The 287,356-nt window shown below is 47.9% G+C and overlaps 3 protein-coding genes across 4 annotated transcripts; 2 read left to right on the forward strand and 1 right to left on the reverse strand.

The window, feature by feature from the left end:
• Positions 1-5,117: 5,117 nt before the first annotated feature.
• On the forward strand, positions 5,118-196,139 carry GALNT10 (polypeptide N-acetylgalactosaminyltransferase 10). The gene is made up of 12 exons (XM_020283734.2): positions 5,118-5,405; positions 97,215-97,317; positions 100,133-100,271; positions 125,515-125,681; positions 160,695-160,880; positions 164,771-164,954; positions 170,148-170,265; positions 183,238-183,345; positions 189,007-189,228; positions 191,913-192,029; positions 194,507-194,656; positions 195,171-196,139. The coding sequence occupies exons 1-12, from the start codon at positions 5,247-5,249 to the stop codon at positions 195,327-195,329; spliced, it is 1,812 nt and encodes a 603-aa protein (XP_020139323.1). The 5' UTR covers positions 5,118-5,246; the 3' UTR covers positions 195,330-196,139.
• Positions 196,140-211,797: 15,658 nt separating this feature from the next.
• On the forward strand, positions 211,798-225,677 carry SAP30L (SAP30 like). The gene is made up of 4 exons (XM_012755493.2): positions 211,798-212,612; positions 216,513-216,635; positions 218,877-218,975; positions 220,525-225,677. The coding sequence occupies exons 1-4, from the start codon at positions 212,415-212,417 to the stop codon at positions 220,651-220,653; spliced, it is 549 nt and encodes a 182-aa protein (XP_012610947.1). The 5' UTR covers positions 211,798-212,414; the 3' UTR covers positions 220,654-225,677.
• Positions 225,678-238,092: 12,415 nt separating this feature from the next.
• Positions 238,093-241,203, reverse strand: HAND1 (heart and neural crest derivatives expressed 1). Of its 2 annotated transcripts, none has more exons than XM_012755470.2 (2): positions 240,655-241,203; positions 238,093-239,022 (listed from the first exon to the last, which is right to left on the reverse strand). In XM_012755470.2, exons 1-2 carry the CDS (start codon positions 241,201-241,203, stop codon positions 238,921-238,923), a joined length of 651 nt encoding a protein of 216 aa, XP_012610924.1. In that variant the 3' UTR covers positions 238,093-238,920. The 2 variants fall into 2 exon arrangements, with proteins under 2 accessions (XP_012610924.1, XP_012610925.1); XM_012755471.2 differs by having other exon boundaries at positions 238,093-239,025.
• Positions 241,204-287,356: the final 46,153 nt, after the last annotated feature.

A 287,356-nucleotide genomic window follows, 5' to 3' on the forward strand; every position in this document is an offset into this window, starting at 1 on the left:
GGTCAGGGAGGGTCTCTGTGAAAAGGTGACATTTAAGCTGGGGCCTGAAGGATGGGAGGGAGCCAACAACAGAGGAAGATCTGGGGAAACAGGTAGCAGAGACAATAGCTAATCATGTGTCCCAGGGCTGGCTCAAGCACAGTGGTTCATGCCTATAATCCCAACAATTTGGGAGGTTGAGGTGGGAGGATTGCTTGAGGCCAGGAGTTTGAGACCAGCCTGGGCAACAAAGTGAGACCTTGTCTCTACAAAATAAAATAAAATAAAGTTTCCAGGGCTGTATTGAGCACAGTGTGTTCACAGACTGAGAAGGTAGGTGTGGCTGGTTCGGAGTGAGAGAGGAGAGTAATAGGAAATGAGATCAGAGAGGCCAAAGCCAAGGCCTGACCAGAAGGTTCTGCCCTGCAGCTATAATTCTGTTCACCCCTCCCAGTGTTCCTGTTGGTGTTGGGCTTTTATTTCATCCCCAGTTACTAGTGCTTATATTAGACCAGGGTCTGTGGTAAGCCCTTTACACACATTATCTCATATAAGTCCCATAATAGGCCTAAGAGGGCTCAGTTTGAAAGTCACATTTCTTGTTCAATTTCCATCAATGATTAGATCGGTTTTCCCAGAAAACCAGTCAGAGCTAATGGGCTGCCCACATGTCTCAAATGGTACTGTCTCAGTGAGTATAAGAGAATAAAGCCCCAGGAGCCCTCCCCGGCCAGGTGCATCCCACATTGTAGAAAGTAATCAAAGAGTCTTGGCATTAAAGCTGGGTCCCCACGGGGGGCAGACTGGGCTGGTATGCAACTTTGATCAACAAGAGACTGGGTAAGACATGAGAAAAAGTTCAAATCCAAATTCATGCAGAATCCTCTAATGAGCTAGAAGGGAGGGTAGGAAGGAGAGAGACACTGAATATTTTCCCTCCCTTGCTTGCCCTCAATAGCTATACAGTACTCCACTCACTTGGTATTTATTGAGCACCTACTGTGTGCCAGGCCTGAAAAGGGCCACAGCTTAGCTTTGTGTGGCTGGGCTGGAATATGAGCTGAAATAAATGTGCCTTGGCTCTGCTCCGGCTGCTGGAGCCCAGGGAGAGGGAGATCCTTCCTGCAAATTCTTCTGCCTGGAAGGAGCACCAGTTTTCTGATTCACAGTAAAGGGAAATACAATCATGTGTCGCTTAACAACAGGAATATGCTCTGAGAAATGCATCATTAGCTGATTCCTCATAGAGAACATCACAGAGCATACTTGTACAAACCTAGATGGTGCAGTCTACTACGCACCTAGGCTCTGGGATACGTGGCCTATTGTTCCTAGGCTACAAACCTGTGCAGCTTGCCACCGTGCTGAATACTGAAGGCGACTGTAACACAGTGGCAAGGATTTGTGTATCTAAACATAGAAAAGGTATAGCAAAAATACAAGATTATAATCTTATGGAACCATCATCATATATATGTGGCCTGTCATTGACCAAAATGTCATTATGCATTGACGGTATATGTTGACAGAGGCAGTAGACACTGCAGAAGACAAAAGATACAAAGTTCCTGCTTGCTTGGAGCTCATATTCTAGAGATAGAGACCAGAAATACCTGCTCTGAAGAAAAATCAAGAGAATGGAAATGACGGGGATCCTAGTTGATATTTTAGATCTGCTGGTCAGGGAGGCTCTCTCTGAGGCAGGATCTCCGATCTGGTTCCTGAGAGGAGGGGGAGAGAAGAACCATGCAAAAGTTTAGAGTAAGAGATTTTTAGGCAATGGCACAGTAAATTTGCAAAGGCCCTGAGTTAATCGTCAACTTGGCGTGTTTGAGGAATATAGCAAGACTAGCGTAACCAGAAGCAAGGAGAGAAGGCAAAAGCTAGAAGTTGGGTCAGATCCCACAGGGCCTCGTGGGCCGCGATATGGAATCTCACAGATTATGCTAACATGAAAGGAAGCCACAGGCCAGTCCCAGCGGCAGTGAGCCTTGTGTTTGTAAAAGGATGACTCTTAACAGCTATTACCGGGGTTATGCTCAGTGCTGTAGAGGCTCATAAAAGAATTTTGCAACATTGTTTAATTAAATAAATACTGTGTATCTACTTCAATATAAAAGACATAAAGCTAATCACAGCGTTATTCACAGTAGCCAAAAGGTAGAAACAACCCAGATGTCCAAGGATGGAAGAACGGATAAACAAAATGTGTCATATACATACAATGGAGTACTATTCAATCTTAAAAAGGAATGAAATTCTAGTACATGCTGTAACATGTTAGAGGCAAGGACCCTCAAAGACCCTCAACTCCCCTATGACTCGTCCTACGCACGGACTTCGCCCTGGAAAATTCCAGCTATAGCTCCAAGAAGAATGCAGTCCATGACGTGCTGACCACGGGATGCTCCAGGGTGTGTTGACTGCAATTGTTCCCGACCACCTGCCAGGTTGGAGATGAGTAACCAGTCAAAAACAGGATACCGATAAGACGCTGATTGGGGCTGATTAACCCAGACCCAAGCCTCATCGTCGCCACTCTATTTTTTTGTTTCTACTTCCTTGTTTCTGTATGCTTATAAAACCTACTAAGAATCTAAGTAAAGCAGACCTTGACAATCATTCGCTTGGTCTCGTTTCTTTCTCTCGCTCATCTCTTTCAGGCACGGTCCCCCTTGACCCCACGAGTAACAGAAGGTCCCGCGGGTCGGGACAGTAACATGGATGAACCTTGAAAATATTATAAGTAAAATATGCCAGATACAAAAGGACAGATATTATAAAGTTTCACTTACATGAGGTACCTAGAATAGTGAAATTCATGAAGCAGAAAGTAGAGTGGTGGTTGCTAGCAGTTGGGGAGCAGGGAGGAATGGGGAGATAGTGTTTAATGGGGACAGAGTTTCAGCTGGGTTGATAAAAAAAGTTCTGGAGATACACAATGGTGCTGAGTGCACAACAATGTGAATTTACTTAATGCCACTGAATTGTACAATTAAAAATAGTTAAATTTTATGTATATTTTATCACCATAAAATATATTTTAAAAAAATACATTTAAACACATTTAAAAAAATTTTTTTTTAAATAGGGTTAGGGTGTAGAAATAGAAGAGTGGGCATTCTAGGCAGAGGTAACAAGTGCAAAGGTGCCAAGGTAGGAACGTGCCTGGCATGTTCTGAGGAACAGCAAGGAGGCTGACGTGTCTGGAACACAATGGCCTAGTGGGGTCCTGTAGCTCCTTGTGGGAATCCACTGGGAGGTGGGGAGCCCCTGGAGGGATCTGAGCAGACAGGTGATACAATCTAGTCTTTGTTAAACAGGAAGATTCTGGATGCTGCATTCTTGTCTCATTTGCACATGGGTACAAGAAAAGCACCTCGCTCACAGGGTAACTGTGCCTGGACAGAGCAAGCGTTCAGGGCAAGGTAAGCTCTATTGTGATGGAAATCCAAAGAGAGACCACAGTCCCTTGAGGAGAAGTTTTGGAGGACTTTGTGGAGGCAGCGGTGCAACAAGCCACAGAGGGGTGAATAAGGTGTCCATCGACATGGGCGGAGGAGAGGAGAGGGCTTTATGGGCAGAAGGAACTGTGGTTAACCGCACATGCAGGAAAACAGAGCCAGCAACTGGGCCGAGCGAGGAGCAGAGTAGAAAGGAGGAGAGAAGGCTGGACCAGCCCTGGCTGGTGGAGAAGTGTGTACTCTAGAGCCGAGGTGAGGGGAGCCTCGAAGCCTTGACGTTTGTAGCGGACGTCAAGATCGGAGCTGTGATGTCAGAAAAACTGAATCCCCATCGCTCAGCCTGGAGCTGGAAGAACTGGGGGGCAGGATCATCGGGGTGCCACGAAAGGCTAGGGGCCGCCAGACGCGGGGGTCAGGGCTAGGCCGGAGAAGCAGGGAATCAAGAGGACGAATTGCAGAAAGGCAGACAGCGAAGAGGGTCCTCGCCCCTCCGCGCCAGGCAGGGAGCAGTCACGCGACGAGCACCGACTGAGCGCCCCAGGAGGAGCCGCTGGCATCGCCGTCGGAACCGGCTGCCCCGCCCTCCCAGGCAGCCCCCAGACAGCCCGGCCGCTGCTTCAAAGCTCTCGCCACGGCTACAGACACGTCGCCTCGTCTAGTGCAATTACGTGTTCAACGTTTCAACGCCAGGCTCAGGGCTCTGGTCTGTTTTCGTTTCATCGCGGAGCCCGGCACCGCGTCCGGCACAGAGCAGGCGCGCGCCCACGGCTTGCGGGGTAGCCACATGGGAGACGGAAACTGACAGGAGGTTTGGGAGAGGGCTCAGTGCGCTGCGTGTCCGGAAGCACACGTGGGACTGGAGGGCATTCTAACTCCAGGGGAGTTGGGTTTGCGCGAGAAGAGGTCCCGCAGAGAGGCTGCCCTCACCTGCCCGCCAGGGTGCAGGATCCACAGGCAGGTGGAGGGAGGAGGGCACGGCTCTCCGCAATTTACAAAGGGCGTTCACGCCTAACGCCAGGGGCCTCCGAGAGGAAGGAAATCAGGGCCCGCGCGCAGAATCGTGAGCGTGGAGCACAGCTGTGGCCCCATTTCACGGCTGTGAATACCGAGTCCCCGGGGGCAAAGTATGCTCGCAGGTCCTCCGGGCCGAGCCCGGGCGGGTGGGAAGCCCCGGGGGCTGCCGGCGCAGCGAGTCTGGCGGGGCTCCAGCTCTACGTGCAAGTCCCCGGGGAGCTCACAAACTCCCAGCTGCAGTCCGGACTGACAGTGCCAGGCAGGGCGCCGGGTCCCCAGGCGTGCCCGAGCGCGCGGACACGCACCCGCCCACCGGCGCCCAGCCCGCACCAGTTAGCGCCCAACTCGCCAACTCCGGGACTTTCGCAAAGCTCCCGAGGGCGGGGGAGCCGCGGAGGAGCGGGCCGCACCATCGCGGCGCGAGAGGGGGAAGCGCTGCGCCTCGGTGCCCGGCCGCGACCGGGCGGGTCCGGAAGCGCCTCGGGAAGGTCGGGGCGCGCGGCCGCCGGGCCGGGCTGGCGACCCCGGGGAGGGCGGCCGCGGCGCGCGGCTCAGCGGGGCCCGCGGGCGGCGCGGCGGCGGCGGTTCCCCCCCGGCGGCGGCGGCGCGGTGGCGGCGCCCGGCTCCCCGGCCGGCGAGCGGCGGAAGTGCCGCGGAGTTGGAGCGGGGCCGGCGCCGCGGCCGCTTCTGCTCGCCGAGCTGCTGCCGCCGCCGGGCGGGCGGGCGGACGCGCGGAGCTGGGGGCGGCGCGGCGGGGCCGGCGGGGCGCGGCGGGGCTGACCGGCCCCGATGAGGCGGAAGGAGAAGCGGCTCCTGCAGGCGGTGGCGCTGGTGCTGGCGGCCCTGGTCCTCCTGCCCAACGTGGGGCTCTGGGCGCTGTACCGCGAGCGGCAGCCCGACGGCACCCCCGGGGGATCGGGGGCGGCGGCGGCCCCGGCGGCAGGACAGGTGAGTCCCCCGGTTGCCTTGGGGTTGGGGACACTCCCTCCCCGAATTCACTGCTGACCGGCGGCTCCTTCCTCCACCGTCTCCTGTCTGCCTCCTCAGAGTCAGCGCCGGAGACTCTGGGGCTCTTCCCATTTTTTGGATGGGAAAATCGAGGAAAACTGAGAGAAAATTGAGCCCTGTCCGGACTTGTCCAGGGTCCCACGCCACTCAGAAACAGAGCTGGAACTAGAACCCAGGACGGAATTTCTTACCGTAGCTCACCGTGCTCCTTCCTGTCCCCATCTGGTGTTCCCTGACCTCTTCCAGCATCTGTCTCTTTTGGAGGTTCCTATCTGCATACCCATAGCCCAGGACGACTCCTGTCCATAGGAATGGAGGCGCTGGTCCTTCTATTTGGTGACCAGGTCCTCTCTGCTTCTCCTCCCCCCATCCCCACCTGCTGATCCCGGTGTTCCCTACACAGGTCAGCCCCTTTCCTGTTTTCCCAACTGCCCAGTGAGACACCTGGGCCTCCCTCCTCCCCTGTCCACATTTGTTCAACCTTCTTGTCCTCAGCCTTATTCCGTTATCAGACCCTGCGGATTCCTTGGAGGATGCAAAGATCATGCTCCCATGGCAGCTTCGGGCTTCTTGGGGTGGGGGAGGGAGTGAGCTCCGGGTCCTTGGGGGATCTGCTGCCCTTGACCTTCTGGGAGTCCAGAGGTGGAGACTCTGGTGGAGGGACCCCCATAATGTCCCAGAGGCTATTGGTGACCAGTGCCCTGAGGACTGAACACCAGATGCCCTCTCTGTCTCTTCTGAACTTGCCAGTCTGATTAGTAGTTGCATTTATTGCAGCCAAAACTGGGGTCTTAATTCTTCCTGCCTCCTCTGAAGTCACCGTGCATGTGTGTGTGCATTTAGACCAGCAGCTCCCTGGTGGCCAAAGCCCTGTCACATCACTCCTACCCTCCCGGTAGGTGCCAGTGAGTGTATGCATGCCTGAACTGTTTCATACGGTGGGACATTTCAGGTTTTCTTTCTTTTCCCTGGTCCCATGGGAAGGCATAATTTGTGCACCAGGGTCAGACTTGACTGATTGTTGGCTGGCCTCGAGGGAAGAGGCTGAATATTTTGATGGTTGATTGTTTCCCTTTTTCTTCCCAGTATCAGGCTGCTGTCTAGGCAGTCTGGCATCCTGAGCACAGAAAAGGCTCTTTGCTACAGAGCTGACCAATTTGAGCTCAGCCTGTCATTCTGGTAATTCTTTCAAACTGTCCCAGAGGGTCTGGCTGATCTTTCTGGTAGAGCTTACTGTTTAGAAACTAAGGGCCCCAACTCCTTTCCTAAACCTCTGGTTCAAACCCTGACAGCCGGCTTAGACCTCTGTCCCTTAAATATTGTATCTGTAGGGATTCTTCCTTCACGAAATCTCTTTCTTTCGTCTGTTCCTACCCTATAGCACCATCGGGGCTGGGAGTCCAGGGTTCTGTTCTCAGCTCTCCTCTGCTGTGTGTGTCCTTCATCCCCCCTCCTCTCCTTCTCTGATCCCTGCTTTCCTTCGGTAAAATGTGATTATTGGTCCAGCTCCAACATTCTGTGATACTGCCAACGAATCAGTGAGGAATACAGTGGTCAGTTCTTTTTCCTTTCTTGAGGCAGGAGTCCCTCGTAGCATCCCCAGTGGTGGAGGCTCCATACTGGACGCAGCCCCGAGTCAAGGGGGAATGTCCTGCCCAAGTGCAGACTCTCCTTTGGAGCCAGTTCTAAAATAGCTCTCGACATTCTGCCTCTGCCTGGAGAAAGCCCTCGTATTTCATTTGCCGTAGATGCCAGAGACATCCTGGTTTTCATTTTCTATAGACCCAGATGTGTAGAGAGAAGGTCAAGGTTAACTGCCAGTTTGGCCTGAGCTTTCAAAGTAAATTACTCACTTGTACAAGAGGGTATTGATGGAGTAAGGCAGCCCTTGGGCGTAGAGAGAGGGGAGCAACAGCTGGGTGCTGCTCAGAGCCCCTAACTGAAATGGACAGATAGGCTCATCTGGGAAGGTCTAGTTCCTGTTCATTTCTTTTTCTCTGGAATAGCATGATGAGGCGGTGATAGACGTGGTGACGGGGTTTGGTGGTGGTAGGGGGACATGCCAACTGATTATCCTCACTTTAAAGAAAATCTCTTCGCTTCCTGGGAGCAGCAGAACGGAGCTGTTTCCCCAATGATAAGCTCTTCTAGGTGCTACAGGATTCAGCATTCATCTGCTGCCTTTCAGGAACACCCTGCCAAATTTCCACACAGCCCCTTTTTGTTTCACTCTCCGGCAGATGCAGAGCACTGGGCTTGGCACTCAGTCCCTTGTTGGAACGTCAGCTGGCCTTGGGGAAAGAGGCTGACTTCTGGGCGCAGTGGTGCTCCGTCCCTCATCCCAGTGCACTGGAACGTGCACGTAGCACAGCAGGCCGCTATCTGGCATCCCGAGCACACGGAGCTTTTTCGACAGGACTGACCAGTTCTGAGCTGAGCCTGTCACTCTTGTAACTGTTGAGAGTCATCCCAGAGCACCTTGTTGGTGTCTCTGGTAGAAACAACCGCAGAGGCTCTGGAGGGAAGTCTGGCAGGACTTTATCCAGATGAAAAATGTACTCCTTATGGATTTGAGAGAAGTTTCCTTGAGGGTGACATATCCACTGTTTGAGCAGTACTCTAAATCCTTGGTTTCTCCACTGGATTGAAGAGTAAAGAGTTTCAAATTAAGAGTGTTTATTGTCTGCTACAACATACGCCTCCATAACTGCCATGCCAGCTGATCCTGGGTGTACCTCTGCAGCTGGGTAGGCCACTGATTTATAAAGGACACATAGTGCTTCTAGAATTTCAGTACTCATCTGGTTAGACTGTTGGCTTCTTGTAAAGCTGTGAAACCAAACAAGAAAAGCCAGTCTTGAAGCCATCTTCCTTTTAATTTGGGGGTCCCTCTCAGTCCAAGCCCGGTCTATTTAACATCTTGGTTTAATTCTATAGTCTGGGCTCGGTGTGGTGGCTCACGCCTGTAATCCTAGCTCTCTGGGAGGCCGAGGCAGGAGGGTTGCTTGAGGTCAGGAGTTTGAGACCAACCTGAGCAAGAGTGAGACCCCATCTCTATTAAAAAATAAATAAACAAATAATTATTAAAGAATTCTGTAGTCTGTTTCCTATTCCAGGCTTGGGAATGTGTTATTAAAAATCCATATTAGGCCAGGCTTGGTGGCCTACACCTGTAATTCTAGCACATTGATAGGCTGATGGGAGGGCGGATCACTTGAGCCCAGGAGTTTGAGGCTGCAGTTAAGGCCTTGTCTCTCAAAAAACAAACAAACAAAAACCCAGGTTAGGAAACTTGTTGCAGCCGATCCTCATTGCTGAGCCATAATCTCTCATAATCTCTGTGAGAATGACTTTATTGGATTATAGCATACATGGAACAGAAATTGATGGGATAATGGAATACCAATGACTTTAATTTTCAAGTGTCAGGGATTTTTCTCATTGCGTCAGAGCTGAACTTTATTCTTAGAACATCCAGACATCAATAGATTTTCCCCCCTTTTTTAAGTCTTTGCAGCAGCAGAGCCTTGCCTATCAGAAAGTTAAGTATGTAGAAATGTAGCCTTGATCTCTTTAATTTTCTACAGAGGGGCTGGTTAGATTGCTAATCACTTCTCTGTCTGCATACCCAGGTGAAATCTGATGCCACAAGGGCATGGTTGTTGATTTACCAGAGCAAATCTGGCTCCTTGCATTGTTCCTCTCATTCTGGGCTTGCTATCTGCCAAGGATCCCAGCTGAGGAAGGCTCAGGAACAAAAGGCCTGGCTTCCAGTCTTTTCTGCTGCCCTAAACTCACTGTGTGACCTCAAGAAAGTGACTTAACCTCTCTGGGCCTTGGAGTCCTCATGTATGCAGCAGGCTTAATTCAGCAGCAAAAAGGAAAGGCACATGTGTATTATAATGGTGCTTCTCCTCCCCTGGCCAGGGCAGACATTGCTAATCAATCTCTTTTTTACCAATCCTAGATTCGGCCCCAGACTGTTTCTCAGCACTGCTGCTGAAGTGCCATTAATGACATGTTGAAACTCATTGGCCATGCAGGGAATAGATACTTGGTTAGAATGTTTCCAACTCTAACATCCTCGGGTTCTGTGAGTTTGCTTAGAAGCACACGTTGGAAAGGTCTGGATAGTGGGAGTGTGTTTAAACAGGGCTCTGTTTCTAACTTGTAATGAGGCTACAACTTAAGGATATTTCATATTTGAATGCTTTTTCTCAGGCTGTAATCTAAGGATGTTCAGCCTTTAATCTGTTGGCTCCCGTGACATGGTAACAGATAATAGAATCAGGAGCAAAAAAGCAAAGGCCCATTTAAAAGATAACAATCTAGCTTGGTAATTGCACCTTGCCCATGCTCAGCTCTTACACAGAGATGGCATGAGGACCTCCTCACTGTATAAAAAACACCCCGAGGCAAACGTGGCAGCCAGAAGTGTCTTACGGCAGCTAAAGGGTCCTGATGGTGTTTGCAGCGGGTTCTGTGTTTTGCATTTTTCGGGTCTTCTGCATCCCATGTGTGTGTCAGAGCTGATAAGGGAAGCCTGGAATAAGAGTGTTGCATCTCCCGGAGAACCGCTGTCCTCATGCCCAGAGGCATGGGGCAAGGGAGTAGCCTATACTCTCCAAGTTCCTGTGGCCAAAAAGTGCACCGTGGCCTCCCCTTCCAGAAGTGTCTTGAGGCGGGGACCACGTCCTCTTCTAGCACATGGCACGAGGTCTGGCACGTGGAAGACAGTCAGGATGTGTTGGCTGAATGATTGAAATGTGGCAGAGCAGGCAGAGGGCTTCAGAAGCCATCTAGTCCAACCCTCTCATTCTGTAGGTGTGGAAACTGAGGCCCAGAAGTGGGCAGATCAGTTAAGCAAGTTCTCACAGGAAGCAGTGCAGCTCAGAATCCAGCTCTCCTCCAGGTTCTTGCTCTATTTCACCATGAAGATGTTTTCCTTCCACATACTAATGTTTGATCCTTCTCTGCCATTATTTCCCTCATAAGTCAAGATTATCACCCCAGGTTTCAGGGGCCAGTACTTCATGAGACCAATTATCTGCTGGAAACCACCTGGCTTTTCTGTTGAACCAGTTTTATAAATTTTCTTCCCAACTTTATACAGTCTTAATGCAACTAGAATGGATTAAACTTTAAGGGACACAGCTAGGAAGTAGAGGAATGAATAGGATGCATAGCACCTGGCATTATTACTGCTGTCCGTGGCAGACAGCTCATCTGAGCCTAAGTGCCACCTCAGATTCTGTCCGCAGCAAGGAACAGAATGAATTAAGCCACCTGGACTGAAATGGGTAAGGGAATATATTTGCTCCTCTGAATGCAGTTTGGCTTCAGTTATGGTGTGACCTGAAGGCTTGTGGTATTGTCAGGGCTCGGGCTCCTTTTCTCCAGGCCCTATTGGTCCTGACTTTCTCTGTGCATTGGCTTTGTCCTAAACTCAGTACCCACCCCCCCCCAGTAACAAAAAATGGCAGCAGCTCTTTCAGACCTCATATCCACGCCTAGATACTAGAGGAGAGGTCTGTTGCCTCTGGTGGCTTCTATAGAAGAGAGAGGAAACATCTTGACCGTCAGCTCTACCAAGATCTCTTTAGGTCTTATTGGTCCAGTTTGGATCTCATGTCATCTCTGAACCATTCACAATTGCCAGGAACATGAGCTATGCTGATTGACTTAACCTATCCTGGAGCTAGGGATGGGGTCAGGCCACCCGGATTTAGGAAGAGCAGTTTCCCCAAAGAAGAATCTGGGTGCTGTTGTGGGGAGGAAGAGAAAGAGCTCTAGAGAAGAAGCCAACACATGTCCCCTCCAGAGTCCTGCAGGCACAGCCTCCCAGGTGGTCATCAGTCAGTCCCTGGGGAGCAGACGTGGTCCTCAGGAGATAACCTCTTTGTGCCCTGGGCTCATTGTTGAGCACTGACCCTGCAGTCTGGAGGTCTGTATTGTCATCCCAGCTCTGCCACCAGTTGGCTGAGACGACTGACTGTGTGGGCCTCAGTTTTTCGCTGGGGAAAGCTTAGGTGCTATTGCTTGCCAACACAGCGAGGGATGCGATGAGCAGCAGTGGGAAGCTGTCTTAATTTAATCTTGCGAGTCCCGCTGCCGCCTTCCTTTCCCCTCACAGATGTTCTGAGAGCTGACCCCCGGCCCCATATACGCTAAAAGTCAATTCATTGAAAATTTCTCTTAAGCTGAAAAAGAACTGTCTCTTCAGCTTCGACTTTTTTTTTTCTGCCTGGCCCTCATAGCTGGAGGAGGCAGAGTGTTCATACTTTGGAAGCTAGAGGAAGCTAAACAATTCCGCTTGCTGTGGTGGGTGGGTGTGTATTTATGCGTGTGTAGCTTTCTCTCCATGTGTCTCTCTTCTCTCTCGCTTATCTTTGGACGGTTCCTGTTTGCTGCCCTCTGCTGAGTGCAGATAGGAGAGGAAAGAGAAAAAATCGGGCCCGTTTTCTCCTCTTCCTTTTGGTTTTGAGAGAATTCTGACCTTCAAATGCTGAATTCTCTTCCGCTCTCTCCGGTGATGAAAGCCACAGCATAGAATAACACTAATAAGTGGAACGATGATGTGGATGGTAATGAAGATGATGATGTTAATAATAATAATAATAATAATAATAATAACAGTTCCCATGGATTTTAGCACTTACTCCGCTAGGCCTTTCACCTGCACGTCTCGTGGAATACAATTGCAAACAGGCAGGAGCGAAGCAGGGCGGAGCAGGTGCTTGCCCAGGCTGGCGTTTGAGCCTGCAAGTGGACCCAGAGCCCACTCCTTAACCACTGTACTTGCTCCTCATCTGAGCAGGAAAAAGGACCCGTCTTCCACCCCTGTCCCTCAAGGCCCACCTGCAAGGCTGCTGTTGGGAGCCCAGATGTTTAAGCAGAGGGGAGAGACCGTTACCCTAAGACTGAACCTCTGCAGTAGCCACGGAGGAGTTCATGAGCTCACTGGGCAGTGGTGTGACCTTGAAGAGGAACCTCTGCCCCACCCCCTTCCTGAGGCCCCGCTGGCAAAGCGACTCCCAGTTCTCCCTAGTTTGGGACATCGTGGGGCAGTGTGTAGAGCTCTAGCTTTGGAGCCGGACGTCGCCCGATTCAAAACCCTTGGCTTGCGCAGGTCACTTCAGCTCTGTGCCTGGAATCCTTGGTCTGTAAAAGGGAATAACATGAACTGTGTTAGGGGTTCTTTTGAGGGTTGAATGAGTCACTGGGCAAAACCCTGAGCACAGTGCTCGGTGCAGAACAAGTGCTCAGTAAATGGAGTGACACCGCTGCCTCGGGGAAGTGCTGGCTGGTAGTAGGGACTCGGTTCTTCTTGGCTTCCCTATGACTGAGACAGGGAGGTCTACATACACCGTCCGTTGTTTGGAAGGCGAGCAGAGGGAGGCTAAGTGTTTGGCCTAACAGCACAAGGTTCAGAAGCAGGGCGAGACACAGTCTTGCTTATTTTGGGGTGTAGGGAGGAGGTTGTACACGCAGAAGCTGCTCTGTGTACCCTATGCCCTGACTCCTAGAATCCACAGCAATTGTTGGGGGTACCTTCCCACTTCCCACCTTGGGAGAGAACCTAGACCCTCTGTATCCTTCTAGATTTAGTTTATAGGCTGCCGCCTCCAGGAAGTATTCTTTGGTCACTCCAGTCCCAAGGGGTCACTTACCCTGGGCAGTCTTGGCTCCTCTAAGCCTCGATTTTCTCATCAGCCTACTTAGATCAGAAGCCCTTCCAGGAAGGCCTCTGGCATCCTTCCTCCCTGCTGCATTGCCCCGAACCCTGACCAAGCCCTGGCTAGGGCAGCACTCCCAAAGCCCTTCATATAAATTTGTCATGCAGTGTAGTAATTGTTTTTAATCTGTCCAGATTGTCTACTTCATGAACGCGGGGACTAACCTTTCTCTTGGTCACTCTTGTTTGCCCGGAATGTTTGCCGATTGACTGAGTGAGTGGACAGTATGGCCGGTGCTCAGTAACTGCTGGCCAAGTTGCAAAAAGCGTAGCCTTTGCAATGGTTCTTAAATTTCAGGGTGCTTCAGGATCCCCGGGGGAGCCTGTTATGGGTGGCGCCTCCAGGGCCCATGCCCAAGGAGCCCGACTGGGCTGGTCCAGGTTGGGCTGAGGATCACATATGTAACAAACCCTATTGAGGGTCCAATGAGGAACACACTTCTCTGTGCCCACGCCCCAGGAGATAGACTTCTCTTTCCCCAGGGGCCCGGTCTTCTTTTCCCAGGAGTGCTTCGGGATCTGCCTTTGAGCTTCTATTCCTGGGGAGTGTGTTTATCTGCAGCTCCCCAAGTTGCCAGTCGGCACCTGCAGGGGACCTCCGTGGTGCCTGTCAGTGGCGGCACCGTGTGAGAGGCAAGTGGATCAGCCTCCGAGTCTGGGATCGGGCTAGATGGTGCACTTCAGACGGCTGCGAGCACGGGCTGGCTTCCCAGAGTTCTGTTTCCCTCTGACGCCCAGAGTCTGCGGCCCTCCAGGATGGGCGCTCTGCCTTCCTGCCATAGCGCAAGGGTTAGGGCCTGGAAGTGGGTAAGGAGCTGAACTAGGGGTGTCCCGGGAAGGGGCAGCATCACGCAGACCCTCCGAACCTCTCCCTCCTGCTGGAGAGAGCAGAAGAGAGAGCGAGCGTGGGATTGGGAACCAGCCTAACCCGATTCCCAGGCCCCTCTCTGCCCCTTGCTAGCTCTGCGCCTGACCTCTGAGCCTCCAGGCTCCTCCTAAAAGCGAGCACGGTCATCACAACTTCATAGCTTCACGGTAATGATAAAATTAAAGATAAAAGGATTGAGGTGCAGAGAGGTTAAGTAACATATCCAGGGCCACACGGCTCGGAAGAGAAGGAAACAGGATCCCAACCCCCCTGGGATGCTTCCTTCTGCAGCCTCCGCCGGCCACCCACCGTGTGATCTTGGGGGAGTCAGAGGGTCTGTCCCCTCTCCCAGGGACCGAGTGGGCTGCGGTGGGAGGCTATCGCCGAGGACCCCATGAGCCCGGTGCTCGGATTTGTTGTTGGCTCTGGAAAGCTCTTTCTTTAGCTGAATGCCCAGGCGGCGGAGCCAGGGCAGGGATTACAGCGGGTCCCACGTGCCGCCTGGATGCCGCCCCGGGCAGCCTCCCAAGAGCCCAGTTCGCCCGGGTTGTGCGTGTCTGTGTGGGTCTCCACTGTGCGTTGCAAACGCGAGCAGAGGGGACTGGGGGGAGCTTCTGGAGGAAGGAGGTTTCTTCCAGGGAACAGGTTGGAAACATCTGGCGGGTGTGTGTGTGTATGTGTGAAAATTACTTCCTGCTGCTAAAGCACATTGTATGTTCTCAGCTGAAAACTGTTATTTTTTGCATGTTTCCTCCTGAGTATTGATCAGAGTCAGCTACTGACAGTTAAAATGTGTACGTGCATACGTGACTATTTGTGAAATAACCTGTTTCTAAATTTGGCACCTCACGGGGGGGGGGAAAAGTTAGTGATTCTGTTCGTGGAGCACCAGGGTCTGTAGTATAGATTCCTGGTTATATTATTGATAATAAACCTTAATGGCTGTTTCCTTCGAAGAGTTGCTTTTATTATTTATTTGACCTTTGTGTTGTGTGTGTGTGTGTGTGTGTGTGTGTGTGCGTGCATTTTTTAAACCTTACCTGTATACTTTAATGGAGGTTGCAAGCTGGTGGCCTGTGCACCACTTGTAGCCCAGAGATTCTTTTTGTGCCCCTCACACAGTGCTGGCCCATAGATGGTTGGGTGTCTTTATTTTTAAATCTTAGTAAGTTGCCGGTACCTAGACATTAGAACATTTAACATCTAAAAAAAAAAAAAAAAAAAATTCTCATTCCTAGTTTTTTGGGAAAAACCTAAAAGTCTGGCCGCTGGGCCCAGGATCCAGAATCATAAACATTTGCTGGCTCTGAGTAGCAGCGCCCCCTGCGTCACTGTGTGGTCTCAAACCCGGGTCCTTCTCCCTTTCACATAACTGGCCTGGCCGCGAGAGACGCTGGAGTTTGGGAGCCCAGCTTTATGACCTGCAAGCTCCCGTGGTCTTTTCCTTGTTTGTCCTCTTCATCTCAAAGTGGAGGCAGGGGAGGGCGTATGGTCCCCACTTCACAGATGAGAAAACTGAGGTCCAAAGGGCATAAGTGACATGGCTAGCCACAGAGCTGGTAAGTTGAGGCTAACCTTCTGACTCTAAGACTCATGTACTTTTCAGGAAAAACTAAAAAAAAAAAAAAAAAAAAAAAAAGTTGATTGCTTGGAAATGTGAATAAACCTTGGGCTCTTGCACAGACTCACATTTATATTCAGATGATTCCTATTGTATTTCAGCCCAAGAAACCATTTACCTTGCTGTTCTCAGCCTCTAGGTACCTGAAGTTGAGGTTTACCCTGTCTAATAAAGTTTGTTCCAGCCATGCCAGGGCTGCTGTAGGTTTGTTAGAAACGACATAGGGACAGAGTCCACTGGGTTTTCTGCCTCGTGCTTCCTGACACGTCAGGAAACCCTGGATGCGCATTCCTGTTATTGGGGGAGTGTTAGGATGTCACGGCATGTGAAGACAGCCTTCCCAGCAGAAATGGCACATGCTACGTTCTCTGCTCTGAGGGGACCTCAAAGGCATCCAGGGTGTTTCTGGAAAAGAGAGAACCTGAGTCTGAGCAGTTTGGGCCTTGCCGGGCTATTTAGCCGAACTCACCCACCCATGTCTCTGAGTGTAGTGCTCTTTGTCCGAGCAGGGATAGCTGTAGCTCTGCCTGCTGTTAAGGAACCTTCTCTTGGAGGCTGCAGGCGGCTCCTGGCATGGCCGTGGGGCATAGGGCGTGGGCACAGCTCAGCATGGGGGCCAGTCCTGGACTGAGAGTTACCTTGGTCTTTGAGTCCTAGCTCTGCAGCAGTAACAATGACGACCGTTCATTTATGGAGTTTTATTGCATGCCACGCACTGTGCCCATCTCATTTCATCCGTGCTCTAACCCCAGGAGGTGAGTGACTGTTGACATTTTACAGATGGGAAAAATGAGGCTCAGGAATCTTGAGTCACTTGCCAGGCCTGCGCAAGAAGCAAATGGTAGGACTCAAACTCAGATTTCTGACTCCCAGATTTGTGCCCTTGGCTACCATGTTTTACTGACTCCTGTGGGCAAGCCATTCAACCTCATGGCCTTCATTTCCTCGTCTGTGAAGTGGGAATTATACCTTCCTGGCACATGAGCAGAGTACAGATAAGAGGGACGGGTCAGTTTCCCAACCCCTAACTCTTCCTGCCACCCCTCCCTTGGGGCAGTTGTCAGCCACTATGGTCTGGTATGAGGCTGTCTTTCTTGCAGAGGTGGGACCCCTCTGCTCGCAGAGGTGGGGTCTCCCAGCAGAGATAGCCCCAGAGCTTAGGGTTTGCCTCTCCCTCCCTCCCTTCCCTTCCCCTGCCCTTCCTCCCCCTTCCCCTGCCTAGATCTGCTGTTCCTCACTCTCCCCTGGCAGCGGGAGAGGCAGCTGAGGGCTCCTGCTGCCCAAGCCGTGCCAGGGAACAATGGGGCATGTTAAGAAGGCTGCCAAGTGCCAAGCTGGAGGTATTAAAGGGACATTTGATTAGCTTTAACTCTAATTGTCAGGCTGTTGCTCTCTTTTTTTCTCGGTAGCAGTTAAGGGGAAAAAAGCCCTGGTGCGGATTTCCTCCCTCTCTGACTTGTGTGGGCTCGCTTTGATTTTGGGCTTGTGTGCCTCTTTCACCTCTCTCTCCTGCTCTCAATGCTTTTCTCTCTCTGTCTGTGCATGTCCTCTGTCTTTCCTGCCTCTGTCCCCCAGTTGTCTCTGTGCTGCTGTGCGTGTCTCTCTGAGCAAATATGATGAGATGTGAGACTAAAGGAGCCATAAGCCTACCACCATGGCATCCACAGTTTCAAGGGACCATAGCTTTCATCTCGTCAGTCTCCCTCAGCCTCATCCCTGCCGAGTGATCAGTATTCAAGTATTTTGCTTGAATACTCCCCAGTGATGGGGAACTCAGTTCCTTTTAGCTCAGCAGAGTCCTAGGTAATCTGCTGTGGCTCAGGGTGACCCAGAGGATTTCTTGAGTGCCCTCTCCCCATCTTTTCAGGTTCTGATAAAAATCTTTCCTTTCCTTGATCTTTCCAGTTAGAATTATTCTCTGTCTTTTGGAAATGCTTATAGAACTTAATCTGTACAACTTTAGTGGCATGAATGCGATGCGCTGTGTTTGCCCGTTCCCTAGGCAGAAGGAAGCAAGATAGAAGGAGTCTTCCCAGCAGGACAGCCCCTTGGGTGTGGCTCCAGCTGGAGAGAAGGAATCCCAGAGAACTGTCGTGTGAGCCCAGGCTTCCTGCAGTCTCCCCGCTGTAGCCAGTGTGTTTCCTGTGATCTTTGAGTCCAGAGACTATTTTAGGCTTTGTTGGGCCACACTGTCTGGCACAGCTACTCAACTCTACTGTGTGAAAGTGGTCATAGACGCTTCATAATGGAATGAGTGTGCTGTGTTCCAATAAAACTTTATTTGCAAAAGCAGGCAGCAGGCTGGGTTTGGCAGGCTGTGGTTTGCCAACCCCTGTTCTGGTCTTTTCCGTGTCAGAGAGCCCTGGGCTTGAGGAGGGTGGCCTGACCTCTCAGGTAGGAACCGCCTTGAGTTGCTGGGTGACCCCAGGTGGGTCACTGATCGGCAGGGCCTCAGTTCCCTCCCATGCAAGTTGTGTTGGCCGGGGGCAGGAGTTCTCAGGGGCCTTCCAGGTTTTGACACTCAGCAGGGTCCTGAGTTCTTCACTGGGTCGGCCCCAACTGCTATGTCTGACTGTACCTCTGAAAGTCTGAAATGGATTCCAAATCTACCCATTGCCTTCCCCCTTCCCATGAGCCTGTCATGTCTCACCTGGATTCCTGCACAGCCTCCCGGCTCTGCTCCCCACCTCCACCCTAAACTCCCAGTGCATTCTTCATGCACAGCCAGAGTACACACGTACACGTGTACGCCAGAACTTTCCATCCCTTTGCTGAAACTCTTGAGCAGCTTTCCACTGCTACACTGAAAATACGATACAAGCTCCTGCCTTGTCGGGCCCCTGCTCGGCCCTCCAGACTCACTTTGTTCCCCTGTCCCTCTCAGTCATCACACTCCGGCCATGTTGGCCTTCTTACACAACAAGCACGTCCCTACCTCAGGGCCTTTGCACGTGCTCCTGCCTGGAATGTTCTTCCCAAAGATTGTCACCTGACTGGTTCCTCCTCATCTTTTAGGTCTCCGTGCCCATGTCACCTTTCCAGAGAGGCCTTCCTTGAACCTGCTATCTGAAATACCTCTCCCCTCCTCGCTCAGCAACTTATCCAACTGTGAATTATCCACATAGCAGCTTAGCACTGTCAGAAATTACCTTGCTTATTTATTAATGTTTACTCATTTATTTCTAAGCTCTAGTAGATACCATGCAGGTAGGGAGCTTGTCTGTCTTATTCCCTACTGTATCCATGGTGCTCGTTCATGGTAGGTGCTCTATGAGCATTATTTGAATGAATGAATGAATGAGTGAGTGAATGAATGAATGCCTGTGTTCCTAAGTACCTGCCAGGCAGGACTCTGAATGTTCCACGTTACTTCTTGCATCCCGCTGTGTTTCAGTGGGATGCCATTCTGTTCTTGGCATTGGGAGAGACTGTACACTTTCACCCTTAGGAGGCTGTGCTCTCAGTGTGGGAAAAAACAGGCTTCCTTCTCCCCTGTGGAGATCAGAGGGCCTCAAAAGCCTTAGCTCCCTAGAGCAACAGTCAAAGGAGTGCTGGCCAGAGCTCTAAGGGGAAACCGTCTCACTGTTTCTCTCAGATCTCCCCATCAGATGCCATCCCCGTCCTCAATCCACATGGCTTCCTTGGTGGTGTCTCTGGATGAGCGTCCATTTGTGTCTCTCCCTCCAGACAGTCTTTAGAGCATGAATTACGTGACTTCTCTGAGATTCTGTTTTCTCCTTGGTTACTAGGAATGTGGACCCCCTGCATACTTCTTGTCCGGGGAGGGATTTGCTGGAGTTGGAATTTGGAGTCCCTGCAGTCTAGAGGGAGTCTTTTAAGGAAAAGGGCTGCTGGCTAATGCCCCGGTCTTTCCCAAGGACCACAGCTCCCAGGAAGCGGGTCTGATAAGTTGAACTATGTTCTCGGAAAGATAGCTTCAGGTCCTAACCCCTAGTACCTCGGAACATGACTTTGTTTGGCGACAGGGTTGTCACAGGTGCAACTGGTTAAGATGAGGTCATGCTGGAGCAGGGTGGGCCCTTAATCCCATATGACTGACCGGTGTCTTTCTAAGAAGAGAAGAGACATGGAGAGGGGAGATGGCAGCGTGAAGACGGAGACAGAGATTGGAATTTTGCTGCCGCAAGCTAAGGAACTGCGGGGGCTACCAGAAGCTGGAAGAGGAAGCATCCTCCGCTAGAGGCTTTGAGGGAGGATAGTCCTGCTAACACCTTGATTTCTAATTTCAAGCCTCCAGAACTGTGAGACAATAAATTTCTGTTGTTTTCAGCCACCCAGTTTGTGGTGCTTTATTATGGTAGCCCTAGGAAACTGATACATGGAGCGTTTTCCACTTTCTCATCAGATTGTTTTCCATGTGTGCGTGAGTGTGTGTGTGTGTGTTGTGTTTGTGGGGAGGTGGATGAAACATCTTCCCAAAGGCAGGGATAATTGTCTTAATCTCTTCCAGCTACTCCATTCCTTTTCAATTCATGGAAAAGATCCTCTCTTTCTATGGAGGATTAACATATTACACTGCATGTATGTATTCTTTAACTAAAACCACTCTCCTTATTAAGAGATCAACCTGGTTTTTTTTGTTTGTTTTTTTTAAACTCAGCTATTAGCCTTGAATACTGGAGAATAAACACTTGGTGCATACTGCCTTTTACTTAACTGTATTTTCTCTGTTTTTGTTCTGAGTTCAACACTTTATTTTTGTTCTGGGTCCCAACTAAATTGATTTGGGGAATTACTGTGTGATAGGTACAGAAAACATCTGCTGTGTTCAGAGAGCTCCTCTTCTGAAAAGGGACATAGGCAAGTTCATGGTGAAGGCAGAACGTAAATCGTAGTGCTGGAGGGGACCGGCCAAGTGTCTCAGGATGCCAAGAAGACGAGACCACGCCGATGGAGGTCAGGAAGGACCTCTGCAAGGCGGTGATTTTAAAGGTGGTTCTGAAGAAGGTTAAGACTTTAGCAAAGTTTACATAGTGGGATTGGGGCCTCTAGCTGGCAGAAAGCGGGGAACCTGTTCCAGGAACAGTGAGTAAGCCTGAGTCACTGAAACTTCAGGCACCTGTTAGAGAGAGCAGCGAGAGATGTTGGTAAGGGCTGGACCACGGGGGCTCTGATCGCTGGGCTGGGGAGCCATGGCTGGTCTTTGAGCAGAGGGTGACTTGATCGGAGCTAGGCCTCAGAAAGGTCACCAGGGCAATGCTGGAGCCACTGGAGGCAGGGCGACCAGTTTGAAGGCTATTAGGGTGGGGAGAGAATGACTCCATTCATCTGTCCACTGAGCCCTGCCGTTGGTCAGACGCTGTGCTCGGTTGTGAGGCCACCGAGATGTGCAACCTGCAGCCTCTGAGCTTAAGACACCCAACTACTGTTGCAGGCGGTTTTTGCCCGGCACAGTGTTAAGCACTTTGCATACATTATCATTTTTAATCCTCACAGCAACCCAATAACACACACCCTATAATTATCCCCATTTCATAGGTGAGGGCACCAAGCGTCATGGAGATGAAAAGTTTCACCCAAGGTCACACAGCTGGTCACCGACGGAGCTGTGATTGGCTTGCAGAGTCCTGAGCCTTCACCACTAAATAGCCTTGGCTCCACACACCAAACAGGTCACATCAGAATGCAGTGGGACCTGTCTCTGGTAGCTGCAGGTACAGGGCTCTCTGTGAGCACATAGGAGAGCGAGTGAACCCAGATGGGCAGGGTGGGTAGAGCAGGAAAGGCTTCCTGAAGGAGGGAATCCTGACCTAGGTCTTTCAAAGGGAGTGGGATGGGCTAGCCAGGCAGGGAAACAAATGGGAGTAGGTCAGGGGTAGGGTGGGCGTGATGGGATTCCAGGCTGAGGGGACAGTCAAAGGTCCAAAGTGGGGAAAACAGCATGGGGTATGCAGGTTTCCCCAAGTTCAGTGTTTTTTGCCCCTAAAAAGCAAAGCCAGGAGTGGGGCTGGGAGAGGCTGAAATGCAGGGCCAGGTCTCTGAGCTGGATTCCGTCCTCCAGGCCCAGGGGCAGGAAGGGTGTTGGGCAGAGAAGTCATGTGACCAGTTCCTCTTTCTCATGGGTCCTGGAGTTCCAGCGTTGGAGGAGGTCAACAAGGTCATTTTGTCAACTACGCTCAGGTGTTTGCCCCCAGGCCAGGCCTGGAGAGGCCAGGACACTGGAGCAGGGGCCCTGACCGGGAAGGCTCAGCCTACTGGTCGGCTGGCATTTAGATCTGTAGCTCGACTTCATTCAACGTGTCATTTATCCAGCACGTTTTGACTGAATATTGAATGTGCCCCAGGCTGGCTTTCTGCTAAGCACTTGACATTCCAAGAGGAAAGGACAAGGTCTCTGCCCTTGAGGACCAGCCGGACCACAGACAGATGACTCCTGGGCAGTGGGATGTATGCACCTGCAGTCGGTCCAGTGAGCACAGGCCTGAGAGCGCAGTAAAAGACACACACCGGCCTTCAAACTGGCTTCCCTGCTCCCCTGTCTCCCCCCAAACTCCGGGCTCATGAGGCCATGGTTTGCCTGAGTTTGAGCCCCAGCTCTGCCCTTTACTAGCTGTGTGACTTTGAAAAAAATTTTCCCCTCATTTCCTCCATTTTAAAATGGGCCTGATAATAGGCCGGTGTGGTGGCTCGCACGTGTAATCCTAGTACCATGGGAGGCTGAGGCGGGAGGATTGCTTGAGGTCAGGAGTTCGAAACCAGCCTGAGCAAGGGCAAGACCCCCCCCCGTCTCTACAAAAAATAGAAAAATTAGCTGGGCTTAGTGGTGGGCACCTGTAGTCCCAGCTACTCTGGGAGGCAGACGCAGGAGATTGCTTGAGCCCAGGAGTTCGAGGTTGCCTTGAGCTATGATCGTGCCACGGCACTCTGGCCAGGGTTACAGAGACTCTAAAAAAAAATCAGCCTGATAATAGTACCTCCTTCATGAGATAGTTATCAGGATTAAATGAATTCATGTGTAATAGTGCCTGGCATTTAGTGAGTGGTACATAGGTGCCCTTTTTACAGGTCTGGAATCTCTTAGCCCAAATCCTCTGCATTAGGCACAATTTAGGATTCGGAATTATATTAGTCAAGGTTCATTCAGGAGAGAGAAACCACACAGTAATTGGAACCGGGAAGTTTAATGTAAAGAATTATTAACTCTAACAGGACATTGGAGTAATCAAGAATTGGCTAGTAAGAAGTAAACAGAGCTCTAAAGAATACAGGAATAGCAGATATAGGAGCAGCCACACCCAACCATACCAGGGCTGAGATAGAACTCCTGAAGTGGAAAATCCTCCCTCCGGGGCTGAGATAGAGCATCCAAGGAAGAGGTCCCCAGGCTGAGAACCTGACCTCTTGGGGAGGGCACAGTTATGCTTCCTGAATGGCAGAGACGTCACTGTGGTGTCACACCAGCAAATCTTGCTAGAAATCCTCCTGCTAGGGTGCTGGGGAAAGACATGCATGGTGAGGTGACTTGCAGAGGGCATCCACTACGAGCCCCTCCAAGGAAATGGGTGCTGGGGGCAGCTAGCCGGCCACGGCTGCTGCTGGCTGCTGCCTGCCGCGGGAGCCAGGCAGTGGAGAAGTGGCATTCTGTAGGAGCTGGGCGCAGAAACGCTGTGCATGCTGCAGAGGCCTCGTGCCAGAGGAGCCACCCGTGCCACCTCCCTGCTGAACACACCAGAACCAGGATGAAGTAAACCTTCCCTCCTGCAGTGTGCCTCCAGCCTCTTCTACTGACCACTGCTAAGATCATGGTAGCTAGCAAGAGAAGCGTGTTTTAGGGCCCAGAACCATTTTTGCACAGCATGCAATGAAGGTGGGTTTGGAGCTGAGAGGCAATACATTGATAACTGGCTGTCTTAGTCAGTTTGGGCTGCTATAACAGAATACCTTAGACTGGGTGGCTTAAACAACAGTCATTTATTTCTTATAGTCCTGGAGGCTGGAAGTCCAAGATCAGGGCACCAAGAAGTCAGGTTCTTGGTGAGGACCCTCTTCCTGGTGTGTGGATGGCTGCTTTCTTGCTTCGTCCTCCTGTGGCAGAGAGAACGAGCAAGCTCTCTTGTCTCTCCTTCTAAGAGCACCAATCCCATTCATGAGGGCTCCACCCTCATGACCTCATTACCTCCCAAAGGCCCCACGTCCTAATACCATCACATGGGGGGTTAGGGTTCCAACATATGAATTCTGGGGGCACGTGTGCATCCGGTTTATAACACAGGCACGAGAGTCTTTCTGATGTAGGAATGTTAACACCACGCATATATTGTATTATGTAATAGCCCGAGTGGGGTCTACAGTAGCTCCCCATAATCAAACACATTCTTTTTTTTCCCTGTGGCAAAAAATGTATTCACACTAAGTGGGAAAATTAAGAGTATAAATAGACTCATGTCTATTCAGGTCAGGCTTTGTCACTAAATGAGTTATAAAAAAAAAAAGTTATTAAAAAAGCTGTTTGGATTTTGGAATTGAGGCTAAGGGATGGTTGCCCTGTATTATTTTCATTACCTTTCTCCATGCAGCAGTCAGAGTGATCTTTAGGAAATGTAAATCATGCCACTGGCTCTCCTGGGAAACCATCAGCGGCTTCCGGTTCTAGGATAAAGACTTCCCTCCCGGCTCCCTCCTCACACCGCCCGCCCCCTCCTCTGCCCTCCAGCCACACTGACCTTGGAAAATGCCACATGTCCTCCCCTTGGCACATGTCCCTCTCACTGCATGGAGTGTTCTTCCAGTCACCCTACCACACGTACAAACACACGCACATGCACGCGTGCACGCACACACACACACACACACACGCGCGTGCACACAGAGTTTGCCTGGCTTCTCCCTTCAGGTCTCGGGTCAAGTGTCCCTACGTCAGGAGACCTTTCTGACCCCCTCCCACCCTCGTCCTCACCCCTCTCGGGCCCTTTTCTTTAAGGCACATGTCTTAGTTTGCAATTACACAAATGTGTAATTAGTGTGATTATTTGGTTAACATGTCTTGCTATTAAACTGTAAGTGCCATGATGGCAGCGGCTGTGCCCCCAGCCCCATCTGCCCCATTCGATCCTTGGTACTGTCTGCACAGTGCCTGGCACGTGATATGTTTGATGAGGGAAGAAACCATTGGACCCCAACCAGAAAATAAAATTAGCCATAAACCACATTATTGGAACAATTGGCAAAATTTGCATATAGACCGTAGATTAGATAATAGTATTGTATCAGTGTTAAATTTCCTAGTTTTGATGTGCTTATTCTTAAGAAATACACACTAGGTTGGGCGTGGTGGCTCACTCTTGTAATCCTAGCACTCTGGGAGGCCAAGGCCGGTGGATCGTTTGAGCTCAGGAGTTCGAGACCAGCCTGAGCAACAGTGAGACCCCCGTCTCTACTAAAAATAGAAAAAATTAGCCGGGCATGGTGGCGCATGCCTGTGGTCCCAGCTGCTCGGGAGGCTGAGGCAGGAGGATCACTTGAGCCCAGGAGTTTGAGGTTGCTGTGAGCTAGGCTGACAGCATGGCACTCTAGCCTGGGCAACAGAGTGAGACTCTGTCTCAAAAAAAAAAAAAGAAATACACATTAAAGAATTTAGGCATAAAGAGTCATCATGTCTTCTACTTTCTCTCAAATGGTTTAGAAAAACATTTTAGATTATAGGTAGATGAGTGAGAGAAAGAGAAAATGGTAAAACAAATGTGGGTAGTGGTAACAACCAATGTGGATGAAGGACATATGGAGTTCTTTGCACTAGTTTTGCATTTTTTCTGTAAGTTTGAAATTATTTCCCAATAAAAAGTTTTAAAAAATTAAATGAATAGAAAGGAATGAACGAAAGGTGAAGGAGATGCTAGGAGGAGGAGATCACCCGCCACACACACACACCCCCAAATGCAAAGACCAGAGGGCAGGGAAGGGCTTGGTCTCTTTGGGGAAGTGGAGGAGGACTGTGTGTTTAGAGGGTAGCCCTGGAGCTTTCCTATGGCATCTCCCAGGGGAAGGAGTGGAGTGCTGAGTGGGTCGGCCAGCCTTAGCACGAGTGTCTTTGTCTACACCTTCCCTTCTTTTCCCTGTGGATTTTGAGCCGAAAGCATGAAGCCAGCCCATCTCAGGTCTTCCATCTGATTTCTCTTTTGGCTTAATAATAAGGAAGTATTCATCCAAGTATGTAGATTACTCCTTCTGCCATAAAACTATGACTTTCCTATTGTCTACTTGCTGTTACACTCACTGTTTCCTGTTTTAGTTTTATATTGCTGCATAACAAATTAGTGTCCATGTGTCAGGAACTTGGGCTTAGCTGCACAGTGCTAGCTTAAGGTCTCTTGTGATGTTGTAGCAAGATGTTGGCAGCCCTGCAGGCATCTAAAGTGTCAGCCTGGGTTGGGTAATCTGCTTCTAAAGTGGCTCATTCCCATGGCTATTGGCAGGAGGCCTCAGTTCCTTGACACATGGACCTCTCTATGAGGAAGCTTGAGTGTCCTTATAGCATCGTAGCTTGCTTCTCCAAATAGTGGCCGAGCTGGGTTTTAGGAAGCTGAATTCGAGTTGGGGTCTGTCTTTGGAAGTGCTTTCCCTGTTGAAGACCAAGGAGCGCTGGCCTAGATAGAAGTCATGATGTAAGTCAGGACACAAATCTGTGCTGTATGCTCTTGAACCAATTAAGAAAACTTTCTGGGTCCCAAGGGCCTGTGTTGCAGGAAGGGCTTGGCAACTCCTGCCCTCCAGAGTTCTCCATCAGGAAGAGGATGGAGAGGTTTTGTATGGAAACCGTCCGGTTCTAGTGCAGGGTTTTGGAACTCTTCATTCCTTTCCAACCATTCGAGAAATGTGGCTCCTTCAAGAAGTTGGAATACTGAAAGGCTGTTTGATGGGAATAATTCCTCCCTAACCATTTCCTCCCACACTTTCTTTGCAAAAACATTTTTTGGGAAAAATCATTTTCGATCTGAATTCTGAAGATCAAAACAGCCTCCAAACAAAATCAAGAACCAGGTGGTTCTCCTTTTGAAAATTCAAACCCAATAACCAATCTGGAGGACTTATCTTTTAGAAGTAATCTTTTTTCCTTCTTTAATGAATTGGCATTTGTCTTCTATGCTGGTTCATTATGGAATTCAGCCGAATGTTTCATTGGCTGTGATCTCAGAAGCAGTGAGCATTCACCACTGGTGGGAATGACAAGAGCCTATTTTGGGGAAGAAAAAAAAAAATCCAAAAACCTCCTCCCTTTCACTTCCTCACTTTAAACTAAAATACTTCCTTTTTTTAAACTTAAAAAGGGGACTAATTTTCTCTCTTTAAAATTGGTTCAGATATGCATGAACCATTTTTTTTTTAATTATTGCACATCTCAGTGTATTCATTACACGCTGAGGTTATGCGTAAGTCTTGCCTGAATCATCCTGTGGCTCAAAGTGATGGGAGGGGATTCAGCTACCTGTGCATGAAGCTCATTCTCCATTCCTCCCCCCTCCATTTTCTCGTTATTGAACTGTACTTTCCAGAAGACAAAAAAGGGGCGAAGATGAGAGAAGAGGAGGAGGAGGAGGAGGAGAAATGTCGGAGGGAAACCTGGAGCTGTCAGGGATTTCCACTCTCCAGCTGTCTGACCTTGCAGCAGTTACTTAAACTCGGAGTCCCCGCCTCACCTCTAAAATGGGGATAATGACAGCAGTAGCGGCGGCGCAGGGCTGTGGCAACGATTACCCGAGAAAACACGTGTGGGGAAAAAGGCTTTGTAAATTCCATTGCACTGTTGCCGGTCCTGAGATATGAATGTGTATATGTATATCTTGTGTGGTGTTAAAAATTAAATTTAAAAGGATTGCTTTTATTATTTAGAAACAGAGTCTGAGTTGGAAGGGAACCTTGGGAATCATTCAGTACAAGGTCTCACCCCGAGGAGGAATCCTCTCTGCAGCTGCCTTCAAAGGTATCATCTAGGTATGGGCTTGGGTAGCTCCGGGGATGTGGAGGTCACCACCTCTGCCTTTTCTTCTTTTTCCTAATCATCCCAGCCTTTTAGTACTTCTAGATATAAGATCTGGATCTAGCAGTGATTTTCCTTCTCCCTAAGAATGATAGCAAAAGAGTACCATTGTCGTTAAAAATGAATAAACGTGCCACAGCATGCATTGTGCAGATCTGCCGTCTGTGCACATCACGGCTGCAGGTATGTTAGTTAGCCAGTCACCAAGGTGTCTAAATTGCTTGTTTGGGCAATCTGGTCTTCTCTATACCAGAAGCTACTTGGTTATTACAGCCAAGGCTTTAGCCCTGGGGCAGGAGGAGACGTGGCAAGACACTGCTAGCTTTGTGCATCTGAGGCTTTTATCTTTTTCAGCTGGTGCTTTTTCTAGCTTTAGGTGTATAAGGATTTATGTGAGAAGGTACAGTCTGTGGCAGTAATTGTTATCGTCTCTTCTTCCCTCTTCTCTTTCTCCTCTGAAATGGGGGAGAATGTCTATTTGCTTCCGACCTGCTTCTGCCCCTGGGGTTTTCATTGCTTTCTGTTCAAGATGTCATGGTGATCTTGGAGATCATCCCAGCCAGCACTTTATAAACTGTCTCGGTCATGTGGACACTTCTGTGTTTATAACATTTTGTAAACATTTTTTCAAGTTCTGTTAACTCTTTTTAAAGCTGTGATAATAATGTATTTTTTAAAAAACACCCATGTGTTATATACCATATTTTTACAGGTCAAAGGTCACCAGCTTATTCTTTCAGCATCTGTTTCATGGAAGATAATCCTGAGATTGTAAAGCAGGCTGTTTAAAAAAAAAAAAATGCACCTACTTATTCATCAGATGCATCTACCGTCCATTAAATCAGAAAGATTTTCTCAGCATTGGGCAGCCAAAGCCAAACTGAGGAACTGTACTTCGGAGGCAGATGTGAGCTGCAAGCTGTTGCCTCAAGTTCCTGAGTTCAAATTATTTGTGTTGATCAAAATAACCTCATTGTCCACATTGGTTAGCTTTATGGAAAATAGATGTTATTAATTTGAAAATTAAAAATTCATGACAATAAATTGCACTTCTAAGTCTTACCAGATGAAAGACCTTTCACTCACTGAAACCTACCCATTTTTCAGAGACCATGGAACTGGCATCCTTCAGTAGTTTGGGACTTTGTTCCAGTCCATCATTGCTTATAAGTTATGTCCCAGATATACTGTGTGATAAGATGATATTTGGCCTGCCTACCAGCACCTACATTTATATTTTTCATCTTCACATCTCCACATCTCAGCAATTGCTTTTTTTTTTTTTTTTAACCTGTAGAACCCAACTACAACATGGTATCAGTAATTGCTTTTTGCTTGTGAGTAGACCATGGCAGATTTTTCCCTTCTAGGTTGTATCGACCCACGAGAGGAAAAAAAAAAAATCTCTACTCCTGTCCTCCAGGGAGAGAATTTCTTCCTTCTGCCCAACCCCAGGTGGTCATGCTTTAATTATAAGACCATTACCTTTTACCTCCTGTTCAATTTGTTTCCTGAGTACTCAGAGGCTTGTTGGGCAATTTGCCCATGAAAATCACTCCGGCAGCTATCGAACGCCTAGCATGATAAATAGATCAGCCCTCGGCTGCCCGGAGGCCGAGCACCCTCCACTTCCTTCCTCCTCGCCTCCCTGGGTCTCTTCTCCGCCCTCTGGAACTGCTCTTACTCCTCGCCCATCCTTGCCAGCCTTTGTGCACCGCGTGGCTCCGGCCTAAAGCCTGGCTGTCCGTCTGAGAGGTGCGAACGGAGCCCCAAGATATGCGTGTTCTGTGACCTCAGGCAGGCCGGCTTCTCTTGTGGAAAATGGGACTATCGCAGTCCCCTTCCTGCCTCCCTGGGTGGCAGGCCACAGTCTTGCAAGCGGAACAGCATAGGCTCAGCAGTCAGAAAGGCCTGGATTCGAATCTTGCCTCAGTCATTTGTAGTAGCTGTATGGGTACTACGAGGATGATGCTTAACCTTTCTGAGCCTCAGTTTTTCCACTTGTAAAATGGGGGTAAATGGTCACCAACATCATAGACTTATGCTAACGATTAATCGGGAGACCGTATAGACAGGACTTGTGCCTTGCACGTTGCCAGAGCTCAAAAATAGCTGTTCATTTTTTGGTGACAGTGGTGTTTGGAGACTGTTTTCCTTTCTGTAAACACACTGTACATTCACTTACCTAATTTGGCCTGGATAAAAATGTAGGATGAGAGAGCAGAAGAAAGGGACGAATTCCATGTGATCTGTTCCCTCTACTCCTCGGAACAGGGTTATTCCCACCTCCCAGGAGCAGCGAGCAACTCAGATATGCAGTCTCGGCCCCCTCGGAGGGGGCATTTTCAGGCAGGGATGACATTTCCTAACAGGCCTGCGGCATCTCTGCCCTCTCCACCCCATGGGTTCCTCCCAGGACTTCAAGATGAAACACTCCCACACTGGGCAGATCGTTTTCATTGAATTCTCCAGTTTGCGGTCTCCAGTGCTGCGGAGAGACATTTTAATTAATTACAGTCCCCATGGGCTGGGGAATCAATAGCAGTAAAGAGCCGTGGAATGAATTCCTAGCCTCTGCTTTGCTTCCTGCTCTCTCCGTGACCTTGCTTGCACCAGTTGCTCAAGCCCCCTAGGCCTCGATTTCCTCCTCTCTAGAATGGGCGTGTTTGTTTCTCAGGAGTGTTGGGAGCCTTCAGGAAGGTATGGTGAGTCCCCAGCGGAAGTCAGCCGGGAGACCAGGGGGCAACGACCCACCTAATGGGCACAATGAACATGACTTGGGGACGGGCTGGGACTCAAGTATTACAAAAGTGATCCATGTAACCTAAAACATTTGTACCCCCTAAATATTTTGAAATGAAAAAGAAAAAAGAAAAAAAAAAAAAGAAAGATGGTGATCAAAGTATTATGCTGGTAGAGTGCTGGCCACAAGTAAGTTATTATTGAGACGGTATTTATATTCCCAAAGGGTAAGCATGAAGGATGTTTCTCTTTGGAGCCGTTTCTAGAACCTTCTTGCTTTTGCAACTTGATACCTTAAAACCAACTGGCAGGTTCCATTTCCCTTTCTGAGCCTGAGAGAAGTGGGCAGCCCGGACAGAGGGGACGGTAAGCAGGTGGGAAGAGGCTTCTGTTCTCAGCCCAGGTTTCTCCGACATGGAAAGGTGATCATACTGGTGGGACCTGGGATAAGAAGGCAAAGCTGGCTTTGCCCTGAGAGTCGGGGCCATTCCCCACGCGGGCCTCCTCTAGCCCCGAGCCTCTGTGTGCAGAACGGATCCTTTGTTTATTCCGGCCTCTTCTTCTTCCTTCTTCCTGCGCCCTTTGTTTTCCTTGCAATGTATTCTGTACACAGCAACCACAGTGATCTTTCTCAAGAACAAGTCTGGTCATGTCCCTACCTTGCTCAGAGCTTTTCCAGGGCTCCCCTGGTCTCTAGGTTAAAATCCAAAGCTCTTGCTGTGGCTGCCCAGGCCCTGCTGGTCTGGCCCCCCACCTGCTTCTCCAGCCGTGGTCTCCTGCTTTCCCTCCAGCTCGCCCTTGGCTCCCAAAACACATGTGCTCTACCTGGTCCCTTGGCCTTGACATGCTGCCAGCCAGAGCTTCCCCGGTCAGGTCCTCCACGTGCTTCAGAGTCTGCCGAGACCTCACCTCCCCAGCAAGCCTCCCCTGACCACCCTGCCTCCCTCGGCCTGAGCAGCTTCCCATGGTGTCCTGTGCTTATGGGTGCCTTGGCCCTGGCCACTTCCCAGGACAGTCATCTGTGTCCTTGGCCGCTTCCCATCACCTACCCTGCGGGTGCATGAGCTCCCCGCAAGCTGCGCCTGTGTGACTTGCCTCCTGTTATAGCCCCCAGCCCCTGGCACACCTCCTGCCACGGAACGCGTGCCAAATAATCAAGTGTAGGGACAGACCTGGAATGGCACCGCCAGACTGAGCAACCTGGGGCCTAGGGGGGCCCCTGGGGCCCACCCTAGCCCTCCAGGTTCAGAATTTCTGTGGGCCAACCAGGGAATCTGCATGTTTAACAAAGTGCACACCCAGGTGACTCTGATGCAGGTTTGAGGACCTCTCAGTGACTTGGTCCAAGCCTAGCATTTTACAAAACAGGCAACTAACTGATTTAGAAACAGGTAGTGACTTTTCTAAAATCTCAGTCCAATCTCTCTGTCTCTGTCTCTCTTACACACACACACACACACACACACACACACACACACACACACACACAGATTTCACCTGTGAGATGACATCAAGGCCCATTGCTTTTTCCATTCCCACCATGTTGGCCTTCCAGAAAACCACAGGAAACACAGGAGAGAGATTTTTTTTGTCTTTGTTCTAACCAGCTCTGCACTGGCGAATCTTGGCATACTGTTTGTTTCCTTTACATAAAAAGTACTTAACCTCAGAATATGGGCTACATTTCAAAAATTCTAAACAATTCACTTTCACTCCAGGACTTACATAATTTTTTAAATGTGGGAAATCCCTGAAGCTTCTTTTCTCTGTTTCAGAACTGATTTGTAGAGAGGGCGAATTATCCTGCCTGGTGCCACGAGGTCTATTTTTATCATTTGGGATGTTGAGACTAAAACCGACAGAACATATTTAATGTTGCTGATAGTACTCAGTGACACTGCCTCTCTCGAAAGCCCGCGAGAGGACAGCCACCGTGCGGGAACACGTGTCAGTAATTAATTCAGCCTGCTTACCAGGACGAAATGGGAAAGGGAGAGCCCACATTTGACACAGATAAAGTGGAGCATGTTCAAAGGCAAGTGCTGGGATGCCAGGGGCTGGTGTGTAAAGGGCAGGGCTGAAGAAGCTGGGCATTGGGGTTTCCGTGGGGAGAGCTCAGAGGCTGTCAATGCCTGAAATAGGGGCGGCGGGAAGCAATAAGGGAAAGTAGACCCTGGACCTGAGGGTGGAAGGGGTGGACCTTCCATCTGAACGTAAGGAAGAACTTTCCAGCAAATGGAATCCTGCCCATGGGCATCCTCAAAAGGCAGTGAGTTCCCAGAGCAAGAGAATTGTTCAGGGCTGGGGCCATGGTATAGGCCTGTCACAGAATGTCCTCGGTGAGGGGCAGTCTGGGCGGGATGATGTCCAGGTACCCTTCTGACTGGCTCTAGAGCGTGGCAACCCCAGATGTCCCCAGGGCCGAGCCAGTGACCTAAATGAGTGAGGGGCTCTCTGGTGGGCTTGGGGGTGGTCATTACTCAGCTCCAGGTGATTGCTTGGGGAAGTGGGGCCTGTGAGGCCAGATCTTCCTTTAGGCTTTTCAAGAAAAGACAGACTTGTGGATTTTCTTTTTATATGGACTTTCTTGAGTTTTAAATATCATGCAGCTAAATAAAGCCTTCTGTGCCCACCGGGTCTCAGCCGTGGCCTGCCAGATTGACCCCTGTGTTCTGAAATCCTCAGGGTTATGTGCGTTTCTGTCCTTCAGAGGAAAAATGGGTGGCGCAGGCAGTGTAGTGATTATCTCCCCATCCAACAGATGGGAAACCAGGCTGCCTGGAGGCTAAGGGGCTTCCAGAGCCACCGCCGCAAGCCAATAACAGAGGGGGGCTAGAATCAGGGCACGCAGGATGAATGGGAAGTGGCCTCCCCGCCTGTTCCATTGACATTTCATTTTTAAGCTCTTCTCTTAACATTTGATAAAGGGAGCATGGGAAGGCCCAGTTGCTTCCTGGGGGTAGGGCTGGAGGAGGGAATTCTGCCTCCCAGGGGTGCTGGGGTTGAGGAATGCTTTCTTTCCCCTCCCTGCCTGCACTGCTCAAGGGCTTAGGGTGCCCCCTGCGGTTGTGCCTGTATGTCTGCACCTCCCGCACAGAGCTCCCGCCTGGAGCCCTTCCAAAGCCCTGCCTCTCTTTTTCCTCAAAACTCTGTGTCTTCAATCCTTCAGCCATGACTGAAATTTCACCACACTAAGCTTGCTTTGGGTGAAGGCTTCACAGGCACCCAGGAATCTCTTTCGAAATGCACATAGGAAAAGAAAAAAAGCCACAGGAATGCAACCTGACATCTGTCTCAGGCTCTAAGTATCGGACTGCCAGAGACTTGGGCACTGAATCAATCAGTTTTGCCATGAAGGCAACCTCAAAAAACCAATCATCTCTCCAAACCACAGCCAGGGCACTGCCCAGCGTGCCGGGAGGCCTGTCTGCCCAGCTTCCTGCTCCCTGCCTTCCCGCCCCTCTTCACGCTGACCCTGCGCTTCCAAGAGCAGTTTCCAGACCAGCTTGAGGCCTTGCTCACTTCACCAGTGAACCGCCTGCTTGTTTGTGTTTTCTTTTTTTTAAGTAAAGTTTTTATAAAAAGTAATTGTCCTTTTTCTCCCCATACAGCTTTGCTGAGGTGTATATATGGTGGGTGCCATTTATCGGATAGAAGAACTTCCTTTCTATTTTTAGTTTGTTGACAGTTTTAATTAGGAATAGATGTTGGATTTTACCAAATGCTTTATCTGCATTTATTGAGATTGTTTGATATTTCTTTTTAAGTTCGTTAATATAGTAGATTACATTGATTACTTATTATTGTTGTTGTTGTTTTAGATAGGGTCTCACTCCGCCACCCAGGCTAGAGTGCAGTGGCATGATCATAGTTCACTGCAACTTCAAACTCCTGGCCTCAAGTGATCCTCCCTTCTCAGCCTCCTGAGTAGTTAGGACTACAGGTACACACTACTACATCCGGCCAGTTTTTGAAATTTTTTTGTAGAGAGAGAGTCTGACTATGTTGCCTTGGCTGGTCTCAAACTCCTGGGCTCAAGATAGCCTCCTAAAGTGCTGGGATTATAGGCATGAGCCACGGTGCACAGCCCATTGATTAATTCTGAATGTAAACTAACCTTGTGTTCCTTGAATAAACTCCACTAATCATTATTTGTTATCTTTTTTATATGTTGTTATACTTTATTTGCTAAAATTTTGTTTAGAATTTTTATATCTGTGTTCAAGAGAGGTATTGGTCTGTAGTCTTCTTTTTTTTTTGAGACAGAGTCTCACTTTGTTGTCCGGGCTAGAGTGAGTGCTGTGGCGTCAGCTGAGCTCACAGCAACCTCAAACTCTTGGGCTCAAGCAATCCTCCAGCCTCAGCCTCCTGAGTGGCTGGGACTACAGGCATGTGCCACCATGCCCGGCTAATTTTATATATATATATATATATATATATCAGTTGGCCAATTAATTTCTTTCTATTTATAGTAGAGACTTGCTCAGGCTGGTTTTGAACTCCTGACCTTGAGCAATCCGCCCGCCTCGGCCTCCCAGAGAGCTAGGATTACAGGCGTGAGCCACCGCGCCTGGCCTGTAGTCTTCTTTTTCATTTAATGTCTTTGTCTCGCTTTGGTATTAGTGGTGTTTATTTCATTTCATTTTATTTTTGTCCTGATTGTGATTAGTCTTTCAGAATCTGGATTATTGTCTTCCATTGGTTCAGGAAATTTCTCAGGCTCTATCTCTTCAAATATATCCTTTGCCCCATTTTCTCTTTCCTTTCGTTTTGGAACTTGAGGCATTTTTCACACCTTTACACTCTGTCATCTATGTCTGTTGCCTTCTTTCATGTTTTCCTTCTTTTTTCTCCCAGTGCTGCATTCTAAATGGTTATCTCAGAATTTTCTTCCAGTTAATCAGTTCTTATCAGAGCTTTAATTAGGCTACTCTTTTATCTACCCATTGAGATTTTTTAAAAAAATTTTTTCTATTACAGTTCTAAAAATTGTATCTGGATCTTTTTCAAATCTGATGAGGTGGATTTATTTCTCTTTTATTCTTATACTGAGGGCGGAGAGAGTCCTAGGTGTATGCGGGTGGTGGTATAGCGTGGACACGTGTCAAACTCCCACCTTGCGTGGACTCTGGGCTTTGTCGTCTGTGTCCTGTGTTCTAAACTAACCCAGTTTAGTAGGTGCCCTCAAAAAGAAAGCCAGTTTTCCTCTGGGTTCTTATTTTCATTTGCTTTTTGGTTTCTGATTATTTCTTACAAGTTTGTCCGTGCATTTTAAAATATGTAATTTTTTTTTTATTGTTGCTTTTTATTCTGCCTTTTCAGCTGTTTTCAGCTAGTGGTTTGGTCAGGATATCCAATCTACCATGCTATTGGAAATAAAAATTGGATCTCAATTGTTTTATGTTGTGGTTGTTAGAAATCCTCTGGTAACCAGGGATTAATTGCAGTTTTGTTAGTTTTTGTTCCCATTTCCTTTGGTAAGCTCTAGAGAACTAGCGGAGGAATGTGTTTACTTTTCCTATTAATATATTGGTGATTTGTACACTGTGGTATTAAGACCACCTAATGAACCGCTAGGATTTGTGTCTTTCCCTCTTGCTAAATCATCTGTGCCAACAAAGTTGAAGTTTTATTTTAGTGTGATTAAAATTTCTACATTTCACCAACTGCAGAGTCAGTTCCCTTGTTGTCTATTCCCATACTATGCCCATACCTCTCCTTTAGGTTATTTATTACAGTTAAAACAATATGATTATTTGTGTGACTATTGGATTTAAAAATCTATCTACCTTGCTAAGAATACACGTTCCATGGGATCAGGAACCAGGACAGTCTTACTTTGTCCCCATAATATCTCTATTTTCTGGCACAGTGCCTGGCATATAAAAGCATTTGATAAACAAAACGAATGAATGAATGTATACATGAATGAATGAATGACAGGGTCTGTCAGGATACATTGAGGAAGCAGAAATGTGCAGTAATGCAGCAGTTTAGTTCAGCAGCCATCTGTGGAGCCCCTGCTCTGTGTCAGTCTCCGTGCTAGGCACATTTGGAAGATGCAGAGATGAGCAAAACACAAATCTTGCCCTCAAGGAGCCCTCAGAGCCGTGGAGGAAAGGCAGTGTTTCCACTATTGGCCTCTCCAAATTCAAATAAGTTTCTCATCTAGTGAGTAAACTGTGTTGGGGTGCAACCCCACTGCTGGTTAACCATCCAGGGTTTAAATACTGAAATCCTGTGCAGACCAAACTCGATGTCCCAGAAACGGCCCCAAACGGACACCTCGTGCTGTGATGCCCAGAGCCCCGTCTCAGCCCTCTTTTTAGTTCAGTTACCTGTCAAGTGCTTCTCTATGCCCAGGAGTGTATCAAGTTGCTTGGGGGAATACTACATTTAAAAATAAAACAGATTGCTGTCCCCAAGGAGTTTATTAGTTAGGGAGCGTGGCGATCATGGACAGCAACCACTGAACCTGCCCACAGAAGCCCTGCGTGGACACAGACAGAAAATCCCCAGCCCTGCAGCACAGATAAGGGGACGCCGCCTCTTAGCACCCGGCAAGACTTTTAAGGCCACAAATCTGCTGTGTGTCTGGCTAGCCGAGCAGCAGCTTTCCAGGGTTAGGAGTTGTTTTCTAGGTGCAGTGAGGCTAAAGACATACTAGGGTAACAAGCTCACAATTCTATGCTCCTCAGACCTGTGAGCGTCCCTTGCACTGGCCGCCTAGATCCCTGGGCCCTGGCTGTGCCCCTGAGAACACACGAGGCGGAGGGTGGGGAGCCATGTGTGCCTACGGCACCCCGTCTCCCGTGCACTTCCTCTGCACGGCTAACTCGCAGCTTCTGCGGGAAACCAACGTTAAGTGACTCTGCACCTAATCCAAGTCCCAGATCCCCACTTTTTCTAGAACCCAGACCAGTGCTGGGGGCTGTCCTAGCCCAGGAAGAGGAGATACCAACGTTTGGTAAATAAAGGAAAGTGGAGCTCATTTGACACACTTTCGTGCGCGTGTCTTCACAGGGGTGGGGAGGCGTGCACCCGGCGAGGCAGGCCTGGGCGCTGTCTGAGGGCTTGCTGCCAGCCAGCTTGGGGACCCTCGGGCTGCCTGGCCTCCCTAGGCCTCCTGTCCTTATATGCGGATGAGGGGCATGGGGTGGAGTTGTGATTCCCAATCGCTGGTCACAGACTCGTTCCTGTTAAAATTTTCACCAGTCCAAGGAAAAAGGAGGAGAGAGTTGATGAGTTTTTCAAGAAAGCTCAGTTGGGTTACTGATCCCGAGCAGACATTTCCCAACTTGGTCTAATACGTCCTTTATTTTGGGAAATGATGGTGTGGAAGACCGTAGGTGGTTTGCCTTCTTGGTCTGAGTGTACTTTCTGAATGGAACACAGAGCTGAGAGCACTGTCTGCTCCCAACACTTCTTTCTGGGAAAAATCTTTTCAAGTCCATTGAGTTCAGAAGTCAGAAGCCGCCAGGTTAGATGACTTAGAAATTGAACAGCCTCAGCTTTTCTGATATGTGGATTATGGGGTTGGGAGGTGAGAGACACCTTCCTGTTCTTGCTAGCTGGAAAGTTGGGTTTTGATTAATTTTTTATTTTATTTTTTACCATGGGCATATTAGAATGAGAGTGAGTCCCACTCTCTTGGGGGCAGTGAGGCCATTGTAGGGTAGCATCTTGATCTATTGTCTCAAGATCATACAGGTTTCTAGGTCTTGAGTTTGGCAGGAGCTTTATTGCTGGCATATTTCTGCCTCTGTATACCTTTTTAACTCTCTGGGATACAGAGAAGTCCTTTGACATTTACATACTTGCCTTTGCTGAGAATCCTACAAACCCAGGTTTTTGTGCCCATCAGCTTTTTTGCACAGGTTCTTGGGTACATTCCGGCTGTGGATTAGCTTCAGCCCAGAGATCCTATTAATTCATATTCCTTTGCAGTATGTCAGCTCTCTGCCCTCCAGGGTGGGGGAGCCAGGGGCTCAGCAAACTGCTACATAGTGACCTGTGAGACTCTTTAAGGCATTTGGAAGAAACTGAAGGAAAGATATTTTAAGCAGATTTTTATAGAGAGCCAACCCATGGGTAAGTTAAAGGGCTCACCTCTATCTCTCAGGGCTGTGTGGTTCCAGGCAAGCCACTTACCCTCTCTGGGTCTCTTATTTTGTTTGGATCCTTAATAAAAATAGAAGGCTGTTATCTGTTGTTTTATTGGGTTATTGTAAGGTTACTTGGCTGTTATAGTGATTTGGTTATTATAAATGAGACACTGTAAGCTTTGACAGTGGTCAAATGCAAATAAGATTTATTTACTTATTCAATCACTTGTTGCTAATAAGTGTAGTCTGTGTAGTGGTGAGAAAACCAGGCCTAGCCATCAGGAAGCTTACATTCCAGTGGAAGAAATAGGCAATAAACAAGCAAACAAACAAATTAGACAGTGATGATGGATAATGTGAAGGAAATAAACAGGCTAGGGTAAGAGATTCAGGGGAGGGGCTTAGAGGAGGTTTTGCTGAAGACATAAGGGTCTGTTGTGACCTAAAGCCCAGGAAGAAGGCAGAGAAGAGTGTCAAGGTAGCAGGATTAGCAAGTAGAGGGACCATGAGGCTGCAAAGAGCTGGCTTGCTTGAAGACTAGAAAGGGTGCAGTGTGGCCAGAGCTCAGTGACATGAAATTGACATCCGGTCAATTTCATAAGGTGTTAAGTAGCTTCAACTTCTTTTCATGCTTTTCTCCCTATTTTTGAAACTCATCTGTCTTAGGGAACAAAGTTAATTTATAGATATGTTCTGGATATTAAATTCACTCTTTAAAACGTCTTTAGAATGTAGAAGTGAGAATACTATAGAGTAGTTACACAGTGTGGAGTCTGTCGCCCAGGGTTCGCATCAGCTCTGCCACTCTCTGACCTTGGACAAGTTACTCGGCCTTTCTGAGCCTCAGTTTCCTCATCTGTAAAATGGGGGTAATAATCTCTGAGGCCCATCCTTTGACGGATTGTTATGAAAATAAAATTTTTTTTAAAAGAAATGATGAATATGAAAACGCTTGGCATGTTTAAAGGACATTGTTAATGGGGAAGAGAATTGTCTTGACTCCAGCTGGTTCTTCGCATCCTGGGCTTGTTTGGCTGTTAGTAATTGGATGCTCTCAGACAGGATTTGCTGCGGTTGGGTCGAATCAGTATTAACTTGCAGGTGGGAAGCCTGTTCCAGGGCTCGTCCTTCGAGTGCAGCAGAAATGGTATTACAAGGAAATAAATGAATAATAAATGAAGGGCTCCGAAGTCAGGCTGCAAGATTTCTGTGTATAGGAAACTCAGCAAAAAGACGGTCTCACTGTGCTGTCTGTGCAAGGAGAAGGGGGTTTCTGCAGACAGCGCTATGCTACGAGCGCAGGCTCCGGTCTCTGAAGGCAGCGTGAGGCACCCAGGGTGGTGCTGGGATGAGGTCGTGGCTCTCCAGTTCCCCAGCTCCCTGCCCTTGGCATTCTGAAACACTTAGTCATTCCACAACATGTGGTCGTGGAGTGGCTGCATGCTTTGATACTGAGCTAGGCCCTGGGGAGATAGGCCCTGCCTCATGACAGCCTCGCTGGGAGACAGACTAATTAACAAGTACTGTCATGGCAAGAAGGTGACAGTAGTGCTCTTGATTGGCAAGCAGGCACCAGTCAAGGATGCTGCAGGTACCATACCCAGGGTTAGGTTTGGGTTTTGTTTTGGAGGGGCTAGGGAAAGCTTCTTGGGAGAATGCCATTTATTTTATTATTATTTTTTTTTTTTAGTTTTTCTTTTTTTTATTTCAGCATATTATGGGAGTACAAATGTTTAGATTATGTGTGTTGCCTTTCCCCCTTATCCCCCTGGAGTCAGAGTTTCAAGTGTGTTCATTCCCCAGATGGTGTGCATCACACTCATTATGTATGTGTATACCCATCCCCTCCCCCACCTTCCCACCTGCCCAGCTCCAGGTAAATGTTATTCCTATATGTCCACTTAGGTGTTGATCAGTTAATACCAATTTGCTGGTGAGTACACGTGGTGCTTGTTTTTCCATTCTTGGGATACTTCACTTAGTAGAATGGATTCCAGCTCTATCCAGGCAAATACAAGAGGTGCTGGATCACCGTTGTTTCTTACAGCTGAATAGCACTCCTTGGTATACATATAGCACATTGGTGGAAACTAAACGACCTTCTGCTGAACACTTACTTCATAAATGAGGAAATCAAGATGGAAACCAAAAGATTCTTTGAACTAAATGACAAAGGAGACACAAGTTATCAAAAATCTGTGGGACACAGCTAAAGCAGTCTTGGGAGAAGTGCCATTCAAATGAGTATGAGAAGGATGAGCTAGGCAGGTTGAAGTGTGGGATGAGGAGAGGATTCCAGACAGCATCCCGCAGAGCTGCAGCTTGTCTGGCTGGCGCTTGGCCCGCAAGGGCTGAGCAGTGAGGGTAGAGGGTCTTGGAGGGAAGTCGTGATCCATAGTAAGGAGTCTGCATTTTGTCTGACGTCAGCAGGCAGCTGTCAAAGGGTGTTAAGCAGGACAGCATAGGGTCAGGTTTACTTTCTGCATGGCTCAAGCTGCAGCTGCTCTGGGGAGACGGCCCTGGAGGGGATGGGGTGCCACAGGGCAGCCACCTGCGAGGCTGTGAAGCCCAGGCGGGGGATGATGGCCAGCAGTAGACACATTTGAGACATTCAAGGGTTAGGATCGCCAGGACTTGTGACTGTGACTAGATTCTTGGGCTTCTCCTTATTATCTGCCCAGACATGATGAGCGATGGTGGTGGCCAGTGTCAGATTCACCATGAAGCTGCAGAGTCCTTCTCTTCTAAGACCCTAGGAGGAACACTACAAATATGTTCCATGGTCATTTGTTCTCTTAAGATTTGCAAAAATGAGATAATTTAACAATAGTCAGTTAAGGCTGCTGTCACTCTAACTTCCCTTCCTCTAAGATAGTGGAGTGGCCACAGGTATTTTTGAGATCCTACGGTGAGAAAGTTGAATTGGGACTATTAATACATCTAGCAGCATTTTAAAAATACGTTGTATGCATGCCTTAGTTTCATATTCTTCTTAAAGAGCCTTTCCCCATCCCCAACCCCCAATGCAATGACATCAGGTGCCACAAAACCAGAACTGCCCGTGGTGGTGGCTATAATTTTTCCTACCTGGAGCCTTAGTGGCTGGCAGTGGTTGCAGGAAACAGCAACTTTGCTCCAGGTGAAGAGAAGGCTCACAGGCTATAAGAGCTGTGCAGATATCAAGGCGGCTGGCCCGGAGACTACTAAGCATACTTTTCTCCGTCCCTAGTGTACAACTTGGGCACGAAATTGATAGTGTTTACTCTGTGCCAGGCACTGTTCTAAGCATGTTGTTACATAGTAACCCCTTTAATCTTCAGAAACAAGTTGTATGAAATAGACATTATTACCTCCTTTTTCATATGAAGGAAGTAAGGTACTGTGAGGTCAATTAACTTGCTAGTGGGCTGAAAACCCATTAAATCTGGTATCAGAATCAGGCCATATGGGCGTGTGACTAGTGCATATGCCCAGGGCCCTGCACTTAGAGGGGTCTTGCAAATATGTGGTCAGTCCCGATCAGGGTCTGTGCTCTTAACCTCTCACTACGTTATTCTGAACATAGGCAGAATATGGAACAAGCTGCCGCAGGAGATAGCGAGCTCCCCATCCTTGAAGACATTCAAGATGAGACTGGACAACACTTTAGCAGGAATACTTTAGAGCTGTAGTCCCCAACCTCTGGGCCATGGACCGGTACCGGTCGGTGGCCTGTTAGGAACCAGGCTGCACAGCAGGAGTAAACGGCAGGCAGAGGGTAGCTTCATCTGTATCTACAGCTGCTCCTTATAGCTCACATCACCGCCTGAGCTCCACCTCCTGCCCATCGGTCACTGTCTCCCATCATCCCCAAATGGGACTAGTTGCAGGAAAACAAGCTCAGGGCTCCCACCGATTCTGCATTATGATGAGTTGTATAATTATTTCATTATATATCACAATGTAATAGTAATAGGAATAAAGCACACAGTAAATGTAATGCACTTGAATCATCCCCAAACCAACCCCCCTACCCCCGGTCCATGGAAAAATTGTCTTCCATGAAACCGGTCCTTGGTGCCAAAAAGGTTGGGGACCACTGCTTTAGAGGAGGTCACATGCTAGATACGGGGAGGTTGGATTAGACATCCGTTCGCATCTGAGATCCTCTGAGCCCTGAGATTCTAGGATTCTATAGCTTTTCTTTCCACAACTTTACCGAAAGTCAGAAAATAGAGGAAACAGGGCCTGAGGGAAATGCTCGAGTGCATATAATTTTGTGAGGAAAGTGGGACAGTTCCCAAAGGAAGAAAACCTGTGGAAAGGACAAGGAACCGGGAGACATTTCCTTAGACTGCTGGCAGTGGCGAGGGGCTGCGGTCCCTCCGAAGGCCAGCACAGACCTTCTTCTCTCCCCACCATCGTCAGAAATCTCTCTGACCAGCTGCAGATAAATGACGTGAGCACTCCGGTGGGGGAGGTGCCCTCTAAGGCGTAGTGAGCCTGCGGGCTCTACCCGTGGGTCACCGGGCACTGCAGCAGCTGTAAGCACTGTGCTTAGGGCAGCGTGGATGGCCCTCATTCTGAGGCTTGGAGGTCCCTTGTCCTCTAGGGTCATAGTCTTTGCAGGGTCCTTCCCTACCACCTGCAGAGCTAAGCAGAGACTCGCAGCTTCAGCACTAGGAAAGGACCGTAGGGGTGGATTACCCAGGACGTTCTCAAACTCTGTTCTCTGGAGCCCGTGTGTGTGTGTGTGTGTGTGTGTGTGTGTGTGTGTGTGTGTGTGTGTGTGTTTGGGGAATCGGGGATGGAACTGAAGACAGCAGGACCCTCCAAACATTCTGGCATGGCTGTGCCATTAACTCTTAGTGTTGTGATCCTGAGCCCGTTGTTTCATCTCCCTAAACCTGTTTCTGCCCCTGTAAAAGGGGACATGAGAGAATGAACATTAGGGCTCGACTCGAAAAGTGCTTGCAAAGAGCCTTTCACATATGCGATCTCACCAAAGTGTCTTGGCGGCCAGCAGGTGGTATCACCCTCGTTTTCCCGATTCGGGAACTGAGGCCAAGACGACTTAGGAGGAAGCCAAGCCAGGCCTACAAGTTCACAAGGTCATCGTAGGGATCCTTGGTACTTTCTAAAGGTTTGTTCCTTTTGTTCAGTGTGCTGATGACAGGTCCCCACAGTTTGACATTTGCACAGGGCCCAGGCCTCTCTTGTGCACGGCGATGCTTTACTGGGGTTCGGAGAGCCCTCGGGGTGCTCTGTCTTTGGTCTGCGCTGACTGGGAGGGACGCCAGCAGGGTGAGTGGGGTCCTGAGCCCTGAAGTTAGACCCCTGTCTTCACCATTCCTCTGTGCTCCTCACCGGCTGTGCCGCCTGGACAAATAAGTTAACCTCTTGGAACCTGAATTTTCTCGTGTGCAGAATAAGGATGATCACAGCACCTACCGCAAGGGACTATTGTGAGGATTCCGTGAGATAATCCGTGTAAAAGGCCTAGCTCAATGCCTGACGCAATACATCTTAGCTGTCATCATTACTGTTATAATTATCAGCACTTTCCCACTGAATGTATCCATCTTCAAATGAGCCACTTTCCATATTTTGGTCATTATACATTAAACATGTTTTTAATGAACCTGTTTTAGGCTTAAAATTATAGGCTCCTCTGGTTTCTTTTTAGCAGCTGTTAGAAGTATTTTTAAAAGCTCTGCCTAAATTCACGGGGAGCCCCTGTAAATCCACTTGAAAGCAGATCTCATCACTAAAAGCCCACAAAACACCTCCGTGAGAACGGAGGAGTCGGCGTGTAATTTACGGCGTCCACTTCTCACTGCCATTTGGAATTTTGCAAACTGCCACTGCCATTAGACGTCACTTTTGAGTATTTATGATCTTGTGGTTGGAGCACTTTGATTCTCATAACAGGAATAGGGTCACATTTAGAAAATGTACCCTGCGCTGAGCTAGAAAATGAGATCCCCCAGGAAGGCTGATGGATGGGGCCACCCGGGAAGCGTGGCCTGCCAGCCAGGCCGAGCTGTGCCCTTTCCACATACCCCAGTGGGAAGCTGTCTTTGCATCTCAGGCTCTGGCCTGCCAGGCCTGGGCTTTCTGCTTGGGGAGGGCTCAGGAGCTGGGGCAAATAGACACAGAACTAAATACCAATCCGTTTTCCACTCGGCTGCCCTTTATGGCCAAGAGGTTGGCAAAGATAGAGCTGGGGTTGGCGGGAATTCCTCCGTGGCCCTAAAAACTGTTTCTTGGTGTCTCAGGTAGTGGAGAGCATTTTGGATATTGCAAGTGAGGAAGCGTGAGCTAAGGGTGGCACCAACATACTCAACTGACACCAGGCATGACACCATGTCCCACTTTGGGCCTCAGTTTTTCCTCTGCTGAATCAGAGGTTTGGGGGCATGGAAAGCGCTGAGGACCATTATTCCAGCCCATCGAGTCTCTCAATTCCTAGGAGGTGTTTGACTGTGAAATGATACAGGATTTGTGGTCAAGAGAAGTTGAGGGTTTTCAGAGGAGGGAAGAAATTGCATGTCAGTTGCAATTTTTTTAAAAAAATCAAGATATGCGTTGTGTATGGAAAAGAATACCATGTCCACCACTCTGTACTGCGTCACCCACTTTCGGGGCTCTATCTGTCCTCCTGGAGCGTCTGACTGTAGTCGGGACTGTAGTTCCGACACCGTCACCCCCCTGGGACCTTGGACAGATCTCTTGGCTTCCTGGATTTGTTCCTCCCTCTAGGACACCATGTTACGTTAGGTCCCCGGATCTCCTTAGGCTCCTCTGGGCTGTGACAGCCTCTCAGATTTTCTTTGTTTTCGATGGCCTTGACAGTTTCGAGGTGCCCTGGTCCGGCATTTTTTTAGAATCTACTGGGATTTGTCTGATGTTTTTCTGACGCTTAGATGAGGGTTATGGAGTTTTCGGGAGGAAGACTGCAGGGATGAAGTGCCATGCTCGTCACATCCTATCAAGGGTACCTGCTTTTCACATGACTTATCGCTGTTGATGTTGACCTCGGTCACCTGGCTGAGGCGGTGCCTGTCAGATTTCCCCACCACAAAGTGACTCCTGTCTTTCTTCCTTTTCATACCGTGCTCTTTGGAAGGAAGTCACTGTAAGCTGCCCTCGTCTTCCTCTTTCGACAAGGGCTTTGGGGGCCACTTATTTGTTTTATTAGACATTATTGGCTGCTGCTTTTCATGCCTGGCACAGTGTTGGGTCCCGGGGATGTGGAGAACACATAAGACGTGGCCCGTACCCTCAAGCCACTTGGGGTCTAGAAGGCAACACGGACACAGGTACCAGCAGTCACAGCACCCCGCAGTAAGTGCCATGAGAAGTTCCCAGCGGCGTGCAAAGGAAGTCATCTCACACCAGGCTTCCGTATTCCATGCTTTTATGCTTTAAATGAATTTTTCTAATGCCTTCCATTTCCTTCAACCATAAAGTTTTAAACATTAAGAAAGAAAGAAAGAAAAAAAAAAAGGAGGCTAGTTTATTTCCTTTCCGTACTTATCCTGAGAGTCCTGGATGTTGTTATTTTTTTAAGCATTTGCATAGCACTTTCCGTGTTGAAAGCATTTTTTTTTAGTCATTAATTAGTAATCTACATTAATATGCAGATTGAATTAATCTATTTTAGGCAGAAGTTTGTCTTGAGGAAACAAAATAGCTTAAGTGTTATTCCACCCCACCTGCATCTCCTTCTCTTTCTCCCCCTGCACTTTACCCCGTCATTATTAGGATTATTGCCGTGATTATTAAATGCTGATTGAGCACCGAAAGTGTCTGCGCTGCTTCGAAGAACTCCGGGGAGGGCGAGTCCCTGCACTCCGGCCCGAGCTGCACAGAAGCTGCCGTGGGGGATTCATTAGCACTTGGAAACCGAAATTGGCCTCATAAATAGTCATCCTCAGGAAACAGTTTCGACTCTCCTATTTTTATTTCAGTTGTACTAAGCTGAATTCCTCCTCGGCTCTGTTATTGTCTGAGGATGTTAGCTTTTACTTTCAGAAAAAAAGCGTATCCTCCATAAGACGCCCACCATTTATTCCACTCTTACTATGCACCCGGCGCTCAGCAAGCCTTGTGTTTGATTCACACCAGCCTCGTGGGGGAGGCTCTGTTGTTTTCCTCCTTGTGGAGCTGAGAAAGCCAAGGCTCAGCGAGGGGAAATCTCAAAGCTGGGAAATGTGAGGGCTGGGATTTGAACTCTTAACCTTACAGCTCCAAAACCCTCCCTCTTAATGCCTCTCTTTAGCCCACCCCGCCTCACTGCCCACCTTTCCCTGTATCTTCGCATCTTCCCTCCTCTTCTCATTGGTCTCAGGGGGCAGAGGCTTTCTGAGGATATTTCAGTTCAGTCTCATTATACTTCTGCATGGCGCGTACTATCTTTATTCCTTCCGTGTAGTGAGGCTGGCTCAGGAGACTTCTGCTGCAGCTGAAGGAGTTCTCTCTCCTCCCTTCTGCCTACCTGTCCTTCTGTGCACAGCTCAGAGTCACCACACTGGCGGGAAAGGCTGTCTAAGGTCTCTGCCATCATCAGCCATTTGTTGCACACCATTTATTGGCTTGGCTGGGGTTACAGATGTGAGCATCCTATGCCTGCACTCAAAGAGCTCACATTCTACGGGGGGGGGGGGGGGGGAACGCCTTGAGTTCTGGGTATCCCATTCACTGGGCACTTCTGTTTCTGGCTTTGTAGTTATAGATGTCTGTGTTTTAATAAGCATTTACATACATGCCAGTACTGCTCAGAGACTGATATCCATGACTCTTGTTTATTCCTCATAACCTCCCTAGTAGGTGAGTTTCTTTGACTCCCTGTATAACAGGTGAGGAAACCAATGCTCTTAGAAGACTGAATTGCCTAAGGAGAGACACTTAGGACTTGTCAGAGCTGCTATTCAAACCCAGATCTGTCTGAATCTAGAGACCCCTTTTTGAGTTACCTTGGTTGCTTCCTTTGTAGTATTGCCCGTGCGCGTGTACACGCATGTGTGCAAGTTTACACTTACCGTTCATCAGGTGCAGGACTAGGTCAGTGGGGGACACATCCCTACCCTCGTGGGCCTCCATCTGATGGGGTGACAGACAGACACAAAAATAATCCCCACATGTGACCAAGTATTATAGATGCTACTGGGGCAATTCTTGGTTCTGAGTGACCTTGGGCAAGTGTTCTTAACTTTTCTCAGCCCTAGTGTCCTCACCTATAAAATGGGGAGAACAAAATCTATTTCCCAGGATCATGGTAAAGATATAATAGAAGGGATGAGGTACATTAAGCACTTAGTATATGGTAGATCCAATAAATGGTAGCACTTACTGCAGAAGTGTTAGTGAGATCCTAATCACAGCCTAGAATACTCAGTAAGGGGTCAGCTTGACACAATTTTGTGGGCTTCTCAGTCTTTTGGTTTTAGATCTACAATGAGATGTGTAGATGCATAAGGACATAGATCATTTGGGACAGTTTTTGGTGTCCTGGGTTAAGAGTTGGGGCCTCCCTAGCACACAGAAGGCCAATGATATATACTCAGCACCTAAAAATGCTCACCGATTGATTGAAACCATCTCTATTTTGTGGCTGGGGCATGGAGTCTGGGAAGCTGGGAAAAGTCATGCGGTGGTAGCTGTAAGTGCTAGAATCTTGAGTGTTGACAAGAGTGCAGTTCCTTGGACGAGGAAAGAGAAATTCAAGGCTGGGTTACACTGAGGCGCATGAAGCTAATGAGAAGATGCTGTTTCACTGTGGTGCCCGGCAGAGTTAGACCTGGGGTTGAGGTCCTCTTGGCCACTTCCTGGCTGTGTGTCCCAGACAAGAGCCTCAAGTGTCCTCATCTGTGACTCCATGGAAAAATACCTGCCTCGCAAGGTTGCGGAGATCAAATAAGGTAATGTTGAGAGTGCATTTAGTACAGCTCTCCAGTGTGGAGTAGAGCTTAAATGGCTCAGTAAATGGCTGGAGGTGCTGCTTTGAGGGGGCTCCTTGCTGAGATGTGGAGCCCCACAGAGTTCTGCTTGATGGATGGTCTATTTCAGACTCCTATCATTCTTGCTTTTGACTGAGTTTTTTTTTTTTTTTTTCTGGAAATGTCCATGGAAAGAATGTGGTCTTGCCAGTTAGATGAGGCCCCACCCCAGCCCATTCCTGAGGAGTATGGGTTTGGGGCCTGGCAATTCCTTCTAAAGCGTGGATGGAATGTTGGAGGCAGAGGGAGAGATTTTCCTCTTTATTTTTTCCCAACAGCAATATAACCCCATTGTAGGAAGTTTATAAAATACAGATAAGCACAAACAGCAAAGGGAAATTCCCAGCCATTATGACCATCCAGAGGTAACCAGAGTTGCGTTGTGTATATCTTCTCACATGTTTATATGCAATTTATAGACTTTTAAGGAGATTATAGAGAGGTTTGTGTTAACAAGATTTTTTCAGATTTTTTTTCTTACATGTATCAAAACATCATATTGTACTTCTGCACTTATTGTATTTATGTACCTATACATAAATATGTATAATTATTATGCGTCGACTAAAAATTTAAAAAACAAGCTTTTTTTTTTTACTTACTATATTGTGAATGGCAATTATTTTATGTCAATAAAATAGTATAAAAACAGTAATAAATACAGTTGGGCATCATCATTTTAAAATACTGGATACTACTCCTGTTTGGGAGATGAGCCCTCATTCTGTTCACCCTTTCTGTGGTATTGAGCATTTAGATTATTTCCAGTTTTTCATTGTTATAAACAACACACACACGGAGCATCCTCCTCAACGCACAGGGGCTTGTTTGTCCTGTCCTTTCCTTAGCACACACCCTTAGCATCAGAGCTGGCTTTAGGCTTTCTGAATAACTTAATTTTTTCCCCCTTTGCCACTTCAAGACTTGGCACTGGTGTCCAGAAAAGGATGCTGGAGCTTGGGGACTCACTTATTCTTTGTCACCATCACCGCCACAGTAACTCACAACGCTCAGCCCTTCAGAGCCACAAAGATTAGCCTTCTGTCCTTATCTCATCTGACCCGCTCTGTGAAGTGGGCAGTGCCAGGTGTCACATCGTTTTTGCAGATTAGAAAATCGAATCTCAGGGGACTTTTAAATGATTTGTTCAGAGTTGCATGTTTGAAAAAGAATAATTGTTTTGAGTCTTGACTGATTCGAGTCTTTGGATAACAAATCATTATCTTTTTAGTGTCGGTCCAGGGCCCCCGGAAAAGCCTCATCTTGTGTGAGGGGGGCGCTGGTCACATGTGCAGCCTTAGTCCCACCTTAGACTTGCGGAAGCTGCATTCTAACAGGTTCCTCGGGCGACCGTTGCAGTTCAGAATCGCTAGTCTGAGCCTGGGCCCTTTGCATGACTGGCAGGTGTTCCCTTGTGTCCCCTGGCACTTTCTTTCTTCTGGTCACTTCTGCTTCTCTCGTGTTATGCTCTTCGAACACCCTCCGGTGTACCTGCCCAGGTGACTTTTCCAGGGTTAATAATAATTGCGATTCTGTGGGGCACAAACCTTCCTGGAGGGGCTCCCAGTGGCCAGGCAAAAGCTCCTAAATCCCTGCTTTCCCCATGCCCATCTCCCGTAAGCTCAGTGCCTCCCGTCACTTTTGGGATGATGCCCAAGCACTCAGAGCCCTCCCCTGTGTGACAGTACGGTCCTGGCTTCACCTTGCCAACTTCGTCTGCCTGGAATGTCCGAGATTGTTCTGGCTCCTACCCCCAACCCAGATGCCCGGATGCAACCTGTGCATTTCTAAAAAGTCCTCCTTGCTCTTTACTGGGCCTCCTTGGAGGAGAATAGCCACTACCTCTTAAAAGTGCTTCAAGCTTGTCTAGTTTATCATTTCCACCCCTGGTTTCTTACAGCTTTGTAATTTGTTCTGTTTGGTGTTGTCTTTTGATTCTGCACAGCTTGGATTATTTTCCTAAAACTTTAGTAAGTCAGTTCTGTTAAGAGCACAGACCTTGGGACTCAGGCAGATCTGATTCACATCCTGGCTCTGCCACTTACTAGCTGTGTCACCTCGGGGCTGGCTACTTCACCTCCCTGTGCCCCCTCTCCTTATCCACAAAGTGGGACGGCATCAGTACCCGCCGCATAGTGAGCAAGTGAGACCGTGAAGAAGGTGCTTCGCAGGGTGCCTGGTACACTGATACTGTCGTCGACAATTTTACAGTTTTACACCATTCTCCTCCTTTGAGAGCAGGGACTACTGTTTTGCTTTCTACTCCCACTCCCTTCTGAGTGCTTCGTGCTTCGCATAAGACAGATGAGAAATACAGTATTCGTTGAGCAAATTACTTGACTCTTCCTGTTCCCATCCAGGTCCTGTTTCCATTAGGACTGCTTGCCAGGAGTAGCTGGCTGGCTGTTCCTGGAGCTTTCAGCGCCTTCCCACGTAAACACCTTTCCCTCTTTTTGGGATTTAACCAATGGAGACAAGATCGCATTATTGCATAGTGGTTAATAATGACTGTTCAGCATTAGACCTCCTGGGTTTGACTCCTGGTTCTGCCATTTAGTAGCTGTGTGACTTTGGGCAACTTACTTAACCACGCTGTGTCTTAGCTTTCTCATCTGCAAAATAGGGGCAATAATAATTCTACCTTATGAGGTCATTGTGAGGATTAAAACAGTTAATACAGTTAATTCCTCAAGTAGTGCCTGTCACAAAGTAAGCACTCAACAATAAGTCATTATTAAGTTATGATGTTCTCTCAAAGATCTTTCAGGAAAGGAGTGTTGCTGTGTAAAGGCATTTCAAGAAGTTGCTAGGAGCAGCTGGTCTCAAAGCTCTTTGATTCTTCCTCTAAGCCATTATTTGACATATATCATAAATTAGGCCCCATGTCTTCAGCCACCAGTGGCCTAATAAGCATTTAAATTCCTGAGATATTAGAGCTATAAAGGATGCTCAGAGAACTTCTAGGCCATGGTCCTTGTTTTACAGATGAGGGAAAGAGGCCCAGGCAGGGAAAGGGCTTGCCCAGGTCACTCAGGGAGTGAGTAGCAGCACCAGCAACCAGAAGCCAGGTCTGCACTCCAGGGCTTGAACCATGACAGCAAACTCTTAGTTTCCATTGCCACATTCCACAACTTGCAGGGGATGAGAAGGCTGGAAGGTTCATTTTTTCTTCCTAAACAGGAATTTTGCCACTGTGGGAATGGAGTGACTGCCTGACAATGGACTGATTGCATGGTTAGATGTGTCAGTCCTATGGCCTGCTTTACTCATTGCATGACCACAGCAGCATTTATTTTAAGACTCGTTCCAGGCTAGCAGCACATTCCAGACCTGTAATTCCAGCACTCTGGGAGACCAAGGCAGGAGGATCACTTGAGGTCAGGAGTTCAAGACCAGCCTGAGCAAGAGTGAGACACAATCTCTGCCAAAAAAAAAAAAAGAAAAAAAAAAAGGAAAATTAGCTGGTCATGGTGGTATGTGCCTGTAGTCCCAGCTAAAGGAGAAGGATCACTTGAGCCCAGGAGTTTGAGGTTGCTGTGAGCCATGATGATGCCCCAGCACTCTAGCCCTGGGTGACAGAGTGAGACCCTGTCTCAAAAAAAGGAAAAAAAAATCATTCCAGCCTACTTGGAAAGTGAGCTGGGATTCCGATATCTGAAAGGCTTTAGGGGGGAATACCGGAGCAGGTTTGCTCTGTGAGTTCAGAGGGCAGAGCCGGAACAGGGAAGACTGGGGCAGTTCGGTGCTTATCCATTAGTGGGTCAGTTTAGAATGTCTTCTCTATGCCGAGAGCGTTCCCAGGAGGGAGTGCTCATCCAGCAGACGGCAAGGGCGGCAGAGGGGAAGGCACAGAAGCCCAGGAAAGTGGTGCAGGTGCCGTGAGAGAAGCCAGGGCGGCAGCCAGAGGGGCACAAAGCAGCGGCAGCCACTTCGGTCCTGAGCCGGGCTGCAGGGGGTGCCACTGCCGGGCTGTGCCTTGAGCAGGGCCTGTGGGTTCGCTAGGCAGAGCCAAGTCGGGGCGTCCCGGGCAGAGAGAACAGAGCACAGCCATGTGTGCTGCCTGGTCTTATGGTCCCATATTGGGAATGGCAGTGTTTTAGGCTTGTGGCTCCAAAGAAGTTGCTGGGATGTATGCAGAAATGCTAGCAATGGTTAAGAATGGTTTTGAAATCGCTTACGGACGCTTAGCAGCTTTGCTTCCTTTTCAGATGCAGTGGGAAAAGCACCAGATTGGGAGTCAGACCCAGCTTTTAGTTTAGTCTCCGCTACTTTCCAACTATTTGATCCTAGGTCGGTCACTTCAAGTCCTTTTTACCCTGATGTACCGAAGTTCTTGTTCTGGTCCTCATATGGGCTTGTCTGAACAGATTTCTGGCCCCCACCCCCAGAGTGGTGATTCAGTAGGCCTGGGGTGGAGCCTAAGAATTTGCATTTCTGGTAAGTTTCTAGGGGATGCCTCTGCTGCTGGACGGGGCACTGCCTTTAAGAACCACTGACCCAACCAGCCTGAGAAACGGCAAGACCCCCTCTCTGCTAAAAAATAGAAAGAAATTAATTGACCAACTAAAAATATATAGAAAAAATTAGCCGGGCATGGTGGCGCATGCCTGTAGTCCCAGCTACTCGGGAGGCTGAGGTAGGAGGATCGCTCAAGCCCAGGAGTTGGAGGTTGCTGTGAGCCAGGCTGACACCACGGCACTCCAGCCTGAGCAACAGAGTGAGACTCTGTCTCCAAAAAAAAAGAAAAAGAACCACTGCCCCAGGTGTTCTCTCTGTTCCCTCTGAGCACGTGGGCTCCATTCCAGTGGGCAGGGACACGCCAGGCAAATGCGCACACCAGTGCTAGCACCAAGGACATTCAGTCCAAGGCAAAGAGCATTACACAAGCAAAAAGGTGGCACTTTGAAATGACAGTGCACAATCCATCCTGCCCTTCCATTCTCTTCTCTTTTTTTGTCCTGTCTCCATGACCAGTGACCCAAGGCCTGTGTGGGTTGGGGACGAACCGGTCCGTGGAGGAGCAGTTCTTACCGGCTGTCACCAGGACCAAGGCAACTGCACTGAGCAGTGGGTGGACTGAAGACACCCAAGACAGGCACAGACCCCGATCACCGGAGCTCACCAGCTTGAGAGAGAAAACTCCCACTAGAATAGTGGGTAGCGCTGCCCTTCCTCCTGGGTGGCAGAGGCCCGTGGTCCCACTATTGCAATACATTTGGGCAAGGAGAAGGAAAGCATCTCTCTCTAGCTCCCCCAGAGACCGCCCGTCTTGGCCTCCTTGGCCTTCGGGGACATACATGGGAATGTTTTCTTCCTGATCACACTTCAGGCGTGAGCAGTGTCACACCTCCCTGTGACCCGGTGCCAGAAGCCTGATGAAGAAATTCCAGGGAGACAAATGGAGATTACATGGAAATCAATCATGCGCAGCTGGTGTTCTCTGCAGGCAACTGTTCAATTTTATTTCCTTTTCATTTTTCTCCCTGTTCCTGGGGATCAACTCCTTTAAGAGCTTGACACCAGCTAGACTTGTGTGATTAAGTGGTAAACTTAAGCTGCCTGTAGGAACCCTGTGTGTGCTTCTGCAGAGCTGGGAGGTTGTTCAGGGCAACTGAGGGGTCATGGGTCCTCTGGACCCCTGATGGCATGGGGACCGTTTGAAGGCATTTCGGTCTTTGTTTCTTAGAGTCTTACCTCTAAGTGTTTAGGTGGGCTTTTTAAAACTAATCTCCCACAAAGCCCATGGGTAATTTTGGCTGCTTCCGCTGTAAGTAATGAAAGACCCAGCTCATCTAAATGTTACGGAGACTTATTATTTCGCATGACAAGAACTCTGGCAGAAAGGTGACGATGGGGTTAATTCATCCAGTAGCTCAGCAGCAGCAGCATGTGAGACTCACATCCCTGCCATCTTTCTGCTCCGCAGTACTCAGTGTGTTCCCCCCAGGTTCAGGTTTCTCACTGTGGCAAGATGGCTGCTCCAGCTCCAGCCATCACATATAGGCACCGAAACCTGCGGGATGGATAACTGGACGAAATCAGAGTTTTATTAGGAAGGAGGAAGAGCTTGGAGTGCGAAATACCCACTGGGGTGGCTCAATCTCGGTGTCCATCTGGTTCAGAAACATTTACCCTTTCTCTTCTGTCTTAGAGGTTAAGAACAAACATCTTGTCCTGACATAACGAGACTTCCACAATAGGTACTCGATTTACATTTCCTAGTTTTGTTTCCTGCTGTTTCTCTGCCTGTAGCCACTGGGCAGCTGAACAGGGCCACTTGCCATTGCCAGAATTTGCCACACCTCCCATCTCTACCTCTTTGCCTTGCTTAGGCTGTGCCCTGTCTGGAATACCCCGTGCACGTGATCCCTATCTCTCAACACAAAACACGTCAAGGGACGGGACAAAAACAGAGCCTTTCTCTCATTCCTGTCTTTTCAAGACAATATTTTTTTTTGCTGCAAAATAAAATACAAGACACAGAAAACTATACAAAACAACTGTAAACGTAATGAGTTACTATGAGGCGAACCCTTTTGCAGCCACCCCCAGCCAACAAGTAGAACAATGCCAGTTCCTCCAGAAACCACTTCTCGTGCCCGATGCAATCACAGCTCCCTTGCTCCCCTCGACTTCACTTTTACAGCAATTACTTCCTTTCATTTTAGAACCAGACTTATCACCCAAATGCGCGTGCCTAGTAGCTTAGTCTTACTCGTTTTTTAATGTGATGTTTGTCTATTGAAAAACCAAGGCCTACAGAGTTTCCCCGAAGTCTGGATTTTGCTGATTGCACACTTATGGTTCAGGTTGACGTATTCCTCAGTTTTTTTTTTTTTTATTTTCTGCAAATTGGGAGCTGGATCCAGAGACTTGATCAGACTGATGTTGATCCCTCTGGCAAGAATATAGGTGATGCTGTGTTTCTACACCAGAAGGTACATGATGTCTTGTGGTGTTCTACTTCTATCATGTCTTTTTCATTTATTGAGTGAGAGTCTCTTCAGGTTGGATCCTGAGTCCTTATGACATGACCTCAGTAGTCTTTGCTAACTTCCCTGCTCTTTGCTGTGTTAAAATGTTCTAGATCCACCTGGCATATTTCCTACCCCAGACTTGGAAGCAGTCATTTCTCCAAGAAGCTGCTTGGTTCCTTTTAGTGAGAAATGGTATTTTAAGGCCACCAAATGGGCACTAAGGTTGCTCCTTGCTGCTGGGGCTTGCTCCTGGCCCTTTCATTGGACAGGGATAGGAGATTATAAATATGTTTATATTTGTATTTTATTTACATTAAAGATAAAATAACCCCCATGAATTCAGAAATATAAGTTTACTTTAAATTCAAAACTCTACGATTTTTTTTTCTTCTATTGCATCTTCTATTAAATTCTTTCTTCATATCAAGAACCCAACCCTAGTGTTCAAGGACACAGAAGATAGTGGGATTAGACACTTGTCCCATCCCATATTATACACACAGCAGTATCAGACTAACAATACTAATATTACCACCAACATTACAAAAACCACTAAAAAGTATTTTTGGGTGTTCTCTCCTGTTCTTCCCCATTGTTTCTATAGTTGTCCTCTGTCTATGTTATGCCACTCTCCCCCTCCTAACTGTCACTTAGTCTTGGTTCTACAGGTAAGCGTATATTTCATGTTCACCATCAGTCTGTGTATGTTGATGTCTCTCTGGTCAGTTCGGTTGCCTGAACCTCTTTTGCTAGTAGGTTCCTTAGGAAGGATTTAGAGAAACAATATTTCTTGAGTTCTTAAATGTTGATAACAGTTTTGTGCTTTATGCTTCAAAGTCAATTTTCCTGGATATAAAATTTTTGGCCCACATTTTTTTTTTCCTGAGTATCTTGAATATGTTACTTCCATCTCTCCTGGCATAAAGTGTAACTGTTAATACTAAAATGTCTGGTGATAATCTAATTTCCTTTCCTTTGTAGGCCCCAGGCTCTTTTTTTCTAGATACTCGGAAGGATATTCCCTTCTTTCCTCACCCCTTACCTTCCTTCCTCTTTTTTCCAGTAAATTTATTGGATTATGCCTTAAGTGTTGGTTGTCCTGGGTTGATATTCTTCATTATGCAGTGTGCTCCTTCAGTTTGTGCTTTCAAATCTTTTTTTCCCCCCTTAAATTTTGGGAAACTTTTCTCAAATTGTAGTTTTTGGTTTTGTTGTTGTTGTTATTCTTATTACCTTGTTTCAGTTTTCTTCTTCAGGGACTCCTCTTATCTGTATGTTAGGTGTTCATTACCTGTCTGCTCTCTTCACTGTTTGTCACTTTCTGTCTTTCTATTGAGTCTTTATCCACCCTTCCCCCCATTTCTTCTTGACTTAAATGTTTTTCTCTTTTCACTTATTTAAGGCACTGACTGGTTTTGGGTTTTTTGTGGGTTTTTTTTTTGTGTGTGTGTGTGTGTTTAGTTCTTCACTTTTTCTAGTTTAGTCTTCATTTGTGAAGTGATTTTTTTGTTTATTTCTAGGTCTTTGAGGAATTTGTTTCCTCAATCTAATTCTAATTTATGTTCTTGCTTTATTATATCTTGGAGCATTTTGTTAAGGTCTTCTAACTAATTTTGAAACGATAAGTTGCAGTTTGATCTGTTTTGTGAGCACATCTTTCAGGTATGATTTCATTTTCTGTAGGAATGCTATTCTGTTTCCTATTCTTTTTTAAAATAACACTCTAGCATGGGGTTTGACATCAGCACTCTTCCATTATCTGTTTTTTGGTGAAGTTAGTTTTCTTGAATTTTCAGAATAAGGTGGGATTTCAGGAAAGCTTTTCTAACTTGATAGAGCCTCCTCTTCTCTTTGTCTTCATGTAGTGTCAAAAAATATTGTGGCTTGCTTTCTTGGATTTCCTGGTTCCGTTTCTCTGCCCTACTTTTATCTGAAACATCTCTTTCCTTTGTCTCCATTGTTCTTGCCCTGCTCAGTTTGGAATTCCTCTTTGCAATTTCCCCCGCAGTGCAGGACTTGGTCTGCCCTGGCAGACTAGCTTTGTAGGGGCTAGATGGTCCCAGCACCTTCAGACTTGCCTTACTGTAGACCTCTAAAACCTTCCTATTACTGAATTTGGGTAGAAAGCCTCCTCCTTTGGGCTACAGTTCTCACCTCGGCCCATTGTGCTTTCCCAGTGAATACCTGTCACCTATTCGGAGTTCTGCAGCCACTGTTCCATTGCCTCCGGTTTCCTCCTGTGCAGACGCCAGCAACATGCAAGCCTCTTGGCTAATGGTGGTTTGCTCCCACCCGCTTGTATTTCTGGTTTCCTGGGGATGCCTTGTTAGTGAATTCAGCTGTGCATGTCGTTTCATGGGTTTTGCTATAAAGTTGCTTTGTGTGTGTTTCTGTGGGGACTCAGGTTGAAGAACTGTTTTGTTTCTACTGCCATCTTTCTCCCTAACCCCTTTAATTCCTCCAGTGTCTCTTACGTACATAGTAGATGCTCATAAATATCGATATCACGCTGAAGAATCGTTCCCATTGGCAGAGAATATTTACATGGAGATATTTTGTTTTATGCAGCCCTTTGGGCCTCACAATTCCTGTGGGGGTTTTTTTTCTCCTGTCTTCGGGCAACTTAATAAAATAATGAATTCTTGAAAGAGGGATAATCTCAAATCAGAAATTTTTTACTGGTATCAATACTTCTTCAAAAAAAGCATATAGCCCTAGGAAGGCAAATATATTTTTATAACAAGTGCTAACTCTGATCAATTGATAATGACTTTCTGAAGCATTATGTTAAGAAGCCATCCAAGGCCACATCACAGCTCTCTGGGTATGTCAATTACCATGCTTTTGGCTGCAAGTAACAGAAAACCCAATTCGAAATGGCCGAAACAATGAGAGCTTTAATATGTTAAAATAACAAGTTCAGGGGCAGGGCAGCTTCAGAGCTGGTTAATTTAGCAACTAGGTGGTGTCATCAGAGACCTGGTTCTTCCCATCTTTTCTTTGCTGTCGTCCTCAGCAGGGTCTGCTTTTTGCCTTCAGGGGTACAAGATTCCTGCAGGTATTCCTGCAGGGAGCAGAGAAGACAATATTTTTGTCTTTGTCACCGTTTAATCAGTAGGATTAAAAGGGAAATCCTTTCCCCAACTCCTGTCTCTAGCCTCCACAGACTGTCTCCATTGGTTCTGTCCTTGAACCAATCCCTAGAAAGGAAAATAGGACCACCGGGATTGGCACAGACTCACGGAGATGGATCCCTCAGTTGTGGGAAAGAGGGAAATCTGATACCTGTATCAAGGTCAGGGCTAGGCTAGCAGGGCAACAGGGGAAAATGGCTCCTGGAAAGCAATGGCAGTGCTCACTATAATGAGAAGGAGTGTCATGATCGATTAACTGCATCTGCAGCGGGCATGGGACGGAGATGTAGTGTCATGAGGTCATGCATTTGTAGCACCTGATGTGATTCTTTACAGTTTAAAAAAATTTTTTTTTCACATATGTTGCCTCTATTGTTGGTCAAAACTCTCCTTGACCTGAGTAGCTCAGGGGTTATCATCTTTCTTTCATAGGAGGGACACTGGGAGCCAGCGGAGAGGCAAATCGATTTGTACAAGGTCACAGAGCCAGAAAATGACAAATCAGGGTTTTCTGCCTCCAGGTGTAGTACGCCTTCTATTTTCCCACCCTGGTGGCTGGCTAAAACCCAGGTTCCTTTCCCAGGGAGTAGGACCAGGCACTAGAAGGGGAGCTGGGAGGTTATTGAGGGTCGGCCTTGTCAGTATCACAGTCAAGACCTTAGCCGGCAGGAAGCCTTTCTTTCTTCGTCTTTTTTTGAAAAAATAATAGCTTTATTGGGATATAATCCACATACCATGAAGGTCACCTTTTAAAGTGTGCATTTCAGTGGTTTGTAGTATAGTCCCAGGGTTGTGCGTCCGTCACCTGTGCAGCCTTCCTTTCTTAGCAGCCATTAACTTTGCTTCTGGGGTAGGGAGGTAGACAGAGGAGCCTAATAATAGCTCCCTGAGCTCCCAGATGTCCTCCCTTCCCAAGGAACAAATCCCTAGAGGGGTTTGGGTATGCCATTCGAATGGATGCCGCCTCCGGTGGGGAGAGTTGGTGAGGAGTGAGAGGACATGCCTTACCATCTAGACGGGCACCTCTGCCAACTTAGTTCCTGCCAACTGCCGCCAGGCGGGAATACAGGGCTGAGCTCGCCAGGTCCTCTGGTTATTCAAGAGAAGCTGGGCATTCGGATCTTTAAGAGAACTTTCCAGGCTGGGCACAGTGGCTCACACCTGTAACCTTAGCACTTTGGGAGGCCAGGGTGGGAGGGTTGCTTGAGGTCAGGATTTTGAGACCAGCCTGAGCAAGAGTGAGATTCCATCTCTACAAAAAATAGACAAATTAGTGAGGTGCGGTGGTGCACACCTGTAGTCCCAGCTGCTTGGGAGGCTGAGGCAGGAGGATCACTTGAGCCCAGGAGTTTGAGGTTGCTGTGAGCTAGGCTGATGCCGCTGCACCCTCGCCGGGGCAACAGAGCAAGACCCTTTCTCAAAAAAAAAGAGGGGGTGGGGAGAACTTTCCAGATGTTTAAACATTGGTTATTTATGCTTTTTTGTTTGCTTTTAAGTACTGTGTGTGGTCCCTTGTAGACTGACGATGACCTTAGACCTGCCGTTTTTGAGACCTCTTTTCATTTGTTTGATTTCTCATTCTGCTTCATCTATTTCCATGACATTTTTTCCATTCATTTTACTCGTTTACTTATTATTTCATATCACCAGGGAGTAGGGCTTTCTGCGTGTGTCACAGGAGCCAGTTTTTAGAAACCTATTACCGGATACGCCCCCCAGAAGGTCCATAAGAGGAATACTGTTGTGTTCCTAAATGTTAAGAATAAGCAGTTCCGTGAAGGAGAGAGGGCCTGTGATGAGGTTTATGAGATGCCTGGATCACACGTAATTGTCTTCACACGCTGTCACGGCGTTCGGATGAGATGGCTTGATTTCCCCACTTGTTCCAGAGTCAGCCGCAGATGTTTTTGTTGTTAGCACTTCTACACAGGCCGCAGCAGATGTCTCCCAAAGCCAGGTGCTCTCTGTACAGCGTAGGCACAAACCGTCTCCCCCCGTCTTGTCTTGCACCCTAGCAAAAGAAGGAAGCGACCCTTTCGATTGGACAGTGCTTAGCTGTTTCACCCATTAACTCTTCGCTTTTTTATGCCAACTCTGTGTGTTAGAGGTGTTGAAACTGGGGCTTAGGTTTAGCAAATGCCTGGGGCCGCTTACCTGGCCAGTTGCAGAGTCAGTTTTGAATTTGGTTTGCTGACTTCACAACCAGTGTTCTTCTCACTTCCTTTTGCTTTCATGCCCTCGTGATCATACTTTTGCCTGACTGGAGTCGCCTGACCCTGGCTCTTCAAGTTGAGTTTTAGAGATTAGAAAAACCCACTTCATCTCTGCCATCCTGATGTTTTCTGTTATTAAAAGATGTTTGTGTTAGGACTCTTTTCGTTCGCAAGTGGCAGAAACTCATCTCAAAGTTGCTTACACAAAAAGGGGAAATTATTAGCTTCTGTAACTGGCAAGTACAGGGATTATACTGCTTCAGGCATGGCTGGATCCGGAGGCTTAAATGTTTTCATTAACTTCTACTTGGTGCTGTTTGCTTCTCCTTAGAAAGGCCTCCCCCAACTCCTAACGGCGACAAGAGGCCTCCAGGTGTACTAGGCTTCCTTCCCCCAGCTTGGCAGCCCCGGCAGACAAAACGAGACTCTTTCTCGATACTGGGCCAACGTCTCTGCCTCCTTTGGGTCATGCACATACCTCTAAATCTTTCCTACGGTCAGGAACATTTCATAGTCTTTGGTATGTGGGTCAAGTCCCCACTCACGGAACAGAGGGCAACGCCATCTCCCCTAAACCTCATGGACCAACAGGGGGAGAAGGCTGGCTCCCCAAGATCAGGGTATGGGTTCTAGAAAAAAGGAGTGATGAAGGCTGCACACACAATTGCCTGCTTTTCTGTTTAAAACGAGAGGTATTTTAAAGTTCATTAAGTGTCCTGAGGACCTAGAAACATCCTTAACAAGGATCTTGGCTTTCAAAGAAAAATCAAGGGGCCAAATACAAAATTTTAATACCATTTCAGAAAACCGGTAATCTGTTATCAGCAGTTCAGATAATTCTCTTTGAAAAAGAGAAGGATCGTTGGGACATTTGCCAAACCCATACTTTTCATAATAGAAAAGGAAAGGGCGAGCTTTATTTTCCCATGCATGACTAATATATGTACAATATAGATTTCCTAGGGTCTTAACACAGCTTCCTAGTAGAGCAATGCTTCATTTATCTGACACCATTAGGGAGTGGAGTTTTCTGGATGAGTGGATTTTGCAGATACGTCTATGCTTTTAAGATTTAAGTCTGTTTAAAAAATCTTTCTTAAAACACCTTGTTGCATTAACAGAATATGCTGATACAATAAACATAAATTAACATTTTTCTAAGCCGTTTTACATCATGTGTCTAGAAGTTGGGGTATTTGTTAGCAGGTGTGAGAATTTACAGAATAAATACAACCTTTCTTTTCAAGACCTGAGTTAGAAGGGACCATAATTTTTTTACAGGAAAATAAACACAAGTATGTTATGGAATAGAATGGAAAATTCTTAGGAATTTTTTAGATGAATCCTGAATTGATCAGGCCACCATCTAGATCCTGCCTTTCCCTCTTTTCCAATCCCTTTCTCCCATTCATATCCATGTACCTTTAGGGAAAAGTAGACCTGGAATGCACTTAGAGTCTACTGAGGCTCTTTGCTGCTTTACCAAATGTCTCCAAACTATAGTGCTTTTTCCCCTTATTTAGTATGTATTGTCTTGAGCATTTCTCCATCACTGGTTAGTCTTTACATTATGCTAGGGAATAATTGGGCATTGCCAGGAGAAACCAGATAGTCAAGCGTCTTAAATGAATAACATTAAAATCCACCCACAAACCTACATCAGTAGACTTGACAACACAGGGGTTCCATTGTTTTCCTGTAAAATAAGTTTAAGGCTTTGTGACTAGTCCAGTGGGGACTCACACTGGGAAGAGATAGGTGAAGTCTTTGAGACTCTGCCCACCAGATACATGGGATGCCCATCAGCCTGGTCACTGATTCCAGCCCATGTCCATGTCCCTCATGAGGATGTGGGTTTTCTATGCTTTCTGGACACTAGTGCAGAATGTGACCCGCTCATCACTGTGAGTGATCCTTATTTCCTGCTCTTTGGACTTTTCCTCCAGGCAGGTGCAGGGCATTGTGGCCTTGGCTATTCATGACTATTCAAAACTCATGGCTTTGATCATGAGCATGAATTGCTGTTGGCCTCCAGTGACGTCTGCCTGTCATATTTGAAGGTCAATCCAAGAAAAAGTCCAATTGTATTTCTCATGAATGGTGATTAAAATTTATTTAGTTGCAGAAACCTTTTTTTCACTTCTATTTTGAAATAATTTTAGATTTACCAAAAAAAGTTGCAAAAATAATCCTCTGTGTCCTTTACCCAACTTCCCCTAATGTTAACATCTTAGATAACCATAGTTCCGTTATCTAGACCACAAAATTAACATTGAACCAATATTATCATGTACAGATTTTATTTGAATCTTAGCAGTTTTTCCCTCTGATGCCGTTTTTTTCTGTTCCAGTATCCAGGATCCTATATTACATTTATTTGTTATATCTCCTTAGTCTCCTTAGATCTGTGACATTTCCTCAGTCTTTTCCTTGTTTTTCATGACCTTGACACTTTGGAAAAGAGTAGCCAATTATTTTGTAGAACATTCCCCAGTTTGGCTTTGTCTGATGTTTTCTCATGATTAGTTTGATGCACTTGGGCAAGAGCAAAACAGAGTGCCCTTCTCGGCGTATCATATCAGGGGTGCAATATTGACATCTTGTTACCAGTGATGTAACTTTGATCACCTAGCTAAGGTGATATTTGCCAGATTTCTCTACTGTAAAGTTATCTTTTTTCTCTTTGCAATTAATGAGTATCTTTTGGGGAGATACTTTGAGACTCTATGCATGCCCAGTTGCAGGAACGTTTTCTTCAAAGGACATGTTATGTGAAAATCTAGCATGGAAACCACGTAGAAGTGAGTTGTGTTGATTGAAATTGACATGAGGTGGTGCGGCAGCCCAGCTCCTCCCACCTCCCCCCCTGAAACACCCTGCCCCTCTCCTCTGTTGAACCTCTAAGCCTCTGCGGAGTGCTATTTGCAAACCATGGCTCTAGGTTGTGGTTGTCATGATTCTTACATATGCTATAAGCCCCCGCACTCAAAATGTGCTACAAAATGGTTTTCTTCCACGTGGAAATGAGCAAAGTTAGATCTAACTTAAAAACATGAAGTATACCAGATACCAATCAGCAAACATTTATTTAGCACCTTCTGTATAACAGTCACTGTGCTAAATCTAGAGAATATAAAATTCACGAAACATAATCTCTGCCCATCAGTCCTGTATATTTTCTTTCGAACAGAGAAGACTTTATAATCTAGATCCAAGGAAGAAAGATGAAGGGACAAAACAAAACACAAAATTGGCTTTTAGGGGGGAAATATATGTGAGGATTTTTTGTTTGTTCTTTGAGTGAGTGCAGGGACCACTTAGAACCAACTGGCCACCATGTCTTGGTCAAAAACAACTGCTCCCCCACCCCCACCCCCGGAGAAGCATATATTTTTTAGCAGAAAAAAAGAGAAAGATATAAAGTTCTAACAACTTCCCTCTCCTCTACTCCCCCTGCCCCTCCAAGAAAGGACTCACTCTTTGGTGCCTTTGATTCTCTTTCCCGTATTCGAAAGGATCCAAATCCTCGTCCTTCATGGATGAGGTGTTTTCCGCCGTCCATGATTACATTATTATTCCAGACACCGTCGGAATGCTTCCTGCTGAGGAGGGAGGATTAGGCGGAGAAGGCCGGAGCAAGCGTGCCGCTAGTCACCTGCCCCGCGCCTGGCACGGGGGATTATGCTTCTGGAGCCGAGGTTTCTGGCAGAGCCTGTGTTACTTAATTAGTCTCTTGTCTCTTTTCCCTCCATGACAGTGGCAGCATCCAGGACGCACCCCCTTTCAAATGAATGAATGCAAATGCCTCTAACGAAGTTTTGTAATCGTTCCTTTTAAACAAATCAGAAAATTTGTCAAAACCGCCCTAGTCGCAGGGAATTCAGAGGTGGGAAATGCCTTTTAAAAGCATATGTTTCTCAAGAGAGGAAAGTAGCAAATACCACCCCTTTAAATTCTGTTTTAACACGAAGGCTTTATGGACCGCCGCTCCTGATGGTTCTGCACAGTTTCATGCTCTTTTAAGTGAATGTTATTTAGCGTCTTCACGCGAGTCAACGCGGCCTCGTGGACCTGTCCATTTAGGTGCTGATCACAACCAGAAGTCAGCGGATAAAACGGTTACAGTTTAATTAACTGGCAATAGATCTTATGCAGCGTTGGGTTAAAGGGAATGTATAAATAGTGCTTTATGAACCAGCTTCTGTAGAAAATGTAGACACCGGCCATTCTTTCTCCTCTCTCACGGGATGAGTTATAGGATGGCCCCATTAACTGCAAAGGAGTGTGAGATTGGGTGGAGGGAGGGACCCATCATTAACGCACTGACTGCCAAGTGAGTTGTATTTAACTCGGGCTAGTTTTGAGCCCGGGGGCTCGTGAAGCAAAATCCTGCAGTTGGTTCATGAAAATCTTACTTGTTGATGCTCTTATTGTTACAATTAATATTGACAATTTAATTCTAAAAACATGGATTGCGTTGCATATAACTCACGTACAGAAAACAATAAAAAATAACAAATTAGAAAGGATCATTTTGTCTTAATAAAACACCATGGCCCCAGGGAAATTTTTTTTTCCCCTAGTGTAGCAGTCCATGTGTTAAACAGCTGTGTCCGGCCAATCAGCCTTGAAGAATTTGACTTCAGAGGTCAATAAAGATTCCTGGCACTGTTAATTTAATTTTTATGGGACACCATTGAGACTCATCAACTCATGCCTTGTCTTTGGCTTTTAATGGAGAAAGGAAGCGAGAAAGTTTTGATGGCTCATAAGGAGGTTTGAGCTGACCAACAAGCATTAGTTCAACCTATTCACCTTACAGGGTGGAGAAACTGAGTCCCAGAGCAGGGAGGGGCCTGGTCTCGTGACACTGCCCACAGTACCACACACTGCTGGGGAGGTCAAAGACCTCAGGGCGGATACTCAAAGCCTAAAATCCTTGAGAGTCTTACTCAGCTTTCTTGTCGCTTTCGGAGATGAGGCCCTTGGACACTGGCGTGCCTTCATTCCGCAGCTCTGTGTTTAGCACCAGATAATGGAAATGTGTTCTATTGCCCTTCCTCCACCAGCCAAGCAGGCCAGACGTCAGACGTGAGAGCTGTATTCCTAGGACCTGGGGCGCGTGTCTCCCGCTGCCTTAGTAAAATGGAAAGGACCTGAGGTCTCGGTGCCACGCCCTCTGTAAATGATAGGCAAGGTTTAGGGCATGGACTCCCCATAGTTCCCATAGGGTAGCGGTGCTTATGTTTTTTGTTGTTGCCTATTAATTGTTTTCCCTGCCCAGCTGAAAGCTCACAGGGAATGTTCCTACCTATCTGGCCCACTGTTGTGCCCCCAGGGCGAGCACAGCACCTGGCACTTGGTGGGAGCTTTATGATTATTGTTCAAGAATGAATGAACTGTCCTGCCACTGAGCTCCCTGCTGATGCTGCACAGAACCCATAAGAGATCGAGAAGGATTTCCCAGTGAAGAGCCACAAGATCATTTTGCCCGGCACTAAGCTAGGCTCCGGCTGATCTCCCTGGAGGCTGAACCGCCACAGGATCCCACCAGAATCAGGAATAATCCTTCCTCTGAACTAGGCCCTGTTTTTATTCTTTTAATGTTAATATCAGGAAAGGCAAAAGAAGGCTGGTGAACTGGTCCATAGTAAAGAAAATGGGACGTAACAACCAAATACGATGCAGAATCCCTGATTGGATCTTGGTTTGAGGGGAAAATAGCTATAAAAGCAATTTGGAAACAGACAATAACAAGGGTTGACAAGGATATGGAAAAGTGGGACTCCTCGGGCATTGCTGGTAGGTCTGGAAAATGGTGCAGCCACTTGGGAAAACAGTCTGGAACCTCTCAAAAGGTTGAGCATAGAGTTACTTATGACCCAACAATTCCACTTTTAGAAATATACCCATGAGAAATGCAAACATATGGCCACACAAAAACTTGTACATGAATTTTTCATAGCAGCATTATTCACAGTAGACAAAAGGTGGGAACTCAAATGTCTACTTATAATATGAATGGATTTACAAAATGTGGTCCATACATGCTCTGGAATATCATTTGGCTGTAAAAATGAATGAAGTACTGGTACACACAACAGCATGGACACACCTCGAAAACATTATACTAAGTGAAAGAAGCCAGACACTAAAGGCCACACATTGTGTGATTCTATTGATATGAAATGCCCAGAATAGGCAAATGCATGGAGACAGAAAGTTGATTAGTGGTTTCTAAGGGATGGAGGGAGGGAGAAACAGGGAGTGACTGTCTTAGTCCATTCTGGCTGCTATAACAAAATGCCATAAACTGAATAGCTTATAAACAACAGAAATTTATTTCTCCTATTTCTGGAAGCTAGGGAAGTCCAAGACCCAGGTGTCTGTTGAGGGCCTCCTTTCTGGTTCATAGATGGTACCTTCTTGCTGTGTCCTCATATGGTGAGAGAGGTGGAAGGGGAGAGGGATCTCTCTGGGGTCTCTTTTCTAAGGGCATCATCATTCCAAGTCTTCATTACCTAATCATCCCCCAAAAGGCCTACCTCCTAATACCATTACTTTAGGGTTAGAATTTCAACATATGAATTCTAGGGGAAGAGGGGGTAGGGAAACACATTCAGATCATGACACTGATAATGGGTACAGAGTTTCTTTTTAGGATGATAAAATTAATCTAGAATTAGAGAGTGGTGATGTTTGTACCACTTTATGAGAATACTAAAAACCACCTAATTCTTTTAGAATACTAAAAGAATTTTGTACTTTTGTACAAAATTATGTTATGTTATTGAATTATGTGTCAATTTAAAAATAAATAAAAAGTAATTTGGGGACAATGGGGACATTTGAATATGAAGATAATTATTATTAGATAATAGTTTATAGCAGTGTGATAATAGAATTGTGGTTACATAGGAGAATGTTCTTTGCCTGAGAGATGCATGGTGACGTACTCAGTGGCCAAGGGTCATGACATCTACAGTGTACTTTCACGTGATTCAGCAAAAATGTACAGATAGGTAGAGAGCAAATATGGTAAAATATTAACAATTAGTAAAGCTGGGTGAAGGGTGTACTGCTGTTCTTTTTATTATTCTTACAACTTTTCTGTTGAAATTGTTCCAAATAGTAGGCTGGTACATAATATTTCTACAAGGCAATGAGGTGGAATTTTTAGAATACTGAGGGACAGAGATAAGTCACAGGGCTTTTGGCTGTCTGCCTTAACCCTTTGGTCTCTGTCCAAGACTAGGATAAACGAACACTTGTTTCAGCCTTCCTCGGATGAAATCAATCCCATTTCTGAGCAGTAAAGACCCCCACTCAGCTGTTCTTAGGAAGTGCCTGAAACCTACAGCCCAATACTGCAGGCTCCTGTCGACTGTCAAAGAGGGGGTTTTCTTATGACTTCTAGCGGGCCAGAAATGACGCCAACAGGACCACCAGTCTTAGCTCCCTTCCTGACCTCATTCCAGGAGGGGTGGCAGGAAAGACCAGAAGTTCTTTCCTATTCTCTAAGGGAAACACTAAAAGTAGCCAGGAGGTGTAATTTCTGGAGGGAAAGATTTCTCAATGAATTTTCTAAACCTTCGATGTTCTCCTCTGGTTGCAATATTTACATTTTGGGAAATGGTGTACAGAGCCTAGTGGTAACTTGTGAATCCTGCAGTTTCCTGTTGCCTTCCCCTGAATATGAAAACAATCGGCAAGGTGTCAGGCGGTCTTTAGACTCAAGATACAGGATTTGGCCAAACCCTTTCCAGAACAAATGGTAAAACCAATCATCAGGAACATTAGACCTGGCAGGGACCTCAGAGCTTCTTCATTTTCCCTGTGTTGACAAGGCCTTTCACAAGAGAAACCCACTGATTTCACACCTTGTGCCCATCCTAAGACATAGAGTTGGGAGCATTTGCAAAACCCTTAAAACCAACAACTGCTTTTACAGTGTGCAGGCTGAGTTTTCAATGTGCAGATTTGCTATGAATTTATAGAGTGTTTTGGTTCTAAATTCACAATGTGCATCTTTAATGGCGCCAAGTTTGGATAATTTCATGCTGTTTATATCCTAGCAGCAATGGTTTATGCATATTTCCCAAGTTATTGCCCTCCTAGGAGAAGAGTGAACAGCCTCCTTTTATGAAAGACAGTCCCGTATGTCCTGGTTTAGTACGTCTCTCTTCAAAGATCATTTTGCATTGAGATGTCAGGAAAGCATGACAGCCGGATGAGGTACCTACCCTAGTTTGCAAGCAGGTGGGGTTTTGGGTTTCTGGACCCTCTTACCCAGCTCCCAGATGGCCTTGCATTTGAAAATCACCAATTAAGCACTTTGCAGTCACCTAGAGATTTTTCTATTGAGACATTTTTCAATATCATTTGAAAAAAAAAAAAATGTTGCCTACCTCCCTCCATTCCCATCAGCAAATAAATTTATTAACATGTAGTGAGAACTTTAAAAGAAATGATCTAGGAACTTTCTGGGAGTCTAGCTTGAGGAGACAATCAGAAATGTAAGATGTATAGGATGTTTATTAAAACTTTAAAAAAATGTTTCTATTGTGGCAAAATATATATAACGTGAAAAAAATTTTAATAGTGGGAAACTGGAAGCTATTAAACATCCAACGCTAGAAACTATGATACATCTATGTATCAGAATATAATGTACTCTGAAAATACTTCTGAAGAATGTTAATAACAGGAAATTTCTCTTGACACACGATGAGTGAAGAAAGCAGGTTTCCAGACCTCCAATTAGATCTTCAGATTTCAGATTTCAGGCACTTGCATTAAAACAAGATAAAAGGAGAACTACAGAATTATTAACAGTGATGATTATTGCATGGTGGGGATTATGGAGGATTTCTTTAATTAAATTTTTTTATTTTGATTTAATTATAGATTTCACGTGCAGTTGTTAAAAAAAAAAAAAAATACAGGGAAATCCTTTACCCAATTCCCTATAGGGGATTTTAGTTTTCTCTTTTCCAAATTGTCTACGGTCAGGAAAAATAAAAGTAAGGGCTATCATTTAAGAAAAACAAACTTGTCTATCCTTCTGGGGAACGTTGCTCCAAATTGCAGCAGATCTGTCTTTTCCCTGTACGCGCACAGCCCATTGCCTGGCCTTTTGGTCCACTGTTGATCGTAGCACCTGCTGCTAATGGTAAAGTCACTGGATCCATGTCAATGTGTGGTCTTTCATACAGTGAGTTCATATTGCATAAACATTGCATGCCTTCTAAAAGCATCAGGTTTATCAAACTATTGAGAGAAGAGAGGAAAAGAAACACGTTTTATATTAAAATAAAATTAAAACGTCCAAATTATGGAGTGGAAAGTAAGATTTGAGATATGAGATGAATATTTAAGGTAGCTGGGGCTACTTTGGGTCAAAAGCCTCCCAGATGCTCCTGCTCTGAGCATGTCATCTCCTCTGGGGAAAGTGGTGGTGGCAGAAAGTTTGAGAAGCACGGCCAGTGGATGTCCAAGAAATGCCTCTTAAATTGAATTAAGTGGCCTGCTTCTTCAGCTGCTTTCTCGTCCCTGCCCAGCAGGATGTCAGAGAACACGGAGCACTGCCGGGAATCACTGGAGAAGAGGGTGGCTGGAGTCCCTCTCCTTCATTTAACAACAACAACAAAGAACTGTTTGGCTTTCCCCTCTCTGCCGCAGCGCCCTTGCCTTGCTGGAAACCACATGCCCCAGGGCATCAGAGGCCCTGGTTCAGTGCTTGGCCCCGGCATTGACCTCTGTGTGAGCCTGGCAGGTGGTCTCACCTCTGGGTCCCCTCTTCCTGGCCAGCAGAATGAGGTGTTCAGACCAGAGCATCGCTAAGAGCCCTCTACCTCTAAGATGCTAAGGTTCAGTCAGCCCGAAGCATGTGCTTTTCCCAGATTTCCCCAACTCCTTGCACCTCATTCAAAGTGTACAATGAACTTGCCAGAATTTGAGCATCCTTAGAAGTCAGCCTTCACTGATTTGGGTATTTTTCTGCCTCCTTGGTGAACCTTGATGTTAACACTTCTCTTTTGTCATTAAAAAAAAAAAATGCTCAAGAGAAAGAAGGTTGTAGAAACTGATTAACAGGATACCCCCTCTTTTTTCTTTCCCCTAAAGATTATCTTGGGGATGTCAAAAGCAATTTTTATAGGCAGGTTGGTCTTTTACAAGAGATGTGTTTACAAAGCATGAAATTAACATTTTTGCACAGAGCCCAATAATTGCTTATAACATGGTGGCTTTAGTAGCAGGTTTGCAGCTTGAGCAGTTATTAACAAGGTCAGATGGTATGTGGAGTGATGCAATTAGCAGACTCCATCACCAAAGCAAAGCTAGCCAAGCACTTTGTGAGGGAGCAAGTCCCTTACCCTGAGAAGTTTGCCCATGACGTCATTCCGAATGTTGGGAGAACCACAGTCCATTGACACTGTGGTTCACTTAACACCACAGTGTCACAGGGTCACCCCACACCTGGAGCTTCAGACTCCAACAAGCCCACCATACAAGGTTATACCCCCAGGCCTGGCTGAAGCGATTCACCAAACAGTGTCTAAGTATTTTACTCCTTACAGGAGAGGTGGCTTCACTTTCAGGCCCTCACGTAGGGTAAATGTCACATCAGAATTAAGGAGTACCAAAGGACAACATGTGAGGGGAAGAGGCAATGGAGCAGGCAAGTTTGGGCAAATAGCTTGCATATTTCAGTAGCAATTTAGGATATCCTTAAGTTCATAAAGGCAGAAAATGAATATTAAATTCCATTCAGGAAATTCTATTCAAGGAAGTATGTTGATGTGTAACTTTGGGCTCGTGTTCTTACTGGCAAAGTTAGGTGTTATAACAGATCAACTCTGAAATATCAGTGTCATGACACGACAGATTTATTTCTCACCCAATAAAGCTCAAATTGCACGCAGCCCTAGGTCTCGAGAGTACCCCAGAGGGGAGAGGGAAGAAGAGGAGGAGGAGATGGAATTCTCAAGAGGTTTCCAGAGAACTTACTAAAATTCATTTTGGAAAATATAAAGAAACTGAGATGCGGTCACCTCTTTGTGGCTCAGACCCAGGTGTGTAGAAGAGGCGAAGAAAACTCTCCCTTCCTCTGTGCTCCCCCCTCTAGAACAAAAGGAGCAAATAAATGTTCCCGTACTTGACCCCCAGCCAGGGAGCCAAGTTTTGCAGGGTAAAGAGCAGCAAGCATCAGAGGCAGGCAGACCTAGGTTCAAGTCCTGGCTCTACCACTTGCTACATCTGTGGCCTTGGGTAAGTTACTTAACACTTGTAAAATCTTAGCTACTGTCTGCAACCTTGGGGATAATATTAATACTTACACCCACCTTACAGGGTTGTTTTGAGGGTAGAATGAGATAATGCACTGAGAAGGAATTATTCCAGGGACCAGCATATATTATGCACCCATTTATCCATTCATTCAGTTTATTTTGCTAACATTTATTGAGCACCTATATGTGCCTGGTGTGGTGCTAGATGTCAGCGAGCCAGGTGTGATGGTGAACCAAAACAGACGCTGCCCTTCTGGCGCTTACAGTCCAGGCCTGGATATGCATTCATTAAATAATCACTCTACATAAAAGTCTTCTGACTTAGTGCTCGGAGGGAAGGACCCTACTGTGTTTGCCAGAAGCCTAGACTAGGAGGTCAGGGAAGACTCCCAGAGCATCTAAGCTGAAATGTGAAATGAATCTGGTAGAGTGGGAGCAGGGTATGAAATGAGTCTGGTAGATTGGGAACAAGTATTTGAGGTAGAGGAAGTAGTGTGTGCAAAGGCCCTGTGGTAGGAGAAAGTAAGGTGCATTTGAGGCACTTATTAAAAATGACTAGTTTTGAGACCAAGGAAAGTATGGCATAGGATAGGCTGGAGAAGGGGGCAGAGGCCAGGCCCTGTAGAACCTTCTAAGCCTGTGAAGAAGTTTGGTGTCATCTTAAGAGCAACGGTAAACTGTTGAGGAATTTTAAACAGGGACTTAAAAATTATTAAGCCTAATACATATTAGCTATGATTGTTCATTTCTGGGAATTTTTATACTCCATCCCAACATTATTGACTCTCTATTAGATTTTGTGAATACATGCTTTTAAACACACACACACACACACACACACACAAAATCCCTACTGATCCATCTGGTGTTCTGAAAGCAGAATCAGTAACATGTGAGAGCCACTTGGTGCATCTATTATGATGTGCTCCCTCCCGCCTGTGGGATCAGAAGGGTGCTAAGAGCAGCCTGGATCCTGGACAGAAAGGTGAGTGTCAGGGCCCAGCCGGACGTGGCAGGGCCAGCAGACCTGGCAGACCTGCTGAGCCAGATCAGCGCCCATGGCCGAGCGAGGTCGCCTCCTGGCCTCTGACAGTGCGGGCATACAGGCTGGTGGGCAGAGACCGGTGCCAGTGGAGGGAGCCTGGCACGGTTGAGGCACAGGGGACATCATCCTTAGAACATCTGGGACATCCCTGGGGAGGGAGGAGGGAGGGGAGAGACTGGCAGAGGGCAGGAGAAACTGGGCTGTGAGTCAGAAGACCAAGGGGGAGCCCGCGGTGGCGCCAAGGCAAGAGGTGGCCTTGGTGTGAAGGAGGAAGGCAGGAGTCTGGGCATTGATGCCAGACGAGACGTCCAGGTAGTGTGACCCAGGTGCGGGCGCTGAGCCCCACACCCTGGGATCCAGGGATCTTATTCTTTCTCCCGTCAAAGGCTAGTCGGATCCCCAAAGCCAGGTGGCCTGGCTGAGGCTCCCGGTGGGGGTCAGGTAATCCCAACTTTTAGGCCATCTCTGTCTCATCCAGGTGTGACTTCCCTTGATAAACCCGTGTCAGCGCTCTTGTTCAAAACTGGAGCTCCCAGAAACTCTAGTGCCTAACAAAAGCTGGTACTTTACGTCTTCCAGCCTGTGCCCATGCCTCTCTCCGTTTCCTGCAGTGAGCCCTGGAGTCGCAGCAGCTCGTAAGCATTCCTCATGCACGTGGGCTCTAGCGCTAATTAGACTCTGTGTGGTCTGATTGTGTGGCTGGATACCTGGTTATACAGGTCATTACACTTAGCATCATTCTGGATCAGAACAAGGGCAGGGCCGGGCTGGGGGTGCCCTGGACCCACAGACTCCACAGGCAGAGCAGGAAGCGGGCGGGCGGAGTGATTTCCGCGTCCTCGGGTGGACAGCGCGAGACCTCTGGTTTCACGGGCGACCCGGGTCAGAGGCTGGTGATGACCACTTCCATGTGTGTGGCCCTTCGTGGTCACCAATGCTTTCCCTATACACGTTCTCTTGTGGTCCTCCCTTCAGCTGCAGGAAGTAGCCTGGCCAGCTCTTATCCTCCCCCTTCTTACGGTGAAGAAACTGAGGCCTGCTTATTAAGTGCCACACTCAGGGTCACTTGTGAAATCAGAACTCCTGGGACACTATGTGGCCGGTCAGGATTAACCTGCTGGGAGCAGTTTGTGTGACTCACTCAATGCTAAAAAAAAAAAAAAAAAAAAAGATAAGGTGGACAACAAGTGACCAAGTGACATGACTGAAGAAACAAAAGCCTGGACAAATATTTAAACCCCGTAGGCGAGGGTGTGGCTGCATGCCGAGCTGGCCCTGCCCAGGGAAATGTTTAGCCATAGAGTCACAGCTTCTTTAGATGGCTTTGTTGCATGCAGGCTTTCCAAGTCCTTGGGGTGCGTGGGTCTGTCTGTCACTCAGTCTTATTATATGACCGTTTCTATCCAGTGAGGAAGCTGAAGTTAATGTATCTATGAATGTTGTGCCCTTCAAGCCCTGACATATAAATATCGCAGACCGTGACCCAGTGAGTGCCACTTGTCCAGTCATCTGTGACCCCTTCAGGAAACCAAAACGCACGCCAAGAGGGGAAATGGTGGGAAGCCAGGAAGGCAGGCAGAGTCCACGCTGCTGAGGTCCGGGTCAGCCGACAGAGCGTGTTTCTTAGAAAATGAGCCTCTGCAGTGTGGAGAGGAGAGAGGCTTCTCCCCTCCTCTGCCTCCTTCCTGCCTAATTTTTAAAAGCATAAAAAAATGGAATGGGGCCCTCCACGTATGAGACAGCTGTTTGCTCAGGTCTCACACCTTCCTTATGAATAGCCCGAATAATGCCACTTGTAATTATGCTCTGCCTGGCAGCGTATTTTTGCCTTCTGAGTGATAGTTGAAATGTCTTGGCAAGTAAACGCCGGTGAGAACAAGCCTCTCCTTTCCCGACCTGGTGCAGGTGGCCCCTCGGTGGTGGTGGCCGTCCTACCCACCCCGCCTCCTGGGCTGACTCCCTGCAGGACTTAAGTCATTTCACCAAGATGTGCTCCCCAACTTCCTCACTCATCCCGGGGGCACGGGGAGGGCTGAGCACCCCCCTGGAGGGAGCCACGCCAATCTGATTAATTAAGGTAAATAGGGGAGTGATCGGCAGCAGCTGAAACTCCAGTCGGGTAACCTAGGCAACGGCAGGGAGTCTGTGCCACTGCTGACAAGTAATGAGGGATTAATTTCTTCCCAGATCTACGGCCTTCTCTTGGGCTCTGAGTCCACTTCAAGAGCCTCAAGAAGGAAGGAGCTGGGCTGTTGGGTAACAGGGGGAGGGGAAGTGGTAGGAGCCAGCAGGGTCACTTCTGGGTGTTCTGTCCCTTCAGGAACTCCATGTGGACAGTGTAATGGGCAGACGTGACATCATAGGCCTGGGGCTCAGGACAGTTCACCAGCCTTAGAACCTTGAGCAGATGCCATGTTCCTTCCCACCTTAGCTACCGCTTCCACGTCAGTTTCCTCATCTGTGAAATGGGCTTCTAGGCTTGTGGTGAGAATAAGAACTCGAAGTTGCCTAGCACGGAACCCAGCACATGGGGAGCCCAGTGAATGCTAGCCTTTTGGGTCTTCCCTAGGGAAGAAAGAGGCTCCAGGTGCTCCGTCTTCTTGTGTACACTTTGCTACCAGGCAGGAAATGGGATGCACAGTTTCTGGCAGTTAGGAAAGGTTGCTGCAGATAGGGAATGCCAGGGGTTCGGCTGAGGCACAGGAGGCTGGTAGGAGGGTTGGGGGAGGCAAGGGGCCTGAAGGCCAAGAGAGCAGCGGAGAGGCCAGCACTGCACCCAGAGAGGACCGAGGCTGGAGGCCAGTCTGTGGAGGTGTCGCCCCTTGCAGTCATTTGGTTCAAACCTGAGTTCCTGTCCAGCGGCCCAGACCGCTTGCTGAGCATGCAGTTTTACAGCCGCTGTTCCTGGCTTCAACACTGGCCAGTGCTGAAAACCGGATTCTCATTGTTTCTCCACCAAATGGAACAAAGACCGTGGGGAAGTAGGGTCACGAGAAAAAGACGTGAAATCTTCCTGTTCAGTGAGCGAAGCCAACAGATGCATAATGTATGGTCTCTGGTGCCGCAAGTGGATTGGGGGGAGAGTTTGCAATCTGTGGAAACACTTGAGACTTTTGTAAGTTACAAAAGGAGAGAGAAATGCCAGGAACATAATGTCCAGCACATAGCCCTGGGCCTGGCTGAATAATCTCAGGACAAGCCAACCTCTGGGGCTCAGTCTCTTTATTAAAAATTTTGGAAGGAACACACAAGAGATCGTTAATCGTGGGTATCTCTAGGGAGTGGGGGTTGGGAGTGGGGAGAGATTTTTATTTTTCACTGTGTACCTTTTTGACTGTTTGAATCCTTCACCATATGCCTTTATTATTTTTATAATTGCAAATCAAATTATAGGGTTTGGCTTTTTAAAAATGCAGTGAAGGGGTTGGATTAGATCATTGGTTTTCAAACTTGTTTTTTTAGGCAGTGGAACACTTTTCACATAAGCTTACTTGAAAGCCTAATTAATGTATAACAAAGAAGAAATCAGAGCCCTTCTTGCTGGGCTCCCCCTCCAACTCCCAGTGGCAGCATCTCCAAGGGATCCATTGAAAATGGTTTCAGAATAACAGGTTTAAATGATTTCTCTCAGGCTCCTTTTACCTCTTCAATTCTAGGCGTCCCTTCTGTTTAGCAAAGGAAGCTGAGGCCTTCTAGCCCCATGGCACGAGCTACCACTTGCACGGCAAGAGCTGCAGACACACCCTGGCCCTTTAGGGAGCCAGTGGTAGGGAGGGACAAGCTGTGCACAGGCTGAGGGTCACTTAGACTCTGGGGGACAGGAAACAGGCCATCCTTGGATTGCTTCTCCTGGGTTGAAATGACAGAGAATGTTAGAAGGTAGAATTTGCAACCATTCCAGGTAAAACTGAACCTGGGGCTTTGATAGGATGCTAAAGGGACCATGAAATGGTGTGAGGTGGTAGAAAACCCATTCACTTTGTAAAAATATGCTTATGAACACAGCCCTGCTGCGCGTGTACACAGTATGATCTTGGCAAGTTACTTAGCTTCTCGAAATCTGTAAAAAGGGGAAATACTAGTGCCTACTTCCCAGGACCGTTGAAAAGATTAAATGAGACTGTAGACCTAAGTGTTTGGCATAGTGCCTTGGTCATAGTAGGAGCTCAGTAAACATTGGTAATCATCATCATCATCATCATCATCATCATCGAATTCCTGGACAAGTCAGCAAATGGCCTTACCACCTCTTCCTGCACATTCTTTGTGGAATCTATAACCTCCCAGGATTTCATTTTCTTTGCCTGCAAATTAGAGGTGTTCAACCAGCTCAGGAGTTGCAAATCGGTGGCTTGATAGACAAAATCTAGGCTGCAAACATGTTTGCTTATCCAGTGTAATATATTAAAAATAAAGAAATAACCCCTAGAAATCTGAATTTTTCAGCTTTCCTTTAAGAAATAAACAGCTCCACTGTTCCTCACTGAGCCAGGGGTGGCTGGAGCTGCAGTAGCAGCTGCCCCCTCTCATGGGCCTGCGGGCACTTGCCCTGTCACCAGCCTCTTTCTCTCCAGATTGCCTTATAGCTGGCCATCCCCCCTGCACACACAGGCAGTTGTTTGCAAAGCCCAGATTGGAAGGTTTCAGGAATTCTGTGTCTTTATCCTGGTTCTGCCACTAGCTTATTCCATGACCTTGAATGTATCCTTTCCCCTCCCTGGACTAACACATCGCCATCTACAACAGGAGTGAGTTTCTAGCCTCATCCTTCCTTGAGTCTTCTATTCAGTCCATAAACATTTACCAAGTCCCTCCTATTTCCAGGAATTCTCCGAGGCACTTGGGAGGATGAAGAGATGAATAAGAATGGGTCTGGCCCAGAAATGTTTTACAGCAATGCCTCTCAAAGTGTAGTCCGCAGACTGGCACCAGTCCACAATGAGCTAGATATGGGAATTGAAGATAAGCATTCAGAAACTTTTGTAGCAATTTTGCCATGCCAGCCGGGTGAGTGCTCAGTAGGCTCCTCTTGTTGAGTCGCTATAGATCAGTTCCCATGCTGCCAAGCTCATTTGGTGAATTGCATGCAGTGCAAGCTGCATACTTGTTCCAGTTACTACTGGTGCTTAACAAATTGCCCAATAACTTAGTGGCTTAAAACAACAGTCATGTATTTGCTCACAAATCTACAATTTGAGCAGGACTTTGCAGAGTGGTTTATTTCTGCTGCACACAATGCCAGCCGGGGTGGATCAGCAGGGGCTAAAGGATCTTCTTGCAAGGTGGCTCATTCCCATGAGTGGCAAGGTGGTGCTGGCTGTCAGTTCCTTTCCATGTTGACCTCTCCCCAGGGGAGCTTCTCCTTAGCATGGTAGCTGGGTTCCAGGAATGAGTGTAGCAAGAGAATAAGGAAGAAATGCATGGCATTGTTATGCTATAGAAGCCATGTTGCATCTCTCCTGCCAAACTCTATTGATTAAAGCATTCACAAAGGTCTGGCCAAGTTCAAAGGGAGGGGACATAGATGCCACCTCATGAGGAGCTTGTGGAGAGATTCTAGAAGAACGTGTGGGACAGAAGATTTTTTTTTTTTTTTTTTTTTTTTTTTGAGACAGAGTCTCGCTTTGTTGCCCAGGCTAGAGTGAGTGCCATGGCGTCAGCCTAGCTCACAGCAACCTCAAACTCCTGGGCTCGAGTGATCCTTCTGCCTCAGCCTCCCGAGTAGCTGGGACTACAGGCATGCGCCACCATGCCCGGCTAATTTTTTCTATATATATCAGTTGGCCAATTAATTTCTTTCTATTTATAGTAGAGACGGGGTCTCGCTCTTGCTCAGGCTGGTCTTGAACTCCTGACCTTGAGCAATCCGCCCGCCTCGGCCTCCCAAGAGCTAGGATTACAGGCGTGAGCCACAGCGCCCGGCCTATGGGACAGAAGATTTTATCGCAGCCAGCTGTAGAAAATATAACCCGCCATACTATTGAGATGCATATTAGTTTTCTGTTGCTGTGTAACAAGTTACCACAAATTTAATAGCTTAAAATGATACACATTTATTAGCTCAAGAGTTTTATAGGTCATGAGTCCAAGAAGACTCAACTGGATTCTCCGCTTAGGGTCTCACAAGGCCAAAATCAAGGTGTCAGCCAGGCTGAGCTCTTATCTGGGGGCTCTGGGGAAAATCCACTTCCAGATTCGTTCAGGTTGTTGGGAGAATTCAGTTCCTTGCAAGCTAGGATTGAGGTTCCTGGTTTTTTGCTGGCCAGGGGTTGCTCTCTGCTCCTAGAGACTATCCATACACAGCCTTCTTGATCTACAAAGCCAGCAGTCCACACTGAATTCTTTTCACTCCTTGAATCACTTTGACTTCCTCTTACACTGCCAGATGGAGAAAGCTCCGGGCTTTGTGTGTGTGTGTGTGTGTGTGTGTGTGATTAGGTTAAGTGGACCTACATGATCTCCCTTTTGCCATGTAATGTAATCACAGGATGATATCTCATCATGCTCACAGGTCCCGTCCACACTCAAAGGGGAGGGGATTATAGAAGGATGAAGGTCATTGGAAGTCATTCTTAGAATTCTGCCTACCACAGATGGTTTGGTTCACAGTGAATTGGAAATTAAAGTAAAGTGGTTCTTAGTCGCAAGTAGTTTAAAAACACTAGTTTGAGGTCCAGTAGGAGGGAGTGACATGTATACAAACAGCTGTAATTTAAGACCTTAAGTGCTAACTTCCAAAAAGAGAGGGGTAGAGAGAGTGCAGTGAGAGGTCAGTGGGAGGGGAGATGATTTTATAACTGGAGAGAGATAGAATTAGGACATCCTGAGAATGTGCTATTTGAACTAAGCCTTGGGAGACAGGTGGGGTTTTGTTGTTGTTTTTTTTGTTTTTCCCGGCAGGGGTACAAATGCTTAGGTTACATATATTGCCTTTGCCCCACCTGAGTCAGAGCTTCGAGCGTGTCCATCCCCCAGACAGTGTGCACACCACACCCATTAGGTGTGAATATACTCACTCCCTCCTCCCCCCTCCCATCTGCCCGACACCCGATAAGTGTTACTACTATATGTGCACGTAAGTGTTGATCAGTTAATACCAATTCGATGGTGAGTACATGTGGTTCTTGTTTTTCCATTCTTGTGATACTTCACTTAGTAGAATGGGCTCCAGCTCTATCCAGGATAATACAAGAAGTGCTAGATCACTATTGTTTTTTGTGGCAGAGTAGAACTCCATGATAAACATACACCACATTTTATAATCCGCTCATGTATTGATGGACACTTGGGTTGTTTCCCCATCTTTGCAATTGTGAATTGTGCTGCTATAAACATTCTAATGCAGATGTCTTTATTATAGAATGTCTTTTTTTCTTTTGGGTAGATGCCCGGTAATGGGATTGGTGAATCAAATGGTAGTTCTACTTCTAGCTCTTTGAGGTAACTCCATATTACTTTCCACAGAGGTAGCACTAGTTTGCAGTCTCACCAGCAGTGCACTAAGTGTTCCTATTTCTCTGCATCCATGCCAATGTTTATTGTTTTGGGACTTTTTGATAAAGGCTATGCTCAGTGGAGATAAGTGATATCTCATTGTGGTTTTTATTTGCATTTCCCTGATGATTAGAGATGTTGAGCACTTTTTCATACGTTTGTTGGCCATTATTCTGTCTTCTTTTGAAAAATTTCTGTTCATGTCCTTTGCCCATTTTTTGATAGGGTTGTTTGATTTTTTTTCTTGCTGATTTTCCTGAGTTATAAATAGTTTCTAGTTATCAGCCCTTTATTGGATGTGTAGCATGCAAATATTTTCTCCCATTCTGTAGGTTGTGATAATTTCATTGGCTGTGCAGAAGCCTTTTAATTTTATCAGGTCCCATTTATTTATTTTTGTTGTTGCTGTGATTGCCTTTAGGGTCTTCTTTATAAATTCTTTGCCTAGGCCGATGTCTATAAAAGTTTTTCCAACATTTTCTTCTAGAATTCTCATAGTTGCATGCCTTAGATTTCAGTCTGTCTTCCACCATGAATTGATTTTTGTGAGAGGTGAAAGGTGCGGATCCTGTTTCAGTCTTCTACGTGTGGCTAAAGGGAGGCAGGTGTTATTTGGTTTATGAAAAATGAGGTGGGAGGATAGGATTCAAACAGTTCTATTTCTATTTTGGCACTTTAGGATGCAAACACAGAATAGAACTACATCCTCTCAAAGGCCATTTTTTCCCCTCTTCTTTCTTACCATAAATGATGCTGTGTAACAAACTACCCCCAAAGCTCTGTGACCTCAAACAACCACCATACATTATTGCTTACAGAACTACGCACCAGCTAAGTGATTTCTCTGGCCTTGATTGTGCTTAGTCACGCATGTCTGGTCAGCCAGGGCCAGACTGGGAGACTCTGCTGGTCTTGGCCGAGCTCTCTTGTAACTCTGGGGCTTGGCTGTCCGTCAGCTGCTCTAGGATGGCCTCAGTTCTTTCCTACATGTCGCATCTTCTGATTGCTTCTCATCCTCCTAGCACACTAGGCTGGGCTGTTCTCATAGAGGAGGCAGAGAAAAAACAACATGGGCGAAAGAGTGCAAGTCTCTTGATGCTTACACTCAAACTGGCACACTGTCACTTCTCCCTCATTTCTTTTGGCTGAAGCAAGTCACGAAGCCAGGCAGCCCAGCTTCAAAAGGTGGGGAAGCAGATTCTACTCTCGATGGGAGGAGCTGCTCAGGCCCATTGCCAAGGGCCTGGGTGTGGGGAGGGTATAGACAGCTGGGACCACTTTTCCAATCGGTCTGCCACAGTCATGGTGAGAAATCTTCCTGAACTCTCTAGAATTAAAGAACTTCAAATGCATTGTTTCTTAAGCTAAGCCAAGGCTTTGGAGAAATTTGCATGTGAGATACCATTTGAGAAATGTAAAGTGATCCATTAACTGGAGTTGTAAGAAGCCAGGCTTATAAAACAGTCTGCAACCTTCTCTGTGAGCATACGACAAAAGAGGACTATTTCAGGGCGGGTTTATCACCTTTGCTCGTGTGGTCCCTCCACCAGTCTGTAGCATACTCACCCCGCATCGCACAGCTCCAGTGCCCTGCAGAGCCATTCCCAGCACTGTTCTCCTGGGAGGAGAATCTGTGGTTCTTCTCGTAGGTCCCAGTAGCAGTTTTTAGAGTGAAATGATCTCAAATCTGGTCTGCATCACGGAGAGAAACCACTTTCTTTTCTGAGAGTCACTGAAATACCTAACCTAAGGCCAACAAATAGTAGTTGCACAATAAACATACATTAGATAAATAAGTAGATGGGTGAACAGGTGAGTGAGTTGACAGGTGGTAGACAGATGCATCAGAAGTTGATCCACACTTTCCTTTAGAAAATGTTATATCATCGTCAGCTGAATTTCCCTCCTTCTAAGTCAGTGCGTCGGCTTGAAAGCTTCGTGTGATTTCATATCAACATGCTTTTTATAAAAAAAACAAAACAAAACAAAACCGGATTGCTTGTTGCTGAGGGGAGGAATCTGTTGTGTTCTCCCTCATCAGCCCTATCCTTATAAGCAGGCATCTTCAAACTACAGCCCGCGGGCCACGTGCGGGTGTTTTTGCCCGTTTGTTTTTTTAAACTTCAAAATAAGATATGTGCAGTCTGCATAGGAATTTGTTCATAGTTTTTTTTAAACTACAGTCTGGACCTCCAACGGTCTGAGGGACAGTGAACTGGACCCCTGTTTAAAAAGTTCGAGGACCCCTGCTTATAAGCATCAAAAAAGGTCCATGACGTATCTATCCTCTAGGATGTTAATCATTCTCTAGCGGGCAGGGGTAGATGGGTGGGGGAAACTTCTAGTCAAATAAACTCGTGAAATGCTGGATTAAACAAAGTTAGCTTTCTTTTCTGTGAGGTTTCACAGAGCGTTAAATATACAATGCTAATATGCATTGGGGATCACCAGAGGGGCATTAGAACATGTAAGGACTGAAAACTGAAAAGATTGGCCTTTTTAGGGAGGAGTGGAAGGAGAAAGGAGGTATCCTTTTTTTTTTATTATGGCAAAATATGTATAACATAATAGTGATCTTTTTGAACCATTCATAAGTGTGCAATTCCATGGCATTAAATTTGTCCACAGTGTCGTGCGATACCCTACACCCCAATTATTTTTATCATTCCTCACAATAAAAACTCCTTATAAACAATAGCTCCCCCTTTTCTCCTTCCTCCTTGGTAACCTCTTGTCTGTCCCTATGAAGTTGACTATTCTAAGTACCTCATGTAAGTGGAATCATATGCTATATGTCCTACTATGTCAAGCTTATTTGCTGTGCAAAATGTTTTCAAGGTCCATCCATGTTGTAGTGTACATCAAAATTCCATCCCTCCCTACGACTGCATAACATTCTATTGCGTGTTTATGCCACTTCTTGTTCTACCTTCATCTATTGACGGACACTTGAGTTGTTTCTGCTTTTTGTCTGTTGTGAATAATGCTGCCAGGAACATTGATATGCATATGTCTGTTCGAGTCCCTGCTTTCAATTCTTTTAGATATATACCTAGGAGTGGAATTGCTGGGTCATATCGTAGTTCTATGCTTGATCTTTTGAGAAACCGCCAAACTTTTCCACAGCAGCTGCACCATTTTGCATTCTCACTAGCAATGCACAAGGGTTCCAGTTTCTCCACCCACATCCTCACCGTCACTTGTAATTTTCCACTTTTTAAATTTAAATTCCACTTTTTTTTTTAACTATGCTGGTAAAATGGTACTTCATGGTGGTTTTGATTTGCATTGTGTATAGTGTAAGGGTAAGGGTTGAGGTTTATTTTTTGGCTTATGGTTAGCTAATCATTTGGGCTCTCTCTGTTGAAAAGATTATCCTTTACTTATTGAGTTTTCTTGGCACCTTTGCTCAAGATCGGCTGACTGCACATGCATCTAGAATTTCTGCTCCATTGACCACAGGTCTATCCTTACTCCAGTACCACCCTGTCTTGGTCACTGTAACAATGAATTGGCTCAAAATTAGGATGCGTAAGTCTTCCAATTTTGTTTCTCTTAAAAAAAATTATTTTGTCTATTTTCTAGGTCCTTTGCATGTCAACTTTTATAAAGATTGCATTGAGTCTATAGATCAATTTTGAGAGGACTGACATTTTAACATTATTGAGTCTTCTAACCCATAAAAATGGTATTTATCTCTCCATTTATTTAGATCTTTGATTTCTCTATCAGTGTTTTATAGTTTTCAGTGTCTTATATATTTTCTTAAATTTATCTCTGGAGTATTTAATATTTTCGACACCAAAAAGTGGTATTTTTATTTCAATTTCCAGTGTTTCATTGCTAGTATTTAGAAATAAAATTTGGTTTCGTATGTCAACCTTGTTTCCTATGGCATCGCTAAAATCACTAGTTCCATTAGCTTTTTTGTAGATTCCTTAGCATTTCTTACACAGATAATAATGTCATGGGCAGATATTATTTTGATCACCATTCTACAGTCAAAGAATGGAGACCTAGGAAGACAAGGGGACCTGCCTAAGGTCCTGGTCTTCGTAGATGCAGAGCCAGGAGTCTGAAACCTGGTTCTTCTGGGTCCTCCTTAAGCATCCTCACACCAAGCTGACTTCCCAGTCTTTCAAACCCCACAAGGTAAAGCTTGTATCAGTTAAGATTAGATTTGAATGACTCCAACAAGATACGAGTTTATTTTTCTCTTGCTTCAAAGTCTGGATGTTTGGGGTCCAGGTCTGGCATGACAGTTCCATAAAGTCCTCAAGAACCTAGACTGCTTTCTGCTAATGGCTTCAGCCATCCTTGGGCACAGACCCCTCCACCTCCTGGTCCGTTATGGTGACATTTGCATTCCAGGCATCGAGACAGAGGAAGGGATGAAAAAGAGGGGCGAAGGTGTGCATGAGTGATTTTTTTTTTTCAGATAGGTTTCATGAAGCTGTGTCTTAGTCCATTTTGTGCTGCTGTAACAGAACACTAAAGACTGAATGATTTATAAAGAAAAGAAATATATTTGGTCACAGTTCTGGAGGCTGGGAAGTCCAAGATGGAGTAGCCAACATGAAATGAGGGCTTTCTTGCTGTGTCATAACATGGCAGAAGGCATCACGCACGTGAGAGAGAGAGAGGGCTGGGGACCAAGCTTATCCTTTATAAGGACCCCACCCTCACAATAAGGAATCCATTCACGAGGGCAGAGCTCCGGTGACCTAAGTGCCTCTTAAAGTTCCACCTCCCAACATTGTTGCACTGGGACTAAGTTTCCAACACATGAGCTCTGGGGGACACAGTCAAACCATAGCAGGCTGGCACGGCTCCTCCACTCGCAGCTTAGCCGGAACGTAGTCGGGCCACACCTAGCTGCAGGGATGTCCGGGAGATATCATCTTTATTCCGATCAGTCATATTCCCAGCTAAAATTTTTATAACTGTGGAAGGAAAGGAGAACAGCGCCGAGGGGACATACAGCAATTTCCGCCACATGCCTTAGTCAGGAATTCAGAAAGGAAACAGTTCAGAAATGAAAGAAGGAAGACGGTGGAAGAGTTCAAAGCCTGTTGTATCTTTTAGAAATCATTTTAGGCTTCGGTGAGCCAGCTCTCTTTAGAGCTTTTTAGCCCATTTAGTTGACCTGAGCCATTTAGTCATAGGATAAAGTTAATCCTCCAAACCCCTTTGTGGTATTAAATCCTTGTGACTGTATTAGACATGTCTAATCCCTGGGTGACCTTTCCTTCATCTAGAAAAGGTAAAACAAAAGGTGTCTCCACTCATTCATTCAACAAAAATTGATCTCTCCTACCCTCATGGAGCTCATGATTTAGGGAGAGACGGACAATAATCAAATGATCACCCAAATGAACGAGAAAACCATAAAAGAGCACTGAGGGTGCTGTAAGGGCTCCCATCAGGGGCTGTTATCTGGTCAGAGGGGTCAGGGAAGCTTGCCTGAGGGTTTGGATTCATTCCTGTAGGAGTGTCTGCTTTCATAGCAGCGCAGTATATTCTAGGAAAACTACCCTGTGTGCTGCGCTGTGGCTGCATCTCGTGTATGCTGCCTGGGGCACCATATGTCGAAGAAATGGTGACGTAAGAATGAGAATGCCAGAGTGAGAGGGAGGTGGGGGGTGGTGAGGGGCTGGGTGCTGCCAAGGAGGCTCAGCGCCCTTGGCCCCTACCAAAGGGGAGAAGGGCTCAGAGCCTCTAAGACAGCACATGGAGGAGGCGAGGATCATCTTGGGCTCCTTCCTCGTGGGCCAGGGAGGAGCCCAGGGAGCTAATACCAGAAGGAATTTTCTAATAACTGGAGCCATCTGTACGGAGGAAGGGAGTTTCCCATCCCTTAAGTGCCCAAGTCTATCTCAGTGACCTTCCACGTGCTGTAGCAAAGAAAGGCTTCCTGGATCCAGTGAACCCTCCAAGGAGACGGCATCCCAGCCCCCACTCAGCAGCTAGATTCTGGGACTCTTATGGGGACGTGGCACAAGAGAAGGTCCCAGCAGGTATGCATGAGGCAAGGACAGCAGCAGAGGAGGGGACCACCATTGGTCACATGCTGCTCCCCCACCTTACTACCCCTCTGCCCCTCTTGGGGGACCTTTGTAAGCAGCGAGCAACTAGCTAGGCAGCCTGAAGAGCTAAGATTGTGGAAACCCACCAGTGGTTCATTGTCTACCAGGTATACTTGGGAATTCACTCCTTTAGCTCAAGACAGGTGTGACTGACAGGCCCCATCCCCTGACCAATGCTAACTGACTGCTAAGTGCCACTTGGGGCACAGTGTTGGGAAAGAAAGAGCCTGGGATCTGCAGGAAAGCCTATTACAATAGGCTGGTGATGTCTACCTTCACCCCAGTGCAATTGTGATGAAAAAATAAGTATATACACAAATGCTTTGTAAAATATGAAGTACTACCCAAGTAATAACTAATAATGGTAGTTCCCATTTTTAGTGCTTCCTAAACACCAAACACTGCTAAGAGTTATACTTGCTATATTTAATCATTTAAACCTCACAATGACCTTTGATACTATCAATTTCCCCCACTTTAAACTTGGGGAACCAAGGCTTGGGAAAAACAGTGTAATTTGTGCAAGGTTGCAGAGCCAACAAGCAGAACTGTGGCACAAGCCTAGGTCTTTCTGACTACAGAGCAACTGCTCTTATGCACTGTATTTTGCTGTCTTCACAATGTAGGGGATTATAATTATTACTGTTAATAGATAAACTACTCTGTTACTTAGTGGCTTGTCCCCAAGGCCCCAACTTGGAGACTAATAGGATGTGTTTGCAGTCATTTTTCAGTCCCTAAAGGGTTGGAACTTGCCTTCTACCGAGTTGGCCAGTTTTGCCTACTTTTTTTCCCTTTACCCACCGACAGCTGTGTGCAGAGCAGTATAATGGCCTCTGCTATGCCCGCTCGCCAAGCCTCTGTGAGCACTAGAAGGTTCCCTGTGATCAATCACACTATGTTCAGGACCCCTTGTGAATTGCCCCTTTGGTGCAGAAGTATGACTCACCTCAGCAAGTTTTCCTTTCTTGAGAACTGTTTCTTTTGTTTGTTTGTTTGTTTTTGAGACAGAGTCTCACTCTGTTGCCCAGGCTAGAGTGCCATGGCGTCAGCCTAGCTCACAGCAACCTCAAACTCCTGGACTCTAGCGATCCTCCTGCCTCAGCCTCCCGAGTAGCTGGGACTACAAGCACTCGCCACCATGCCTGGCTAATTTTTTTCTATATATTTTTACTTGGCCAATTAATTTGTTTCTATTTTTAGTAGAGACAGGGTCTCACTCTTGCTCAGGCTGGTTTCAAACTCCTGAGCTGCAGCGATCCTCCCGCCTCAGCCTCCCAGAGTGCTAGGATTACAGGCGTGAGCCACCATGCCGGCCGAGAACTGTTTCTATTTCAGAATCTTTCTAGAACACTGAGATCTGGAAAGAAAGGGGCAGATGTGTGCGGTAGGTACCATTAGCTGTCATGATTACACTCATGTGGTGGTTGGCAGTCTGCAAACCACTTTCATATTGATTTTTCTCTCCAATCCTCAGTTTTGTCACCTACAAAGTGAATATAATGACAATAATAATATAGTCAAGGCTCATCTCATGAAAGAGTTAGCCTATAATAAACTTACCACTTATGGTGAAAATAACGTAAAATCAGAATCATCCTTGACAATTGCCCATGGAATATGAAGGCAAACCACCTCTCAAAAGTCCAGTTGAGGCAGTTTTTCCTCCAGCATGAAAACTGATTACTGATTCTTTGGTTGAAGTAATCGCAGTGCCTTCCCAGGTGATGAAAATACTTCCGTCCCAAGAGTAGGCTGGCGCTGCACCAGAGTGCTCACACCGCTGGGGGTGTGAGAGAATGAGGCCCCCAGGGATGTCCTGGGTACAGGGCACACTGAGCATGAGGACAAGAGGATCGCTGGCCTCCCCAGTTAAGATTTCTCTCTCCTTCTGTGACTGTGTATGGCTGAATTCCTGCAAGTGAAATAGACATATGATTCAATCTCCATTAGAGCTGACTTTCTAATTTGCTTTCTATGGACAGTATTGAAACTTGAAAGTAACACGTGATGAAAGGAACACCAGGCTCAGTGAGGGGAGAGCTGGGCTGAGATCCCAGCCGGGCTGCACCTGCATCCGTGAGACCATGGGTATCCAGACCCTACAGACGAACTTCTCACCTGAGCGCCCAAGTCCTCAAACTGCACTTCTTGACTCAGACCCATAGGACCCTCATGACCTTATTTAAAAAATAATCTGCCTGTGCCAATCCCCACTTCTGCCCTCCTACCCCAGGCTAGCACCATCTCTGCCTCCACCCTTGTGGTAGCCTCCTCCCTGGCCTCCACCCTTCCTCTTGGCTTCCTAATCCCTTTTTCATTTGGCTGCAGGAGAACTTTCCAAATGCAACCTGGTATTGCCATCTTCTTATGTAAAACACTTGCATTTCCAAATGCTCCTGGGGAGAAGACAAAACCCTTATCCCTGCCCACCTCCCATCCCCACCAGACTTCCCCTCCTCCTCTGTGCACCCCACACGCTGCTCTTTCAGTCCCTCCTATGGTGCCTGTTTGTCCTGCCACATGTCCTTGCTTTCCCCTCTGGAATACTCTGCTCTCTTTCTACCGAGTTAACTCCTAATCCAGTTTCCTTGGGAAAGCCTTGCCGACTGGATCAGATCCCTCCTTATCTTATCTGCAAGAAAGGGACTCTCTTTGTTCCGTGTACCTCTCTTTTGTGCACCTGCCACAGGAGCTATTTTTATTTATTTGTGGTTCTGGATTAAAGTCTATATTTCCCCCCACCACACACACTCTAGGAGGGCAGGTCCCTAGTCTGTCCTCCTCGCCGGTGTATCCTCAGCACCTCACAGAGCCTGGCTTGTGCTCGTAGTCATTGTACACTGAAGTGGATGGACGGACGGACAGACAGACGCAGGGGTGGGTGGATGGATGGCTGAGAGACGCAAATGAACCTTATCAAATTATCACTCAGGGTGAGTTGTCATTTTTCTCCCCCCAGTGATAAAACATTTAGGTACCTACTCTGAAGAAATTGTTACAATTGTTCTTTCGGAATGGAAGGGAAAAGTTACTGAAGGTTCTATTTGCCCTTTAGATAATAGACATTCCAAAATATCTTGACTTTTTTTTTCCTCCCTGCTGTTTAAAAAGTCTTTTAATGAGCTATCACACCTGAAGTAGCAAATGACCTTTTCTGGAGCCAGCTATAAAAAACAACGGGTGAGTTGGAGGGTGGTGTGGTTCTGCCCTTGGAAATGTGGGATCGGCCTCTTCAAACAGTGGCTCCTGTCTGAGCGGGACCTTGCTCTTCCTAGAGAACGGGCCCCGTGCAGATTGCAAATTCCAACATCCTGGTGTTGAGACAACGGGGTTATTGGAGCAGGGAAAACTGCCCCAGCCCAATTGCTGGTTGCAGTAGCAGGGCTTGCTGGACGTGGCCCCGGCAAACTCAAGTCTCACGGTTGCTGAGTTGTCGTGTCTCCTTCCATTCGTAAACAATACCTTTCAGGTGCGATTGTTTTCTCATACAACTTGATCTTGATTAAAAAGTCTTGTAATGAGCTTTCACATCTGAAGTAGCAAAATGACCTTTTCTAGAGCCATCTACACAAACAAAGGGTGAAAGGTAGGTTTTCTTAAAACAGCAGCCCACTTGGACAGGGGCTGAAGTCGGGTCAGCCTCACTGAAGTCGGACTCGTGGGGTGCCGGAATGGGTGGTCCTCAACCCATGAACAGGGGACATTTCCTCTGAGTGAAAACAAGATCACCTCTCTTCCCACATCCCTCACAGGAAGACAGTTCTGAGATTCATTGAGAGTGGACAGGTGGTGTTAGAACATTTTGTTCTTGGAGCTCTACTGGAGCTTGTTCCTTGCCCGAAGTCCTTCTACGGCCCCCACCTGCCAAGCAGCTCCGATGTCAGTCCCTCCAGCTCTGGTCCAGGCTTCATTTCTGTCCTGTTGCACCTGACTCTTTTGAGCAACTCACTCCAGCCAAAAGAGACTCCTTGCCATTAAGTAAACATGTCCCTCACACTCTACCTTCCCTTTCTTGACACGTGCTTTCCCTCCGCTGTATTCCAGCCCTGCCACCTCCAAGGCCGCTGGTCAAACTCCTACCCATTCTTTCAGGCTCCTGTCAAACACTCCGCTTCTGTAGGAATTCGTCCTTGATCACCTTAGGTAGAATTTAATTTGGGGCTCTTGTAAATACTTATAGAACTTATCCGTACCACTTCCAAGGCACTGTGTTATAGTGTCGTGTGTTTTTCCCCTTTCTTATATACTTGTCTCATATCCATACTGTCTGTTGAGGCCATGGACTATCTCCTTTATCTTTGTCTCTCCCAGATTCCTGTGGACATAGTAGGCCCTCAATAATCATTTGTTGGGTGAATGAATAAATAAAAGCAATCCAACTCACATCCTCAGAACTCATGCAGAGAGAATATTTATCCAATTGACCAAACTTCCTTGCTTAAAGTAACTTTATGTTTTTTGGCTAAATTAAGCCCTACTTGGGTCTCTTTGAAGTATAACCTTGAAGGTAACCTTGAAATGAATGCTTCGCTTCATGCATATGTGTCTGTGTGTGAGAGAGAAAGAGAGAGAGAGTTATTAGAATAATCTACTTAGTAGATAAACAAATGTTTGGAATTATATAGTCGTTTAAACCTCAAAGTAAAATCATCCCAGTGCTTTTGCAGGATTAGTTGAGAGGAAGGTGGGAAACCACACCCCAAATTTCAGCAGAATCAGGCCTGTAATACAACTGCAGACCCTGGCTGCAGCAGATGACCAGCTCGGTTTTGCTCTCCCGGTTGCTATGAAAGAGCAGACAGCCCCTGCATTGTTTTGAAGACACCAGCCAACTCCGCCAGAGACCCAAGTGTCCTGTCTGAGGAGGCTTTGCCAAGTCTGCAGTCTCCGGATTAGAGTGTGCACTTTAACAGATCTTTCTTCTGGAGCAGAATGCAGTTGGCTTGCTTCACCACCAGGCCTTCCTATCTCCAAAGGGTGCCAGGCACGCCTAAATAGTGATTAAAAAAAGATTAAAATTCCATTTGTGTGTGTGAGTGTGTGGCTGTTTGAACACTAATCGATTCTTTTAGTGGAATGTTAAGTAAAAGCATGCAGATACCAGAAGCCGTTATTTAGAGCAGCCAGTCGAAATCCATTTCCAATTTATTGTTTAATGTAATTTCCCCATTAATTCTGCCAGTCTCCTCCCCAAACTCTCCCTCACTTCTCTCGCCACGCTCCTTCCCAAGCCCTTTGCTTCCTGTAGCAAAAGGCTGAGGACATCTGGAAACGGAGAGGGAAGAAAAGCAGCAAAAGAGGGGTGCTGAAGGAAAACAATCACAGCTTTTATAGACGACTCTTTGAGGCTACAGAATTAAAGAAACTTAAAATTACTTCTGGACTGAAAAGTGCAGACGTGCTCTTTTACATAACATTAAGTGATTGCTGTTGCATAAGAATTGCTGTCTTTTGAAAAGCATTGTTCGTGCCTTTCCTGTTGTTAAAGGTCTTGTGGCATTTGTTTCAGTTGTACAATGCCACTATTAACTAAGAACCTTTTTCTTTCCTTGAAGAACACCGAGTTTCCACATGGGCATATGACATCCTGTTAATGAGGAAACTCACTAAATCCTGTTATCAGCCAGAGCCAGTTGAATTGGATCAGCTGTTTAATAGGTAGCTTCTGCAGGATCCGCAGTTGTATTATGAGAAGGTCCCATTTCCTCTCCTGTTCCCCCAAACATGGCCATCGCAAACATTGGAACACACCTTGTCTTCATAAACTTTCTCTGAAAATAATGGCTTGGTAGTAGCTCTCCTTTACTGAGAAGACCTAACGTTTTCCCTGACACTGAGCTAAATGCTTTGTGCAGATGAGCTCAGTTCATCCTCCCAACAACCCAGGAGCACATGCCTTTATTCTGTTAGTTGTCCCGCAGTCAGGGAAACTGGGGTCCGCCTACGCAGGAAGTGAAACGGAGGTTTTTCTAACTCTAGAACCAGAATGCTCTGAGTTATTAAACTGCCTGCCCCATTGATGAGCATTCATGCATCCGGCTAGTTATCAAGGGCCTAAGATGAGCCAGACACAGTGGCGAAATGCCCTTGCCTTCAGGAAGCTCAGAGTCTACACCCGGGCGAGAACAGCCAGATCTGGTTTGGTCCTGGAGGCTGAAAAGCTGTAGGATTTGGGGCAAATCCATTCTACTCTGTTAGCCTCAGACTTCATATCTGTAAAATGAGGCTGCTGGATTTAGACACATAGTTTTCCAACTTTATTGTGAATCAGAAGCACTTGGAAAATGGTGTTTTACAAAACACATCTTCCTGGATTCCTGTCTTAGTAGGTTCAGCTTGGGCCCAGGAATCTGCACCTATAGTCAGAGCCCAGGGACCCCCAAGTACTACCTCTGAGGGGGGCTGACCTGGCTGTAAACCCACTGGTGCCTACACAGGATCTGCTGTCGTCACACCGGTGTCTCCGGTGCCCAGCACACTGCCTTGCACAGAGCAGGTGTCAACAAACACTTGGTGTAGTTGGAATGAGCTCGGGTTTCTTAATCTGCACTGACTCCAGAAATTCCATGCATGGACATCAGAGACTCCTAGAGCCCCTGCGATTGACCACAGTTTTTGTTAAGCTTTGTGGGGGGTGTGATTCTTAGGGCCCTTTGGGCTCTGTATACTCTGTGCTTTTAAGACTACAACTAGTTTTCCATCCCACCAAAGGCCCACCTATTGTGGGAAACTTTTTTTAACCTATATAGTAAAATTTGAGTCCTGTATCTACATGACACAGGACTCATTTGGTGAGATGTCAATTTACAGTAGATTCTTAAAATCCTAAAGGAGTCAATATCCACAATCCGTGTAAATTATGACAGCGTTCAGGATATACTGTTCGTGATTTTCTTGGGTCATCTGAAAGTACCTTCTGGGCAGGTAGACCATCTCTATTCTCCAGTTTGGAAAATTGAGGTGCCTGTGATGCCTATATTTTGTGCAGGGTCAAAAAAACGTCCCGAGAGGCAAAGGGCATGGCTCTCATCCTCAGGCCTCTGCTGTGAGGCCTTGGTTGGGTAGCTCGGCCGGTTTGGACTTCAGTTTCCCTGTCTGTGAGATGAGCGGAGGTGGACTAATTGTCTCTGAGCAGCTGCTTAGCTCAGATGTTTGAGGGCTCGAGCAGCTGTGTGCTTAGACATGTAGAACTCCCTGTGTCAGCAAGCTCTGAAGTCCTCTTGGTTTAAGGAAGAAGTAAGGACTAATGAGACCACCTAAAACAGCACAGATCATCTCTGCAGATCCTAGGAGGGAGGGAAGGAAGGACAGATGCACATCATTAAGGCAAAGGCAGTGGAGGTAGGTATGAAACGCCCAGGATTTTGGAATCTGAATCCTCAGTGCTGTCAGTTCAGCAATCCAGTGTCTCATTTTAAGAACAAGATTCAAGGAGTTTACTTCTGTGAGGTCAAGACTGTGAGGTTCATCCCTGGACCCCCTTCCCAGTGGCAATGGAAAGCTTGCAAAAGCACACAGGGAAAACAATACCCTTCATGAACTCCTCGACTCTTGACATGTCCTTTAAAGGTTGCTTAACCCTTGCTACTCAAAGTGTCTTTTGTGGACATCAGCGTCCCCTGAGCCCTTGTTAGAAATGCAGGATCTCAGGCTCTATCCCAGACCTCATCCACCAGAATTCTCTACATTAGGCCCCTCAATTATTTGGTAACTTCTACCACTGGTACTTTCTCAGGGCCTCAAAGAACAAGATAACTCCTCCCATACCCCCCAGGGCTTCTTTCTCCTAGTCCTCATGCAACACGGTTTATAATCTTCTCCATCCAGGTGCATTCCTGTATCTCCCAGCGTGCTGCAAACTCACTGGGACCAGGCAAGTAACACAAATGAGAATGAGAGGCAGATGGAATGCAATAAGGAATGGCGGGGACTGCGGCAAACTGCAGAGACACGTCCCACCCAAACAGGGCAGCCTTTACCCAGCCCAGCTGAGGGGCCAATGGAAACTCAGCCCAAGTACTGACGTATCTTGTGGGTTTTTAAGAGAAGCCACCAGTCTTGATAAAACAATATGAAACTCCCTTGTTTTTAAGCTAGAATTAAGAAACCAAAACAAAACACACCTCGAAAGCTGCCAGACTGTGCTTGCCAGTGACCACATTCGGTCCACAGGCCTCAAAAAGCAGGCAGGATTATCATCTCCCTCATTGGAGACCAGCAGCTCTCAAACTTGAGCGTGGATCAGAATCGCTTGAGGGGCTTGCTAAAACATAGATTGCTGGGCACCACCCCCAAAGTTTCTGCTTCAGGAGGTCTAGGGTGGGCCCCAGGAATTTGCTTTTCTAACAAGTTCCAGGTGGTGCTGAGGCTGCTTGTTCAGAGACAGCACTTTGAAGACCAGGGCTTTAGTTCTGTGCCTTCCTTTAAGTAGCCTCAGCCTGCAGAGCCTCTTTCGTCCCATCAGTGACCTGATCACCTGAAGGTTCCAATCTGTGGGCAGTGGAAGAGGGAAAAGGGGTGGAGAGGGAGGGCTGGAGAAAGGAGAGCTAACCAGCCCCTGGCTACTCAACCCTGACATCGCAGAAGCAGAATATAACCTTGGGCAGGTCCCTGGCCCACCCTAAGGCTTGGTTTCTCTGTGCTATAGGGAAGTGGCCCGAGCTCAGCTTCCAAATATACTTGTTTGCTTGCTTGGGAGATTCGGTCGTCTTTTTTTTAGCAGAAGAACTTTTTTCCAAGTGAAATCCCACGTGGAACCCCAGTCGGTAAAACAGGCATTGCTGCTGGGCTGGAAAGAGGGGCACGAACCCCTGCTGGGAGCCTCCCTCTTCCCAAGGCAGGGCCTGAGGAAGCCACCCGCCCGCCCGTAGAACTGTAGCCTGAACTGAGGAGATGCATCCCTAAGCACCCCCCAGCTCAGCTGCTGTGATTTCCAAGAACCCCGAAAACTGTTGGCGGACCCTTGGCCTTAGTTTTTGTAGTTTTCTTTCCCTCTCTGACCAAGACATCTAGCATGCCAACTTTGCAAGAATTGTCTTTTCCCGATCCAGAGAGGTCTGTAGCGAGAGCGTGCAAAGGACTGCTAGCATCGCTAGAGCTGCTGTAAGGACGCAGGGCTGCTGTGGCAAATCTGCTCTCGTGAGGATCAGCCAGCGACTTCATCAACAGGTGCAGGGCCGATTTGACTCAGGTGGCTTCTTGTTAACACTGACGTCCAGCATGCCACACATGGGGTCCTTTGCAGTTAATCATATGGGAAACAGGACTATTGGATTCTGCCTGCCACAGTGGCAAGAACAAGTCTGCACGATTTTTAATGGGCAAGGTGAACCAGGAAGCATTTATGTGATGCCGTGCGATGCAGTGTTACCTTGGGGAGGCTCCAGCCTGGGGACCAGGGCTTTACACTTGTCCGCTAGCATGGGGAAGCATCAGGCTCCCCCTGATGTCACCAGACATGGGTAAGCAGCCTCCTTGAATCAGGGAATCCGCTTCCTAATGGGCCCACCGGGATGGGCTCCCCTTCCCAGACAGCTGTATGTTCCTTTGTTTCTCTCGGCCATTTAATTGCTTGTTCTTACAGTCCTCACCCATTTGCCAGATGCTCACCCTCTTTGGGACTGGTCCCTCAGAGCTGTAGAGGTGACCACGGCCTGCCTTTTACTCCCGCTGGTGGAGTCCTTCTTTTCAGGCCAAGCACAGATGGGCCGTTCTGCACCCACACCTCGCGGTCCGTGCCCGGGCCGTTTGTCCCGCCTGCGTCTCGGGTCCATGAAAGGTGTTCCACTCCTTCCTGGTGGAACTGAACTCCGGCAGTGCGTTCTCTGGGCCTCACCCTGCCCGGTATGTAGCCACAAGCCACGTGTGGCCATTGAGCGCTTGAAATGGCTCTGAGTGGGGGTGAGCACCACTGTGAAATATACACTGGATTTCGAAGACTTGGTACAAAAAAAAAAAAAGGAATGTAAAATACCTCAGTAATTTTTTACATTGATTGCATGTTGAAATGATAATATTTTAGAAAGAGTATATTGGGTTAAATAAAATATTTTATTAACACTTCCCCTATTTCTTTATTTTTAATGTGGATACTAGAAAATGTCAAGTTACACATGTGGCTCGCATTGCATTTCTGCCGGGCAGCGCCACTCCGAGCACAATCTTCTCCCCTGGGTGCAAAGAAAGTGTCCTTCTTTTCTCTCCCTGCTGGTTTGCGAGTCCCAAAGGATGGACGCTGTGGCCTGTCATCCCGCTGGCCGCGGCTCACCCAGCCGGCACACGGCAGGCACTGGCAGAGGTGTACTGAGGGAGTGAACAACTGAGCAAACGATGGCAGATCATCAATACCACATCAACCGATGCCAAAAGCTCCCGTAGGCAGTGTAACTTCTGGGTCTGTATAACTGAACTTATTTCTCCTTTTCTCCCTTTTCACAGTTTTTATCTTTTTTTTTTTTAAGGGCTCACACAGTCGGCAAAAGAAGACGTTTTTCTTAGGAGATGGGCAGAAGCTGAAGGACTGGCACGACAAGGAGGCCATCTGGAGGGACGCCCAGCGCGTAGGTACGGAGGGCAGGGTCCCCCGCGGCAGGCTGCGTGCACGCATGCACGCGTGAGCTTGTTCCAGGGCTGTCTGGACCTCTTGTTTCCTCCCTCCCCAGCTGCCACCAGCCCTTCCTGACCCTCAGGTCCCCCTCTTTGCCTGTTAGCTGACCCCTTTCTCCACTCACCTCGCCAGGTCTACTGCCTGCAAGAATTTGCCTGCCTCCTTTATTGAGTGATGGGAAATGTGTCCCCCATATAGGGTATTTTACCACTAACACGGGAGCAATGGTAACAAGAGCCAACGTTTCTTGGACACCTATGGAGAGGAAGGTGCACGCTCCGCACTTGCAGATTTTCTCTGTGAAACCCTGAATCAGCCTTTGTGGCCCGTGTCAGGAGAAGGGACCTGCAGCTCCAAGAGCTGTGGTGATCTGCACACAGTCCCACGGCGAGAGAGAGGCAGACGTGGGCGTCAGGCCCGGATCTGGAGGGCAGAGGTGATCCCCAGCCAGCACTGCAGCCACGGGAGTGGACAGCGGCCTTCGCTAACGTTTTCTCTGGCTGCTTGGCCTCCGCAACAGTCCCTGTCACACTGGGGCGTTGGGAAGGGCCTGGGAAAGGGGGTACACAAACTACATGGCGGGTCATCTGTGGCGAGCCCAGACTAAGGAGTAGTCAGGGGAGCAGCTCGGACTCCACTGACTCACGATCTGACCATCAGATGAAGTCCACACTCCCCGAGCCTCAGTTTCTCCATCTGTCGGTGGGGCTCGTGCTTCCTGCTTTGACGGGATATTGTTATGTGGGTGCCAAGTAAAGTGATAAGTATGCAGTAGCTTTGCAATGCTGGAAAGCAAGGTGCAAATATAAGGGATTGGTATTTTATTCATTTTTATCTCCATTAGTGACACCAACCACTATTGATTTTTTTTTTAATTACATTATGACAAACCAGCTTACCACAAGGCTCTGAAAAGAGTTGCTACCGTAACTTAACGGGTGGTCAGGGAACTCTAAAGACATGACATGTGTTTTTCTGTATGCCACCCAGTGATTTAAAATGGGGGACGGGGGTGGGGGTGCTGCTTAAATTAGGAAAGAAAACCATATAAAAAGAGCTGATTTGCTAGACAGTGAGGCCAGAATTGTTAGAGCCCTGGGCTAACCAGCAAGACAAGGGTAACCAGCATTGGGGACATTAAGAGTAACACTAACCAGCACGTGTCGAATGCTACCTGTGTGCCAGGCGGTTTTTCCTGCACGACTGCCTTCATTGTCCCACTGGCCCTTCTTGCTCCAGTTAATACAAAGGGCAAAGCCTGGGACTTAGAAAGGCTACAGGCACGCCCACGATGACAGAGCTGGCGACCGGCAGGGCTGGCCTCGGAAGGCCACTCTGCCCGGCTCCAGGGCCCGACCTCTGCGTGGCTCCCCTGAACTGCCCTCCGTGGGCACACTGCTTCTGGTCTTCTTTTGCCGCTTGCTGCATTTCTGTCCCTTGCAGACTCTGTCCTGGCTTCCAGTCAGCAGTGTCTTCTCGGGGAGCATTACAAGTTATAGAAGGTGGCGTCCGTCAGGGTCCCCAACCTCAAGTTCCTGCCGTTGCGGGTTTGGTGCTAGATGCTCACAGGCCTCCTCATTTCTGCGCGGCTCCTCTTTTCCTGTGGTTAGCACTGCCAGCCCACACCTGTCCCTGCCACAGTCCTGTCCCTCATCTGACTGAACTGGAGCAGCCACAGCCCTTGGGCTCCACCTCTCAGCTGGCACCTTCCTGGCAAGCTGATGATGTCAGCGTTTACTCTGCAAAGTAAATGGGTGTCGCTCAGGCCACAAGCTCCGGTCGTGAGGTGATATTTAATCAGCTGGTTTTATTGCCTTTTCTTCAAGATGTTTACCAACGGCAGATGCTTGAGCTAGCATCGCAAGGGTTGGTGTGGACCTTCCCACCTGCCACGCACACATGTTAGAAACCCACAGAATAATTTCCTGCAGCACCAGGAACTCTTCCCCCCAGATGGATTGTGCAGAGAGAGGAAAGCTGGCACTTTATCCGCCCAAATCTGTGACTCCACGCAACACTTTTCAGGCAATGCTGGCTTAGGGTAGGCAGATCTTAAAATGTATTTGCGGGCTTTAAAAAAAAAAAAAATCAAAGCTGAACTGTCATCCAGGCCATAAAAATAATCATAATAAAATTTAAAAACAAATTTTTTTAATTTAAAAATCAAAGCATCTTTTATCATTTATGGCAATTTTGATTTACATATAAAGTTTGCCTTACCTAGAGTGCAATCAACTTTTCTCACATTGATGTAGTGTTTTATAGTTTACAAAGAGCTTTCACGTAGGTACCTTCTCTTTTGACTCTCCCAGACGTGCTATGGGTATCAGAGGACGAAGGTGACTTGGCCAAGGTTGCTCAGCTCATAAACGGTGGCCCCGGCCTCCTGTCCAGGTGATTGGTCTCCAAGGGCAAGGATGTTTGGGGCTCCTGACCAAATGGAAGGAGGACAGACTTTGGAAGCCACACACCTGGTTTGATAACCTTTCTGAGTCTCAATTTGTCTTTCTAAGGAGTGAGATCTCTCATGTCCACCCTACAGGGCTGCTGTGATTGCATGAGCCCCAAATTTATAAAGTGGATGAATAAATGCGTGTCCCCCTCCCCTCTTGGCACTCCCCCCTGCAAAATCTGGAGCTATGTACGCTCTGCATCTTCGTGTCAGGTTTTATCTCTGTGGTTTAAGCATATTTTTCATCCTTCTTCCCCCACGCCATACACAGGGCCCCCACAGATGTTATTAGCAACATTGAATTTGCTCTTTGCCTCTAGGAAATGGAGAACAAGGGAGACCTTACCCCATGACTGATGCCGACAGAGTGGATCAGGCCTACCGAGAAAATGGATTTAACATCTACGTCAGTGATAAAATCTCCCTGAACCGTTCTCTCCCTGACATCCGGCACCCAAAGTGAGTGTAAAATCTCTCAGATTCTGGGATCTAAGGATGTTGCCCCTGGCTCTTGTTGAGAATTAGTTAAAGTCACAGGCACAGAGAGCATTGCTGGACTCCCTCCTGTTCCAAGCCCTTTGTGCAAAGAGTCGCAGTGTGGCATCGCCCGGAATGACAGTGTCTCCCGGAGAGCCAGCCTCCTTCTTCTTTTCAGGGAGTTGGAACGTGGCTCTCAGGGAAGTTCAGACTCCAATTTAGAGGACAATTATAGTAAATTTTTTTATGTTACCAAGACTATTGTCTCGCGAACTCCCGTCCTCAATTGATTCCCCCAGCCTCAGCCTCCCAAGTAGCTGGTGCTATGGGTGTGCTCCATTGCGCCCGGCTGCAGTGACTTTTTCAGCCTTCACTCTCTTCGTTTTCTGTGTGTGATGTTTTTCTGTTTTTAAAAAAATCTGTCTGGGCACAGTGGCTCACGCCTATAATCCTAGCATTCTGGGAGACCGAGCCAGGAGGCTCGCTTAAGGCTCAGGAGTTGGAAACCAGCCTGAGCAAGAGTGAGACCCTGTCTCTACCAAAAATAGAAAGAAATTAATTGGACAACTAAAAATATATAGGAAAAATTAGCCAGGCATGGTGGCACGAGCCTGTAATCCCAGCTACTCGGGAGGCTGAGGCAGAAGGATTGCTTGAGCCCAGGACTTTGAGGTTGCTGTGAGCTAACCTGATGCCACGGCACTCTGGCCAGGGCAACACAGTGAGACTCTGTCTCAAAAAAAAAAAAAAAAAAAAATCTTTATTTTAGCTATCCTGTGTACTTATAAATTTGTCTTTGTTATAAACTGTCTCAAATCATGGTGAAAGGAGACATATCATCAACAGTTGCAAAGATGGTAACAATGGCAGCTAACGTTCTTTGAAGTTCTTTGAACGGGTGGGCAGTATGTGGCAAGCACTTTATTTGTATCATCTCAGGTTGCTGTGAGGTAGGTCCTGGAACGATGCCCATTTTACAGATGAGAAAACTGGGGCTTACATGAGGATCATAACTCACTTAAGGCCATAAGGTGAAGAAGAAGCTAAGCTGGATCTTAGACTCCAATCAGACTAAAAACTGTGCTCCGGACCTTAAGCTGTCTTGCCTCCCTGGACATTTTCAGTAAGGGTCATTGTGCTGGTGATGACGATGTTCCAGTAGAGCTGTTCTTAAACTTCGTGTGCATCAGAATCACCTGCAAGGCTGTTAGAATACAGGATATTGAGTCCCCAGAGTTCCTGATTCAGTAGGTCTGGGTGGGGGCCCACGAACTCGCATTTCAAACAGGCTCCCAGGTGATGTTGGCACTGCTTGTTGTGGGGCCACACTTTGAGAACCACTGCAAGTAGAAGATTTCAACATTGCTTCCACACAAAGGCAGGACTGAGTAGCACTGGAGCATACAATGTTTTGCTCTGGGACTAAGAAAATGGATCCCAGGAAAAGAAAACAAAAGCCAACACTTTTTAGGCACTTACTGTATGCCAGGCACTGTTTCAAAGCAGTGGTTCTCAGAGTGTGGTTCTCAGACCGGCAAGATCAGCATTGCCTAGGAATTTGCAAATTCTTGGACCCCAGCAATCAGGGTTTTAACAAGCCCTCCAGTCAATTCTGTTGCGTGCTTGAGTTTGAGAACCACTGTTCCAGACACATTAGGTGTATTAACTCAGCCAAACCTTCCAAAACCCCTATGAGGTAGGTACCATTATTATCATCATTTTACAGATGAGGAACTGAGGCACAAAAACTTTACTTTCACATCACATTAAAGACCTTTTGAAATGGCATGGACAATCATCACTACTTTGAAATGAAGGTGGTTTTTAGAACTACTACTTGGTCTTGTTGCTTCATTTTTTGTTGTTGTTGTTTTTGAGATAGAGCCTCATTATGTTGCCCAGGTTAGTCTCGAACTCCTAGGCTCAAGTGATCTCATCTCAGTTTCCTAAGTAGCTGGGCCTATAGGCACGTACCACCATGCCCAGCTTTGAATAAATTTTGATAACTGTATTACAGTCTAGTTGGTTTTCTTTACAATATGGTATTTTTTATTTTATGCATTATGAGCATTACTCCATAGTTTTCCCCAGCCTGCACAGAGGCCCTTAGCATCAAGGTGAAGAACACCTGTCACAGGTGGATAGGACTCAAGCTAAGGCAGCCCCAGGCACCTCTGCTAGCAGCCCACCGAGCCAGCCAGCCGGCACCCAACTTACTAACTGCAAAGCATATCACGACAGCCAGGGCTCCCGACGCCCACCTTTCCTAGAATCGCCAATTGTGGAAGCTGACTTTTCAGAAATAAGTTGACAGATGTCTTGAAGAGCTTTTCTTTTATTCCAGAGGGGAATCTTTCCCGCAGTTTGACAGCAGAAATGTGTGAGTAAATTAGAGCCGTTGAGCCGCTCACTCCCTTCGGTTTCTTTTAGCTTAAACAACTTCTCCAGCAGGAGCTGAGGTTTATGTTTGCCTTTTATTCCTTCAAACTGAATTTTGGCAACAGTATGTCAAGAACAGGATTGAGGGGCTGTTTGTTTGTGCCAGCTGCCTTCGCTTCCACCAGAAGCTGTGCTGGGGAAACTCGCGGCCACGGAGAACGGAAGCGAGGCAGTTTGGCCCAGACTTGCTGCGCTTGCAAGTGGGAGGCGGCCAGCTGGCTCGGTGTGGACCTGCCCTCTGCACCACCTGCCAAGTGAGCCCGAGCAGAGGCTGGCTGGTGGGCTGGCCCACTTTCCCTACTCCCTGGGGAGCCCTGCTGGGCTGCCTGGCAACTAAACATGGAAGCCCCTCCAGAGCGCAGGGCTGCTGCTGGACGGAGACTCAGCTGCTGAAGTGCCTGGGGTCTGTGGATTCTTGTGCAAACCCTGCTGCTTGGGTGGTCAGTTTCTCCCATGCAAAGATTATCCACAATGGGAATGAAAGCAGTCTACAATTCTGACCTGCTTTTCTCCATTCCATGGGTTTAGCTTTAGCAATGAGTGAACCTGAATGGAATCTTTGTTGCAATAAAAGGCCCAAGTCTACCAGATTCCTGCTTCCATGCTCATTCTTGCCTTTTCCTTTTTGCTAAATTAACATGGTTAATTTATGATATGTGCTGGATTTCATCAAAAGAATTTATAAGCTCATGTGACTGTAATAGGCTGGTATTCTACTGAGTACCTTTACATCCTCAACAGAGTACAAAGTAGAAGCAACAAGAAAGGGAGTTATAGACTATTGCCTTTGACAAACACATATTAAATGCATAATTTAGTCTGGGCATGGTGGCTGATGCCTGTAATCCCAGCACTTTGGGAGGCCAAGGTGTGAGGACAGCTTGACCCCAGGAGTTCAAGACCAGCCTGGACAACATAGTGAGACACCATCTTAAAAAAATAATAATAATAAATTTAGCTAGGCATGGTGGCATGCAGCTATAGTCCTAACTACTCAAGAGGCTGAGGCAGGAGGATTGCTTAAGCCCAGGAGTTCAACATTATAGTGAGCTATCATCATGCCACTGCACTTCAGGCTGGGCAACAGAGCAAGACCCCATCTCTTAAAAAATAAATAAATAAATACATAATTAAGTGAATTAATACATAAAAAATGACAACTTACCACTGTGGAAAGTTTAAGCCAACTAACCACATTTTTTGTAGTAATAATAATAATAGTGCCCCAATGTGAATGTACACATAGACATTAAAAATGCTATTTGGGGCTGGGCGCGGTGGTTCACGCCTGTAATCCTAGCACTCTGGGAGGCCGAAGCGGGCAGATTGATCGAGGTCAGGAGTTCGAAACCAGCCTGAGCAAGAGTGACACCCCGTCTCTACTATAAATAGAAAGAAATTAATTGGCCAACTAATATAAATAGAAAAATTAGCCAGGCATGGTGGTGCATGCCTGTAGTCCCAGCTACCCGGGAGGCTGAGGCAGTAGGATCGCTTGAGCCCAGGAGTTTGAGGTTGCTGTGAGCTAGGCTGATGCCACGGCACTCACTCTAGCTTGGGCAACAAAGCGAGACTCTGTCTCAAAAAAAAAAAAAAAAAATGCTATTTGGGCCAAGATGGAGTAAGAGGAACCCAATTTACCCCTGCCTAAAACAACCAAATAGATAAATAGATAAATAAATGGACAACATATATGAAGCAGTGGTTTTTAGGAGACTGGACATCAGGCAATGAAGGACAATAATCCCTAAGAGATGGGAAACAAATGAGGTGAGCCCTATAGTTGCCCCAGCTTGTTGCCTTGAGAGTTTCCAGGCCATAGTATAGAGACAAGGGACCCAGACAAAGCCCAGAGGACTTCCTGAGTTGAGGGCTGAAAGCCCAGGGAGACTAAGGGAGCCATAGTCTACAAGATACAGTACTGGAAGGGGGAGAGTTGTACACAGAGAGAACTACAGAGATCTACATAGAGTCCCCTCAACTATTCGGTGGATTACTGATCAGCATATGTCTGTAAGGAAGTGACCTGAGGCTGGGAAAATAATTACCTACAAAGGCTAGAGGGAACAGTGCCTAGTGCTCACTCGGGGCCAAAAATAGTGCCTCTTCCCACCATCCAGACTGGAAAACCTCATAATTCATAACTCACAGGGAACCTGGTAGAGAACTTAGAGGAGTTTTGCCTTAGCAGGGACTAATTAGCCCTAGACTGAACAGTGCTCTGGACCAGCCTAAAATAACCATAAATTATTACCCAAAAGGATTAAACTGTTTCCAATTAACATAATGCATCCCAGAACAAAGCTTGAGAATACTCATAGAAATACAAAAATATTTAGCACTAAGCAATGTGAAATCCAAAGATTACCAGGCATGCAGAGAAGCAGGGAAACATGACCCATAATGATGAGAATAATCACTCAATCAAAACCAACCCAGAGTTGACACAGATGTTAGAATTATCAGAGAACACTAAAAAAGTTATTATAACTGTATTCCATATGTTTAAAAAGTTGAATAGAGACATGAAAGATATGAACGGACCAAAATCAAACTTCTGGAAATGAAACCAACAATGTCTAAGATGAAAAATGCACTGGATGACATTAATGGCAGGTTAGATATTGCAGAGAAAAAAAAGAAAGAACTTAGTGAACTTGTGAACTTGAAGACTTAGTGAACTTGAAGACATAACAAAAGAAATTACCCAAAATAAAACACAGAGAAAAAGAATTTTAAAAAATAAAAAGAGCATCAATGAGCAGTGGGACAACTTTAAGCAGTCTAATATTCATGTAATTAGAGCCTGAGATGGGAAGTAATATCTGAAAGTTTGCTAAATTGGGTGACAACTATAAAACCACATCTAAGATGCTCAAAGAAACCCAAGCTCAAGAAACATGAAGAAAATGTCATCAAGGCATTGCATAATCAAATGATTGAAAACCAATGATGAAGGGAAAAAAAAGCTAAATAAGTCAGAGAAATAAAACATGTTATATACAGAGGAACAATAATAGATGACAAGAGAATGCTCATTGGAAACAATGCAAGCAAGAACATGGCATAGCAGCATCTTTAAAGTATTGAAAGAAAAATCTCTGCCAACCAAAATTTTATACCCAGTGAAAATATCTTTCAAATAAATAAATAAATAAAGGATACTGGGTGGAAGTAGAAATTTTATTCACAAAAAATGAAGATCACTGGAAATAGTAGCTATGTGGGTAAATATTAATATATGCTATTTTTCTTATTGTTTAAATCTTTTAAAAGATAATTGACTGTATAACCAAAAGTTATAATAATATGTTGTTGTATTTAAAGAATATGTAAAAGTAAAATGTATGCCAACATAAAGGTTGGAGGGGAGAAATGGTAATATGCTATTGTAAGGTTCTCATATTAGATGTGAAGTGGTGTAATATCATTTGAAGGTAGACTGTGATGAATTAAAAATATATGCTATAAACCCTAAAGCAAGCACTAAAATAGCAAAACAGTTATGGCTAATAAACCAACAAAAGAGATAAAATGAAATCATAAAAAATACTCAGTTAATCCAAAAGAAGGCAGAAAAGGAGGGACAGGAAACTAGATCAGAAAGAAGAAATAGAAAGCAAATATTAAGGTGATGGACTTTAACCTAACCATATCAATAATCACATTAAATGTAAATGCTCTAATCATTCTAGTTAAAAAGTGGAGATTGTCAGATTGGGTAAGAAATCCAACTCCATGCTCTGTGCAAGAAACACACTCTAAATATATTAAAGATACAAATAAGCTAAATGTAAAAGATAGAAAATATAAACCATGCTAACACCAGTCAAAAGAAAGCTGCAGTGGCTGTATTAATATCAGTTAAACTGGATTTCACAGCAAAAAATATTACCAGGAATAAAGAAAGTTATTTCATAATAAAAAGGTCATTCATCAGGGGGACATAGCAATTCAAAATGTTTATGTATCTAATAAGAGACCTTCAAAATACATGAAACAAAACCTGTTAGAACCATAAGGAGAAATAGACAAAGCCACAATTATAATATGAGATTTCAACACCTCCCTCTTAATAATTGATAGAATAAGTAGACAGAAAATTAGCAAAGATATAGTAGACTTGAATAGTAGTATCAACCAACATGACCTAATTGATATTTATAGAACACTCCAACCAATAACAGCAGAATATTCACTCTTTTCAAGTGCATATGAAACATTTACCAATAAAAGCAGAATATTCATTCTTTTTAAGTGCATATGAAACATTTACAAAGCTAGATCACATTCTGGGCCAGAAAACAAGTTTCCATAAATTGAAAAGGATTCAAGTGATATAAAATATCACTCTGCCACAAGGGAATTAAATTCATAAATCAATAACAGAACAATCTCTTAAAATTTTCCAAAAGATTAGAAACTATATAACTCACATATGAATAAACCCAAGTCAAAGAAGAAGTCAAAAGGAAACTTAAAGTATTTTGACAGAATGATAATGAAAACATAGTATATCAGAATTTGTACAATGTCACTAAAGCAGTAATTAAGGGAAAATTTGTAGCATTCACTGCCTATGTTAGAAAAAAAGAATGGTCTCAAATTGATGACATCAGCTTCTACTTTCAGAAACTAGAAAAAGAAGAACAAATTAATCCACAGTAAACAGAAGAAAGGAAATAAAAAAGATCAAAGCAGAGATCAATGAAATATAAAATAGAAAAACAGTAGAGAAAATCAATGAAACCAAAAGCTGGTTCTTTGACATGGTCGATTAAATTGGTTAACTTCTAACCATACTGATAAGGAGAAAAAGAGAGAAGACACAAATGACCAATATCATAAATGAGAGAGTAACATAAACCATAGTTTCTATAACTATTAAGAGAATAATAGGGGAAGATTCTAAACAACTTGTGCCTATAAATTTAACCTTAGCTAAAATGAATTCATTGAAAGACACAAAGACACAAACAACCAAAGCTCACTCAAGGAGAAATGATTAACCTGGATAGCTCTATGTCTATAAAAGAAATTGACAGTGTAGTTAAGAACCTTCCCCTAAAGAAACTTCTAGGGCCAGATGAGTTCACTGACCAACAGTTTAAGAAATCATGCCAATTCTACACAAACTCTTCCAAAAAATGAAAGAGGATGCAGTACTTACCAACTCACTGAAGCCAGCATTACCCTGATATCAAAACCAGACAGAGATATTAAAAGAAGAGAATATTATAGACCATTAATCCTCAGGAATGTGTTGAGCAGGTGGTATCATCATCATCATCATCATCATTCACTTTTTTTCCAATCAGCAGATAGAAGAATCAAGGGGTGATGCAGTGTGCCAAAGTTGCACAGGTATGGCCTGGGCAGTTGCATCTAGAGTCCAGTTGGAAATGGATTTATTATCATGGTTTGCCAATCATTGCAGCGTCCAAAACACCCTGATAAAAGGGTGGGGAACCACGAGAGGGAGTGACTGTGAGGAAATAGCTTTCTGGGCCCAGGAGAGATGGCAGCTGAGGTCCTATCCAGGTACCGCCACCTTCCGCTCATGACACTGCGGCCTTGGCAGTGCTGAGTCTGGCTTGAGAACCAGGAAAACCTGGTGTTTATAAATGTCCCAATAAGCAGAAGGGGAGTCTTCTTAATTGGTGATGTAAGCCTGAGCAAAAAAGGGCAGGGGTCTAACGAGGATTGAGCGTTCCTGACCCAGAAGGCATCGCCAGTTGTGCATCCTTGTTGGGGGACCCGGGAGGACCAGAGGAGCTGGTGGCAGAACTGCTGCCTGGGCTTTTGGGCTCCCACCCTGCATGGCCACCTCTCTGATGTGTCCAGAGATGATTAAATCAGGAACTTAATCTAAGGTAGCTGTGTGTTTGTTATGGGCTCATCTTCTACCCTTCCACCCCCAGTCTGCAGCCCATCTGAATGGCAGCCACCCCCCGCCACTCAGGCTTATACTGAAATGATCAAAGAGACAGACCCTGCCTCGAAGAGATTGCAAGCCCATTAGTCATTTGAAATGGTCTCTGCAAATCATTCAGTCGTTCAGCAAATATTTATCGAGTGTCTATTGTGTGTGCTGACTGTGTGGTCCAGGCCCCGGGGAAACAGCAGTGAACAAAAAGGCAAAATTTCCTTCCCTCCTAGAGCTTACATTCCACTGGGCATGGGGGTGAGGGAGTTATACTATAAATAAATATATTCATTTTTCAGATGGTGATAAGTGATATAGGAGAGAAAATGAAACAGGGTAAGGGGTCGAGAAAATAAAAGAAGTGGGGTATGTTTTATTTCAGTGGTCAGGGAAGCCCTCTCTGATAAGAGCATGACACGAACAGAGATATGAAGCATTGAGGGCTAACAGGGAAGTTAGGGGGGGAGCGGGGGGGGGGGGAGACCCCAGCAGGGAGAGGAAACACAAATGCAAAGGCCCTGAGGCCACCGTGCTTGGCCAGGGTGATCAGAGCCCAGTGGTGAAAGAGGGGTGAGAAGTTAGGCTGCAGCCATGTCTGGTGGTGGCCATGGCTCAGGCTGGGACTGGGGCTTTTACCAAAGTGAGTAAAATGGGATGACAGTGGCGGCGGGTTTGGAGCAGAGAGCAACATGATCTGATTTTTATTTTAAAAGGATCACTTTGGTTGCTATTTTAAGAACAGATGTAGGCAGCCAAGAGTGGAGGCAGGGAGACTAGTTAGGAGCAGGTTCCAGCAGGCAGAGGAGAATGACTCAGACCATGGTGGGAGTCGCAGAGTAGCCGCAGCCGATTTCTAGATATACTTGGAAGGTGGAGACGACAGGATTTTCCTATAAGAGTGTGGCTATGAGGATAAGAGAGGAGCCAAGGATAACACCAAGGTTTTTGGCCAGAGCAACTGGGGAGACGGAGTTGCCATTTACAGAAATGGAGACGACTTTGGGAAGAGCAGGTTTGGGGGAAGAGAAAAATCACGATTCTGATTTCAGACAAGTCTGAGACACCATTTAACATCCGAATGTCAATGGCAAGTGGGCAGTTGGATAAACGATGCCATTCGTGTTGTGAAAAATGCAAATGGTGACCGGACTCTTTTCTGAGTTGCCGTGTTTCTATTGTGGTTTGAATTAACTCACCTTCCTTAAATAGCAAGAAATGCCCGAGACGTTAACAGATAGTAAAGTCTAAAAAAGACCCAAGACCGGCGGGGGTCTGCGTGCGCAGTGGGGTGGAGTTTAGGTGCAGAGTCCGGGTCACGGCAGGAGCGGCGCCCACAACCCTGTGCCCTTCTTGGTGGGAACGAATGACTGCAGTCTGCACCCGCCCCTCCCCCATGGTGCAGAGCAGTTTGTCACACCTTCCGTGGAACAGTGACAGGCTTGGAAGACATATTTAGTACTTATTAGCAGTTTTTACCCTTTTTTTTATCATGATTCTTGTGGTAGAGTAAGCTCGCCTGGCACTTTCATAATGGAGTGCTTCATGTAAGATTAGCGCCCAGAGCTACTCAGGACTCCAGGGTTATTGAGGCCCCGTTTTGGCAGGTCATTAGCAAGGCAGTTGTGGGAGGGCAGGGCTGGAAGACTGAATGATTTGTAAGCTGGGAAAGGAAAACGGCTTTTTTTTTTTGAGCATCATTTATTTTTTAGGAGACTGAAATCAGCTCTCTTCCGCTGAAATGAAATGACTCCCTTCTGAACAATGGTGTTTCTTTCAACAGTTATTGATCCATTGGACCCAATATTGGGACTTAAAGGTGCCCATAAGCCTTCAAATAAAAGGGCAGCCAATAACATTTCTCAAATTGACTTCTTTTCTGTAATTTTTAAAACAAATTGTCAGTGAATTTAGCCCTTGGATCGGAATTGTGGAGATAAACGGCTTACAAGCAAAAATGGCAAGCTGTTGACTAAAAATCATTTGGGCATCTAGCTCCTACGATTCATGCTAGGTAAAAACCACGCACATCCACGTGACTTGATATGTGGTTTGTGTTCTTGTCTTGTTTCTGCAAACAGATGCAATTTCTCAGTCTCTTAGAAATGGATGCTGTGTTCTCTATGAATAATAACAACATCTCCCATTTATCAGGTGCTTTTATTTATTTATCTATCAGCGTGCCAGGCATTGTGCTGAGCTCTTTGGCAGCCTCATCTCACTTGTTTCTACTCTGAATTTTTGTATGATGATGATGATTTATTTCTTTCATGCTCAGCATCGTCTTCTGGTTTGCAAAACCACGATTGCAGCCACTTTTGGCTCCAGCTTCTCTGAAACCGTCTGTATCGAATGGGTATTCCCAGCTCCACTTTATAGATGAGCAAACTGAACCTCAGGGGAGTTCAGCTGCTTGCCGCGGTTCACATGGCTGGTGGGAGGCAAGGAAGACTCAACCTGGATCCTAGAGTATGTTCTCTCTGTTGCCTCGTGCACGCACTGAGACCCCTGTCTCACAAAGGAGAGAGAGACATTTTAAAATTCTAAAACTCTGTGCATGAAGGTTCTTGCGCCAGGCGTAGCGAGCAGGGTTTGCTAGAGAAATCCCTGCAGGCACAAGCAGCAGACTCCTCCAGTTGAATTTCACTCACCAGCTGAAGGTAACATGTGCTTGCCCGAGAGCAGACAGATAGCGTTCAGTTAAGCTGGGTACAGAGAGGAGCTTGATTTCTAAGTGGTGTTGGCCTTGAAAGGGTTTTAAGGAAAAAGACAGTAATGACTGGAAGATAAAGGTGGATTATCAGTTTCCTCCCTTCATTAAGATGGTATCAAGGGCAGCTTGATGATAAGACAACTGAACAGCCCAGTTTGAGAGCACTCTTACTTAGAGTAGAGCATAATTGCTTTCTGATTGTAAGCCTCCTTCTCCACATCCTTTTTGGAGGGAAGAAATCAATAGTCCCTTTCCCTTCTCCGCCCCCAACACACACACCCCAGTCCTGAATCTGCCCAAGCAATGAATGGTAACAGTTTGGCATGTAGCTTTCCTTAGTTTTTGTCTTTGCTTATACAGCATACCCAGACATATAAATAAGGTTTGGGGTTTTGTTTTTGTTTTACAAACATGTAGTTGTACTATATGTATTTTAGCTTTGCTTAATATATTATGGTCATGTTTTTAAGACATTTCTAATAGCCGTGTAATATTCGACTGCAGTATAATCTATGCCACCATTCATTTGTAGACAGACATACATGTTGTTTCCAGTTCTTTGCTTCTGGAAACATTGTGGCAAAGACATCCTGGAACACATATCTTTACATTTTTATTTCTTCTTTTCTCCTCTTTCATGAGTCATCAAGAATCTTGCCCTCAGATTCCATTTCCTTCTAATGACTGCCTGCCTGGCAGCCTGCGCCTCCCTAGGATCTGAGGGGTGCTCCTTGTGGTTGCTGTTTTACACCTTATGTACCATATTCATTAACCGGTGCTCCTCCTTCCTGCTGTCAGCCTCGGTTTAAAGTTTGAGCACATGGCATCCATTGCACGTTGTATCTGTAGGAGGACCAGGCGTTTTGTCATGTGGGCCAGCAGTGGGAAGAAACTGTTCTTAGATTTATTTTTAAAAAATGGTTGTTTGTATAAACTTCTTAAAACTGGACGCAATCTGAACAATGAGGTTTCCAGATCGTAAGTTCAAAAGGTGAGGAAAAGACAGCGCAAGCCAAGATCCTTTAAATGCTACCCGTATCTGACATGGCTGGTGCAAGTCGCGGGGTACAGAACTAATCCACTGATGACGCTGAGGTTCGTAATTAATAAGAAGAAAGCTCTGTGTTTCTCCCAGCTGTCTACTAGGGAGAGGGAATAGCAGAGGTGTTGGCCGGCTCTCAGCGAAGCTTCCCCTGCAGGGAAGAGGCCCTTCATAAAGATGTCAGCCTTGGCCATGCTGTCACGCTCATCTTTCCGCTCCTCTGCTTCCAGCCAAACCACGTTAAAGAGAAAAGTCAGGGCCTGTCTCACCCCCCAGAGGAAGGTAGAGAGGAGGAGGGAAGCTTACTATTGATCGGTGTCAGGGACGTCTGGAGGGAGGATGGGGGCACAAGGACTTTTCCCACCCTCCCCACTAAGACTCAGCTTCTTCCTTTTGTTCCAGAGCCCGGAGCTGTTTATAACATCCACTTAGCCCAGGCCACTGGACATAGTCTTTCTGAGAATATTGTATTAAAAGGGACTGTCCCTTGTACAAGATAGAGAGGAGAGAATCCTAGAATCCTCTCTCTCTCTGTGTGTCTCTGTCTCTCTCTTTGCAAGAGATCTCTGCTCATTCACAGAGCAGGAGAAAGAGAACGAGTGGAGGGCTGTGGTGGGGTGGGAGGCAGTGGGAGGAATGGGAGATAACTCATTTGTGGCCGAGCAGCCTTCGATTTAATGTTCCCTAAAGGATCCTGAGCCCTTGGGACACAAAGATGAATCTAATATACTAGCCCTTAAGATGCGCCTTCAGGCCTTAATGCTGGAGCACTGGAATATAAAAGAAAAGAAGTCAAAATACAAGGGAAGCACTCCAAAAATCCTCTCTCCGAGTCAACTCTGAAAGAGAACAATCTAATCACTTTAAAGAGAACTGCAACAAACATTCGGTTGCCTGGCATGTGATAGCTCCGCAGACCAAGCTGAACTGCAAGTCAACTGAGCGAATACTCGATATTGTCCGTGCTGAGGAAGCAGGAACGCTCTGGACCTGGGCTCACATCCTGACCCCGTTCCTTTGCAGCTCCGAGACCCAGGCAAGTTCCTATCCCATGCTGAGCCTCGGTTTCCTTATCTATGAAATGGGGACATTAATGCCCTAGGACTGTCATGAGAGCCAGGGGAGACAGTACATTTAAAACAGCCACGTGGAGGCAGCTGTTCTCAGAGGGTGAACGTGGAGAACGCACAGCAAAGAGAATGCTCTAGATCTCAGTTCTCTCCGATCACTGCAGATCAGAGGGAATGCCTGGGCAGCGGTTCTGCCTCTTTGTCCTTCGGAAGCCATCATTAGGTCTAAAATAGATTCATGTGGCTGAACAGGCCTAGAGATTAGCCGGTTATATCAGCAAGGGTTCTCCGGTTGCAAGTGGCAGAAACCTAATGCACACTGACTTAAGAAAAGACAACGTATTGGTTCATGTAACTGAACAGGCCAGGAGCAGACCTTGGCTTCAGCCACAGCTGGGTCCAGGTCCCCAAACGATGCCAGCAGGAGCCTCTCTCTCCAACTCATGACTCTGTTTTCCACTCTGCTCACTTCATTCTGACGCAGGGAGCAGTCCACTTGGTGGCTCCAGGCAGCCCAGATGTATTAAACGTATCCTCCTGTGTTCAGCTGCAACAGAAAAGAGCTCAGCAAAAGTTTACTCTGACTGACAGGTGCCTGTCCCTGAACCAGTCACTGTGGCTGCAGAGCCGTGACGCTGTGATTGGCGGCTAGCCAGGCTCCTTTGCCCACCCTCACGGCAAGGGAGGGGTTGGCTCCAACCAAGGGGTAGGAAACTCGCCATGGAAAATCAGGGGCTGTTACCGAAAGAAAGAGAAGGAATGCAGAAGAGGCACAAAAGCCTGGCCCCTTGCAGTTGTCTAGCTCCCTTGCTGACATAAGGGGAAACTGAGATCCAGCCAGAAGGGACTTGGAGTGTTGCGTGAGCAAGAGCTAGAAGCCAGGACTCCAGACTCCTACTTAGTTTCCTCAATTTTTGGTTTTTATCCATTCATTTTTCGTTTTGCTCATACAATTAATAGCATTGACAAATCCCTATACAAATACAAATATATATAAAGGACAGATGGGTTTAAATCTGGGTTCCCTCCCTTGCCAGCTTTTTGACCCTAGGCAAGTTTCTTAACTTCTCTGTGGCTTGTTCCTTCTTCTTTGTAATGAGAATAATACTAGTCCCCCACCTTGTGCGATTATTGTGACAGTTAAATGACTCGGTGCATATTAAGTGCCTACAGCACTGCCAGGCATATTGGAAATCCCCAACAGATGCTTTCTATTAATGTAATCGTTATTGTCATCTTCTACCTTATTTTTTAACTGCTTATCAGCGTTCTGTAGTTTGAATTGCTCAGCCTCTATTTAATCTTTCCCTAGTGACGGGCATGCACTTTGTTTCTGCTCTTTTCACTATGTGACACGGGGTGTCAGCGAACACCCCCAAACCCTCCTCTTTGTCCTCATGCTGTGCACTTCTGACTCCACTTGGCCCAGTCAGGGTGGAGACCTAAGTAGACAGTGAACCCAAAGACAATGGAAGTGCTTGTGCAAGGGGTCAAATGTTTTCACCAGGACTTAGCTGTACTCCTCTACACTCCATGGATGTCTCTTCTTTTATGGTACCCTTTGGGGTCAGATATCGAGCCAAGAGTGATGTGTGCTGGTAGTGTCACGGAGCTGTCACTCTGACCTTCCGCAGGGGCATCACTCTGCCGGTACCACCCTCCGAGAGGCTCTTCCAAGCGTCCCAGGAGGCCACGCTGCATCTGGAAGCCCACAAAGACTTGGACGCCATCTGGGGTGGCGGGAGCAGAAGGGAGGACACGAAAAAGTTGGTGTGGTGTATGCCACGTTGTAGAAACAAACACACATGCAGAAAATTACACAAAAGGAGACATCCCCTAAATGTCTAGCAGAGGTCAGCCCTCTGCCTTTGCACTGGGCAGAGGGTTTGCTGTTGTCGTTAGCTGTCCTTTGAGCTTTTCTGTGTCCTCCAGACTTTGGTGCTTAGCAGTTATCATTTCTGAAAAAAAAAAAAAAAAAAAAAAAACTCAAGCCCAGTGCAGTGGCTCATGCTTGTACTCTCAGTCACTCAGGAGGCTGAGGTGGGAGGATCACTTGAGTTTGAGACCAGCCTGGGCAACAACATGTTGAGACCCTGTCTCTAAGATAATTTTAAAAATTAGCCGGGCGGGGTGACCCATGCCTGTAGTCCCAGCTACTTGGGAGGCTGAGGTGGGAGGACCACTTGAGTTCCAGACCAGCCTGGACAACATAGCGAGACCCTCATAACTAACCAATTAACTAAATAAATAAATAAATATTATTTTAAGTAAATATTACTTGGATTTGAGGCCAGGATCCAACTTATTTACCCCTCTTGGCCCTATTGTCTTCATCTGGAAAAAGGTATTAACACTTCCCGCTTCATCTCCCTCCTTAAGGTGTGGTGTGGATTAGAGAAGAGAGAAGGCAAGGTGCTCTCAGACCCATCAGGCAGAGGGAACCGAGAAGAGGCAGGAGTAGCTACTGCCTGGCCCACTGCCGTAGCCACGCCCAGTCTCTTTGCAACGGGACCATCAGTGCCCACGAGCCCCCTTCCTGAGACCACGTTTTCTGTGGCTATTTTCTTAAGGCATCGGGGGCAAAGGGATACTTTTTGTTTGTCATACACAAAAGGACTGGGCATTCTCCGCATCCAGTGTTGAGCTTTCAAAACACTGTGGACAGGTCTTAGATGGAGCTGGGCAGATGGGGGTGTCCCTGGGGTGGGTGGTGGCCTTCTCTCTTCCCCTGCACCAGCCCCAGAGCCTCTTTGTCTGCTATAAGCTGAGGCCTTATGAGGGGCTTGGCTTCCTGGTTCTCAACAGGAAGGTGGCCTGTGGGCAGGTTTGTGGAACCAGGTTCCCTGCTGGACATTTGAGAGATTAATTTGAGCATGTCACACCATTTTTTATCTAAACAAAGGAGCCTCTACTAAGCTGGGGCCAAACTAATGAATAGCGCTCATAGCAAAAGTAGAACTGAAGGTTTGTGTTTGTTTAGTAAATAAATGAACAGATAGAGGAAGGAGAGAAAGAGAGGAGATAAAAAAAAAAAACGACAGCACACGTTCAGGGCTGTGATCCAAGCTGAGCCTTTTAGTTGAGTTCTGAATAATCTTTAATTCCATAATTGAATTAAATTAGACATGAATTTAGTCTATTGTGGCTTTGTCTGCTTCCCTTAATGCATGATGGTGTTTGTGAATCTACTGGCAGGCTGTGGGGCCCAGCTCTGAGGTTGGAGAGAGGCAGGGCTCTTTGCTGGGGAATATTAATAGCCATATTGTATTTTACGTGTGGACCCCAGACAGTTTATGACAGCTACCACCCCCCCAACACATAGAGCTTTGCTTCAATCAAGCACACCTCCTGTGAAATTGGATGGAAGGCAGAAACTTTTGCAGAAAGCTAGACATTGCCTGTCTTTCCTGGCCGCAGAGGGCTCGGCTGAGTTAAGGGGAAGAGATTTTTAAGATGGGGTGCTTTCATTTATTTGAGAAGGCCGACATAATGAAGTTGGAGAAGGTTCCCAGAGAGGACCGGCTGAAATGATCAAAGGGACTAGGGAGGTGGGGAGAGGGGCACAGGAGGGCTGCATGGGGCCTGGATAAAAAGACTGCAGCGAGATGAAAGAGCAAGAGGGGACATGAAAGAAGTCTGGAAGGTCCCAGCGGTTAGGAGAGACTGACCTGTCCATCAGAACCTGAATGCTGGAATCAGAGGATGCTCACACAGAGGGAACGGGCTCACCGCCAGAACACCAAGGAGCCCTGCCTGCCAGGACTGCAAGGGTTAAGTCAGGACAAGCTAGGGGGTGCATCTGCCCTCCCGCAAGCTTCCCTTGGTGCGTGACCCATTTTTCCCCAACATTTCTTTCTGAAAATTATCAGACGTACAGAAAAGTTAGACGGGTTGTACAGTGAGCACCCATGTCCCCGCCTTCCAGATTCTACAATTACCATCCCTCTACTTACTTGATCACGTCTCTATCAACCTTCTCTCCATCCCTCCATCCGCTATACTTTTTGGTGCGTTTCAAAGTAAGTTGCAGAGAGACCCTGGCCTGGTTTGACAATTGAACAGTGGATTGCAGTGGCATACAAAGGAGAGATTTTGTTGTGACATGCATTGCCCCAAGATGTCACAAATTTCCCCAGAAAACATCTTACCAGTCTTTGGAGCCCCCTCCCATGATGCCTTTTACTTCTGGACTCTCAGATCCCTGCCTCTCCAGGGCCTGGGAGGTCACGTGGGGGAAGGAAGCAGCTGGCCCTGCCCTGGTGGGAGGCTGTGGGGAGTGGCGAGAGCCGCAGGGGCCTGAGGGCACCTGCCCTGTAGAAAGGGCCACCCATTGTCACCTGCAGCCCATCACTGCCATGTGAGACTCTGGGGTCAGTGTTGCTGAGTTTCAAGAAAAGCCAGAAGTGGGGGGTTTCGTGTGAAATCTTCCACTTTTCAAATGTTTGCAAATAATGTCTACATACTGGTCAAAAGGGTATCAAGGATGTATATTAGTTTCTATAGCTGCCGTAACAAATTACTGGGAATCTAGAATCTTAAACAGTACACCACACAGTGCATCCTTACCATTTTAAACAAAACAAATATTGAATTTACAGTTCTGTAGGTCAGAAGTCTGACTTGGATCACACCAGGCTAAAATCAAGGTGTCAACAGCAGGGCCACATTCCTTTCTGGGGGCCGTAGGGGGGCCTTGCTTGTCTGGGTCCTTGGCAGAATCAGTCCTGAGGACTGAGGCTCCTGTCCCCTTGCTGGCTGTCACTGAGGACCACTGGCTGCCACCTTCTTTGGCTCATGACCTGCTTCCTCCAACTTCAGAGCCAGCAACAGTGGATCAAGGCCCTTTCGCACCTCAAATCTTTCTTGATTCTCTTTTTCTTTTTTTGGAGGGGGATGGAAACACAGGCTCTTGCTCTGTCACCCAGGCTGGAGTGCAGTGGCATCATCATAGCTCACTGCAACCTCAAACTCCTGGGCTCAAGCCATCCTCCCAGGTCAACCTCCCGGGTAGCTGGGACTCCAGGCATGCACTACCATGCCAGCTAATCCTTCTCATTTTTAAACCCAGACAGAAAGGTCTCTGCTTTTAAAGACCCTTGTGATTACATTGGACGCACCTGGGTAATCCTGGCTCCTCAAACCCATCTTAAGGTCTTTAACCTTAATCACAGTTGCAAAGTCCCTTTTGCTATGTAAGGTGAACCTGCTCACAAGTTCTGGGGATTACGGTGTGGGCATCTTTGGGGGCTGCTAATCTGCCTAGTGCATCAGGTTTCTGGCTGGAGACACAAGGTGGAGAGTCGTTCCTTCTGAGCCTGTCTGGTCCTCAGGTCCCCTCTTCTGGGCCCTGGGAAAATACCTTCACCTCCCATTGGAGTCAGTGTCCTCAGACAGAGCTCACCGTGTTGGTGCAATGCCTGAGACACCCGTCTTCCCTGCACCCACCCGCCCCCAGGCAAGGAGAGGAGCATTTCCTGCAGCAGAAGCACACTGCCCTCCATCAGCAAAGCAGGACAGATATGTACAGAAAAGAACTTGGGATGTGGTGTCAAAAGACTGTAGCTGAGCTCTGGGACCGCTCATTCATGCCGCAAATATTTACTGGTCTCAGACTGCATGCCTGGCATCGTGCTAGGCTAAACATCAAAGCCCCTTCGTGATGGAGCTTACCTTCTAGGGGGACGGACAGACACGCAAACACCCAGATGGAAGACATAAAGTGTGCTAAGTGCAATGGAGAAAAAAGCGTGTGCTATGAAATTGATTAGGGGTCAGCAGACTTTCTCGTAAAGAGCCGGAGAGTAAATGTTATTGGCTCTGAGGGCCACATAGGATCTCTGTTGCATATGCTTCTTTGATTTGTGTTTTGTTTTGTTTTTAACAACTCTTTAAAATATAAGAGTCATTTTAGCTTGAGGGTCACACAAAAACAGGCTGCCAGATCTGGCCCTCGCCCCCTAGTTTTGGGTGATCCCTGAGAGGGGATGTTGGAAGGGGTCTACCTACAGTTGGGAAGCAGAGTTCAGGAAGCTTCTCTGAGGAGGTAACGTTTGAGCTGGGATGTGGAGGCATGAGAAGCCAGCCAGGCAGCCAGGTGACATGTGAGAGAGGGGTGCAGGTGGGGAGGGGGAAGGGAGGGGACCCCAGCCCACATCTGAGGACAAACCGCTGTTTAGTGAGCCTCATTCCTGGGCGGGGTGCTTTGCCTCTCTGAGCTTGCGTCAGTTTCCCTTCCTCCTTACAAGACTGTCTTGAGCCTTACCTGGGAGACTGGAGTCTCTCAGAATCCAGGTGTGGTGGGCAGAGCGATGCTCCCGCCCTCTAAGATGTCTGCCCCATTCCCAGGGACAAGGCCGTGTCACCCTGTGCAGTGCTGCAGCACTGGGGATCCACCTGCACCTGGGCCGGCTGCCTCACCTGCCTTGCGTCCCAGCATGCTCTGCGAAATGGGGGTGGGAGCCTGGCTTGCCTGCCCCTGGGGGCACTCGTGCAAATGTGGATGTGAAAGTGAGCCGTGGGGATCAGCCTAATGACAGAGAGGGCAGGCTCTGGGGTGAGTGCCAGGCTCAGAGCCTGCCTGTTTCTAGTTGTGCGACTGGATAAGTTTTTACAACCTCTCTGTGCTTTGGGTTCCTCGCGTGTGCCATGGGGAGAGTAGCAAAGCATTCCCTGCAGGGGTTCTGCCAGTGTCGTGGTGACTAAGGTGGCGCTCTGCCCAGATTCCCTCGTCAGCTGACACACCACAACCCCCGCTCCCCTTGGGAATAGGGGCCACACGCAGGCAGCTCACAGCTGGGCTTCCCAGGGGAATTGCCCTTGGCAGCAGGGAGCTGCCTTGCTCAAGGCTGTGCTGCCTTCCGATGACCAGGCAATTCTTGGATATAAAGGCCAAGCCACTTGTCTCAATCCAGGACAACTTCAAAAGGCCATCTCAGTGAAAGAGCTCCTGGTAAAATGGACTGAGGCCTCCAGTGCAGCCACATAGGGGTCACCTGCCTGTCTCCCTTCCTTACAGGGGTATCTCCCCAGAGCACTCCCCAAGAAACCATCTGCACACACGCTTAACCTCGGGATCTGCTCCCAGGTGACCCGATCCCTACCAGTGGTGAATGTGAATATTTTAGGGTAGTGATTCTCAAACTTGAGTAGTGTAGACACCTGAATCACCCAGAGAGCTTGTTAAAGTAAAAGCTGCTTGGCCTTGCCCTGAGAGTTTCCCATTCAAGTGGTCTGGGGTGGGCCAGAAAATTTGCATTTCTCACAAGCTCCCGGATGGAGCCAATCAATGCTGCTGGTCTGGGCAGGGCCACACTGTCACTGTTTTAGAAACTTAGTAAGTCGCTTTCCACTTCTCATCCCTATTCCCACCTGAAGGTAAATAATAAAGTTTATTATAAAGCCAACAAATAACCTTTATTTTCTGCAAAATGATCTTGGTGTGACCAAACAGACTTTCTTATTGTTCCCTGAATTGAACGTACATACTTCTTAGAAAACAAAAAGCTAAAAACTGTAGACCACTTATAGTGTGATTTCCAGGATATAATGCTAAGTGGAAAAAAGCAAGGTAAAGAAAAATGTATACAGCATGCTACCAAATTATTTTTAAAAAGATCAAGGAGTAGCAATTTATATATGTCGTTGCTTATACTAAAGAAAGAAACAAAACAATGCAAGGATAAGCCATAAGATAAAATGGTTCCCTAGGAGGGAAAAAATAAGAAGGAGAAGATAAAGAAAAAAGCCAGAAATCTTTGCATTATCTTATTTTTAGATTTGACTTTGGAACATGTAAATATTTTACATAGTTGAAAAACAAGATTAAGTCAACATTAAAAAGTAAAATGCCATCCCTAAAAATAAATGAAATAAATGAGCCCAGTTGTGTATTGAGTTGGGGACCTAACCACGTGGATAGGAATTATTTCAAGTGGCTTCAAAACATACAAATTGGATGGTATATTCCTAATGATATATACTCTATATTCAAAAATATCTTAACTTTTCTGTAATTACATCGTTAGCAATGATATTGTAACCAATGATTACAATAACAATGATATTGGTATTATTTTTCTGAAACTATTATATATTGTAGGAAAAAACAAGTAACTATTTTAATGTTAAGAACCTAGATTGTCAGCAAAAGAGGTATAATATATAAAATCAGACGCAGACATCACAAGAAAGCTATACACCAGTCTCCCTTACAAATATAATTGCAAAAATCCTCAACAAAATACTAGCAAACCAAATTCGACAATATATAAGAAGAATTACACAGCATGACCAAGTAGGATATCCTAGGAATGCAAGGTTAGTTCAACATATGAAAATCAATCCACAAAATACACCATATTAATGAAATAAAGGACAAAACTTACCTGATCATCTCAGTAGATGCAAAAAAAAAAGCATTTGACAAAATCCAAAACATTTTCATGATAAAAACTCTCAACGAATTAAAGGAAACTTCTCAACCTTGATGTTAAAGGACATCTGTGAAAAACCCATACTAACATTCTACTTAATGGCAAGAGACTGAAAGCTTTTCCCCTGAGATCAGGATCACGATGAGGATGTCTGCTTTTACAACTGCTATCAACATTGTACTGGAGTTTCTAACCAATGCAATTAGACAAGAAAAAGTAATAACAGGCATTTAGATTGGAAAGGAAGAAGTAAAACTATTTCTATTTGTGGATGGCATTATCTTGTATATAGAAAAAAATCATTAGAACTAATAAATGCATTCAGCAAGGTTTGCAATATACAAAAATCAGTTGTGCTTTTATATACTAATTATCAGGAAACAATCTGAAAATGAAATATACATTTACTAGACATATCTTCATACAAGATATACAAATGGTGAATAACCATATGAAAAGATACTCAACGTCATTAATCATTAGGGAAATGCAGATCAAACCCTAAGTACCACTTCATACCCGCTATGATGGCTATAATCCAAAAGATAGACAAAAATAAGCATCAGTGAGGATGTGGAGAAATTGCTGATAGGAATGGGAAATGGTGCTATTACACTGGAAAACAGTTTGAAAGGTCCTTATAAAGTTAAACATGAAGTTGCCTTATGACCCAGGAATTCCACTCCTTGCTTTTCAACATAATTGAAAACATGTCTGCACAAAAAAAAATGCACATGAATGTTCGTAGCTGCATTATTCATAATAGCCAAAAGGTGGAAACAACCCAAATGTCCATTAATTGATGAATGGATATATAAAATGTAGTGTATACATACAATGGAATATTATTCCGCCATGAAAAAGAATGAAGCACTGATGCATTCTACAACATGGATGAACTTTGAAAACATTATGCTAATATGGTCAGGCACAAGAGGCCACATATATGAATCCATTCATATAAAATGTCCAGGATAGGAAAATCCATGGACACAGAAAGCAAATTAGTGGTTGCTATGGGGCTGGCTGGGAGGAGAGAGAAATGGGGAATGACTACGAAGAGACACATGGTTTCTTCTGGGGGTGATGAAAATGTTCTGAAAATAGATAGTGGTGATGGTTGCACAACTCTGTGAATATATTAAAAACTACTGAATTATATACTTTAAAAGGGTGCCTTTTATGGTATGTGAATTACACCTCAATAAAAAAGGAGATACAATATAAAATTAGAGTTCAGTAAAACTCTGTAATTCTATATGTTAAATATAAAATTTCTGCTTATACTCATGATGGAGCTTTTAAAATCTATTTCTAGTTCTGACCACTGAAAAGGCATAGAAATCATAACCAACCCAGTAGTCATGAATGCTGCCAATGCTCATCTTGCAGTATCTAAATGATGATATTGATGATACTAAGGAGCCAGGGTTCCTTGGTAGGACAGCTGATTCCAGGTTAGGGCAGAAAATGAACCAGTTAAGCCTGGAGAATCCTTTTGTATCTTCTATCAGAAAGCAAGTAAACCATCGGCACTCTGTGGTCATGTCCACAGGACTCAGGAGCCAACCTCAGGAGACTCCTGTTGGCTAAAGATGGGCTTATTTGGGAACCAATAAGAATAATAATGCATTGGATTGAAACACATTAATTATGTGAAAGTTTAAGAATTCATAATAAAAACAAATAATTGACTAGCTTTGGAGGATGCTAGGCAACCAACTCATTCTAGGGAGTGGTAAATGAAGAATCAAGAACTTACCCTGCCTTTCCTGTACTTCAGGATAAACAAATAGTTGATGTGAGAAAGGTTTTCTCTATAGAAATATCCCAGCTGGTAAATGAAGAAGGAAAAATAGAATGAGAGTGACACCGTTTTTTCAACCCCCTGATGAAATAAGAGATTTAGGCATTGATTATCAATGGCTGCCAGCATCACACAAGGAAAGAACTGGATATCTGTGGTCCTAAGGGATGCATGCGCCCCCACCTATGAAGAGGTTGCCAGAATATATATCAAATTAGGTCAGGCCTATAGATCTAACTACCAGTTTACAGCAACTAAAGGGAGACAGACAGAAGGACATGCTAAAAGCCACCACAGAGATGCAAGCAGCAAAATGCACGCCGTGGGAAATCCTATACGGTAAATGGCCAAGTTTCCGCAACAAACAAATTGTAAGGGAAAAAAGCAGGGCAACTTACGTATAAAAGAGACTTAGGAGGCATCTCAGCTAAATGCAGTATGTGGACCTTGTTCTGATCCTGATTTAAACAAACCATCTGTGAAAAGACGTAAGATCAGGGAAACTCGAACACCAGCTAGATATTTGATGATAGGAAGAAACGATGTAAATTCCTTTGGGTGGCATGATGATTCTGAAGACCCAGAGGGGCAGGGCCTTCCACCCCACGGCTTACCACGGGGCTGGGGGAGGGCAGGGCCCAGGGAGGGGCTGAGCCCACGAAGCCCAGTTTATTCTTCCAAAATCATGGATAAAGCATTTCTCCTGCATTGGAGAGGACGTGCGAGGGATAGTGTATAACAGGAAAAACAAACTGAATTTTTCCTTCTACTATTCACACACTTCTGTGGCCAGATGTGAGGGGTCTTCCCCCAACAGGCAATTCTCCAGCACTAGCTGGGTGTCCTGTAATTCGGTTCAATCCTGACACTACCCACCTGGAGTCAGAGGCAGATCCCACAGGTGAAGGGCTGAGTCCCCCAAGATCGCCCCCACTTCAGGTGCCAAGTTCAAGTCCAGGCCTCTGGTAATTCTGACCGACCGGCTATAAATTGGTGGTTCCCATGACCCCCTCTTTGGGTTCAGTTACGTGCCAGAGAGGCTCATGGAACTCAGGAGAACACGTTTACCAGTGTATTACAGAGGATGCTACAAAGGATACAAATGAACAGCCAGATGCAGGTGTATGGAGCTGCCTCGTGCACGCATGCTCAGTTACCAACTCATTCTGCATCCCTGGAAGATGGGGTGTGGGGCTGAAAGGTCCAAACGTCTAATCATGGTGTGGTCTTCCTGGTGACCAGCCCCCTTCCTGGAGCCTACCAAGAGTCACCTCATTAGAACAAAAGATGCCCCTATCACTACCAGGGAATTCCAAGGGATTTAGGAGCTCTGCATCAGGAACCGTGGCCAAAGACCAAATATTAGAACATGAGAGTCCCTTAGCACCCCTTCTGCTCAGGAAATGGCCAGGGTTGTGGAAGCTCTGTGCCAGGATCCAGGGACCAGGCCCCACTTGTGCATTTCTTATTATAGATCACAGTATCTCAGATGTGGAGAGAGGCCAGAGTGTTCCAGAAGGGCTGTCCTCCGCATGAAAGTATAACTTTGTACAAAGTCAGGGAGGTCTTTTATGCATGTCCCCGTGCGCAGTGTGTGCAGGGATTGGAGGCAGGACTGCGGGATGCCAAGTGGGAGAAAGTTCCAAAGGGACGGAGCTCTCCCTGGCTTCCACCCGTTCCCTAAAGGCTGCAGAGGAAGTGGGGTTTGCAGTTGGCCGCCGCAGCCGGGACCTGGGTTCTCCTGGCAGGATGAGAGCTGATCCTGTCCTCTCCCTGTCCCTTTGTGTGTTTCCCTCTAGCTGCAACAGCAAGCGCTACCTGGAGACGCTCCCCAACACCAGCATCATCATCCCCTTCCACAACGAGGGCTGGTCCTCGCTCCTGCGCACCGTCCACAGCGTGCTGAACCGCTCGCCCCCCGAGCTGGTGGCCGAGATCGTGCTGGTCGACGACTTCAGTGATCGAGGTAGGACCTGCCCCGCCCGGCCCCCTGCCTGCCGCGCTCTGCCCAGTGACTCGCAGAGGGGTGGCGGGCTTTCGTTTCTTCAGCGCGTGAACAGAGAGGCTGTCACTGGCTGAATGCTCGCCGTGTGCCAGGCCACAGACCTCGCCCCGCACACCCCGCAAACTCCCGTTTAATCCTCACGACCCCCCATGGAGTAGCTTCTATTTTTATCCCCTTTGTATCCGTTTAGAAATGCATGAAACTGCAAAGAACAGAAAACTTGATAAACACTAGCTCAAACAATGCAGGATTCATTCAATTATATCTCTCTCCCTCTTTCTATTTATTACATAACAAGACATCCAGGGCTGGTGCAACTGGCTGATCAGGGCTGTCACCAGAGGACCAGGCTTTTTCTCTCACCCTGCCTCCTCATCCTCATGGTCACAAGATAATACCTCTGGCAAGTCTGCCTTTCTGGCAGGAAAAGGGAGAAGGGCAAAGGGCACAAAGCCTCCACCTGTCAAGGCTTTGCCTTGTTATTCAGGAAAGGCTCCGGAGACTCGGCCAGAACTCTGACATCTATCGGCAAGGGAGGCTGAGAATTCGAGCATCTGGGTTTGTGGCCTCTTTAGTAGAGGTAGGAAAGGAAGAAGTGCATTAGATGTGTCAAGTAAGCCCATCTGCAGTACCTGCTGCACCATTTTACAGATGAGAAAACTGAGACCCAGAGAGATAAGAAGTGACTTATCCTTAGTTACAAAGCCCTTAGATACTAACGTCTGCTGGCCCCGAGCATGCGATCTTAGCTACATGCACAGCCTCTTAGCTGTGAGTCTCGCCCTGTGCAATAACTCTCAGTCTTGGGTTTAAGAGACACAGAGATGGGGCCCAACTCGGAATCCAAGAAGAAATTGCCCTCCAGCCAGTGGCCTCAAGCCTATTCTTTGCATCAAAGCTTTCACCCTTTGCAGCAAAATCAAGAGAAGCCCTTTCCTCTGCTCACGTTCTTGCAGAGGCGCTAACAAGCAGTGAAGAGAGGGAATGTGAGCACATTCCAGAATAATTGCAGCTGACAGTTGCAGGAGCAGCTCACCTGCCCGTTGCCCCATTTTTAATATCACGCTCTTAATTACACGCCTTTAGTATAGCAGCCTCTGTGAGTGTGTGTGTGTGTGTGTGTGTGTGTGTGTGTGTGTGTGTGTGTGTGTACGGACATTTAACTCAGTCCTTGCCACATCTATAAAGTCTTTCCTGACTTTTGACATACACTCATCCTCATAGTACCCTTTAAGTTTTCTTCCTACATTTTCTTATCACAGGTAGAATTAAAATACCTATTTGTGTGAACACTGGTTTGTTGTATGCCTCGCCTACTGCATTCTGAGTGCAGGGCCTTCCACATTATCTATTTTTTTTTTTTTTTTGAGACAGAGTCTGACTCTGTTGCCCTGGGTAGAGTGCCGTGGTGTCAACCTAGCTCACAGCAACCTCAAACTCCTGGGCTCAAGCAATCCTCCTGCCCTCAGCCTCCCGAGTAGCTGGGACTACAGGCATGCGCCACCATGCCTGGCTAATTTTTTCTATATATTTTCAGATGTCCAGCTAATTTCTTTCTATTTTTAGTAGAGACAGTCTTGCTCTTCCTCAGGCTGATCTCGAACTCCTGAGTTCAAACGATCCTCCCGCCTTGGCCTCCCAGAGTGCTAGGATTACAGGTGTGAGCCATCCAAGTTGTTCTTGCTCACCACTGATCCCTAGCTCCTTAGGCATATAGTAGGTGCTTACTACCTGTTTGATGAATGATCAGAGCTCAGTTCCTCTGTCCCGTGAGCACTTCCATCCTGGTGACAATAGCCTCAAGCATAGTTATGTGACATTTGTGTTCTCAAAGTGAGGTCTGAGCCCACAGGTGGCAGGGGTGTGCCTTCGTCATCCCATTGTCCTGCTCTCTAGCAGAGAGGCTGGCAATGGTTACGTCTCTCATCCTGGCCCTACCACAACCTAGCTCTGTGACTCTGACCCAGTCACTTAACCTCTCTGTGCTTTAGTTCCCTCATCTGTAAAGTGGGATCACAGCAGTACTTACCATCTCTTAGGTGGCTGTGATGGTCTAATGAGTTAATAGATGTGAAATGCTTAGGACAGTGCCTGGCACAGAGTGAACATTAAAAATCAACATTTCGGCTTGGGACCATTACTATTATGGACATTGTGCATGGCTGGTTTGCAGGAGGGGGAGTCAGGGACGTATGTACTGATGGAGAGGCGCAGGTACCATCACCTCTTTCTGTGGATGACAAGGTTTTGCAACCGTAAAACACAAAACAGGCTGTGGTCTCACCCTCTACCTAAATTGTCTCCCTGCCCCTGTGCCCTTCTCTTTAATTAATAGCAGCCCCCATTCAGGGGACAATTTCAGAATGCCAGGCCTATGTGTTCTCTCATTCGTTCTTGACGACCGACAGCCTGCCAGGGAAGCCATGGGTTCCGGGTCTCAGATGAGGAGCCTGGGCCCAGCAATCTGCCGGGAGCCACTCGGCCACTGAGCGGCACCCCAGGCCTGTAGGCTCAACGCCCAGGCCCTGGGGTCCACTGCGGCTTCCTGCTCCCTCTCGCCTGCTTTCCTTTCCCTATCTCCTCTCCCAGCCTCACCCTCCTCCCAGTTCAGGCCGCCACCCACAGACCAAGGGCTCACAGCTGGGCAGTGGAAAGGGGAAAAAATGAGCAGATTGCTCCAGTGAGGAATTGTTCTCCTGCAGCACGGAGGCCTCTGCAGCTCAGGGACAAACCCCTGAGCCTTCCCTCGGGCAGGGGCTGCCTGCTCCTAGCGCTCCCTGATGGCCTCCTCCTCAGGGCCGCAGAGCAGGGACTTCACTCACTCTGTCGCTCCCCCTCTTTGTGTCCCAGTCCCAGCAGGGCTCTGTCCTGCCCTGGGATCCTCCTCTGCCTGCACCCTCCTCCCAGCTCTCCCCGAGGCGTGTGGATACACAGCTGTCTGTTGAGCTACTTATTCATAGTCGTTCTTCTCCCACCGGAGCGCTTGTGGTCTAGAAGTAGGTGATTAATAAATGTCTCCAGGGATTAGGGGGTTGGGGGGGAAGACTCACAACTGAGGGGCGCAGTGAGCGTGGTGGCATTGTGGAGGGGAGGGGCTTCCTCTAACCCTTGCTAGGGAGAGGCAAAGATATAAAATGTAACCAAAATGTTTGTGCTCTCATAATTTCCTGAAATAAATAAAAAGAAAATCTTTCCCAAAATTCCCCAGCAGAAGCCCAAGCCCTACAATAAGCCCAATAGCCTCTTGCTGAGATATATCTTATATATGCTTTCCCTTGTTGCAGAAAGTTAATAAACCTAACTTTAACTACCAAATAAATAAATAAAATGTCCTTGAATGAGTGAATGAAGGCTTGAGGAGGGGAGGAGGAAACGTATGGCAGCTACCCCCACATACACAGAAAACGGTCACCAGCAACAAGGCCACCTCTAGCCAGCGAGACAGGTGCAGCCGTGGAAGACACAGCGGTTCCTGCAGTGCCTGGTGCTGCCCGCATCTTTGGGTTTTCAGGCTCAGGCCTCTGTAACCCGGTTTTCTGAAGCATCAGCAGCCCGGGAGTGACCCACAACACGCGACAGGATCCCTGTCTGAGCATCACGGGGCATCAGTCCTCCAGGCGTGGGATCAAACAAGTGCTGGCTGGATTAGAAACAAGCATCTCTCCTTGTTTGGTTAAAAAAAGAATTTCAAGATCATTACAGGCTGATGGCTTTGGTCCCCTGCTCCTCAGAGCAGTAGAGACCCCAGGGTTGTCTCAGGAAACGCTGCAAGGGGTATGGAGAACCTCCCAGGCATAGGTGGGGTTCAGGCACCTCTCCTGGCACGGGCTGTGCTTGCTTGCTGAAAAAGTATTCCTAAGAGGAGCTCCACTGCTTAAAAAAATGTATGTAACTCAACCTGCCCATTTTACAGATGGAAAACCTGAGGCCTGGGGCAGTGGGCAGACTTAACTAAGCACTAACCACTAGCTGGTTGCAGAGGAGGGACAGGGACCCTGTCTCTGGGCTCCAGGGCAGCCTTGCACCTCCCCACCTTTACGGCTTTCTATTCCCAAGGGCACTTCTCAATAAATTATTTTCCCTTTTAGCAAGAGCAAACTTCTTTCTAAAAAGAGTTCATTATGGAACACGGCCAGTCCTGAGCTATTATGGTCTGCAGCTCTATTATCCCAGTTTCCTTGATGTTATGTTCAGCCATAAAGATAACAACATAAACCTCCCCGCAAAAGAGTGTAACAATCTTGACAAAGTAAAGGTACATTTCCTAAGAATGACATTCTCCAAGTGCGTCTATTTCTCCAGAGACCAGTAATATTAATCCAATGTGGTGCCAACTTCAAATCTTAAAAAGATAAAGAGAACAAATGCTGTCCCATTTCACAGATGAGAATGACAACTGAGGGCCCTGATCACTGCCCCCTTTTCTCAATGTATCGGGCACTGAGCCTAGAGGAGAACTCCTACCTCATACCCCTCAGTCTTGCACCTTAGCTGTCGGATTTTGCAACCTGCATTTTTTTTAGAAAAGCAATCATTATTCTTGTTTCAAGAAGAAATTCTCAGGGCAGCTTTGGAAGAAAACTTTCTCAGCAGTGATTGTTTTAAAAATGAGATTTGGGAGAAGCAATTTCAGAATTATGGAGAGGCCTGTCTAAAGTACAGCAAATGTGGGCCATCCTAAAAGACAAATTTCTCCGGGCCGCGTTCGCAGAGGCAGTTCTCAGAGTGGAAATGCATAGATGCTAACTATAAGCTAGATTGGCACCGCCTAGCAGAAGGCATTTTCCTCTGAAATGAGGCTCCTCCAGGATCCTCAGGGCAACTAATTGTAATTCAGCTACGGGTCGGGACCTTGGGTAGGAGACAAAATTGGAGCAGATGAATTCCTGAAATGAGATCCAGAGCTTTGTGCGAGCAGCATCAGGGGCTAGAGTGGAGACAGGCGCTGACACCAGAATAATCCTGCCCCTGCTGAACCAGGCAGAACACTGCCGAGTTTTCCAGGGGTCTCCAAAGCTCTTCAAATGCGTGCGCTTTGCTCGCGGATTAGGGGGACGTGCAGGTGCTTTTGCACTCGTGGGAAAGAGAGGTGGCGGTATCGGCTGGCAAGCTTGCCTCCAGTTTGCACTGCCTGGATGGCATGTTTTTATTAGGAAAAACAAGAGAGGTCTTTGTTCACTTATTTGTTTCCATTCCTCTTCTTCTTCTTCCCTTCTGCACTTTCAAATAGTGTTGTTTTAAGAGGAAAAAATAATGGGATATGTCGTCATGGAAAGGATTATTGTCTTTGGGTGAACTATGAGCTGCCTGGAATGGGTAGGTGGGGAAGTGAAAGGCCGTGGTACGATCTCATTGACAGCCTTTTTGCCAACTCAACTCCATATAAGCCAACAAAAATGTTCACAGGGAACGTTCCTGACGGGAAGTTCTTAAGCAGGTGTCAGCAGAGCTGTCGATAGGTGGTCGGCAGTGACTGGTGCTCCAAGGAGCACGGGCATTGCTGGGCCCATTAGCTCACGTGGGAGAGACCCTCGCCAACGAGGCCGGGGTCGGAAGTCCTCTTCCTGTAACGGGCTTCTTAACGCTGACCTGCACTCTCACTCCTTGCCAGTCACGGGAACACATCACAGAAGTCCATGTTGCCCCATCCCACTTTGCGTCTCAACGTACCACTCTTGACACTGCCCAACACGCATCCATTCCCCATGCCTTTAGTTTGCCTCCGATGCCACCGCAGCTGTAGCGGTGGTCGTTGCCCACTTTCATTTTATCGCTTGGGTTCTTTCTTGCCTTTTTGAGTTTTGGACTGCTTATGTTGTTTTTCTCTCCATCTGTCCTGATTTATCAAAGTTATGCCTATTTCCATAGTCAACAATATTCATGAATTAACTGTGCCGGACACTGTGCCAGGTGCAGACGATACGATGGGGTCCAGCAGGGACAGAGACGAGGTACGGGGCAGTTGCAGGAGACATGGCCTCCCTGGCAGGGAAGGAAGGAAAGAGAAAGCCGGCCATGCAGGTCCAGTGACTATTCTCACTTCAGCCTACCTGGCCGCACTTCCCCGGCCACGCAGAGGTGAAAGAGCACTCCCTCCATGAAGTGTGAGTTCCCCCTGGCAGATGATGACACTGAGGCTCAGAGGGGTTGTGGGTAGGTGGCCTAAACTGCTCACCTGCCCTTGGAATCATCTCCTGGTTGGCAATCGCATTCGACAATGGGTTCCAAGATCTTGAGAATCCCAGATCCTTAGTATCGGTCTCTAGGGTGTCTTACCCCTAAAGGAAATCCACAGGCTGTCTTGACTCTCTTCTCCTTTAATATCTTTGGCATCCTCAGTGCTTCCGCCTCAGACTCCAAAGGAGAGAGGCGCTAAGAAGATTAAAGCCGTGACAGAATATCAATTAGTTTATAATGAGGGAAATCTATAAACCTTTTGGTGGGTATCTGGCAGAAACACAGGATACAGGAGTCGATATATTTATGGGATATTTTGTGCATCTTTAAAAAAAAAAAAACCCAGTATTTTGTGAATCAAACACTGTATAAATGATTTACTGGGAGAGCAACAACAACAAAAAAAATCAAATAAATCGCTCAGATTGCATCTGAAGCATCAAAAGCTCCGGTGTTTGGGGAAAAAATCGTTTCTGTAGTGGAAAATAGCTGCATTATATTTTCAGAAAGGTGATGCTTCTATTGAGGTGGGTGAACCTTCTACATTTTAAAAACTTGGCACACGAAGACTGTGCTAAACTGCAGATATTCTCCTGACTTTCTTGTGAGGATTAAGGTCCAACTTTTTCCACTGTTTCATTGGTGTTTCCTTAAAAACATAATGTCGAAGGGAGCAAAACCCAATGGAGCACAATGGGGGGGGGGGGGGTCCTTGGAATAAGGTCCCCAGGGTAAGGACTGTGGAACTGCCACCTGCTGTCATCGTCTGTCTTCAGAAAGCTCCTGGGCCTTTCTGCCAGCTGAGGTCTGACATGAATTCTTATTTATTCAGGGTCTAAAGGGAGATGAGATTTGAGGCTGAAATAAAAGTAAGAGGTTCCTTAATATCTAACTTGGTTTAGCATGAACCCAACCAAGTTCTATTCCTTGTCATTCAGATTTAGCTCTATAAGTAGGGGGGAGGGGGGGTTGAAAGTGCCGATTTCATCTGCAATGCAGAGAGAAATAAGCACTAATAGCAATAATGATAATAATAATATGGCTTAGCACCTATATAGCACTTACTGTGTGCCTGACATTTGTTATAAGTGACTTAAACCACCTTACATTGATTTTATAGGAAAGCTTCTTTATAACCACCATTTGCCCAAAGGGAAAATTCACATTTAGCAGAGAGTTCAAACCAAAGTACAAAAAATTCCCCTCCTCTCTGTACCCTAGCCCCTAAATAAAACAATAAAAACAAAAAATTTTTGAATAAAGACATGAAATGTTCAGTCATGACTTTTGATACATGTCCATATGTCTAATAGGTATGTTCTGCTGCTTTCACTTATTATAAATATTAATATTAGCCAAATCTTTAAGTAATGTTGGTTCTAGCAGGAAAATGAAGCACATTGGCTAAAAAGTAGACATTAGCTTTAGTCTACCACCTGGCACCCAACCCCCAAGCAGCCTCCTGATGAACCCATCCCAAACAGAGATACTTCGGGGATTCTTCCCAATTTCCTTGCGGAACTCCCAGCCCCTGAAACACTCAAGCACGTCTTTGTCAGGCAACCACAACTCCAGAGCCAATTTTGGTTTGATTTAAATGCAGAGGCACCTTCAGAGCTGTTAACATTGGTAGCTTAAAATGCTACCAATTTTCATAACCAAATATAGTCAATACTTGACAGTTCTGAAGACCAAGAAGGCCAAACCCACATATTTATACATCATTTATTTATTCCACAAATTTTTTAAAATTCCACAAATTTTAATCCATGGGCATTGGAAGTTTAATTTCTTTGTTCTTTCTTTTTCTCCTGCTTTACTGTCTCAGATACTGAAACCTTAAGAAAAGGTAATTTTTGCATCATCATATAGAACAAAGAAAGAGGTACGTGTCAAGGCCACAGGGACATCCCTTCCTCTTGTATGATTTAGTGACGTTAGTTCCTGTAAAGCAGGTGCAGGCCACCTTTTCCAACCTTGGGGATCCTCATGCACGCTCAGTTCCTTCTATGCTCATTCCTGCCAATATAACTAATTATGTTAATTACAATTAATATAATTAATATATTAATTTTGTTTGCTTTATAAATGCAGACCTCCTCGGAGATGTCTACATTATTTACGAGCAATTGGGAACTTCCAAATACCCGACGACTTCCTGTCGTCTACTCTTGGTCGTCCACTCCTGGGCCTGCTAAGGAATGGGATTTATTGGGCATTGCTAATCATCTGCGGTGAGAGGGAAAACTTGGTGGAATTATAAAGCTATGCTTTCTGCCCAGTCTTCTCAGAAACTGTTTTTTATTTTTCTATATGCTATCAGAATATATGGTTTAGAATATTCTACATAATAACTGCACTCCAGTCACTGTTAATGGAAAACTCAAACTCACAATTACCTTCCCAGAGCCTCCACACCAGCCAGCAGATTTGTTTTAACCAGGTAGAAGGAAAGATCTGACCTTTCCCGGCAAACGTGTTCCTGCTTTAGGACAGCACTTTAACTCATGAGTGAATAAAAATGACCTATAAATAGATCTTCCTCCTGAGCAGAGCTGACACTAAATATTCTTTGTAGTAGACACGAAACCCTTTCTCCTTCCCCCGCTCAGGCTGCGGGAAGATGGGGAATGTAGTCAGCTTAGTGAACTGCTCCTCTCTTCCCCCCATTCCCTGTTATGGCAGCTGGACCTGTCCTAAATCCAGATGTGCGTCCGGCCAGTTCCATCCCTGTCCTTTCCCTTCCTCCATCCTATGAGCCAATATATTCTCTTGTTGTGTAAACTATTTGGGGTTGATTTTCTGTCACTTCCAACCCAAAAGCTGTAACTACTATCTTCCCTATCATGGGTTGGGTGAGGATTAAGTGAAAGTAATGCATCTGTTGGCAGTTGTCATTAATGATGCTGTCGTTATGGCGATGCTTGCTTGTTATCATTACTGCTAACCGAAATGCTGAGCTACCCGGCTATTTCAGAGTCTCAGTATAGGAATGAGATGATATTAGAAATGTGGGGGCCAGGCACAGTGGATCACGCCTATAATCCCAGCACATTGGGAGGCCAAGGTAGATTTCTTAAGGTCAGGAGTTCGAGACCAGCCTGAATAACATAGCAAGACCCCATTTCTACAAGAAACAGAAAAATCAGCCGGGCATGGTGGTATATGCGTGTAGTCCCAGCTACTCAGGAGGATCACTTGAGCCTGTGAGTTCGAGGATGCAGTGTACTATGATGATGCCACTGCACTCCAGCCTGGGCAACAGAGCGAGACTCTGTCTCGATAAAAAAAATAAATAAAAAAAAGAAATGTGGAAGAGGTTAATGAGCTTTTAAAAAGTGCAATAACAACATACAAGAGGATGCTGATTTCTGCAGAAGGAAAGAACCCTGAGAATGAACTCTCCAGTCTTGTGGCCAAGAAAAAATGACCTCAAGAGCAGACATCCCACACCTGGAGTATGTCCCCTATGGTGCCCAGTTCGTCTGGATCAAGCAATGGTTCTTAACTCTTATCCTTCTCAGCACTGACTTGTTAAAATGTAGGTTACCAGGCCCCACCTATAGAGATGCTGATTCGGTGGTTCTGGCCTGGGCCCCAGTAATCTGCAATCTTAACAGACATCTCAGATTATTTCGATAGAGTTGAAAAGATGCTCAGATTTTTGGAAAACACCAGATCACAAGCACAACAGGCTACTCAGTGTGCTTGATGATATATTGGGGGTTGATGTCTTTGAACGTACACCCCAGGTCACCATAAGTACAAAATCACATGGCAAAATAAGAGGAGATGAATTAAGATGCCTTCAGCCTTGGCCAGACCTCTGTTTTCCAGGATGCCTTGCCATAAATAATTGGCTCGCTATAACAAGCCTGTGTGGATTTATAGTCCCACATTTAATTTCAAACGCTATTCATTAATCCTGATGATCTCACTTAAATTATTAAACAGTCATATTCCAATTTGGAGGGCACTAATTATATCCTTGAGAGGCTGTTATTATCTGGATGATCAGATACACTCAGCCAACACTAGACTGCTTTTTCCCCACTCATCAGAATTTTATAACTTTTCCAGGATTTTCGGTTGCTAGGTGTGTGTGTTTCATGTGACAAGCAAGATCTCAGAGCTGAGGAGTTACGAAATACCAGAGCAGGGGTTCTCAAATTTTGGTACGCAGGAGAATCACCCAGGAAGTGTATTCAACAAGCAGATTCCCAGGCCCCACCCGGTGAGCGTCCAGGGCCTGGGGCTGGGTGGAGCCTGGGACCTCAAGCTGAGAACTTCTGCCTTCAGATGTTAGCGCTGATAGGGGCTCTCAGGGGATATTTGATAAGAAAAAATATTAGGTGATGAGACCAGCCCCACCCCCACCCCCACCTTTTTTTTTTTTTTTTTTTTTTTGGTAAGGAAACTAAAACCCAGACGGGGGAAAGCTCCAGTTCAAAGTCCCATTGCTAAGACACAGCCTACCTCTCTGGCCCATTGTAAGGATCAAATGAGCTAATGGATGGGAAGCACTTTGGAAAGCATTCAGCACTCCATAAATACAAGGAGGCACTATTATTTTCGAGCTGGACGGGCTTTGTGACAGAAATGGCTTGGTACTTTCTCTCTAAATTACCATAATCACCTGTTTGAGGCCCCAACCAAGCCCGTAACTCTAAATTCACCAGGCATGGAATAAATGCCTCCTGAAATGTCCAATAAAAATTTTGTGATGGGAGAAGGTGCCTGGGGCCCTGCCTGGTCATCAGTCAGAACCTTCCTGCTTTTTCTGTTGCCTGGCCCCATCTATTCCGGGCTAGGTCTCATCTCCTCCAACCTCAGGGGACCTGGTTGAAAAGCCCTCCTCTCTAGCACGTGGATTTCTGACCTTTCTTGGGACGTGTGAAACTCACCCATGAGCATTTTTCCCCCGAGAGTGCTTCCTCTATATTAGCCCACTTCTAACCATCTCTGTGGCTTTGGAAATAGAAAAGCTCAAATCAGGGCATCTCAGATCTTGGTTCTTTCAGTTCAGTGTCCTCACCTGCTTGGGTTTGCTGCAGGTATCCCTTGAGGCTAGGTTGCGGGTACTGAGGGCCACCTCTGTGCACCTGTGCTGTGTCTGTCCTGCTATGTCACAGCAAGCGTTTCTTCATATTTAATTGCAATCATCCTCCTTGCAGGGCCCGTTGGTGGGGTCTGCTTCTGCCCTGACCTTCCCACGACTCCCTCCAGCTTCTAGAAGACCCTTTTGTGTCTCCACCCCTAAGTTCCTTCCACTGCAAAGTAGATTTCTGAAAAATGACAGAGTGACTTCAAGAACAGACACTGTAGTTCTATTCACATTTCACCCTTTATTTTTAAATATTTCTTCCACACGCCTACGGATCCTATCTCTTTAGCGTGCTCTCTACATGAGAAACCTCAAGTTCAGGCATTTGCAAGTTACCCACGTGCAAAGCCTATTTTTAAATCTGGAAGAAATCAAGGCTTTCCACTGATGGTTAAAAAAAAAAAAAAGAAAGAAAACGAGTGTTCCCAGGCAGCACGACTGCAGAATTTAGGGAATTTCTGTGCTGCTTTCAAGAATCTCCACCCAACCCGTGCATCTTAGAAATGAGAATGTGCATTTGAGGACTTGCCTGAAGTCATGTGGCCAGTTAATGCTGAGTCCTGTTCCACATTCAGGGAGCGCCTGTTGCTGGCCACGAAAAGACAGCCAGCCCTTCCAGAAGTCAGGTCCACAGTCATGCCCCCAAGTCCAGCCTGTCCCCAGGGGAATGCTGCTGTGGGCAAGGCTGCCAGCGGCAGATATGAGCAGCAGTTATGTCATTTTTTTGTTCCTTCACTGACTAAATATATGAGCCCCAGCTGATCCTTCTCCCCTCCCTAGCTTTACTGAGGTATAATTAACAAATAAAAATTGGCCGGTCGCGGTGGCTCACGCCTGTAATCCTAGCACTCTGGGAGGCCAAGTCGGGCAGATCACTCAAGGTCAGGAGTTCAAAACCAGCCTGAGTAAGAGCGAGACCCCATCTCTACTAAAAATAGAAAGAAATTAATTGGCCAACTAAAAATATATAGAAAAAATTAGCCGGGCATGATGGCGCATGCCTGTAGTCCCAGCTACTCAGGAGCCTGAGGCAGGAGGATCGCCTGAGCCCAGGAGTTTGAGGTTGCTGTGAGCTAGGCTGATGCCACAGCACTCTAGCCCGGGAGACAGAGAGAGACTATGTCTAAAAAAAAAATTGTATATATTTAAGAAGTACAACGTGATAATTTGCTATATGTGTACACTGTGACATCATTACCACAATTAAGGTAATCAGTGTATTCCTCATCTCCCATAGTTACCTTTTTTTGTGTGTGTGGTGAGACAACTTAAGATCTATTCTTTTAACAAAGTTCAAGTATATAACACATTATTATTAACTATAGTCACCATTGCTATACATTAGGTCTCCAGAATGTATTCCTCTTATAACTAAAAGTTTATATCCTTGGGCCAACATTTCCCTATTTCTCCCAGCCCCCAACCCCTCGTAACCACCGTTCTACTCTCTGTTACTATGAGTTCAAACCTTTTTAGATTTCACATGTGAGTGAGATCATGCAGTATTTATCTTTCTGTTTGTGGCTTATTTTATTTTAACATAATGTCCTGCAGGTTCATCTGTGTTGTCACAAAGGTCAGAATTTCCTTCTTTTTAAAGGCTGAATAATGTTCCATTGTGAATACATTATAGATGCCACATTTTCTTTATCCATTCACCTGTCAGTGGACACCTGGGTTGCTTCCATACCTTGGCTAATGTAAATAATGCTGCAGTGAGTGTGGGAGTTGAGCTATCTCTTAGGGATAGTTATTTCATTCCCTTTGGATATTAGCCCAGGAGTGAGATTGCTGGGTTGTATCGTAGTTCTATCTTTAATTTTTTGAGGAACCTCCATACTATCTTCCATAATGGCTATATGGAAAATATGAGCCATCCTTGAATATATTTCTTGACTAGTGCAGTTGAGCGTTCATCCCATCTGAACATTTTAGCTATTTGCTGACACAGCACATACCTTTGGCAGTACTGAACAACATTTTTAGTCATCTAACAAAAGCACTTTCTCTTATGACAACTTCTTTGGGTGTACCCTAATGTGCTGTATCTGTAGCTAACTTAATTACAAAAACCCACCTTGGCAATACCAAGAACAAAATTTTACAGTCACTAACTCCCCTATATAGAAACTATTATTTCTATAACAGTGTAAAAAAAATCACACTTGTGAAACAGCTAAATGCAAGACTTAAACCTTACGTTCTTTGGGCTTTGAATCCTAGAGTTCTATTTACCCAGCTTTAGTCAGACAGCAGGGTAACCTTGAGCAGGTACTTAGCCTCTCTGTGCCTCAGTGAGTAAAATTGGGCTCTTCCTCAGAAAGCTGCGCAGGTTAATTGAGATGGTGCGGGCAGAGAGCTTATAACAGTGCCAGGCTCACAGTAACCTTTTAACCTTGATACCGTCACTGTCCTTGATATGAAATCCTCTGTGTCCGTCTGTCCCTTCTTTTTCCTTCATTCCCATCCCGCTTTCTACCTACACATTGAAGACCCCAAACTTATCGTTGTTAATAATAATAATCTATGAAAACAATAATAATAAATGCCACCATTTATTAACACTTACTATGTGCCAAGAACCGTTAATTTCTGATCTCACCGAGTCCTATGAGGTTGGTTTTATTGTCTGACATTACGGGTAATAAAACTAAGGATTAAAAAGGTCCCAACTGCATGGCAAGCATGTGGCAATCAGGGTCCAAACTCAAGTGTTTTTGGATCCGGAGTCCAATGCTGTTATGTGTTACCTCCTAGGTGGTGACAGGAATGACGACTAAGGATTTAAAGCCTTACATTTCCCTATTTAGTTCTCATACAGCCATTCACTCGATTTTGAAAAGCAAGGGCCAGGACAAAATAGCTGGACAAAATATCCACCTTTCGGGAGAGTTTTCTGCCAGAATTCCCGCAGTTGAGTTGCAAAGGACATTCCCCCCTCTTAAGTAGAATGTGATTTTCTTTCCCTTCAACCTTCATGCCACTGGAAAATTTTAAATTATTCAAGACATTGAAGGTTTATTATCTGCTAGAAGGCTGTAATGTAATTGCAAGATATCATTTAAAGAGCCGTCTGTCTCTGCGAACCACCTTGTTCTGAATACCTACTCCTGCATAGAGCAGGAAGATGTATATTTATTTATCTGTGGTGGTTTATAACGGCCTTAGATCAATCCTATTATTCTTCCTCCACAGCCCAAGCCCCAAAATAAATGGCTGGTGATGCACAGAGTGTTGAAATCATTCGTGTATCATCAGTAGTTTGTTTCTCTTCTATCATTTGCATCTTGAGGGACACCCAGCCATGTGTTTGGGGTGTTTTATTTTTATTACAGCCTTTGGTCCCATTGTCCATTTGTAATACCAGCTGGATATTAATCACCCCAATTAGAGATTGCCTTTTCAAACATTATATCACCCCCCAAGTCGTGCCATTCACACTGTATTAGTCATAACGATATAAATGCCAACTCCTGTTTTATTCTTCCTCTTGATACCGATTTCTATAGAGAGAGGTATTCTTTCCCTGTGTTTGTCATCAGTAATCAAATATCTTTGTGTAGGGGTGTGGAGAAGATGCATGACTTTTCCCTCCATACATAACCTCATCAATCCAGTGGCATTGTGGAGTAAAAAGTTCATTGAGTGACTTTCCCAGGTAGTGGTATGAGAACAAGTAGTCTAGCTTCGGTTCCGGCCCTGCCAGTAAGTAAATAGCTTTGTGACCTTCAGCAAATTACGTCACCTCTTTGTGCTTCAGTGTCTGCATCTGTAAAGTAATGACTTCTAAGATCCCATCAAGCTTTAAATCCTAGAACTCTGGGATGACTTTCCTCACTTCCTCCCCAGAATTTAGGGTTACAATTTGATGGCTTTTCGTTGTCTCGGTGAATATCAGTTGTTTAAAGATACGCTGCCCTCAAGAACTCCTAAGGTCTGGGAAAGTATTCGCCCTTACACAAAATGACCCAATTGCTCTGTTTTCAGAAACCCAAGATTGCTGTGTATATTTTTTTTTCTTAATCCTCTCTCTCACTGCATGACTATTACACAATGTTTACTTCTTGTCACCTCCAGCGTGTTTGTCCTTAGGAGCTTTTTTCTCTTTCTAATTTGCTGTTTCAAATCAACTTTCACATAGGAAATCCAGTTGTTAAAGTTTTTTGCATTTTATCTAAAATAGGGATTAAATAGCTCCTAAGTGGGTGACTCAAGACTCTCACCTGTGATTAGACTTCACGAGCCATGTTTAGTGGCCACATAGATGGTGAAACCTTTAATTCTAAATGGCAACAATCAGGGAGGGCTTCTTAGAGTAGGCGCCATTGCCAAGTGAAGGAGGTTCCCCGGGCTAAAGGCACATAATGAGCAAAAACATTGAGGCAGAGTGGTCTATCGGCAGTCCGGAGTAGTGATTGCTGGGCAGCTGTGCCTCTTGAGTTACTGACCTCTGTCCTCTCTGCTGAGCCAGGAGGTCACTTCCTGATCCCCAAGGGGACACATAATCTGACAACGGATTCTAGGTAGGAAGTGTATTCTGGAAGGTGCCATTTAAATTCTGAAATATTGGAATTTCCAGACATTTAAGAAATTCCGGAATGTCTGTGTTTATAAGTCAGTGGGAACAAACCATTTGATTTTTTTTCTTTGAGACAGAGTCTCAATCTGTTGCCCTGGCTAGAGTGCCGTGGCATCAGCCTAGCTCACAGCAACCTCCAACTCCTGGGCTCAAGTGATCCTCCTGCCTCAGCCTCCTGGGTAGCTTAGACTACAGGCATGCACCACTATGCCCGGCTAATTTTTTCTATATATTTTTAGTTGGCCAATTAATTTCTTTCTATTTTTAGTAGAGATGGGGTCTCAATCTTGCTCAGGCTGGTCTCAAACTCCTGACCTTGAGTGATCCACCTGCCTCGGCCCCCCAGAGTCCTAGGATTACAGGCGTGAGCCACCTCGCCCGGCCAGGAACAGACCATTTGAAATCAGAGGTGATACAGATAATGTAGCCTCTGGCCATCATGGTTACCAATCATAGAGGAACCATAAGCCACAGTCCCTCCGGAATCCCTAGAGCTGTGTTGTGCAATACAGTAGCCACTCGCCACATGTGGCTATTTATACTTAAATTAATTAAAACTCAGAAAAACTAAAAATTCACTTCCTCAGTCATGCAAGCCACATTTCACGTGGTCAATAGCTGTATGTCACTGAGACAGCACAGACAGAGAACCTCACAGAAATTTCCATTGAACAGCAGTACTCTAGAGAGCCAAGCGTAAAGCACATGAAACAGCAATGAACATTTAGTCCCCCACGGAACGTCAGGACTTGCGCTGTTCGTCAGCATGACTGGGGCCTGGCGCAGGATCCTGGGTCCACAGTCAGTAGCTCAAAAGTCCCTTACGCCCCATGCAGGGAAATAAACTCGCTCCTGCTCTATTAGTGGGAGTATAAATTGACAGGTCAATTGGGCAGTATGCATCAAAATGCCTTACACATGAGCATGTTCTTTGATCTAGCAATTCCCTCTCCATAAATTTGTCTAAGGAAACAATCGAAGATAAGCAAGCAGATGAATGTTCACTGTAGTGTTGCTTATATAATAATAGCAAAAGCCAATAGAACTAGCCAGTAGTGTGCTGGTAAAAGCTACCCAGCTGGAGCGAAGGTGGGGAGCCCTGGTTTGCAGCCTTTGGCTGATTTCTGAGGTGCAAAAACTGCCCCCTTAGCTGATTTCAAGCTACTAGCGGAACAGAGGTGGGAAGGACTTATGATGTTGACACTCACACATTTGCCATCCCCTGTGCTTTCCTGGGTGGGAGCAAAAGAGATGGATGGCATTATATCTATTAGAGCTCTGGGCATGGAACTTGTGCGGGACCCTGGGCATGTCCATGTGATCCTGCCACTTCGTGCACGTCATCGGTCATATGTGATATCATCTCCACTCCAGGTCCATCTGATAAACTGGATGTTGCTTTTGCTTATCTGATTCTCATCTCCCCAACCAGATTGTCAAGTGGTTATGGTGGTGTTAGTGGGTTGTGCTGAGTTAAGACATTGACACGAAGGATGTAGGCTGCTGCTTTGAAATGTATTGAGCACATACTGCCTGTCTTGCACCCAGTAGGGCTGGGCTGGAACAGATGCGGGGTGGGTGCTGCTGCAGGACAAGGCCGGGGATCTGCCCTCCCAGGGACCAACCTGACATCGCCAGGAGACCAAGGCATGGAACCCCGCCTGCCTGTCAGACCCCACCCCCTTTGGTCATCACATGCTTCTTTCCACACCAAACGCACATCTGTTCCTCTGCCCGCTGACAGCACTCCCCGCCCTTCCAGGCCGGGGTGATTAGGTCCTCTTTTCCTCTGAGAAGTTTCTCTGATGCTCCAGCCCCCGTTTTCTCTTCCTGGAGGTCCCGAAGCTTGAATGGTGGTTGGCCCCTCGTTATTCGATGCCCCTGTTCCAGGCCTGACACCGTCTTCTCTAGCTGCAGGGTGAGCAGCGGAGGGGCAGGGGCCTGGCCCGGTGGGAGTGGGCACACCTTAGAGCTTGCTGGCGACGGGAACACTCACCCAAAATGACGTGTTCGAGGCAGCAGCTGCAATCTCGTGCCAAAGACAGAAGTGGGTTCGTGCTGTCCTAACTTTCTTTTTTAGCGAGAATCTCTGCTACCTGCACTACGTACTCCCACTGTTACTAAGTTGGTTTGCTCCCGTTTTGCAGATGAGGTCACTGCAATGCCGAGGGGAATGCCGAGACAAAACACATCAGACGGCTTCCAGGCACCGTCCCTCATTCCCATTCTCACTGCAATCCGGTGAACACAACTTAGAGATGAGGACATTGGGGCCCAGAGGGGACACGTGAGCGGCCTAGGGTCACACGGCAGGTTTGCGGCAAGACTCACTCAGGCCGAGAAGCTGGGTCCACACTGAGGAACGTCCCCACCTCCCGGGCCCTTCCTCCTCCAGGCCATAGACCCAGCGCCTGGGTGCTGCTATCAGACGGTCGGCTCCACGCAGGGACAACGCAGGGGGCCTTCATTTCCGGAAAGCTCTGCCCTGGCATTTAGAATGGGAACGGGTTCTGAAGTTGAATGCATCTCACCTTCAGGCGAAGTCAGAAAGGTGTCTCGAGCTAAAAAGGTTACGTCCGCGTTCGCAGACCTGCCGACTAGATGGGCTCCCGCTCTCTGTGTACACGGGAGGCCCTTCGGCCACACACGTCTCTGGGATGACGCCACGATCCAGTCTGGAGACTTCTGCACCCCTTGCTGTGTGTCTTCCCCCCTGCATGCGAGAGGACAAACACAGGACACCCTTGAAAGTTGGTGCTTATTTTAGGGAAAGCAAGGAGGCGGGGTGGACAGGGACACTACAGGCTGGGGCTGGGCGCCGTCACAGCTCTGGGAGAGGGACCCGAGGAAGGGGGCCAAGGGGGAGCCCGAGTGCTCCGGCCTGTCTGCCGCAGGCTTGCCGGCTGCCCAGGAAGCCCTGCCTTTTTCTGGATCTCAGTTTCGCCATCTGTGAGATAAAGCAAGTGGCCTATATCTGTGCAGCTTTTTTCCTCCTTCCAATAGTGAAAACTTCTTTCAAAAGAAATCTTACCCAAGAACCTGGTGCAGAAAAGAATTTAAAGCATGGCTGCTCCCCGTGAAGGTGGGAGGAGAAGGAGCTCCCAGGAGAAGCTGGGTGCAAATGGGCCACCTCTGCCGTTCCTAAGGTCCCTCCTGGGGCCTATAGAGAGGAAGGGCCGGCAAGGCTGGGCCCAGTTATAAAGAGGGCTACGGAAGCTCCATCAACAAGGACCTTGGGTTCCGAGGGACCTGGTAGCGTCCCTGAGACCAGTGTTTCTCAAACAGGGTTTGATGGACACAGGATTTTTTTTTTTTTAAAGACAGAGTCTTGCTCTGTTGCCTGGGCTAGAGTGCTATGATATCAGCCTAGCTCACAGCAACCTCAAGCTCCTGGGCTCAAGCAATCCTCCTGTCTCAGCCTCCCTAGTAGCTGGGACTATAGGTGTGCGCCACGACACCTGGCTCATTTTTCTATCTTTAATAGACACGTGGTCTCACTCTTGCTCAGGCTGGTCTCAAACTCCTGGGCTCAAGTGATCTTCCTGCCTCAGCCTCCCAGAGTGCTAGGATTACAGGCGTAAGCCACCTTGCCTGGCCTGGACCCAAGAATTTTACATATTATCTTTTCATTTTGATTTTTTAATCTCTTAAAACATTATTTTACCAACTATAAAGCTACTTCTCTTTGGAGTGAAAATTCACAATTAAAGGACAGAAACTTTGGTTTCTTTGGTTAGTATTTCTTGGATAAATCCTGAATGTACTTTGGAAGAGGCCACAATATTTCTTTTCTTTTAAAAACGACTGTTCGTTACTTATATTTGGGAAACATTGGCTCAGCACATCCCAGCAAAACTACCAAGTGAGCAAATTTTGATAGAGAGGAGCATTTGGTGCAGGAGAGCTGCCTGACAGCAGCACGCAAAAACCATTGCACTGCGAGGTACGTGCAGGAAAACCAAGGCTGCACATTGGTACGCGCATCTGGGCCCATTCCTATGAAACACGAAAACCAAGTGAAACATCTGTAATCATAGGTATATATGTATTTTTTGATGCTTAGAAGCATACACATCTCAAAATGTTAATAGTAGTTGGAGTGGTAGAATTACCAGGTGACTTTTATTGTCTTCTTTTTTCCAATTCATCAGACTCCTTTGGTCATAGAGAACTCCATTTGGCGAATTACCCCTCCTTTGCCCTAGGTCATAAACTTCTGGCTCTGAAAAGTTGATGTTCCTTTCAAGGTGCTGGATACAGCCCCATAGACCTCTTTATTTGGACTTCAAAATGATTTTTTTTTTTTTTTTTTTGAGACAGAGTCTCGCTTTCTTGCCTAGGCTAGAGTGAGTGCCGTGGCGTCAGCCTAGCTCACAGCAACCTCAAACTCCTGGGCTCAAGCAATCCTGCTGCCTCAGCCTCCCGAGTAGCTGGGACTACAGGCACGAGCCACCATGCCCGGCTGATTTTTTTTTTTTTTTTATATTATATATTAGTTGGCCAATTAATTTCTTTCTATTTTTATGGTAGAGACGGGGTCTCGCTCAGGCTGGTTTTGAACTCCTGACCTTGAGCAATCCGCCCGCCTCAGCCTCCCAGAGTGCTAGGATTACAGGCGTGAGCCACCGCGCCCGGCTTCAAAATGATTTTTAAAATCTCATTGAATTTCCAATACGAGAACTCCCATAAAAATCTGGTTCTCTGCATCTCCTGATTATCATCTCTAGGCCCACATTCCCGTGTGACCCCAGTTGGGTTTGTGGGTTCCCATCTGGCCCGTTTCCTGCACGTCCCTTAGCTGCCTGGCCCTGGGCGCGTGGGAGCCCTGTGTCTGCTGTCAGGACTCTGGCCCTCCAACCTGGGGGCCCCTTAAGCATCCCATAGCGACTGCTCCCCGTGTGAGCCGGGGTGGGGATTTGACTTACCTGAGGCCCGGGATGCTCACAAATGTCCTTATGGGACAGGTTTGGGGAGACAGTTGGGTTGGAAGAGAAGGCTTTGAGACCCTGTTGGCACCGCACTTTATATAAGATGAGTGGGGGGAAGTGAGGGAGTGGTCAGGTGGAACGTGCCCTGACTACATGCTCATTAATTACTGAATATTAGATTTAAAACAGCAGCGAGCTGTTGGTATCTTTTGCTGGCAGTTCGTGTCTCTGAAAAGGCCAAATGGAAAACAGTCTCCCGTTTTTCTCTCTAAATGAAGCTCACGGAACACTAGCAGGGAATTGTGTGCAGGGCAATCGGAGGCCCTGTCCGACTGACAGTGATTGAGGAGAAGGAATGGGATTTGAAGGGTTAGGCGTGGGGGGAAGTGTCTCCAGCAGATATAAATTGGGGAGACAGGGTCTCCTTGGGGGCTCCAAGGCTGATGCCATTTTTTCCTGGCTTAGAGTAAAAACAACAATACTAATAACCGCTGCAGCCAACCAGGTAACTGATGCTCAGTCGATCTCAATCGCTGGGCTTGCTGAGTGCTCTGCACGCATCATCTCACCTCATCCTGACACCCTGCGAAAGAGGGTTCCTATGATTGCCCACACTCCTCTCACCAGGAACCTGAAGCTTAGGGAAATTTAAATATAATAGGCTGGCAGAAAAGGTAGACATTCCACCTAAGTTTGCTTGACTTTAGAGCCTCACTCTTACACACTGTGATATACTCTCACTCCTACTCTGTGTCCCCCTTCATTTTTACTGCTGTTAATAATGATGATATCCCCACTCTTTGCCTTTTTTTTTTTTTTTTTTTTTTTGTAAAGGCTTGGTCTCACTCTGTTGCCCAGGCTGGAGTGCAGTGGTGCAATCATAGCCCTCACTCCAGGGCTCAAGCGATCCTCCCACCTCAGCCTCCCAAGTAGCTGGGTATATGCCAGGTGCACGCCACCACGCCTGGCTAATTGTTTTTCTCTTTAAAAAAAAAATACACGGTCTGCACATCCACTAATTTTTTGTAATTTTTTGTAGAGCCAAGGTCTCACTGTGTTGCCCAGGCTGGTCTCAAACTCGTGGGTTCAAGCGATCCTCCTGCCTCGGCCTCCCAAAATGTTGAGACTGCAGGCATGACCCACCACGCCCAGCCAGCGTCTTTAAGCACGCTTCCATACCGACATCCTGCCAGGAAAGCGGGAAAGGGATTACCATCCCCATTTAACAGACAAGACACTGAGGCCCAGAGAGGGAAAGTGACTCTGTGGGGCCACACAGCCAATCCTTGTGCCAGCTGCTCAGAGCATTCTCTCTCTGCACCCCACCGGCCCTGGCAGCCTCCCCAGACAGTCACGGTCCTTCGGAACTCGTATTCACAAACCTCTGCCCGGCTGGATTTGCCTTCCTCAGAGTTTTGTGTTTTTCCCCCTCCTGTTTTTTGCCTGTGTGTGTATGAGCCTTGCCACGGGAGCCTTATTAATCATTCGGAGTTGAAGGTTACCAAGAAAAATGTGCCAGAGGGTGACAGGCCATTAGTATTTGTGTTGTAAGGAAACCAGTAATCATCTTAATTGGTGCACACTTTGGAGCCGAGCGGGGCTGTCCTCTGAAGGGCTGTCTCCTCCTCCACATACCACTACCGCCGCGGCCAGCGCCGTGCACGCGAGCAGCGTTGACCGCTACACCCACCTTTCGCCCCTGACGTCCTGGGCCGCCCAAGTTAAACAAGCCCTCTCCGCTCAGACCAGCCCCGCAGGAGAGTTTGACCCTGGAGAGGTTTATGCGGTTAGTAGGGCAGTCCTGTGTCTGGCCCCCGGGGAATTCACGCCCACCTCTGCGGTTTTGATGGTGACCAGGCACGCCTCCAAAAACACAGGTGGCCCTGGAGTCCCCGGGGAGGAGAGTGAAGTCTGCCTCCTCCCGCCAGCACTTAATCAGTGACCTTCACCCAAATGCTAACTGTGCTTTTTTTTCTTCCTCTCTTTTTTTTTTATTTTATTTTATTTATTTATTTGTTTGTTTGTTTGTTTATTTATTTATTTATTTATTTTTGAGACAGAGTCTCACTCTGTTCCCTGGGCTAGAGTGCCATGGCGTCAGCCTAGCTCACAGCAACCTCAAACTCCTGGGCTCAAGCAACCCTCTTGCCTCAGCCTCCCGAGTAGCTGGGACTACAGGCATGCGCCACCATGCCCGGCTAATATTTTCTATATATTTTTAGTTGTCCAGCTAATTTCTTTCTATTTTTAGTAGAGATGGGGTCTCGCTCAACTTCTGAGCTCGAACAATCCACCCACCTCGGCCTCCCAGAGTGCTAGGTTTACAAGCGTGAGCCACTGCTCCCCGGACCTTTCTCTCTTTTTAAAAAAAACACTTGTTTCCCTTTTTTAAATTTGCAAGGCCTTTCCTTCTCCGTGTGCCTAGCCCCATAACCCCCCGAGATTCCTGGGTGGCAGGGCATGGCTCCCTCTTTGAGACACACATCCTTTTGTGTGTCACCCCAAGCCAAGATTTTTCCCAACTCTACTTTATCTAGTTTTCATTGTGAAAATAGTAGTTGTTTTTCTAAATATCTTATTTTATCAAATAAATAAACCATTTGAAATACACCTTCTCTCCTCACTCCACCCCACCTTCCTCCCCAAGATTCTCACCATTCTAAACAGGAACTGCTGGTGGGCCTAAAATTGGGAAAATCACTTCAGAAGGCAATTTGGAAGTGTCAAAAAAAAATTTTTTTTAATATTCTACAATCCAGGAATCCCACTTCTCAAGTGTCTACTGCAGAGAAATATTCACTATTTATACCGTGAGCATATATAGGGATGTTCATTGCAGCACTGTTTATAATAGTACCAAATTAGAAACAACCTAAATAGTCATCAGAAGGGGAAAGGGAATAAACTATGATTTTTCTCTAATATGGAAGATGGTACAGCTATTAAAAACGATGCACTGGATCTAAATGATACGAGCTTAGCTCTAAAATGTAATATAAAGTGGGGGGGAAGCAAGTTGCAGAACCCATTGTGTAAACACTGCACAGAACAAAACCAGTACTTTGTGTTTTCAACATGTATAGATATGTGCGTGTAAACATACAGAAAAAGACTCGAAAGGATACACTCCAAACTGCTAACAGTGGTATCTATGAAACAGGGGAGTGAACCTGCATTAAAGATCTGTTCAAACAGGTCACCCCGGAAGGAGGCAGAAAGTGCCCCGCCCCCCGGCAGTGGACATTAGGGGTGTGTGCGTTCATTCATGTTTGTGCAGCAAATCAGAACAACGGACATCGAGCAGCCCATGCACAGCCAGAGGGCTGGACAAGCCTTCTCTCTGTCGCTGGTCGGGCTCAGAACGCACAGAGCTCCCGGCCCAGGCTGCCTCACACACCACCCATGCCACGGAGTTCCCTCAGAGGCAGCATTCCGTATGTTTCCTAGCTTTTGACGAATAAAACAAATCCGATATTGAAAAGTAAAAGTTGCTCGCAGCTAGGGTAGGGAGAAAATTACAGGAGTAGATAATATAGGCTAGCGCTTATGAAAAGAAAACCACATTCTTCTGTCTATACTAATTCCTCAGCTGGATTTTCACCATTCTTAGATCCGGTTGCAGGGATAGGCATAGCATGTCGGAACTCTGGGACCACAGAATTCCAGTGCTAGAGGAGACCTCCACTGGCCTGACCATGTCTCCATCATTTGAGTCTTTTCTATGGTTTGCATAATAAGTCCCTCCTCTGGGTTCTTCCAGTGATGGGCAACTCGCTGTCTTATGAGATATCCCCTTTCTTTGCCAGATGGCTCTTATTATCCGAAAGTTCTTTCCTTACACTGAGCTGAACTCCACAGCTCTTTGCAAAGTTTGTCTTCTGGTTCTAATCTTGCCTTCTGGAGGCAGACAGCGTGGCGTGAGTTCCAGAATCAGAGGGCCTAGGCTTCTAACCAGTTGCCCACTTTGGACAAAGAATTCTACCTCTCCCAACCTTGGACTTCGTGTCAGCCCAAGTGGGACTGCCTCCCTCACTGGGGTTAGAGGATCAAGTGAGATAATGAAAAAAGAAAAGAGGACATATAGATCTACATGCACTGATATAGAGGACTATGGTATATTGTTAACTGGAAAAAAAAGCAGATTTTAGAAGAAATAAATAAGTAAGCATAAAAATACTGGGAAATTGGGCAAGAAATACATCAAAGTATTTAAAGTGGCCAGTGGGGGTGACTAGCATGGCTTATCATGTAGATGTCACGTGCTGTCATGATGGTGAAAACTTTTATTTCTTACAAAGATGTATCACATTTAGGATCACAAAAAAATAGAAAAGACATTTCCATTTTAAAAAGAAAAAGATGAAATATCCACTTGTATCAGTTTGGGTGTTATTTTCCCTGCAGGATGTCTGAATCTTCAAGGCATACCCTAATGGGATTTTGTGCCGGCGTAAGATCTACAAGAAATGGCCTTAAACACCTAACAGCAACAAAAACAAATCAGTGGCTGCTTTAAGTCCCGGCTGGTCTGCCTCAGGGCCTTTGCATCTGCCGCCCCCCCTGCGTAGCAAGTTGTGATTAGTCTGTGTTGTGTTTGTGGATGGTCACACCTGCACACAGCCATCTCACAAACAAGCTTTGATGTGAAGGGCAGAGACAGACCCTTTTGTCAAGTGGGGCGTGATGTTTGAGCGGGAACTTCATGATGGAGACACTGGTGGGAGGATGACTTTGGCTTCCCGACACCACCTCCTCTGTTTGGAGACTCCCAAGTGAATACCTGGGTGCCGGGGCCTCCCCGACACGTTTTCCATCTTCCCTTGGGTGACATGTTGAGCTCTCTGGAAGCACATCGTGTGCACAGATTTTAACAAATGAAAGCAGAGAATGACAAGCAAAATATATCAAATCAGGATCGTTCCCCGAACATCTGTTAGCCCCTACCGCCTGCCAGGTGCTGTGAGGGAAATATTAACACATTGACTGCCACACGCACACAAAAAAACACCAGAAACTCTTCCTTGGGGCTACAGTGTTTTATTACAAAAACAGAATAAAAACTTCAAGTGTAATTTCAAGGTAAACATAAATAGAAAAATGAAATTTATTGACTTCTATTTATTTAATCCACATTTTTAGAATTAAATTGTCAATATTCATTGTACCAACAAGAACATCAACAAGTAAGATTTTATATACGCGTCACGCGGCCCCGGGATCAACACTAGAGTGGGTTAAATACAACTCTCATGGCAGTTAATACATCACTCTGGGTCCCACCCTGAGGAAGCTTATGCCAGGCAGAGAAGACCCAAGGCCCTAACCAGAACATGTAGATCCTGCTTCAGGGGCACTTTGCTCTGAGCCTGGACAGAAGAATAGGATTCCCTGGGACAGAGAAGCAGAGAAGGGTGCTCTGAGCTGAGTGGTTTGCAGGAGTAAAGGAGCAAAGGCAAGGTCAAGGGGTGACCATGTTGGTCAAGGGGTGTCTGCAGAGAGTGGATCAGGGACAGGGTTGAGATGGGACATGAGTCTGAAGAGATCAGCTCTGGCCATTGCCAGACATGACATCAGGGCACCTGTGCTTGAGCAACAGTGTGGACGGGATGAGAGGGGAGGGATCAGAGGCCAGAAGATCTGTGTACACCAGATTAATCCCCGTGTGGACATTCCTGTAAGCAGCTGAAGACCCCACGGTTCCTGCTCTGGTGCTAACCCATGCGGGAGCAGAGGGAAGAGGCCCTGAATGGGAGGCTTCCAAATATTCAGTGTTGGGTTGGGTTGGGGTTTGTTTGTTTGTTTGTTTTTTGCCCGGGGCAGAAAGGGGTCGCGGTGGTTGGAAGTGGTGGTAAGGAAAGTCCTGACATATGCTCGGCTTTCTCTTCCTGTGCGCTGAGCAGGAAAATTTCCCCCAGGAGAGCACTTTTGCCCTTTAACAAATATGAAACTGACAAGCCCACACTGTTGCTGAAGTGGACGAATTTTTTTTTTCTTTTTTAATAACACCTTCAACGATGGGCATGGAAGCCGGCATCCTAAATGAAACACATGTTGCTCTCTGACACCTGACAACCTGGCATAATTTAAGAGCAGCTACCAAGAACCCACAACCGGGATTGCCCGTGAATTTGCTGCCCTGGATGGGCTCCAGCTGCGTGAAAAAGTGGAAGTGGGCCGAGTCCAAGGGCGCCCAGCCTTCTCTCCTCGTCCGTAGCTGATTGGTGGGGAGTCACTTTCGGAAAACAGGGGAGGCTGTAATTAACTTGATAAGGGTGGTTTCTGGAGTGTTTTTAATTCGTCCTCTGATTATTAAACAGATTTATGGCCCTGCCCACCGCTGAAAAGGGACCAAGGCATTTGGTGGAAATTAAAAGTGCAGACAAGGCTGCCTGTTTGGATAATAGCATCTCTTTTTTAATAGATTACTCATCTTCTACAAAATAGGAGAGAGGAGTTAATTTGTGTGATGAAGTGCTTTCTATTTTTGGGAGCTGGCTAGTGGATGTGATTGCTTGAGGAAGGAGAGTAATTCATTCTTAAAGTCACCAGAGGCATGTTCAGGCCAAATGCCTGCACCTTGAGGAGTAGGGTGATTTGTAACGTGATGCCAGAGAACAGAGGGGCTTGTGGTTTCCAAGCAAATGTTTGGAGAAGGTATACCGCCTTGTCTTTGGGTTGTAGGTCATTCCAACATGCATTCTCAGAAAAGCGCCAGAGAAATAAGCGTGGCATGTTCATCTCAGCCTTCAGACCGGGAGCCCCCTGATGGTCAAGGGATGGTGGAAAGAGACAGACTTGGGCTTGAGTTCCAGAGAAACCACCCTGAGCTGCGTGACCTTGGGCACAGACTTGGAGTCCCCTGAAAGAATCCACATGTGCAGCAGCATCAAGGAGGACTTTAGGCTTAACTGAACACGTGATGGAAGAGGCAGAGGAGGGGTTTTATAGCACGCACTGCATAGCAGCCCTTTCTTTAGACATGCCTCTCCCCCAAGTCCCCCCAGCCACACAGTGGGGGGCTGTTAGCCCTCTCATCTTCCTTCCCCACGACACTCAGCCTTACTGGCTCTCCTCATCCCTAAATTTCCCCCCAGAAATTTATCTTGTTACTGGAACATGTCCACTAGCGTATCTCTCCCTCCTCCTCCCCTCTCGCCTCCCCTATTGTCAGCTGCCACCCGGGCAGCTTGCAGACAATACAGTGTTCTCTCCAAGGGAAATGCAATGAAACGAATGGTCTCCAGCTCTCTGCCGTCCCCTCCCCAGGTGTGCCACTGTGCTGGCCCGTCCAGGAAGGCATGTATGTCAAGGGCACATGGTGCTTCTTTTGGTCGAAACTCCACCAGGCGTTGTTTGCTGTTTTGGAAAATGACATCGTCAATAGCAGCACACCTTAGAGTACCTGAGCTGCCAGCCCAGCACACCCGCACCAGTCTGTTGGGTACAATCATCAGCATTTCAGAAGATGACACAAGTCCAAGCATTTGGCTATTTCTCTGTCTTCTTGTGGTCAGCCCAAGCATTGACATATTGAAACACATGTTGTTTTGTTATTTCTCCTTGACATCATAGTTGGGGCATTATTGGAATTTTTGAAAAATGGGTGTTAGGTTACGCTATTTATGAATTTTATTTTAAGATATTAAAAGGTGCTATACGAAACAGCTGTTACACAAGTAAATGGGGCATTGAGTCAGGGAGGGTTGAAAACCCCTGAATTCGAGGGTGAGTCAGCCAGACGCTAGGGCTATGTTGGCCTTTGACAGAGGGTTCGGGCTCAGTTCCCTCAGATCTGCTCCATCCTTGATGTCTTCCAGCTGCCGGGGCAATAGGCCCGTAGGTGCTGAAAGCTCCGATGTGCACGTTTTCCCGGCAGCTCTTATGGTGATAGGAAAAACACCCGAAATATACTCTCTGGAGTCTTTGACAAAAGGAAATTGGCCATTTGGGAGTAACAACTTTCTCCGCCCATTGGTATTTCAGAGATCTCAAATCAATAGAAAATAATTCTGGTAATGACCTAATGAGGTAAGGAATGCAATGACAGTCCTGTTTATAGAACCCTAGGTCCACGTGTGGGCATTCTCAGAAGCCCAATAATAATAGCGATAGCAAGGATAAGGTGTCGGGCAAAGAGTACTAACCTGGGGCCGTGGCAGAGGACCGCCTGTCTCAGGATCGAGTGGGGCATCTTTTAACACTGTGGGTTCCAGGCTGTGTCCTAGGCCAGGGTTTTTCTGATTGTAGGGGTAAACCTATCAGAAGGTCACGATATCCATTTACAGGGTCATCGTGCCCAAGCTGTTAACAAAAACAGAATACAAGAGGATAGAATAGAAAAAAATACATTCCAGTGTCCGACACCTTGTATTTCAGTTGTATCAATATACCTGTGTATGCATTTGTAGGAGTGTGTGTTCCAGGTCACGATGGGAAATGTACTGCTATGACTCAGTGCAAAGGTTTGGCACTTTTGATTCTGTATGTCCCAAGACATAAAGAATCAGAATCTACGAGACTCCCTCAGCATCTTTGTGAACGGTTTCTCTCAGCATTCCTAGGGCCGAGGTTTGAGAACTCCGTGGGCTGCAGGCCCTAGCAAGAGGTGTATTCATCCGTCAGATCTTTTCTCACTTGAAGGGGAGGGGAGGGAAACGGGGAGGCCGGGCCAGGTGGGGACCAGCATGAGTCTGAGGGCTGTGCTGGGGGTTAGGGGGAGGGATAGGAGGGGACCTGAGCCAGCACCCACTGCCCTCACAAGTTTGCTGGGGGCAGGCATAGGCGGGCAGCAAATAGTCTTAGATTCCTTGAAGAACTTCAGTCTTTCCATTACTCTAGCAGGAAACATGGGGTTCTATTTTTAATCATGTAAAGATCCTGAGATGATCGAGTGGCCCAGGTTGATTTCCCTGAGCTCACCTTCTGCACTGCATCACATGAGCGATTCTCACGCTTCCCGCAAGCAGAAGAATCACTTGCAGGGCTTGTTAAAATCCAGCTCAGTGGGCCCCACCGATCTGATTCAGAAGGCCCGAGGTGAGGCCTGAGAATTGGCATTTCTAATACCTTCCCAGATGATGCTGATGCATCTGGGGCCATGCTTTGAAAACCACTGTGTCAGATCAACAGAAAGGAGTGCGCCCAGCACAGTTCCTGACACACGGCAGGCGCTCAGTGAATGCTTTCCTGACTAAGCTGAATTCCCCTTGCCAGAAATGCCCTCGCTCAAGTACGGTTGGCTCACTCTTTCAGCAGTGCGAGAAATGGCTGGTTGATGCTGAATTGAACGCTGTAAATGGGGTGAATTGTATGATACGTGAACGATAGCTCAGCAAAGCCGTTACCAAAAAGAAGAGGAGGAGGAGGAGGCAAAATGAAGGGAAAGGCAAGAGGAGGAAAGAAATGGTTGGTTTTCCAAAGCCACACATCAAACATGTCTGCTATGCCCTAGATTGTCTTATGAGTGGACTCATGTCAAAGGGGAATGAAGAAGGTCTTTCAGCTGAACTCTGAGGTTCCCTTCAGCTCTGCCACTCCCTGAAATTCCTCCTGGGACTCTGAGCCAGGGAAAGTGTCTTTCCCGAAGGGCTGGTCTGTTTCCCTTTTCCAAATAGTAAGTGATGCTTGAATGCCTGTGCATTTCACTTGCCAAAACCCTGTCTGGTATAATTATAGCTTTCCCTCTTGACCTCTCATTCAAATTTTCCCATTTATATTTACCTACCTATGAGTTTTTCAAGCAAGTGAAAGCCCTGGACATTCCAGAGGGCTGGGGTTTGAAACTGGTACCTTCCAGGCAGAACGGAGAGACCGGGGGCGTTGGGAGGTGATACGGTTGCATGGGTAACAGTGCCAGCTTTGGAATCGGAAACACCTGGCATCACTCCTGGCTGTCACCCACCAGCTGTCTGAACACAGATTCGAATAGAACTTTTCTGAGCCTCAGTTTCCCTTTGTCTAAGACAGGAGTGTTAACAGTGCCTGCCTACTAGAGTTGTCATGGGCAGGCATGAAATGAGACAATGTGTGTAGCAGCACATAACACAGGGCCTAGGCACACAGTAAGCACCTGACAGAAGTCACAACAATGGCGATGGTAACAAAGGTGAGGGACCACCTTATTTTAAAATTCTCCCTTTGGCTAGCAACACCTGAGGGCCACAGCAGGATAAAGGGTGATGCGTATGATGGCCGTGTGCCCTCCCCGGTCTCCAAATGGATTGCCGGTGCTTTCGAATACACTAAGACTCACAAGCGAGTAAGTTTGTCCCAGGATGCAGGGAAACAGATGAACTATGACAAGCCCAGCAGAGCCAAGACAAGACCCAGAACGCCTGCAGGCCAGAGGGCAGCCTCTCCCACGGTGCGTCACTAGCAGCTCCCGGGGCCAGAGAGCCAGCTCTGGGGACGGCGTGGGTCTATCTGGTTGGTGGCCTGCCCCCTCCTTCCCTTCTGCTCCTTCTCCTTCTCTTCCTTCCTTACGGTCGCCCCACCTGAGGGGCAAGGCAGCTGGGGCGGCCGTCCACCCACACTGCAGTCTCGGCAGAGTGGCAGATGCTGGCAGGTAGCAGGCAGACAGGGGGACAAAAATGCCGAGGGGGTGTGGGTGGGGCGCCAGGTGCATGTGCCACACATTCCGTCTGGCAGCTCTCTGTAAGTGTTGCTCTCACACCTGCTCAATGCCTCTCAGTGATGGGGGCTCACCTCCTTCTGAATGAGCCTCTGTTGGATGGCCCTGACTCATCACTGAATTAGGGGTAGTAAGGGCAAAAACAGTTCTGTATTGTTTTACCATCAGGGCAGCCCTTGGAATAGGGGTGATGAGTAGGTGGCATTAGGGCTGCTGTCTCCCTGCCACATCAGATGCTGAAACATCCCTTCTCGGTCCTGGCATTTTCATGCTGAGCCAGGGTAGAGCCTCGGAATCTTTCTTAACACAACTTTAGTTGTACATTCCAAACCCATCAGGATAGGCACTTGAATGAATCCAGTTTGCCATTCCTGCCCTCGGGCTTGTGAAGCTGGAAAACATCCCTGAACTGAGTTACAGCCCTGCAGTGCCACAGATTGACTGTGTGGTTCTAAGTAAGGCGTTTAACTTCTCTGGCTCTCCCTCCTCCACCCTGGGGAGAATGAGGGGACTGACTGAGGCCGCGATGGGGTTTGGAGCAGTAGGAAGAGCCTGCTCTTTTACAGCCAGGCAGGGTGAGTCTTAGACCTTGGCTTCAGCATTTATAAACTGTGTTCCTTGGGCAGGTGACATCACCCACTCTGAGCGTTGGTATCTTCTTCTACAAAATGGAGCTGTGATACCTAGTTTGTCATGTTCTTGTAGCTGTCAACTATACATGAAGTAGGGAGCTCCGTGTGAGAGCAGGGGCTCAGCAGTAGTTCCCTGCCATTACCGTCATAACCATCATCATCTTCATTTACAGTTACTTTTGGTTTAGAATGTCCTCATCCAAGAAGACAGTGTGGTAGAATAAGACAACCGTTTTGATTTTGTGTAACCCATTTTCTAATAAGGACAGGAAGAGTATAATTGCCCCTAAATAATTGCTCCAACTTGACCACGAGCGGTCAGAAGGCCTTAATTGGTCTATCTGTGACGACGGTGGCCATCTGGGTTCGGGGTGATTTAGCGATGGGGTTCTGCCCGAGTGGGGCCCTCGATGATTAGAGCCGAACGGGGTGAGATTTCTCCTCTGATGGGAGTAGTGGCGTGTGGTATAGGAGATTATCTCATTCTCGTCGTAGTGACCTACTAGTTGAACCCAGCCAAGAAGAAGTGGTGGTCACAGACAGTGACTATGGATTTTTTTTCTTTTTTTGAAGACACTGTCTCTGCCTGTACAGCAGCGTATGTGGAGCATGATCCTGCCTCTTGCTATCTTGTCTTATTGCCCAAGAAAGTCTCTGTTGGAAAGATTTAGTCCCTCAATTAGGGCAAATTGATCTCTGCTTTCTCCAGAGTCACTGTTGCAAAGAGAAGTGGGAAGGGTGAGGGGGAGCCGTATCAATCTCTGCGCACAAGCAGGAAGAGGCCTGGAGGGTTTTTTAGACTTCTAGCCTGTGCTTGTAGGTGCGCAGACCATCTTTTCTCTGTGTTTTAGTTTCTCCAACCTGCAAGATGCCAGGCAACACGACACAAAACGCACTTCATCTCAAATAAGTTTCCGGCGACGTAAATCAAAGTGAAGAGAGCAGTGTTTCCCTAAGTGTGTCAGCACGAAAGTGATTTTAAGCAGTACCTAAAACGACTTCGGGTGGTTCAGAGACTTTGCACTAAGCGACACTGGACCGTGTGGACGGAGAGCCTTCTCTTTTCAGTTCTCTTGCCTTTGTCCTGATTAGCTCAATGGAGCACGTCAGCTGGTTTTCCAGAGCTCCCTTCTTGATAAAAAGAAGAGCAGACCTTAGGCTCACAGTCTTGGGGAGGCAGGAGTATCTGACAAAAATCTAAGAACATTGTTTTATTTTTATTTATTGGATATATTTATTTATTAGCTCTTCCTTATAAATGATACCAATTTTCCATTTATGGTAAGTATTTAAAGTTTCCTCTCAAAATAAATTTAATTTACAAAAGTGAATTGATTTTAAAAAAAACAACAACAACAACAACCTGGCTGGGCGTGGTGGCTCACGCCTGTAATCCTAGCACTCTGGGAGGCCGAGGTAGGAGGATTGCTTGAGGTCAGGAGTTTGAGACCAGCCCAAGCAGAAGCGAGACCCCCATCTCTACTAAAACTAGAAAAAATTAGCCAGGTGTGCTGATGCGTGCCTGTAGGCCCAGCTACCCGGGAGGCTGAGGCAGGAGGATCTCTGGAGCCCAGGAGTGTGAGGTTGCTGTGAGCTAGGCTGACGCCATGGCACTCTAGCCCAGGCAACAGAGTGAGACTCTGTCTCAGAAATAAAATTTAAAAAACTATGCAAATGGTAGCGAAGAAAGTGGATGTCACAAAAATCACGACAATAGTGTACAATTGTCAGAGGCTGGGGAAATACAGCCCAAAGAGGAAACCGTCACATTACCATGTTTCCCCAACAGACCCAGTGACTTAATGGCTGTATGTCTAATCTTTACGCCTTTTATTTCTTTTTCTTACCAACTGCACTGGCTAGGAATTCTAGTACAATATTGACTAGAAGCTGTGAAAAGCATACAGCCTTTCTCCCGATCATACGAAGAAAACATTCAACATTTCATCATTAAGTATGATGTAAACTATAGATTTCTTTTGTAGCCATTCCAGGGTCTTTATAAAGGACCCTAACCCTGATTAAAATCAAGAGACACCAACGGTGAGGCTGGGACTTGAGTAGAAAGAAGCTGTCTTTGGCGTTTATTCGAAACAGCTTTTCTGGGCACAGGGCAGATGCATCAGAATAAGCAAGGAGAGGAGTTTGTTGCTGTACGTGATGAGGCCATCGAGGAGTCTACCTGCGCCAGGCACAGGGGGGTCTGGGGAATCAAAATGTCATCACAGCAGTGTCACTGTCGCTTGATTCTCATTATTTTCACGTTGGCTTCAGTTTCAGCGGATTCTCCCTACCGCCTCTCATCACCTCATTTTGCCAAAGATGTCACCAGCAGCTCCAGACTTCTGGCCAACCAAGTAGCAACTCTAGCAAAAAGGAAGGGCCTCGTTTTCCCATAGTTCTGAAAAACGTTCTCAGGACTCATTCTCTGGACCAACTCAGGTCACATGGCCATCCCTGAGCCAATCGCTGCTGCGGGCCGAGGGAATGGAATGCCCTGATTGGTCAGGCCTGCGGCACAGGCTCCTCCCCTGAAGCAGGACATGCAGTCAGCCCCGCCCAAGCCTGACAGACTGAGAAGGGGAGGGGTGGTGTCCCCAAAATCAAGATGTTGTGACCAGAGAGTGGGGGAATGGGTCCCCACCAGGCGTAAGCCGCAGATGTCCACACCCTTGGACAGAAGACTCTCTGTGTTCCGGGTCTGAACACCGTCACTGGACCTCTTTGAGCCCTAATTTCCGCATGTGTCGTAGCCAGGGGGTGATCCCTGCCCTTCCTGGCCCTGTCTGAAAGGTCCAATGAGGCCGTGCACAGGGAAGCCATGTCTAGACTGTGAAGTGCAGTGCACATGTAAGGGAGGAGTCGTAAGAATGTTTACTGAGCAACTGTTCCTTCCCGTCTCTCCTCTCCTGTCTCCCTCACAGAGCACCTGAAGAAGCCACTGGAAGACTACATGGCTCTTTTCCCCAGCGTGAGGATTCTCCGAACCAAGAGACGGGAGGGGCTGATCAGGACCCGGATGCTGGGGGCCTCCGTGGCAACCGGGGATGTCATCACATTCTTGGATTCACACTGCGAAGCCAATGTCAACTGGCTTCCCCCCCTGCTTGGTAAGGGGGCCCCTCCCCCTCCCAAAGGGACCCCAGTCCGCTCCGGGGAGTCACTCACAAGGGTCCCCTTGCCTGCTTGAGGTGCACCCAGCACGGCGCCAGACGCCCTGAGGGATTCGGGGTCCAGGCGTGCTCAGAGAGAGAGACCTTGAGCATCCAGCCAGTCCTGTCCCTGCATGCCCAGACAAGGAAGCTGAGGCTCAGAGAAGGGAAGCGATTTGCCCAAAGTCACACACCACTTTAGCGTCCAGGGACATGACTGCTTCCCTCAGATTACTTTAAGTTCTATTGGAAAGCGGGCCAAGGCTGTCTACTGCTAAGAGCCGAGCTGTGGGAGGCCAGCATGTCAGCTTGGAACAGTTGCCATTCACCGCACTGCCGCTGTGAGCCAGGCGGGTTGTAAGCATTACGTCTGTTCTTCACAAAACCACGCAAGGTCAAAAGTATCCCCTTTCTGCAGTGAAAGAAACTGAGGTTCAGAGATACTGAGTGACTCTCTTGTCCCTTTGGGCTGTAAGTTCAAAGTCACCATATGTCAGGCTCCTATTCCTTTCCACAATTCCACACGGCCTCCCTAAATTCACTTCCTCTTAGACAAGAGTTGTGACAGATACCAGGGGAGGGCAGAGGGCAGCATGATCCAGGAGCCATCCCCCATAGCCTGGGGACAGGCTAGAGACGCGAGGATCGGAGGCTGGGCGTGAGGCACCTGCTAGCTGGCTGAGGAACGAGGCCCGAATTTTGAGGAGTTCAGTTTTGATGAAGGCAGTAGGCTGGTGCTGATAGGCGGATGTTGAAGAGGAAATGTCCCATTGAGACCGGGAGTCAGGTGAGGGACAGGGCCAGGCCTGGAGGCAGAGTGGGGGAAGAGTTTCCACCCTAGAGAGAAAAGTGAGTGCCTCAGGAACGGGTGGGGAAGCTGTCCGTCACAGCAAGCTTCGGGAACACAGTTTCGGGCAAACTGGAGCGTGCAACAGCATCATCACCTGAAAGATTTGTTAAACCGCAAGAGTGTTCCCTCCCAGCCCCCCTCCCCATATTTCTGATCCAGGAGGCCGGGGTGGGGCCTGACAAGTTGCATTTCCAACCAGCTCTCGGGCAGTGCCAGTGCTGCTGGTCCAGGGACCGCACTTTGAGGAGCACTGGTTAGGGAGCACCACCATTCGAGGGTGAGGACAGAAAGCAAAACCCACCCCATCAGCAGGGCGATCCAGCAAGTCCGTAACGCAAGGCAGCGGGAAACTTCATTATTAGATTCTTCAAAGGCCCAGGATCTTACTGGGTCAGGAAAAGAATATAACCCCAAATTTCTGGGAAAATGTTTATTTAATTAAACCAAGACATATTCTGCATCTGCCTCTCCTTACTGAAAGAGAAAAAGAAAAGAAAAAAGCCTCCCCATAAATCGCCTAATTTACAGTCCTGCAGGAAGAACCCATTTGTAGGGTCATTCAGCGGCTCGTAAAGAGAATGAAGTGGCGGGGCCTGCAGCCTCGCTTGTAGTCTAAATAGCCCTTAACTCTGTTTCTATGGAAATATATGAGGGCAATTTTCATAATCTGCAGACATTCATGGAAGAAACATCCCCTGTTCTTCTTTTACCCCCCCTTCCTTTTCCAATAGAAATGTGAGCCCGTGGCGTAGATCTGAAAGTCTGTCCCTGCTAATACCAGCAGCCGACAGGGCACATCATGGCTTTTGTCTGTGAAGCCATTAAGACCTCCACGCATAGCTCACTCTGCCTCCCTCGGAGAGCACACATTTCTGAGCCCGAGAAGGACTCAGCCCCCCAGTGGAAAGCCACTGTTGATAGCATCTCCTTCATCATCATCATCATCATCATGGCTCTGTTAGGCCCTTAGTGCTTTAGGCCACATTAACATTTGAATTCGCCATCTCGTGGCGAGGCGGGCAGCCCGGGCGTCACTATCCACATTTGGCAGATGAGAAAACTGACAGGCAAGGGGGACAAGGGAGACGCTCAGCCTTCCAGCTCCGGCTCCTGAGCTTCCTTCAGGGTCCCGTCCCAGAGTGGCGCTGAGCGCTGACCATGCACCAAGGCTGCAAGAGGCATCTTGGCTCCAATGTCCTGCAGCCCTCACGAGACCCCATGAGATAGGTGCCGTCTTCTCCATTTCGTCGGCAAGGAAACCAAGGCTCAGAGACGTCACATGATCTGATCCAAGGCTCTGCTGCTAATAGGTAACAACACTGGGACTGAATTTGGCCATTGCATCCCCAAGCGAGCACAGCATCATGGAACGCTGTCTTCTGAGGCTGCCTTGACCTCATGATGCCCACCGTGAACCAGCAGCCAGAAGGGCACTGTGGCCTCAGCCTCCTTGGAAGTGAAATCCCCTGGATGGCCGTGAATGACTAGGAATGGAGATGCTTCTCCAGGTCTTTCCCTGGGGAAGATTCTTAAGCTTCGCTAAGAACCCCCAAGGAGTGTCTCCACAAGGCAAATCCAAGCCAACCCCAGACATTCTGATTCAGGGAGCCTGGGCTGGCAGCAAGCATGGGAGTTTTTCAAACACACCCTGGGTGCATCTGGCACTGGTGGCCCTCAGTCTGCACTTGGGGGTATACTGCCCAAAACAGCATTCCTCAAACTCTTCAAGCCATGTGCCTCTGTAAGAAATACATCGGACATCTCGATCCAGTACCCAAATGCACACAGTCATGCAGTGTGACTGAAACGTGTTTCCTGAAAGAGTTATCACCTGTCACAGTATCCCTTACTACCTGGAATGCAGCCTGATATTTAGTATTCTTTTCTGGTTCATTACACATACACAAACACGCACGCACACGTACATACACATACACAATCCCATGGCCCACCTCTGGATCACGTCTTGCAGATTAGAAAAAGGCAAAAATGCTGCTTCCTCTCCCAAAAGACAGTTGTGCCATAGCTTGATGACACTGGAGTCCCAGGCAGCTCCTGGCCTGCCCTGGCCCTACCAGGCTCCCCATTCCAAGTTTGAACTTGACTCTGGGCCCAGAGCAGCCAGGCTCCTCAGCACAACCCACTTGCCCCCCACCCATGGCAGACTGTCTGCCCCAACAGTTCACTGGCACCCCTGTGACAGTCAGGGCTTCGTGGCAGGAGGAAGAAGGAATTCCAAATGGAAGCTGGAATTCTGTTGGTAGGTTGGGTAGAGAGTGAGTTTTACAAAATCAGCTTCCCCCAGGCCTACCCTGTCACATTCCTGTAAGGCGGTGGTCTGCCAGGCTCTTCTTGCAAACAATCTTGGGGAACTCACAACTTTCTGGGACAGTCTGTTCCCTCTTCCACTGCTCTGACTGCTGGAAAAATTGAACCGAACTCCCGAAAGGAGGGCCGTTTGCTCACCGACGTCAGCCCAGGGTGCCAGTGAGCTATCAGGGGCAGACAGTCTGCCATGAGGGCGGGTGCTGGGGTGCCTGCTGCCTGGGGCCACGAGTCAAGTTCAGGGCTTGGAATGGGGGGCTGGCAGGGCTGGAACAGGGGGCCTTCCCAGACGGAAATCAGTCTCTTTCCATGCAGTGCTGATCATTAACAGGCACCTCTTAAGCACTTTCAAACATTATGGTATCCAATCCTCATAACAGCCTGTGAGGCAGAGCCCCTTATCCTGTTTCATAGAGGGTAACTGGGGTTTGGAGACATTATTTGTGTAGCTGCCTCAAGGCCCCACTGCGGATGGCAGAACTGGGATGGGAGCCCTGGTCCCTCTTGCCCAGAGCTTGCACTCTTCCTTCCTGTCCACAGATTCTCAAACTTGAGTGTTCAGAGACATCACCCAGAGAACCTGTTAAAGATGCAAGTACGCTGCAGAATGCAGCATGCACTCAGCTGCTTCCCTACCCGGCCTCACCTAACGGGCATCTCTTGGCTTCTTCAGACCGTATCGCTCGGAACCGCAAGACCATTGTGTGCCCCATGATCGACGTGATTGACCACGACGACTTTAGGTACGAGACGCAGGCCGGGGATGCCATGCGGGGCGCCTTCGACTGGGAGATGTACTACAAGCGCATTCCAATCCCTCCGGAACTGCAGAAACCTGACCCTAGCGACCCATTTGAGTAAGTATGAGCAACCCAGCTCAAGACCCCACCTCAACACACACACAACTGAGGACCACCTTCTCCCCAAAAAGTCCAGTGCAGAGGGTCCGGCTTCCCAGCCCCACACAGTACCAAGTGTCCCCAACCAGAAGCGCCACCTCTCCCAGTGTGTCACAGAGCCTCAGCTCATGGACCACCAGGCTGGTCACCTCCACCTTACCCACCTCTCCGCAGTCTGCCAGCATTGCCAGCAGGGCTGAGTAGAGCTTCTCATGCCCTCTTCCTCAAACCTGGCACCCAGTTGGAACCATTGTCACCACTGGGTGTCCGCCCTAATCCAATTTAACCCCAAACAACCATATGATTGATTTATACCGCTGCCCAAAATTATTACCCATGTTTTCCAAATGGGGACACCAATGCTCGTAGAAGCTGAGTAATATTCCCGGGACACACAGCTAGTAAGTGGCAAAGGCTAAGAGCAGTACAGGTCTGTCTGCCTCTGCAGCCAGCGATCCCATCATTCTGTCGTAGCCCTCAGAAGTATTGGGGAGGCAGCAGCTTTGTTTGTGGCCAGGTTGGGGGAGGCACTGGCCTCACGGCATCCTAGAACGTGACAGCTGGAAGGAAGTGTCAATGCACATGAAGGGCTCAGCCCCTGGCCAATGAGGACAGAGGCCCCTGGAGAAGGAGGAGCTTGCCCGGAGGTACACAGCAAGTGAGTTCGAGTTCGTAGCTAAGCCAGAAATAGAGGCCAGCCCCTTGCCGGTGCTCCCAGCTCTGGAAGGGGGGTCCTCTTCTACAGCAGTTGTCGTGTGAGCTGTGCCAGCACTCCTGCCAGAGGTGTGGAGAAGATCTTTGGGTATGAAGCTCAAGTCAGGCTCTCCTGCTGTGTTAGTTTCCTACAGCCACTGCGATAAGTTACCACGAATTTAGCAGCTTAAAACAACACAAATTCATTCTCTTAAAATTCTGGAGGTCAGAGGTATGAGATGAGTCTTCCTGAGCTAAAACCACAGTGTCGGCAGGGCTGCGTCCCCTCTGGATGCTCTAGGGGAGAATCCATTTCCTCGCCCTTCCCAGCTTCTAGGGGACACTCACGTCTTTGGCTCGTGGCCTCTTCCTCCATCTTTAAAGCCAAAAGTGTAGCATCCTCCAATCTCTGTCTCTCTCCTCTCTCTCCCTCCCCTCACCCCTCTGCTTCCATCACCACATCTCCTCTGACTCTCCTGCCTCCTTCTTTTGCTTACAAGCCCTTGTGATGACCAGATTTTGGGTGATCACATTGGGCTCACCAGGATAACCTCCCCACCCCAAGATCCTTACCCTTAATCTCATCTGCAAAGTCCCTTTTGCATGTGCAGTAACATATTCATAGGTTCCAGGGACTAGGACCCTGACATCTTTGGGAGGGCGCCACACCTCCCTCCTCACAGTTTAGCCCCCAGTGAACCCCCACTTCCCTGTGCCTTGCTTTCCCCGTCTGACAAGCAGGGCTGTTGGCAGCTCAGCCGTTTTCGTGGGCACAGGGCATACCCCGGGTTCCCAGGAGAGGCTGAGGTGGCAGAGCTGGGCCTCTCTGAGGACGTGAAAAGTGGCCAGGATGATGGAGCAGCCTCAGCCAAGGGTGGAGGGCAGGAGCAGGTCCCATGTCCCCTTCAGCAGGTCAGATGCCTGTGGTTTCCTCCTGACCTCCTGTATATGAAACGGCGTCAGTCACTGTTAGACCCTTTCCCAGTGCAAAGATACGATTCAGCCAGGACCACGTTGTGCAGTCAGCCCCCGCCCTGCATGGCCTCAGAGTCACCCCTCAGCTGCCCTAAACCCTTGCAGCGTGATAACAGTAACGGGAGTGACTATGGATGACATTCGGCCTGCATCGCAAAGCACTTTCTACTGACATCGTTGTGCAAGATCCTCATGACGGCGTCCTCAAGAGTGAGTAGAGCTGTCCCCATTTGACCGACGCAGACTCTGTGCTTCAGAGAGGAAACCAGACTTACCCGAGATGACACAACAGCAAAAGCTGAGGCTGGAATGAGCTGCTCCAGAAAATGGCATTTTCAGAGTAGCGGGGGGGGGGGGGTCATCAGAACGCCCTTTATCGTGCGAACCTTTGCAATAAGCAGACGCACTGGCCCTGGATTTGAAAGGTTCTTAAGGATGGCTCTTGGCCCGTCTGTCGTCCTGGCTGCGTGGAGAGGAAAGGGTGATCCAGCTCATGCCGCTGGCTGGTAGCAGAGGCCCAGCCAGTGTCCTCAGGGGCTCTTCGGGACACTGAAGTGGCAGCCTCGCCCTGGAGCAGTGGCTGTCAATCTTGGCCGCACAGTGGCATCATCTGGGGAGCTTGCAAACAATGCGAGGCCGCCCTCCAGACTAGCTACGCCAGACTCCGGGCGTGGGATACGGGCATCATTGTTGTGTGGCCGGGGTTGAGAGCCACTCACTGGCCTAGATGCTTTCTGAGGGACTCTCCAGCCTTTGTTTCCCAATTCCTTCCAGAAGTGTCTCTTCTGCATTGTAGCCGGACAAAACCCCGGGGAGCGGCCAATAGAGAAATCCGGTCATTTTCCGCACACTTTCCCACCGTGCCCAGCAAGTGGGCAATCTGCAGGCACAGCGTGCCGTCACGATGTTTAAAAGACTTGGGTTTCAATCACAGACCCCAGTTTGAAGCACGGCTCATCCACTTAGTAACTGCATGCCCTTGAGCAGATTATGTAGCATTTCTGAATTTCTAATTTCTCCACCGGAAAAGGGGGCCAGTCCCAGAGCACTGTGAAAACCAGATGCAGTGTTGGGAAGGTGAGTGGCACACACTGGACCCTCGGCATTGTCACCAGTATTGCTGAACACAGCAGAAAACAGGACAGGCTGAGGAAGAGGCCTCCCACTGAGGGCAAAGCCTCCAGCACCCCAAATGCCTTAAGGTGAATATCCTGCCTGTTCCTCGGCCCCCGCCACTGGCTCCCACCCAGGCTGATTTCCACCTGCAGAGCCTCAGGTTTGGTTTCCCATGAAGCACCAAGTTAGAAACACTGTGTCGGCCTCTCCAAGCAGTACAATTGCAGCTACAGCCAAAAAACCCCAAACCCCACGATCTTCAGAAGACAAAGGGGAGTCAACACTAATGACACCTTATTTTCTTACAGTAATAGAAACTTTTAGAACTATGCCAGCAACGTAGGACAGGGAGCGTAGCTATATATCTCTGCTGTGTAGGATGGAGAATCAGGCTCAAAGAGGTTTAATCAAAATCTTCCAATATCATGCAAGCCACATATATAAAGTTATTTTTTTTAAAAAATGATAAACAATTAAAATTCCTTTTAATAATATATTTTATCTAAACCAGTATATCCAAAATACGATCATTTTAACATGTAACCAACACTTTAAATTTATCGATGAGTTCTTTCGTACCCTTTTCTTCCTACTAAGTCTCGGAGATGCAGAGTGTGCATCTCACACTCACAGCACATCTCGGTTCAGACCAGTCCCATTTCGAGTGCTCAGTTGTCACCCGTGGCCAGCGGCCACCACACCGGGCAGCGCAGGGTTAATGGCTGAACTCCGCATCCCGGTCACACAGAAGAGGGAGGGGGACAGTTCTCAGTTTCTGGTCCCCTGTCCTTTTCATGCATCAGTTGCTTCTGGACTGTTCCTTCCTGACAGGAGGCAGCATATCGTATTGCCAAGGGGTGTGGACCGTGGCTCGGATTAAAGAGTCGGATCCCAGCAGTGCTGCTTATTAGCCGAGGGGCCTCCAGCGAGTTCCTGTCTGCACCGAGGCTGTAGTGACCCGAGTCAGGGGGCCTGCCGCAGGAGGTCGAGGGGAGGCCTGCATTCGTTTCATTAATAAATAGTTCGATGCGGCACCTGGCGTGTTGGAGCCCTCAGCCAACATTCGAGGGGCTCCCTGTTTGAAGGAGTCCCCGCAAAGGCTTGTGCTCCCCGCAAAGGCTCTTCTGCTGCAGGAAGGCTCAGGCAGCTTGGGGTTAACTGAGGTCTTTTAAATCAGCCCTCTTGCCAGGAGCTTGCAGGGAGTGGGAGTGGAGGCTGCTGCCGGAGCGCTTTGGTTTGAGGGTTTGGAGTCTTCCAGCGCAGCCAGACAAGGACGCAGCCACTCTCTGATAGATTGTCACACAGCAAAGGCGGCTCGGCCCCTGCCAGGTGCCGGCCTTGTGTGAGGCAGCCCCTCCGACTCAGCACGATGCCACGCTGACTGCCTGTTCCCCATGGGTACCACACAATTTATCATCTCTGCACCCTTGTTTATGTCGTTTTCTCCTCCCGGTCCTTTCCCTCCCCCGTCACACTTTGCACTGACACACTCAAATGCCACCTCCTCTGAGTACCCTCCCTTGCCCCGGCTGCCCGCTCACCCCCCGAAAGCTGGGCGCAGACAGGCTCCTTTCGCATTCCTGCAGTGCTCTGTACCTCCCGGAATCTCTTACTACACCCCACCTGACCTTCTGGATCCTTCTGTGCTGAGGTGGCTGCCCCCGAAGGTCTCTGATTTGCCTCAATATTCTCAGTATCCTTCCAGCACCTGCTTTGCAGCTGGCACTCTGAACACGCTAATGAGAGCAGGAATGAACGGAGTGAACCTCCTCTCCCAGTTCAGCTGAAAGAACAGAGGCCGTGGCTCCTCTATAAACATCCTTGGCAGAACAGATGTCCATGCTGGGCTTGCTAAGTAATAATCATCAAAGGAGCATGTTTGAAAACACGGACTCCTAGCTCCACCCCACCCCACCCCCAGAGATTGTTCCAGAAGCTCTGAGGCAGGGCTGCAAGCTGGTTGTCGTTTCCCCCTCTGACAGATCGTACAGCGTAGACAGGCTCGCAGAGACCCGACTCAGACCGTTAGTGGAAGGACTAAAGATATACGTGTATATGATGCAAATACCAGGCCCGTGGGGAAGAACCTGCTGTGATTTCATTTCACAAGTATTCTTGGGTGTTAATCATATAAAGGAACTTGGGATCCATTTGGTTAAAATGCAGCACTTGAGAAGGGAAGTAGTAGGCAAAAAAGAGGAGAGCCTGGGGCCTCGCTGGGAAGGGCTGGGGTCCCCTGGTAGAAAGGTGGCTGTGTTCACGGGGCAGCATGGACCCTGTCACTGGGGGAACGGCGTTGTCAGGCTGCACAGGGAGCACAGGGCCAGGACATCTGCATCATCACACCACGTTCTTCTTCCCTGACAGGTCTCCCGTGATGGCCGGAGGACTGTTCGCCGTGGATCGGAAGTGGTTCTGGGAGCTGGGCGGGTACGACCCAGGCTTGGAGATCTGGGGAGGGGAGCAGTACGAAATCTCGTTCAAGGTGAGCCAGCTCTTCAGAAGCCCCCTCTCCTTGGCACAGCCCCCTGGGGACCAGCCTGGCAGGTGCCTGCCCAGGGAGGGGAGGCAAGTAGAGCTCAGACCAAGGCCCCACACAGTTGGAAATAACAGAACCGGGGCCTGAGCCCAGGTCTGCCTGACCCCAAAGCCCATGCTCCGTCCCGCTATGTTTCATGGGCCTCTGCTGGGACATCAGAAAAAGCAGTTAAGAGGAAAACTAGCTTAAGAGGTTGGCTGCAGTCTCTCACCCTTTCTTCTCAGTGTTTGCCTCTTTCTGGGGTTATTCCCAATTTACTTAGATATTCTGCAACCTCTTAGCAAATCAAATTAATAACAGTCTTAAGTCAGAAATAGGAAATCAGTTTCCTCTCCCAGCCAACTCTGCTCCATTGGTAGGGGCTGCCCCAGGTCTGTGTTGATAACTATCCTGCATCCAAGAGGCTGCATCCAAGCTTACCAGAAAGAGTAGTCATTGATTAGTGATGTCTGCCAGGGCTGCGGCTTAGGTGGGTGATGGCACGTATGTCATTCCTTTCATATCCCCAGCCCATGCAGTCTAGTTTTCCGAATGTAACATCCTCATGAGTACAGTGAAATCACACACACACACGAGGAATCAGAAGAGTTTTAACTTCACAGTTCTCCAATCTGTCAGTTAAACAAGCTTGACTTATGAAGCAGTCTTCCAAGTTTGTTCCCAGAATAGACGTATCTGAGTTGTGAGTTCTTGCCAGAACGTAAACTTCAATGGGAGAGGGACCTTTCTGCGCTTGACTCACCGCTGTGCCCCAAGTACCTAAAGGAGTGCCTGAAATGGAAATGGCACTTGACAAACATTTGTTGGTTGAATAAATACTTGGAGCAGGTGTATCACTGGGCAGAATCGGCATCCAAGCTCCTAACTGGCTCCTGGGTGTAGAAGTCCACCCTTTGGAAGCCCCCCCCCCCAATGGAGAGCAGTGAATGGAGCAAGATTTGCCCAAAGGAATTTCTAAACCCAAACTGATCTCATTCACTCTGTGTGTCTCAAAAACCCATCCGCTGATGCCCGTGGGCACTTAGGGAGGAACAAATGGTGTTTCTCTACACACGGTTTGTTTACAAAGGACTTGGTAATGAACCCATATTGGAAGTCTCTCCCCCGGGCCGGGCCGGGAGGGGAGAGGAGGCTGGCTTGTGTTTCCATTTGATCCAATTATGTCCGTCACTCTCCAGAGGAAATGAGACGGCGTAATGAGGAGGCTCCCGCGGTCTGGAAAGGAGACTTTTCTCCCCTGGCGTCCTCTCTCCTGGCGTTGGGAAGCCGAGTTCCCAGAGCCAGCGCCAGCCCATCTGCCAGCGCATTGCATCCCTGGCCCCTGCGGAAAGCCCGCCGCAGCGAGGGGAGCAGGCGAGCCCCTTCATCCGCTGGCTGCGCCTCCCTGGATCACAGGTGTTCTCTCTCAGCCAGAGCCGGCCATTTACGAGGGGCCAAATTCCCTCTGAGGGAATTTCCTCTGAGGGAATTTCCTCTGATACGAGGGGCCAATTTCCCTCTGATCCCTGCCGAGATCCCTTTTCTTCTTGGTGGCAGAGAGAAGAGAGGGTCTGGAAGGCATAAGTGTATTTTCAGAAATTAAGATAAATCGATATGTGCCATCAGGGCTGAGGGATAAATAATTTGGCTCTGTTTCCAGACCGGGCTGTCTATCCTGATGGGAAAACTCTAGAAAAGATGTTCCGACAGCTCTGACATTTCTAGAAGAGTCACTGATTCTTTCTCTTTTCCTTCCTCCTGCCACATCTCTGTCTCTGTGTGTGTGCATCTCTCTCTCTCTCAGCAAAGTTCTCTGCGTGGAGGTCAGAATCTTCCCAGTTCTAGAGGTTGGACGAGTCTTTAACTCCCAGCCTGGGCTCCAGCTAGCTTCATGAGCCAGCCCCTGCCTGTCCCCACCCCTTCCCCCTTTTTTTCTTGCCCCATTGCATCAATCTAGATTCTTGTTTAGAGGGGACCCAAACACTAGTCAATCTGATTTAAGCAAGTACTGATGGGGCCCACCCCACTGAAATTCCAGGGTGGATCCTACAGGCCTGGCTGGATGCAGGACGGGCCCATGTCACAGGCTCAGTCTCTCCGTCCCCTGGCCCTGCTTCCGTCTGGGCTGGCCTCCCCCTCGGGCAGGCTTTCTTTCGTGGACAGCCCCAGCAACCCCATGGAAAGGAAGCTCCTCTTTCCCCTCAGCCTGTAGAAGTCCCAGGTAGAGTCTTCATTGGCCTGCTGGTGCCTTGCAGCATTCTGATTGGTCTGCTGCAGTCACATGTCCATGGAGCCAGGAGGGTGGGGATGGGCTGGTTTCTTTAAGGAAAGTCCAGGTGTAGTGACCAGAGGGGGGATGGAGGGTGGAGCAGGGCAGACCAGAGATGTCCACGTCACCCAGCCACACAGGGCTGCTCATAAGTCCGTGCCAGGCCACCTTTGCTCTGTTCACTCTTCCCGAAACGCCTTTCCTTAGTCTGGCCGACCCACACTCATCCTCCGGATCTCAGCTCACACAGATAGGTGGCCTCCTCCCGGCCTAGCCTGAGCTCCCTGTGCTGCTTAGGAAGCACCCCAGCATGGCACCCCTGTGTCCCCACGCTCCCAGCATGGCTCGGAATACTGAGCTGGCATGACTAGAAGAGTTGCCTCTCTTGCCTGCTGGACCCAGAGCTCTCTGGAGGCAGTGGGTGGTTCTTGTCCACCTCTACACCCCCAGTCTCTGGCCCGTAGAAGTGTTTCAAATAACCGCTAGTGGCATCACTTCCAACCGGCAACCTTCCCGTGCGCTGCCCTTCCCAGACTCACATCACCATCCTTGGAGGATGGTGTGTGGTGGCAGAGGTGCCACTGAGAAGACTGGCCACTGTCAGGGACCCTCTGGCCCTCACATCCCAGACGGTACTGATGGAATTTTCCTTCCCACCCCATGAGACATGATCAAACAAGGTGCGGTGGGGGAAAGCCCTTAGATGCACACAGATACGAGGGATTGTGTGGATTGGGGCAGCGGCTACAGGATGAGCAGAAAGGGGACTGCAGTGTCCCCAGGAGGCAACGGTCAGAATATCTTCAACTATGGCACGCGGGAGAGAGAAAAGTATCAAAGCAGGACAGCATGACCGAACTAAAGTGAGAAAAATGTAGGCTTTGGGGCAATGTAAGTGGATATGTCTTCTGTGAATAGCAATTTGGCAAAATCCGTTACATTTCAGAGCAAGCACATTCTTTGACCCAAAATTCCATGCCCAGGAGTTTATCCACGAGAGACGGTACGTACACGAGCAAAGATTTAGGCAGAAGCTATTTGTTGAGGCTTTACCTACCATAGGATACGACTGAAAATGACCCAAATGCATGTCCTTTGGAGATAAATAAGTTGGAGCAGAACTAAACAATGGAATATTAAAAAATATAAAAGAAGATAGATGTCTCCAAAATTAAGTTTTAAAATGTGAGCGGAAAATAGTATATATAATATCATCTCATGTTCCGTTTTTTAAAATATGACAAATGCAAAGAATAAGCTTAGAATATGCTTATACCAGCCGATGTTTATTGAGCACTACGGTTGGCACTGCGTCATTTAATCCTCACAATCGACCCAAGGCAGGGCTCTCATTCTCCCCATTTTATAGATGAAGAAACTGAGGCTTAGATTAAACCACATCCCCAGTGACGCACGGTGTGATGCAGACTCCCTGTCTCTCACGGCCTTCGGTGGTAGCAGGGCTACAGAGTCTAGCTGTCCCTTTCTACCTAATGTGCGCCTGTAACATCGAATGTGTCTATCATAAGTACACAGTACCTCTATGCTCAGGAAAAGTTAAGATATTTTATAACTAAGCAGAAGGAAAAATGGGTTCTCAGCACTCCCAGGCTGCCTCTCTCCTTGTGCATTCCAGCACCTCGTTTGGGCCATTTTCAAGTGCAGACATGAGATTCCCCAGAGTGAGCAGTGAGGAGACTCCCAGAGAAGGCCTGAGCCCAAGAGCACCCCTGCAGGGTCTGCTCCAGGAGGCAGGGGCGGGACCCACCACGCTTGGAGAGATGGAGACGGGCCGAGGGTCCCATGAGGCAGGCTTGCGGGAGCGAGGGGCCGCCATGTGAGGGGGCAGAGGGGAGGACGCCCTGCCCTGCAGACGTCAGGAACATCTCTGAGCCTTGTTCCCAGAGGGAATCCCATCCTCTGAGTAGAGGCACGCAGCCTCAGGGGAGGCTGGGGTTCGCTTTGCTCGATACTGAGCAAGGAGCTGCAAGCCCAGTGCTCCTCTCCTTCCACCTGGCGCCAGGGAGGATGGAGAAAGGGTGTGTCCAGTCTAGAGAGAGGCCTTTGTTACAGGAAGGGCCCAGAGCTGAGGACCAGCCCCAAAGGGGGCTAAGTTGCCACACAGGAGGGAGAACTGATTTCCAAAAGCCAACCCAAGTGGCAGAGGGAGATGAGGGCCACCATCCAAGCCCCTGCATGGCACCACATTTCCCTATCCTCTTCCCTACCCCTTCCCATGCCCTCTGGCTCGGACCAGCTGCAGCAGCACTGCCAGGAACGTGGTGCTCATTTCTTCCTTCCCTGGGTTACCCATGGATGCTGGGAACATGCTCTGCTACGTGCGGCATTTTCCTCCGGGGCCACACATGCCGAGCCTTCCAGGAGCCGTCGGCCGGGAACAGGGACCGCACGCTGCTGCTGATTGTCAGCAAGCCATTCGATATTCCGCGCGTGTCTCTGTGGGAGCCTGCCCCCCCCACCCGGCCTCTGAGAAGGCGGCTCAAAGGCCCGAGGGTCACCTGTCCACACATTACTCCCTGACCCGCACACACCTGTCTCTTCATGCTTTGGGCTCTTTTATCACTAAAAATGGCAATACTAATAACTTCTTCCAGGGTTTACTGTAAGAGCTAAATGGGATGACAAATTTATTTGGCCTCGAGCCAGACAAAAAGGAGGCACATTATATGGTGGCTGTTGTGATCATGACCCTCAAGTTAGGTCGGGGGAATAGAACGGCGTGGGATTAAGTGCATGGGCTTCAGAATCAAACTGTGCCTGGGTTTCTACAGCAAGCTCCATCAGCTAGCTGCTGTGTGACCTTGGGAAAGTGGCTTAACCTCTCTGGACTTAACCTTCTTCATCTGACTTAGGGGTTAGAATAATCCTTCATAGTGCAGCTGTGAGCACGATATTAGTCAAGACAGATTAAAAGCTTAGCTCTGTGCCTGGCACGTGATAAATGGTCAGCGAGTGGTGGCTGTTAATGTCGGCACCCTTGTGGCCGTTGTGATGGGGCTGTGGCTGCAGGAAGATGAGTGGTGAGAGCCTTGAGCCTGGCGAGGCAGAGGCCAAAGGCTTTGGCTTCAGGCCCAGCTTCGGGAGCAAACTCAGTGAGGCCCTGGGCTCATCTGCCCTTTCTGATTTCCTCATCTACAGAGAGGCCCTGAGAATCCCAAATTCACAGGGCTGTTGGGAGATGATAGTGTGAACCGGCAGACACATCGCTTGAGGGAGGTTGTCACTGCCCCTGTGTGCGGTGGCTCTCCGAGTGTGGTTCCTGGACCAGCAGCAGCAGCATCCCCTGGGAGCTGGTTAGAAATGCAAATTACCGGGCTCCGCCCCCGGCTGCTGAGTCAGCCACGGCCAGGGCAGCCCAGCCAGCTGGGTTTCAACAAGCCCTCGGGTGATTCCGATGATGCTCGCTCAAGGTTGAAAATCGCAGCTGTAATGCATAGGCGGGGTCCTGTGCAGAGACGGTGCTCAGGCTCGGGGGAGGGAGGACAGAGTAAATGGGCAGGTTGCTTGGCAGGTTGGCCAACAGGTTCCAACACCTTAAGCTTTCAAGCCTGTATGTCGCTGGGTCCACCCTTGGCAGGTGGCTTTCTGTTCCGTTGCTTCCAGCAGAGTTTTTTAGAGCAAAGCTGACCGATGACCAGGTCATGTGTGAATGAATCAATGGGTTCATTAATGTTTGGGCTGCAACGGTCATGGAAAGAAAAACACATGTGCTCTCCGGGGGCAGAGAAGTGAGTGCCTTGCAGCCGGTTTCCAGCAGCCCAAGGGGTGCGGAGAGGGTAGGAGGTGACAGAAACAGGAGACAGAGGGCCTTGATTGCAAGCCAATGGGGACCTCTCTGTTCTGCTCTTAGGGATCACTGAAGAAGCCCAAGATGGTGTCAAGACTGGGCCCTAGAGAGATTTTAGGCCAGGAACGTGCAGTCTCCACGGAGCTCTCAGACTTGCCTAGTTCTGGAGGACCCGACCCCAGATTCCATCCTGGGTTCTGCCATTTTTGAGCTGAGGAACTGGGGAAGGCACTTGATCTCAGTAGACCTCAGTTTCTGCCTGTGTAAGAGGGCGTGACTGTACCTCACTCACTGGCTTACTGTAAGACTGCTGTATTCCAAGTATGCGCCAAAACCTAAGGTAACCACCCACCTGAGGTTGGGGGAGTGGTTAACTATAAACACTTAGGGATATTGTTGAAATAGTCAAATATTTATTAATTTAGATATACATATGCTTAAAAAAACATATAAAAACACTATGTGAATTTAGAAGCAAGTTAAAACAGTTTTTAAAGTAAAATTGTTCTTTCCTACTCTTTTTTACCAACTGCATCTAGGAGCCAATTTAAATCCAAAACTAGGGTGACTGAGGTTGTCACTTCATGCTGGTGATACTTCTTGAAACAGTATCTTCTTGTGCAAAACAAGCTAATACTTTCAAGGCAGCACGAAGTTCTTTCCAGAGGGGAACTGTGTGGCGTACGTGCAGTGCCCTCCACCAGCAGTGACAGGTGCCACGTGCCCCCCTGACACCGTGTGGATAGCTCACAGTGTCCTCCGAGCTTCTGCGTCACCTCATTTTTAGCCTCTCCACACCCCTAGGAGGTAGGTGGTAATTCTTCCCATTTTGCAGATGAGGAAACTGAGGCGTTCAGGCTTACAAAACTTGCTTAAGAGCCTGGATCAGACCTCAGTTCTGTCTAGGACCAAGCTTACCCTGTGTGCCTCCTAAGCACACCGTTAATGCCGAATATTTGGTGGCAAAATTATTAGCGTCTTATTTCCCACCCCACAAGTGCAACTGATGAGGGTGTGAACTTCACAGGGGTCCCCTGCAGAGAAGCCAACGGCAAAGACAGGTCTTTGCCCTGCCTATAAGCAGGTCAGGTGCCCTGGGCTTCCTGGCTGGCTTCCAGGCAGCCCTTCCTGGGCAGAGAGAGGTCCGCTCCAGCCTTTGCCTGCCCACTTCCCTCCGCGACTGGACAGGCCCTTCTGCCACGTGCTCGCTCGCTCTCTCTCTCTCTCTCTCTCTCTCTCTCTGGGTCCCATTGTGTTTTCCTGATACACATCACTCGTTTCTTTCCTCAGTTTTGGAGATAAGAGCAAGTAATTGTCTTTTATAGACACTGTAATGAAGCCTGTCATCACACAAAAGAAGTTTGCTAATAAAATAAATCAAAGCAGCCATGAAAATGAATGGGGAGCCGGCTTGCACGATCAGATCTGTGCTGGTCTAGAGGCTCGGCAGCGCTTCTGGTGGGAAGACACCCGCAGGGGGACTCAAAGGGCGTCAAGGCACAGGCTGGCAGGATATTTGGGAGCTCCTCGCGGCGAAGCGGAAGGTTTCCAGAGCAGACAGCTGCACCCCCCCCCCCCCCCGTGTGGGAGGGAGTTAGGGAAGGGACAGGGCGGGGAGAAAGCTGACACCAGACAGCACCAGAAGAGGGACTGCAAAAATGTCATCTCAGCAGCCTGTGTTTGTTCCCGTCTTAAAACAGGATGGGCTCTGGTCAAATGTGAACCGGCTGCTGCCAGCCTTGGCCGCTCCCTTCTCTCTGCCACCAGCTGAGCCCCCTTCCTGCCAGGTGGAGGGAGGTAAGAGGACAGTGCCCTTGGGTGGCCAGGCCCCAAATGGCATATGTTGACTCTGCCTCCCACACCTGGTCCTGGCTTTCTCCTGATCAGTTGCAGGTTTTGCCACCAAGTCCGTTAAGAACAACTATTTCCTCCCTCTGAGCCTCGGTTTCTCCATTTGGGAAATCAGGCCATAGAATAAAAAAACATAATGGTGTTGGGCAAAAGGGCAAATGCTATATAATTTCAAGGTGGCGGTATTCTCGTCCTTTCACAAGTAGAAAGGACTGACATTCGTCAGGTTCTCTGGGAGCCAGGCCTTGAGCTAAGTGCTTTTCGCAGTTGTCTTGTGCCACCTCAACGGCCTCGTGTGATCATCGTCCCCATGTCACAGACGAGGACAGCGAGGCTCCCCAGGTTAAGTGGCTTGCACGAGGCCACACAGCTGGCGTGGTGGCCTTAGGACTGGCACGCAAGGAGTTGGGCTGCAGTGTGCGTCTGTGTCTGCAGTGGTCCCCGGCTCAGCTGTGAAGGAAAGGAGGGGACTAAAGGCACAAAGCATGAGTGACCCGGGCCGTGAGCATAACTCCAGGGCCCGGGACCTGGGACCACTCTGGCCAGCTCCCCGCCCAGGCGAGTCACCACGCCCTTCCCTGGCCCCAGCTTGTCTCTGTGGCAGCCTGTCCTTGGAAGGAGAGTCCCCTCCAGGCTTGGGATTCCGTCTCTCCGTGGCAGAGTTGGGAGCTGTTTGTTACCAGAGGGAGGTGACCAAGCAGTGGCCACGAATGATGACACTTTCTCTGGCCTCCTCTGTCGGTCCCACTTCAGCCCAGACAAACCCAGCCAGGAGCCAGCCCGAAAGAGATGGAGATGGGAACTTCTGCCCAAGAAACAGCGAAACCTCCTGCTCCCTGCTCCTGACATATATTCTTGCTAAGATTACTATTAATAGAAGCAAAAAAAGACACAGTGCATGTCCTCTGGAGACTAAAGAACTGATGACAAAATGAGATTCATCCTTCTCTCTAGTTAAGTCCCTATTCCCAAGATTTTTGTGTCAGTCTTGATTCAGTTCCCTCTTTGTGAATTCTGCGGGTGTGGACTGAGTGCCTCCCACGGGCAGGGCGCTGTGTAGGCAAATACACCAGAGGCGCCCCCTGCCCACACAGACCCTGCGCCCAGGGGGGCACAGAGGGGCTGGTGAGGACTCTTATGCTACAGGTGACAGGAAATTATCTTAAACTGGCTGTGGCCAAGAAAAAGGGACAGGGGTGGGCTGTGTTCAGCATAACTGGTTCCAGGTACTCCAACAGGTGACTCCCTCCCTCTCCTGCATTCACAGGCAGGCCCAGCCTCACCGTGTGGTGGCAGAGGTGGCCACTGGTGACCGCAGTCCGTTGTCCCCTTTACTCTCCATCAAAGAGAAAAGCGTGTGGCCATCTGTCACACCAAGCCCCAGCACGCACAGGGACCGTCAGAGGCACCCCCTGACCCTGCCTTACACCAGCTTCACAGCGCAGGAGGCTGGGGTGGCCCAGGTGGAGCGGTCGGGAGGACAGTCCCCAGAAGAGAGCAGGTACACTGGACAGGCAAAAACAAGAGATGCCCAGTGCAGCAGAATAAGACCCGGGCCATAACCCTATGGATGAGTAATACTGCACTCCTGGTGAAAGCAAAGATGCAAGGTGCTGTGTGTAGGTATAAAAGGGTGAGAAGGTGGCAGTTAAGGGGACCTGAAGGGTGAGTAGAAGGTAGCCAGGCACAGGGTGGGGCGGGGCGCTGCAGGCAGAGGACAGAGCCTATGGGCGAGGGAGGGGCGTGGTGAGCAAGGAAGAGTGGGCTGAGATGAGAGCAGCACCAGCCTGGTGAGATGGGAGATGCACCAGCCTGCAGCAGCAGACACCCTGGGGCTGCTTGTGTCCACTGCATCTGGGTGGCCAGAGGGCATTCTGCGAGTTGGGGTGGCCTGCGCTGGGGTGCTCCCACGGACTCTGGAGCCGGCAGCAGCTTTGGCCGCACAGGTGTCCGTCTCCCTGAGGGTAGCGCATCGTGCCCAGGGCAGGCAAGCCACGGAGCAAACCAGCTGCCCAAAGCCTCCCGACATCCCAGGAATCTGAGGGCATTCTGGATGCCTCAGACCTCTCAACAGATCAAGGCCACCTGGTCCCTGGGGAACCTGCAGGCTGATGGCCAGCAGGGTCAGGGCCAAAGAAACCAGAGGTCACAGCAAAGAGAAGGATTTGATCGTGCGGCCGCTTAGAGTTAGGTTTCCCTGCCAGACAGAGCTGGACACGCAGCCTTGTTAGCTAATGCGAGTTTAATGCGGAGTGGAGGGGGCTGGACACCAGCCTGGTCAGCTGCCCAGGAGACGGTCAGACGTAGAGTAGGGTAAGGTGTCCCACCTGCTCAGCGCCGCTCCACCACCCTAAAGGCCGAGGGCAGCCCAGCAGCGACAGGGGCAATATCCGCCAGACAAAAGCATCGTTTCCACATCAATCACTTTGTATAAGGGAAGAGTTATTGTTATGGGATGCTGGCACCTGATCAATATCTCCTGCTTCGAAAATAAACTTCTTGGCTTGGCCTTGACATTAATCTACCATCAGGAGCCCATTATCTCGAGACCAATGTTCTGTTCTATTGACTCGCTTGATTTTTTTTTCTCCCCCAAGATCAGAACATAATTGCATTTCTCCAGGCAGCACTTCCACTAATTGCAGTGGGGAAGCCCGGGACAGAGTACATATCTGGGCTGGGGATGGAGACGGCAGGAGGAAACGGGGGGACCAAGGACCCTCAGGTGCCAGGTGGAAGAGCGGCCCTTCTGAAGAACCCCCAAATTAATCAAGACGTGAAGCCCGATCCCCACACCCCATCGAGCAGCTCCCATCGGATAGGGCTCTTTTGCACAGACGTGGGGCTGCAGGAGTCCCCGCTCGCACCCCGCGTTCCACAAAGGAGAGAATATGGTGACAAGATTAATGCTGACGCCCCCAGTCCAGCCGCCTCCCAGCATGGCCACACCGTCCTCACCCAAAGCCATGCCAGCCTGCGTCCCGGCTGCTCAAGAGCCTCCCAGGCCTTCTGCACTCCACAGCTGGGTGCCCTGTGAGCCGCAGTTGCACTGTGTCACCTCCCTCACTGCCGGCTTCCTGTGGCAACGCCTTACTCTGCCCCGAGAGACCCCATGAGAGCCCCCGCCCGTCTCTCTTCTCTTAGCTCCCTCGGCTCCGGGCTCTGGCTTTCCGTGTGCTGTGACTGTAGCAAGCTCGCCCTTCCCTGGGGACTTTACACACGCGAGCGCTCTCTCCACCTGCTCTCCCCGCTGTTACTTTTACCTTCTTGTCATTTCAGTCTCACCTCAAATATCCCCTCCCGAGGGGGGGGAGTAGCATCCTTGCCTCCACTCGCCTCCACGTGGTGGCCTTGCCCTGCCTTCCTTGCAGCGCGCAGTGCCGCCTGAACCCTCTCCGTGCCTGTGTCAGTTACCTATTGCCACAGGAAACAGTTACCCCCAAGCACAGTCAGCAACTATCTCCCAGTTTCCCGTGGTCAGGGATCTGGGAGAGGCTTGGTTCCGCAGTTCCGGCTTGGGTCTGGCACGAGGTCACGGTGAGGATACCAGCGGGGCCAAGGTCGTCTGCAGGCCCGACTGGGACTAGCGCGTTGCCTCTGGCGTGGCTGGCAGGCGAGTGCTGCTGGCGTGAGGCCTCAGCCATCGCCACGCGGACCTGTGCATAGCGCCGCCTGAGTGGCTCCAAGCATGGCAGTGGCTCCCCCAAAGCAAGTGATCCCAGAGAGAAAGGTGGAAGCCGGAGTGTCTTTATGGCGACCATTTCTGCAGGATCCTGCTGGTTACACAGCTCAGTTCTCATGTGACTCATTTGGGAGGCAGTGACACAGGGCCACAAATGCTAGGAGGTGAGGATCTTAGGAGCCATCTGGGCGGCTGGCCCCCAGACTCCTCTTCCGCACGAGCAGGGGCCTTGGCTTAGTCAGCACTCTATGTCGCCAGCCCAGTGTGTGGTGTATAGCAGGTACTCCATAAACACTGGCAAGTGGATGAAAAAACCACCGTGTCTAACACAGCTACGCCAGTCTGGGGCTAAGCACGTTACATGCAGCACCTCATGCCACAGTCCCACCTCATCTAATCCTTTATAAGAAACCGAGTCTCATAGAAGTGATGAAGTACCTTGACCAAAGTCGTAAAGTGGTAAGTGGCTGAGCCAGGATTTGAACCCAGGTGTGCCGAGAGCTGAGGAGGTAAGAGTGAGTGCTGGTTGTGCTTGTTAAGAATCCCAAGTTGCCATCAGGCCAGCACACGGTCAAACCCAGGAGATCTTCGTGACACCAGATGGCGCCCCCCAGGAGGGGCACACGGGGAGAACCCTCAGATCCCACGGTGCAGCCACACCCCACTCTCAGCTCTGCCAGCGGATGGGACTGCAGAGACAAGAGGAGAGGGAGGCTGACGGAACCGCTCTGGGGCACCCAACAAGGGGCTTACAGATCCAGGAGGAAACTCCATAATCGAATGCCAGAGTCAGGAAATATGAGTGCCACCCTACCCCTCCTACCTGTGGGCGATGTCACCTTAGAATTCTGAGCACCCACAGGTTCAGAGCTCAGACTCTGGAGTCAGCTAAAACCGGGCTTCAATTCCAGCGCCACCACTTACTAACCCTATGAACGTAGACAGGTGTCTACCTTCTCTGAGCCTCCATTTCAGCATCCGTAAAATGGAGCTACGCTACCACCTGCTTTACAGGTTCTCCAATGAGGCTGACATGCAGCTGCGCTTGTGACACCCATGGCCTAGCGTGTGACACCCATGGCCTAGCGTGTGACACCCATGGCCTAGCGTGTGACACCCATGGCCTACTGTGTGACACTGATGGGCACGCTGCTGTCACCCATTTTCACCGCAGCTGTCCCCACTGTGTTCTCCCGAGTGGGTAGTTCTGTGATCAGCAGACCATCCAGGCGGATGCTCTTGCTGAGCGCACTAAGGGGCACTGGCCTTTGAGGGGACAGTGAACCGGATGCAGAGACGTCATCTTCTCTCTCCCTTCCTGCCCTGCAGGTGTGGATGTGTGGGGGCCGCATGGAGGACATCCCCTGCTCCAGGGTGGGCCACATCTACAGGAAGTATGTGCCCTACAAGGTCCCCGCTGGAGTCAGCCTGGCCCGGGTAAGGTGGTGGCTTTCCTGGGGGGGGGGGGTACGTGGAGTGGGCGGGGGGAGTTTGCCTCGGCCCTCCAGCAGCACTGAGCTACCCTGGGGCCCCAGGCTGGGTGATCACTGGTTGTGAGGATGTGTCCCCATTTCTTTTGGTGAAATCCAATTTAAAAGAACTTACTGAGGCCGGGTAGGTGGCTCACGCCTGTAATCCTAGCACTCTGGGAGGCCGGGGCGGGAGGATAGCTCAAGGTCAGGAGTTCGAAACCAGCCTGAGCAAGAGCGAGACCCCGTCTCTACTATAAATAGAAAGAAATTAATTGGCCAACTAATATAAATAGAAAAAATTAGCCGGGCATGGTGGCGCATGCCTGTGGTCCCAGCTACTCGGGAGGCTGAGGCAGCAGGATCGCTCGAGCCCAGGAGATTGAGGTTGCTGTGAGCTAGGCTGACGCCATGGCACTCACTCTAGCCTGGGCAACAAAGCGAGACTCTGTCTTAAAATAAATAAATAAATAAATAAATAACTTACTGAAAGCCCTACTTAAGCACTTACTGGCTGTGTGAGGTTGCAAGGGTTGCTTAACTCCTCTGAGCCTGTGTTTCCTCCTTTGTTTAAAGGGAGCTGATTCTTTCCAACTCTTAGCATTGCCAGGAGACTTAAGGAGATGGTACCGTTTCCCCAAGTGTGATGAATGACATGATCTTAGGTGGCAGACCCAGGAATGTTTTTTTATTTTCCTGTGTTTAAGTTAATGTGGATCAGAAATTGGTGTGTGTTATTGTAGCAAACTTGTGATTTCACAGATATTATTACTTAGGATAAAGCTATAAAGTAGGTGCAAAGTTAGACCCGGGGGGTGATTTAAAAAAACATGTTAGATAAATATTAGTACAGGTGGAGTGGAGTCTCTGGAAAAGCCCGAGTATTGAAAACGTCCTGGAGGGGAGAGAAGTTAATAACTGTCAGTGTCTTTCTTTTCTCCCTCCCCTCTCCTCACTTTCACTGCCCAAAACTCTGTGTGTCAAACGGCTGCACCGCCTTAAAGTGGTTTAGGTCAGTCCCTGCTTGGATTAACATTGGCCACTGGCTACAAAGGGAAATCTGTTAGCCAGAACGTTTTGTTTTTTGTGGGGGTTTTTTGGTAATTAAAAGTTTTGGGGGGCTGGGCGCGGTGGCTCACGCCTGTAATCCTAGCACTTTGGGAGGCCGAGGCGGGCGGATTGCTCAAGGTCAGGAGTTCGAAACCAGCCTGAGCGAGACCCCGTCTCTACCAAAAATAGAAATAAATTAATTGACCAACTAAAAATATATATACAAAAAAAAATTAGCCGGGCATGGTGGCGCATGCCTGTAGTCCCAGCTACTCGGGAGGCTGAGGCAGTAGGATCGCTGAGCCCCGGAGATTGAGGTTGCTGTGAGCTAGGCTGACGCCACAGCACCCACTCTAGCCTGGGCAACAAAGTGAGACTCTGTCTCAAAAAAAAAAAAAAAGTTTTGGGGGAAAAAAAATCATTCAAGGTGACTACAAAGGAAAAAAACGAAGAGGAGAGGGAGGGTCCCCAAAGGGTAAAGAGGGTCTCAGGGAGGCTTGGGGGAAGTTAGAAAGGTCACGGCTTTGCCTCCGTGGAGCATGCCACCTGCCACCTGCCACCCCTGGGGACGCGTCCTGCCCGTGTTCGCCGTGGATCCACACCGCCCCTGCCCGGTGGCCACCTCCCCCTCCCTTGTCACCTGACAGCCGTGACGTGCAGCACTGCAGCCCCTGGAACCTGCAAGAGCGCTGTCCGGGGACTTACAAGGCAAGCCGAGAGGCTCAAAGAGGCCGCGCGGCCCCCCAGGTTCCCTCCGTGGGCGCGAGCCGCGCTCGGGGCCGCGCGGAAGAAAGGAGAGCCGGCAGCGCCCTCTAGCGGCGGACGTTTCTAACGACACCCGCGCCTGCCCCGCGCTCTTGGGACGACGCCCGCAGACGCGGGGTGGGCAGGGGCTGGGTTCTGGACTCTGGATTCAGCCCCGAATCACGTGCTTCACAAGCATTATCGTCAGTCCCTGAGAAAGGTTTTCCAGGCAGGAAAACAGCGCACAGGCTCGCAGTAAGCCCAAGCCCCCGACTCCAACAGCTACAAGGAATCACAGGGACACACTAACCCCAGAACAGGACCAGTCCTAAAGCATCCTTTTCCTATCCAGAGCTGTCAGTGTCTAAGGCCAGCCTGATACAGAAACACTGCCACCTCCGTGGATGACAGCTAACTGTAGTAACACTTATGGAAGCTTCCTTGGAGTCAGGCCCCATGCAGAGCATCTTACTTATCTCATTTAATTGCCACTATTTATAATCCCCATTTTAGGGATGAGGAAAATGAAACGTGAAGACGTTAAGTAATCAGAGCCAGAATTCAACCCTGTTTATGTCTGGCAGGTTTTAAGTAGTGACTGCTATGGTTAGTATCAGTTTTGGTGTCAGCACCAATAATTCACAATTAAGTCTGGAAAGCGTATTTCACTGTCTCATCTCAATTCTGTGTTTATGCATTTCAGCTTCTTTTTTTTTTTGCTGTGCTGAATCAGTACCCTGTGTTATATTAACCAATGATAATCTAGGTGTTGCTCCATGCCTTCTCTGAAGCTTCTTCCCCCTGAGCCCTGGGACTGTCAGGTCTGATTACACATAGGATCGAGGGACACCTGAATCAAAGCCTTTTATTACAGTATCTACCTACCCTTATTTAGCTGCAAATCATATCTAAAATGTTTAACAATGTTTTAACAACCAAATCCTAAGCCTCCCAGAGCACTGCCTCCTGGATCATCATTTTGATTGATTTGAGGGGAGGTGCTCTAGTTAATAATAGATCTAAGTGAGCCACATGAAGAGGGTCCCTGAAGTTGTGCAGACTCCAGAAGGACAAACAACCGGACAGCCAAGAGGTAGCAGCAATTCAGGAAAGACAAGCTTTCCACCAGCTTGCCTGCCTCAAGAACAAGTAGACACTCTTACTTTATTTTATTTTATTTTTTTACTAAAATTGCTAAAAGTCTTTCTTATCTCTGACTCTGGCAAAAGGATCTTAGGGAAGGCAATAACAGAAACCCATTCACACTTGGTGAGACAAAAGTGGAGATTTATTCTGAGGATCCAGGCAAATCTCTGGAATCCAAGCACAAGAAGCACGGCTGGGTGTCACACAAGACTGAGACTCAGAACCAGGAAGGGGTTGAGAATAGGGGGAGGAGGATTGCGAAGCCTACTGACATCCCAACGTCCTTTTCATGACTCTAATAAGGGGAGATGTGAGAGAAATAAATAAAGGACCCTTTCCTTTGGTCTAATCAATCAACTATACAAAAGTTCAAGATCTGGTAGGAATAGCTCATAAAGCCATGTCTGCAAAACATAATAATGCAATAGTAATTAAAATTAGGATTAAAATATTATGTTGTCTGGTCCTTCAAGAAAAACACCGGTATTAATAAATTGCTGCAGCTTTCCATAGTCAAATTGGCCAGCCTTGCTTTTTTCTTCAAAAATTTTTTACATATATATAATTTTATTTCTTTATTTAGTATACATAGGGTCTCGCTCTTGCTCAAGCTGGTCTTGAACTCCTGAGCTCAAGGGATCCTCCCATCTTGGCCTCCCAGAGTGCTAGGATTACAGGCGCTAGCCACTGCGCTGGCCCAGAACCCAGCCTTGCTTTTGGTTGGAGTGAAACCACAATGGTCCCTCATTGCCCCTATGGCTGAAGCAGGTTAAGCAGGGAGCCAAAGGACCCAGGTAGGCATCCTGGGAAAAGGAGAGGGAACACTGTGTTTTAGAGTGTTAAGATATACAGGCTCTGTTAGGCCTTCCACCTCCTCTGGGCACAGCCTTTCCCCTTCAGGGGCCTGGTGGGAAGAGCACCGTTCCCAAGCTGTTTTCTAGCCCACTGTGGACTCTGCGGCACTCGGGAAGCGTTAGGTACCAGCGAGCCAATTCAGTCGTTTCCTGGTCCCAAACTCAAAGCCAGCAAACCTGGGGAGCTGGTGAGTTTGTCTCCAGTGCAGGGGGGCCTCCCACATGTTGGTTCCCTTCCCCCTTGCTCAGGAGCCAGCAAACTGTTTCTGTGTGGCCCGTGAGCCAAGAACAGTTTTTATCATTCAATTTTAAATCTTCACGGGGGATGAGGCAGGGAGGGAATCAAAAGACGCGGAAGATTTTGTGACACATGAAAATCAAATGTCAGTGTCCGTGAGTTGGACTGGCGCACAGCCACGCTGCTTATATGGTGTGCGTGGCTGCTTGCTAGCGACACCAGAGCTGAGAGCATATGGGCTGCAAAGCCTGAGTATTCGCTATCTGCCTCTTCACAGAAAACATGTAAACACTTGCCACCCCTGCCTCACCTTCTGCTCCTGCAGCAGCCCATCCCACCGGGGTGCGAGTGAATGATAACAGCTAAAAGTGCGAACTCCCCTTCACCCTCCGAATCAAAGAGGAAAATTTGATGGCGATAGGGGGAAAGCCTTATGATAGAGGCAAAGCCTGAAGAGTTCAATGTGGGGAGGGTGGATCGTGTTCCTGGCAACATCCAGGGATTGAAGGATGATGTTCTGGAGCTGGAATTTTTCCCCGAATGCTCAAATTGAGTCCTCACTGCGTAGTCCCTACGCTGCAGATGGAATGAGAAATTTTCATCACAATTACATGTAAGAATTCACTCTTCCCCAAGTTTGCTCACAGACAGGATGTTTCGTCATCTGCCGCCTCTGCTTGCCAATAATGTGGTTGTCTGTTTTCTTTTTATTTTACTGCTTATCCTTTTGCATCATAATAAAAGTAGCAGAAAACTTTATACCTCAAAGGATTATTAGAAATTCCAGCTGCCGGTGGAATTAGACCTTTTGCTTGCAAATTATAATTTGTTTTTACCACCCAACTTGGTCAGAACTCTTTGAGGGGAAAATGACAGAAACCCATGTCCAATTGGCTTAAGCAAAGTACAGGCTCCTGTAACTGGAAAGTCCTGGGGCAGCTCTGGCTTCAGACACAGCTGGATGCCAGGGCTAAAAGGAGGAATGTGTTCCTGGATCTAGCCCTGAGCTCTGCTTCATTTTGGGTTGACTTCATCCTTGGACAGGCTTCCCTCATGTGGTGGCCATCTGGCCCAGCAGCTCTGGCTGGCATCTTACCCAGCAATCCAAGCAGAAACAAAGCAATTCTTCCCAATCGGCCCAGCAAAAATCCCAAGGCTAATGTCTATTGGCTGTGACTGGCATGGCTTAGGTCACATGCCCACTGCTGGCCAATCCCTGTGTCCCAGGGTGTCTATATTCACATTAGCTGGGCTGGGTCATGTACCTTTCCTCCAGCCACTTGAACTAACAGGGAGACAGGTGAGGCTCCTCAAGGGGAAATTAGTGGGAGGCTTTCACTAGAAAGGGATGGAAGAATAGAAGATGGGCAGACAAAACAACAGCAGTCTGTTTTACAACTCTTAAGTTGTAAAGTTCTTAAAACATGCATAAATAATGAATAGAAATATAGGAGGCCCCAAACATGGCAGGACTAGAATTTTTGATGCAATGTAAAATGAGAAAGGTGGACCTCGACCTGCTGGGACCCTTTGCACTCCACCCCCTGGGAAAGACTGACCCTTGTGTCCCCCCCCCCCGTTCGCCTGCCCCCTGCAGAACCTCAAGCGAGTGGCAGAAGTGTGGATGGACGAGTATGCTGAGTACATTTACCAGCGCCGGCCCGAGTACCGCCACCTCTCAGCTGGGGACGTAGCAGCCCAGAAAAGACTCCGCAGCTCCCTCAATTGCAAGAGTTTCAAGTGGTTTATGACCAAGATCGCCTGGGACCTGCCCAAGTTCTACCCACCCGTGGAGCCTCCAGCTGCAGCTTGGGGGGAGGTGAGTCTGTGGGGCAGGGCGGCCCCATTAGCGAGACCCCATGCTAAAGGCAAATGCGACTCCTTGTTCACAAGACAGGAAGAATGTACCCTGAAACGTATGAATATGAAACGGTTTTCTTTCTTTCCTAATCTCTCTCCAGTCTTGTCTTGGTGGTTTTATATTTGCTATTTGGTGTTTCAAGTATAGAAAAATTAAAACTTTAAATTATTAGCATGAATTTTTACCTCTCATCTTTCTATTATGCACTGCTGGTTTTAAATGCAAATTAACAGCATGTAGCTCATGTTCAGAATAGGTGAAGGGACATGATCTGTATTTCATATTTCGTGCCTGTATAGGTATTAATATTTCTCACCAGAACAGTGGAAACACTGCACAAAACTAACTCAGCTGTTTTTATTCCACTTCTCGATAATGTGTATATCTGCCAACATTCTCGACCTTCCATTTACTGATGAGTAAGGAAGGGCCGAAAGGAAAAGGAACTAAAGATTGCTCTGTCCTTGCCTTTCCTACATAAATGCTTGGCTAACACAGGGCAGAAAAGCCAGTAAGAAAGGACATGACAGGGCTCTTTGGTCATTCCTGTGTCTTAGGATGTCATTGCCCTTCGTAGTGCACCCAGAGAAAGTTCTCGTTTGAAGGGAAAGTGTGGCCTCCCGGACCTGCCAATGCCCTTACATGCTTGCCTCCCACACGCGCGGGGTCTCCGTGCCCCTGAGGCATCACAGTGCTACGAGCCAAGAGGACAGAAGGGAGCAGCACTCTTCCCCTCTGCTCACACGCGTGCTCTGTTGTCCCATTGGAGTTGACTTACAGAACACAGTTCTGTAAATGGATAAAATGTTTAAGAATTTCAAGATAGCAACAGTGGAGCTTTAGACCAAGCCTGGCCCTCCTGAGCACATGTCCCAGCCCATGAAGCCCCTGCTGGCACAGGCAGATCCGGCTCACCAGGTGGATGCCACCTCAGTCCTGGGTCTCATCGGTCCTGGGTCTCCGCGCTGACAGGACCTACCCATTTATAGATGGATACGGTGGGGCTTGGGGAGGAGGAGCGTAAGAGTGGGGTCTCCATCAGAATCCCAATTTAAAGTAAAAAAGGGGGGATTTATTGCTTCACTTGGAAGCCAGGCACCGCGGTAGCTTCAGACAACCTGGCTCCAGGGGCTCAAGTGATATCAGTCTCTCTCTTCTCCTTCTGTGTTGGCCTCATGCTGAAGGTAGCAAGGTGGCTTCTAGAAACTTCAGGCTGACAAACCCCCAGCTTGGCTAACCCAGCAGAAAGAATGTGCCTCTTTCCCAATGCAGCCAGCAAAGGCACAGGAATGGAGTCTCATTCTTGGGTGCTGCACCCTTCACTGTGGCCGTGGGGGCCGGGCGGGGAAGCAAGGGTAGGAGGGATGCTCTGATTGGCCGCAGGGTGGGCAAGGAACAGGAGCCCCATGGAAATTCAGGGATACCAGGTGTGACTTGCTCAGATTTACACAGCAAATCAGAGAGACCTTGCCTGGCTCAGCTGTCCCGCCAGCTCCACCCAACACTACCACCAGTATCTAGAAGAGGTGACGTGTTAACCTCCCTCGTGAAGCTCTGCACCTGGCTACGTTTGTTGGCTTTTCCCCCAGGCTAGTTCAGGTCCCCGGAGAAGCAGGTGCCACGGGGGGCAACAGATCTGTTGCTGAGACGCCTGAGAGGGAAGATCAGGGGGTCGGCGGATCCCGGGAGAGCTGCGAGGCCACGAGCCGGCCTGCCCTCTGCGAAGGGCCAGGGGAGGAAAGAGGGCGGGGGCAGGAAGAATCCCACCTGCATTAGGCTCCAAGGTCACTGAAGAGTCCTCAGGCCTAGTCGCCAGTCAGAGGAGTGCAGCATCTTTCAGGAAGGGGCCTGCGTGGCTGGCGTCCACGCCTCTCTCAGTAATTGGCTGGGAGCTGCCCCAGGCAGACTGGGGCTGCCGAACTCCCTGCAACGGCCACAGCCCCGGCCCCGCAGACAGAACAGGAGTGATATCTGCAAGGCAGGAACTACGTGATGGACATCAAGCACCTGGCGCAGCGGCCCGCCCATCATAAGTGCCCAATCAGTGTTTGTCGCCCAAGCAGGTGAGCAGCCTCGGGCTCCAGGCTCCCCACCCAGCGCTCTCCCGCTACACACACCATCTTCATGGTTGGAGGCTACGGAGCCCACTGTTGTCCACTGGATCTCAGCGGGTTTGGCAGGGACTCCTGCCACCTCTTGCCATTCACCTACCCTAAGAGGCAGATCGAGTCTCAGACCTACAGCAAAGATTTCACATCCTTTGCTAGGGGGCTCAAATTTGGTCCCTGGACCACGTGCACCTGGCTCACCTGGAATGGGGGCAAAATTCAATTCCTGGGCCTTTTGGGTCAAATTCTCTGGGAGTTCTCCTTTAACAGCTCCTCACCTCCAGTCCCCCACCGCTAACCCCTGACTGCAAGCCCTAACGCGGCAGTGTTGGGAGGATCACGGACTGTGGACTAAGTGTTCCTTTATGGAGAAGTTCAGGGCACTTCCAGTGGCCCAGGGCGAGCTCTATCAAGACAATTCAGAGCTTAGCCCATCTACTGGCTCTGCCTTGGTTCCTCCCTCCCAGCCTGGCAGGGGCCCAGGGTTACCTCCAGGTCCCTCACCGCTCCACTCCTTCCCTCTCTCCCTCCCAGATCCGCAACGTGGGCACAGGGCTGTGCGCAGACACGAAGCACGGGGCCCTGGGCTCCCCGCTGAGGCTGGAGAGCTGCGTCCGGGGCCGCGGGGAGGCTGCCTGGAACAACATGCAGGTAAGGGCCACCCCCTCAGGGACTGGCAGCAGGGTCTCGGGCCGTCTGGAGCCTGGTGTGGTCAGGGCTGGGAGGAAGAGGCTCGGGTCAGCAATGAGAGACAAGTCAGCCCAGGGGAGGAGCGGTAAGGAGTTCCCCAATGCCTCGGAAAGAGGAATCCTTCATGTTGCAATGGAACCGTTAGTCTGGACTGTTTTGGTTACAAATGATGGACACCAGCCCAAATGGCCACCAAAAAGAGGATTATTGGCTCACGTCACTGAAAAGCCCTGATGATGTCGTATGGTTCTCTCCGGGGTCTGCTTCCTCTCTGTGGGCTTCCTTCTCCCGTGGCTCTGCCATGCAGTGGAGGAGGATGTGACTACCCTTGGCAAAGCCCTGGGGCACGAGAAGGAGGAAGTCATCATACTGATGGCCCGGGGTCATATGTCCACTCTTGGGGCCTGGGGGTAGGACAGGTAGGATTCAGAGGGCACCCTTGCAGTGGCATTCACCTTTCTTTGGGCTCCTCATCCGAGCCATAACTCCCCTGGTAAATAGCCAAGCGTCCACGGATTCTCAGTCTGAGGATACGTTTTTGTAGTCTCCTTATTGTGGATTTTCTGGCATTCTGGAAGTTTACACTGACGTAAACCTTTGATGAGGGTCCTCTGTAGGAACGGTGTACACGCTGGGGACAGGCAGAGGATCACTTGAGCCCAGGAGTTTGAGGTTGCAGTGAGACCAGCTTGAGCAAGAGAAAGACCCCCTCTCCACACAAAATAGAAAACTTAGCTGGGTGTGGTGGCACTCACCTGGAGTCCCAGCTACTTGGGAGGCTGAGGCAGGAAGATCGCTGGAGCCCAGGAGTTTGAGGTTGCAGTGAGCTATGATGATGCCACGGCACTCTAGCCTGGGCAAGCAAGTGAGACCCTATCTCAAAAAAAAAAAAAAAGGAAGAAGAAGCTTTTAGAAGGAAACATAGACAAAGATGTTTGTGACCTTGGATTGAGCAATGATTTCTTAGATAAAACACCAAAAACCCAATCCATGAAAGAAAAATATTGACAAATTAGACTTCTTCCAAGTGAAAAACTTCTGGTCTTTAAAAGATACTGTTGAGAAAATAAAAAGGCAAGCCACAGATTGGGAGAAAATGTTTGTAAAGTATATGTCTGATAAAGGACTTGTATCTAGAATATATAAAAACTTTCAAAACTCAATAATTTAAAAAAAATTTTATGGGCAAAAGGTTTATCCAGATACTTTACTGAAGAAGGTATGTATATCAATGGCAAATAAACATTTAAAATGCTTAACTTCATTAGTTATTAGAGAAATGGAAATTACAATTACAATGAAATAACCGCCACACACCTATTAAAAAGACTGCCCACATCAAAGGCTGGCCAGGATGTGCTGAACTGAACTACACACTGCTGGCGGAAACGGATTTGAAAGACAGTTCAGCAGTGTCTTAGTGAGGCAACCATTGATCTTTTATGTGAGCCAGCCATTCCACTCCTAGATATTTATCCAAGAGGAAAAAAAAATCCCGTAGGTCCATACAAAGATCTGTCCACAAATGTCCATAGCAACTGTATTTGTAACCACCCCAAACTGGAAACAACCCAAATGTCCGAGAGCAACTGAACGGAGTCCCAGTTCGGCTATTGCTGAACTACAAGTGAACTACTGGTAAATGCTGTTACAACATGGGTGAATCACAACAAAATTATGTTGAGTGAAAGAAACCAGACGAAAGAGAACACTGCTGTATAAAGAACACTTTTATATAAAATTCTAGAAAATTGCAAACTAATCTCTAGCAACAGAAAGCAGATCAGTGGCTGCCTTGGGGTAGGGGGACGAGGAGGAAGAGATTGCAAAGGATCATGGAGATACTTTGGGGGAGTGATGGATACGTTCATTACCTTGATTGATAATGGTCTCACAGGTGTAGTAAACATGCGCTAAAATGTATCAAATTGTACACTTTAAATGTGTGCAATTTATTGTACACCAATTATTCTTCAGTAAAGCTGCTGGGAAGGAAAAAAAAAAGTGTATCAACCAAATGCAACATGCAGACCAGGTTAAGATTCTGATTCAAACAGACTAACTGTGAAGATAAATGGATAAGGCATTCCAAGAACACTGGAACTCTGGATATTTGGTGACATGGAGAACTTTGTGGTGACTTTTAACTGTTACCGAAGTATTTATACCTGACATGATACGATACCAGTATCTGGGATTTGCTTCAAAATAATATGGGGGCGGGGATAGTGGTGGGGGTAGAGCTGTGACAGGATTGGCCACGAGTCAGTAACTTTTGAAGCCGAGTTATTAGAATAGGAGGCAGAGTCAATACAACTTTTTTTGGATCTCTGTGTTTAAAATTTTCCATAATTTAAAAAAATATGTAGGAAAAACTGGGGGACAGCTTTGTCCCCATGTCGATGTCTGTCCCCATCACGATGTCTGTGTGTGCACAGGTATTCACCTTCACCTGGAGGGAGGACATCCGGCCTGGAGACCCCCAGCACACCAAGAAGTTCTGCTTTGACGCTGTCTCCCACACCAGCCCGGTCACGCTCTACGACTGCCACAGCATGAAGGGCAACCAGCTCTGGAAATACCGCAGAGTAAGCCGGACACGTGGCGGGGGCAGGGACACTCGCTTGATTTTTTTTTTTTTTTTTTAAAGCGATGCGGTGCCTCACTCCTTCTCCCAACAGAGCCCACCCGCCCATTCATTTGCTCCACAGACATGCCAGGCCCGGTCTCCCAGTCATTCAAGGGAAGTCAGAAATCCAGACTCTTAGGTGAAATCTCCAAATCTTAGCTGTTGGCAACTGAGTCCATTTAAAAAGAAAAGAACACACACACATACACACACACCATAAAGACTGAGGAAATTCGACAGGAGGCGGGCAGTGTCTGGGGCCTAGGCCTGGGAGTGGCATGTGTCACTCCTGCCCACGTGCCAGTGGGCAGCCCCGGTCACATGGGTGACTGCAAGGGGGGCTGGGCAGCGTCTGGCTGCGTGCTCAGGTCTGGGGCAGCTGGTCAGTCACTTCCTCGCCACTGTCACGTTGCTGCCGTTTGACCGGTCCCGTCCCCAGGGCCGCCCAGCTGATCACCTCCCTGTTTTTACAGGACAAGACCCTGTACCACCCCGTCAGTGGCAGCTGCGTGGACTGCAGTGAAAGCGATCACAGGATCTTCATGAACGCCTGCAACCCCTCCTCTCTCACCCAGCAGTGGCTATTCGAACACACCAACGCGACGGTCTTGGAAAAATTCAACAGAAACTGAGCCTCATGTCCCCTTTGGCAGGCCCATCGGGTCCCGCCTGGCACTCACTGCTGCCTCCCTCTCCCGAGGGGGGCAAGGCCTCTGTGGGCAGCTCGTGTCAAAGGTGCCAGCCACACGGTTCAGGGTGGGCGGGAGCAGGGGTCCGCCTGGTCCTGGAGCCCCCGCGTTGTGGGGACAGTGTGGGGAGCAGACCCCACAAGAGGCCCCGCAGAGAGCAGAGCCTGCTTCAATCCTGCTGGCAGCCCGGGAAATCGGCAGGGCCTTTTCAACTTTGTCACCGCGTCCCCTTGAGCATCATGCAGGAGAATAGCAGGGTAGCCCTGCGCCACCCAAAAGCGAGTCCTGCAAGGTGGCCCAGCCGTCAGGTCACTCCCCTATGTGACGGTGCTTTAGAAAGAAAGGCAAGATTTGCCTGTTTGGGGCAGCTCTGAGCACCGATGGCACCCATCTGCAGCAGAAGGGAAAGAAGTCCCCTCGGGCCTGTAGTTTCTGCTGTCTTGGGGGTGACCGCAGTTACTGCCCAGCTTCTGTTCTCAGTCACTGCCTCAGATGATCCAGTCAAAGGCCATACCCGGGGCCCTCGGAGTGTTCGGTACTAAATGCTGCCAGCTGCCAGGTCAGAGAGGGGCCCCTCTGACACTCCTCTGCAGCCGCGGGCATCCGGGATAGCTCTCCCTGCTCTCTGGGTATTCGAAAGGCCCGTTTTAGTGCTCTCCAGGCACAAGGATGGCCCGGCCACCAGCTCTTCAGGGCTGTGTTTCAGGTGGCCTTGAGCCCATGGGAAAGGCCAAGTAGAAGACCTCCAGACTGGAAATGCCGGATGAACTTCCCTCATCCATGCTTCCATTTCCCTCTCTCGCTCCCAAGCAATCACCTGCCTCGAGAGAAGAAGAGGGGGGCCGCGAGGTGCTCGCCCCACGGCATCTGGACGCCTCCGGGACGGACTGTGGGCAAGATGCCAGGCCTCTGACCTCATCGTGGTTCTAGTTCCCACCCAGAACTCCAGAATTCTTGAAGGACTCTAGAATCCGATCGCAAACTAGAACGCTACATAGGATTCTGGTATTCCAGCGTCTGATATGGGTTTCTAGAATGCTGTGATTAAAGCAGCCTGCCAGGTATGATACCGCCAAGGCAGCCCCGGCCCCCGCCAGCCTAGAGACAATTGGTGAAATCCAGAGTTGGGGGTGGGAGGAGTGGGGAGCCCTGTGTCCATCAGCTCATGCAAGAGGCTTTGGTACGGTGTGGTCCTCAGCGAAGACCTGAAGCCAGGGAACCTTCCACCATCATCACAGCTGCAGTCTCATTTGCAACAGGGAGAAGAACCTGGCGTGCCATGGCCAGACATACACCCAGCTTCATGTTTACCTTTTGCTTTGTTAATTATCCGTCAGGCTCCCAGAGGGCTTCCAGACTAACAGGAAGCATTTTTGTAACCAACCCGCCACCCACTGATTCAGACATGGGAATCACATTCCACAGCCTATGGCTTCCACCAGCTAGCCTAGGAAATACTTGAACTCAGCATTCCAATTAAAGTCGGGTCTCTTGATTGTGTCATTTACCAATTAAATAACTGAGACATACGTCTGGGAAGAGAGCCACAAATCTGCCTTTGAGATGCTGGCGGATCTCAAGGCCATCAATTATCGGGGGAAGGAGGGAGGGATAAACACTCCCAGCCATCGCCACCCAGAGTGAACGTGTGTAGCTGACAAAAGGATCACTTCCTCTTCTGCCCCAGCCCTGCTCTGGCCACCTGTCCGTGAGAGAGGCGGCCCCTGCGCTTGCCAAGCTCGCTTGCTGATCCCTGTTGTCCTTTTCCACGTGAGTGATGTATCTTTAGAAGTGGCCCTCTATGGAAAGGAGCCAAAAGGTGAGGCCCCTTCTAGAATCTAGGATAACAAGAGTGTTGGCAGTTTGGGGAGTTCAAATTAAGATTCATCGTTGGAGAGCAATGCAGCATCATTAAAATAAAAACTGTGCCTTTTAAAAAGAAAAATGCAAATGTACAGCAAATCCCTAAACTTGAACCATTTCCTAGTGCCTTGCTAGACAAACATAAAGGGGCAGGGTTGGGGGGAGGGGAACATTTTTGGTGGTGTGTGCGGTTCCTATTGGTTGAGTGTGTGTTTCTTAATGTCTAATTTCAAGCAGGAGACGGTGGGCCTCTAGGCGAGAGCTGAGACTAAGATGCCCCCCCAGAGGCCAGAGTTGCTCCACTCAGTGCAAGTCGTGCTCCCAATTAAAAAGGCAGCTGGGCACCTCGTGTAGCCCGTGGTCTACAAGGGCCTCTGCAGCCCCTGAGAGAAGGCCTTGCATTACCTCACTGGGCCCTGTTTGGGGGCTATGCCTGTGGTCCCCATCCCAACCCCCACACAGAGGCTTGTCCTGGGAGTCGGGGGTGCAGAGCACCGGCTGGGCTTCCAAATAGTTCCACTGCAGGTGGGTGGCACTGTTCTCGGCAAGGCCAGGATTCCTGCAGAAAGCAGGAGCAGCAGCAAGCCGGCCTCAGCCTTCCTTTTCCCACCCTCTGGCTCTGCTTTCCAGTCTGGTTTCACACCCTGCCCAGGGACTACATGTCCTGGGAGCACTGTGGCATTAGCAATCTCTGAGCCCGCATCAGGAGGTCCTGGGACCTGTCGAGGTGTGTAATAGGGGAAGGGAGGACACCCCTTCACTGGCTCAATTTCACTGGCCCACTGCCTAATTGCCCATACTAACCCACTCATTGTTTTGACCTCATTTTTGAAAAGCACCTGTCTCCAGGACTCAGGTTTCGGCTCACATCCTCAGCTGAAACTTACCCAGGAGCCAGTGGAGATGCTGACAGCCAGGCGATGGGTCTTTATTTGAGGATGAGGTGACAGAAAAGGGTGTAGCTAGAAGGGATCATGACCCTGTGGCCCACCAGCAGACTTTCAGAAGGGGGACTGCAGAAACATTTTGCTCTTCGGAGAGCAAAGAGTGTCTTTGCTGTAAGTACGAGGCCTTTGGATGTGGCTAATTATGCAGGCACATGTGTGGAAAGCCATTCCATTTTCTGCTTCCAGTTGGAGCCTTCAACTTTGAAAACAGTCCAGGAACTGTTGATTCTTCCCTTTAGGAAAAAAATAGCTCAGAGGCAGAGGAGGGTACATCTGCAGAAGGGATCTGATTGGGGGGGAGGGTGACATTAGGTCCAGAGGAGAAAGAGCAGTTTTTGTTGAAGATGTAGCATATGGATTTCCAAAGTCTACAGTACAGTCACTTTTCAAATCTCCAACCTATTGAATTTCTTTTTCTCCTTCAGAAATAGGGGATGTCTTTGAAAACAGCTCCATGTTTCTTTCTGAGCAGCTCCATTTTTTTAGTCTCTGGATTCTCAAAAGAGTGAGCGGCAAAGCACTTTACAGTAGTAACTGAGAAATCCAGATTCCTTGCTTCAACGATATCTAGTTTGTGCAGATTGGGTAATCTTTTATAATTCCTATGAGGCGATGCATTTTTAATGTTTTCTGAAGATGTGTAAGTGTGGGTAAGGGTCAAGTTCTGTTCTGGAAGCCTTTATTGCTTTCAACTAATAGAAAGAGCCAAGTAATATTTTAGTCCAAATTTGATCTTGAGCCAAGCCCCACAGCCACCTCTGGGGTTGGAGCTGGACCCACATACCAAGTGACAAGGCCATCGTAACATCTGCTTCCAAAATGGCTTTGATTCAGCTGTGCCAGACAAGAGAGTCAGGCCCTGGCTCTGTCACTGGCTTGAAGACTAGGATCCCACAGGGGTTGCAGGCAGGGAATATTTGGGAAGTCAGACTAGGACTCTGTAGAGAAAGCTCAAGACCACCAACCTCTTCTCCTGCCTGGAAAAGTGAGCCTTTGTGAAGAACTGACCTGCCATGTACAATTGTGATTGTGATTGTTGAGTAAACCTCCAGAATTTCTCTAAAGTAGTCTCTGGCTTATTCCTTCTCATGTGTCATTCTCCTTCCTGAATTTCCCCACATATTCACTGAGCATCCACTTAGCACCCAGGCCCTCTGCTGGGTACTAAACAAATTCCCAACAACCATCTAGATGGGAAGGCAGACCTGAGACAACTTAGATAATTTCAGATGTAAATAGGGCTATGCAAGATATAAAACAGTTATATTTTAGAAAGTGGGGTGGGGTCTACATTGGCCAGAATGGTGAGAGAACGCATCTTAGTGAGAGCTGAAAGACATGAGGGAGTGTGAACTAAGAGGTGATTTTAGGGAAGAGTTCTAGGAAGAGAGAACAGCTAGTGCAAAGTTAGAGGACTCACATGTTTCGATTCCTAAATTTACAACAGAAGATACAGTAATCCAGACATTGTGGTATAAGCATAAGGATAGACATATAGATCAATGGAATAGAATCGAGAGTCCAGAAGTAAACCCATACATCTATGGTTGATTTTTGACAATGGTATCAAGACGATTCAATGGGGAAACAATAGTCTCTTCAAAAAATGGCAATGGGACAACTGGATATCCACATAAAAAGAATGAATTTGAACCCCTACTTCATACTATTAAAATATACAAAAATTAGGCCAGGCCCGGTGGCTCACACCTGTAATACTAGCACTCTGGGAGGCTGAGGTGGGAGGATTGTTCAAGGTCAGGAGTTCGAAACCAGCCTGAGCAAGAATGAGACCCTGTCTCTACTAAAAATAGAAGTAAATTAATTGGCCAACTAAAATATATAGAAAAAATTAGCCAGGCATGGTGGTGCATGCCTGTAGTCCCAGCTACTCGGGAGGCTCAGGCAGAAGGAATTGCTTGAGCCCAGGAGTTTGAGGTTGCTGTGAGCTAGGCTGACACCAAGGCCCTCTAGCCCGAGCAACAGAGTGAGACTCTGTCTCAAAAAAAAATAAAATAAAATATACAAAAATTAAAATGGATCAAAGACTTATTAATAAAGGTAAGAGTTAAAACTAAAAAATTCATAGAAGAAAACATAGGTGTTAATGTTCATGACCTTGAATTAGACAATGGTTTCTTAGATGTGATACCAAAAACACAAGAAACTAAGGAATAAATAAATTGTACTTCATCAAAATTAAAAACTATTGTGCCTTGAAGGACACTGTCAAGAAAGTAAAAAGATAACCCATAGAATGAGAAAATATTTTCAAATAAGATATTTGACAAAGGTCTGGTATCTAGAATATATAAAGAACACTTACTACACAACAATGAAAAGACAACCTAATTGAAATATGGGCAAAGGTTTGAAAAAGGCATTTCTTCAAGGAAGATACACAAATAGCCATGAAATATTTAATACATATAAATAGCACATGAAAAGACTTCAACATCATGAGTTATTAGAGAAACACAAATTGAAACCACAATGATATATATACCATTTCACACCCACTAGGGAGGCTATCATTTATTTTGTTGAAAAACAATAAGTGTTAGTGAGGATGTGAAGAAATTTGAACCCTCATACATTATTGATGGGAATGTAAAATGGTACAGCTGTTTGTGGAAAATAGTTTGACATAAGTCAAAATGTTAAACATACAATTACCATACGAACTAGCTATTCCACTACTGTGAATATACTCAAGAGAAATGAAAATGTATTCACTCGAAACTTGTGCAGGAATGTTCATAACAACATTGTTCATAATAATCAAAAAGTGGAAACAACCCAAATACCCATCAACTGATGAATGTATATGTGAATGTCATATGTCCATACAATGGAATATTATTCAGGAATGAGGTACTTGCTACAACATGGATGAACTTTGAAAACATTATGCTAAGTGAAAAAAGCCAGACACAAAAGACCACACACTGTATGAGTCCATTCATGTGAAATGTCCAAAATGGGCAAATCTATAGAGGCAAAGTAGATGGATGGTTGTCAGGAGCAGCGGGGCAGGCGGGAGTTGGGAGTTACTGCTAATAGGTCTGGGTTTCTTTTTGGGGTGACGAAAACGTTCTGGAATTAAGAAGTGGTGATGGTTGCACAACCTTGTGAATATGCTAAAATCCACTGAGTTGTCCTCTAAAATAGTGAATTTTATGGTACATGAGTTTTTAACTCAATTTTTTAAAACTTATGGCTCAGATTGACTACTTCCCTTTCTACCTAAAAAAAAAAAAAAAAATCATGACTTGGCTGAAGAGCTGATGATAGTTCTAAAGCAAGATGGTGAAGTTAAACTGTTGTCCCTGACAGGTGAAAGTAGAATGCTTCTGGTACTCAGGGTTTATTTGCTGTCTGATTATATCCTTTAATACATTTTATTAGTTGTAGTGCTTTTATTGTCAACACACAAGAATGTCTTATTATATGTAGATGTTAATGTTCTGTCCTATATTTGCATTTTTAAGTTTATTTGGACACAAATTTTACATGGCCAAATGTATCAATATTTTCTTTTATAACTTTTTTTTGTTTAAAAAATCTTTTACCACCCATAATTAAGATACATTTTCATCTTTATTTACTTGTAACACTTTTAATCATTTCCTGAAAAAGATTAGACTCTTCTACATGGGAAAAAAGAAGCAGAAGGAAAAAAGGAAGGGGAGAACATTCCAGGTGCAGGGAGCAGCATGTGCAAAGACCCTGTGGAGGGAGCATGACAGGTATGAAGGTCAGGGAGGCTGAAGCAGAGTGGAAGTGAAAGAGGAGAACAAGAAGCAGGGGGCGGGCAGATGCCAGACCCCATATGCCCTGTGGGCCATGTTAAGGAGGCTCTGGTCTTTAAGAGCAATAGGAACCACAAAGGGTTTTACACTGAGTAAGAGTATCAGGTATCAGATGTGCCCTTGACTAATGTCTGGAGCCAGGAAGTAACCTGCACCAGGTGCTGGCCACCTGGTAGGCACCCATTGCCCACAGAGTGAGAAATGAGTCCAGAGCCACTGGCCCTCTGGTACCTCCTCAAAAACACTGACCACTGGGAGGAAAGATCCCTCCTCCCTGGAGTAGGTAGGAGGATGAGGGAGTGGGGTTACGCTTCTCATCCATTTTAGCTCCTCCTCCTCCCAAGCCTGCACGTGGGAGAATCCGGGGTGTCTGAGATCTTAGCGGGACACGGAGTGGAAGCTTTGGTGGTGGTGGTGGCAGTGGCAGCAACACACTTATGGGGAGACAAACTCAGAGAAGCTGGCAATCTGCTCAATGTTTTAAGTTCTCCTTTTCCCTGTATTTAGTTGGGGTTGATACTTGGGGGCTCCTGGAACTTGGGGTTCAGTAAGCGCTTGATGAGTGGACAAATGGATGAGTAACATGGTTTCAGATACACTGCAGCCTTTTGTCCCTCCACTCACAGCCCACGTACCTTCTGATGGGCAGTGCTGTGCTATATGCCCTGGAGAAAGGTCCTTCCCCTCCCCAGGCCTCAGTCTCTATGTGAGAATAGGGAGAAGGGAGGCAAATTAGTTAATGGCCAGCCTGGACTCTTACAGTTCTACAAATCTTGCATCTAGTATTTTTGCAATGGCTCTGATCTTGTTAAGAATTTATTTTCGGGTGCGGTGGCTCACAACTGTAATCCTAGCACTCTGGGAGGCCGAGGTGGGGGATTGCTCGAGGTCAGGAGTTCGAAACCAGCCTGAGCAAGAGCGAGACCCCCATCTCTACTATAAATAGAAAGAAATTAATTGGCCAACTAATATATATAGAAAAAATTAGCCAGGCATGGTGGTGCATGCCTGTAGTCCCAGCTACTCAGGGGGCTGAGGCAGAAGGATTGCTTGAGCCCAGGAGTTTGAGGTTGCTGTGAGCTAAGCTGACGCCATGGCACTCACTCTAGCCTGGGCAACAAAGCAAGACTCTGTCTCAAAAAAAAAAAGAATTTATTTTCCAAGCTAGGCTGGTAAGTGGGGGTGGGACCCCCGACCAGTTCTGTCATCAGTGTCTCCCAACCCAGAGCTTCTGGGCTTTTGCTGCTAGTGGGTCCAACATTCAGCATCCAAGATTTCCTTCCTGCATCTTCAGACAGCTCTGCCAACCTCTGGCCTCGGACAGCCGACTCCTCTTTTGTTTGCCCTTGATGCCTGGTCTGCCCAGCTTGGGGACACCCAGGTCCCCTCATGGTGCTCCAGGGCAGCCTGCAGTTCTTCAACTGTGACTTCATTCAGAACTGGCAGAGTGACAGCAGTGGGTGCACTCACACTCACACACACAATGCCAGGGAAACAAACAAACAAACAAAAAACACAGGGCGAATACTTAGAAAAGCAGTTTCTTAGCAACTTTACAGCCTTTGTTCACGAGCTACTCAGAATCAAGTAGTGTGTGATCTCCCGCCAGCTCCCACTTGGGGGTGGGGGGAGAGGATGGCAGGTCTGCCTTGGGCGCAGCTGAGAGCTGAGCCCCCTCATCACTGGCCTGTCAGTCAGCCTGGGAAGCAGAGGCCTGAATTCCGGGTTCTAGGGGAAAATCCCTGCTATGGTTTCTTCACAGCCGCCGCCACAGAATCCCAGGGCTTGGTCATTTAATCAAACACGGGTTGAAACATGTACTGTGGGCCCATGGCGGTGGGCACTGTGTGCCCAGCTCTGTCCTAGCCCCTGGAAACACCCAGGTGCACAGGGGATGGTCTGCGACCTCCACAGCCTGGTGATGGGAACAGATGAGCGCCCCGTCAAGTAAAAAGCGAATAAGCTGCCTTGCTTGTAACCATACTCCAGGCCTTTAGAATAAAACCCAGACTCCTTGGCCTGGCCCAAAAGGCCCTTTGGGGCCGACCCCTGCCTATTTCTCCTCACCGCCCAGCCCAGCCCCAGTTCACCACAGTCTATGGCTTTCTAACCTCCAGCCCCTGCTGCTCCCTTCTCCTGGGATGCTCTTCCCCGCTCTGCAGCTTCTTTTCATCCTTCAGGTCTCAGCTTCACTGTCACCTCCCCCAGAGGCTTCCTGACCACCCCATGAACAACAGAACCCCACACACACATCATTCTCTCTCGTTCTCAGCACCGTGTGACTCCCCTCATGGCATTTATCCTGATAGATGGTAGAGTCCCATGATTTGTGGTACCGTGTCTCCCCGAAAATAAGACAGGGTCTTATATTTATTTTTCCTCAAGAAGACACCCTAGGGCTTGTTTTCAGGGGATGTGTTATTTTCCCCTCAAAGCCTCAGCTTGCAACATGCACAGGATGGCCGGGACCTGACAGGGGGAGCCAACCTTGTTGGTGGGGCTGCCCGCACCTTTCCAGCCACCTCTGGGATAGTAGCTGTCACGATGGGGCAGATGAGAAGGGCTGCCCATCTTCTTTACTGCTCCGAGATGAAATGCATGGGTTGTGCAGGTACGCCCATCACTAGGTCTTATTTTCAGGGTAGGGCTTATATTGCACAAATGCTTAGAAATCCTGCTAGGGCTTATTGTATGGGTAGGTCTTATTTTCGGAGAAACACGGTAGTTATGTTCTACGGTCACCGTCAACCCTGAGTTAGTGAATATAAATCATTGTTCTTAGGGGAATTACAGGGTTTGGTTCCTGCAAGCCTCTGATCACAACATTTTTATCAAGTGGTCAATACATAACCTTATTTTATATGCATTTTTGTTTAGAGACACCTGATTTAATGGTTATCTTTGATTCACTAACATTAAACTCATGGCCAACAGCACTATAACTCATGCCTGAACAGAGCTTATCTAACACATATATTTTCTCAGTAAGGCACATCACAGCCTTCTTGGGCTCAGGAACATTAGACAGCACTTTAGCACTATATTTGAGGATCATTTAAACCAAAATCACAACAAGCCGGGTACAGTAGCTCACGCCTGTAATCCTAACACTCTGGGAGGCCCAGGTGGGAGGATCGCTCAAGGTCAGGAGTTCGAAACCAGCCTGAGCAAGAGTGAGACCCCCGTCACTACTAAAAATAGAAACAAATTAATTGGCCACCTAAAAATATATATAAAAAAATTAGCTGGGCATGGTGGCGCATGCCTACAGTCCCAGCTACTCAGGAGGCTGAGGCAGAAGGATTGCTTTGGCTCAGGAGTTTGAGGTTACTGTGAGCCAGGCTGATGCCAGGGCCCTCTAGCCCGGGCAACAGAGTGAGACTCTGTCTCAAAAAAATAAAATAAAATAAAATATAAAAGGTAGATGTCTGAGACTTATACTCTTCCCACCAAGATTTTATTTAGTAGGTCTGAAATGGGGCCTAGAAATTTGTTAAAAAAAAAATTTTTTTTTTAAGTTCCTACACGATAGTGATGTAGAGCTAAGTTTGACCACAGGAACCTGGAAATCTTTACTTTGAAGACTTGGGCAATATACTTTCTATTGGAGACAGTTGCAGGTCCTGCAATGCAAACTACAGAGAACATTGTTAAGATTGGGAAACTTGACGAATAGCAAAATGTAGGGGCTGCAGTGGTCCCTAGATCAAAAACTGCAGGTTGTGCAGCCTAGATTAGTCAGGGTTCTCCAGAGAAACAGAACCAAAATTAACTAACACACATCCCCAGAATATAGGAAATGGGGAAATTCTAAAAAAAGCTGTGGCAGAGATGGCAGGGTTGTGTCCCGAACACACATTCCACCCAGCCCCCTGGGGAACAGAACCCTTTGTTTTTTACCTGCACACACACACACACACACACACACACACACACACACAGCCACCAGGAATAAAGACTACATTTCCCAGCCCCTCTTGCCAAATTCTGACCAAAGAGATATAAGTGGGAGGTTTACCTACAACTTCTGGGAAGAGTCCTTAAAGAACAAGGGGGAGCCCTCCCTCTCCCCTTCCTCCTTCCTTCTGCCTAGCACAACCCTAATAGATGGAGCCCAGTAGCCATCTTGACCAACGAGGCAACCTTGGGGATGGAAGCCATTCAGGGCAGAGCAACAATAGTCCTGAGAGAAGCAATGGCCCCAGATACTGTGGAAAACTATGTGATCACCTCTAGGATTCCTGAAGGTGAGACAAATTTTAAGCTTATTTTGGGGTTTTCTGTTACTTGCCAAACCTAATTGTGACCAATTTAGCCAATAATAATATCTAATACTTACTGAGCAGCTAATATATGCCAGGCACTGTTAGGTAGGTGTAAGGGTACGCAGGTGGCACAGACCAATGAGGACAAAGAGTAGAAACCACAACAGCGGGGAAATGGTGGTTTAGGGACTGTCCCTCAGCCCGGGCATGAGAGGAATGGAGAACCTGTCTGTGGGTAACCTTTCTTTATTAGCATACTAAAACTCACAACCCTTAGTGCCATGACAGTCCCAGAGCCAGCCCAGCCATATAAGGACAGAAAATGGGAAGGTACATGATTCCGGGAATCTCCACCCACTTCCTCGAAAAGATATGAATATTCAACCCCCAGTTTAGCATATTATTAGGGATTAGCATAAAGAACAGACTCTAACCCTGGGGTGATGCTGTTCCTTACTGAGGCAGTCTGCTCTCCACCAACTTCGGGAGTGTACTACACTTACTATATTCTGTCTTTAAACTCAGAGCTTTTTCCACTCACAGGGACAGACCTACCAGTATTTCTCTCTCTGGAACTTACTTTAGCTTTGCAAGCTGCTTGGGTAGAAGTTCTTCGTGTCTGTCATCACTCCGTAGCACAAGCCCTGCTTATGACACTTCCATGCAAGGGGCCAAAGAACCAGGACATCTCTCTCTCTCTCTCAAAACCAACCCTGACAGCACTGTTACAAATGGTTTATATCTATTAACTCAGATAATCTTCACAACAATCCTAAGAGAGAGGTCACTATCATTCCCATTTTACAGATGAGTAAACTGAGGCACATTAAGGCTATGTAATCTTCCCAAGGTCCCCAGGCTGGTAAGTGGCAGAGCCAGGATTCCAGCATCCAGCACAGGCTGACTAGATCTAGAGTCACTCCCATCCATTATGCTGTACTGCCTCTTGATTCTGTAGGTCAAGTCATCCATCATCCATCTATCCATCCATTCAACAAGTACTAATCAAGAGCCTGGGCACTGAAAATTTTATGATGAGCCACATAGACGATTCCTTGTCCTTACAGAGCTTCTAGTCACAGAACAAGCAAGATATTTACAAGTACCTCACAGAACCCAAGGACAACAAGCTCAACCACCAGACCTTGGGGAGCAACGGAGGCAGGACTCTGCTCTAACCGCTCCCAGCATCCATCTCTCCGTACCAAGTGACACATTCATTGAAGAGAAACTGACCAGGGCAGTTTGAGCCATATGCCTAACCCAACATCTGTCTGCTACAATCAGGGGATGCTCATGGATTAAAGACCCAGTCACTGTCATCTGTCCCAGAGAATGGTGGTCATTGGAAATCACTTGGAACCATCTACCACATCCTCGAAAAAGAGCAAAGAGGAGAGAAGAGGGGCAGGAAGAGTTTTCCTAGGACTGTGACTGCTCGGCAGAGGGGCCCAACCCTGATTCTTTAAGGCTTGATGGGGTATAACCTCTCAATTTGGGCCTGATTGGATGGAAGGAGTGAGTCAGAGAAGGGGGAGGGCAGAGTAGTCAGGAGTGAGAAAGAGAAAGGGTAGGGGAACCTGGTCAAGAGATCAGGAAAAACCTTATAGTTAGGACCACAATTCCACTTCTGGCACTCTGATAAGGTAATAATCCTAAATAATGAAAAGAGTTTTATGTTTTAATATTTATACAGAACCACAAAAAAATATATCCAATTCTTGGGGAGCAAATGTAAATATGGTAGTAATAATACCAGCTAACATGTCTAAACCACTTATGATGTCATTAAGCACAGGTATGTGTTAAGCATTTGTCACCATCCATTTCATCAATCTTAAGAAGTGAAATAATTTGCTAATATAACAAGTAAGGAGTGGAGCCCAGATTTGTACCCAGTTCTGACAGCAAAGCCAACTGTCTTAAGTGCTGCAGAACTTGGAGTGTGACGGAGACGATAAAAATGGCAACTGTGAAGGCTACATAATAACATGAGGCAAGTTTACAATAAAGCATTCCTTGAAGGAAGACACAGAGTTATACACAAAGAATGGTTAAAGGCATGAGTCCTCCCCCCTCACCCTTACACACACACACACACACATACACACACAGAGTACACATAAGTCTGGGTGTAATCAGGAAACAGAAACACACAATAATTTGAACAGGAAAATATTAATAAAAGATGTATTGATTATAACAGGGGAGGGACTGCCTAGTAAAAAGAAAAGAGAACTCTAAAGAATACAGGAATAGCAGATATAAGGAGCAGCCACTACCTCAAGGCCTGAGATACAGCACCCAAGGAAAAGGACCAAGTTCCCCTCCAGCTAGGGGAAGCTGGAACTGAAGAAGCGGTGTGCACCACAGTAGCCCAGCACTGAATTCAAATGCTGTTTTGAAAACTATCTAAGTGCACCATATATGTGGGGAATGTAAAGCTTTTATCCATACCAATCAGCTTTGGAACCAGTATCACACCCTGCCTTATACAGATGCCCAGCTGTTTTCTGTATATACGTCTGTGAACTAAAATAAAATTTTAAGGCTCACCCCACCACCACCACCAGCTAACTAAATGGACCCCCTCATGTCCAAAGGAATATCCTAAAACTAAATTGCCTGCTAGGAGGAGGGAGGTTAGATATGCCTTATCATGCCCCTCTTCCTTCTTGGGGACACCCTTTGTAACCCATTAACAGGCATAAGAGTATGCAAGACAGCCGGGCGTGGTGGCTCACGCCTGTAATCCTAGCACTTTGGGAGGCCGAGGCGGGCGGATTGCTCAAGGTCAGGAGTTCGAAACCAGCCTGAGCGAGACCCCGTCTCTACCAAAAATAGAAATAAATTAATTGACCAACTAAAAATATATATACAAAAAAAAAAAAATTAGCCGGGCATGGTGGCGCATGCCTGTAGTCCCAGCTACTCGGGAGGCTGAGGCAGTAGGATCACTGAGCCCCGGAGATTGAGGTTGCTGTGAGCCAGGCTGATGCCACGGCACTCACTCTAGCCTGGGCAACAAAGTGAGACTCTGTCTCAAAAAAAAAAAAAAAAAAAAGTTAAAAAAAAAAAAAAAAAAAAGAGTATGCAAGACAAACCTGCAGGTCTTCAATTTACACAACAAATCTATGTCCTGTGGCTTATCTCTGATAACAGCTCCTTATGTTGAAACATTCCAAGCCTTCAGACAAAGCTTCATGTCTTTAACTAATTACAAGCCAAAGAATCTTTAAATCCACCTATGACCTGTAAGGCTCCCCCCCCTTCAAGATGGCCCACCTTTTCGGGCCAAACCAATGTATGCCTTCCACATATTGATCTGTGACTTTACCTGCAACCCCTATCTCCCTGAAATGTATAAAACCAAACTGTAACCAAGCCACAGCGAGTCCTCTTGCTCAAGTCTTCTTAGCAGTGGCTCCGGGTCATAGTCCTCAAATTTGGCTCAGAATAAATCTCTTCAAAATTATTTTACAGAGTTTGGCTTTTTTCCGTTGACATGTCTGAGCTCCCCAGTTAGAATATATTCTTTAAGGGTAAGGATTATGTTTCATTCTCCTCATATAGCCAACCCTACACTGAGTATACACAATGAGCTCAGTAATTTACTTTTGAATATATGAACTTTGAGGGAAGACTCCTATTAAACTGTGCCTTTCTTTCCATTAATTCTTTTCTACTGTAAAAGCAAAAATGTTTATTAAGGAAAATGCAAAGGTAGAACCAAAGGAGTAAAATATCAACCACATTCCTGCTACCCAGAAATAATCACTATTAGTACTTTGGTGTAGTTCTCATATACAAATAGTTGGGATTTTCTTTCTTTTTTTTTTAAACATAGATGTACACACATCATATCCCATGTGCAATCCTGCCATCCCATAACTATCCTGCAATTTTTACTTAACATAAAAAAGCATTTCTCCAACTCCTCACCAAATTTTGTGGAAGAACTCTTGGTGGTGAATTATTCTGGATACTACTAGAAAATGTTTACATTGATGTTGAAACTACCTTAAATGTTGACTATACAATATGCCATTCTGAAGATATTAGGTAGTTTCTTAACTTCCCTTTTGGAACTTTTAGGTTCTATTTTATTTTTCCTACTATAAATAATCCTATAATGAACATCTTATGGTTAAAATGATCTCTGGTGGGCCTATTTCCTAAGATGGCTGTCTCACACATAAAATTACTAGGTTAGATGGTGCAAATACCTTTACAAGTCACTGAGGAAAATTTAAGATCACAGGGCATCTCTTTCTAAACATGGAAACTGGTAGCTTTCCCTTTTTCAACACGACACTAACCCAAAGCTCTTTCTATGCCCTCTAGTACTAGCAAAATAGGAACACTTGCTCACCTATCACCTCTTCCCCTCTTCCTTCCCCGACAAAACACTACCCAACCCTAAAAGACTCGACGAGTCTTTTGGCCCTCGACGAGTCCCATCGGCCCTTTGGGCCTCATTTGTCCCCACGCTGCCCAGCTTGTGGGTGACCTGACTAGAGGCGCTAAAGGATTCCCAAAAGCATTTCCGGGAGGGGGGTGCCCTAGGCGCTGAACCCCAAGCGCAGGGGGATGGCAGGGCCCGGTCGCCTAGCCGGTAGGCAGGGAGGCTTAAAGCAACAGAACTAGAGGGAGGGCCCAAGCCACTTCAGCCCTTCCTCATCCCGATCCCCAGACTGGTCCTTGGTTCCCCATCCCCCATCTTTTCCCCACTTCCCTTGCAGCCCCTCCTCTTCCCCGCCGTTAACCTAGTCCACCCTACAGACCTTGTCCGGATTTCCGAATCTTCCCAGTTGGGAGGTCGCCCAAGGGGGGCGGGGGGGTCTCCTTCTTCCCCCTCCCCTTTTCTTCCGCACCGTCCAAGCCCGTCCTAGTCTCCACAGTCCGGGGTCTCCGCCGCCCCCAAGATTCTGACTACCTTGCAGGACCCCCATCAGACCCCCATCATCTCCGCATCTTTCTACGTAACTGTCAGGAATTGTCCCTCTGTCCTTCCCGCCATGACAGGCTTTCTGTCTTGTTTCACGCACCCTGCCTCCATCGGTCTGCGAGTCCTAAGGCCCTCGCCCTTTTGTTTTACCCAGTTTTGTCCCTCTCTCGTGACAGTAACTGTATCCCCTTTACGTCCCCCCTCACATGCCCCTCCTCCAAGTCTGTCCCTCTGCGCCTCCGCTCCTGTCTCCACTTCTGTCTGCTCCCGAACGTGTGTTCCTCTGTTCTTGGACTCTGGCCCTCCGTCCAGCCAGGCCCCCGCTCACCATCCCTCCCCGGGGCCGGAGAGTCTGCGGCCCGGTTCCCCTCCCTCGCTGGGGCAACTCTTCCTTCTTCCACTTTCTCTACTTTGAACCCATCCCAGCAGAGTCCAGGAAGTAGCCTGGCGCTGGAGACTGGCGGCGGTGGCGCCCAATGGGCTGCACCAGCGGCGGCGGCGGCCCCGCCCAGAGAGCAAATGCGGCCAATGGCTACATGAAGGCGGGACTTCCGCTGTCCCGAGGAGGGCGGGGGGAGCGAACTGTTGTGGTGCGGCGCGTTGGGCGGGCGGCGGCCGGGCGGCCCAGGGGCTGCCGCGGGACTCGGGGCGCAGCCGAGTGGCTGCAGGGGTGGGGCGGGCCGGACGCTCCGCGGGGCCCGGACGCCGCGGGTTCGAGGCCGGGCCCCGCGCGGGGAGGCCGCGCCACCCCGGGGGAGCTGCCCGGCAGCGAGTTTGCCCCACAGCCGAAAGAAGGCGGGAGCCGGCGAGGGCCTTCCAAACCCCCTGGCAACCTGGGCCCGGAGTCCCTGGGGAGCGGCCGCTTCCTGGGACGCCCTCCCGGACGCCCCTGCTGCAGGGTAGCGGTTCTGGGCCCCCGGCAGAAGGCGCCACCGGTGACCCCCGGCGGGGCCCTGCAAGCCGCGGGAGGCGACCCCGGCGCCTCGAGCGGGGAGGAAGGGGCTTCCGGAGGCGCGGGGCCGGGGGCTGAAGGAGCCGGGCCTCTGGGACGCGGGGCAGGGCAGCGCCCGGTCAGGAGAGCGACTCTGGGACTCTCGGGGGCGGGAGTGTCGGCGACCCGCCCCGCGGCGAGCGCGGCCGCGGAGTGGCCTGCAGGGCACCCTCGCCCGGAGGGGCCAGCCCGGGGCGGGGAGATGAACGGCTTCAGCACCGAGGAGGACAGCCGCGAAGGGCCCCCCGCCGCCGCCCCCGCCGCCCCGGGCTACGGCCAGAGCTGCTGCCTCATCGAGGACGGCGAGCGCTGCGTCCGGCCCGCGGGCAACGCCTCCTTCAGCAAGAGGGTCCAGAAGAGCATCTCGCAGAAGAAACTCAAGCTGGACATCGACAAGAGCGTGAGTGCTCCCCCGCCCGGGTCTGGGCCCCGCCGCCGGCCGCCGCCCCGGCTCGGGCCGGGACTCCCGGGCGCTCCCCGCTGTGGGCCTGCCGCCCCTTCTCTGCGAAACTGGGGAGTTGGACTCGGGGTTTCAAAGGCCGCTCCGGCGCTGACGGGCGCCGACTGCGATTCCGCCCGGATCCGGGAGGTGGGGGCGGGGGGCTGCGAGGGCTCGTCCTGCAGCGTAGATTTGACCGCAGTTTCCAACTTGTTTTGTTGGCTTAGATGTTAGAGCAGTGGGAGGTGGGTTCGTTTCGTTGGCCCATGAAGGAGCAAGAATCGGGGAGGCAGCGACGAAGGGACCCGGCTCTTCTCCAACTTCTCCCTCCTTCTAGGAACCCTGTTACCCCTTCAGACTGGGAAAGGTGGCAGCTACTTCCCTGTCTCCTGCGTCCTCAGCTTCTGCAGAGGGTCACCGTGCCAGCTGCTCCTCAGGCAGCTGTGGGAATGGGTTATTCTAGGATGTGGCAGAAACAAGGCCAAGGCCAGGTCTTGGGAGATGGCTCTTGCAGTCGAAGTGATTGGAAGGGAGAAAAAAAAAATCCATTTTCTTAGGGGTAGCTTCTTTTGACCTGCCTGGGTGGAGATTTAAATATGAATAGGATTGCCCTGCTCTTTGTACCTTATTACGGGAAGCTTCTCCTGTGTGATTTCACCACTTCAAGTTAACAATTCTAAAGATGTGCCTATTGTCAACTAATTAAGAACTTTTTAATTTGACATCTGTTGCTGCTAGCCTTATGTGACTGCTTCATGATTAGGAATTGGAAATAAGTTCAGGGGATATTTAATACTCAGGTAGACTGGCTGAGAGCTTAGGTGGGGTAACATCCATTCTCTTTTAAGACCACAATTTCTCCACAGTTGGGGGAAATCAGAGATTGCTTGTTAAACTGAAAGCTCCACTTTTCCGCTCTGATTTTACAGTTGAAACTGAGGCCCAGAGATAGGAAGTGATGGTGCCAAATACCCACAGCACCTAAGAGGCAGGTTAATTTCTTAAATGCATCACTGATTTACTTTCAAGCCCTATTCATATGTCTTGATTAAATCTTTAATAAATAAAAAAAATCTTCCCTGTCCTTAGTTTAGGCTCTTCCATCCCACCCCCAATTTTTTAAAAAGTTAATGGTTATAATACATTTGTAGCTTTTACATGGACAGGTGCTATTGTTAAATGGCTGGCTGCAGGTGAGCTAATAGCTTTCTTACTACAAATCTCTGTCAATGTATGTGTGAATGGAATTCATCTGAGAGCAAACAACTGGCTAGACACCAAGTTGGTCCCTGATTAGGTCACATGTTGAAGTGAAATGCGTAATTCTAGGACAGCAATGAGTTCATCCACTTGGAAATACTGCCTACCTTCTGTGTAGGTTGTTAGAAGCCTTTACTTGAGCAGCTTATAATAATTTCCAGTGTATAAAAAATAGAAACTTCCAGTCCTTTTAAACCTTGGATGTCTTCACATCTGAATGATTTTGATGCTGCAACTTGGGGCTCCATTCACCCACTGACACCATTGGAAAACCTCTGTTGAGCTGTTTTGATCGGTTCACACACTGTCTAGAAGAGAGGAAGTGTTAAGTGTAGCGCTAGCGTTCCCAAAAGGTAATGTTTCTGAAGGAGTAGGGTTTCGGGGTGGAATCATTCACAGTTTGTTCAAGGTGGTGTTGTGGAGTTATTATTTCTGAAAGGGATTCTATTTCATTCTCATAGGCTTGGGCAGGAATTCAATTCCAAGTAACTGCTGTGTTACAAGAATTTTTAGCTGTTGCAGAAAGTGAAGCAGAGGGAAAAATAACACTAGAGCCTTTGCTACTTACCCTCCTGCACTCACCTCACCCCCAAAGGCCACTGAGCTCAGAAATTTCTGGAAACCAGTATGTTCTTGAAAATGGTTAAGAGGAAAATGATTATTTGTCTTGTATAAGAATCTAGCAGAGAACTTTTAAAAATAACAGCACAGAAAATCCAACCCAGGCTGTTTGGCTCATTTTATATAGATAGTGTCAGTGTTCTGTGATCTATTAAGACATAATATACTTGCAAATATTCCTACAGTTAACATATTTTCCTGCTTTTTTCCTGAAGAAAATTAGAAGTTGAGAATAGTATAAAGGAAAATGTTGAGGTAGGAAAGGACATGTACCAAGGGTCAGAAGACCTGGACAACCTTGGCCAAGTCATTTCCCTACTCAGGGTGGCTTCATTTTATCCCTCTAGAAAATGGGATTGGGGCCAGTGGGGTTGTACTAGTCATTGCTAACTTCTTTTCCAGCTAGTATTCCATTATTTTAGTGTCCTGACCTGAAATCTCCCAGCCAAAGCTTCAGAAAATCGCCTATTCCGTCTATTGTTCTCCTGCCGAGCTTGTCATTCTGTGAACTTGAGGAGCAGTATAATCTCTGACTTTACATGCCAGCCCAGCTACCTCTCAGAGATGCAGAGAGTAGGCTTTGGTGTGCTTTCTTCTTGGAGAGAAGTATGTCCAATGTGGTATATACATCAACTAGGTGGGATTCTTTGGAATAGTGGCACATGATGTATTTGAAAGTCCTCTGACAGAGTTGACTCTGGCAAAGCTGTCCCAGTTTGTAACCATGTAAGTGGTGGCTTTTACTGGCTTGAGCTGTATTTAGATGTAGGGAACTGCCTATATTGATTCATCAGCATTTATTGAGTACCTGCTGTCTGTAAAACACCATCACAGTATAAACTTAAAACTACTCGTGACTCACTAATCCAGCCACATGAAAGTGATAATTCATCTGAATAAACAAACAGTTTTCATTATTTCCTCCATGAAAAGGTCTGAATTGGTGCTGATTTCCTGCCAGCTTACTTTTATCTTTAAGGATTTAAGGAGTAAACTCAAATTTAGAAGTCTCTCCAGAACATTTGTGCAACATCTGTTTAAATATCAACAACCCCAAGTCATTTACACAGGCATTCAATTTCTGTAAGGTCTTTGCATTGTTACCCCAGCCAACTCTGGAGGATTCTTCACATCTTAGCTGCTATTGCCACCTTTACTTACTAGAATGCCTCTAGCCTGTATTAGAAAATTAGCAGTAGTGTCCACCTTCTTTTATGTTGTTCTACCTTGGAGAATTTCCACATCTCTTTCCACTTCTCTTCGTGGATTACATGGGAGGTAATGCAAGAATTATAAATTGACACATGGAAGTGGAGTTTTTCAGAGAGTTATCTTACAGTAGTAGCTATTGTCAATGTAAAAATAGGATGTCCCACATACCGATAACCACAGCCCCTGCTTTCCTCCTCTGCAGGGAGGAAATGCTTTACAGCTCATTGTAAGTTCATAACTCCTGCAGGTCTTCTGAAAATGTTGCATCACTCCCTGTCTTGTTTGAAGGAAAATCTAAGCTGTTCACATGCTCCCCAACCCCCGAATTTTTCATTATGCTCCTATGAGCAGTCACTGTATACCCCAGGCCTTCTCACTCACCCTTTCTGTCATCCTCCTTGGAAACTCTGAATCTTGGGTTTCCTTCCCATCTGAAATGCTTCCTACACATCCTCCCTTCTAGTCAGGGCCCTTCACAGAAACCATCTCATTTGCCAGTATCTCTTCCTTTGCTGAATCTGTACCAATTATTGTCTTTACCCTTCCATGGAGACTTGGTTTACGATACACTGCCAAATGTGGTGTTCATGTGCCTTGTACATGTTTCTTGTTCTACAACTTAGTAGTAAGCTTCTGCAACTTGTGGCTGACACCTTGTTCTTCTATCTCTCCAATGCCTTGCAATGGAGAGAAGCCCCATAATTTGACAGATACCTATTGCTGCTTCCAAGCAACTGGCAACTCTGACTTTGATTTCCTTCCTATCAGGTAAGGCACCTCTATATCTGCGATTTCCACAAAAATTTCATCCAGAGTGTCCGAAATAAAAGGAAGAGGAAGACAAGCGATGATGGTGGAGATTCTCCTGAGCATGACACTGACATTCCTGAGGTAAAGGTCAAACAAATCAGCTTGAGAAAGCTGAAAGAACGGATTTTAAACTGATCCTTACCTCCGGCCTGGTCTGCCTTTTGTGCTAAGAAGTAATTTTAGTGCTCTTTGTTTTGCTGCTGTTTATTTGAAAAGTGAACTTAGAATCATAGTAATATTGCATCTGAGAGCTAAAAGCTTAGAAATCTACTGGTCTGACAGCCCTGTCATTTTATAGACAGGCACAGAGACCCAAGATCACATATATAGTTTGGAAGCTGCAGTCTCGTGCCCTTTCCAGTGGACCACACTGCCTTTCCTTCAGAGGCCCCTGGTAAATGCTTACTTATAACCACAATGTGACATTTTTTAAAACCTTAATTTTTTCCTTTAAAGTTACAGGCTGAGTATGTATGGGTTGGGGGAAATATCTTCCCCTTTTTTCTATTCTATAAAATGAAGGTGTAAGTTGTCAGTTCACACCAGCTCTGAGTTTCTGTCACTCTGATTCTTTGGTTCTGGGTCCAGGCTTGTTCCCCAGGCTCCATTTCAAAGCCCATTAGTTTTACTGGGCCAGAGTTTCTCAACCTTGGCACTATTGACATTTGGGGCCACATATTTCTTTGTTGTGGGGCTGTACTGTACATTGTAGGATATTCAGCAGCATCCCTAGGTTCTAACCACTAGATGCCAGTCACACCGCCCCCTGAGTCGTGACAATCAAAAATTATCTCCAGATAGTGCCAGGCATCCTTTGGGGGGGGGGGCGGGCAAAATCGTCCCATGTTGGAAACCACTGCACTAAACTGTGAGACGCAGGCTTCGCAAACCGGAAGGCTGTCTTCCCTTCAAGGTGCCAGTGTCTATTAAGTGAGACTTCAGGAAGGAATATTGGATTTTCTTTCTACCTAAATTGTTTTCACTTAAGACTCAGCAAAAGAAGAACCGTTTACAGTGTACATTGAATATTTGATACATGAATATTTCATAAGGCAAATGCCTATTAGCACTCAGAGTGAGAATGACTGTGTGGGAATAGAAAGAGTAGGTGGGCCTTTATCTGCAGATGTGGAGGAAACCTTTGAAAATCTGGCCTTTTCCCTCTGCCCCTCCCTGTGTCCCCTTTTTCAACATTAGTTTACGGTATTTTGCTATTGCCTTTAGCATTATTATTATTTTATAAAGAAATGGATGTATTTGATTTCTAAATGCTCATCACCAACAACAACAAAAAAGGTTTTGAGGAATGTTTTAAAAAGAATGAAGGACTTTGGTCCCTCATATTGATCATTCATTTTGTTTTTAAGTGCTCTCCACCTGCCTGAAGCAAGAAACATCTCTTTTAGAGGCAGGTAAAGGCAGCCCAACTTTCTGGGCCTTCAATATTTCATGACTGTGCAGCTTTCCTCTTTTCCTGTTTTAGAAAAAAGGGGGGGTCCCTTCCCCTCTGTTCTCCAGTCATCTGCAGAGACCCTGACCCTAACCTGCTGGTTTGTACATTCACTACAGTAGCTTTTGAGCTTTCTCTGGAGTGTTGTTAAGGATTCTCATACCTAAAGGCTGAGCCTAGGGAAGAACTATTTGAGAGTAACAGTTCTTCCCATTGTCCTCCTTCATGCCCCTCTGTCCAGCCTGCTGCCTAGTTCTGGCATGTCTTCTTCCACATGTCTGTCTGGTTGTTGCCTTTGCTTTCCGTCCTTGGTATCCCTCTCTAGCATCACCATCCCTCCAGAGGTCTATTTCGTCTCATTTCTGGATCATTGCTATAGCATCTCCCACTGCCCCCCACCTCCCCCCATCAGTCTTACCTACCACCCCCTGTCTTCCTGCAACATCACCCTCCACCACCTAGAAACGACTCCTGATTTTCTTACCGTGCTACCATCCATTCTCACTTTCTAAACCCACTGTGACTGCCTGTGACCACCCCCAACCCATCTAGTCATCTCCCGGCTTTCCATGCTCATGATCTCCCTCATCCCCTGCTGTATTCCTCACTGCCTTTGCAGACCCTGCCCCTCTTTAGCTAAGCTTCGCCTCCATCAGCCTTCTGGGATCAGTCCCTCCGAGCTAGAACTCTTTTTCCACTGTTGTTTTTATCCTCCCAGCCAGTTACTAGTACTCAATGGACCATTTCTAAGACCTCTTTTGTAGCCCTCCCCATCCTCACCCCTACCTAGTATAATGCTAGGCACATAGTGGGCTCTCATGGAGTCCTGGCTGATTGGGTGATGTATAACATGTTTCTCCTTTTCTCTCTAGGTCGATCTGTTCCAACTGCAGGTGAACACTCTACGGCGTTATAAACGACACTACAAGTTGCAGACCAGACCAGGCTTCAATAAGGCCCAGTTAGCAGAAGTAGGTAGACAAAATTGCCCTCTAAAAAGAGAGAGCCCGCATTGTGCTTGTTTAGATGGTGACCCAGATTCTCCTCTACTGCTATGTGTATCTGCTAATTGTAACCTCCTCCACAGTTCTGGAAGCAACTCTCCATTTCTCTTTTGCATAACTTAGAATCCCACAGCTTTAGACGTGGAAAGGCCCCAGTTCCAGAAGGAAACCATGGCACAGAGAGGAAAGGACTTGCTTAGAGTCACACAGCAAGTTGGGGAAGTAAAATTGAGTCAGGAATCTCAGGACTCCTAATTCTAAGTCCTTAGTATTCTTTTATTTGTTCATTTGTTTGAATCTTTTTTGTAAGATTCTGTGTAGATACGATCCTTTCTGCACATCAGGTATGTCAGATTAATCATCCCAAAACCTTTGCTGATGTTCTGGAGGAGTTATTTTTCTTTCTTTCTTTTCTTGATTTCTTCTACTCTGGTATTAATAATGGAAGTATTTACTATAGTGAACGGCACCCAAGAAAGTTTTCTCCTGCTGAGTTCTTAACACAGTTTGGAGGGGGGAAAATGCTCCATTGGCCATTTTTTTTAATATACTCACAGCCTGGCCTGATACTTCTGTCCTTGGCATTCATGTGGGTATTCTCTCATCCCTCTTTTCTTAATATGTTTTTCTGCCTATTGTTATAGAAAATTTAAAAAATGGAGAAAAGAAAAATACAATTCTACCATCCAGAGATAACCACTCTTTATTCTAGTTCTGTCTTTTTATCTATTCTAACCACCTTGATCCAGTCAGACCTTTCCTTACAGGCTCACAGCATGGTTGGTTTGGGGTCTTTCCTTTAGCGGTTTCTTGCCAATCCATTGTTTTTTCTTAAACATTTCCTTCACCGGTGTCCTGATAAAATATAGGAGCACACAAGCCTCTCAAATTTATAGGAGCCTTGTAACAAACATTACCCCTTTGCTGCTCTTTACCCCTGGTGGAAGAGATAGGGTAAGGTGGGGCAAGAGGAGATTTACATTCTCAGAACTTGCAAAGTGCCAGGAATATGCAGTAAATGATGAGTTTTCCTTCAAATCTGATGTATCTTTTAAGAGGCAGTTATGTACTATTTAAAGGAATTCTTGGGTTCAGATACTTACATCTGTTCAATTGGCTGTTCATTTGACTCAATTGTAAAAAGAGACATTTCTACTCAGTCCCAAGACCTGAGAGGTTTGGTGGCAGCTGGCCAACCAGAGCAGTCCCAATCTCTTCCTTCATGGAGGATGACCATGAAATTATACCATCAGTGGTTGGTTGGCTGCCACTGAAATAGAACTGTACCTCAGTAGTGTTGCAGGTTAAAGGGCCACTTTGGAAGCCTGGAATCCAAACTACCTAGACTCCTGGGGAAGAAAGGCTTTCGGAGTTCTGTAGTACTGCAGGAAGTTCTGCAGTAGTCATAATTCCCTTTATAGCACTGGAAGCAACTGTGCCCTCTTTTGCACAATTTAGAATTTGTGGCCCGATTTATGCATGGTTTAAGGGAGTTTGTTTTTTTTCCCCCACATAGACTGTCAGCCGACACTTCAGGAACATACCTGTGAATGAAAAAGAGACCCTTGCCTACTTTATCTACATGGTGAAGAGTAACAAGAGTAGGTTGGATCAGAAATCAGAGGGCAGCAAGCAGCTTGAGTGAGGATGAAGCACATCTTAAAGGAATGAAGTATAATGCTTAATGCACAGGTGATGTCTGCTACATTTAAGCCCATAAAGACTGTTTAATTTTATTGTAAATAAAGTTTGAATGATAAATACTGTAAATCTTTTTGATCAGGAGGATTATATTCTCATTCAGCATGTGTATAGAAAGACTTTCTTTTAAGATAACTTCTGGACTAAAAAAACAGGATCATAAAAAGAATTAAAGAAAAACTATGTATTGCAGCATTCAACAAAGCATTAAGTCAGTCCTACTGGAAATGTGGAATAAGAAATGTTTTGGTAGTCATCCTATAATACCAGGCTGCCACATGTGAGACGTGCAGCAAGGTGCAGTCGACGGTGGAGGTGCATGAGCAGACCCAAGTCTGGACTTGCATGCTGCCCAATGGGGACTTAGACTTCCCATCCGCTTTGTTACCAGCTTTGTTGTTTATCAGCAGATCAGTTTGACACTGGTCCCCCTTGCTCTCGCTGTGCCTTGTACCCAGTAGGCACTTAATCAGTATTTATTGGCTAATTGAGCTGTCACTAACAGTGCCAGCCTTGTAACATCTGTTTCACACCTCTTGTTACTGAGACCTCTGCCATTGCTATTGCTTGCCATTAACTGCTAGAGTGTGGAGGAAATCCTGATGCACCAATAAGGAAGTTTCAAACCAAACAAGGATTTCAGGACATTTGCATGCCCAAAGCTCTATTTGTCGAGGTTCCAGAAACACTGATGCCAAGACCCTCACAGAAGACCCAGTCCTTTGTACACCCCTCCATGCTTCACTCTTTGAGATGAAGTTATAGATTATGACTTCAGCCAAGCTCATGGGCAATAAATGCTTTGACAAGCAGAGATATTTAGTGGTTTGGGGCTAATGTTTTCAGAAGTATTAATCCCTAGTTCACAACCACCACAAAATCTGCCAAGGACCATATGATTCCTGCTCAGAAGTCCAGCCGTGGGATTGAAAACCTGGCTGGCCTTGACTCACTGGGCTCTGGTCAGCAGCAAATCATGCGTTTAAGCAACAAAGTTCAGTGCCATCTCATGCTCATTTTTGTGAGCAATTCACCTCCCTCTTAGGGAGAAAGATTGCTAAAATAGTTTTTTTTTAAGTATGCATAATTACCTGCTTATTTTTGTTCAAAAAAGTGGATTCCTCAATCTAATTCTATCAGAGCCAAAGTATCTTGTGAAAACAAAGCTTTATATCCAAAAAAACATGCTTTTGCAAAATTCTCTAATCAATGTGATGGGGGCAGAGAGTGTGGGTAGGTGGGTGGGAGAAAAAGAAGAAAAGGATTTGCATTCTAATTTATGACCATCTTGATATATATTATATTCAAAGGTGTTATTTTCCTACTCAGTTTCAATTCTGAGTTCTTTCTTAAGCCTTAAATAATAAAAGGAGCAATGGACAGCCTGGCCTGGCAGAGAGTTTCATAGATGGCTTAATCTGAGCACCATCAGAGAGAAATCAGCATTAGCCCCCCACTGAGCAGAGCGGCAGAATAGGTGTCAGTTCTGTGAAACAGTACCATGCTTTCTGTGGAATGGGGACAGGGCCACCCCTCTCACTAAAATGCAGTGTGTTCCATTGCAGCAAAGCTTTCGCCCATATTCAATGCATGTCTAGCAGATTGCAGCCTTTTTAATTAAATATATGTAAATGAATGTACATAGAATATACTCTGGACTGCAAGGGGATCCTATTTTGATACACCTCCTGGCTGGGATGGTATGTCAAGGTGCTCTGTGAGTGTTTTCTGTCATTCAGATGCAGTGTATAGTTAGATAATATCTACTTCCAGCTGAAGGATGTTGATATGGGCATCAAGAAGGCTCATCAAGTGTTGGAGTCTGGGGGCAGTTGGAGCCTGCAGGTTAAGGCATCCTTAATCTGCTGCATGGAAATGTCCATATCTTTTTTGAGAAAGAAAGTGTATCATGTATCTTTCTGAAATTTAAACCAAAATTGTGGGTATGTAGGTCATGTCACTGTTTCCTTAACAGCAAATCTGTTTTCCCAGTTGAGAGAGACAGCAGTACATTTCTGCACAAGAATATGTGGCGTTAGGATCCATCTGTTCAAGTGTGTCTGTAAGAATGCTTTGTTCCAAAGCGAAACCTGGGGAAACTTTTTACCTTCACTTAGATGCTGTGCGTACTCGGGTCCCATGTCATCTTTGCTCTAAAGAGAAGTGCTTTTGCAAAGTGGAGGTTGTGGATATCTTTTCAACCTTAAAACAGGCCAGGTGAGAGAAAAAAGACAAAGCTATGTAATTTATGTCTTTCTCGTGTCCAGAAGTCTGTTCTTTCATCGAACCACTAAACCACTTGCCTTAGCCTCTTCTGCAGATTCTGACGGCTTATCTGTGGGCCTGTGAGAAATGGCCAAGCTCTCCAAAGCAACAGGGTCTGGCTGCAGGGAGCAGTGGGGCTTGGGGAAAGCAGTGTTCATTTTGGCTGCCTGCATTTTTATACCACCTGTCAAAGACTCTTGCACTTCTTTCCACCTGTGACGTTGCAGCATTGCCTTCTTTGCTCTTGGTGCTCCTGGGAAAAACTGGAATTTCAAATCCAGAACTGGCATTATCTTCTTAAAAGGGTGTGTTTCCTGCCTCAGTTCCAGCCTGGTATGGTTCTTTCATATGCCCTGAAGTTTGTCACATGGAAACATCAATATCCCACCATTCGTGTTATTTTGTTTTAAGATTTTTCAAAAACAAATGGACAAACTTCTTACTTCAAGGAACAAACTCTTAGGTTGGCCACAGCATGTGAAAAAGATCATAACTGAATCTCATGAAAGATTGAAAACCAAAGGATTCAAGACCAGTGTTATAAAATGAAGAGGAATTTTACTTATGTGTTATAGCTGCCAAGTTGTTAGATGTTCCTGTCTTAGCAAAATAGGCTAGCCTTTCAGAGAACAGATAGTAACAATTGTTTGCAGCTGAAATGTTGTATCTAACCTTGGTTTCTGGCTCTTTATTTTGTGGGAACTTTTTGGTTAATATCCGACAGGGCAACTGCCAAATGGAAGGGAGAGGGTGGGGGAAGGAACTTGTTCTGGGGCCCTTGCCTGTTGATGTACACTGTGGCAGGTGTGGATCCCAGAGTAGTTGCTTCATGGAAATCACCTGAGGGCTCTCAGGCATTACAGAGACAAGATCCAAAAGTTGGGAAAGGGCCTCTAAGTCATCCAGTCTAGTCTCCGCACAGGTGCTGACATTCTGCCTACCACCGTCCCACCAAGGGGTTGAGCACTCTGGGCTTAAACACCTCTGAGGACAGAGAACTCACTACCTCCTGGGGAAGCCGTTCTATCTTTGTAAACCTCTGGCTTTTCTGTGTTCTCTGTAGTTTCCATTTTAGTGTCTGCCCCATGGGGGCCACATGGGACCAGTTATTCTCTTGGCAAAGGACCTGATTGCTGGCACTGTTCAGAAGCATAGCATTTGTCTTTTGGAAAGGAGCAGCTAGGAAACAGACACTTTGGTGTCCTGACTGTCCTTACGTTTGAGTATTTATCCGCTTAGTTCCTTATTGGAGAATGTTGAGAAAACCCCATCAGCCAACTTAACACTTACTGGTTCTTGCTGGTGGAGGGGAGAAGGTGATGTTATCAGCCTGCTTAAAAAAATATCCTCAGACAGATGAGGCTTTAGTTCTGTGCTTGTGCCACAAAAACTGTTGTTAACAACATCACTTAGGACAAACTTCAGCTAGAAGATTTTAAAATGATCTCATTGCTTTGCAAGGAGTTTAAAAGGTTCTGTGTACCTTAAGATTCCTATAAGGACTTCACACATTGTTTTTACTGAGAAAGCAAAGCTTAGGAACTTGGGGATGAGAGCTGCGTGTGTTAGTAGAAGTGCCATATTTTCAAGCTGGGAAGTCCTTAAAGGTGGCTATTGTTCAGTCATCCATTTTTAGAGATGAGGAAACTAAAATTCAAGAAGACTTGCCTAAGGTCACATGGCACTTTCATAACTAACCTCCAATCCTCTTGACCTGTCCAGCACTCTTCTCACTCTCTGACTTGCAGGATGACTAATCCAGGCTAAAATAAGATGCCCTCAGATTCTTGAGACCTTGTAACAGAGCAGAAGTTCCCAGGACCAACCTGGCTCTCAGGGACTGTGAACTGACCTGCAGAACTCAAGGTTGAGTGAAATGATTAGGCCAGATGAGTTTTGCAAAACAAATCTAGCCTATAATTTAAGATCAGGAAAAGCCTAGTGGGAGACATAGTATTATCCTAGAACTTAAAATCTCATGAAATGGGCTTTGTCTGCAATCTCTTGGTCAGACTTCTACCTTCCAGGCAATCCTTTGAGGTTGTATCATTCAGTTGGCCCTGACTTCTGGGCCCTGTTTCTGTGCTAGGCTGTGAAACTAATGGACAGGTGAGCTCAAGATCGTGCCCTGGGAAACATGGTGCTTTAGGGTGCCTTTTTATTCCTTTCATTGTACTACAGACTGTTTTAAGTTTATGGTTAGGAAGGGTAAAGTTGTTCTGATGTTTTAAGGTGGAATCCAGCCTGGGGTGCAAGGTATAACTGTTCTTGACGTAGAAATGTCCACAATCGTTTATTTCATCTAGCTTGCATCTTAAAACACAAACCCTTCAGTTGCTTTCACTTAATGAACGTGTTTGCCAATGACAGAGGGTTGTGTAGGATCCCTGTTTTACATTTCTATTGTCTCTTATGCTCATCAGAGTGTATTTGGGGTATGGGTTTTTTTCCCCATTTTGTAATGCCTTATTGAAAAGTAAGTGCCCTTCCATTCCAGGCCTCCTCATATTGTACTTATTTCCTGCCAAATTTGGGGGATCATTTGTATTTTGATTTTGTAATCTATGGCTCTGTACTGTTGAAAGGCTCTCAATTCTATGGGGTCTCCTTAGTATGTATGTGACTTTTCATGTTGCAATATCACATAGATGGGATGGCCCAACTTTCGCTCTTAATAAACAATCTGAATGAGCAAGAAACACACTCTGCTGTCCCCTTTGAATTTCTACATAGAATACAGATGCTTTCACTTCCACATTTGCACTGGCTGTGTATTACAATGATAATGACAATGATCTTTCCTCCCAGCTCCAAGTACTAGCACCCACATTCTCAGTGCACACCGAGTGCATTTAGATCCCAGGAGGGTGGGTCCCGGTTCCAGTCCTGCTCTCCCACTCACTCACTTGGCAAGAGACTGACCGGGTCCAACAGCGTGGGGCTCGACTTCGGTGTAATGTATCACTCTCTGGGTCTTTAGTTATCTGTCTATAAAATGACAGTCCTAAATAAACTGAATGAAGAACTGCAAATTAAAATGCCTTCAGAGGCAAGCTACAAACTGAAAAACTCAGGTGCCTTCTAAGGGCAGCCACTACTCAGCTCCCACCTATTGTTGTCACGTGGGAATGCTAGCCCTGTGTGGCCAGATCTTGTAATTTGACCAGAGGAACTGGAAATGCAAACCTTCATATAAATATCACCATGTTTAAATGTCTCAAAAACTAATTTTTAACAGTATATGGATTGGTGTTACTTTCCGGGCAAGTCCAGCACGTTACAGCTTGAGAAGCCGGGGCTGTGTAACTGAGCCTTACTGATGGAGGGCCCTGAGGTCGAGCGAGATGCAGCCCCTTGTCCAGCCTCACACCTCTGGGAAAGAGCAAAGGCAAGCCTCAGGCTCAGGTCTGTCCTTTCAAATCTGTCACTAGTACCACTCTACCACACCTTTGTCATCAGCAGAATGAAAGGGAAGAAATGCAATAAATATTTCCCTTTATCATATTAGTTAAATAGATGTAATACATCCTAGCTCTAAAATTTTAAACCTCACAGAAATTTAAAAAGTGCGGAACCTCCCCCAACCACATCCTCATCCTCTGCCATCCCACTCTCCTGTAAATGGCGTGGAGAGTGACTTTTCATGAGATATTTGTAGGAGCAGGGAGTCCTGGCTCTCACCAAGAGCCTGCAGGATTAGTGTTGCATTGTGCCGAAGGACACCATCATTTATGGGGTCCTTGAGTTGACCTTTAGAAAGCCAAAGGAAGTTCCAATGTTCATGCCATACTGTCTCTTCATTGGAGGCACAGAATAAAAAGTCGTTTCCCCACCTGTCAGCCGCCTTCCCATTCTTTTACACCGTATCTAACCCTGAGGAATGCCTGCTGTCCTCGAACCCCTCACACTCTGCTGTGCCCCCAGCCGTCCCCAAAACTGGCTGACCCTCTGCTGGAGTAAATATTCCTCGAGGATCCACAGGCATCAGTGTGAATGGACGGTTGAAGCCACATTTTAATAATATACCATGAAAACAGAAGTTTCACTAGGAATGAGACATCTTTAAAAAAAAAAATAGAGCTTTAGAATACTGAATATCAGATCCTCTGAGGCCCAGCCTTTTTGAAAGTGACACTTGCTATGCCACACCCCCAGGAGAACCCCCTAAGAACTCTGTTGCAATGCCAATTCCTGGACTCTCATTCTAGATCCTCAGACTGAAAAGCTCAGGGGCTAAATTCAAGGAATATGACTTGTTTAATTTCCCCAGGTAAGATTTAAGCTCAATAAAGTTGAGAAGCACTAATCTGGTCCAGAGGTTTCCCAATCCCAGTCCAGAGATGAACAGCTTCAGCCTCATCTAAATACTGGTTAAAACCTCCCCCTGATCAGTCTTCTCAAGTGGAGCCCAGGAAACTATATTTTTACAAAATCCCCTTGGGAATTTATTTACACATCCAGGTTTAGGAACCACGGAGTGCAACCCCCTAAGGCCCAGGTCAGGAATGTAGCTATGTTCAACATCAGACAGCTCAGAAGTGTCAGAGCCTGAGCAAATATAGTGACATGCACACAGAGACGTTATTAAGACAAATCATTTGAATGGATGATCTTTAGTCTGGATAAAACCAGAATGAAAATAACCCACAGTTCCCAGCACAATGCCTGGCGTGTAGGAGGACGCTATAAATGTCTGGGAGTGAGTCTTCTGTTTACTAAACAGTTTTTCGGTCTACAAGGATCTTCCACATCCAAAAATAATAGCTAAGTACAGAGTGCATACCAGACAAAGTGCTAATAGTTTTACATGCATTCATTCATTTAATCTCACTACAATCATATAAAGTGGGAACTGTTATTAACTCCAATTTATAGAGGTGTAAATACAGACTCAGAGAGGTTGAGAAACTTGCCCAAGGAACAATGAGAGCTAAAGGCACTCCAGGGATTGGATCCAAGGTCGGTCTGGCTCTAGGGACACTGCTGTCAACTCCACTGTCAACTCAGAATGCCAAGTTTTGAAGCAGTGCAGCCACAGCAGTTACCCTTGTCCTGATCAACTGGATTTGCTAAACTTTAATGAGGGATTCTGAGAAGTCCCAAAGACTCTAGTTAGGAAATTTAATAGGGTTTAATGGAGGTTAACAAGGTACATCCAACCTTCTAGCCAGGTTTTAACTTACTGGAGCTGAACAGAGATTAACAAGCCCAGGAGGTGTAAAGACACCTGCATGATTTAATGGGGTTAATGAAACTGTCAGAGGTTGGCTGAGAGGGACAGCACTGGAGCATGCCGCTCTTAACAGTCAATCTGGTTGAGGTCAACAGACATTTATTAAACAGCTGAAGCCTGCCCTGGGTTGCCCTGGGTTGCCCTGGGCACCCAGAAGTAGCAAGTAAAACAAGGCCACGACCAACATGCCAACCGGAGTTAGTCCTGGTTGGTGGGGTTTGGAGTGAGTTTGACTTTCTCCTTTGTTGCTTTCTTGGTCTCATCTAAACTGTTTATAACGGGCCTGAATCATTTTCACTGTAACTGTAAAATAACAAAGCGGTTTTGTTTTAAGTGCCCTCATAGCACTTACTATCTGCTTGCATAGTTTAAAGCTACATATTCCTGAAACATGTGGAAATGAGTAAGAGAAAAGCCACAACAACAGTACAATCCTAAATCTGGGTGGTGCTTAAGTGTTGTAAAGGGCCATCACCCATTCTCTCCGTAGGTTTTCGTCACACGCTCTGAAAAAGTGACATATAAGGTCACGCTGGTCATGGAGAAGCTAACGCAAATCCTCATCTTGTACCTCCCGAACTGGTACCATTTTCTCATTGAGTACTTGCTCTATGACAGGCCCAGTGTTAAGCACTTTCCACGCCTTGACACCTCTGTGAGCCAGGGTCTCTTATTATCCCTATTTTACAGATGGGGAAATAGAAGTTGAGAAAGGTGAAACGGCTGGCCCAAGGTCACCAGAAAGTGGTGGGGTGAGAGTCAAACACAGGTACCAGCGTCTACCATCCGTGCTCCCTACTAGTTGGGGAAGATGGTATTGCATGGGAGCATTGTTTAGAACAGAGAAGAACTAGAAACGGCCCATACATCACATAATAGATGACTGGCTTTAAAAGTACTATATGTACATCATCATTTTAAAATAATATTTAATGACATAGAAAGACATGCATATCAGCTTAGAAATACTATGTATGTATCCATACGTAGACTATATATGTGTCTGTATACCTACTATATGTAATATGTGTGTATGGATGTAGGTGCATATACATACGATAAATGTGTAGCTTGTCTGTTTATACACGTGTATCTGTAAACACACCTGTATCTGTGACTATGGCCATATTTATAGGTGTATCAAAGCTTCTAATTACCAACTACATGTATGCCATACGATAGCTATTAATATATGATTCAAAGTAAGGGGAAAATAGGAAGGAAAAGGCATTCTGAAAACCAAGAGAGCTTCCTGGAAGAAGAGGCTCCTAAGCAGGCCCTTGAAGGAAATAGGTTTGATCAGATGAGAGTGAGGGGAAGTCCAGGCCAACGTGATGGTGGAATGAGGGAAATAAAGCCTCATGCCAGAAAGAGGGGCTTGAACTTTGAAGTCACCAAACCTGCTACTATTAAAAACCAGGCCAAGCAATGGAATATGGTCATGAAAATGCTTGAGTACCTGCTCTGGGCCTGGCGCCGCCCTAAAGGAACGGCCTCTGTCCTCCAGGAGCTGGGACTGTCAGAGGAGTTAGGCTCCGACGGGAGTGGAAAGTAGTCCCTCCGCTGCTGCCATCATAGGATCTGGGAAGAAGGCTCAGAGCGCTGCGCTAACCCTACTTATGGGGAAAGAGTGGTGCATAATGGGCTCTTGAAGTCTTAGAGAAGCCAATGAGGCTTAGCAAATGTAATGAGCTTAATTAAGCTAAGACGGCTAATGAGACTTCCTGAGGGCTCCCGGCCACCAGCAAGATTGGCCCCTGCTAAGTGAGCAGTGGGAAGGCAGCTGTGCCCAGCTAGACCCTCTCCTGCCTAAGTGACCGGCGGGATGCAGGAGGGGACCGTCAGGGGAAGCTGTCCATCCCGTCAGCTGGGCTGGGACCAGTTCCGCAGGGCCCAAACTCAGCCAAGGCCACAAGCAACTGTCAGAAAGTGAAACTATATCTCATGAAGCCCTAAGAATGAGGACTGCAGGAAGCAATTACTGATAAGACCCTGCCTACTGGGGTTTATCTAAACTAGATGAAGTTGAACTTGGCTGAGTCAATTTAAATAGTTTCAAGGAGGCTCCTTCATCTTCGGCTAACAGTATTTTATCTCTGGTTGCTAATATCATCGTTCAAATGCATGCTATTCATATTTCCACCAAGGAATATTTCCAAAGCTGGATATGAAAAGATGCTCAGGATGGCAAAGCTGCAGAAATACAGCTATTATTTGTTAAGCATCTACTAGGAATAGACACTGTGCTAGGATATAGGGTCATAGCCTTCACACAAACCTGCAAAGAAGCTTTTTTGTGTGTGACAGAGTCTCGCTCTGTCACCTGGGCTAGAGTGCCATGGCATCACTAGAGCTCACAGCAACCTCACCGCCTGGCTAATGCTTCTATTTTTACTAGAAATGGGGTCTCACTCTTGCTCAGGCTGGTCTCAAGCGATCCTCCCACCTCAGCCTCCCAGAGTGCTAGGATTACAAGCATGAGCCACCATGGCTGGCCAAGAAGCTATTATCATCCCTGATTTTCAGATGGGAAAACTGAGGCTCAGAGAAATCAGGTAACTTACCCAGGGTCTCGTGGTGAGCCAGGATTTGAACCCATGTCAATCTGACTCCACTATGTACCAGGCAGCTCCCACTACAGAGAGAATTGGAATATTGACTGTGCTGGGGTGGGGGGAGGAAGAGCACTAAAAGCTGTCGGAAGAACTTGGGATCCCAGCAACCCAGGATATTTAGTGCAGTGGGAAACTGCTTTCTGTATTCCTTCAGCCCAATACAGTAGTGACAGAAGGATTGATTGATTTATTTATTTGAGACAGAGTCTCGATTTGTTGCCCAGGCTAGAGTGAGTGCTGTGGCGTCAGCCTAACTCACAGCAACCTGTAACTCCTGGGCTCAAGCAATCCTAATGCCTCAGCCTCCCGAGTAGCTGGGACTACAGGCATGCACCACCATGCCCGGCTAATTTTTTCTATATATATTAGTTGGCCAATTAATTTCTTTCTATTTATAGTAGAGATGGGGGTCTTGCTCTTGCTCAGGCTGGTTTTGAACTCCTGACCTCGAGCAATCCTTCAGCCCCGGCCTCCCAGAGTGCTAGGATTACAAGCATGAGCCACCGCGCCCGGCCCGACAGAAGGATTTTGAGCTACCAGAAGATTATGTTTTGTTCAGTGCCTTCTATTCAAAGGGACAGGAAGAAAATATGTGACACATTAGACTTTACATATTATAGTAAGGAAACACAGACCCCGGCCCATAAGGTGCCTTTAGGGAAGAAGGCCCCAGAGATCTTGGATTTCAAAACCCTAATGTCCCTCAAGAGTTAGACTCTCACCCAGGACTCCTGGTTCTGTGAACTTACTAGGTCCCCTGAGTGCACCCCTGAACTGCCAGAGGAAGTTAGAGAAAGGGAACCCAGGGGCTCTGGGCTCACCTTGCATGAGGGAGTGGTTTCTCTGCACTGAGTGTGCAAGGGGGAGTGTGGCCGCCAGGTGGCGCCCTCCCCTCAGGCGGTGGCAGACCCAGGCCACATGGGAAAGATCCGGGGGTATTTCCTGTCCCTTTCAGAGATGCTGTATTAGGGGAACGCTTTGATTTATACCTCTGTAAATCTCTGGCCCCACTCCCTCGTTTTGCAGATGACACCGAGGTCCAGTGGGGACAAGGAAATGCCCAAAGTCACCCAGCAGACTTAACCCCCTTTTCTTGGTTTGTGGATCCAGTGCTTTTCCCACCTTACTAACTGTTCCCGCACTCCCACGCACACCTCTTATACCCCACAATCAGACCACCAGAATCCCACTCTCAGACAAGAGCCTGGTCTCAGGGGCCAGGAAAGGCCACCCTCCCTTCCCCTTCCCTGCCATGCACAGTCTGCTGTTTCTGTAGCAGTCCCCCGCAGCCCAACCTCAACTACAACAGAAGCAATAATAATAGCTCGTGTTTACCACCAGCCCACTCTGGGCCAGGCTGAGAGCTTTCCAATCATTATCTAGTCATTATGGGATCCTCACACATCTTGGAGAGCTATTCTGCTTTCCCTTTTACAGAAGAAGAGTTCTGGGGCTTAGAGAGGTTTAAAACCTGCCCGATGCCACACAGCTCAAGTAACCAGCTCACGTGGTTGTAAGTGCACCCCCCGGGGCCGGTCTAGACCTCCCTCTTGATCTTGGCCAGGCCCCCTGTGCTATGTTCTCTATGTTTCAAAACACTTTCAAAGACCCTTTCCCATTTCAGACGGACAAGAGTTCTGTGGGGTGAGGAAGGCACTGTTTAGTCCACCTCAGAGACTAGATCACCCAAGGGGGCGATTGGCCCAAGGTCACCTGACTCATAGTAGACTTGGGTCTGGACCTGGGTGGGATACTCCATATCTCACTCCCAACGGCAGCCCCTCTAACGCCTCTGGGAGTCATGGAACTCTGCAGCTAAAACTGCAGGTTTGGGGGTCAGGTGGGTCTGGATCTGCACCCCTGCCCTGCCGCTTAATAGTTACATGGCTGAATAAATGACTTACTCTCTGTATCTGTCGGGAAAAGTAAATAAGCCCTTGCATGTTGAGCACTGCTGCCTAACTAACAGTAAATACTCAGTAAAAAAAATAAATAAATAAAGTGTGGCCATTTATTGATATGATTAACTGAAGCTCCATGTTTCATATCCCTGCTACATGGGCCTTTAGACCTGCATTGTCCAATGTGGTGGCCACTAGCCATGCATGGCTATTAAATGTTTGCAATGTGGTCCAAACTGAGATGTGCTTTAAGTGCAAAATACACTCCCCAATTTTGAAGGCTTTAGTATGAAAAAAAGAATGTAAAATATCTCACTAATAATTTTTACATTGATTCATGTTGAGATTCCAGTTGTGATATATTGAGTTAAATAAAATTTATTAAAAATAGTTTCACCTGTTTTTCTGTACATTTTTATGGCTATTTGAAAACTTTGAAATGTGTCCATGGCTCCCATTTGGGGCTTGCATTATACTGTGCAGTGCTGACTTGAACAGTTTCAGAAACTCAAGGGCTGCAAGCCTGCCTACTCCTTTGGTTACCTTAACGATGTGGAATAGAAGAGCTTTGAACCTGCAGTGTACTCACTGGCCGTGTGCCCTTGCAAAAGTTACTGAAATTTTCTGTGCCTGTTGTAAATATAACCTGCTTTTCCAAAACAAGCAAACAGGCCAACGTAAGTCAAAACAAGCAAACAGACCAATGTAAGTCCTCAATGCCTCACAGGGCTGTTGTGAAGATTAAATAAAATAATAAAAATAGCTTTACCGCAGACAACATGCTAAGTGCTTTGTGTGCCTTATCTCTCTCCACCCTGGCAAACCCCAGGAAGTTGGGGCAATGATCTCTCTCCTTTTGTAGATAAGGAAACTGAGGTTCAGAAGTGTTCAGCAACTTGTGCAGGGGCTCTTGGCCACTGCACTGTGTACTCTGCTCTAGGAGGAGAAGGTGTTGAATGAACAAAGGGGAAAGAAGAGTACAACTCCCCATGTGACCTTGAGCAAGTCCTTCGTCTCTGTGAGCCTCAGTTTCCCCTTCTGTAAAATGAGGGAAATGTTTAGACAGTCAGTAAAGATCTTTGCTATCTCCATGTTGTGGGGTGCTTTGAACATTTCAGTGAACATAAGACTTCCAGGACTCCTCTAAAGTCCGATGCCTTCCGTTGTCCATTCTGTGGGGATAAATGTGCATTTCTGTTTGTTTTAATAACATTTGTAGGAGCTTTATATAGTGTCTATCTCTGCTTACATTAGACGCTGTGTATTATAGTTAAGAGTCTCACTATTTCCCATATAAACCTTGTTTTTTATGGGTTTGGGAGAGCTCAGCTGTAAAAACTCTCAGCTGAAAAAAGTTTTTTTTCAAACAAATTGAGTCTAAATCAGGAGGCTGGTTTTAGACACTTCAGAATGTGCATATTTTTTTCTTCCCAGTCACTTTTCATTTAAAAATGAGACTGGCTGATTTCTTAGTTTCGTTTCTTTTACGAAGATTTAGCAAGACTGTAAGTTTAACTGTGGGTTGCATAGGGAGAAGGTATCCAGCGCTTTTTCCAAGAGAGCCCTGGGCCTGAAGCCTGCAGACCTGCCTTCTAGTTCCAGCTGGATTTTTGACTGGCTATGTGACCCTGATCTGGTCTTCCTTTCCCCATCTGTCCATGGGGAACATCACTGCTGCCCTGGCTGCCTTCTAGATTATGGGGAGAAAGATGTGCTTGTAGAAGTAAAAGTACTTCTACAGGGTAATATGCCATGCAAACACCAGAGATTGCTGCAAGGAATCACACGCTCAGTTCTTCACCCGGAGGAGGTATATTGCTGGAAGCAGAATGTTACAGACAGGAAAAAACTAGAGATCTTGGGGCCCACCCCTTCGTCCTCATTTTATAGAAGGGATCTACTCAGAGCTCTGACAGGGGAGAAGGGTTCAGGAGAAGGCTGGAGTTAGAATCCCAGGCCCCTTCACATAACTCCTTCCTTCTTTTTTTCTCTACCTTACTTTGTGGACCAAGGAAGATCAGTCTGAGAGAAGCTGTGTTTGGCTGCACATGTATGTGTACACACACACACACACACACACACACACACACACACACACACCTCTTGGTGGTGCACTGAGATACAGGGAAAAACCAGATCTCTGGAGGCAGTCAGACCTGCCCTTTAATCCCAATCCAACCTGCCTTTTATCACCTATGTGACCTTGAACAGTCCTTCAAAGTCCTTCACCTCTCTGAGCCTCTGCTGCCTCAATGTTAACCTCACAGAACCCTGTGAGGCTTATATGAAATAATGCATGCTAAGGGTTTACACGGTTTGCTTTATAAATGTTAGCTGTTATTATTTCATTCACCAATACGTCTTTCAGATGCAAGAAAAAGATTGTGTTTGCTGTGTGGAAGGAATAATAAACTCTTCAGGACACATATTGACTATTGTATATGAACTGATCATCCTTATTAGGATCTTTTCTAATTCATTGTCTTTATACACATAGTGCCTAGCACATGGTAGGCACTCAATAAATACATGTTTAATGGTGTATTGAAAGTACACTGGCAACAGAAGAAATTAGAAGGAAACTGCAGCTTAGTTTTTATTGCAAAAGTAATACTTATTATTTCTGAAATTTAGAAAAATACAGCTAAGCAAGAGGAAAAGTAAAAATTACCCTTATTCCCACAAGTCAGAGGAAGAAGTGTAAATGTTTTGGTGTATATTCTTCCACTTTTTCTACATGAGTGCTATTTACTTATTTATTTTTACGTAAAGGGAGTTATGATGGACAGTGAAGAGGGGGTTTTCTTACTATATCCTGAACAATTTCCATGTCAATTACTACATTTTTTTTTTGTCTGATGGCTGAGGAGTAACCCACAGTACTGATGGATTTATTTAGGGAGTTCTGTGATTATAGCACATCAGAGTTCTTTCCTGCTTTTTCATTCTTTAGTTAGAACAGTCCTGTCGTTAAAACTTTTGTAACATCAGTGAGTATTTCCTAATGATAAACTCCTGGAATTTACTTTTAAGTTTGTGACCATTCCATTTTTCCCCCCTCTATTAAAAAAAAAAAAAAAGATGATGTATTTAAGTCAAAAAATAAATAAATAATAACACTTTCTGCCACAGCGGGTTTGAGGTGTCTTGCCAAGCCGCGTGGAGTCCTGGGTAGAGAATAGGAAAGTAAACATCAGGCTCTAAAGAGATTTTGGACGGAGGGAGGGCTAGAGAGGGACGGGAGCCCCGGGAGCCAGGTGGCAACGAGGAGAGCTGGACCCCGAGTCTGGAGACTGGCGCGGACTGGGTTGTGGAGCCTGGAGCAACCCTGTCCCTCCCTCCAGGTCCGGGGTCGGCGTTTCTCTCCCAGCTGTGCAGTGAGAGCTGGGCTTGGGTGTTCTCTGGGGCTTGGGCGTTCGCGCCGCTGGAACAAGGCTTGGGGAGAGCGCAGTGACACCCGGTGACCCCGCCGTGGGCACCGATCCCTGGCTCAGCTCCCAGGTTCGGGTCTGGGATTCGGACCGGACATTACCGGGACTGAATTTAGGGCTCCGCAGAGGGTTTGGGGCCGGCCTGACGGCGTTTTCCGAAGAGGTTATACCCAGACCTGGCTCTGGCCACCGCGGTTGGCGCCCCGCGGTACCCCTTCCTTCTCCTTTCTCTGGCTATAGGAAGGCAGGACCCGGGTGCGCATTCCTCCCGTGCCTAGGATACTTCACGGTGCTAAAAATAGTCGCGGGAGCTGGGGCCTGTGTATAGCCAGAGGCTTGTCTGTGAGCTAAGCTGGAGTTCTGGGTTCGAGTCTAGATAAGGCTCCCGTCCGTGCTGTGGGAACGCTATCGGCTTGCTCCCTGAGTCCGTTTCTCTTTGCGTGCCAGAATTTCTAAAGGGATTCCCAACTCTTGGAAAGGGAGGGAAAAACAGAAGAAGAAGAAAGAAAGAAAGAAACTCTGGTTTTCTTTTCTTTCTGCTCCTCCCGGAGGGGCCGGGGCTCGGGCCGGGTACTGAGGCCGGGAACGGGTGCGTCGGGCCGGCTCATTACCGCGAGGTGTTGCCCTAGTTAAATCGCGGCTCTGTTTGATCTGGCGGCGGGTGGCGAGAGGGAAAAAAGAAAAAAGTAGGGGGGTCGAGAGTAAAGAGAAGCTCACACCTCCCCCACCGTTTCCTCGCGCCCATAAAACACCTTTTATTAACTCCTTCGCGTCCGGAAAGGCCCGCGTGGCCCCTCGGCCCCTGCCACGGTGTTTACAGCCAAGACTAATGGGGTCCCATATTCACCCTGAAGCTGGGACGAGGCGCCTGGGGCACGCCTGGCGCCCCACGAGGCCCTGGCCCGGGAGCTGCCAGGGGTCTCCTTTCTCATCTCCAAGCCGAGAGCTCCGGCTCCAGCTGTGGAGCCCGAAAGCGCCAAGGGACCCGCGCGTCTTCCGGCCGCCTGCGCAGTGAGCGCTGGGGACCGCGCCAGCGCTGCGGAGCGTGCGTCCCTCGGGCCATCGTGGAGCTGTTAGGAGACTTAGCAGCGCTTAGCACTGTGCCCAGCACACAGCTACACGCGAACAAAACTAGTTGTACATTATTATTATTCATGCACACACAGACGCCTTCGTTTGCCTGTTCCAGTTTAGCCCAACAGGGCCTGCGCCCCTTGACAAATTTTATTTATTCACACTCACGTTCTGCCATAGGTGCACCCGTGAGGGCACAAAGACTGTCTTGCACAAGTACTCAAATTAGCACATACACACGCCATCCTTTTGCACAAATCCATATGCTCTCACAAACGTTTGTTGAGTGCTTTTTCGCAGGAGAGAAACCTAAGTGCCTCACTTTAACCATTAAGCATGCACAAGCCTATTTTACTCACGTATAAAATGAATAATACTTGCTACAGCAACTTGTGGAGTCCTTATTGCCTGCTGAGAGCTGTGCCAAGCAGACCCCCCCTTGGCCCCTGCACAGTCCTGGGGCTCCATACGAGTTGCTGCATTGTCACCTGTATGCCTGTAAGTCCAGAATTTCACACACATGAGCATATTCCCAAGCAAATCCCCCCTCTTCTGAGCTACCCTGCCCTGGGGATGCCATTCATCCGTGTGGCAGGCTCCCTTCTCTCCCAGTCACCCCATGAAATCAGTGTCTGCTGACACCAATGTGCACGCTTGCTGCTCTTTGCTCTAGAAAGAAATCCTTTATCTGTCCCCTTCCCTTGGCTTGATTATGAAGTTTAGTTTTTATCAAGAGAGGAGAAGCAGGAACAGGAGGTTTTCCACCTAATAGGCATATGGACTGGGTGGGGGATCTGAGCTGAGATATCACACAAGCTTCAGATGATTTCAGAAAACTTTTTATTAGTCAAGAGCACAGATACTGCTTTGGCACAGGGACAGGGCTGTGAGTGGTCATATAGATTTGAGGTAGAAAAGGGATGGGGATGGGAGGATAAACAAACACCTGAGCACAGCAGGCACGGTAGGTAGTTTAAATACATAAAAACTTTCCAACATAGGGAAAAGCTTTTATTAAGTTTTTAAGGAAGGAAAGAAGGAAGGAAGAGGAGAGAAGAAGAAAAAGGAAGAGAAAGAGAGAAAAAGTGTTTCCCTTGAAACTAAATAGGAAGTGCAACAACAAAAGGAAAAAAAAAAACAGCACTATTTGAAGGAGAACAACAAAGAGCAGCCCTTCATCTTCCTGCTTTAGGTTCTCTTTCCCGGGCAGAAAACTATTGATTCCTTATTGCATTTTATTAGAGAACGGGGGTGTCGGAGGCTTTGACACGAAGCGACGGGAGGGACAAGAGAGAAAGAGAGCCAGACAGCGGAAGGGGGAAGGCGTTGCGGGGTTGAAATTCGCCCCAGAAGGGTTGGAAGGGTGTGTCTTTGCGCGCTTGGGTTCATTAGTCCCTCCCTCTTGCATCGTGTCACCAAGAGCCGCCCTCGGTTAAGAGAGGTGGATATATATATATATATCTTTCTTTCTCTTAATGTATTAGAAAAACTATTTCAAATGACATTGCACGTGCGATCCAAATGTGTGGTTGCAACCGACGACCTGCCAGCGCTCAGCAGAGGCTCGGCGGCGGGATGCGCTCGCGCAAGCCCGGGAAACCCAGAGCCTGGCTTGCTTTCGCCCCTTCCTCTCCTCTCCGGGTCCCGGGGTTGGCCGGCCGTGCACGGCCAGGTCCTCGGCGCGGCCTCGGCTCACTGGTTTAACTCCAGCGCCCAGACTTGCTGCGGCCAGCCGGTGCGTCCCTTAATCCTCTTCTCGCCTGGGCCCAGGGCAGGAGGAAAGCCTTCGTGCTGCTGCTGCCAAAGGACACACACAAGAAAAGAGGCGAGAGAGACAGGTTTTAATATTTCTGCTACAATCGCCCGGCGTGAAGTGGGAAAGGGGAAAAGGTGTCGGGAGCAGTAACTGGGAGTCTTTAAATAAGTGACAGATTTCTGTTTGCGAAATAGGCAAACAGGCTCATAAATTTGCCTTTATGCGCCAAGTTCCTGGGACCCGGGATGGGTTGGGTAGCTTTGAGAGGCTTAGTAATGAGAATTTTCTGGTGAAACCCATGAGCGCTGGTTTTGCTTTATGGCACCAAAGGGACACCATGGGGAGGAGGGGGGGATGGAAGAGTTGGGAATCTAACAGTTTTCCCCCTCGAGGACCTGATACCACCCCCCAAAGCCCTCATACACAACCTATTAGCTTTCCAACCTGGTTTAGCATAGGGGTTCAGATACAGGGTTGGGTCCTTTCGACCTGGCGCTGGGGGCTCGGACGGTTAAGCAAAAGAGAGGGGAGCTCCCTGGCCTAGCGTCCTCCCTGCCAGCTCTCCTAGCAGCGACCAAGCTGTGCTACTCGAAGAAGGCGGCGACGTGTGGAGGGGATCGGGATCCGCCCAGTAACTGCTTCCATCCTGGTGCCGCCCGGGCCTGCATCTCCCCAGCCCAAGGCGGCGGGTTAGAGCCTCGATGCCTATCTGTCTTTCCTCGTGTCCCTGGGTGAGATTTCCCTACTTCGCCAGAGGCCCCGCGGGTCAGGAAAAAACCGGCAGGGCTTTTCAGTGGCTCCACAGCGCTGCGGGCCTGAGCGCATCAACCTAGAGAAACTAGTTCGCCAGCCTGGAAATCGCCGCGCTCCGAGGTCCCCAAGCCCTGGGCAGAGAAACCCAGCGCCAGAAAATGTCGCCCTCACTGGAGAGGATCAAAAAAGGCCAAGACTGAATTTCTATCTCCAAAGCCAAAAGGGATGGCTCTTGCTTCTTTTCACGAAAAGCCATCGAGGTCGTCCTCAGAACCAGCCTACAAGGAGTGGGGCGGTGGAACGCACTCTGGACTTAGAGTAGGAGACCCGAGCTCTTTTACCCCAGCTCCACCTCTGACTCCTCCGGTAGGTGCCCTTCATGTCCCCTCGGACTCTGGGCCTCAGTTTCCCTCTCTATACAATGATAGAAGTAGACTAGCCTCTCTAGCAAAGGCCCTTTGAAAACAATAACTGAGCTCATGTGCATAAATTCACTCTCAAACAAATTAGACTAACAAATTCCCATATTTATTCTTAACCTGGCTTCCAAGACAGCCCTGGGCTGGATCAGAACTCCTGCAAATTGGAAGCAAAATCTGCAGTGTGTGCATTTTCTTGGGATCAGAGGCTTCCAACAGATTCTTAAAGGATGCCCTAAGACTGCACCCAAAGAGCTGAGATTGTGTGTTCACGCAGTTTTACAAACATTATCCCACGTTACGAATGAACTCGGTTAGGAATCTGCCTCCCTCCATGCACACAGTCACACACTGTGACCATCTCAGAACTTCCAAAATGCTCATCTCAGCCTTCCAAAATTGCATACCCGGCAACGCAGCCTCCTTCCACTGCTTGCACCGCCTGCGAGTGCTCACCGCCTTGCACCCTCGGCGGAGCGTGCAAGCCCCGGGACTCACCAGCTCCCTTTTCCGCTTGCTCTCGCGGCCGCCATCCGCCTTCTTGAGTTCGGCCTTGAAGGCCTCGGGGTCGCCGGCCTGTGCATCCTTGGCCAGCACGTCCATCAGGTAGGCTATGTAGCTAGTGGCCAGGCGCAGAGTTTTGATCTTGGAGAGTTTGGTGTCGGCCGGCACGTTGGGGATGCACTCACGCAGCTCGGCGAACGCGCTGTTGATGCTCTCTGTGCGTCTCCGCTCTTTCTTGGGTCCCGAGCCTTTCCGCCGGCCCAGGCGGCCGCTGAGCGCCTCCAGCCGCCCCGGGCTCTGGCCAGGCCTGGCGTCCGGACCGTAGGCGGCGGCGGCGGCCGCGGCGGCGGCTGTGGGCGGTGGCCCGCCGGCAGGGAAGTCCGGGGCAGCGTCAGCTGGGCTCAGCAGCCAGCTCTGGAAGTAGGGTCGCTCCTGGTGACAGCGCGAGGCCGGGCTGAAAAGGAAGGGCTCGTGAAGCATGGGGTGCGCGGGATGCGGGTGGTGATGGTGGTGATGGTGTGCGTAGCTGCCCACGAGGTTCATGTTGGAGCGGCTCCTGGCCTGTGCCAACAGCCCTATTAATGCCGCTCCATGCGCCCCAGAGACTGCCGGGGGCCACCTGCTCTGGGGCCGCGCACTGCTAGCGCCGGCTTTGAGGAGTCCGGGCAAGGCAAGATGAAACAGCAGCCCCACCGCCTTCTTCCTAGTTTCCGCCGCGGGCGAGGACGCCGATGCCCAAGACCCGTTTAACCCTTCTGCAGACTCCCCTTCGGGATCTGGCTTATATAAGGCCGTGGCTTTGATGTCAACCTCTCCCTGGAGCCAATGGCAGGGGCATGGGGAGGAGGAAAGGGGGTGGCCGTCCCAGGTTTTACACTCAGCCAGCGCCACTCGACTCTAGGCCGCCGGCGGGGACAGGGAACCGGCTCCGGCTCCGGCTCCGCCTCTGCCCCTCCCCCCTAATTCCCGGCTTGGGCGGGGGCAGGGGCTACGTAATTGAGGCACAGGACAGCCAACGCGGTGGACTATTGCTGCCACCCCCTCCCGGCGGATCCAAGGAAAGAAATCTAGAATCATGGAACGAAAAGAAGGCCTTCGCCTAGACCACGCCCTTGATTTTACAGATAGGGAAACTGAGGCCCAGAGAAAGAAAGGTTCTTGTGTATAGACTCCACAGAATTCAAAACAGGAATTCCAGCAGTTCCCAATCCCGAATTCCATCTGCTCCGCTAGGCGTCGGAGCCAGAAGACGAGAGGGCGCTGCTGGAGGCAGGATAGGCCCCTAACGCTACTCCTGACACCTCCCCACTGACCCACCCCGCCCCTTGGTCTGAGGCCCTTTCTGGCAAGACTGGGAGCTGCTAGTGCTCGGGGTCGTTACCCGCCCGCCAATTCTGGCCAAGTGGCGGGCAGACAGGTACTGGGGGACTGACCAGCACAGCAGCCTTTCTGAGGCCGCGTGGGGATGGAGAGGGAAGGGGAGGCGGACTCCAAGCCCATGGTCATTTACCGGTTTGTTCCGGGCTTAGGGCCTGAGTCCTCTCTCGCCTCCCGGGCGCCAGATCCCGTCCAAAGGCCCGCCAGGCTGACGCGGAGGCAGCGCAGCGTCCAGCCTTGGCCCTGGGGGCATCTGGCCTGCGGGACTCTCACTGAGGGCCATGAGCGCAGCTAGGTTGGGCCACTCCACCCAGATCATCAGCCCTTGAGAATCTTTGATTCCCTAAAGGCACTGGAGTTGAAGCTCACACCGCGAAAAACCGGCGCACGGTGGTAAACACACGCAGAGGGGACCACGACTTGCTCGGCATCCGCGAGGGTCACGCCAACGGAGAAGCGAAACGCGACTCCAGGCGTGTCTCACCTACCCGCGCAGAGGCACGGCCCCCGCTGCGCAGCCCTGGGGGGCTGGGGCCGGGCGCCGGAGACCGGATTCTCTCCCCAGGGGCTTTCCCCAGGCTTGCGTTGGAACTTTGGGAATGCCGGGTGGCGACGCTTGAAGCTGGGGACTCTCGGTCTTACCTCCCGTTGCGGTAGCTTGCCAGCTGGGGGCACATGCCTGGGTCCCTCCATCCTCCCCGGCCTCTCCCAGCCCGTCCGGTCCTTCCCTAGGTGGGGTAGACAGAGGGTGTGTTTCTCTCTAAAGCACTGTCCAGGTGAGGGTGAGCGGAGATTATCTACATGGGCGCTCTTTTAAGAAGGCGAATCATTATCCAACCATTCAATAGTCACTTATTGACGCCTGCTATGTGCCCGGCAGTTACTGGTCCAAAGGCAGAGGGAGAAGGGCCAACTCTCTCCGAGTACAGACAGGGAAAGTGAGGCCCAGAGAGCCTGGGCGGTTTTCCTCCAGGTGCGAGGGCGAGCGGATAAGCGGGATTGCAGTCCTGGACTAAGAAGTGAATGAAGAGGGGGGAGCGCGCGGGACAGAGGGGTGATAAACGCTCAGTCCTGAGCGGGCTGGTTCCACCTGTGGGAGTTGGGCCGGGCTGTGGCCCTGGAGGTCCGCGGGGGGTGGGGGATGCGGAGGGAGGTCCGGGTTTCCTGCCCGAGGCGTGCTGGGAGCGCGCCGCTCTCCCGGCGCCTGGCGCCAGCAGCGCTGGGCTGGGCAGGGCGCGGAGCCGCGGCTCGCGGGGAGGAGCGCCGGGCGCCCGACTCGGCCGCGGCTCCGCGGGGTCCCGCGCCTGCCCGACCTGGCGGCGCTCTGGAGTGAGGGCGTGCGCGTAGAGAGAATTACTCTGTGGAGAAGGACCTCAATCCTCAGCACACGCCCAGCCTTTGTCCAAGCCCGAGAACGATCTTCACCCTCAGCCTCTCATAGTGGCACACTAGGCCCTCCGATCACACACAGACGCGCACATGCACACGGGCCCACCCAACGTCGCCGGCATACGCAAAAGCCCATGTGTTCATACAGATGCCCCAAAGTATCCACAGGTATATTCTAACAGCAACCGTTCACAGCGAGGGTGCACACAGCATCTCAATCTGCATGCATTCCTCGGATTTCACACTATCTCTATGTCACCCACAGAGTACACACACATCACGCTCCAGATGTCTTACCGCTAGGAGCCACTCCCAGCCCTACACTCAGGCATGCACAAAGACCTCAGTCACAGAGTAGAAACTCATAAATTCCAATTACCACACAGATGCAGGGTTTTACACACATTACTGTCACAATTACGCACAGGTACAACCAGTTTGTATTTTCTTACCATTCCCCACAACTGGATTCACAGCAAAACTTCCAAAAGACCCCGTCACACAAACCATGTGTTCTCAGCGTCCCAACTAAGCCTTCGGCACACAAGGACACAGCCACAATTTCTGCTGTGTGTGCTTGGGCGCTCACAAATAGACGTTCTCGCACGTTCCCACGTTGCACAGAGGCACGCAATTTTAAACACTCAATTTGACATATATTTCTCAGCCTTACCTATCTATATAGTCACCTTCACAAGCCCTGGCAATGAAGTTGTACAATAGCGTGCATGTCGTCAAGGCACCCTCAATGACAAGTACCCACAGAGGTACGCACAACTACCCACATACAAACGCATTGCTTGTGCACCCACCCACGTGAGTTCCAGTTGCTTACCCATCATCGCACAGGTTAGTGTGGTGAGGGATGCATTATCAGTACTGGGTGACAAGTCCCGGTCAAGTGAAACCCTTTGAGGGCTCTGAGACCCACCTGGCAGCTCCCCATGGCACGGGTTAATAAGCAGAATGCCACAGCCGCCAATAAGGCAGACAGAACACAGTTCTCTAACCCGAGAAGAATTCAAAGTCGTTTGTTGAGCTTTGCCCCAATTGGGGACTTGGCCCTAAGGGACCTGATGGGGCTCGGGGCTGGGCAGCCCCTAGCAGGGTGAATGCTGGGGAGACTAGGCTCCAGACCACAGCTTCCTGGGAGACTCCAAAGCGCTTTGAACTCCAGCTGGCTCAGGTGCATGATAAGCATGGCAGAACTCCCAGAGCAATGGGAACCTGGTGAGGGTATTTTCTCCTTCAGCCTCAGGCTGTGTTACAGATAAAGGTCTGGGACCTAAGAGTTTGGCAGGAATACTTTAGGCTAACAGGCAAGAGATGTGACTTCAAGTTCTGGCTCTGCCTAGCTAGCACCTCACTTTGTTCCTTTCCAGCTCTGAGCCTCAGTTTCCCCACTTCCAGAAGAAGGGAATAGAATCCAGAGTTTTGTAATTCCCAGCTCCCCACTGTTACATGGACCCCTCCCTGGCCATTCTCAGGACTTAGGGCCTGGCTCCTGGGTCCCCATGGGAGGACTCCACTCTCCTCCAGCCCACCTCTACAGAACAAAGACCAGGACTGCCACGGTCCCACCAGCCAGTCCCACACTGCCCACCCCCAACCGCCCGCCAGGCAGCCTTGCTCACCTAGAGAGTGCTGTCAGGAGTTTGGCGTTCTTAGCATTTTCAAATGCAGACTTCTCAGTTCTTCTCCCAATTGTGCTAGTGGGGACAGGAACTCTTGCCCGTTTTACTGAGTAGAGGGCTTAAGTACATAAAGGTTACAAAAATTGTATCAAAGGAGTGCTTATAAGAGCCTTCCTGTGGAATTGGTCCCACCAAGTTTGAAACTGGGCACTGGCATTCCTCCCTGTATGAACCTTCAGAGCCTCAGTTTTCTGTTCTGTAAATTGGGGGACAGTAATACCCATCGTAGACGGCTGGTGTGAGATTAAGCAAAAAAATATAGGAGAGGCTCTTAGCACAGTAACAGTAAACCTGGGTAAATGGTGGCTCTGCTTTTAGGAATATTAATTTCACAGGGGAAGAAATGGAGTCATATCCGTTCACACTGACCGTAAAGCCCTGGACAGGGAGAAGAGACCAGGACGCGGGATTCTGTCTGCAGGGCTCTGTTCTGACCTGACGCCCTGTTTCTGACTGCCTTGGGATTCTTCCCTTTCCCGCTGACCCTACAGAACCCAGCCGTCCTAGGCTGGACGTGGGGGAGACCGAGCATCGAGCATCGCTAGGTGCGGGGATTATGTTGCCAGAGACCCAAATTCCAGTTCCAGATCCCAACCTCCACCCCCATTTCTCTCGCTAAATGACTTTGGACGGGGTGATGGGCTCCTGCCACCTCCAGGACTTAGTTCCCCCATCTGGACAGTGGATATGCTGTTCCCTGTGATTTGAAAGTCCCTCCAGCCTCCGAGGACGGTACTCTCTCCAGCCTTCGCCCCTCTCCTCCCCTCTCCCCACCCGGGACTGGCAGGGCTGAGAGCCCCCCTCGGCGCCCACCGCAAAACCTTCTCCCGCCACGTCCCGTGACCTTGACGCCACGGGCAATTCCCGCACCGGACCCCTTATCTAAATAGGGCAGTAAATCAAGGACCTGTCAGGGCCCGGGTAATTACAGGAACTCCATGAAAAGGACCCGGCCGGCCGCCTGTTTATATTAGCGCGGTGTAAAATATTCTCGCTGTCTTGGGGAATCGCGTCGCGCAGTAACGCGCCATAAATCAGCCCGCGGACCATTTACCCCGCAGCCTGAGCGCGCAAATCCCTTAAACATTTCTCTGCCATATCTGTAGAGGGTCTGAGACTTTCCAATCTGGCCCAGCCTGCTCCCTGGGGCTGAGGGACAGCTGGCGCAGGGACGTGATAGGCAGAGAGTCGATTTCTGGGAGCTCCTAGGTTCTGTCCGCAGAGGGGAAACCGGCCCAGAGAGGGGAGGAAACTTCCCTAAGGGCACACAGCCCGTGAGCCGCAGAGACCCGGCTAGAGCCCAGGCCTCTAAGAAGGACCTGGGAACTCTGTCCCCCCAGTATCACCCCTTTTCTTGGGATGAGGAGTGGTCAAGCCAGAGAGGGTCCAAGCCGGAAGTGACGTTCTTTACCTCTTGGCTTGAGGGGTTCCTTAGCTTCCTGCAGTTGTGCACAGAATTATGTGTGAATGCTCTTTGTTGCAACGGGAGACTCTTGCTTCCTTGTCTGGTCCTTGTTTTATAGGTGGCGAAATACAGGCCCAGAGGCTGGGAAGGGACTTGCCCACCAGCACACAGCTAGAAATCCTCCGCTGCTAAAATTGTCCATTCTGGTTTATCCCCCCTGCACTCTTTCCTAAATGAAAACTCAGGGCGAGAGAGTGGCTGTGCCGTGTATGTATGGGATAGTGGGGGGGGGGCTCTCCATTCTTAGGTTTGTAACAGCCTCAAAAACACCAAATCTATTTAAGGCAAACCTGCTGCCGCCGCCCATTGTCTAATGAGTAACATAAATCAAACTCGTGGAAAAAGAATATTAAATTTTCCCGTGTCTTCCCTCTGGGCTGGGACTTGAGGATTCAAGGGAGAATTAAACATGTATGTGTTTCCCCTCACTTTTTCTGTCTTCCTCCCCCCATTCCTTTTCTCTTCCTAAGTCCGTAAATGACAATGTGTTTACACAAGTTTTTATGTCGTCTGAGTTTCGTCCCGGCTTCGTTTCCTCCTGTGTATTTTCCGCGCAGAGAGATGTCTGCTTCGGGACGCGTTCAACCTAAACAGAACCCCATCTGATTGGAAAGTGTATTTATTTGAAAAATCGTAACTCACGGTTTTGGTGAAAAACGGGCCCCCAAATTTATGGGACCGCTTGGGGCGCGGCAGTCATAAATCAAAAAGCGCTGGACACCCCCCTCCCCCGCCACGTCCCCGTCGCAGCCCTGGCCAGGTTCTCCCCAACACCAGGAGGCCGGTCTCCTCCACGTCCACCCTGCGGCCCTGGGAGGCCCTCCCTGCCCCATTCCTTGCAGAAGTCAGTTGCTTGCGTGCCGGCAGGCAGGTGGATTTCACTCTGGTTTGTTTCACTCAGTCCCGTTGCTTTCAGGGCAATTTCCTTCTGGTCAGCGATCAGTTTCAGGTGGTCAGTTAAGGCGGTTCTGTTGTGCACCAGTCTGTTCTAGGCCTGTCGGGATTCTGCTGCTGCTGTTAGTTGCTCCCTCCCCGGGTGGCTTGTAGCGGGTTGTTAACCCACTGATCAATTGCGTGCTGGCCTGTTTTATGCCAAGAGGCTTATCTCTGGTCCGTGTCTTGAAGGTCATTTTCACTGCCTGGCCATTGCTTCGCAGGTCAGGGAAATTTGTTTCCTTTCTCAGTCTGCTCCGAATTCTGCCGCCAGGACCGAATCAACCCACTTCCCCTATCTCCTGGATCCTGAAGCCAGCCAAATCGAGCTGAGCACTGGGGAAAGGCTGGAGCTGGGAGCGGCTCCAAGGACAGAGGCCGCTGGCCACAGAGGCTGGGAGTCCTCGCCAGTGACGTGTCCACGGGGACTTCAGGAGCAATCACGGAGTGCACTTTCTCCTGGAGACACCGGGCTGAGCCACAGCTCTTGTCTTTCCGGCTGAGGATCACGCACATCTCTGGCGGAGTCCCCACGGGGCACAGGGCAAGCCGTCTGCCCCAGGCTTGTCCATCTGAGCGGCTGCTATCTCAGGGAGAGGCTCTGGCATTCATTCAAAACTTTTGTGCTCTCTTCTCCATAGTAGGCAAAGAGCTTGCGTGGGGAGCGACAGGGTTCTGGGCGGCAGCGGCACAAGGGAGTGCGGGAACCTGAGCTTGTGCAGCGAATCTTATCCCAGCCCTCCAGCTCCATTCTGGGCAGGCTGCCTCTGGAGCCCATCCGCTTGCGGGAGCCCTCAGCCACTCCCTGCCAGGAGTGAGCTATACCCGAAGTCGAAGTCGCATTTGTTTTAAAGAAAGGCAATAAATTTCAGGGAGAAAACCCAGTCTGACCAACTTGGCCTGTGCTCAGAGATAAATAACTGATTTAAGGGAGAGTGTATCAGAAATGGTGAGGGGACAGAAGGCTCCTTTTCCACTATTCCCCTCTCAAAATTTAGGGTGACGGGGTACAGGAAGGAATAGCCCCACCTCCCTTGGGCCTTAGTCCTCCCAATCTAAAATAGCCTTGCTCTAACAGACCGTGGGACCCGCACATTCTCCAACACTGCTGACAGGACCAGATCGAAATACGGGCTTTTCTTGTTGCTTGGAGGCAGAGGTATTAATCTTGGGAAATCGGCACTTGTCTACTTGTCTGACGATGGCCGATGTCTGTGGGACCCTAAGCGGTTCCAGCCTTGGGTTGGGCCGTGGGGGCGGATAGATCAACGGCCGGCTACACTTAAGGTGAAAGTTCTGGGCTCTTCAGCCCTTTCCTTCTGCCTTCAGGCTTTCAGAAAGAGTCTAAGGGCAAGAAACTGTATCATTATTAGTCTTATTATTTTAAACGGGGCCAGGCTACATCCGTCATCTTTCCCATAATGGTCAATTGTAAACACACTTTAAAAGAGAAAAACAAAAAAGGGATTTAATGTTGACACTGGGAAAATGCTTAGCTCTGGCACTGCTGGGGAACTGGCAGGCTCTCTAGTCCTTTGGGAAAGAAGTTAAGTGCTCAGAATTTTTTTTGCTTTTTCCATTGAGTTTCTAAACTCTCGGGGCGTCTTCTTTGCCTCTTTAGTTTAGCAAGGGAAGGCCTTCATCAAAAAGTCAAGAATGGAAAGAGGGTCTTGGCTCCGGAAAGGAGAAGGGAGTGGAGTGGGGACCCCGCTGCACCCCAAGACTGTCTCCATCCTCTTCGTTGTCAGGGTCACCTTCTTCCCAGCGGCACCTTTCTGGGTTTCAGCCTTTTTCTGCCGCACCATTCCTTTGCTGCAGCCAAATTTTTGCTCTAGAGTGGGGAGATGAGAAGAGAAGTGAATGCTAGGGAAAAAAAAAAAAATCAGAAAAGAAAGGAGAGTGGCATGAAGGATGACTGAAAAAAGGGGAAGCCCACTTTGGTCTTTACTTCATTATAAATATCAAAGCGGGTTCCCTTCCAGAAAGCCTGGGTTGGAGCACCTCTTCCCAGTGTGAACGTCACTCCTGAGCCACGTGGACACCCTCGTTGCCTCACCCCACACACACCAGAGGACTCAAGATTGTCCTCTTTAGCTTCCCAAAACCCGCCCAGAGCACGAAGCAAAGAACAAGAAGTCACAGTGGAACCCAGCCCCAAACTCAAACCAACTGTTGGCGGTTATTAAATTCATTTTCATCCATGCAAGCGAGGCCCCAAAAAAGTCTATTAAAAAAAAAGGTGGCAGGAGAAGAGAGAACAGAAAGGAAAGCCCCAGAAACCAGACCAGAAATTAATTTAATTACCTCTTCTCCCCTGCCATAAATTCCGCAGAGGAAATCAAATCTTTCTGTGCATGTGTATAAAAACCAATCAGTCTATTGGGCTCGCCAAAACCCATTATGTCTCAAACTGGGTATTCTAATTGAATGAATCTGAATGTACCAGGCGACCAGGCATCAATGGAGCCAGGTTTTTCCAAGGGCGTTTGCCACGGAGCCAGAGAGGATAAACATCGGTTGGAACCGCACACTAATCAGCTTGCTTGAGGAGAAGGGACCCTTTCTGAGCCTGGAGGAGATCTGCGGAGTCTGGGCACTGGCAGATGCATCCTAACATTTTGCGTCAGATTGTAATGGAATATTTCTCATAAACAACCGAGTGTCTCTCCCAGCCACTCACCTGACATGTTTTTTATTGTTTAACTTCAGATCTGACAGATGATGATAACCTGGAAAAGAAAGAGGTTACAAATGCTGAGGGCTGTGGGGCTGGGCAGTGTAAAGGGCTCCTGCTCAAGAGTTAGGACAGGGCTGTGATTTGTAGGGCCCGGAAAAGGCTGTTATGCAACCCGCAGCAAGCAGGGGCAGCTGGGAGCGGGGCCTGGAAACCCGGAGGGGAGAAGAGCTCAGGCGCGAGAGCTCTGGGCTGCTTGCTTCAAGGAAATATGCCACTTGCTTTGTATTTCAGTTTGTGAGATGGAGAATGCCCCCTCCCTCTCCCCTCTCCCCCACCCTCTCCATAGCGCTCTCTTCTCGCAAAGGCACGCTGATTTATAGCACCTGTTAAAAACACGTAATGGATGCAATTAGCTGTGGCACTAGAGAGAAAAAAAGGTAGGAGTTGACTTTATTCTAATAAAAGATAAATGTGTTTGTTTTCATTAACTGAGTTCATTAATTTAAATTTCTAGGGCCAATGTTAAATCATTGCTACTTTTTTTTTTTTTGCCACATGGGCATTATCCTAATAGGGTGTCACAATCTCTCTGGGGAACATGTTTCAAATGCAGAGACCCCTAAGATGAGGAGTGGTTATGGGATCTGCATTTTCAAGAAATCTCACTAACGGATTCTGATGCAGGAACCATGTTCTGAGAATACAACTTACATGGTTACTTAAGAGTAACCTATTTACCAAGGAAAATTCTTTTTCTTGTTAACTGTGGGATTCTATCCTATCGAAGTCAACACACACACACACACACACACACACACATAGTTAGGTGTTATACATGTCTATTGTGGAAGAATTAGAAAATATAGAAACAGAAAGAAAATTAAAATTGCCTTGATCTTCACAAGGTATTTATGCTCCCTGGGCTGTAGTTTTCTCTGCCGAAGCCCACAGATTCCTAGAAGGAGCAGCTCTAACTTGGCCATCCTACCTCTAGCACCCAGCACATATCTGGCACATAGTAGAGCTTCCAAAAATATTTGACCAAAGAAACAATTGGTTAAATGAAACCGTGGGATTAGATGATCTCTAAAGTCACTGCCAACCCTCTATTTTTCAATCTCTGCTCTAGGGGGAAAAAAATGTAATTGCACTAACAGATATATTTGTCACTTGGACTCTTGACATTCAAACATGTGTATGTTTTTTCTCCATGTCTTGTCACTTGATCTGACAGCTTTCTGCTTGCTTTATCTGATATTAGTTTAGGGTTGTCCTTGCCCGAGGCAGCCCAGCCGTCAGCATCAGCGTGGGTTGGAATTGAGTGGGGCAGGCAGTCCCCACCTTGTACCAAACAGAACAATCAGAGTCAATTTTTTAAGGCTCCAGCAAAATTGCACAGACAGCACAAGAAACAGGATAGTTAGGCATTTTCAGTTCACAAATGTGTAATTCTTCCCTGAAACCTTGAAGCAGATCCTCTGCATCATAATGCACTAAAAACCACAACTGGCTGAGTTCTTACTGTGTGCTGTACACTTTATACACATTTCTCAATCCCCAGAGCAACACTATTAACCCCATTTTATAGGTATGGAGTTAATACTCAAGGTTCCTGAACTAGGACATTGGAGAACTAGGATGAAAACCCATGTCTCTCTGACTCCAAAGTCCTTGATTTTAACCACTCTAATTATGTGCATGTGTGTGTGTATGGTGGGGTGTGTGTGTGTGTGTGTGTAATTAAAATACTAAAAAATATTTTAAATTCTCCAATAATATCATAACAGTAAATATTACAATAAATAACAATTATTTACTGTACTATTATATTATATTTTTCACAATTTATTTTAAACATATTACAATAAATAATGAAAGTAATTAAAGAAGAATATAAACCTGCCACTCAAACGATGTACTTTGTTTCATTCCCTCACCCCCAAACAATATATCCTAAGAATCCTCTCTGCTACACAGAGTTCACAGTCATCACGTTTAACGGTAGCATCAAGTGCTCACCAGGTTGCATGTATTTGACTTGTCATAATGTGGTTATGAACTCCATAAAGAGAGGAGCTGAATCTATTATATTCACCATTGTATCCCCGGCACCTAGCATAGTATGTGCACATAAAATTACTCAATAAACATTTGCTGAATGAATGAATGGTAGCACTTGCTTATTACAGACAATTCTGAGGAGATGCCACTGGCAACATGATCATCCAGGAGTTGATCAGATAACATGGCCCCACCACTAGGAAGACGTGGTAGAAGAAATAATCTTTTAAGAGAGTTGGCACATACTAGATGTCCAATATACATACTCACCCCGTTGGGATCATTGTAAATGCATTTTTTAGTAATAGCTTAATGGAAATATAAATCACATCAAATGCATACATTTTCAGTAAACCTTTTACTTTGGGATAATTCTAGACAGAAACGTTGCCAAGATAATACAGACAGTGTCTACATACCCTTCACCTTTCAGTTTCCCCTAATGTTACCATTTTATATAAGACACTAACATTGATACATTACTATTAAACTAAACTCCAGACTTCATTCAGATGTCACCAGTTCTTTTTTTTTCATTTATATCCTTTTTGTGTGCCAGGAACCACCCTAGGAGACCAGTTTGCATTTAGAACGATTGTGTTTGACAAATTGTTTCTAACGCAATTTACCCTTGACCAATCGATTTTTTAAAAAATTACAAGCTTCAGGAATTTTTAAAATAAAGTCTCACCCAACTTAGTAAAATGACTGTCCAGACAGATGTTCTATGTGTTTGCATGATCCTAAGTTGTTTGCATGACCCTAAACCGTGTGCCTACTGCCAGTGCTAACGCTCCGTGGAGTCAGACATCAGCCAAGTTCGAAGGAATGATTCAAGTTTGCATCCAGTCTCAGATTCCAGAAGACATACTTTGTACCTACTTCTATTTATACTTTGAAAACAAATTGCTAGGGAGAAAATGAATATGATCTAATGTTAACAATACAAAATTAAACACACTAGGCTATTACAGCTCTGTCAAAATATGCATATGAAGAAGACACTCAAAGCAATCATTGTCATATTAGGATGGGTGATATTTTTGCCTTTCCTAAGTTTCTCAAACTTACTTGGAATATTGTATTTTACTTTCATAAGGACAAATTTTTTTTTTTTTTTTTGAGACAGAGTCTCACTTTGTTGCCCCGGCTAGAGTGAGTGCCGTGGCATTAGCCTGGCTCACAGCAACCTCAATCTCCCGGGCTCAGCGATCCTACTGCCTCAGCCTCCCGAGTAGCTGGGACTACATGCATGCGCCACCATGCCCGGCTAATTTTTTGTATATATATTTTTAGTTGGTCAATTAATTTATTTCTATTTTTGGTAGAGACGGGGTCTCGCTCAGGCTGGTTTCGAACTTCTGACCTTGAGCGATCCGCTCGCCTCGGCCTCCCAAAGTGCTAGGATTACAGGCATGAGCCACCACGCCCGGCTATAAGGACAAATTTTATAATCAAAAAATAAATTTATATTTGCAAACTAAATATATCACCTAAAATATAATTCTTATGCTAGGAGACCCTAAATAAGAATAAGTGCCTAGGACAGGGCAATTTTGGAATAACAACAACTTATTTGGCACTCATAATGTGGTAGGCAATGTAGTAAGTTTAGAAGGATTACCTCATTCAACCCTCAAAAGCACTTCAGCAAAAACATGCAACTATTATCCCCATTTTGAAGGTAAAGAAGCTTAGTCACAGAAAATTTAGGTAACTTGTTCAAGTTTCCCCAACTTGAGCCCATTGTTCTCTGGACACATTTATGGAAGGATGGAAAAAAGAGGGAGGGAAGAAAGACTTTCTTCAATGAGTAAAAGATTGTCCCATTGGTGAGTATAGTTTGACCCATTAAATGGATATCTGAGATATCTGTTGTCCAACTCGGTATTCTCATAGCCTAGGGGGCCTACTTAGAAATGCAGATTCTTGGCCTGCCTCAGACCTACTGAATCAGAATCTGCATTTTTAAAATACTCCAAGTGAGTTGTGTTCACATTAAAGTTTGAGAAGCCAAGACAGTTAATATAAAATCTATTTGGAATGTGTGTGTGTGTGTGTGTGTGTGTATGCACACACAATTATTTGTATTTGTCTGGGCTCAAGAATCTCGGTCAAGAATAAGGACATAGCTGCATGAATCAGTGTTTATCAAAGTACAAATGATGGCTGTTTTATGGATTGTGAAAACATCTTAATGGATTGCAATCAGATAATTTTTTTAAAAAGAATAAAATATATCAGAGTGCATCACAGGAAGAAAGAGCGTGTTATTGCATGGAACTTTTATTTTGATTTTTTATATAGAATAGAGATGGGGGGGTCTCACTATGTTGCTCAGGCTGGTCTTGAACTCCTGGCCTCAAGTGATCCTCTTACCTCAGCCTCCCAGCGTGTTGGGATTACAGGTGTGAGCCACTGTGCTGGGTGGCATATGAAACTTTTCTTTGGGGTGTGTGTGTGTATGTGTGTGTACTGGGTCTTGAGGTAAAATGTCTATCTCATGTACTCTCCATCAAAAACAAATTTTCACTGGCCTTCACCCCGAGGCCTGAGGCAGCCATGAGATTCCGGGCTGACAATCTGCTTCCTATTTCTGATAAATTTAGAAACCCTGGATGAAATCACAGTTGGTTTGGGGAGGGAGATGAATGTCCCAAAAAAAAACGATCTAGCCCAGCCACCTCCCCAGCCAGGTACAGAGACACAGGCCCAGAGAGGGTGGGGACCTGCCCAAGGTCACACAGCAAAACTGGGACTTAGGAAAGAGGAGCATAACAATGTCAGGTCTTCCATTCCCCTTTTGTGCAACCATTAAAGTCCTGGGGTGGGGGTAGGGGCTGGGGGTGAGGGATCTGGCCTGGAGGCCAGGCAGCCTGGGGGACATGACTCTGGAATGTGTTGGGGAAACAAGATGCCTTCTCTTGCAGGCCCGACAGGCCAACAGGGCTACGTGTGGCAAGAAGGGGCTCTGGTTATCTGCCACCCGCCTCTGTTTCGTTTGGTCTGTCAACTCCAGGAGCAAAGTGCCCCAAACGTGTGAGGCTTGATAAAGGCGGGAAGGTAAGAGGTGGAGGTGGCAGGACATCAGGGACCAGGGCTTGAGAGACGTCCCAGAACCTCCTCCTCCCAAGAGTCTGGGAAGCAAGCAGGATCCTCCCTATCCCTTTGCAGCCTCCTCTTCCTGGGGGGCTGTGGCTGGGACCCCTCGTCCCCCGCGGCAGAGTCTTCCCCATCTCAAGAGGGAACACAATGAACTCTCGGAACTTGGAGGCTGTATCGGAAGATTGTGATTTTTAAAAAGAGGTCTACCATCTTATTCCTTCTTTTATATTATTTTCTAATTCAAACAATAATACAGAGAACTTGGGAAAGAGAAAAAAAACATTTATAATCCTACTCACCCCAAATAACTGTTCCCATTATGGTATGTATGTTGCCAAAACGGCATCATAGACTATCCTGTTTCCCTTTTCTCATTTAGCAACAGGTTGTGAGCTTTTTTCTGGAGGGGGGAGGGTGTCAATGAATATTATTTACTTTATATTACCTGGATATTTGGTGATAATTATTGATTATTGTTAGGGTTTGGTTTTTTTTAGGTGTAATAATGACATTGTGCCTATGCTTTAAAAGAGAGTCCTTTCAGGCCCGGCTCAGTGGCTCACGCCTGTAATCCTAGCATTCTGGGAGGCTGAGGCGGGTGGATCATTTGAGCTCAGGAGTTCAAGACCAGCCTGAGCAACATCAAGATCCCATCTGTACTAAAAATAGAAAGAAATTAGCTGGACAACTAAAAATATATAGAAAAAATGAGCCAGGCATGATGGCGCATGCCTGTATTCCCAGGTACTCGGGAGGCTGAGGCAGGAGGATCGCTTGAACCCAGGAGTTTGAGGTTGCTGTGAGCTAGGCTGATGCCATGGGACTCTAGCCCAGGCAACAGAGTGAGACTCTGTCTCAAAAAAAAAAAAAAAAGAGAGAGTCCTTTCAGAGATATATTCTGAAGTGTTTCTAAGTAAAATGCTATCTGGGGTTCCCTTCAAAATAATATGGCAAGGGGAACCAGTGAAGTAGAGGCAAGGTTGACCATTAAGTTGGTAATTGTTAATATTCTTCTACAGCCGGGCGCGGTGGCTCACGCCTGTAATCCTAGCTCTCTGGGAGGCCGAGGCGGGCGGATTGCTCAAGGTCAGGAGTTCAAAACCAGCCTGAGCAAGAGCGAGACCCCGTCTCTACTATAAATAGAAAGAAATTAATTGGCCAACTGATATATATATAAAAAATTAGCCGGGCATGGTGGCGCATGCCTGTAGTCCCAGCTACTCGGGAGGCTGAGGCAGAAGGATCGCTCCAGCCCAGGAGTTTGAGGTTGCTGTGAGCTAGGCTGACGCCACGGCACTCACTCTAGCCTGGACAACAAAGCGAAACTCTGTCTCAAAAAAAAAAAAAAAAAAAAATATTCTTCTACCTATTTTTCTAAATAACACGGGGGTTTTTTTTCCCCAATATTCTTCACAATAATATTTTTTAGTCCATTTTGGTCACAGATCCCTTTGAAAATCTTCAGTAAGCTATGGATCCACTTGCCCGAAAAACTCACATTCCCATATCACACCCACAACTTCAGGAGGTTTATAATCTGATGAAACCCACTGTTGTATCCCAGGTTAAGAACTCCTGAACTAGGGCAGGTGTGGTGGCTCACGCCTGTAATCCTAGCACTTGGGAGGCCAAGATGGGAGGATCCCTTGAGGCCAGGAGTTTGAGACCAGCCTGGGCAACATAATGAGACCCTGTCTCTACAAAAAAAATTTTTTTAATTAGCCTGAACTAGGCCAGGCGTGGTGGCACTTGCCTGTAGTCCCAGGTACTTGGGAGGCTTAAGGAGGAACCCTTGGGCTCAGGAGTTGGAGGCTGCAGTGAGTGAGCTGTGATCATGCCACTGTACTCCAGCCTGAGCGACAGAGTGAGAACTTGTCTCAAAAACAAAACAAAACAAAAAAACAAACAAAAAACCTCCTGAACTACAATGTGATTTTTTTTTTAAAGATAGCATAGCATTCTTCAAGTAACTGTATCAGAATTCACTTAACTGACCCCTTATTGTTGGAATTTTTATTAAATTATTATTAATAAAACATCATATTAATATGTCTTTGCATGCATATTCTTTAGGGCAAATTTCTAATAGTACCAAACGATATATTTATTTTAAGGGATTTTTTAAATTTTTTTAGAGATGGAGGGAGGTCCCGAAATGTTGTCCAGGCTGGACTCGAACTCCTGGGCTCCGGCGATCCTCCTGCCTCAGTCTTCCAAGTAGCTGGGACTACAAGCAGCTTAAAAGCTTTCTTTTTTTTTTTTTCTTTTTTAACAGAATATCATATTGTCCCCAGAAAGTATTGTTAACACGTTTTGAAATCAATCCTCGGCCTAGGATTCCTGCCATCAGGATTCAGGCCTGGACAAGCAGCTTGTCCCTGGGGCAATTCGTCTTGCCCCTCTGAGTCTCAGTGCCCTGTCTGGTTAAACGCTTCCAACCCAGGAAATCCTGGCAAACTCCTGGGTTCCTGGTCAGCTGTAGCTCTGCCTTTGTTCTCGGAGGAGAGTCCACAGGCTTCTAACCATTCTCCCTGCCCAGATCTGCACCCCACGCGCCACCTCTGACCGCCAGGCTGCTCTTCCTCTTGCACTCTCGGGAGGTGGGGCAGAGCCTCCATGCTGGGGCTCTGGAGTTCTTCAGCGTTGGAATCCTGACTCCAACCAAGGGGCAACTTTGGGCAAATGATTTAATCTCTCTCTGCCTCAGTTATCTGTTAAATGGATGTCTAAGATCAGGACCCACTTCGCAGGCTTGAGTAAAGATTAATTGAGATGATGCACATTGAAGTGCTTGCCGAGGTGCCTATCCTAGCGTAGTATAAACACTCATCGAATACTTGCTGTTGTTATTTTGTCTCTCGCTCACTCAGCCCCTTCTGAGGACTTTCCTTTGCCTGCATGAGAAACACAGATCCCTCGGCACGGAAGGCAGCCTTCTTCATCACATGTCCGCAGCCACCTGCCTGGGAGCCTTACCTGCCCATCACATACCCCAGTGTCCAAGCCAAATGGAACAATTCCTATCCCCACGCCCCTGCCCTATGGCCTGACCTGTCCTTCCTTGGTCCTTTGACCAGAGCTTTTTCCTCTGCCCCAAATGCATCTCCTAGGTGCACTTCCATAGAAAAGTGGAAATCTACTCATGCCTGAGCCCAGACTGAGCCCCCGGGAAGTCACGGGCTGTATGTGCACCTTGGTTTCCCTGTCTGTGAAACACAGTGGATCACCAGATGGTCTGTAAGGACAGCTCTGGACAGCTCACTGGTTCCAGAACAGGATTTCCTTTGTGCGCACTTTGTGTCCCTCCTTGGGAAGTCCTCCGTGTCTCCCCTGGCACCCGGCGCCAGCTGTCAGTCACCCAGACCTCACTCCTAGCCCATGCCATCAGAGCAGCGCCACTGGAGCCATCTCGTCACAGCCAGAATTACAGAGTCCAGATTCAGGAGCGGAGGGAGTCAGGAAACCTCTTCCACCCAACCTGGAGACCTTGGGTACATCATTCGCCTGTGTGGACACCTTTCCTCCTCTCAGCTGGGGGGTGTGACATGTGTCAAACGCACTAGAGCCTTTGGAGATGCCATTATGCAGATTTGGGGCTGTTCAGCCCAAGTTGGAGCCTAAGTCTCATAACACAGCATGACCGTGGGCTCAGGCTCACCAAACCCCAAAACGATGGGGCTTATTTTCCTAAGCGACCTGCAGGTCTATCATGCAGGCCCCAATCTGCCAAGGCTGCAGACTTGAAATGCAGGTTCAAATGTCTTTCCTCAAGTAGCCATTGTTTGAAGACACAAAACATCTAGACTTTAACATGAAAGGAACTTGACTTTTGCCTCCCTTTGCTCCTTTTTGTGTATCCTGTGGGGCTAGTTATCCTGCCCGCGTATGAAAACTAGACTAGAGCCATGAGTTTTCTGGTCCCTTTAGGTAATAAAAAGTCTTACAACCACTTCAAGTCACTAAATATAGTCTTAATCCAATCCCCCAAATCATCAAACCTTCAAACGTGACTTACAGTTGAGCCTTCTCCCCGCGGGACCCCGGTTCCCCAGTTGGAATTGGTTGCAGGTCAGTGAAGCCTGCAGTCAGGGAGGGTGCACTGGGCTTCTCTCTGGGCCTGTGCCCTCCCCCAGACCTCTGACCCTCCAGGAGCTCTGGAGTGAGGTAAGAGTACGAGAAGCTCATCACCTACAGGTCCTTTGCGAGGTCCATACATATATTAATATCTCTATTCTGGCTGGTGGCTTTCTTCCTCCTCAGCCCCTAGGCATTTGTCCAGCAAGACCTCCAGCTTCTTTTAGCTGTCTGCATGCCCCTCTGGGAATCCCAGGTGGACAGACCCTAAGAAAACCCCCTGCTGGCTCCCCTGCTAGCTGTCCCACGAGTCCACAAGAAACCCCAAGCCTTTGCTCTAGTAAACTCTGGGAGTAAGTACCCAGTACGGCCCCTTCACCTCTGCCCCTCGGTCAGAGCTGTTGGCCACGCCCTCTAAATGGATCAGGTGAGGGGCAAACAGCAGCCTGTCCTGTCCCCTAGAGCACAAGAGACCCACTTTCAGCTTCTCTGAGTCTGTTCCTGCTGCTATAACAAAAGCCGTGGGACTGGGTCATTTATAAAGAACAGAAATGTATTTCTTACTGTTCTGGAGGCTGGAAGCCCAAGTTCAAGGCACCGGCAGGTTGGATGTCTGGTGAAGGCCTGGTCTCTGATTCCAGGACGGCACCTTGTTGCTGCCTCCCCCAGAGGGGGCAGATGTTGTGGCCTCACATGGCGGAGTTTTAGTTCCAACATATGAATTTTGAAGGGACGCAGACCTTCAAACCATAGCAGAATTCTCTCTCTTTTTTTTTTTTTTTTTTGAGACAGAGTCTCACTCTGTGGCCCAGGCTAGAGTGCTGTGGTGTCAGCCTAGCTCACAGCAACCTCAAACTCCTGGGCTCAGGCGATCCTCCTGCCTCAGCCTCCCTAGTAGCTGGGACTACAGGCATGTGCCACCATGCCCGGCTAATTTTTTCTATATATTTTTAGGTGGCCAATTAATTTCTTTCTATTTTTAGTAGAGATAGGGTCTCGCTCTTGGTCAGGCTGGTTTCCCACTCCTGACCTTGAGCGATCCACCTGCCTCGGCCTCCCAGAGAGTGCTAGGATTACAGGCATGAGCCACCGCACCCGGCCCATAGCAGAATTCTTGAGATGAAAGGGCAAGTATCTTCTGTCACTCCTTTTTGAGGGGAGGTGGGACTCACCACACTACACACCAACAACCCTCTTCAAATATTTCCCCCTCATCCCCGACTACTTCCAGCCATTTAAAACCCACTCACAATATGGTAAGGCATTGAAAGCAGCCAGTTTTTGTTTAATTTGTAAATTTTGCACCAGGGTCTTGCACCTTATTCTGAAATATGGCACCTATTCTATCCTGGCCTCTCAGCTGGCACTTCCAGTTTTAATATCTTGTTACACTTATAACGATGGCCACCATTAACTCAGTGTGTACGATACACGGGGCAGGCTCGGGGCTATTTGTAGTGAGTATCTGTTTTGTTTTCAGCTCTCTGTATCCCTTTCTCCTTCTTCTGCAAATGGGGCCCTGATTTATTTTCAGGTGATTAGCTCCCGCTCCTTCTGTGTGGGCTGGCTGGGACATTGAGCAGCCGGCAGTGTAGTGGATGCTCTTGGTGGCCCGCCAGACCCTCCTGCACGTCCAGTGTTGGAGGCTAGTGGCTCACAGCTGCCTTCTCCTCCCGTGAATTGCCTGAGGTGATTTACCTGGAACTACCTGAGAGGTTACACTTCCGGTAGGTGGTCTGGGGTCAGTGACTAACTACCATGGGGGAACCTGGCCCCCTTGCCCCCAAGTGGGACGAACTCAATTCATGCTCCCTCTGGATCAGGCTGAGACTAGACTCTCCTGAAACCACATCTTTCACCAGCCTCTTCCCCAGCCCAGTCCTGCTCCCCTGCCTGCTCTTCCCCTGACAAATAAATTGCACAAGAGTCTCATGCTCTGCTCCCAGGGCTACCGATATACCCCACGTGGGAAAGTGACCCAAGGGAGGCTGATCTCCCAGGACACAGAACCAAGGATAGGAAGAAAGAGAGGCTGAAATCTTACCTTTCTGGTGGTGGCTCGTGGACAAGGTTGTCCATGATTGCTGCCTCCTGGATCCTGGACCGTCCCTGGTTCTTCGTTTTTTCTTGGGATTCCATATCCTGCTCTCCAACAATATCCCTTTTTGCCAACTTTTCAGCCGGACTCTGTTTCTGATGTCTGCCACCAAAGAACTGTACAGAAACAGCATTTAAATGCAATATCTCAATCCTCCAATTGCCCCAAGAGGCAAGTGTTATCATCCCTCCCATTTCACAGAAGAGGCAGCTGAAGCTCAGAGAGGTTTAGTCACCTGCTGTAACCACACTGTAATACTTTGAGCTCAGGTCTAATTCCAAGGCTGTGCTCTTGACCACTTCAATGTGCTATGTGCGAGTGGGAAGAGCAAGCAGCTAGGGGCGACAGCTGTCAGTGCCCCCACAACCTTAGGTTAATACACAGAGGAGCAGGTTGTCATCGTTCCCTGAGGCGGTGGGGCCTGGCAGGCTCAGCACTTGAACTTTGGAGTTTGGTTGGAATCCGGGCCTCACCACTCGCCAGTGGAGTCGATCGGGCATGTCACTTTAGTTCTCTGAGCCTCAGTTTCCCCATCAGTTCAATGGAGACAATATTCCTAGCTAGGATTGTCGGGAGGGTTAAAGGAGGTCCTGAAAGTGAATTGCTTAGCTTGGCACCCGGCATGTAGTGAGCGCTCAGTACACTGCAGCTGTCATTCATTGTCGTTGTGTCATTACTTCTGTCACACAGGGTGACTTGGAACATATTTCACCCACAAGGGACTCCCCAAGGGCCTGCGGAGGCCGGGCGGGTGCGGGAACTGACTGGAGGGGGTCGAACTGGAAGGTAGGGCCCAGCCCCAGCCTGTTGCTGCCAGTTAGGAATTTGGGCCCAGAACTGCCAAATCCTGCAAGTTTTCAGGAAAAGTCAGTAATCTAGGTTATTATATCAAACTCCTAATTTTTAAATGTTTTAACTTAAAACACATTTTTAATGCTGATTGTACCAAACTAAACCCATCTGTGGCTGGATATGGACTCAGTTTGCAACTCCGGGTCAGAGGCTGTGGGTGATTTGGTTGTGTGAGAGCAAAAGCCGCCTACCCCACAGTCTGGCAGATTCTGTCTCTGGGACCTAAAAATGGGCTGGTTCTGGGGCTACTTCTGCACTTGGCTGCCCATAGTTATATATGTATATGTATATGTATGTATGTATTTTTGAGACAGAGTATTGTCTGTTGCCCCAGCTAGAGGACCATGCTATCATCATAGCTCACAGCAACCTCAAACTCCTGGGCTCAAGGGATCCTCTTGCCTCAGCCTCCCCAGTAGCTGGGACTACAGACTGAGCGCCACCACGCACAGCTAATTTTTCTATTTTTAGTAGAGATGGGGTCTCGCTCTTGCTCAAGCTGATCTTGAACTCCAGAGCTCAAGAGATCCTCCCGCCTCGGCCTCCTGGAGTCCTAGGGTTACAGGCGTGAGCCACTGAGCCCGCCTGCTCATGGTTTTAGAGGCTCATTTAGAAAACCAGATCTGAATTCATAATGTGAGTCGAGCCCCACTGAGAAACATGCCCTGCTCTTGAAGGATGTTTGGTTTCATGGAGTAAGATTTCGCATTCACCAACAATGCAAGGAGAGAAAAGGAGGCAGGTGTGCATGTGTGTGTACGTGTGCGTGTACATGTTTGCACATATGTGTGCGTGTGTGTGTGTGTTGGAGGCGCTGAGTATGGAAGGGTCCAGCTCAAAGTGCCAAACTGAAATGCTGAAGTTATTGAGTAGTTTTTACTTTCACTCATTTCCATTTGTAGAGGCAAGAAAGAAAATCAAATATTTATAAAGTCTAAAGAGAAGTGAGATACAGTTTGTTTTCTCTCCTAGTGATGTCTATGATACGTTGTCAGGAGAGAAAAACAAATTGCAGGGTAGAGTGCAAGATGATTTGCTTTCAGCAAAAACAACAGCAAACCCCATGCTGACCACATACGAGGGTGTCAGTCTGTGTGTGTGAGCAAGAGAACCGGTGCGGAACGATCCCCATTGCACTGTTAACACACGCTACCTCAGGGGTGGGGTGCGTGGGGGGTTAGATAACAACTCGGCCTGTGCACACACTTGTGTTTCACTGTTTTACTCATTTTTGTAAGCTTGCAGTACTGTCGTAATCTGAAAGCCATACGATTAAGATAACAGTTGAAATGCATATTACATGAGCGTATGTATACCAAGAAGGCTGTCATCCAAACCGTAGAGCCATCTTATTTTTCCCCACAATTATTTTTGTCCATGATGTTGCTATATATGTTCATTGTAGAAAAATCAGCAAGTGCTCACCAGTAATAAAAAAAGAAAGAAAGAAAAAAAAAGAAAAAAGAAAAATAATTCAAAAGAAAGAGTGGCAAAAATATATAAATGTAAACAAATGTTAAAAATAGGAAACAAGGGCCGGGCGAGGTGTCTCACGCTTATAATCCTAGCACTCTGGGAGGCCGAGGCAGGTGGATTGCTCGAGGTCAGGAGTTCAAAACCACCCTGAGCAAGAGCGAGACCCCATCTCTACTATAAATAAAAAAAGAAATTAATTGGCCAACTAATATATATAGAAAAAATTAGCCAGGCATGATGGTGCACACATGTAGTCCCAGCTACTCGGGAGGCTGAGGCAGCAGGATCACTTGAGCTCAGGAGTCTGAGGTTGCTGTGAGCTAGGCTGACGCCACGGCACTCACTCTAGCCTGGGCAACAAAGCAAGACTCTGTCTCAAAAAAAAAAAAAAAAAAAAAGGAAAAAAGAAAAATCTTAATCCACCAGAATTATACCACCTATGAGCGTTCTGGCTGTCAGCCTTTTGGCTGTCAGGTCCTAGCCAACAACTGACGCTTGCTGTGGGCCTGACCCCGTGCTGAGCGTTGGGCATGGCAGGGCCAGCTCTCACTCCACGATGCAGGTTTTGCCAAGTCACACTCAGGACATGGCAGCAGATTCACAGGCCTCTTCCCTGTGGAGATTCTGGGTCAGTGGAGTTGGGAGGGGCCGGGGAATCTGCATTTCACGGGAACGCTCCCTGGGAAATTCTGATGCAGATGCTCTGGACCGCACTGGGAGTTAGCTAGCTGTAGGTCCAGCCTGCTCGTTGCCAGGTGGCGAGACTCAGCCCGCGGAGGAGAAGGGAGCTGCCCGGGCTTACCCGGCTGGCGCTAGCGTGGCACAGCCCGGTCTACAGACTCCCCCACCCTCCCTTCCTCGCTAAGAGCCCTCCCTGCTGTGCTCCTGCCGCTCTCCTCATGCCGACAGATGTTATTGTTTTCTTATGCCTCCAATTAAACAAAAAATCCTGTCAACGGGCGACAGGCCTAATGCACGGAGGCATTAACCAGACTCGCAACCCGACCCGGGCCTGCTCCTGTGGGTAAAGCACATTCCCTCCACGGGCTGCGGCGGGCCCCTCCCGGGAACGGGCCCCGCTAAGCACCGTCACCCTGCTAGGTGGGCACCTCGACCCTGCAGAGGCCTCCAGGAGCAGGAGCTGCTCAGCCTGTCACTATAGCAACCCTGCTGCATCTTTGAGGCCCACTGAGGTAGACTTTCCTAGCCACCAGGAAGGTCAGAGCTGGGGAAACTGAGGCCAGGAGAGGTGAAAGGGCCTTCCTGAAGTTACCCATCAGGCCAGGGGCAGAACCTCCCGCCAGCTGCCGTTCAGCTTTGTGCTGCTACAGGATGCAGCAGAGGACTGGCAACCCCGGGGAAGGTTCTCCAGGGACAGGGCCTGCGGGACACCAGGGCCATTGCTAGCGTCAAGGCCAAGTCCCGCCTGCATCCTGCTTCTGCTCCCAGGGCCACAGTACTGGGTCATGGGGGGCAGCAGTGACTTCCCCAGCCCTCCCGTTGCCTGCCTCCAGGAGTCTTGCTTGGGGCCAGGCTCCTGACCTGAGAGCATGAAGTGCCCATCCAAGGTCACATAGACTCACACCCTCATCCTCTGAGTCTCTGACAAGGGCTCCTTCCCCAAGGAAACCACTGGAGCTCAGACCCCAGCTTGGGGAGCCGTTTCTCCAGCACTGCCCAGCCAGTCCCCGGGCTGAGCCTGAACCCAGAGACAGCTGCTCTGCAGGTGAGCGGCAAGCAGGGCTGGGGACCCGCTTGGGAGAGTAACGGGCCCCTGGCAAGGCAGATGCTCCAGAAGACACGTTTTGGAGAGCTGCCTTCAGGTCGCTGGTGGGCCTACACTGAGGGGGAGGCAGACTTGTTCCGTGAGGTCCGTGGCAAAAAAGCAAGGGCCCTCGGGAGTGAAGACTCAGGTGCGACATGCGGAAGTCAGTTCTGTCACTTTGGCCCAGGTACCCTGGCGGGATCTGGCAACCTGCTCACCCCTCCCTCCTTACCTGAGACAGCGCTTCCCTCCCTCCCCCCCCACATCCCAGTTTTGTTTTCTTGGTTCCCCAAACACACTGTGCTCATTTTCTTTATGAATTCGCCAGTCTGCGGTATTGTGTTACAGCGGCACAAAACTACGATGGCACCTCATACACGCCAGGCACTGGCTGGGCCCTGTGCTGGACAGGACCCCGGCGCGCAGTAGGGAGCATTTAGCCCACTGGGAGGACGCACTAGTAAGCAGACAAACACAGCACAAAAGGACAGATGGGGGCGCACAGGGAGTCGGGGGAAGTTTCCTGGAGGAAGCAACCTTGAAGCTGAGCCCAAAGGCAGAAGGAGGCGGGACAGGTGTTCCGGGCAGAGGGAACAGAGTGTGCAGAGAGCAGAGGCAAGTTCAAAGACTTACAAGGCGTTCCTTGTGGCCTGAGTGCAGTAGAGCAGAGGAACACGTCGGGTGAGGGTGGCAGGAGCCAGGTCACAAGGGGCCTTGAGCCTCCAGCTGAGGCATCAGCCTTTACCCTGAGAGCAATGAGAAGTCCCTGAAGGGCTTGTGCATTTACAGAAAGGTCATTCTGTCTGCAGTGTGGAGAGAGGAGGCAGCCAGGTGTGCAGGAGGCAGGAGAGAGACAGGTCGGGAGTCGTGGTGGGGAGGTGCAGGGAAGGGAGGCAGAAGACTTTCCTTGATGGAACCAGGCTGGATGGGGTGGGGGGTGAGGAATGAGAGGGAGGGGGCAGTTGGATTAGGAAGGGAGATTTGCTATAAAATTTTGGTGAATAGATGCTTACAAGGCATCATTTCTTAGGGACACCCAGGTAGGGTACAACTGCTGGGGACTTTAATAAACAATCAGAATGGGTGGTGATTTCAGTGAGTATTTATTGAATACTTGCTGGGAGTCAAGCATTGTTCTAGGTCCTGGGGGTACAGCGGTGGGCGAGACAGACAATGCCCCTGCTTATATTCCAGTGGAGGAGAGAGACAAACAAAACCATAGGTAACATGGCACGTGGTGACAAATGGGACAGAGAACAATAAGGTGCAATGGAGGTAAGTGGGAGGGGCAGAGAGAGATTGCAGTTTCAACTAGGAAAGCTTCCTTAATAAGGCCATTTTCTATTTTCATTTTTTTAAAGTATCTTTATTGTGACATAATTTACATACCATACAATTCACCCTTTTAAAGCCTGCAATTCAGTGGCTTTTAATATGTTCCCAGAGTTGTGTAACCATCACCACGATCCAATTTCAGAACATTTCCAAAGAAACTCTGTGCCCATCAGCAGTCACTCCCCTCCAGCCCCTCCCCCAGCCCCTGGAAACCACTGACCTACTTTCTGTCTCTTGGATTTGCTTATTCTGAACATTTCATACAAGTGGAATCATGTACGATGTGGCCTTTGGTGACTGGCCTCTTTGACTTAGCATCATGTTTTCCAGGTGTATAATAAGGCAACTTTTTTTTTTTTTTTTGAGACAGGGTCTTGCTCTGTTGCTCAGGCTAGAGTGCAGTGGTGTCATCATAGTTCACTGTAGCCTTGAACTCCTGGGCTCAAACTGCCCAGCCTCCTAGTACCAGGGTCTAAAGGTGCATGCCACCACACTCAGCAATAAGGCAACTTTTGAGCAGACTCTTGGAGGTGAGCAAGCTGGCTGTGCAGATGTCAGGGACGGCACTCATGGCAGAGAGGCCGTGGTTGGTGAACCCCAAGTGCACGGCCACAGAAAGTGAAGCACTTGCTCCAGCCAAGCTGCCCTGGTCCCTCTCGGGGAAGGTAGCTGGCCCAGCAGACAGCGAGGAAAAGCAAGTTAGCCTAGCTGGGGTGGGTGGGGAGAACCTAGACAGCTGTTCTTTTAGCTTGGGTAGGTAAGTTGCAGAGATGGCTTCTAATACGCCAAGAAACTTTGAAAGTCTCCCTGGGACCTCAAAGCTGGGGGAGTCATTTGGCTCCTCCAGTCTCATGGAGTCGGAATACCATTCATTCTAAAGGATATGAGCCTGTATGCACCAAAAGCCCAGGAAGCGTGGGAGGGGCTGGCATTGCTGTGATGGTTTAGGCTCCATGTGGGATCTGGGGAACAGAGGGGTGGCAGGAGGGCACAGCTGGGCCTAAGATTGAGAACCAGCTCTCCTTCACCAGCCTTTCTTCTAGGACTGGAAGTATCTGAAGTCTCCACCAGGCCCACCCTTTGAGGGGGTTTTTGCACTGTCAGAAGGTGAAGACTGGAAGATATTTTCTTGGGCTCATGGACAATTGTGGATTTTTCTAGGCTGGGTCACGGATGGGGCTTGGGAAGGGGAGAAGATCCCCAGAGCCAGCTGTGGGCTCCTGCTCTCGGCAGTGTGGAGAAATGGAAGGCAGAGGTGTCGGGGGTCCTGGGTGGGAGTCTCAGCCCATGGTAACCTTTGGCGAGGTCCTTTACCTCTGTGGTCCACAGACTCCCCGGATGAGGACTCGGAATAGCACAGTCCAGAGCCTTGCTCCTACTTTGACACTCCGGTACTCCAGACCCCTAGAATCTGATTCTCTGCAGGAGAGAAGACAAGGGCCTTAGGGACACGGAGACTTTAGTAAACTCAGGACATGTGGTTTGACACACGGTCTGACAACAGGGAACACATTTTCTCTGAAGATGTATTATTATTTTTTTCATTTGGTCAATATTTTAGTATAGATCTTTAAAATGTAGGGTTTTTTTTTGTTTTGTTTTGTTTTTAAAGCAAGCTATAGGCCGGAATGCGGTGGCTCACGCCTGTAATCCTAGCTCTCTGGGAAGCCGAGGCGGGTGGATTGCTCGAGGTCAGGAGTTCGAAACCAGCCTGAGCAAGAGCGAGACCCCGTCTGTACTATAAATAGAAAGAAATTAATTGGCCAACTAATATATATATATATATATATATATATATATATATATAAATTAGCCGGGCATGGTGGCGCATGCCTGTAGTCCCAGCTACTTGGGAGGCTGAGGCAGAAGGATTGCTTGAGCCAGGAGATTGAGGTTGCTGTGAGCTAGGCTGACGCCATGGCACTCACTCTAGCCTAGGCAACAAAGCGAGACTCTGTCTCAAAAAAATAAATAAATAAAAAAATAAAAATAAAAAAATAAAAAGCAAGCTATAATACCATTATCACATCCGTATCAGTCAGCTGTAGCCACAATAATGCGGAGTAACAAAGCACCTCAAAACTCAGTGGCATATGACGACAAGCATTTGGCTCTCTCCCAGGTGCCCCTCGGGCAGCTGGGTTTGGCTGAAGTAGGTGGGGCTTGGTCTCAGATTGCCACTGGGGTCAGGTCCGTGCCATGGGCCTCCTATTCTCCTGGGTCCAGTGTGCTACCCTGGGATCAGTCCTGTCGCTGAGCGCAGCAGCTCAGGAGCAAGCCCCTGCCGGAGCACATTCCCAGCTTCTGTTGGTCACGTGCACCAGCATCCACTGGCCTACGCAAGTCACGCGGCCACGCCCAGCGTCAGGGTGGGAAAACAGACTCCACGTCCTGATGGGAGAAGCTGCCACATTCCCTGCAGATCTAGGGAAGGGTGGAGACTTGGGGCCACTTTCGCAATCAGCCAAACCCAGCATCCTCCAGAGGTGACCAATGAGGTATGTATGTGTTTTTGTTTCCTTATGAACTGTAGATTAATTGCAGTTATTATCTTCATAAATACTCATTTTTCTCCCTCCTGTCTTTGGTCATTGGTAGCCTCTTCAGTTTATCACGACCCGGGTAGTCTCTGAGAGCTTCCTTGCATTTTATTTTTTAGAGACAAGGTCTTGCCCTGTCGCCCAGGTTGGAGTGACGCAATCATAGCTCACTGCAGCCTCAAATTCCTGGGCTCAAGCGATCCTCCTGCCTCAGCCTCCAGAGTAGCTGGGACTACAGATGCACACCACCATGCCTGGCTAATTTTTTTTTTTTAGAGAGGGGAGTCTTGCTATGTTGCCCAGGCTGGTGTCCAACTCCTGGGTTCAAGCAATTCTCCCACCTTGACTTCCCAAAGTCCTGGGCTTATAGGCATGAGCCACTGCACCCAGCCTCCTTGTTCTTTAATATTAATTAAAAGATGTTCCAGGCTCATCTTGTATACTTCCTGCCCTAAAAGTAGCAACCCCCTTTTTAAAGCTATACATTTGTAAGGTCTAAAAGCCAAACAATTCTTAAAGTACAAAATATAGAGCAAACCCCCTACCCCTACCCCCTCCCAGGTCCTTCCTTCCCTTCCATAGAGGCAGACACTCTTATCAATGGCTCATGAATATTTCTAGAGCTATTCTAGGCCTAATTAAGCACATACAATACACATTACATTTTTAGTGCAAAAAAGTTCATTTTTAATTTTACATTTTATAGTCCATAATTTAATTTTATACTATACAATAATATTAATAGCTAACACTTACATAACATTTACCACGTGATAGGAGAGCTGAAGTGTGAGTGGAAATCTACCTGTAGACAAAGGCCAGCCGTTAGCCACACCTTTACTGTCGCCTCTGGGCACCAGACATACCCCACTCGTTGTGTGATGTTTGACTAGCTCAGCATTTCCCAACACGCTCAATGATTTTACATGCTACAAAGTGAACATCTGTTACTTTAAAAGTTAAGAATATATTTTAATATATAAGAAAAAAATAAAACAAGAATAACAAGGAAGCCTGTGGTTTCCCACGGTTTCCAAGTTGCTTCCATTACGGAAGCTGAGTTTGAGGCCCGCTCGTGGCTGTGTCTGAGCAGAAGGCAGCTGGGAACTCCTGTTTCCAATCCCGTCCCCAGTTCTGTCTTTCCAGGTGGCTACGGGCAGATCCCTCTGCCTCTCTGCACCTCTGCTTCCTCCTCCACCAGGAAGACCCAGCCTCTCTAGGGGGGATTCTGAACCTTTGATTAGAATCAAGACATCCCAGAGATGCGGACATCGTGGACTCTTAGACGTCATGTATTCCAAGCTGTTTCTTGTGCAGACAGGGACGCTGAGGTCCCGAGAGGGAAAGGGGCTGCCTATGGCCACACAAGGAGTTGCAGTCCAGCCACCTTCAGGCCACACCAAACTGGGCCAGGAGCCACGTGTTCCTGGGGGAGGCGGGGAAAAGGCAACCACAGTGCTCCGATACATTTGGAAAGCGGAGCACACCTTCCTTCTAAACTTAGAATGAAGGGATTAGAGCAGCCTCCGGGAAACGATCGACACAAATACGTGTTCAAACAGTACAAAAGAATGGAAAAAAAAAATCACTATCTTCAACAATAAATCTCACCCCTGCCTGCCAGTCTCCCTCCCCAGAGACAACCACTGCTAGTGTCTTGAGTATCTTCCCAGAGATACTGTATACGTCTCTGCATACAGAGGTAGAGGGATGTGTGTGTGTGTGTGTGTGTGTGTGTGTGTGTGTGTGTGTGTGTGTACATACCCTTAAATAAAGTGCTTAGAGTTTCGGTTTGGGTTGATGGAAAAGTTCTGGAGCTGGATGGCGGTGGTGATGGTTGCACAACATTGTGGCTGTACTTAATGCCGCTAAATTGAGTACTGAAAATGGTTAAAGTGGTCAATTTTATGTTCTGTGTATTTTACCACAATAAAAAAAAGTGATGTGTTTAGCGTCCATATTTTCCTCTGTCTTTTTTCAATGAGAAAAAAGATACCTAGAAGAACTTCCCATCATCCCAGAGTGATTTGTGATTTGTTCCGTATATCTAGAACTTTCCATCATCCCAGAGTGATTTGTGATTTGTTCTTGAGCATCCCGGGTAAGCTGGAGTCTGTGTTTCCCAGAATGCCCTTCACCGTAGGGTTTCTGGCTCGAGTTGGCCAGAAGAGGAATCTGCGGAGATCTGGAAGACAGAAATGGGTCAGTGGCCATTCCTGTCTCAGGTTGAACCTTTCCCAAAGTTGTCCTGGCCAGATGCTGTGAGGGGCACACACAGAGGTGCCAGCAGGTGCCAGCCTGTCCCCATGCTCCTCTCTTCACGTCCTGCTCCTCCTTCCAACCGATACACCTGCCACCAGGCACGTGAAGACGGGTGGAGACGACGCAGCTGGCCAGACCTCAGCTTCCCATAGACCTCTCAGGGACGTCCCATCCTTTCCCACTGGGCAGCTGAACATGCTCCTTCCTCTGACCAACTGGGCTCCTCGTATCCTAAGGAATTCCCAGGAATTTGTTCCCTTCCTGAATTTCCATTTTTCCCCTGTGATGGAAGGGTGTGATTCCTACAGTAAAGCCCTTATTCAAGAATCTCAGTGCTTTGTTTCCCCAAGAACCCTGACTATTTCACACCATGTTCTGCCTAGTCTTTTTTATTTAATTGTGGCAAAATACACATAACATAAAATTTAGTGTCTTAGCCACTTTTAAGTGTACAATTTAGTAGCATTAAGGACATTTGCCTTGCGCAACTTAATTCTAGAACTGTTTTTATCTTGCAAAACGGAAACTCTGCACTCAGTAAACAATGACTCCCCACTCTCCTGCCCTCCCTCCCCATCCTCCTTTCTGTTGCGGTGAATTCCACCATTCCAGGGACCTCAAATGAGTGGAATCACACAGTATTTGTCTTTTCGAGACTGGCTTGTGTCACTTAGCATAATGTCATCTAGGCTGTGCCCTGTGGTGGCATGTGTCAGAATCCCCTTCCTTAAAAGGTTTGATAATAGTCCGCTCTATGCGTACCCCACATTTTGTCTGTCTGTTCTTCCGCTGGTGGACACGGGTGGCTGCCACCTCCTCGTTTCCTTTCATGGCTGCACAGTGGTCGCGGGTTAGGAGCACCGGCTCTGGAGCCAGAGGAGCCCAGGTTCGAATCCTGCCTCCACCCTGAGGACGCACTGTGGGACTCTGGGCAAAGAGGGAGTGTTCAATGAAGGAAAACGGCAACCCTCGCTACAGTTGTCTCCGGAAGAGGTTCCCCTCTCAGAACCATGGCCACAGCTCTCCCCAGGCCACCCTGCTCTCAGCAGCCTTAGGCATCCCCCTGTCCCCTCAGCCTGCTGCTCCAGGGCGGCCCCTCCTCCGTCTCCGTCTCTGTTGGCTGTCCCTGCCCGCAACGCCTGTGCTGCCACCACGTCAGCCCTGGAAGACTCTCCCCCTCCTTTGGCCCTTGGCACAGACTGCCATGTGGGTGCCAAGTCACCCGTGAAGTCCCTTGCCTCTGGAACATTCCAGCCATCATCTAAAGGCATCAGGCTGGGTGGCAGCTCTGCCCCCAGCCCCCAGGAGCCTCCAAGTGTGAAAGTAGGAAGGTTTTCCAGGAGAAGCTGTTCTCTCATTTGCCTTTTCACATTCCTGGGTTCTGAGCACTGGACCTGGAGTCAACATACCCACACTGTCATCTCGCCCTGCTCCGGCCCGTCCAGTGAGTTCAGACAAGCCCTCCCCTGCCTGGGCCTCCTTTTCCTCTTCTGCAAAATGCAGGAATTGACTGATGGGCTCAGAATGCTTCTTCCAGAATGCCCAGGCTCTGATTTGCACCCGGCTCCTGTAGGTGATAGTCATTTATTTATCTGTCCATCATCCAATGATTTTTCTTTATTTTTCATCTTTATTGGTTTGTTGGGGTTTTTTTTTTTGGTTTTTTTTTTACTTTCAATGTGTCATCCTTGCACATGGCAAAATTTTCAGTGTCAGGCTTAGAAAGTGAACATCTCTCTTAGTCACATGCTCTCTAGGTCAGTGATTTTCAAATGCGGTTGCCCTCAGGGAACATTTAGCAAAGTCCAGAGACATTTTAGTTGTCGCAGCTGAGGGGGGCTGTGCTACCACTGGCATGTAATGAGCACAGGACAGCCCCTACGACAAGGAATTATCCAGCCTAAAACATCAACAGTGCCAGGGTGGAGAAACCTGGCTTTAGATATTAATGCTGTTAATATTTGGGTATGGATTTTTCCAAAAACATCTACAAACATATAAACATAAATGCATGCATGTTAAAAACTGAAATAGGCTCCATTTGCAGTTTCCTTTATTTTTTAAAATAATATTGGCAGTGACATTTCAAGCAGTTAAGAGCCTACCCCCTTGCTAGTGGTATGGCCTAACCCCTCCATGCCTCAGTTTCTTCATCTGCAAGGTGGGGCTAATCACAGCACCTACTGCACAAAGTCGGCACGGCGTGAGCTGTTTGTTATTATTTGTATCCCTTTGTATTTGTGAGGAAGGGCGAAGCATCGCTGTGCCCACTGCAGAGATGAGGACACTGAGACTCGGGTCAGGCAGTGACTGGACACAGGCAGGCTGCCCAGTGAGTCAGTGGCTCCTGGTGCCAGCCAGGGCTCTCTCCAGTAAGCAGCACTTCTGATAAAAGTAAATGTTTTTTGCTTGTTTATTTGTTTGCTTTGTTCTGTTTTGCTTTGGCGGTGGCGAGGGGCAGGCCCAGGAGAGGGGAGGGCAGGAGCCCTGCCCCCAGAGAGGCAGAAGGAGTCCTGTGCCTGGCCTCAGGGCGTCTCTGCAGACATCTGCAGGCCCAGCCGCCTCTCCACTGGGCTGCAGCAGGCCCTGCCTTATCTCCAGACGCCTGTTATCTGCACACCCATCTGTGGACAAATGGCCAGCCGACTGGCTCCTGGTCACCCCTGCCTGGAGGGGGGCCCTCCTCTCAGGCCTGTGTCTGGCAATTTGGGCTGGAGCCCAAGGTGGGGGGTCTCCTAATGGAGGAGGCCCAGCCCAGCCCCACCCCTGGGGCTTTGACCCCCAGTGATGCTGCCTGGACATTCCATTCGCAGGCCAGGAAACCCATCCCAGCCCACCGCCCCTCGCTCACTTGGTTCCCCAGCAGGCCTTCTAAGGTGGGTAAGGGCTGCCACTGTCATTCCCGTTGAGCAAATAGAGAGACTGAGGCTCAGAGAGGGGCTGAGGTCACACAGCAAGGCAGTGGCATTGTTGGGGCTAGAACTCAGGCCTCTTAGCTCCTATCCTGGCCTCCAAAAAGGAGAGCCAGGCCAGGCATGGTGGCTTATACCTGTGATCCTAGCACTCTGGGAGGCCGAGGCCGCAGGATCACTGGCGCTCAGGAGGTTGAGACCAGCCTGATCAAGAGTGAGATCCCATCTCTACTAAAAATAGAAACAATTAGCCAGGCATGGTGGTGCATGCCTGTAGTCCTAGCTACTCAGGAGGCTGAGGCAGGCGGATCGCTCGAGCCCAGGAGTTTGAGGTTGCTGTGAGCTGGGCTGACGCCACGGCACTCTAGCCCGGGCAACAGAGCAAGACTCTGAAAAAAAAAACAAAAAATGAGAGCCCACAGACCCCTTGCTCCAGGCCCCATGCTGCCATGGAAGTCACAGTCACGTCCTTTCTTGGGTCTTGGTTTCTTCAGCTCTCAGACTGAAATAAAAGTGGGTGAGCAGGATGGGTCTGCCCTTACCTCCTGGGAGGCCAGGGGAGCAGCCGGCAGAGCACATGGGCCCATCCTGCCGGAGTTCAAGTCCCCTCATCCCCACTTAGTGTGACTTCAGGCAACCACTTGAGCTCCCTCTCTGTGCCTTGGTTTCCCCATTTGAAAAATGGGAGAGTAAGAATCTTTACCTCACAGGGTAGCTGTGAGGACTAAATGAGTCGATCTACACGAAGCACTCAGGACACCATGAGTGCCCCTAAATGTGAGTCACTGTTATTTTTGCCGACCTGGCTGTGTGCATGACCTTGGGCAACTCACCCAACATCTCTGAGCCCCCGTTGTTTTAGGGATGAGAACACAGGGGCAGTGTGTCTTGGGGGCTCTGGTGAGGGGCTTGGCACAGACCGTGGCCCCACAGGCCAGGGCGGGGCCGGGGGCTGCCAGTGGCCCTCGGGGAGGGTGTCTTCAGGGAGGACTGGGAGGACTGGGAAGACGGAGACAGCCTGTGGCCTTTGTTTACAGAGCCCATCTCCCCTCTGATGGATGCCCCGCGGGAGTCTGTTTGCAAGTCTCTCCAGGAAGCATGAATCAAGGTCTGTTTGGAGAACACGTGTGTGTGCGCCCCTGTCAAACATTCCGCCCGTGCTGGGGCCACCGAGCCTCCGAGAGACGGGAGCAGAGTGTGTCCCAGATTGTCCCCAGAGAGAGGGGACAGAACGGGAGACCCAGCCCCTCTGGCCTGGCCTCAGCCTGGGCACTGCTGCCTCCCTTGTGACAGACGCCCTCCCTGGCCTCAAGGAACTCTCTAGAAAGCAAGATAAGACCAGGACCAACCAGAAAACGAGGGGGAGAGAGATAAGGACCCATCTGCTCCCACCCTCTGTCCCCTCTGACACCCCCCCCCCAGGTAGCACCAGAGTGATCTTTTAAAAATATAAATCCCACACATTTAAGGGGTACAAGTGTTTGCTGTTGTTACACAGATGAGCTGTGTTAATATAATGCTGAAGTCAGGGCTTGCGGTGTACTTGGCACCAGAATAGTGTCTGCTGTAAAAACACTGGTACCCCTCCAAACATTTGGGGGGTACCAGTGTTTAATAAATGTTTGGGGGAGTACCAGTGTTTAATGTTTGGGGGGGGGTACCAGTGAATAATTTTTAAAAATCAAATCCCAGTGGCTCTCTCCTGCTTACAACCCTCCAGTGACATCCTTCTTGGTTGAATGAAGATTGGATTCCTTAAAAATGGCCTCTGACCTCGGACCCCAGCTCCTGGCACCTCCTTCACCTGCCACACTGGTTTCCTTCTGGCCCCTCAAGCAAGGCCACCCCAGCCCTTCCCCATCCAGCCTGGCCACCCCTCTCGAGCTCAGGCTGAGCTCAGCTCTCTCCTCCCCGACCACCCTGCCCTCACAGCACCAGGCTCTTGCCTTGATGGCCCACATCAGATGTGTGATCAGTGTGTATTTACGTGTTTATATGCTCAGTGTCACGGGGAAGAGGGGGCAGGGGCCTGTGTCTATCTTGCACATCAGTGCGTGCCCAGCCCGTGGCACGATGCTCGCCATGCCGAACGCTCTGCATGAATATTTCTTTAGTGCATGAGTGACTGGCCATGGCAAGGACCGATCTCGTGCTTGGGAGGTCAGAGATGGACCGCCTATCCAGGAGGGAGGGAGCTGGAGAAGACTTCCTGGGGCAGGTCTGGATGAGGGAGAAGACTCTGGCAGAGAAGAGAAAAGGCGAGTGCTGTGTTCAGGCTGTGGGATGGCACCCAGCTGAGGGCAGCTGAGACCCCAGGCTACAAATCAGCCACCTGGGGCAAGTCTCTTCAACCCCCTGAACCTCAGTTTCTCCATCGGAAATACGGGGATGGCGACACTTACTTTACAGACAGAGCATGTGAGGAGGAAATGGGGGATGCACAGCACTTAGTTGAGGCTCAATAAATGGTAGTATGATGATTACAGGTTTCATTTCACCACCAGTCCAATTGGAAGACCAATGTATTACAATTGCATTTTCCCTGTAATAAATTCATTTTGTTTGTTTATTTATTTATACATATATATATATTTGAGACAAGGTCTTACTCTGTTGCCAGGGATAGAGTGCAGTGGCATCATCCTAGCTCACTGCAACCTCAAATTACTGAGCTCAAGGGATCCTCCCACCTCAGCCTCCTGAGTAGCTGGGACTACAGGTGTGTGCCACCAAGCCTGGCTAATTTTTCTATTTTTTGTAGAGATGGGGTCTCACTCTCTTGCTCAGGTTGGTCTTGAATTCCTCCTGGCCTCAAGAAATCCTTCTGCCTTGGCTTCCCAAAGTGCTGGGATTACAGGCATGAGCCACCACCAGCTTCTTTATTTATTTTTTAGAGACAGGGTCTCGCTATGTTGCCCAGGCTGGAATGCAGTGGCTATTCTCAGGTGCAATCTTAGCCTCAAACTACAGCCTCAAACTGTTTGGCTCAAGCGATCTTCCTGCCTCCTGAGTAGCTGGGACACAGGTGTCTGCTGTTGAGCCCGGCGATTTTTATTTTTAATGCTACATATTTTTAAAATGTTGAAACAATTTCAAATTTATAGACAAGTTGCAACTATGGTGTGTAGAAGTGTTTTCCCATGAACCTTTTGAGAGTAAGTTGCTGATATGATGCTCCATCCCAACTGAACATCTTCATGTTCATTTCCGACAAACAAGGACAATCCCCTGCAAACCATGGCACAGCTATCAGGGTCAGGAAATGAATGTCACATTTCTACCGTCCAATCCTCAGATCCCAACCAAGAATCTGGGTTAGAATCACGTGCTGGATTTAGTTGTCGCATCTCTTTGGTTTCCTTCAGTCTGGAACGATTCCTCCAACTTTCTTTGAATGTCATAACCTTGTCATTTTGAAGATTACTGGCCAACTGTTTTGCAGGATGAGCCCGAATTAGGTTTTGCCTGATAATTGGATTCAGGCTATGCGTGTTGGGCAGGAGCACCACAGAGGTGATGCTTTCCCTGCTGTCTGTAGTGTTGTGTAAGAGTAAGGAAGCCAAAGAGGTGGGAAAGGAAATGCAAAATAATGCAAAACGGCCTCTGAGTGGAAGGTACCGAGGTGGGAAAGTATGCGGCATATTTTACCTTCAGATTTTGTTGTTGTTGTTGCCAGGGTGTCCTCATTTGCTAGCTAGATGTTCACTGCAACTGACCCTGGCCAGATTCCGCCCCGACATCAGGTAAAAGGCTGGAAGAGGGGCTTAGGAGCCTTTTAGAAGCAGCGGCTGGGCATTTTCCCCAGGGGACAAGATGCAGGGCTCCCAGTGTCCTCTAGGTGGCGCACAATTCTCTGGGGAAAAGGGAGACTTTCAGATGAACTGATCCCAAGGGAAGAAGGGATTTCAGAGGGACTAAGCACTGCTCAGCTCCTCATCCCCCTGCGCTCCCTCCAGAGGAGCTCCTGGCACTATTTCATTCACTTAACATTGATTTTTCAGTGCCTCCTGCCTGCCTGTAGCCAAGACTTGCCATTTGTAGGCAACAGCACAAAGCAGAGGAGGACAAGGGCGTGGGACTTGGAGCTCAAGAGACCTCTGTTCAGGTCCTGGTTTTGGCCCTGACTTGCTGTAAGACTTTAAGCACATTTCTGGGTCTCAGTGTTTCCAACATTTTAAAGAATGAGGATGGCAGCTTCGCTAGATTAGGGTCCTGTTTCATCAGCCAACACCCCCGGCCCCGTACCCCTGTCTGTCTCTCCCCATCTTGTGACCATCACTAAGTCCGACTGCCCAGGCTCTGTGCTCCAGGCTGCTCCTCTGTGCCATGAGAAAGGGACCTCCAGGCAGGATTGAAGTCTCAAGCAGGGAAGAATGGTGGGGGAAGGGCCTGGGTCATTTGCACCATGGGGGAGGGGCTGAGCCTCAGTGACTTCTCAACCCCAAGAAAGGGAAGGTGGGAAGGAGGTGCTCAAGGTCAGAAGTTGGAGACCAGCCTGAGCAAGAGTGAACACCCCCTCCCCATCTCTACTAAAAATAGAAAGAAATTAGCTGGACAACTAAAAATATATAGAAAAAATTAGCCGGGCATGGTGGCGCATGCCTGTAGTCCCAGCTACTCGGGAGGCTGAGGCAGGAGGATTGCTTGAGCCCAGGAGTTTGAGGTTGCTGTGAGCTAGGCTGACGCCACGGCACTCACTCTAGCCCGAGCAACAGAGCGAGACTCTGTCTCAAAAAAAAAAAAAAGAATAACTGAAACATAACCTTTAAGTCACGACCATACCTGGAAAGAATTCAGTCCCCAAAACAGTGACACATAGTTAAGAATAATTATCACTAACCTTTACCTAAACTACTAACATGTAAAAGGAAAAACGCAGAAGTAGACAGTATCTTCTCCACTCGTGGAGACAGACCCGCTTCCCCTTAGGAAATGCACTTTCGCTTTGCACCCTTAAACTTTGCTGACAACACATTCTTCACACATGTTTGCTCAGCATCTGTCATCTCTCTCCCTGGCAGGGGCCAAGGCTTGTGGCCTGTGATTCTTCCCAAGCTTGCGGCCCAAGAACCGGGGCAGCCCTTCAAAGTCCAGCAGTGGACAGGACCATGGCGAGTCTGCTCCCTGTCGTCGTCCACTGCGAGGCCAGGGATGGGGGTGGCCTGCTTACTCCCTTAAGCCCAGCAAACAGCATAGCCCTGACCCTGAGCGAGAACAACGGCTGGCATTTTAAGTGCTCGCTGCGGTGTGCGGTGTGCGGGTCCTGTGCTAAGCACTTTCTCTGCCTCTTCTCATCGGATCCCCACAGCTCTTTGGGGTAGGAGCTGTTATGCTCATCTCCATGGCACTGGTGATGGAACTGGCACTCGGGAAGAGAAAGTAACCAGCCCAACAGGGCCCAGTCTAAGGTAAGGCAAGTGGAGGCATGTGGGTGCAAAATTCTAGAAGGTGCTCAGTCTCGGGTCGTGCTGGGATTCGAACCCAGGTCTGGGTGGCTCCAGCGCTCTTACCCACACAGCAGGCTCAGCAACCACTTGCTGTTCATAAAGCAACAGCGCCTGGTACGTTAGCCACACTGGATCCACGGCGGCCGTCACATGACTCTCCTTATCCCCTTCGGGTTCTCAGTTCCTCCTTGGGACAGCGGCCTCGTGTTGCCCCCAGCTGCGTCCCACCCACGCCCAGCCCCTTGGGAAGTCCCCCAGCTGGCCAAGGTGACGCCACGCCAGCGTGGCCCAAGCTCTGCTGCTCTGCTTTCTCTCCAGCATCGATGGTCCCCTCCTCTGTATCAGAGGGAAACGGCTCCCACCTGCATGTATTTCAGCCCGGCTTCATCTATTTATAGGAAGCTGGGTTGTCCTGACGCTACGCCTGTTAACGCGGCGGGCCTCTCGGCCAGCCGTACACAAAGGCAGCAGAAACCCCCAGTCCTGCCTGAGAAGGCCCGAGAAACGTCTCCGCCTCCAGAGGTTTTGGAGAAAGCAAACTGCTTCGAGGGGAATCATGAGTGTAAACTTGCCCCTCCTCCTGCCTGCCCCCCAGCCCCAGCCCTCTCATCGGACAGTAACAGCCTCTGTGTCAGAGAAACCATTCCTCAGGGGTCCAGCTGAGTGGCAGGATTAGGCCTCAGGGTGGCAATTAGCTGATAAAGCCATGACTTCGCCCAGGGCAGAGAGAGAGGGCTAGCTGGAGCCTGCCCCTGCAGGACCCCTGCCCCGCACCTCCCTCGATGGATTTAGAGTCAGGGACCCTGGTTCAAGGCCCTGGGCAGGTCTCTTACCCTCTCTGGACCTCTGATTGCCGATCTGTGACATGGAGCATGTTCTGGCCTTCAGGGACTTGTGGAAAGCACCGGTAAAATAAGAAGTAAGAAATTGCTTTTGAGATCAGCCATGGTGGCTCACGCCTGTAATCCTAGCACTTTGGGAGGCAGAGGCAGGAGGATTGCTTGAGGCCAGGAGTTTGAGACCAGCTGGAGCAATATAGCAAGACCCCATCTCTACAAAAAATTTAAAAATTAGCCAGGCATGGTGGCACATGCCTGTAGTCTCAGCTACCCCGGAGGCTGCAGCAGGAGGATCCCCTGAACCCAGGAGTTTGAGGTTACAGTGAGCCATGATCATGCCACTGCAGTTGAGCCTGGGCGACACAGTGAGACGCTGTGCCAACAAGAACAACAAAAGAAATTGCTTTGGAAAGTATCCCTGGCAACTGTGCATTGCTGACCATAGACAATCATAGAACCGGAACCCCTGGAACCCTTTCTGGAATATTCCTGAAGGAATACAGGAAAAAGGGCACTGGCCAAGGAATCAGATCGACCTGGATTTCTGAGTCCTGGCTCTCATGCTCACAGGCATGTGCTGTTGGGCAAGCTGCTTCCATTTCCTCTCTGTAAAATGGAACACTGTCTGTGCCTTCCCTCCTGGCATATGATTTCCAGATGCAGGGATACATGAGGCAGGAGAGCCTAGTAGCTAAGATCACAGGCTTTGGATCAGTCAGACCTGGGTTCAAGTGCTGCCTAGACCACTTCCTTGCTAGCTGTGTGACCTTAGGCAAGTTACTTAACTTCTCTGAGCCTCTGTTTCCCGATTCAAAATGGTAAGAGGACATGGGGACAATGGTGTAATCTCAAGCAAGTCATTGTACCTCTTATGTATTTTGGTCTCCACATTTGTGAAATGACCCCAAGACAGCACAGGCAAAACTGAGAGAAGCACTTTGAGCTCCAGGAGAATTCCATGGAATGGCAGAAGGGCTCAGCCTACAGAGACCGATGGAGAAAGGCTTCTTTCTATTCACAGGCCTCTATCTCTTCTCCACTGGCTGTTGAGGCAAAGAGTGTTGGCCATGAAGCCAACTTTCCAGCTGTGTGACCCTGGTCCAGTTAGTAACCTCTCTGTGCCTCACTTTCTTCATCTGGAAAATGGAATGCTAACAGTCATGTCTACCTCATAGCTGTTGAACAACTAAATGTGTTAATGTATTTAAAGTGCTTAAAACAGTGCCAGACATTGGAACGCATAACAGCTTTTAGTTGCATTATTTAAAAATTCTTGTTTTCTCCTCCTTCCAACTGTCTCTGCAGCAGATGGGGCCTGGCTAGTGTCTTGGAAGTGGGTGGAGAAGCTGCAGAGGGGTCAGGGACAGTCCCGAGGCCTGGCCCTGCCACTCACATGCTTAGTGTCTCAGGCTCAGTGTCTCCTTTCCCCTGTTCATGGCCCATTTCCCCACTGGTAGGGTGAGAGGGTGAGACCAGGAACATTCTAGGTCCTGGAGTGGCTCAGTGCCCCGTGAGGATAATACAGGAGGGGCTTCCTTGCTTGCTGGCCCCCAGGAGCTCTGGCGGGGCTGAGGTGCCCGCCCGGGCGGCCCCCTTGTCTCTCTCACTCCGCAGTTCGGGCCCTGAGAGAAAGCAGGCCCGGCCCGGCCGCACGGGCTGACCACGGCCGCACGGGCTGTGGTGGGAGCCCAGGGAAGCGGCCCGTGTGGTGGTGCCTGCCCACGGTAACACAAACGCTCCCACGACACACACTCAGACACCCCTGTACACACAAGACACATACAACAGGCACACAAATTCCACACAGACAGTCAGACACCACAGCTCCCAACGCCACCCCACCGTGGCGGGGCCGGGCCTGCTGCTTTGCACTTGGTGGTTCCAAGCAGACATTCACGGATCGAGCCAATGAATGCTTCATGGCGGGTCCCGGCCTCTACCAGCCCCCAGCCCCGGCTTTCCCGGAGCACAGCCCCTCAAGCCCTGGAGGTAGGAGAGGATGGCAGGCAGCTCCCAGAGGAGCGGTTCTAACTCTGACAGGTGCAAATGGACTCAGATGTGTCATAGATAAAATGCAACTGGGTGGTTACAATGGAATGACAGAAGTAATACAAGTTGTCCTCAGTTTTAGAAGGTTTCTTTTCAAAAAAATAAATTAAGAAATAAAGGGAGTAAGGTTTTCTTCTTAAAGGTCTTTGAAATAAAGAATTCGAGTAACTAGTAATACAGATGGAACCCAGGTACGGCAAAGCCTGGGGTGCCTGAGGTTTGTGAAACACTGTTGACACCATCCGGTGCAGACGTTTTGGCTTCCTCCCTGGCCTCAGATTTCTCAGCTGTAAAATGGGGGGGCTGTACCCTTCACAGCTCGACTCCAGGGTGCTTGTGGGGATGATGAGAGGCAAGGAAGGGGAAAGCACTTTGCAAACAGATTCAGGGAACTGCCCCAACTGGAGGAAGAGCTGGGTCTCCTGCTGCCCCTCCAGGGCTGCTCCAGGGCAGCCCACGGCATGACAAAGGGAGGGGAGGGTTTGGTAACCGGGCAGACAGGTGCCTGACTTCAGTCTCTACCTGTCTATTCCTGTCTATTCCCTGTCTATACTGTATATTCAATATACAGTAGATATTATATATGTTTTTAGCCCCTACCATGGGTGGGCCACAGTGCTAAGTATTGTGAAGGTAATGGGGACCTGAAGGAGGCAGGCTTCCTTAGTCGAAATATTATACAAATAAATGTAACATTATAAGTGCAGCGAGTACAACACAGTATAGGCAAATAGCACGGGGAGGGAGATTTGTTCCAGTTGGGGAGGTCAGCATAGCCTTTCCCCAGGAATGATGATCAAGTTGTGATTGAAGAAAAAAAGAGGAATTAACTTGGCAAAAGGGGAAGGAAAAGCTTTCCAGGCAGAAGAAACATCCAGTGCAAAGGTCCTGGGGCAGATGGGAGCAGGAGCCCTTGAATTACTTTAGTGTGGCTAAATTGGAGTCCCAAGCGCAGTGTCCTCAGCCAAACGAAGCAGGAGAGCTAGGTGGGACTCAGGCATCAGATAAAATTTGGGCCATAATTGGAAGAGCAGTGGGAATCCATTAAAGGCTTTTAAGCAGGTCCATTTTGATAAGCTCACTGGCTGCCAGTCAAGTGTGAAGGAAAAGAACATGAGGGGCCCTTTACAGAAATCAGGGCATACAATGATGTCACTAAAATCAGATCATTGTGGTATTACAAAGGCATAGACAAATAGATCCCAGGAGCATGAAAAATAATCTAGAATTACACCCCAGGAGACAGATGTGAATATTTGACAAAGGAGGTATCTCATCTCAGTGGGAAAAGGACAGTTTATTTCACAAATGGTGTTGGCCCAATAACGTAGCCCTCTAGAATAAATAAAAGTGAACTCCTATCTTAAACAATACAACACTAAATTTCAAATGGATCAAAAATCTAAATGTAAAAATTAAAATAATGCAAAATGATGGAAGAAATTCTAGGAGACTGCATGTTTAATGTAGAGCAGGAGCCAGCAAACCCATGAGCCAAATCCAGTTGGCTGCCTTTAAAAACAAAAAATAACAGCTTTATTAAAATATAATTCACCTGCCATATAATTTACCCACTTTAAGTATACAGTTCAGTGGTTTTAGGATACTCATAGATATGTACAACCATCACGAAAATCAATTTTAGAACATTTTCATCACTCCAGGAAGAAGCCCCATACCTCTTAGCTATCAACCCATACTCATTCCTTCCAGCCTTAGGTAGCCACTGCTCTACTTTCTGTCTCTATAGATTTGCCTATTCTGGACTTTTCACATAACAGAATCACATAGCATGTGATCTTCTGTAACTGGTTTCTTTCACTTAGCAAAATGTTTTTAAGGTTCATCCAGGTATCACTACTTCATTCCTTTTTCTGGCTGAATAATATCCCATTGCATGGATATACCACCTTTTGTTCATCTATTCATCACTTGATGGACATTTGCGTTGTTTCCACCCTTTGGCTATTATAATTAGTGCTGCTCTGAACATTTGTGTACACGTTTTTGTCTCAACTATGTTGTCATTTCTCTTGGGTATGTACTTAGGAGTGGAATTGCTGTAGCCTGTTTTTGTAAACAATGTTTCATTGGGACACATTTGTTGCCATATTGTCTGTGGTTGTTTTTGTGCTACTGTAGCAGAGTTGAGTAGTTGCAACAGATACTGTACACTCCTTAAAGTCTGAAATATACACTATTTGGACTTTTATAGAAAACATTTGCCAATTCCTGATCAATCCAACAACCATCAGTTTCTATTGCCTCTAAAAACCCTACCTGATACTGACTGCAGCATTGCTCCCAGCAGTGAAAAACTGGAAACAGAATATGACCATCAACAAGGTGATGACCAAATAAATGGATACATCCACACTGTGGTATATTATACAGTCATTAAAAAGAATGAATTAGAGGCTGGGCGAGGTGGCTCACACCTGTAATCCTAGCACTCTGGGAGGCCGAGGCCGGTGGATTGCTCGAGGTCAGGAGTTCAAAACCAGCCTGAGCAAGAGTGAGACCCTGTCTCTATTATAAAATAGAAAGAAATTAATTGGCCAACTAATATATAGAGAAAAAATTAGCATGGTGACGCATGCCTGTAGTCCCAGCTACTCGGGAGGCTGAGGCAGCAGGATTGCTTGAGCCCAGGAGTTTGAGGTTGCTGTGAGCTAGGCTGACACCATGGCACTCACTCTAGCCTGGGCAACAAAGTGAGACTCTGTCTCAAAAAAAATAAGAATGAATTAGAGCTTGCTAGAGGGGTTGGAAAGAGGTCAGTGAAGTGTTATTGGGTGAAGAAGGCAAGGTGCAGAAAACTATAATATTGTTTGAAATGTTCGTTTATACTATGGTCCCATTTTTTTAAAAAAGAAACAATAACCAGTAAACTCTGCATATGTAAATGTGAATACAAATATGTGCTTGGGATTAAATGAGTCCGGTTAAAAACACACAGAACGACATACGCTAAGTTGTTGGCATGGAGGATGGGGTGCTGTCCTGAGTGGATGGGTGGAAACAAAGGACCCAAACAAAAAAGAAAAGAAGAAAAAGATAGTACTGGCTAAATAAAATGTATTTCTGATCATTTTTAGATGTTTGGAAAATTATATATATGTGTATGTATGTATGTATTGTAGGTATATGTATGAAGAAATTATACTGAAAATATTTTAACCCAAGAAGTCCTTGGCTACAGTATTGAGGTCAGAGTGGCATTTACAGAGGCAAGAGGAGCTGATGGCTTGGCCCTGGGCGGTAGTGGCAGTGGCATAGAGAGAAAAGGATGGATTTGAAAAACACTCCGCAGGTCAAATGACCAGGACAGAGAATGGATTGGTTTCCGGGGTGGCAAAAAGAAGGATGATTCCCAAGTTACTAGTTGGGTGACCTTGAATTCCTCCACCCCTCAGGTGTAAACTGAGGTCAAAGGATACCACCTATTTTGCAGTGTTGTGAGGATGACAAAAAGCCATATAAAATGCCCAGCAAAGAGTGTGCCCATCACCCACTTTCACTCCCAACTAACCTAAAGGCCAGAGCCTGCCTGCTGTGGTCATGGCAACCCCAGAGACCACATGCTCTGTGGTTCGCTGGGGAGGCTGGGGGCCTGGCTGCACGGACCACCAGGGCAGGGTGGGACTGTGGAGAGGGTGCAGGATTGGATGGGTGACAGGGCTCACTCATCTTCGTGGTCTTTGTTATCGCAGAGCTGACCTGCCCTCCAGGGGGCTCAGCGACTGGAGCATGTGCAGGCTGGAACTCCATCCAGAGCACCCAAGGCTGGGCCTTTGGCATCAGAAAAGCACCTTTGCATTCAGGTCAGTTCAGTTATTGAGTGTTCACTGTATGCGAGAAAGGCCCTTAGGGAGTTTTCTTTTAAAACCCCCAGGTGGGAAAAAAAGCCAGAGAAATACAAAAATACCAAATAGTATGCGATAAGAGCCCCACAAGCTGGACAGATAAAGAGCTTCAAAAGGATTTCCAAGAGGAGGGAGGGACGCTCTCACTTAAGAGTGCTCCTGGAAGGCTTTTGGGAGGAAGTGGCTTTTGAAGGGTGGGTGAAATTTGGACACACAGACATAGGCAGTCTCTTTTTTTTCTAAAAAAGGAAATTCTTCCCATTTTTAAAGGATCAACTCAAAGGCTGCCTTCCTGCTTGCTGGATCCTGATGGTTGGAATTATTTATGTTTTCCTGAGCCTCCTCCTAACGTTTACAGAGCTTTATTAATGATTCAGACTGTGGGCTACCTGCCTTATACCTGCTTGTTTGCCGTTTGCCTTCCCCTCTAGACTGGGAGTATTTGAGCAGCTTGAGCAGGGCCATATCGCTAATCTTCTT

Source organism: Microcebus murinus, chromosome 21 (assembly GCF_040939455.1).
Source record: "Microcebus murinus isolate Inina chromosome 21, M.murinus_Inina_mat1.0, whole genome shotgun sequence".
Classification (NCBI taxonomy): Eukaryota; Metazoa; Chordata; class Mammalia; order Primates; family Cheirogaleidae; genus Microcebus; species Microcebus murinus.

Bases quoted from the DNA above. Each gene is read 5' to 3' on its own strand.
- HAND1 (XM_012755471.2), bottom strand. From the start codon at position 241,203: ATGAACCTCGTGGGCAGCTACGCACACCATCACCACCATCACCACCCG. The intron at 239,026-240,654 runs GTGAGTCCCGGG...GTCCTTTGGCAG, and splicing joins GCAAGCGGAAAAGGGAGCTG to CAGCAGCACGAAGGCTTTCC.
- GALNT10 (XM_020283734.2), top strand. From the start codon at position 5,247: ATGAGGCGGAAGGAGAAGCGGCTCCTGCAGGCGGTGGCGCTGGTGCTG. The intron at 183,346-189,006 runs GTAAGGTGGTGG...TGCCCCCTGCAG, and splicing joins CTGGAGTCAGCCTGGCCCGG to AACCTCAAGCGAGTGGCAGA. The intron at 189,229-191,912 runs GTGAGTCTGTGG...TCTCCCTCCCAG, and splicing joins CAGCTGCAGCTTGGGGGGAG to ATCCGCAACGTGGGCACAGG.
- SAP30L (XM_012755493.2), top strand. From the start codon at position 212,415: ATGAACGGCTTCAGCACCGAGGAGGACAGCCGCGAAGGGCCCCCCGCC. The intron at 216,636-218,876 runs GTAAAGGTCAAA...TTTTCTCTCTAG, and splicing joins ATGACACTGACATTCCTGAG to GTCGATCTGTTCCAACTGCA. The intron at 218,976-220,524 runs GTAGGTAGACAA...TCCCCCACATAG, and splicing joins ATAAGGCCCAGTTAGCAGAA to ACTGTCAGCCGACACTTCAG.